Source organism: Amphibalanus amphitrite, unplaced genomic scaffold (genome assembly GCF_019059575.1).
Source record: "Amphibalanus amphitrite isolate SeventyFive unplaced genomic scaffold, NRLGWU_Aamphi_draft 000980F_arrow, whole genome shotgun sequence".
Lineage (NCBI taxonomy): Eukaryota > Metazoa > Arthropoda > Thecostraca > Balanomorpha > Balanidae > Amphibalanus > Amphibalanus amphitrite.
In genome coordinates, this window is record NW_024882474.1 from 1 (window position 1) to 273785 (window position 273785).

At 49.1% G+C, this 273785-nt stretch overlaps 12 protein-coding genes and 3 long non-coding RNA genes across 22 annotated transcripts; 8 read left to right on the forward strand and 7 right to left on the reverse strand.

Annotated features, from left to right (window-relative positions):
* Positions 1-45228: 45228 nt before the first annotated feature.
* Positions 45229-114132, reverse strand: LOC122368830 (furin-like protease 2). 2 transcript variants are annotated; one of them, XM_043343093.1, is made up of 16 exons: positions 113920-114132; positions 86488-86660; positions 85443-85547; positions 84624-84878; positions 84204-84338; positions 80253-80412; positions 78250-78422; positions 75837-75967; positions 67294-67439; positions 66286-66450; positions 65914-66031; positions 60769-61177; positions 56760-56914; positions 48408-48595; positions 47799-47946; positions 45229-46231 (listed from the first exon to the last, which is right to left on the reverse strand). In XM_043343093.1, exons 2-16 carry the CDS (start codon positions 86650-86652, stop codon positions 46090-46092), a joined length of 2595 nt encoding a protein of 864 aa, XP_043199028.1. In that variant the 5' UTR covers positions 86653-86660; positions 113920-114132; the 3' UTR covers positions 45229-46089. The 2 variants fall into 2 exon arrangements, with proteins under 2 accessions (XP_043199028.1, XP_043199029.1); XM_043343094.1 differs by having other exon boundaries at positions 113898-114041.
* On the reverse strand, positions 99235-108715 carry LOC122368836. The gene is made up of 4 exons (XM_043343104.1): positions 108523-108715; positions 107429-108141; positions 106977-107366; positions 99235-99318 (listed from the first exon to the last, which is right to left on the reverse strand). Exons 1-4 carry the CDS (start codon positions 108713-108715, stop codon positions 99235-99237), a joined length of 1380 nt encoding a protein of 459 aa, XP_043199039.1.
* Positions 114133-114691: 559 nt separating the features above from the next.
* LOC122368832 lies at positions 114692-124439 on the forward strand. 6 transcript variants are annotated; one of them, XM_043343102.1, is made up of 4 exons: positions 114692-114725; positions 120897-121027; positions 122461-122644; positions 123084-124439. In XM_043343102.1, the coding sequence occupies exons 2-4, from the start codon at positions 120952-120954 to the stop codon at positions 123202-123204; spliced, it is 381 nt and encodes a 126-aa protein (XP_043199037.1). In that variant the 5' UTR covers positions 114692-114725; positions 120897-120951; the 3' UTR covers positions 123205-124439. The 6 variants fall into 6 exon arrangements, with proteins under 6 accessions (XP_043199037.1, XP_043199036.1, XP_043199033.1 ...); XM_043343101.1 differs by having other exon boundaries at positions 114701-114725; positions 122458-122644; XM_043343098.1 differs by lacking the exon at positions 114692-114725 and adding an exon at positions 114759-114777 and having other exon boundaries at positions 122458-122644.
* A 180-nt stretch (positions 124440-124619) lies between these two features.
* Positions 124620-136843, reverse strand: LOC122368831 (sulfoquinovosidase-like). The gene is made up of 2 exons (XM_043343095.1): positions 136627-136843; positions 124620-127056 (listed from the first exon to the last, which is right to left on the reverse strand). The coding sequence occupies exons 1-2, from the start codon at positions 136774-136776 to the stop codon at positions 125077-125079; spliced, it is 2130 nt and encodes a 709-aa protein (XP_043199030.1). The 5' UTR covers positions 136777-136843; the 3' UTR covers positions 124620-125076.
* Positions 136844-153149: 16306 nt separating this feature from the next.
* LOC122368833 lies at positions 153150-164826 on the forward strand. Its single transcript, XM_043343103.1, has 5 exons — positions 153150-153553; positions 159914-160301; positions 162734-162841; positions 163286-163375; positions 164557-164826. The coding sequence occupies exons 1-5, from the start codon at positions 153517-153519 to the stop codon at positions 164660-164662; spliced, it is 729 nt and encodes a 242-aa protein (XP_043199038.1). The 5' UTR covers positions 153150-153516; the 3' UTR covers positions 164663-164826.
* Positions 164827-183289: 18463 nt separating this feature from the next.
* On the reverse strand, positions 183290-188534 carry LOC122368829 (mucin-5AC-like). 2 transcript variants are annotated; one of them, XM_043343091.1, is made up of 3 exons: positions 188445-188534; positions 185822-186501; positions 183290-184357 (listed from the first exon to the last, which is right to left on the reverse strand). In XM_043343091.1, exons 2-3 carry the CDS (start codon positions 186332-186334, stop codon positions 183629-183631), a joined length of 1242 nt encoding a protein of 413 aa, XP_043199026.1. In that variant the 5' UTR covers positions 186335-186501; positions 188445-188534; the 3' UTR covers positions 183290-183628. The 2 variants fall into 2 exon arrangements, with proteins under 2 accessions (XP_043199026.1, XP_043199027.1); XM_043343092.1 differs by having other exon boundaries at positions 185822-186566.
* A 3988-nt stretch (positions 188535-192522) lies between these two features.
* Positions 192523-201800, reverse strand: LOC122368828 (proteoglycan 4-like). Its single transcript, XM_043343089.1, has 2 exons — positions 201074-201800; positions 192523-193789 (listed from the first exon to the last, which is right to left on the reverse strand). Exons 1-2 carry the CDS (start codon positions 201602-201604, stop codon positions 192797-192799), a joined length of 1524 nt encoding a protein of 507 aa, XP_043199024.1. The 5' UTR covers positions 201605-201800; the 3' UTR covers positions 192523-192796.
* A 4189-nt stretch (positions 201801-205989) lies between these two features.
* On the reverse strand, positions 205990-215635 carry LOC122368842 (protein let-653-like). Its single transcript, XM_043343111.1, has 3 exons — positions 215202-215635; positions 206811-207434; positions 205990-206519 (listed from the first exon to the last, which is right to left on the reverse strand). The coding sequence occupies exons 1-2, from the start codon at positions 215469-215471 to the stop codon at positions 206811-206813; spliced, it is 894 nt and encodes a 297-aa protein (XP_043199046.1). The 5' UTR covers positions 215472-215635; the 3' UTR covers positions 205990-206519.
* Positions 215636-219859: 4224 nt separating this feature from the next.
* Positions 219860-236970, forward strand: LOC122368837. Its single transcript, XM_043343105.1, has 7 exons — positions 219860-220097; positions 224958-225252; positions 230087-230149; positions 231128-231265; positions 233441-233588; positions 234693-234806; positions 236149-236970. The coding sequence occupies exons 2-7, from the start codon at positions 224992-224994 to the stop codon at positions 236172-236174; spliced, it is 750 nt and encodes a 249-aa protein (XP_043199040.1). The 5' UTR covers positions 219860-220097; positions 224958-224991; the 3' UTR covers positions 236175-236970.
* An 8464-nt stretch (positions 236971-245434) lies between these two features.
* On the forward strand, positions 245435-246380 carry LOC122368838. Its single transcript, XM_043343106.1, has 2 exons — positions 245435-245552; positions 245883-246380. The coding sequence occupies exon 2, from the start codon at positions 245885-245887 to the stop codon at positions 246185-246187; it is 303 nt and encodes a 100-aa protein (XP_043199041.1). The 5' UTR covers positions 245435-245552; positions 245883-245884; the 3' UTR covers positions 246188-246380.
* Positions 246381-249552: 3172 nt separating this feature from the next.
* Positions 249553-250478, forward strand: LOC122368839. The gene is made up of 2 exons (XR_006254311.1): positions 249553-249701; positions 250104-250478. It is a non-coding gene; the product is annotated as an uncharacterized LOC122368839 (long non-coding RNA).
* An 856-nt stretch (positions 250479-251334) lies between these two features.
* Positions 251335-252271, forward strand: LOC122368840. The gene is made up of 2 exons (XM_043343109.1): positions 251335-251458; positions 251772-252271. The coding sequence occupies exon 2, from the start codon at positions 251774-251776 to the stop codon at positions 252074-252076; it is 303 nt and encodes a 100-aa protein (XP_043199044.1). The 5' UTR covers positions 251335-251458; positions 251772-251773; the 3' UTR covers positions 252077-252271.
* A 4374-nt stretch (positions 252272-256645) lies between these two features.
* Positions 256646-259320, forward strand: LOC122368841. The gene is made up of 3 exons (XM_043343110.1): positions 256646-256714; positions 257128-258482; positions 258800-259320. The coding sequence occupies exon 3, from the start codon at positions 258802-258804 to the stop codon at positions 259102-259104; it is 303 nt and encodes a 100-aa protein (XP_043199045.1). The 5' UTR covers positions 256646-256714; positions 257128-258482; positions 258800-258801; the 3' UTR covers positions 259105-259320.
* Positions 259321-263997: 4677 nt separating this feature from the next.
* LOC122368834 lies at positions 263998-265348 on the forward strand. The gene is made up of 2 exons (XR_006254309.1): positions 263998-264255; positions 264625-265348. It is a non-coding gene; the product is annotated as an uncharacterized LOC122368834 (long non-coding RNA).
* Positions 265349-268450: 3102 nt separating this feature from the next.
* LOC122368835 lies at positions 268451-270669 on the reverse strand. The gene is made up of 3 exons (XR_006254310.1): positions 270553-270669; positions 269097-270099; positions 268451-268676 (listed from the first exon to the last, which is right to left on the reverse strand). It is a non-coding gene; the product is annotated as an uncharacterized LOC122368835 (long non-coding RNA).
* Positions 270670-273785: the final 3116 nt, after the last annotated feature.

Below are 273785 nucleotides of genomic sequence, written 5' to 3' on the forward strand. Positions count from 1 at the left end.
AGAGAGAGAGAGAGAGAGAGAGAGGAGAGAGAGAGAGAGAGAGAGAGAGGAGAGAGAGGAGAGAGAGAGAGAGACGAGAGAGAGAGAGAGAGAGAGATGAGAGAGAGAGAGAGAGAGAGAGAGAGAGAGAGAGAGAGAGAGAGGAGAGGAGAGAGAGAGGAGAGAGAGAGAGAGAGAATGAGTAAAGGTAAAGCAAACAACGGGTCGCGGGAGACGGCTGACGGCGCCGGGACCCTTATGGTATGACAACAACACGGCAAAAGAGTAAACAGACACTAAAATAGGAGCGGAATGTGTCGGACAAAAAACCATAAAAAGCACTAATGCGACAAGCTAGATGCGTGGAAAGTGAAAGGAGCCGTTTTTAGTGTCTATAAATGGGAGAATTAAACAGCGTCTTGACTACATTCAGGCCTTCGATATATGAGGACCACGCCAACAGATGAACATCGCTCCAGCTCGGCTCACCGGCGCACGAGGTGCAGTTCTCGGGGCCGGCGCCGTGACACGTGGCGCACGAGGAGTGACACGTCCGGCACGTGGCGTCACGTGGCGAGTAGAACTCGTGGTCGGCGCACGGCACGCACGCGCGCTCGGCGGGCCGCATCTGGAAGCCGTGGGCGCACGACGTGCAGCCCGTCATACCGCCGCCTGCCGGAGAGGGGTAGGGGGGAGACAGGGTACGCACCATGCTTACATCGATTTGAAGGTTCGTTTGGGGTATTCGATTTGTTTGCATCAGTCTAAAGGCTGAGACAACCGGTAAGGGATTATTACAATGCCAGCATATTAGTAGCGGCGCACAGAATCACCAACAATTTACGTAACAAACGCTGATGTAGGTAAATGTGGCAAAATTTACGCTAAATAATATCGCACATAGCTAACTGCTACGTCCACAAGCCCCAGGCCCGTCATACCCTCACCGATAAGGTTACGTTACGTTGCTACCAACTGGCCGCCACACTGCCGTCTGCGGATGACCGAGCAGGGGTCACTACAAGCACGGTGCTACTACCAATGACATTACAATAGTCTAATCAGTCGCGGTCGTACGTGGCTTCATCAAACAGGCTTTGTTTGTCGGCTATTTGCTAATGGACTCGGTGGATGTGAAACAAAGCCAATGCTGCTAGCTATATGACCGATTGGTGTTATGCAATCAAGAAAGCCAGACACCACTTTAGGGCGGCTACAAAATGAAGGGAGTGTGTGTAGGTACGAACGGCCTTTATAGCCTTCAGAAATAAATAGGTGCCTGGGCTTCGAAAATGAGTGACAGATTGCTGAACTGTGCATTGTACCGCACATATTACAGGTAAAAAAAAAAAAAACATTCAATACGGTGGACGGATTTTGGCAGCAAGCTATACTGTCGATGCTCATTGGACGGTGGACGGTGGACGACGGACGGTGGTCGGTGGACGGTGGTCAGTGGACGGTGGTCAGTGGACGGTGGTCAGTGGACGGTGGTCAGTGGACGGTGGTCAGTGGACGGTGGTCAGTGGACGGTGGTCAGTGGAGTGTGGACGGTGGTCAGTGGAGTGTGGACGGTGGTCAGTGGAGTGTGGACGGTGGTCAGTGGAGTGTGGACGGTGGTCAGTGGACGGTGGTCAGTGGACGGTGGTCAGTGGAGTGTGGACGGTGGTCAGTGGAGTGTGGACGGTGGTCAGTGGACGGTGGTCAGTGGACGGTGGGAATTGGCCAGGTCAGCAGTAGGCAGGGCGCACCTCCCCTTGCGGGCCCTGTGACGCCCTTCTCCTGCCCAGCCACTGCCCGGGCTGTGTCAGCTGGAGTACCTACTCCCCACGCCCAGCAGATCCCCGAGCCTGGTCACTGACAGCTGGCCGAGGTCGGTGTCAGTCACAGGCACCACAGCTGAGTGACGACCCTGTCCGCACTGACTGCCGCGCTATAGCTGTGGTCAGCCAATGTGTCGTACCTGACACAAAATATATCGGTATAGGTATGCTGCAGATGACCTACCGGCGGCTGGCGGATATCCATGGAACGCAGCAGCAAAGGCCGGAGCGTATAATATGAATGCTGATCGAATGGCAGTGTTCGTCGGGGGTCACGAAGTGTCGACTAGATGGCAGACTTCACCAGTCTGTGATATATTTTGTTAGCCTGTTTCAGTCACATCTCCGTCAATTTGTGCCTAAGGCCCGTCTTCAGACACTCTCAACCACCTTCTGTGGCTTCTACCAGCTGTAACTTGTACCACTGACATACTTTCATTGAATGCCAGAGTGATAATGTGTCAGTGATATTCACCACTGCTGTTAAAGGTAGTGTGCCAGCTTTCCTGGACCATATGGAGTTAATGACCCGGAAAAGGAGAACCGGATTTTTGGAACTTATCTATACCTTCAAAACTCATGGAAACGTCTTAAATTCTTCAAATTTTGAGTACCCAGTGAGAAATTCGCCCCGACGGGTTGTCGGTCGTACCCCAACCACATTTCACACCACTATGAACAATAAATGCACACACTAAAATCGCCATTACCGATAGGCTCATCCAATCAAGTTTCGATAAACCCGTTCATCATCATCTCCTGCGGTTTCGAACACGCCTGTTAGTGGCTTCTGATGCTCGTCGAGGTCGTAATTTCCAAATACGCTGCTCATACTTTGTGGTGCGGTGGTGGTGCGTCGGGCCGCGAGCTCTGACTTAGGCCAAGAAAAATGCGTCAGCTGATCATTGTCATTTCTGCCACTTTCGTGTGGTGAAATGGGGTCATAATTTAACCCGCGCCCTGGTGGGGTCTGTTTATAACGCGACCTGGTGGGGGGGGGGGGGGCTATTTTTTGCCCCCCCCCTCGTATCTCCGAAACTACTGGACGGATCCGCAAAATTCAAACGGCGTTCGAAAGGCCTGTCAAATTTGTCGAAGGAAACCAAATTTCATTGACCTCGGGGTCACCGATGACGTCACAGGTCAGGTCAAAGATGAAATGTTTCACCGTTCACGGGTCTTCTAGGTAATGCGCTATAACACCGAGGAAAACGCATTTTGTCGAGAATCAGCGATAGGGCGTCAGTTGCCTAGTAGATATTTTGCTATTAGAAGTCACTGACAATACAAGGTCAGGTCACAGGTCAGGTCACCAAGGGTCACAAGTCAGGTCACATGAGCCCAACTTTACTAAGGATGTGTGATGCATGTTTTATGGCCAATTTTTCATTTCCAACTCAATGGTGTTGGTTATAAGACTATCAGGTACGGCTTAGGTCACCTTCTGGTGAAGTTCAGGTCAAGGTCAGGTCAAGGTCAGGCCAAAAAGGTCAAATTTTAAAGTTGATAGTTTTGCATAAAATGGGTATTGATTCGATGCAGCTCGTCACGGGGAGTCTAATGGTGGTCTTTGTTTTGCGCTACGGGGTCTAGAATTGCTAAAAATTGAGTTTGAAAATTTGACGTCATCAATTTTGAACAGTTTTTTCGCTATAACTTCGCCAAAAAAGGGGTATCAATCTCAAATTTGGTATGTGGATGGAAGGCGGTAAGGACTATCACATATATTCCGGTTTTTGCGAAATTTAAAAAACGTTTTGGATTTTTCGATTATTATATCCAAAAAATTTATTTTTTGATTTTTTGGGGTCAAAATCCAAAAATTTCAAAAATCCGAGACAGCAGTTTTGTAGCCCTGTCAATTCTACACCTTTTATGTCCTTATCATTTTTCTGTATTTGCAAAGCTATACGCCTGACAGCTCTTCCCGCGAAACACTTTTTTGGGTCGAAAACGGCAGAACATGACGTCACTCTGACGTCATTTCCGGCCAACCTATCATAGCCTTTGGAAAAATTTTTGGTCACAATGTGTAAAATTGATGTCCGGGAGGGTACTGAAAGTTTGGTGACGATCGGCGCAGCGGTTCTGGAGATATATCGAAAAGTGATGATGTAAATAATAAACCAAATTATTACAAATGCATTCAAATATATTCAAAAAGACACACAAAGCTTTCGGTTCATAGAACCTTGATCACTGTGATCAAGGTTCTATGAACCGAAAGCTTTGTGTGTCTTTTTGAATATATTTGAATGCATTTGTAATAATTTGGTTTATTATTTACATCATCATCCAACCTGTCATGGATACTCAATATCGAAAAGTCTGGAGGGGGGGGGGGGGGGGGGCAAAAAATAGCCCCCCCCCCACCAGGTCGCGGATTAAGAGACGGCTGTTTCATATCAATTATTTTACATAAAATCATATTTCAAACCATAAATTAATGTTCGACAGCCAAATTAAAGGAACAATACCAATACAGGCTTGCAGTTTAACCCGCGCCCTGCTGGGGGGGTGTTTGAACACCCTCCCTTGTGGTGTTTCGCGAATATCTTAAAAACGGCGGCGCGGAGCGCCGCCGTTTTTGGTACACCTTATCATACATCAATTCTACACATGTTGTGAAAATTTCAGACCAAGGTCATTCAAGGTCAGGTCACCAGGTCACTTGAAGTGACCTCACCTCATAAAAAGTTTCAATGTCTGTCATAGCTACACCGAGGGACCGAGCGCTTTGAAACTTTCAGCGATTGCTAAGAGCAATAGCATGTACAAAATGTATATCTTAGAATTTTGATATCGATGACCTAAGGTCAGGTCAATTTTGCGACCTCCCCATTATAAGTCAATGGGAGAAAATTGAAATGCGCCTCTTTTGGACGAAAGACATTATAAACACTCCAAAACACTGAATTACAAGTGTTTTAGACACACTGAACATGAAAATGGTGTCCGTGACCCCCTGTTTATGCCCTGAGGTCATCTTAGGTCACGAATGGTATCTAACAGTTTTTCGCAAATAACTTTTGATAGAGGCATGCTAGAGCGATGAAAACGCCTTAGATGTGTTCAGCTCGACGATACGGATCGACTGATATGCAACATGACCCTTTCCGGTCAGGTCATGACCTTGACCTGAGGTCAAATTTTCAAGTTGACCTTTCAAGGTCAAGTTATAGTTCATTCGATGCGTCTTGACGAGAGGAACACGATGCCGGTAAAAGTAAGCTCGTACAAGGCTTGGGTCAAAAGTTATTGCAGAAAAACTGTTTCCAAAAAAATCGGCTATTTTTGCAGTTTTTGCCCCCTGCAGGCAAAACCGTTGACTTTAGGTCAATTCTGAGAGAATTACTCAGAAAGGGCGTTAATAGGGCTATCGAATGCGCTTTTCCGCGGCGCTGTAGCTCTATTGGTTCCCGAGTTATGCGTTGGCTTCTTGGAAATTGTCGACATTCGACCTGGAAATCGGCGAAATTTTGCCTTCAATGACCTCTGGTGACCTGACCTTTGACCTGACCAAAAAATTGACCGAAGTGATTTCCTCATTATTTTTGACGCTCTTTCGAACGCCGCCTTCCGCGTATCGCTACGTGGCCCAGGAGCCGAGTTAGAAGGGGGGTGTTCAAACACCCCCCAGCAGGGCGTGGAAATCCAGGACCCCCAGCCGGGCGCGGGTTAAGTTCGACATTGTGTTGTCTACGATTAGACAGCTGATAACTCATTCCCGTACGTCGTAACTCTATAATGACCTTTGCTTATTGTCACATGTGCGCCGCATTCGCGATTGTTGCCGACGCCTGTTTGCAGGTCAGCCCACTACAGTTGTTATACATATCGAAAAACCGATAAACTTTTAGGCGAAAAAAGCACTATTCCAGGCCAATTTTTGATTTTTTTTGCGATATTAGGTAAAAACAGAAGCTTCTTATCCTAGGAAAAATAAAATGGGAAATCTTTGAAAGGTGGCACACTACCTTTAATGTCAGTCTACCAACGTAACCCATCCCATCCTTCCGTCCCACCATCCTGTCCCATCTACCGTCTCATCTCCCGTCCCACCTTCCCGCCTAGTGCGGCTGGCTCCATACCTGTGCACGTGCGGCAGGAGTGGTGGCAGCGCCGGCAGACCTCCGCCGTCGCGAACTGGCCGTCCGGACAGCGGGACACACAGCTACCCCCAGTCAGCAGCAGACCCTCGCCGCAGGCGACACACTCGTCCGCACGGCCGCCGACGCACCGCGCGCAGCCCGGCGAGCAGGACAGACACTCGTCCAGAGCCCGGTACGTCCTGGAAGCGGAACACAGAGGTCGGAAACGGGAAAAACGGGGCAGAGCAACGCTGGAAACGGGTGTAACACTGGTGGAGGTTTACGGTGGTGAGAATGGTTAGTGAGTGCGAATCAGCAATGGTGATTGGTGAATGGCTGCGGATGCCTACTGCCCTTGAAAAAAATAACGGAATATTTTGGGCGATGAACGAGGGAGCACCAGACCCGTTCATTGCAGTTGGTAGGCGTGTGCTGTGTAGACGTGACCTCAACACTGCTCTAAATAAACCTTTGGGCGTATCCGTTTCGTTTTGTTTATACACTTCACTACCTATTGACAAGCGACAATTTAATGTAATGATTAAAAATACGCACTTACGTAATTATGTATGAATACTGTATATGCAGCTTAACCCTCGCCCGCATATGGGGGGGGGGGTGCCCCCCAGGTAGTCTTTCTGCTCTGCACTCAACATTTTTAGAGCTAGAAGCCTGATTTTTCGTATAGCTGCTCCTCTATCCGTTCTTGATGTCCACTGAACATTTCAAGTTTCTGTGGTTTTGGTTTCGGAGATATGACCTTGTTTTTTTCAGGTCATGTCATGACCCAAATGACCGATTCTCAACATCTTGCGTTGGCTATACTGACTGAGTATGCTATACTGGCTATACTAAGGCCCATACTGAGTATGGGCCTTGTGAGCTTTTGACACCATGATTTCGGCCTTTTTTGCCAGTCTTACCTCCCACCTGTCATGGAACATGTTGTTCGACGATGTACAGATGTCAAGGTCAGGGTCAAGGTCAACCTAGGTCATCTAAAATAATTGCGTTTTAGGCAAGCTGAATTTACTTTTCGTGAAGTTTTTTGACTGCATTTTTGGTAAAAGCTTCTCAGATCATGATTTCATGTAATATGGACATATAAACAATCGGTATACACATCAGTATACACACAGACACAAACAGACATACAAACACATATAATTGACCTTGACCAAACTTGACCTGAAATGACCTCAGCAGCAAAAACCTGGTCGGGTAGTTTGACAAAGAGGTTCTAGCTGGCTTGGCACCACAATACGGCAGCGTCATCGGTATATGATAAGCAGCGCACTTGATATCCAACGGTGACCCAAAACAGTAACATTTTTTAGTTTGACCTGACCTGGAAGGTCAATGACTGACCTGAGAAGGTAAAACTGGGTATCATTGGATTCATCTCTTCCCAAAGAATCTTTTTGATCTTACCGCGAAGCTCTATCTCCAACAGGAACGAAATGGCGCGGGGGGGTGGCAGCCCCCCCCCATGTGCGTTCTAGGATGGGAAAATCGCATGTGCGGGCGAGGGTTAAAACAGAACTGAAGAGCCGCATGCTCTTTTGATCCCATGTGCAACAAGTGTGCTCGTCCCGGCAGCCTACATCCATCCCCTTAGGTTAGACTATAAGTCGGTCCTGAGCCAGGTACGATCAGAGACAAAGTTGGGATCAAAGTTAAATCACGCCATTAGCCTAGCAGAAGCTTACGTTGTGTCCGGTTTTACCAGCTTGTATGAGTTTTATAAATACAGGAAGGATCAGCGAGTAGTCCATAGGCGGCGGAAAGGGGAGGGCACCGGGGCACCGTGCCCCCCTTTGATTTTGGCATTTTAACATTAGCCCTATGGGCGTTGCATGGAAAGAATGGGACCAAAAGTCGGCAGTGCCCCCCCCCCTTAATTGAAGGTGTTCCGCCGCTACTTGGCGAGTACTTCGAAAGCTGTAAACTAATTACGTAGGCAGATATTCTTAATTACATCAATTGATGGTAGGCATGGCGACGAGGCAAGTATAAAAAACAAATGCGCAAAAAATGTAACAAGCGCCCAAAACACCCACCAACATGAATCCCATAACATATAGCGAACTCTCGCAACATTTGCGGTTACTAATTAGCGGTTACTAATTACAGCACACCACGTTCGTCGAGATTCATAGCACCACCGCCAACCACTTCAGGCAACAAAATCTGACCTGGATTAATACACGTGTCATTCACTGAAAACTGCTGATAGGTAACTCAGCAAAGGGCTACATATTCAGCGGTCACCCCATTTTCAGCGGTCACCGCAGGGGCATTCCACGTCAAATCGAACAAAAATCGGCTGTTTTGCACCTTACCATCAGCGATTTCATTATAAATTTGTGAGCGAGTTCCTGTGTCGCCCCGGACATTACATTGATGTTTTTTGCACATTCTGACCACAGGTCTTCTAAATATAGGGCATCAAATTTTTACAACATGTTGCATCTTTATATTTTTTGAACGACCATAACTTTGGTTGTACTTCTTTGATTTGAATGAAATAAACCTTACTGTTAGGTAATTTCTTCAGCATTTGTTTAGAATTGCACCTACTTAAATATATGACCTTGAAATTTGCTTAACTCTGTTCTCAAGCACAAAAAGTGAAATAGCAAAAAAACACGCCACCTTCGATTTGGCTCATTTTCATATATTTTATTGCCTCCCATATTCTTAGCAACCTGTGAAAAAATTAGAGTGGGCCAGTCATAAGTTTTGAAGAAAATGGCACATATGCAAACGAATGTTAGCACGCGCAGTGGAGGGGGAAGAGCGAATTTCGCCCCACCCCTCCTGTTTTCCGCCAATAGCTCATAGTATTAATGCGAAATTAATTATGGCTACCTGTCCAGAATTGAATTGCGCATCTCATCGTGCAAGCAATAAGAAAATCGGTTTTACTGTTCTAGTAATAGCGGTGTAAAGTGAACATCCTGTCGCCGTGGCGACGCGGCGACTCGGCAGCCGGCGCCGACCACTACGTGCCGCCTGAATTGTAGACTGTGCCGGGACGGAACGGAACGGTTCCGTCTTTATATCACGCTCCTTACCGCTGATTACGTTCGATTCACGTCAAATTTTGTGAGAATACTTCAGAAATGTACAGGCAATCTTATGGTGAAAGAATTTTGAAAATCGGTTGGTAAACAATTGAAATATGAACGTGTAAACACAAAATTGTGATTGCTGCGTTTCCCGCGTCGGCCGATCCCGCCTCAGCCGGCGACATGTTACTCTTAGCAGGCCTCTAACTGCCATATTTATTATTGGATTAACTAGAAATTCCCCATACATACTCAAAAATGTATGTTCTTTCGTATAGTGAAGGTAAAAGGGCGTGAAGATATCGTTGCGTGATAATGTTTTCGTTGAATTTACTTCATGATGCATTTCCACACGGCTCAAAATTCACCGCAAAATACCGTTTGCCTGAGACACTTTTACTATGGAACTTGAATGCTTGGCTACGATGACTATGCATTTCCATTCCCGCAGAGTTTGGGATACCACTAATCAGCAATCATTCATTTCAGAAAGTGTACGCACGCAAGCATGCCTTGACTCTGTCTTTCAAGGTCACGCGCGGTTGCGTGATGTTGATGCATGAAAACGGCGTTTGCCGCGAAAGTTATGGATGGCCCACTCCAATTTTCTCACAGATGGTTAGGAACATTATGACGGACATAATATGTAAAAATTACCCAAATCGAAGGTGGCGTGTTTTTTGCTATTTAAATTTTACTGTTTTAATTCAAGGTCAAATGCATTTCAAGGTCACTTCAATTTAATTTTATAATTAAAAAGCAAAGCCTTATCAATTGCCTACAAGACCCTGTTAATACCTATCATTTTGACACCAGAAAAGGAACCAGAGTTATAGACATTTAAAGAATTGATGTGTGGCATTTTTGACTATATTCGTTGGCCTATATCTCAGCGATACGTTATCAAATTTCGAAAATATTATACGTAGCTCAGTTTTGAGCCATGCCCAGTCTGCCTACAAACTTTCAGAAAAATCGAAGGGGATGACGGATTTCGGTGTTTGATTTGACCCCCACAGCGTCCGCAAATTCACCCTATCGAATCGCCTCCCACCCTTCAGCTGACTGGATCGGCTGACACGGGGCGAACCGGTCGTTTTTCGGCTCAGATCTGGCCGGCCCACCCGTCCCCTTCCTACCGTTGTTACCGCTGCCACTGCCGCCGTTATTGTGCCCAAGCGACACAAGGGCGTTGCTTTATGCAGCCCGGAAACGACCCTTCAAGCAGACATGTGCATGGATCCGAGTGATGGATCTATGATCCCCGTGGATCTCGAAGCAAAGTACAGGTTGGGATCTATGATCCCACCGGATCCGGCGTGAAAAAAATATATCTTGGATCTATGATCTCATATGATCTGACGATAAGTTACGAACATGGATCTATGATCTGAGTGGATCCCACCATGCACCACATTTGAAACCATTTTTTTAAAGGGTTTCTATGCCAATAAGTGACACAAAACTATGGATTATGACGTGCAATCACATAAAATCACTAAACAGAACATTTGTGAGTTGAAACAAGTGCTTTTTTGGGATATATGTGTTGACAAAAATAAGTGAGGATCTATGATCTCACTGGATCTCAAGCAAAAAATGAGACTCGGATCTGTGATCCCTACGGATCTCTCGATAAATTACAGAGTTGGATCTATGATCCCGTCGGATCCGAGATCAGGATCCGTGGGATCAGATCCCAGATCCATTTTCTCGGATCCATGCACATGTCTGCCTTCAAGCCCCAGTGTTCACGGGCGCTAGCCCAAGACCGTAGTCAAAAGGCATCGGGGAAGGAGCATCATTATCATCAAATCAAAAGGGAATCCAGCATCTGACCCACATAGACGCATACCGCAAGCAAGCAAAAGACCCAAGGACAAGACTGATATCTTTATAAGAAGCCGGTAAAACTATTGGCAAAATTTATGCCGTCATTGAAGAAATAAGCACATGATCAGAAAATCGACTTTATAATTGAAATCAATGAAATTAATCTAACTTGAATTGCAGGTGTGTATTATGTTAGAAGCAGGTAACCGAGCTAAATACCTCCACTGTGATGTGGACCGGTTCATACCAGTTTTATCTCGGTATTTCATACAGCGAAGTGCAGGAAAGTGTCTCTGTTGTCAACATTGTTCAAACAACGAACGGAAAACCCGTCTGACTCTGATGGTCAGTTTTCAGATTCAGGTCAGTCGTCGGAGATGAGAGAAACCCATTCAGCCGATCGTACAACTGAAACGTGATTTAACCCTTGCCGGCACAGGCCATTTTGCGTCCTTCGACGGCACAAGGGGGGGGGGGGTGGTACGACCCCCCTCGCGTTTGGCCCCTGATTGAGCTAGAGCTTCGCGGAAAAAACGAGCGTGTTGCCCGTCACGAGAGGAAGCCGATGATATCCAATTTTAAGGTCCTAGGTCATCGGGTGACCTTCCAGGTCAGGTCAATGACCCGAAAACCTGGAAAATCGGGACCTGTTAGAAAGTCGTGAAGTGTGGCTGCTATGTGGTTTTCCGGGGTGCTGATCACGAATACCGTGTTAATTTTGATCAGAGATGATGTCTTTAAGCATTAAGACCAGGTCGGGTCAGGTCAGGTCAACCGGTAGGGGTTGTGAAGGGTATTCGTAATACGTGTCAACCGCCTCTGACAGCTTCGTAACATGTTACAAAGGCACCAAAACTACTTCGTAAATGTTCAAATGGTTGCTAAATTCGAATTCAGCTCCAAAAACTAGCCTAGAAACATGCAAAACTCGAAAAAGTGAACCGAGGTCACCCGAGGTCACCAAAGGTCAATAACCTGACCTGACCTTCAGGTGACCTTGACAACCACCCTAATGTATGGGAGCAGCATCAAATCACATGTTTGAACGTTTGAAACCACGAAAAGCTTGCAAACGCGCGGCTAATGCGAGCCGACATACGCCGAGTGAAAGTGGTCTCGGAAAAGAGATCACAGGTCAAAGGTCATTTGGGTCAGGGTCATGAAATTTTCAGGGTAGGTGTAAAATTGATTAACCCGCGCCCCAGTGGCGGTCTCCGCCAACTTCGCCCCAGTGGGGGGGGGGGGGGCATATGTTACCACCCACCTCTAACTCAAAAACTAAGAGGGCTAGAAAGACGCGGTAAAAAGCAGTCGATAGCTCTTGATGCGTACGTTTGAAAGTATTTCGGTCATTTTTCATCTTAGAGCAATATTGGGGTCACCAGAGGTCATCAAAGGTCAAAATTTGCGAATTGTCATTATATTTTTCAGAAAACATGCCATTATCTCAGGAACTATGATAGCTAGAAAAACGCTGGGAAAAGCTATCGATAGCTTTTGAACTCTTCTAAGGTCATCATCAAAAATGACCTCAGGTCAACGGTTTAGCCTCCAGAGGGCAAAAACTCCAAAAATAGCTGTTTTTGGGGCGTTCCACGACAAATCGACAAATAAAAAATTAAATTTGCACCCTCATATTTTATTTTTCGTTGAAAACTGGTGTAAGGGGTTGTGATGGGCGGGGAAGCCAGCTGTGGCAAGGATTTTTTTCTTCGAACAACGGTTTCCGAGATATAGCCTCGGGCAATTCCTGGAGGTCGCGCTGCAGCCCTATGTTTGGCGACCTATAACTCAGAAACTATTGGTTTTCTACGATAAAAACTTGATATGGTTCAACTCACAATCAGCCAACAAACATTTTGGCTATCTCGGATTTTCAATTTTTGAAAATTTTGATCACGTGAACTTTTGACCTATTTTTCGAAGAGTGACCTTGATATTTTCCCCACTGAAAGTTGCAATTTTGTCTGATGACGATTAAAGCCTTATCAATTGTCATTCATATGCGAAAATAAAAAAAGTGGATATCGCCCTGCGTTGACCTAAGGTCAGGTCATTTTATGACCTGTCCATTATTACGAGCGGGAGCGACAGCGAGATCTCGAGAATAAAGCAAGATAGCGACAAGCGGTAAACGGTGCAGGGTACAAACGGATAAGGTCTATAATTTTTACTGAGGTCATTTTCAGGTCAGGTCAAAGATGACGTCACAGGAGCAAAAAGGAAGTCAAAATTGCGGCACTACATATATATGAAGTTTTTCTCGAATTACTTTTAAGGTATCCCAGCTAGGAACAAACTAATAGCACCATCGTGATCCTCTCGTCGATCCGCATCGAAACATATGTATGTTGACCTCGAAAGGTCGAAAGGTCAAAAGTTGACCTTAGGTCACGTGACGAGCGGGAGCGACAGCGAGATCTCGAGAATAAAGCAAGATAGCGACAAGCGGTAAACGGTGCAGGGTACACACGGATAAGGTCTATAATTTTTACTGAGGTAATTTTCAGGTCAGTTCAAAGATGACGTCACAGGAGCAAAAAGGAAGTCAAAATTGCGGCACTACATATATAATGAAGTTTTTCTCGAATAACTTTCAAGGTATCCCAGCTATGAACAAACTAATAGCACCATCGTGATCCTCTCGTCGATCCGCATCGAAACATATGTATGTTGACCTCGAAAGGTCGAAAGGTCAAAAGTTGACCTTAGGTCACGTGACCTAAGGTCAACTTTTGACCTTTCGACCTTTCGAGGTCAACATACATATGTTTCGATGCGGATCGACGAGAGGATCACGATGGTGCTATTAGTTTGTTCCTAGCTGAGATACCTTGAAAGTAATTCGAGAAAAACTTCATATATATGTAGTGCCGCAATTTTGACTTCCTTTTTGCTCCTGTGACGTCATCTTTGACCTGACCTGAAAATGACCTCAGTAAAAATTATAGACCTTATCCGTTTGTACCCTGCACCGTTTACCGCTTGTCGCTATCTTGCTTTATTCTCGAGATCTCGCTGTCGCTCCCGCTCGTAATAATGGACAGGTCATAAAATGACCTGACCTTAGGTCAACGCAGGGCGATATCCACTTTTTTATTTTCGCATATGAATGACAATTGATAAGGCTTTAATCGTCATCAGACAAAATTGCAACTTTCAGTGGGGAAAATATCAAGGTCACTCTTCGAAAAATAGGTCAAAAGGTCACGTGATCAAAATTTTCAAAAATTGAAAATCCGAGATAGCCAAAATGTTTGTTGGTTGATTGTGAGTGGAACCATATAAAGTTTTATCGTAGAAAACCAATAGTTTTTGAATTATAGGCCGCCAAACATAGGGCTGCAGCGCGACCTCCAGGAATTGCCCGAGGCTATATCTCGGAAACCGTTGTTCGAAGAAAAAAAATCCTTGCCACAGCTGGCTTCCCCGCCCATCACAACCCATTAGACCAATTTTAAGCGAAAAATAAAATATGAGGGTGCAGGGCACTTGTCGATTTGTCGTGGAACGCCCCTTTTAAGAAAAGTGTTTTTCGACAATAACTTTTGACTAAAAAAAGCTAGGTCATTTCTAATGCCAGAATCGTGTTCCTCTCGCCGAGACGCGTCGAATGAACTATAATTTGACCTTGAAAGGTCAACTTCAAAATTTGACCTCAGGTCAAGGTCATGACCTGACCGGAAAAGGTCATGTTGCATATCAGTCGATGCGTCTCGGCAAGACAAACACAATGAGGCCAACCCCAGCGTTCTATCTCTTTCCAATCGAGAGTTATTGGCAAAAAACTGTTTGTAGCCTCAAATGACCTCGGATGACCTTTCAAGAGGCTATCAGCAAAAAAAGGACACCTTGGTCGTCACGGGTGGTCCAAATCATTGTTATCCTGAAATATTTGGACTGTTCCTATGCGTACACACGGATCTAGAGGCATTTTGAACCATATTTGAACCATACAGTTCAGCTGAGCGCGCCGCGTCGAGCGGTCGCGAGCGCTGCTCGCTCCTCCCCGTTTACCCCCTCTAGCCTTTTCCCTCGTGTGCAAGCGTGTGAGTGTGATTGTGGACTGACTACCGTGCCAACCCGCGAATTTTGGTGAATCAAGTTCTTTTCTGCGTACATCGCTTCTTCATCATGCATCGCGACATTGCCCGCCTTTTGGCCCTGCTGGCGGTTGTGCGGGTCGTTACTATCGTGGCCTGCCCAGCCCCTGCGCCGCTACCTAGACCAGCAAATGGAGGAGCCGACGGAAAGCTAAGACACCATGTCAGCAGCCGAAAACCAGTGCTCCCTCGTGATACTCGTTACCTATCACCGAGCACCACCCGCGACCAGAATTCAGCCTCCGATCCGGCCACCAAACGGACGCCAGATTTCAAATCTTCCCGAGCCCCCAGGACGACCGCGCGCGTCTCCGCCGAGTCCCCTGAATCGTCCGCCGGCGCGACGCCCGCCCCTTCTCAAGGTCGAAGGGGTGTGCTCAGCTCGCCGCCCGGCCGGTCCCCGGCGGCCGGCCGGCCGCCGGCCGCGGCCCGCAGCGGCGGGAGGAGACCCCAACGACGCGGAGCGCGGGGGAGAAGGGGGAGGGGCACGCGTCGTACTGAGGCGGCGACTCTACAATCTGACCGTCTGTCCAATACCGGACTGCTTATCGGCGCGCTCAACATTCAAAGCCTTAAGCCGAAGCTGCTCGAACTGACCGACGTGGTCAGCAGTCAAGACCTCGACGTTCTCCTACTCTCCGAGACCTGGCTGCGACCCAGCACGCCCAGTCGGCTGGTTGTGCTACCCGGGTACTCACTCAGCCGTGCGGATCGTCCCGACGGCAGTGGCTACGGTGGAGTCGCCATTGCTACCAAAAACTCTATCACCTCTGTAGCGCTAAAACTCACAGTTCCGCCGTGCCGTGAGAGTCAGCTTGAATCCCAGTGGATCCTCCTAAAACTGGAGAAAGATCGTCAGCTAATTGTCTGCTCGCTCTACCGACCGCCCCGCTACTCGGACACTGCCCTACGCGCTGATTTCAACGATCTCGAGTCTCAGCTGCAACGGATCCTGATCGACCACCCCAAGGTTCCATTTGTCATCTGCGGCGACCTAAACTGCGATTTGCTGAAACACCGGAGTTTCCGCGCGCGTATTCACCTAAGTGACTTTTTATCGGACTACTCTCTCGATCAACTTGTAACTGCACCCACGTACAGCTCCGGCTCACTCCTTGACGTATGTATTGTCAAAACCCGTGAGCTCGTGCTCGACTGTCATGTAAAACACTGTCACTTTAGCCCACACAAGTTGGTAAACGTGCTAGTTAACGTACCTAAACAGCGTAAAACTGCAACTGTCATCACAACCCGCTCAATCAACCGTGTCGATGTCGCGTCCCTAAATCATGACTTGATGTCCATCGAGTGGGACGAAGTGTTCACTGCAATGACCGTGCATGACAAATGGCAAGCTTTTCTGACTCATTTCCTACCCGTCCTAGATGACCATGCCCCTTTAAAGAACCTGACCATTAGAAACCCCACCGCTCCCCCCGTCTCAGCCTCCACCCGTGATATCATGGCCCGACGGCGCGCCGCACTACGACTGCACGGGCGGGAATCTACAGTTTATAAAGACCTGAATCGTTCAGTTCGTTCTGCCGTTCGCCGTGACCGGCGCAACGTGATTCAGCGGGAAATTAGTGAACGTGGCCCCAACAAGGTGTGGCAGGGAATCAAATCAGTCATAGCTGGTAAAAAAGAAAATAAAACAGTTCAACCCGATGTAACCGCTGACGAACTAAACTCATTTTTCGTGTCCGTCGGCCCCCGTATTGCTACCGAGATCCGAAACCAAAACACAGGTACCTATACTTACGCACGGCTCCCACGCGTCGGCGCATGCGGTTTCCAGCCCAGGCCTATCTCACTCGGTGAGCTCGAATGCACGGTTTTCAGTATGCGGAACTCAGCCGCCTGCGGAGCGGACGGTGTGTGCATCCGCATGCTAAAAACCAGTTTCTTGGCTATTGGCAGCGTCATACAACACATCATAAACACCTGCATCTCGAAATCTGACATCCCCGAGCAATGGAAGCATTCCATAGTCCATCCCATTTTCAAATCCGGAAACCCATCTGACCCCAGCAACTTTCGACCCATTTCTCTAGTACCAGTTATCATGAAAGTTGTTGAACGAGTCATCCAGCAGCAGCTACAACACTATCTCTCTCAAAATCACCTTTTGGCACCTAGTCAGCATGGCTTCCGACCCCAACACTCAACTGAAACAGCACTTTTGTCCGTCACCGACCGCATCCTAGCTGCCACGGACAGGGGAGACATATCTTTCCTATGCCTTATCGATCTCAGCAAATGTTTCGATGTCATAGATCATAAACTCCTTCTCGACAAACTCGCACTGTACGGCATCGAAACTCCTTGGTTTAAAGCATATCTAAAAGGTCACACACAAAGCGTTTCAATGACCGATGGACTCCAGCGCAGGGTACTGTCACGACCACTCCCTAACACTATGGGCGTGTTTCAAGGCTCGGCCCTGGGTCCTCTTCTATTCACGATTTTCTCAAACGATTTGGCGCTTCACGCCGATGATGCATGCGTTTTCCAATATGCAGATGATACCCAGCTTCTAGTGAGTGGCCCAAAAAACAATGTAAGTGGCCTTATCTCGCGCATGGAGGCCTCACTAGAGGCACTGAACAAATGGTTCCACTCAAACGCCCTGAAGGTCAACGCGAGCAAAACGCAACTCATGATATTCGGCAGCCGTCAAAATCTAAAACACTTGCCCCCAGTCGTCGTATCGTTTCGTGACACGGAGCTGGAACCATGTGCGCAGGCAGGAAACCTCGGCGTGGTGTTTGACAGCTGTCTGACCTGGGAAGCCCATGTATCTGAGCTCAGCCGGAGGTGTATGGGTCTGCTCATTGGCCTCTCCCATGTGCGGCACTGTCTTCCCGATGGGGTCATCAAAACCATTGTCACATCTCTAGTCATCTCCCGAGTAAATTACTGCCTCTCAGTTTACGGAAATGGTACAAAAAAGAACCTGAATCGACTCCAAAAGATCTTGAACTTCGCTACTCGAGTTATTTTTGGCCGTCGCAAATTCGACCACGTCACTGACCTGCGCGAGAAACGCAACTGGATGCCGCCCGAATTTATGTACAAACTTCAAACCATGGCCACTGCACGTAAGGCGATACACTACGGCGAACCGGTAGCACTTGCCTCTATGTTTGCCAAAAACCGGGACTCCTCAACCAGGAATAGAAATACACGTCAGGATAACCTTCTCCAGCTCCAGCGTCCCAGACTAGAAACCGGTAAGCGGCGTTTCAGTTACCGTGCCGCCGAGCTCCTAAACGACCTACCTCCCGACCTCTCACAGCTGCCACCCTCTAAATTCGCACGCGCTGTCAAGTCTCTGTGGAAAAACGATAGACCTTCGTGATGGCCTGAATTGGGCACTCGTCTTGTATATAAGTACACGGTATGTTAGAAATCGTAGCATATAGAGTCTTCCTGTGTGTGCGTGTGTGTGTGTGTGTGTGTGTGTTGTTGTTGTTCGACTGGTCTCTGTTCCTGCATGCTTATACCCGACTCAGACTCTGGGCAGTAATCGCCACGCCATGTGTGGATCGCCCATGATCGTAAATACAATACAATACAATTTTCGTTTTTCTCCATTGACTTACAATGGAAAGGTCACGCCACTGACCTGACCTTAGGTCACGCATATAAAAAATCCGAGATATACAAATTGTAGGCACCCATAACATCATGTGATCCACCAAGTTTGAAATCTCTCTGACAAACACTGCAGGCTGGACATGATTGCAAACTTTTTTTTAGGCTTGGTCAGTTAACTTGACCTAGTGACCTGACCTGACATGACCTGGGGTCAAAAATTTCACACATTGTCCAAAATTGATGTACCAAAAGCTACCCCAAGCGGCGCGGCGCTACGCGCCGCGGTTTTTTATTTATACGAAAAAAAACGCGACAGGGTGGTAACATATGCCCCCCCCCCCACTGGGGCGAAGGTTAATGCGAGGGTAATGAAAGTTTCGTCGCGATCGGCCGCTTTTTACGCGAGTTATTCGCGAAAAACCTTAGGGGGGGTTGCATCAACCCCCCCTGTGCCGGCGAGGGTTAAGCCAACTACTCAGAAGTCGAGAAACTTACGTTCCAAGTCCTCGTTCTTGGTCAAGAAGTTTAATGCTGAATAGATTGGGTTTGCTCGCACGGAATGATTCGGTCAGCTTGTTGGAAAATTACCGGAATAGTTTCCGGATGTCTCGCGGACAAGTGGCTAATGACAGGGATGTCAGAACCTTCTCCGCGCTAAACATTCCGGTCCTACAAAGCACAGCCCAATGCTCTGGCTCTGAAGAGTCTCCGGCCCACCAGAATTATATCTGTGCCTATACACATTGAAGACTATCCCCTCATTCCACACTCATTCTGGCGACATGGGTGACACCAGTCATCCATTCAATATTCTTTATCCATATTGTCCATTCGATCCCCTTGGTGCATCTTGTCCGGTGTCCAACCTGTCCACCAGGTCTATACTGTCCACCGAGACCCATCCACACAGTCCACCGCGACCCATGCTGTTCCATCCCGTCCACTGCGTCCACAATCCACCGCGACCTAATGACACAGTCCACAGCGACTCACTCGTCCACTGCGTCCACAATCCACTGCGACCCGTCCACCCCGTCCACCGCGACCTGTCCACCGGGTCAGAGCCGACCCGGGTAGATCGATCGCTGCTTGTCTCAGGCATTAGTGGCCGTTGTATAGTCTGGCGAACCGCCCGCTGGACCCTGTGGTCAGGCCACTTCATCAACGCTGCACTGCGCAGCGCGCTGGTTCATCAGCGCTCCACTGCGCAGCGTCCTGGTGGTCTGAGGGTCGACTGATGGTCTGAGATAACCAGGTAGTAGTCTCTAGTCCTTCATGCCGTGGTCTAGTCGTCTGGTACGGCCAACTGGTGTTCTGGTGAGGCCGATTGGTAGTCTGTTTGGCCAATTGGTTGTCTAGTATAACCAACTGATGGTCTGGTCATGGTGTGTCCAACTGATGGTCTGATGGGGCTAAAAGTGGTGTGACAGGGACCGGCAACTGCAGATTCAGTGAGAAGCTTCCATTAAGACGTGTCAAAGGCAGTTTATGAGCCTGTAATTGACACGTCACAAATGCAAAGCCAGTTTAAAGGGACCCTCCCACCTTCAAAAAAGTCTATGAATTGGCATGAAAGTGATGTCGCTCGGTTCAGAAAGAGCGAAAACGAATATCTACCAAATTTCACCGAAAAATATTCACCGGTTTTCAAGATATTAGACTTTTACTTTTGTTTACTTTTTGGGATCTCCGCTGTTCCTAGCGACTTTTTTGGAGGCAGCTGAAAGTGCGGCATTTGTTGCGCGCAAAGCAGCATATACCACCGCGTGCTACAAAACGTTTTAGTCAAACATTTAAAAATCGTTAGATATCTGCGCTGACGTCACACATTCAGAGGGGTATTCCTATGCATTAGCCCCTCTGAATCAAAATGCTGCAATTTTGAAATTCAATATTTCCGATTTAAGGCATTTCTCGATGTTGTGAGTGCCGAAACCGGTAATTGTGAGCCAGGGACCCCATTTTGGCTATCTCAACTCAAATCTAATGTTAAGGTGGGAGGGTCCCTTCTTTAACACCAAAAGGAGTCGAGTAAAATAACACCGGGCTAGCTGAGCCGCAGACGAAGCTAGACCAGTCCGACCGGGTTGTACCGTTCGCCGGACCATCTCGGAAAGGACGCGCCTGACCACTGATTAGCCTCGGGCTAATAACCACCCTTGTCGCCGGGTGGCCGGCAGGCACGTGGCCCTCCTGATTGGCTGACGGGCCAATCACGTGACCGCACGGCTTTTGAGGCTCTTCTCGGACGGAGACGAATCCATTAGCGAGAGACATTCCGGACGACACATGGAAGGCACCAGGCAGGAAATGGCTAAGGGGCAAGGGCAGTGTAAAATGGAATTGGACTTATTTGTCGGCGCCGACTAGGATGAGAGACGCTTGGTGTCAGTGCATTAGGCACGCACAAAAGCTGCCTTCCAACCAAACAGATCGAATGCTGGACTTATTGTTTGAACCATTACATAAAAGAGAACATGGTCTTAGAACCGAACATACCACCAAGGATCTCGAAAGATGGGGGGGGGGGGGAGGATGTTTGATGTCAAACAATCACCAGTAATTAACATTATTTTATTTCAACACCGTATGATGCAGATCTCTCTTCTTTCCTCACCTTTTTACCACATCTAGCAATGTGATCATGCCTTCTCACCTGTGCCTGCCTGCTTAAAAAAGGACGTCAAACACCTAACTCATATTCCATTATACCTATATTCCTATAAAACAATGTTGCCTAAACAGTGGATGAGGGCAAACGCATTTTGCCCTGTCTAAATAATGCATTACAATGCACTAGCTAGAATTCATTTACAAAAACAAACGAATGGATGAAACTACGAGAATAGGTGAGCGATTCGTGATCGCCCATCAATACCTGGGGGAGTTCCAACGAACCCGATCGGGCCACCCCACCCAGGGCAGGGATAGTTTATGGACGCTCGGTAGATGAGACTGCACTCAACCCGGCCAACGATGGGGCGGCGACGACAGAGCGGTTTTTCAATCGCGCAGAGTGGTCGGCGATGGCCGCAGGTCACAGACGCCTTCACCAGAGTCTTGGCGCAGCCAAGGAGCACGAGCTACACGGGCCATCGGCGGCGGAGCGGCCAGGGCCGGGCCGGCTGCAGGGGCGAGCGGCCGCCGCTACAGCGTGGAACGGCAGACCAGGCGCCACAGCCAGCGCAGAGCAGTCAATTTACCGCCGTTCAGTGTTAGTTACTTCACCAAATTGAAGAGCACGTCCAAAAAACCAAACCAATAGAAAATGTTGTGAAGGAGGCCAGATTGAACTGAAGTCAATTTACAACCATTGAGCGTAGTTACACCGGTTAAATTGAAAACGGTGCTCGAAAAGCTTAACGATAGAAAGCGAGGACAATAAAAGGAAGGAAGAAAGAAATCTATTTCACCGCTACAACCTTGCCAACCACTGCATCTCCAAACATATCCGTTAGATCTCCTGGTCTTGGGTTCATCCGGGAGAATACCACCAGCTTAAACTCTTATGAAACTCTAGGACTTCCGAATCAATCTGTCACTCGGTTTTTCATCATTGAGCCCTGAGCCGATAATGCCTTTTAACTCTAGCTTTTGAGCTCGGTCCGTGTCAGCGGGTCTAACCCATCATCCCCCTATCGGCAACAGTCGGCGCCGGGTCCATTTGACCGGAAAAAAGCCGCTGACATAACGACAGAGGCGGTCGCCGTCCGGCGCCGACGAGACGATAGAAGCTGTCACAGGCCGGCGCTGACCGCCGGCCATTCAGAGCGGTACGGCGGCCCGCTGCAGGCCTTTCTGGTCCACTGACAGCCAGCGGAGCGGGCGACACCGAATGATCCGTTCAATTTATATCCCTGTAATGCTGGTCACCGCCGCGGCGCCGTCCTACAGCGAGCGGTGGCCGGCGCCGACCGGCCATAGCCTGAGCTATTGCCACCAGACACCGGAGCTTCGGCCAAAGCCGAAACGACGCTCAAATGACGCTTGGAAGACTTAGCACGTCAGGCAGGTCTGATTAAATCAGCCCACTGCTGAAGAGGGATGAGTCGGATTTCCGGCACACAATAGAGATGGCGCCGCGAATATGAGAGCCGGAAAGCGTGTAGGCACCGATGTTTTATTGAGGTGTAACTGAGTTAGCGGGCTGGCAGTGATTTGGTTACTAAAATCTGCATCGAAAGCGACTTTCGGCTGGGGAGAGTTCTTTCATTCGCAGGATTTTACATAGAAATGCTGAACAGCACGAGAAGAAATAACGTCATCAGAAAATATGGAAACTGTTACAGCATTCCATGCAACACCTAAAACAAAATTTGGAACAGATCGAACACTATTAATGTTTTGCGTCAAAATGTATCATGCAAGATATAAAAACAATTGCACATGATGCAAATTCCAGGTCATATGTTTCCTAACATCCGGTTCCATTTCATGTCGCCAGTCCGCATTTCTCGTCCGTACTGCCAGTCGGATCAGCCCGCGCTGCCATTCCGGCCAGTCGCTCCCTCGGTTACCGCTCCGACCCGTCTCTCCCCCCTCCCCCGATCGGGTTCCGGGGCCTCTGGTAATGTGCCGCTGTCACCGAGCGCCGCCCCGGGGCTCAGGCCGACCGCTGCGGACGGGCCGCTCACCCCTGACCCGTGACCGCTATCGGGCGCCACGGGCCGTCAGCGCGACCGCCGCCGCCGCGCCGGGAGCCTTTTTACTGGTGCCGCCGAGGGGGCCGGTCGGCGGACGGCGCCGCCATTATGACGGGCGGTGCGGCGCGCTCCGGCGGCGACCATCGGTCATTGCGGGGTCACCGCCGTCATCACGCCGCCGGCAGACGGGCCATCGCTCGGCGGCTCTGTCTATGGCCACAGATTAGCTGGGGTCCCCGGGTACAGCCAGCGCAGATAGGCTATTAGCCAGCTCCCCTGTTGCATGACAATGCCTTCACTATTCTTCTCGTACACATGGAAATGAGGGACTGGCAGTACATTCTAATCTGGTTATATTTACCCTTTTTAGATTAACAATGGAACCGGCTACATATTTGATTTTTGTCACACAAAGTGTCCGCAAAATGCCCGCAAGTGCAGGTTATCAATAGGCCAATTGTTTTAGAAATTTCACAATAAAATACGAAATAAAGTGCAGGAAACGCCTGCATATCAATAGCACATTCCTACTTTGCATTCTTCTCGCAGCCATCTTTGTGACCCGCTTATATTTTTCCCGCGTTTTTTCACAGATAACTTTGTGGAGGTCCTAGCAAGGAACAAGCCTAGATATAACACCAAAAGACAAAATCAAAAGCCAGCTGACCCGACTGGTCGGCAGCCGGTTCTATTCACCGTGTCCGTGGTCTCGGAACACTTACCTGACGGGACAGGCGGTGACGCAGGTGTCACCGTGCATCAGCAGGTCCTGCTGACAGACTGTGCAGCCGCGCTGGCCACTGCAGTCCTGACAGGTGTGGTGGCAGCGCCGGCAGACGCCGTCAGAGGCCCACCAGCCCTCCGGGCACTCGCCGTAACAGAGGCCCTGCAACAAAGACAAAGAGGTGGGTGGACAGGGGTTATACAGGCAGACAGAGACCCCGTAACATAGACACAGCGATAACAGGACAGGTTTATACAGGAGAGAGACCCTACAACATAGACACAGCGGTGGTATGCATATAAGAGGGGTCACATAGGCAGAAAGGGTCGCAGCACAGACAGCCGCGGTGAGCACAACAGGGCAACTAATGCTACGCATGACGGCATATGAAACCAACGGAGGAGGATTCTGGTCTATAGAGGCAAGTTCCTTGCCCCTAAGTTGATCCATCCGGGCTCAATTTCCGGGCACGGCACGCGGCCTTGTCGCTACCTGGCCGATTGGAACGGCTAGAGAGTTCCGGTTAGCACTAGGTCCACTGAGCATGGTGCTTAATCCAAATTGCAAATTGCATTGGAACCAACGGGCCGTGAAGTACCAAAATGGCCCACATGATACAGGCTCATGAGGGTACAGAGAGACAGTGTGAGCCCGCGAGACGGCCAGACGGCATGACTAGATTGTGGAGACACGGGCAGACCGTGAGTGTAGGCAGAGAAACAGCGATCACGAATCATTGCGGTTCAGTAGCGGAGCAACCACGGTGGAAATGCCTAATGAAGAAAAGTTGGGTCCTACAAGCACTGTCAGCAGCTTCATACCTTCTCCTGCCAGTCACGGATGTAGACCTGTTCACGCAAAGCCATGAGCACATACAAAGGAGCGCTAACAAGTACATGGTACACAAATGAATAATGATCATGTAGTCATACTCATATCAGATATTGGATACACATTACACACCACACATGACATGATGCCGACATTAATGATCATCAACGCGGGGAGTAAATAACGCAATATTTTCACTGATTCATCATCACGTGCTGTAGACAGTTCTAAGAATGAACCATTGAAAATGCACGAGCTTTGAGCCCGAGCCAAAGCATAAGCGCGTAAAGCGCTTTACGTATCACTGTCACCACACTGTCAGGGAGTCATAAACAATGCACGGCGATGGGTGCCGAGTGGCACGCTACAGGATCAGGATGGCGCCACAGGCAATAATAAGTAGTGCACCCATGCGCCTAGTGCCGCTAATGCTGACACCACCGGCCAGATGTTAAATCCAATACAGGTCACGGAGGAGTCGGCTGTTTGCCAAGCGACTCGCAGTTCCTATACTAACTCAGTGGTGGCCCAAGCCGGCACCGACAGCACCAGCCCGGCCCTGGGCGCGGCGGCGGCGGCGTACACGCAGACCTTACGCAAACAGAGCACCCCCAACCAATATTGACATGGTGGAATACTCGCTGATGTGACTTACCCCACCATGCAGGTAGAATTACACATTACACATAGAAATAATGGTCTGTGATCATGCGAAGAAATGTTCAAACAGAAGAAATAGCTGGCGGAGAGACAGGGAAGGTGCAGAAAATCGCTCAGTGACGTGGTAGAAAAGAAAAGAAAAAAAGCAGGTAAAACAAGAAGACAGTACAAATATGAAATGTAATATACAGTATACTTAACCCTCGCACTTATATAGGGAGCGGCGGAGCCATTGACCTGGCCTGGAATGTCAACCAATAATCTAGGACCTTAAAATTGGGTAGCATCAGCTTTCTCACGTCACGGGTAACACGCTCATTTCTTTCCGCGAAGCTCTAGCTCGATCGGGGGCCGAACGGCAGGGGACCCGACCGACCCCCCTAGCCCCTACCCGTTAGACGCTGGAAAACGCTGTATACAGGCGAGGCTTAAGAAGACACACAATTTTAAGATCCGAGCCACCAACATATATCACTATACATACAACATTAAAAAACATCGACAAAGAAATAATGGAAAGGCTGAAGAAGCATCGGCCGATAGCAGGCCCTGCCTGTTTGCCTGTTTCGCCCGCCTCTCTCTCTCTCTCTCTCTCTCTCTCTCTCTCTCTCTCTCACTCTATCTCTCTCCCTTTAACCCGCGCCCCGTAAGGCTACCGGCGGACCCTACCACCGGTAGGGGAGGGGGGGGGGGCGTTTCGGCCCCCCTAAGATCTCGGAAATTTACCGGCCGATTTTCAAAATTCAATCGGCATTTGATAGCCCCACCCGGGAACTACCTTGTGACCAAATTTCATTGACCTAGGTCAAACCGATGACGTCACAGGTCAGGTCAAAGGTCAGATTTTCACCGTTCACAGGCATTTCAAGAAATGTGTTGTGAATTGTGTAAATTGGTAATTTATTGAAAACCATCGATGGTACATTGTTTGTCAAACACATACTTTGGTATCTGAGGTCACTGATACCAGGTCAGGTCACAGCGAGGTGAGGTCACGGGGGTCACAATATGAAAGTGTCGTGTGATACATGTTTTATGGTCCATTTTACATGACAAATGCGATTATGTGGGTTAGGCAGCCTTTGGGGCCAGCCTAGGTCACGTTTTGGTGAAGGTCAGTTCAAGGTGGGGTAAATTAGGTCAAATTTCAAAGTTGATATTTTTGCATAAAATAGGTATCGATTCGATGCAGCTCGTCACAGGGAGTCCTTTTTTTAAGATAGTCCGTTACCCATGATCAGGTAACCAGGAGTGCCCCCTCCCACAGTCCCGGCGACGCACAGAGACCTTACTTTAACACCAGGTAACATAACAAATTGATAAAGTCGCGGCACTCCCCGCTAAGAAGTGGAAAAGATAAATAAAATATAACGCATGCAATACTACTAAAAAATGTTAGTAAGTACGCCAAAAAGGAGGAAAGTAGTCATTGCCGAGTGAAGCAAAATGACTGCCCACTATACCAACACAAGCAACTATCATTTATACCAGTGTTAGTAATTAACGCAATACGCATTCATACTCAGGTGGGGAAAAGCATGCCTGGTCATGTTCTTGGAAGGTCGTTTTTATTACCGAAACCCTTGGCTCCGTCCGGCTAAGCTAGGCTTGTTGCCGGACAGAACCTCAGGAAACAGCTCGGACTAGAGTATTATGAGAATTGGTACAATAAGTTGTATAAATGTCAATGTAGGTAATGCATGTAGATACCATAAGGTAAATATGCAAATTGAAATAGACAATGATTGAGAAGGGTGGCACACAGTCTAATGGTGGTCTTTGTTTTGCTCTACGAGGTCTAGAATTGCCAAAAAATGAGTTTGAAAATTTGACGTCATCATTTTTGAACAGTTTTTTTTTTCGCTATAACTTGGCCAAAAAACAAGGTATCGATCTGAAATTTGGTATGTAGATAGAAAACGGTAGGTACTATCACATATATTCCGGTTTTTCGAAACACAAAAAACTTTTTGGATTTTTTGGCTAATATAAAAAAAATACTTTTTGATTTTTGGGGGTCAAAACTCAAAAATTTCAAAAATCCGAGATAGCAGTTTTGTAGCCCTGTCAATTCTACACGTTTTATATCTTGATCATTTTTCTGTATCTTCAAAGCTGTAGGCCTGACAGGTCTTCTCGCGAAGGTCTTTTTTTTTTTGGTCGAAAATGACAGAACATGACGTCATTCTGACGTCATTTGTGGACAACCTATCGTGGCCTCTGGATTTTTTTTTGTCATAATGTGTAAAATTGATGCCCGGAGGGGTCCTGAAAGTTTGGTGGCGATATCTCCAGCCGTTTACGAGATATCGACCGAAAAGGACGGGGGGGGGCGTTTCGGCCCCCCCTACGGGGCGCGGGCTAAAAATCACGAAACAACATCCTTTTCGCGCGCTCTTGCAGGACACTGCTAAGCGGAGTGGGCGACTGAAAAGGTATACTGTGCCGCATCATAGCCGGGTGCTGCGGCACAGTATACCAGTGCAGGTGAAAACGACGCTCTCGGCCGCCGCGCTGGGCACTGGGCGTGGGCAGTCACCGCGCGATGTGCATTGACAATTCACGCTGTTTGGTAAGAATTGAGTACTGAGTAGTAACTATAGTGAGCATATAGTATATGTACGTTTATAACCAATAAAGGCACAGGAAAACTAATAAACGACTTCAGCAGTTTGCTCTAGTCCCGCCTGAGCCCAATTATGAGCCTCCAGCGGCACACTTGACAAGATTCCCGCAGCCCGCTCCGCCGCTGACGCCCGCCGAGGCAGACAGTCGCTCCTGGACCGCGGGCCGGCGTCCCACGAGCCACCGTCCACGCGCGGCCCGCGGCTCTGCCGGCGTGATCAGCCCGGAGGCGCGCCGGACACCGGCCGAGCTATTCCCGGAGCGCGGGTCGCCGCCGCCGCGCGCACGACACACAGGCAGAAATAGCCCGGCACGCCATCTCAGCTCTACAATCGGCCGGACGACCGATGGACGGCGCACTGAGCGCCCCGCAGCGGCTCGGCTTTCAATGGCAACAGCAAACAGACACACACACAGCGCAGTCCCGTGGAGGCCACGCGCTGACACAGCTAGTTATCCGCCCACAAAGGGAGCCGCATTAGGTTACTTCTCTGTACTCACGCGGCTAGCAACTGTCTTATAAGAAGCCGTCAGAACAAATATTGAGCCGATTGCGGCGGGTAATTGGCGTCCAGATGAAAGAAAATGTGAGAATGAAATACAGCAAACGTGATCAATAGCTTTCTGAACAATACCTATCCCTAGCCTCTGTTATGCCCAGTTTTATTTACTAATTGACTGAAGACAAGAGCCGCTCCAAAATTTCTGCCTAAGAGTTAAACATGTTGGAAGACGAACACCTGTGATAATTTCTGAAGCGTTGGTTCAACGGAGGACTGATGAACAAACTCTATATCCAGTTTCGATCGCGTCTTGGTATAAATGCCCCGATATATAATTCGGTATAACAGCCTACACTTTCGCCGCGCCAGAGCACGATGCGTCCCAAAGCAAGAGTCCAGAGATGTTGACCGCGCGGCGCTTCAGCCGCTGCATCGAGCTGAGCAGATGGTGATTGCGCATTGTCCACCGCGCAGTTTAGCAGGCGTTTATAGAACTATAAGACATCGAGCCAGCCAGAATGACTTCCAACTTGAGAAACTTGCGCGCTGCGCACTGCTGTCATAGTAAAACCACTTGATACTCAATATTCAGACTCACCCGCAAATGTAAATGCATCCTGTGAGCAAGTCAATACATCACGGGTCGATGTGTAATTATGTTTGTGCCTTGTCCTATATGTGTGCTATGTGTGTGTAGGTGGAGACTGAGGCGTATGGCAGCGGCATCACCCCCGGGGGACCACTTAGGCCAGGTCGGGGCATTGGGGAGGAAGCGCAAATGGAAGAATATTGACGATGAGGGACCACTATAAAGCTATTGGTAGAGAACCTCATAGCCACCGACATGCATTAATAGACTTCCGCTGAGTGGTCATTACAGCAATTAGCCACAGAAGGAGCCGATAATAAGACCATAAACAGGCAAACAATGACGAAATTACATTTCCCGGTCCTAGTCATTTTATGCATACATGCAGGCAGCCGGGCCGGCTACGGAACAAAGCCAACTCTCCGCGGAGGTCGGTCAGTCACGTGATGTGACGTCAGCGGGCCGCGCTGTGTGATTGGCTGATGCAATGCGGTGTTGTCCGAATATCGAAAAAATATTCCAGGATGGGCGCTACGTAAATGTATGCACTATTATCAATGTTATAAATACATACGTGAAATAAAGAATGTCGGGAAGGAAAGGGAAGGAAAGGGCCTACGAGTGTGGTTAGGAAAATTTGAACCCACAAAACAGAACGAACATAAAATCTATTAGCCTATGACTCAATGCAGACATATAGGGTGTTCACTAAAAATTGACACAAACTTTGAATGACTGCACATCAAAAGTGAAGCAAGCTATTACGATGCAACTTAGCATGGAGATAAAAGGGACATTTTTGTATCATACCGAGCATAAAATTTCATGGGTGTAATGAAAACAGTCGCGTTGGAGGTCGTTTTAAATAAGGACCACCGAAAGCCAATTGGCACGCTATCCCAAAATGTCAATGGGAGAGTCTGGCACGTACAAATACCTAATGAAAGCTTAAAATGTCGAAATTAGTTACATACCGTGTGGGACGAAAGTTCTAGTGGGTGTGGGAGTCAGAAAATCTGAAGTGGTGCAAACGTGAAGATACTGACCAAAGGAAAGGTCGGGGCCCCGAAAATGCACGTGGAGGGGCTTTTTGGCACCTCACGATGCAATGCTGCCGATCAGTAAGGTATTAACTGTGCCTAAGCGAAGTACATATATCACACCTGAGGCTAGGATGAGTTACAACCGGCGTAAATGATTTCTCGAAGCGACTGGGAACAACATAAGGCAAGAGAAGTAAATAAACAATGGTCAAGCAAGGGCCACAAATTGCAGAAAAAGACCGATCTATTTAAGGAAGAAAAATCATGTTTTTGTCAAAGGGCGACAATTAACTAGACAATGGAGTGTTCTATAGTGATGTTATCAATGATACAAGAGCTAACGTCCATTAAGCATCCAAGCTAACGCTGGATGCCGTGGTACGTGTGTTATTTCAGAGCATATCATCAGTTCGACTTTATTCCTCCAGGCCGGTCCTTTACAATATGATACTTTCTGAGTCAAGTGTATTATTTAGCACTAGAGGTTCATGCAGAACAACATATGTAACCAGAAGGTGATCTTCTGGTCCGACCTCGCGCCAGCACACTAATCAAGGAGCGCCTTGGGGGCTCCGGCCGATGTAAAAATTGCATGATTGAAACAAGGCCCGATAAGCCATTTGCCACGACTGAAATTAACAAATGAGTATCTAATGTGATTTGCCGAAGGCTATTACGTATATAGGTGTCTTTAAATTTGATACAAAATATCAACTGGCTGCTCATTACCGCCATGAATTGGCCAAATTCACGGTCCACTGGTGCCAGACCTTGTGAAAACACTTACAAGAAAATGTCCAAAAAATGACCTACGGGAATCAGGGAAATCTGTTGACGCTCTACGGTTTGCAGCAGATGCAATGTGCATTACAACAATGCCTCGTTTGTTTAAATCGGTACATTTTTACCGAAGATACAGCCTGCTAAACTTTGTCTCAATTTTTAGTGAACACCCTGTAGGCTTTTTCTCCTGGCAAACATTTAATTGCAGAAGGCTATAATGGTAATTGCATCACGGCCAGACCCATTTGATTTGAAAACAGGACTTTTTAAGTCATTGGTGAGAAAAGAAAAAACAACTGTTAATAATGCTGTCAGTGTGCCTATTACCCTGTTCGGGCACTGGCAGATGAAATAGCACATACAATCATTTGGAGTAGACATAATCCAGCTTCCCCGCGCCAGACGTTAGTACCCTGTTTTTCTCGAATGACATCTGGCGACGACACAAAGTCGATTTACTCAACTAGACTCTGAACAGCCTTGTCGACACGGAAAAATAACACTGTACTGGCGGGGAGCCGAAAACACTGTTCTGGCTGGTCTTTCTCGGTAAAGGGCCATAGCAGGCGGTGTTAAATACGGCGCTCATCGGCAGTCGGTACCGGCTGAGCGGGCGGGCGGATCGACGACCTTTCCTGGCCATCTTCGCCAGCACGGGGGGGGGGGGATAAACGGAGCCATCTGGGTATATGCGAAGACAGCTCGCCGCGCTACTCACGTTGTGCAGGACGGAGGCCGGCTGGCAGCGCGAGCACTCGACAGCCATGGGACCCGTGCAGGTCAGACAGCTGCGGTGGCACCGGCCGCACGACTCGCCGTCGTAAAACTCCCCTGAAACGGACAGAGATTCAGTCACCAACTGCGATCAGCCCATCCAAACCAGCGAATAGCTCAGTGTAGGGTTCAAATAACCAGGTGGCTCGTTTATCCATCCAACACTAACAGTTCCGCGGCGACCAGACTCAGCTACTCGGCCGTCGTATTTCGGACTCTGCCTGTTGACTCGAGCCGTCTGGTACTGGACAGGTGAACAGGTTTCCCACCAGTTCACACAACTGTCGGCATCTGAGTATATTACACAGTGGCAAGCCTCTCCTCACGGCAGACAGGCACCAGGCGGGCATCAGAGTGGAGTATCTGAGGCCAACCCGACGCCCTGCTACAGCCAAACTGACTCTTGGCAGCACAGCTGAGGTGTGAACAGTTGCTAGAGCTGAATACTGGCCCTGCAGTTGGTTGGGTTCAGTGCAACAAGAGTGACAAATACTAGCCAGGCCGACCACCGCTACCGATAAAGCAGCTGTTTTGTTGTTGAGAGTTTACACTTACCTAATCATTAATAATTAATAATTTTTGCTGGAGCTACAATGCACCCAGAACTGGAAAACAGCATTGAAGATTTGATTAACATAGACACTCATCATACCCCAAGGCCCTAACAGAAGCATCAATTTGTCATAGTTTCTGTGTGAACAGCAGTATATTGGAGGCACCTCTTCATTCAATCAACTAAAAGCTCATAAACCCCATGAGACGAACTTTCACATTCTGCTTGAGTTTGCGGACTGTTGATTATTTCGGAAGCAACCCATCCTTCTGTTTCCACTCAGAAATGACTGAGTATAACGCGCTCCTTTTTCCGCCTGCTGATAGCTTGGGCAGCAGTCATCGACTTCCGCCACAATCGGCCCTGCAGTTTCTCCGTTAACTTTTGCTAGCCGGGACGTGATAACTGGCACTTTGCTAACGAGCTCCGTCGGCCCGCGGCGGTTGTGTGTGAGTTGTTGTGGGTGTGCTTGTGCGTGCGCACATGTTTGGCATCCAGAGCCGCTCAAACATATTGTCAGGGGCGATGAATGGACACCACACAGCCACGGCCGTGTGATCTGATGACCTGCCCATCCCAGCTGGCCGGCGAGGGACGTGCCGTGTGCCTGGGGCACGGCTGGTTGACAGCTAGTGACGACTGGTGACGGATGCGACAGGCCATCCGCAGCTACCACCGGCGCAGGCCAGGGCCGTCCGAGGCACGCACATACTACACACAATCACACATATACACATTCATACACATTGCGACAAATTGGCAAGACATTTAGGCAGGTTAATAAAGGCACTTTAACTGCGGAAAAACCTAAACAGCAGCATCAGCACCTTTAGAATTAGAAGCGCCTCGGGCACTAGCTACATCCGGTTGCACAATGCAGCACCCACGCTGCCAGCCGAGGATTCCCGGCGCTCAGCGGTTGTGTAGGAGTCAGGGATCAGCATGAGAAATGCGTCCCATTCGGCGGAGGGCCGGGGCGGCGGTATGGAGGTGACAGGGGATAGGGTGAGCGGGGCGCACCCAGTCCGTTACTGCCTTGGTCTATGAGAATGATCTGTGATGAATTGCGGGAATCAATGGAGCAGCAGGATGGACTCCAATTCCGCAGCTCAGGTGTCCGCAGGCGATACAAGAGGAGCCGCTCAAGAGAGTAAGAACCACTAAAGACGAGACACCAGGGATACCAAAAAAGTGTTTATTTCTTTTACATGACTGCATATATTTAATAGTTAATCAAATAATAGCAAAGAAGCTCGATGAAGCATTGTAACCAGAAAGACATTCAATGCCAAAATTAGGTGTATGTTGTGAGAGAAACTATAACGTTAATGAAACGTCGCTTTATACCAACAAAAATGCCAATTAACCTGATAGGTCTGGTCACGCATATCCACATAATCACTGGACCGTGCCGTCCGGAACGGTGAAGGTCCACGTCTGCGGCCGGCAAACCATATGCGGAAGCCCATAACAGGGCCATTCATCACAGTCGATAAACGTGCTTCTATGTTATTAATCATCCACACAAGAGTGCTAATCTATCACGATGAAAGTATTCTAAGACCGTCGCCCTTCATATTAATCATCGAGGAAAGTATAAAGTTTATCTACACGGTGAAAAGAGAAAATACTGCGGCACTCATTTGCTAGACGGTACGCCATGGTTTAGTTAACGCCTTATTTCTATCTTATACTGTGCTAGGTACGATAAAGATAAAGAGTAGTTAGTCTATGGGGAATTGTTAACAAACGTCGTAAACATCGTAACCGGTCTCATCACAAAATTATTTATAAATATAAGGTAAAAATTACATTGAATCACTGGCGATAAGGAGCCCATCTCCCGCTGCCGGGCGGCGTCTGGTCGCCACATCTCAGGCCGGTTCCAATTAGCGGGTCCCATTAGCCGGTATCACGGCCGGCGACACGGTCGGCCCGTCCGGTCACCTCATTTCCCCGCAGACGGCGCCGAGCTGCAGGGGTGGAGAGGCGGCCCGTTCAGCGGGCCGCGCCCGCAGCGGGGTCTGCGGCCCCAACCGGGCACAGGCGAGCAGCCCCATTCACAGCTGGTCGTCCGGACTGACTTCCCAGAGGAGCTACCCGCTCACAGCCGATATATCATCCTTAGAGGAGCGACCCATTCACAACAGTCCTGTCACTCTTTGAGGAGCTACTCGTACCCACTACCCAGCACCCATTCCGAGTGAGCGGAGCTTCCCCCATCTGCAGCTGGTCAGTTGCACTCCCTCACTTATACGAGTACAGCTGCCTCATTCACAGCTTCCTTCTCAAAGCAGCTGCCTCATTCACAGTTTCCTCCCCGGAGCAGCTGCAGCTGCCTTATTCACAGCTTCCCACTCTGAGCAGCTGCCTCATTCACAGCTTCTTTCCCGGAGCAGCTGCCTCCCCTCCCCTACCCGGAGAAGGTGACGCATTCTATAGAGCTGGCCGACGGCGGCAGCCAGCTCGGCGGCCCACATCCGCAATCATTACGGAGCGCGCGCGGCCGGGCACTGATAGGGCGTCGGCGCCGCGACCCGGCCACTCGGCGGCGGAAGCTAGCGGTAGCGGCCGCCGCACCGCGCGATGACATCAGCGACTGAATTCGGCGCCTGGCCGGCCGGTACACGGCGCTGGAAATTAGTCACAGCCGGCCGCCAAATGAGCTAGCGCTCTACAGCTAATGACAAACATTATATGGTTTAGATAGGGGCCATTCACTCTTTTTCATAAAGAATTGGTTCCACGCGTTTAAAACACAGCAATTATTCATACGGAGTCTGAGCACCGAATCTATAGCGCCACCGAACAGAATACGAGTTCAACTGATGCATGCATTGGGCACGCATTTTGTCTGCATGTATGGATGAAGGTATATCGATGGGTTGGTTAGGAGACTAGGGAATGTTGGAGCGATTGCCAAAGAATGTTAAGTAGGTAGCACTAGGGTTACCCGCGTGCTCCGCAACGCGAAGAAGGGTTATTTTTGACCCGTGGGTATTGGGTTGGTTTGTGTCGATTTGGTTGGCATCCATTTCGTTCGATTGCTTTTTGACGGCCAAGCATTTTGTAATAAAACAAAAAGATACATCGCATCGAGGTGCCCGTGTCGTATTATCATGCGTTCTACTTAAGAATGATTCGAAAACTGGCGTCAGCCCCCACCAAATCTTCATCTGGCATCGGCATTTTGCTACTGATGACGCCATTCCTAGCAACCGAGCGTCCCTAGCAACCGAAAGTGAAGATGTTGCACCTTCAACAAACGATCGTCAGCTAACTTCGTCAGCAACAAAGAAATGAAATTTATGAATGTTATGTTGTGAAAATAACTTATGATAATAATTAAATCATGATCGTTAATGATAAAATCCATACTTAGTAAAGCTTACGATACATCAAATTCGTAACGTGTGCAAAAATGTCTGACCCCAGATCACTTATGGACTTATGGTCTGACCAGGCAAAGTGAAGTGACCATGTATCTAAGAACTTTGTGATTCAGTCATTCCTACATTATACATTCCAGTAGCTTGAAACTCAGGGTACCTATTGCATGGGGGAATCAGTACCAACCCAATACTTTGTTCCTCTCAGAATTTGGATGTGTGTGACCTAAGGTCAAGTCAATTTTGTGACCTCTCCATTGTACGTAAATCAAAGGGAACAAATTGAAATGCTTTTCTTTTGGCTTAAAACACCCTCAAACATCAAGAAACACAGGTAAACATGACACACTAAACCGAAAAAATGCTTCTATGACCCGTTTATGCCCCTGAGGTCATTTCAGGTCATGAAACGTCTCCAACATTTTTTGACAATACATTGCTTTAGATAGAAATATGCTAGAGAGCTGAAACGATCATTAATGTGTTCAGCTCAGCAATACAAATCGAATGGCATCCAACATGACCTTTTCTGTGACCTTGACCCGAGGTCAAATTCTTAACCCACGCGCTTATAGGGTGAGGGGGGTCGACCGGACCCCCCTCCCCTCCGTTTTTCGCGAATACCTAACTCGCGTAAAAAGTCTCCGATCGCGACAAAACTTTCAGCACCCTCGAGGTAATTAATTTTAAATCTACCCTAACAATCTGACCCTGACCAAATTGACCTTTGACCTGTAACCTATTCCTCGAGACCATGTTTGGCCGGAATCGCGATTCTGCGTATGTCAGCTCACATTATCCGCGCGATTGCAGTGTTTTTGTGGTTTCAAACATTTAAACATGTGAATTGTGAAATGATATTGGTCCCGTGCATTATTGTGGGTGTCAAGGTCGCCTGGAGGTCAGGTCAGGCTATTGACCTCTGATGACCTCGGTTCACTTTTTCGAGCTTTACATGTTTCTAAGCTAGTTTTTGGAGCTGATTTCGAATTTAGCAGTTCTTTCAACAACTTCGAAGTAGTTTTGGTGCCTTCGTAACATGTTACGAAGCTGTCAGTGGCGGTTGACACCTACAATGAATACCCGGCTGGACCCCTGCTGGGTGACCTTCACCTGACCTGACCTGGCCTAAATGCATGAAGACATCATCTGTGATCAAAACTAACATGATATTCGTGATCAGCACCGCGAAAACCCTCACAGCAGCCACACTTTATGACGTTCTAACAGGTCCCGATTTTCCCGACTTTTGGGTCATTGACCTGACCTGGCAGGTCAACCGATGAGCTAGGACCTTAAAATTGGGTATCATCGGCTTGCTATCGTCACGGGAAACACGCTCGTTTTTATGCGAGGCTCTAGCTCAATCAGTGGCCAAACGGGGAGGGTTTAATTGACCCTTTTCCGGTCAATTTTATCTGACCTTGACCACGTTGCCTCAAATTCGGGATTTTAGGGCATACTTCTGATGCGCCTCGGTGAAACTTTTCCAACGCCACCTTGCACGTGTCACTACGATGCTTAGCTTCGGAAATATAAATATATCGTTCCGCACGTACGCGTGGCACGAAGTGTAATATCAAAAGGTTTCCACCTGCGAAGCATGTGGACAGTGCACCTCAGCACACCTATTCGTACAACGCCTTCAAGCGTTTGTCCATGTTGTGTCATTGTGCCGAGTTTTAGGTGCTTAGGTCAAAGTTTTCGGACATCAGAGAATGCCTCATCAAAACATGTTTTTCGCTCCGAGCATGTGCAATATGTATCTCCCGGTGCCGATTATTCCATATGTCAGTGGCTTGGTGCCGGGACATGTGACCTACAAATTTGGCACCTGGACCTCCCTTGGATTGGCTTAAAGCTTCGATAATAGGTTTTTGTTCTCAATGTGTTTGTCAGCAAGTCACACGCGCCACGTGACAGAGAATGACCCGGGACCTAAACCATCACCTGCCTCCAGAACTGGCACGTCAAACGGCACCAGCATCACCTCGATCCGATCATCCATTTAAAAATAATTACAAATTTATTTGCTTTATAACGTTTCACAATCACAGCACAGATTTTTGGCGCCGCTTTGTCGGCGCCACTATCTTCCATGGGAGGTCCCCTCGAATTGCCAGTCCAGTTTATTTATACGTCTATGAATTTGTACCAAATTATCTGATTTAGTAGTATCGTAAAACATTTATTTTTCTTTTTATATCATCTGCTCCCAATTGAAAACAAGTCCATGGTGCCTTACCTTACATTTCCAACAATTATTTTCACAAAATCAGATACTTGGCAATGGATTGCCCTCCCTTCAAAGTTAGTTTCAACTAGGACTGTCTAGTGGGATACTAGGAAAAATATTCCAAGCACCAGTGACGTCACAATTTGTCCAACCTTATGTTCTAGTAATCTTGACTGGCGTGAAGTCTTTTGAGGGCCATCGATGAATTTCGCTAAAAATGACAATGTAATGGTTTGGAACATTTACATTTTTAAGGATACTGTTGCTAATTATGCAAAAATGAAGAGTGAATATTGGACAGAATTGAATGCTCTATCCAATGGTACCATATTCAATTGCCAAAGGTATCAGGTTATGCAGCAAATCCCGTGTGATTAATAAAGTGGCACAAAGTTGACAAACACCATTTTCTCCTGTGATTTGCACCACCTTGATTTGGATCAATCAGCTTTTCACAATTTTTATATGAGAGGCGGTACCTTTCTCTTGCAAATAGGCGTTGATTCAACTCGCTCCATTTAACGGTCACCTAAAAATAAAATTAATTCCAAAATCCCTCAAAAACCGCAATTTTTCAAATAAAAGTGCCCTCTCCGGTGCACGTGGCGCGTGCTATCCTCTGCATTGCACACCATTCAATAGCCCGTTCAATTCTGTACACGATGCTGTTTTCCCCGTGCCGGTCGGACCCCTGGTCACCAAGATATTGCACGGGAACTGGACCCGTGTCGGCCAAAATTAGCCGTTTTCGCCCGATTTCGCATGCCGATTTATACATGTAAAGTCTATGACGCGAATTTGCACTTTTTGAGCACGCGCCACGCGCTCCCTATCAATCCGATCGAGCCCAGACCCCTCAAAGGCACGTCGCGCATCCTTGATCTATGAGTTGTGCAAATTTCACCGGGCTAGGTGCAACGGTCTGGCCTGCAGTCCACGCAAAGCACCACCAAGTCGGGACCTCGGTAACGGACAGACGCACCCACCTCAAATAGTAATATAGATATGCGAACTTATCCATAATGAAGTCTTCATTTGCAAGAGTACACTACGTTTCACAAGATTAGGTATCCTCGTGCGGTCGTTTTTTCGATGATGAAAAAGCGTTGGTACTTGGTAAGGAATGTTTCGAGCACTCTGCTTATGTTAACGGTCACACGTCGTACACAATATGTCAGGTCTTATACGCTCCATTTGTTTGCCAGCAAAGGAATTCCAGAAGTTGTATGTATTAGAAATGTACGCTCCATCGCTCCATCACCCTCGTTGGAGCATTAGCTATGCAAATAGAGTTTGCTTTCTATTGCTTTTCAGAACGAAACAGCACCACTTGGCAATGCCTATACACTGGTGGGTTTATTTTTCATTAGCTTGAGGCGATGAAAGCGAGGCAGTACCTAATTGTGTACCAAACTTGTGCTGTTGTTACTTACCGACGTGAAGATTTCCACCTGGACTTTCCCACTTTTCAGCCTTTTTATACAAATCCTGATGGACTCAGTGAGGTGAGCTCACATCAACTCACATCAGCTACCAAAAAGCAAATCCTACGGAAATGCAATGAGCCAAATCAGACCCGACATATTCCCCAAAGCGAGTGCTGCACAAAAGCCCGGCAGTACGCCCGTCTTGGCCGTGTGTCGCGTCGCGCCGACAGCTGTGCGGCTGTGGCCACCCACCTTCAGGACAGGGCCCATTATCCGGATGACAGGTGCCGTCGCGGACTGGCATCCAGCCGCGGGCGCAGCGCCGACACGCCCGCTGACCGCTGCACTCGTCACAGCCCGGCCAGCAGGCGACACACTCGCCGCTCACCGCCTCCCCGAACGTGCCTATAACGGAGACAGACGGTCACGGAACTTGTCGACAATCGAGATATACGATAATGGAACACCTCTACAATCCAAGAAGACAACCACGAAATGAAGTATAACGGAGACAGACGTTTACAGAATGTGCGAACAACGGACACTACCGGTCACGAAAGACAGACGGTCACGTAAAGAGCCTATAACGGAGGCAGGTGGTCACAAAATATTACTACAACGGAGCCAAACGGACACAAAACGTGCCTTTAACGGAGACAGACGTTTTCGGAATGTGCCAATAACGGAGACAGGCGGTCACTAAATACCTATAGCGTAGACACAGTCATGGAATGAATATATAGCAGGGACAAACAGCCACGGCACACAGTCACGAAGTTAGTTTAAAATGGAGACAGGTTGAGGGCGGGGGGATGGGTTTGGGCGACAACACAACAGTATCTTTTATTCAGTATTTTCTATCGATATACCTAGTTGCAAAAAGAGATGACCATTCTTAGTTGGCGCAGTTGTTATATTCCAAACAACCTTAAAAATAATATTCTCACTGCATTCCATCACGGTAAGAGAAATGCACTCAGCATTCATTTCGACTTCCTAATGTGCACTTTACTTCACTGGTTCAGTGTGCGCGCCGCGGTGGCAGTCGCGAGTTGAAGAGGTATGTATGCCCGGCGGTACAGCATACCACTTCAGGCGGTAACAGCTCCTGCCATCTATCGACAGGATTGGTAAACGGCACTGGCGGCACCCGGGTCCGCCATGCAGTGGCGGGTGCACCCACCTCGCAAGTGATTAACCGGCAGCTACAGCGAAGTACTAGAATGTGATCTATTTGAGCACCAGAAACTTGTGTTCGATTGGCACTGTTAACACCGTCGATCAGAAAAGTAGTTTCACATCAACATTGAAAGGTTGCTTTCAAATAATGTGCCAATTAAACTTTGGAATTGAAATTGAATTTCGACACTGACATTTGTCGCATCGATGCCGTCACGCACTTCGAACGAGCCATCTGGACATTTTTACTCCCATCAATAATGGATTTTCCACAGACAGCCAAATTACATTACCTATTCGCGAACGGCGAAACGGCACCACCAAATCTCTACATCATTCATCGACCGAGTCCGCGGTAATGAGCAATGCCGCTGGGAGCGTCCGCAGGTACCTGCAGCACTCTGCAGCCGCCGGGATCAGCGCGGCACCCCCTCTCTGCGGCGCCATTAGCGTCTGATTGGGCCGGCCGGCCGCCGCCACACGCCGTCGCTGGGAGCACCTGCGCTGATGACGTGTGCGGCGCCGCGCCACGGCCGCCGGAGTCGTTACAGGGTGCTTTACCGGCCATAGGTGGGTATTTGGGACCCGTTCGTGACAGCCAGCCACGGCACATAAATCTCACGCGAGAGATTTATACACTCGTTGGGTGGAGGCGGCTAAAATGGGAAGATTGAATTAAGTTGCGCAGATTGCCGACTCTAATCCAGATGGCGAACGACTGACCGCGATAAAGAACTAACTCGGGGCCATATTGCATTCGTGATGTGTCGAGGTTCAAACAATTCCTACGGCGAAAACTTCGTTACAAGTTGTCACTTAAAAATGCCACGGCAGAGTTCAAGTCTTTGGTCCCAATAACAACAGTAAAACACGAGTTTAACTTGCCCGGAAGCCAGGTATCAACAACAAAGACGACAACAAACAATGTAAGTACTTGGAGATTATGCATTCCGTACGACGAGAAAATGTATCGGGTGACTGGCATGTTTGCTTCCGATCGCAAGATAAGACGAACGTATGAACGATTACAAGGCTCACCGACCCACAAGCTGCATTTATATTATTCGCTCATCGCGGAGTTGTCGATCAGTCTGCGGGGTGTCGGGCTGAGCACCCTGGGCCATCAGCGGTATTGTCGGCCTTCCTCCTGCCACCGGACGGAGAGGTTGCCCCCACCCCCGCCGGGCGGATAGGCCACCCCGGCCGACGGACGGATAGGCCGCCTCCTCCTACCGCAGCCGGACGGATACGCCCCTCCCCCTCCTCCTCCCACCCGCCAGAAATCCCCGGCCGCAGCCTGTGCCAATAGCGCACACTGGCCTCACCAATATCGCATTGCCGGCGCCGACGCCACCAATTCCCTCAGGACAACAGCACAATCATATCTATTTGAACAAAACAGCGTTCACAATAGGGTTACCGCGGCTGAGCCGGCCGGTGCTGACCCGATCGCGTCGTATGAACGCCAGCAAACAGCATCAGTGCCAGACCTAGCTGATTCGGGTGCCTAATCCAAAGAACCAGCATGAAGGGCATGTGGTGTAGGTAAATTTTTAACGATTTATGGCCCTCACAGGATTTTCTTGTTTTTGTTGCTTACCGAAGCCTTATGCTTAATACCTACGATACTTCATTACAGTTTCTTTTGCATGGTAAATAGGTAGGTACTAGGTATGTAGTTGATCATGTCCATGAGCTATTGATGGCCATTTCGCGAGGGCTGTTAAAGTGTTCAGTGACCCCACCTTTCTCTGAAATATCAATCCCCTGTCGATTCTGCTTGGTGGAGCAGTTAGGATACACTTAAGTCTTCAGTGATGTATGCTCTTACAAGACGCAATACGAAGCGAATAATAATTGAAAAAGACCCAACACAAACACGACACATTCAGCGTGAACAATTAATCCCTCCCCATGATACAAGGTCGGCGGTCGTGCCACGCCGAGCGTGTGGTAGTCGGCTTCAGCGCCGAGGGCCCATGCTGCCGGCCAGCTAAGCTTCTTTGTACGCAGTGTCAGCCACAGCGAGCCCCTGAGGAGCGCGAGTTGCCTTCTGTAAACATTTTTGTTGCCTTCATCATAGATAACATGTTATCTATGCCTTTATCTTCAGTGACGGAACAAAACTACAGAAGTGCATCAGATGAATGCGTAGAAACGATCAACACCAAACGTCATATGATTGAAAAAATGTCCAAACTGATGTTGCTATACAAAAAAAAACTTAGAAAGGGCTCGACACTTTGTTTGAAAAGCATACCTATTCAATAGTCATTCATTCAATTCGTCATTCGTCAGAATATTCATTATTGTCAAGATAGCTAGCGTGAAAGTGCCGAGTTCTGCTGCCTGCTCATTTATTTCACTCTTATCACTTAATCAGAAGGCATTGCCAGGCAAAGCATACCTACGTCCGGTACTTAGTTCGATGAAGAGCGTGTAGCCTGATGCGTAGTCTCCCTCGGCCACAGTGGACGCTATCGTCGCGACCGACGATCACGTGACCAGCGGTAACGACGCCAGACGCAAGCAGAAGCTAAGAGCGCACCCGCCGCGGAGCGCAGCAGTCTGGTTAGTAGCCAGTAGCGAGCCCACAATGGACAAATCACGGAGCCTCAAGAGAGTCTCAAGTGTGCAGCTATTTGCTAGACCACAGGATAGACTCAACACTGCCGCCACTATCCGGAGTGTGGGCGGTTAACCCGCGAGTTGCTGGGGAGGGGGGGGGGGGGCGTTAAACGCCCCCACTTTTTTCGCCGCGCTATAGCATAAAAACGGCGCACCGCAGGCGCGCCAAAATTTAGGTACCTGTAGGAAATTGATTGAAGTATATTGTGACAAAGTTCGAAACAAATCGGTCGAAAACTTTTTGAGATATCGAGGTTTTAGTTACGTCATGATTTCTGAGTTTTCGACCAAAAATGGCATATGTTCGAAAAATCATATAAAATCATAGCATAGACATACAGACATGCAGTAAACGTCATTAGACTGCAAATACCATGGACAATCAAATGGCTATCTTCGATTTTTCATTATCGTTCCGCATTTTCCAATATCTTGAACTGAATCTTGGCATTTTCTCGTGACTACTTCACGACCATGATACATGCATTTCTTAAATTGAACTTTCTGAACTAAACACGTACACATATAAGATGAATGTTACCATCGTGTTCTACGCCCAAAATTACCCTTAAACCATGTGTCACAGGCTGCGAATATCAGTTTTGATTTTCGGGGATACGTGCCTACCTGGTTGACCTGACCTTGACCCTGACCTATGCTTGACTGACCCCTACATGGATCTGAGACTCTTGTAGGCCTTATATGAAGGACAATGCACCGTTTTGACAGAGTTTTTGACGAGAGGAGCCCATTGCGAGGTTCCGAAGAAAGCCCGATTTCAGGTGTTTGACCTGACCTTGACCCGACCTAAGATCTCAAAATTCAATTTTAAAGTACTCATCTGAAGCGTCTCGTCGCGTTCTTTCGTTTGCCGCCTCGTGCGTTTCGCTGCGCCTATTGGTTCTCGAGTTATCGTCTGGGGCGTTTAACGCCCCCCCCCCCCTCAGCAAACGGCGGGTGGCGAAATACAGCAGCAACTGCCGGGTTAAGGGCCCGAGTGCCAGCTAAGACCAATGGAGAATGCTGCAAGTAGATAGCGACACGGCTTTCCTGAGTAAATATATGTAAAATATGTATAAGTATATTGTCGATACCTCAGATTCCATATAAACAAACATTTCATAGGATTTATCAATATGGTATCGTCGGAGATCATGTGGAGAGAGCTATAGGTAGCGGCACATACAACTTTCCACATGACATGACAGACAGCTGACAGACCACCTGGTCCTCGACTTTTGATTAGTTATATCTGCACACACTCACGACACAAGCACTGGAGGGCCTGACCAGCAGTCCCCTCTGGCTGACAGGAACGGCGCAGACCTATGGGCCTCCAAAATGGACTGAGCAACTCGAGAATCGACAAGCAAGTGCCAACGCTGGCTCGAGGAACATTTGTCAGGGATGGAGGTGGACATTCATTACGGAGGAAGCCCGACTTACCCAGTCGCGCACTAAATCACTGCAAGGGCCAGGGGATAGGTTGAGTTAAGAAAACAGACCAAAACACTGACAGAACACACCACTCGTGGCGAATGCGACTCCAATATGAATTCATCCGACCACATGCACAACAAGTGCGTCTTTCAAACAACTCACACCACTGCAAAGCAACAGCGCAATCCAGCGAAGGTCATTCGCCTCCCTCACATGCGGATATATTCATCATGTCAGGCTCAGCCACCCCAAAACTCTACATCTGAACGTCAGAGGCGGGACTGGCGCCCAGCTAAACCGCATGGCTGGACGTACATTAAATCACTCCACCAAGCGACGAATGGCGTGCAAAACATTGAGCACAATTACATATTACTGTGATTTGAATAAATAGTGCCTTTGGTTTGTGTGCTCACGTTGCATGCTGGTGAAACATGACTCTGTCGACAGTTTATTTTATTCACATGCGACACGTTTATTGTTTATGTAATGATTTAGCTGTCCAGTCATGCCACCTGTCTTCACAGGTCTGTGATACTGTTGAGACTGGGTAGGCGTTCGCCTGGTCGCCGCTCCCACCTCTGACGTCCGGCGGGGGGGGGGGGGGCGGGGGCGGGGCGTACCTGGTCACGGAGCCGAGAGTCTCCTGGTCGGTCGGCCGCCGGTGATCCGCACAGTCCGCCGGTCATCCACACGCACCGTTCCACCAACTCGGCATTTATTGATCAAACACTACACTGTGCTGACATTTGGACACCGCCGAACCGCACAACAATTTCCGCGCTGCGCCGGCAGCCGCACGGCAGCTGGTGATCCGACCGGCTCAGCATATCACAGACGGTCAGGTACAACAGTAACGAGGGCTCAGCCCCTGTCAACAGTCCGCCAGACTAGAGCATTAACCGGAGCGGACGGCCCAGGCCGCTGACGGGCCCTCACGCCACCTCTCCCCCCTCCACCCAACGAGATCCCGTCCCCGTGAACCCACCGATCGGCGGCACCCACCGCACCCCGCCCGTCACCCCACCGCAGCCCGCCCGCCACCCCATCGCATCCCATCCGCCACCGACTGTCCCGCAGCGCCAAACACCGCTCGTATAATTATTTCTAAAATATTGCTAATCTCTTAAAATATTGCGGATCGGATCTGTAAAATCACTTGGAACCTGAACGACTCCAGTCGCCGGCAGTGTTTCGAACACGTCGGGTTCGAGCCCTCTTCAGTACATCCTGACTCTTCACCCGCAGCGCAGAGCCGAGTAAGCATCTCGGCTCGGCTCAGCACAACTCCCAGCCCCACCCCGGCATCCTGGCCGCTCAGCAGCTGCCTCAGCCACTCCGCAGCTGCCTCAGCCACTCAGCAGCTGCCTCACAGCTACTCAGCAGCTGCCTCACAGCCACACAGCCGCTGGTCCCCACGTTCCGGCACTCCATGCAAACTCAGGTAAGCCACCGGTCAGCGCAAACCAAACTGCCTCGGCGGCCGGCCGGCCAGGCGGGCTCGGGCCGGCCGGCGGACACTGCATGCGCGTCTCTAGGCGTGCGCGGCGCGGCCGGGCGTGTCATGGCCGGCCGCACTGCCTACCTGGCGGGCAGGAGTTGACGCACTGTCCGTTGAAGTGGAACAGGCCCCGGCGACACAGCACGCAGTTGTTGTCGTTCGGACCGATGCACGTCATACAACCGTCGGCGCAACGCTCACACCTGTGGGTGGGGCAGGAGACAGTGTCACAGCTAAATGAACACAAAACTAAATCACATATCTAGCCGGCTAAACAGCAATGAATGAGACTTTATGTCACAACCGACACTTAACCAAATGTTCCGAAACTAGATTCTCTTTTTTCAATAAAATAATAGTCGGTTGACAAGTTCTAAAATCCTTCCCTCAGGAGGAGGGAGAGAGTTTAAACGGATAAAATGACAAGGAATGGGACGCCGGGCGGGAAACGTGAGCTGCATCTAAATCACGGAAGGACGTGGGCTGTGTCTGCGACATCCCCAGGGCGCTTTGCTACAAAGCTGGGCTAACACAATACAGACTCTCCTGGGAGTGAAAAATGCAGCACAACGGGGACCGTAAAGTGCTTTTTCGAAGCTTTGTTCTTCACCGCGCAGGGTAGTCGGACAAATTTGTGAGTCAGTGGCACACAAAGCCGGTAAAATCCTCCCATCCAGGAGTTGTTCTAACACCTGTCACTTTACCTCTCAGTCAGGCAGCTTCTGAAGCCGGGTTCACACTCCATACAGGATTTCAGGTCTAAGCAGAGCTTTAACTGCGTGTTTATTTCACCTCTACTTAAAGTCCCTATTATTTGGCTTAGGTGCCCAATCGGAAAACAAGCCGGAAACCAAAGCTCGCAAAAGAATACACCAACGCATGCTAGCCATCGCAGAGTCAAACACATCATCAGGGTGTCTATTCGTCGTCAGAGGCAGACTTGAGAATCCTGCCGCGGCTCGTCGCATTGGCCGAGTCGGCTTGTCGCTCCTTCCGGCGGCATGGTTTATTCATGTTGTGTGTGCCGACATACGGTATACACACATACCACTGCCGCTGCCGCTCCGCCCCCACGACAGGCGGCACCTCCCCTCCCCTCCCCACCGAGCGACAGCTCCATCATAGCTCGCTCATTACCGAATGGATCCTCCCGCCCGCCGCCCGCCGAGGCACGTCCTCCCGAAGTTGGCGCTGCCCACGCACGGCGCTCGCTTTATAGCACCCGTGTCCGGCCGATGGACAGTTACAAACGACGCCCGGCCGATACCGGAGACCTTTAGCATTGGTTATATATGCACTCGCGGTGCGCCAACGGCGTGCCTGCATAGCCAAGTGGCTGGCCAAACTTTGAAGTGTCCATCAACTGCCTACCGGTGGGGTACGTGATGAGCGCTGCTTATGGCCGCAGCGAATGCTCGTGTAACGATTATCGGACACGCCAGCAGCGTCAATTAGAAGCGCGAGGAAGGCGCGGCATAGGGCGGACAAGTTGGACCATCGGACAGCCCTTGGAATGAAGTGCTCGTATTGAAGCGCGCTGCTATTAGAAAAACATCGATTCGGACAGCTGGCTCCTTAGATTATAATCTATGTTGGATCAACTGCGGTATCTAAATTATACTACATCATACGGACCTGTACCACTCCACTGACCTCTGGTGACCTCACACGGCACTCTACCATCCCACTGACCTCTGGTGACCTCACACGGCACTCTACCGTCCCACTGACCTCTGGTGACCTCACACGGCACTCTACCATCCCACTGACCTCTGCTGGAGCCGATAGGTGCCGGCCGGACACGAGGCCACACACTGGCTGTTGTGTAGGAACAGGTGCGGCGCGCAGCTGACACAGTGGTTGGCAGAGCCGTCACAGGCCGTGCAGTGCGGGCCGCACGACTGACACGTCTCGTTCGCTGGCGGCAGAACGGAACACGGATGGAGACGGAGAGACAGGTCAGAGGTCAGGGATGGAGCGAGTCGGTGGACAGCTTCAGAGCAGAGCCATAACATATTTACAGTCAGATTAAAGGTGGCCGTCCACTGGTTAGGCACGTATTCAGCGCGCAATCGTTCAGCGCCTAGCGCGCGCTGAAAAGTTCAATTATTTCAACTCGTCAGCGCGTAATTCGGCGCCGACCAGCCGACGAATAATCAGATGACTGCGCTTCATCGCGCATTCGGCGCTGAACCGCAGTCAGCACGCAGCCCATAGGCTCTAATGTTAAATTCAGCGCGTAAATGTGCACGCCTAACCAGTGGACGGCGATCTATACAATCAGTTACTACATAGTTACTACTGACGTTCCCGGTCAGGAGTGAGACCCAGTCCGCTGAGCGGCACGCCCCCCCCCCCCACCCAGCAGCGCCGACCTACCTGTGAAGTAGCCGTCCGGACAGGCGGGCACGCACACGCTCAGATCGGCGATCAGGTAGTGGCCGGCCGCGCAGTCCATGCACTGGTTGGCCAGCCGGCCCAGGCACGTGGCGCACGTGGCGTGGCACGGCTGACAGCCCGCCTCGCCGCCGTAGTACGTGCCGGGGTCGCACCAGCGCTGACACGGGCTGCGTGCAGGGGTGGGGGCGGGTCAGACGGGTGTAAGACGGTAACATCCCCCCTCAGCCGCGCTTAGCCTCCTCCCGAGCGGCAGACGTAGCGCCCCGACCGCCCGACGTCGTGCCAAGGCCTATTCCGCCGGCCCGGGAAATCCTATCAAAACACAGTAATTGAATCGGGGTGATCAAAGGACGCGACGCATTCTTCCAATAAGCCTCACCGTCAATTAGCTTGCTTTGATCAAGCTTTCAACTAAGAGCTCGCACTCCTGGCGAATATATAATAAAAGAGGAGAAAAAAAAACGTAAAAATATGGTTACCAAGAATACAACTACCTACTTGCTTCACCTAGAAAATGTTAACAAAGTGCAATCTAAGGAAGCGCCAACACGGCAGCTACTCGTACGCACCAATAATGCTGACAGGCTGTAAGACATAACGTCTCCAACCTTCTCTACCAATTTGCCGGTCCTGTAGCTCAGTTGGTTAGAGCGTTGGACTCCGCGTGGTGAGAGCACGCGTTTCCGGTTATGACAGTCCGGGTTCGAAGCGCGACGGGCGCTCGACATTTATGGGCCTCCTGACAGGTATGGTTGCGGTTGGTGGCAGGCCGTAGCCAGGCGAAGTCAGCGAGGGGACCGGCCGTGCGCGGCTTTGTGCGCACGTTAAACTTTGGACTCTAAATTCTGCCATAGAATCGGAATTACGCGATCGGAGGGTAGGGGAGAGTGATGCACATTCGTGCATGGGGCACATTCGTTTTCAGCAGTTTATGGGAACACGAGTGACTGCACGAGCTCCAGGTAAATTATGGAAATATGTCTATCATTGCCGCCCTTCGTTCATCGTAGAAGACAACACTGTACCTGCTGTCATGCTTGATAAAAACGCAAATTTGTAATATTCGTGAGCTTTCCAAACTTTTCTCATATCATCCATTTTCGTGATCCTGACTCGGAAATGTGGTTCAGCTTTTCAAAATTGGGGGTGAAGAAGCCCACTCTATTCACGGAACTGCTGCAAACTTGTTTGTTGAAAAAGTGTCATTTTTCAAAAAGAAATTTTGAAATATATTACTAATAACGTTGTGGGGCAGGTTCGTGTACGCACTGCCTGGGGGCACATTCGTGCATATTTTTTTTAGTTTTTGCGATTTATGACTTTATCTGTAGTAGGTTTCTCTAATGACGCTCGCCTGACTCAGTCTCGACTGCTTGCGACGTCGTGACGAGCAATTCACGCGAACTTGGCGAGGTCACGGAGGCCGGCAGTTGGCACATTCTTGTTGGCCAGCCCATTCTTTCTACATTTGTTGTGCAATGCATTCTTGTCGAAAGGAATCAAGTGAAATGACCCCCTGCCAATTGCCTTTGGTAAATTTCTGGTAATGCCCGGTAATTTCTCGAATTTTGCCGGGTGAACGGAAGTGCCCCATCCCTTGAACGAATGTGCCCCATAGGTGGGGCAGTTTCGTGCAAATGTTCAGAGTTAATAAAAGTCATTTTTTCTAATGGAAGCAATAATTTTATAGGATAACTTTTAAGAGGAAAACTATCTGCAATAGTTCCTTTCCATACTACAATCAACAATTTTGCCATTGCACTAACCAAAGAACAGATATATGGGTTTATCCATTTTTTGCACGAATGTGCCCCACTCTCCCCTAGAGGGCAGGGTCATCGCAACAAGATTCGCTTTGCGGTGGCTCTGTCCTTGTGAATCCTTCCCATCAAAAGGTTCGGACTAAATTTATAAAAAAAATATGTTGAGCGGGTTTATCACAATGAGCCTCAGACCAGACAGCCCAGACAGGTCAATGCAAAAAAGCCAGACGTTCAATGCAGAAAAGCCATACGTTTCCAATCAGCCGAGTGGAACAGAGAAAAGCTAACAGGAGGGAAATGATCGACGAACATTCGGTGGCATGGATAGAACGTAGGACTTAGACCCTCAAGAGGCAAAAGGAGGTGGAATGTGTACTCGCATGGAAAAATGTTTGTGCTGAGTAGGTACTCGAACTTTTTTAATTCAGCCTTGCGACAGCTAGTCAGGGCGTAGCATTCCCGGATTAAAGCCCTTATTTTGCAATGGCATAACCTAGGCCAAGGCCGATTTTGCTGCATTCGCAATACAAGTTAACGGGATGAACGTAAGTCAATTGTGTTTTACATCCGAATTCCGATTCAATCAGGACTAACGACTTGAATCCACCGCATGCTAGGGTCTATCGAAAATTGACTGACTTTGAAATGCTTGGGTACAAATGGATCGTCACTTCATACCTACAGAATCAGTCGACTGATAATAGCGATTTTAATTTATGTGTGGGACGACAACGGATAAGTTAGCGTCCTCTGCCGTCGGGAGGAAAAAAGCCGTAAGTCGATTTTTAACGATTTTTCGTTTTTGATATCGTTGGAAAGCTCTTTTCACGACGCTTTTAATGGCAGTACTCAATTTTGTGCAAGATGAACCCCCAAAATGTTACTTAATACATAAAAAACAAAAACGGCTTTTCTATCAAAACGTGACTGAACTTTGCATGAAGAAAGCCGCATGTGCCAATTCGGCACATACGGCTTTCAGGCGCGATTTCAAGAACGAAATATGTTTACATTGCGTCAGGAATAAAGCCGTATCTCCGTTGGGATGCGTTGGGATATGGATACGGCTCAGCGGCCTGCGAAACGCATGCAAAATAATCGCTTATTTCGTCTGGAAGAAAGCCGTATATCCTTACAAGCATGTTTTTCTGTATCTCCTTAGCGGAAGAGCCCAAATCAACAGCATAATTGTCACGTGATGGTAGCAGTCTGTGACCTAATTAGAAAACTAAGCAAGGGAATATGGGGCAGTGGGCGGGGTCATGGCCATATATGGTAGGGGCGTCTCGTGGGCGGAGAAAGAGACCACCACTGCTTGAATAAGACCTAGACACAGAAACCTGGTTTAGGTTTAGTCCAAGGCTTTAGAACTAGATATAGCTTTAGTCTCAGTAGAGACAGGGTGTTCGAAGGCACTATGTGCTTTTTAGGAAGGTAGCTGAAGCTGTCATTCAGATTTATGTGCTTAAATTAAATAGTATGAGGGACATCCCAGTCATGGACGAAAAGAAACGGAAGAAGCGCCGCGTGATAAGAGTGAATTGGGACGACACGGCCATATCGGACCTGCGGCTGCTACCCGGGCCGTACCTGGAGCCCGGCGGCCGTGTGCGGATGCGGCACCATGGTTCTGTGTGGCAAGGAAAGAACCCATTGCTGCGAAGAGAAGAGGCAATCTCGTTTTTGGTAAGTTCACACAATTTATAAACACCTTGCTCATTGCTGAGTTTCTAAAAAAAGGTAGGTACCTGTAAGAAGTTGATAACCCTGTTTTTAGCATTCCAGTGTTCTAATGTTGTGCTGCTTTCCTTAAATTATTTTTATGAGGATAAAATGCAATTTACATAGAAAAGGGGTTCACTACTCTCCTACCCTGCTTGATAACCAAAATCCTGCAAGAAACATGCTGATAGTTATTTACTCGTCATCTGCCCATTTCTCTAAAAGAAGTGATTTCGTTGCTCTCATAGGCGCGGGAGCCGGGGGGGACAGTGGGGGCAGCTTGCCCCCCCCCCCCCCAACTCTAGGGCCGTGGGGGCGGTGCCCCCGCAACTTTGAGACGAAATACCGCACTTTTTTGCAAATGTTTTTTCTTTTTTGTTGAAAAAGCCAATGGATGAAAAATAAGTGGCCTAAAACCGGTGAGAAAACTAGATTTGGGGGTACCCTAGGTTCATCTCCATTATGGTGTGCCCCCCCAGTCTGAAAGTAGTTCCCGCGCCTATGGTTGCTCTCTAGCACGATACTTGATTTTCAGACATTCCCTCAAGTGTCACAAATGTGACATCGTTTCCAGAGCAACCGCCCGCCTTGCCGGAGACGCCGCTGGAGCCGCTGGAGCAGCCGCTGCCCGCCTAGTCGGAGACTGCTGCACCTCTGGAACAGCTGCCCGCCTCGCCGCAGACTGCTGCACCTCTGGAACAGCTGCCCGCCTAGTCGGAGAAAGCTGTACCTCTGGAACAGCTGTCTGCCTCGCCGCAGACTGCTGCACCTCTGGAGCAGCTGCCCGCCTAGTCGGAGAAAGCTGTACCTCTGGAACAGCTGCCCGCCTCGCCGCAGACTGCTGCACCGCTGGAGCAGCTGCCCGCCTAGTCGGAGACTGCTGCACCTCTGGAACAGCTGCCCGCCTAGTCGGAGACTGCTGCACCTCTGGAGCAGCTGCCCGCCCCGCCGCAGACTGCTGCACCGCTGGAGCAGCTGCCCGCCTAGTCGGAGACTGCTGCACCTCTGGAACAGCTGCCCGCCTAGTCGGAGAAAGCTGTACCGCCGTTCGCCTCGTCAGAAATGTCATTAAGTCAGGAACCATCAATCAGGCATCGACTTCTAACCCAAGCGGTGGCTTTACAAGTGGAACGCCATGGCTATGTGACTCTATGTCGGTGCTGTTCAACACCGCTCATTCAGTGGACTTCACTGCCTTGTCGTCAATCGACATGACGACTAGCGAGCAGCAAGCTCCGTTGCGTGATTCGGCTCCATTAGATGACGGATTCTGCCCCACAGTCGCTTCCAGCCCAAAGAACACATTGGTGCAGCTGTCTGGCGCTGGTGACTCGCTGGAATCCCACCCTAGGGAGTCCAACCCTAGCAGATGTGTGACACCCGGCAGAGTCACTGATCTCGCTGTCGCTGATGAACTGCACTTTGCTGAAACCGCTCTCACCAAAGTGAAACGCACGAGAACCAAGGAGGATCAAACGAAGGGGTTTGCTGCAAAGCATCCTTTGCTTCCCGTCCCTGGCGACTGGATGGCAGGTCGGTGTAAACAGCAGTGCGTAGGTGACGTCTCGGAGGCTGAGCGGCGCCAAATCAATGAGACTGTGAACAATCTGCCCATAACAGCCAGACGAGAGTGGTATCGTCGCTTCGTCACCGAAAACGGCGCTGTTTCAGGACAGGAACGAAAGAGAAGACGTCTACTGCAGTGGCATCTGCCAGTGGGCTTCGAGAAAATCCGGGTGTGCAAGGAACTTTTCCTCAGCACGCTTCATTTTAAGACAGGCAACGATAAGCCAGTGCTGAACGAACAGCATCACCTTTGATCCCACGGCTCCAGCGGACAAGCGGGGCAGACAGCCGGCACCGAAGAAGGTCGATGAAGACATGATAGAGCAGCATATCCTTTCCTTCCAACCCGTGGCACCCCACTATCGCTATCTCCATGCGCCGAACCGCCGATATCTGCCAGACGACCACAACACATCAGCTCTGCTTCGCCTTTTCGAGCAAACTCATGGCAAGGGCATATGCTCTGAAACGACATACCGCCGTGCTTTGGAGCGGATGAACGCTGGATTCACCAAGCTTGGCACGGAAGAGTGCTCCGAGTGTGCAGAATATGCCCTACATGAATGCGCCAATGAAGGTACCGCATGTTCCGTTTGTGTAAAACATGAAGACCACATCGTCGAGAAACCAGGCGAGGTCTGCCTACCAGAAATATGAGAAAGAGAGAGTGGGATGAGTGTGAGCTCGTTGTGTCCGGGGACATGATGAGGATATTCCTCCTCCCTCAACTACCGCACAAAGAGTGCATATTCACGTCGCGTCGCGTTGTCTATAACGAGACGTTTTCTGCGGTGGGCAAACGTTCTTGGAAAGCGGGAGAGGTGCCGAGGCCAGTCTCTGTTCTCTGGCATGAGGGTCTAGCGAGAAGGGACGCACAAGGCGTGACATCCGCATTCATCCGCTTTCTACGGGCGCAGCGAGACTTCTGCCAAATCGTTATCTGGCTGGACACCTGCACAGCCCAGAACAAGAACTGGGTGCTCATCACCGGGTTCATTCAGACCGTAAATAACCCATCAGAAACCCTAAAGAATGGTACACTTGTGATGTCGGCTGATGCAGTGCACCGAGTGTGCAACAAAGACCTTAAAAGACAAAAGGCTGTGGCTGACTGAAGATTTTAAATCGGCCATCGAACAGTCATCTCGACTGATTGAGAGACACCCAAAGACTTCCTGGAAGTGAAAAGCGGCATCAGCAGCCAGAAGCTGAAACTCATCGGAGACTCGGACGACCGACCCTACCTGGCGTCACTCAAAGTGATCGAAGTTCGCCGTGACACGCATCTTGTGTTCACCAAGACATCTCATGACATGGACGGATGGCGGGCCTTTGACCTCACCAAGGGAAGATTCAGACCTAATGAGCAGCCAAAGTCCAAGTGTCAGCCGAGAGGAGTAAACAAGTCGAAACTTCTCCAGCTAAAGCGACAGCTCCTCCCGCTGCTGCCTCCCCAGGGGCGCCACTTCTGGGAGAGCCTACGAGCGTCTGCGGCCCGTGAGCTGAACGGATGAGGCAAGAAGGGTGAGCGGTCAGCGGGCTCAAAGCGCACAGGAACCAGCGAATGGTCTCATTGTTGTGCATTGTTTGTGCAATTTACAATAGTTAGCGGGAAGAATCGAATGAACTTTACTTCCCCCTGTATGAAATGACACTGTTTTCTCGTTCTTTTGTACGAGCTCGGTATGGCAGCATTTCGCCATGGCTTTGATTGCCGTGAAAATACATCCATGTTTCACATGCTGCATTTTTGTATGACGAATACAGTGTTAGAAATTGAGATGCGACGTACAAGCGGCGTCATTCCCGGTTCCTAACGAATGGGACTAGCATAGAGCTTTTTTTCATGGCAAAAATAGTTGCGCGACTCCTACAATACGGTTTTTCCATGATACGGCTTTATCCATGACAAAAATAATCATAGAAACACAAGATTATTTCTAAGTCAAAACACTTTTTACGTCTTGACTAAATACGAATGAAATTGTTAATCGAAACCAGTTTCACTTAATTTATTGTTTCATTCCGATCCCGACGGTATCTTTAACCTTGTAATTGGATAAATATAGCGGCTAGCAATAATGAAAACGCGTTTTCGCCTCGCCTGAACATTTTTGTTTGTGAAAAATTGACCTAGATACGGCCTTTTTTCCTCCCGACGGCAGTCCTAGAAGACCCTAATGACATCAGTCAATAACCACACCGCAAAATATAGACCACATCTCTGATGCACTTGAAAGAACACAATACTCAGTAGGTATATCCAGTAGTCTTTGAAACACATCACTCCCTTTTTTTAGTTATGCTCTGGCGAGTCACTATTCTAGCGCTGGGTTCTATACCCCACATGACCCCTAGGCTCTAAATCAACGCCCGAGACTAAAACAATGTGTCGCCTCTGCATAATCACTTTAACCAGATTGAAGACAAAGCTGCGCTGAAGCAGAACACTTAATTAAGACTCCAGGGTGGCCCGTAAAATACACCCGAGCGTGACGAGAGCGGCTCAGACGGCCGGCTGAAACTTTAATAACATCGACCGCCATACATCGCGACTTCGCGATTCGTGCTTGAAGACCACAATGTAGGTACAATTCGCACAACAGTGGCTGGTCAGCCGATGTGTTTTTAGGGATAATAACTTGAATGGCACAGAGACTCCAGTAAAATGACTAGACAGAAAAGAAGAAGTTTCATGTGGGCACTTCGCACCAATGCTTGCGAACAGCCCATACACGTATTCATCAATACAAATCAATTACTATGATGTTGCAAACCAATCACCTAGTGCTGTGAGAGCTGTACGTGGATCCGAGCATCCATAAATGACACAGATCCGGGACCTGTTTGCGCCTTTTATCAGTACTCGACCACGACCAATCAGAGATGTTCCCGTTCAACAGACCACACTACTCGTGTGCCGTTGCGCTGCGTTTTGTTTTGTTTTGTTAGGTAAGGCCCTTTCGGTCTGACGAGGCCATTTCAGGGCCGGAAGGATGATAGGAATTAGGGGGAGACATTGGTCTGGGCAGACACCCTAGAGAGTCGCCGGGGCTGAGCCCGTCCGAAAGGACAGGCCGACAAGCCCCCCAAGCACTCTCTGCACCCGGCTACGGGGTGCGCTCCCTCGGGAGCAGCGGTGCCGCTCCAAGGGAGCAGCCCGCATGGGATAAAGGTGCCTGTCCAGCCCGGAGTGGGGGTTGCGATGTGGAAGAGAAGAATTTGGTATCCTGAGGATGGAAGCGACGGAGCGGAGGGTTGCGCTGCGCCGCGGTCTCACCTCTTGTAGTGGTCGCGGCACCGTTTACACATATCGGCTGCGGGCTGACTTTGACAGGCCAGTACGCAGCTGCGGCTGCAGTACACGCCCGGTGACGAGTCCTCGCTGCGACTGACCACGGCAGCGTGGCCGGCGCCGCCGTTACTGCCGGTACCCTGTTGGAACCGGATGTAGAGGATGGCTAGATTGGCAGTCTGACAGCCACGGACAGACGGCCACACCACACAGACTGGGTAGTCAGACTAACGGTCTGAATGTCTGATAGACAGACAAGGATAGACGGCCACACCACACAGACTGGGTAGTCAGACTAACGGTCTGAATGTCTGATAGACAGACAAGGATAGACGGCCACACCACACAGACTGGGTAGTCAGACTAACGGTCTGAATGTCTGATAGACAGACAAGGATAGACGGCCACACCACACAGACTGGGTAGTCAGACTAACGGTCTGAATGTCTGATAGACAGACAAGGATAGACGGCCACACCACACAGACTGGGTAGTCAGACTAACGGTCTGAATGTCTGATAGACAGACAAGGATAGACGGCCACACCACACAGACTGGGTAGTCAGACTAACGGTCTGAATGTCTGATAGACAGACAATGATAGACGGCCACACCACACAGACTGGGTAGTCAGACTAACGGTCTGAATGTCTGATAGACAGACAAGGATAGACGGCCACACCACACAGACTGGGTAGTCAGACTAACGGTCTGAATGTCTGATAGACAGACAAGGATAGACGGCCACACCACACAGACTGGGTAGTCAGACTAACGGTCTGAATGTCTGATAGACAGACAAGGACAGACGGCCACACCACACAGACTGGGTAGTCAGACTAACGGTCTGAATGTCTGATAGACAGACAAGGATAGACGGCCACACCACACAGACTGGGTAGTCAGACTAACGGTCTGAATGTCTGATAGACAGACAAGGATAGACGGCCACACCACACAGACTGGGTAGTCAGACTAACGGTCTGAATGTCTGATAGACAGACAAGGATAGACGGCCACACCACACAGACTGGGTAGTCAGACTAACGGTCTGAATGTCTGATAGACAGACAAGGACAGACGGCCACACCACACAGACTGGGTAGTCAGACTAACGGTCTGAATGTCTGATAGACAGACAAGGATAGACGGCCACACCACACAGACTGGGTAGTCAGACTAACGGTCTGAATGTCTGATAGACAGACAAGGATAGACGGCCACACCACACAGACTGGGTAGTCAGACTAACGGTCTGAATGTCTGATAGACAGACAAGGATAGACGGCCACACCACACAGACTGGGTAGTCAGACTAACGGTCTGAATGTCTGATAGACAGACAAGGATAGACGGCCACACCACACAGACTGGGTAGTCAGACTAACGGTCTGAATGTCTGATAGACAGACAAGGATAGACGGCCACACCACACAGACTGGGTAGTCAGACTAACGGTCTGAATGTCTGATAGACAGACAAGGATAGACGGCCACACCACACAGACTGGGTAGTCAGACTAACGGTCTGAATGTCTGATAGACAGACAAGGATAGACGGCCACACCACACAGACTGGGTAGTCAGACTAACGGTCTGAATGTCTGATAGACAGACAAGGATAGACGGCCACACCACACAGACTGGGTAGTCAGACTAACGGTCTGAATGTCTGATAGACAGACAAGGATAGACGGCCACACCACACAGACTGGGTAGTCAGACTAACGGTCTGAATGTCTGATAGACAGACAAGGATAGACGGCCACACCACACAGACTGGGTAGTCAGACTAACGGTCTGAATGTCTGATAGACAGACAAGGATAGACGGCCACACCACACAGACTGGGTAGTCAGACTAACGGTCTGAATGTCTGATAGACAGACAAGGATAGACGGCCACACCACACAGACTGGGTAGTCAGACTAACGGTCTGAATGTCTGATAGACAGACAAGGATAGACGGCCACACCACACAGACTGGGTAGTCAGACTAACGGTCTGAATGTCTGATAGACAGACAAGGATAGACGGCCACACCACACAGACTGGGTAGTCAGACTAACGGTCTGAATGTCTGATAGACAGACAAGGATAGACGGCCGCATCGCACAGACTGGGTGGTGAGACGGACGGTCTGATAGTCTGGCAGGCACGGACAGACGGCCGCATCGCACAGACTGGGTGGTGAGACGGACGGTCTGATAGTCTGGCAGGCACGGACAGACGGCACGGCCACATCGCACACACTTGTTGGTGAGACGGACGGTCTGATAGACGGACAGACACGGACAGACATCATCAATGTCATGTCGCACGCACGCACAGCGTATTCAGAGTGACTGTTAGGTTAGGGTAGGGTAGGACACACACAGACTTCTTTCACTGTGATAATTAGCCAAACTAGTCACACACACTGACTGTAACTGAATACCACTCAGTCAAGCGCCCTTGAAGATCTAATCCACCAGCGCAGATCTTGCTCCATCAGCGTAAACAGCTTGGGTCCAATTCAGAAGCTCAGCAGACGCTTCACTAGAGACACTGATGAGCAATTATGTAACTACAATTCCATTCTTTTCAAACATAATTGAGCCACGATCCGTCGACAAAAACGTCATAATGGTTCACGAGAAATCGCAGGCGGTGAGTGATTCTTGAAAGCATTACAAGTAGTGACGGACAGGCCGCTCCGGCCTCCGTATCATGCCCCGGCCGGCAGCGGCGGCGCGGTCCTCTCGGACAAATGGCACCAGCCCTGGTCACGGACAGCAGACAGAGGAGCCGTCCGGTCAAATCGGGCCAATCGGTGCGCCACTGCGACAGCCGACCGTCGGTCACACTGCGGGGCGTGACTGGTCGGTTACGGCCGGAGGCGAGGACCGGGCAGGGACGAACGGTGCCACCGGACTGGACCGGGACAGGAGCGGGACAAACTATGGACCACAGCACAATGCCGAAACACAGGGCACCTGAGCCGTCAGTATCGAGACACGTGGTACCAGCGTCGAAACGCACGGCACCGCCACGCTGGGACGCCAAGAGTGGAGATGGGCGCTCTGACACAATCTCTACTCGTATATGCTGCCACAGCAGCCTTCGGCTATGATCATTCCACATCTACACACGGCATACAGCACAATAGAACATCTACCACCACTCCAGCGCAGGCGCTCGACCCCGTGACCACCGATCGCGACCGTTAGCCACCTTCCTCTGAGAGTTTAGTGCAGCCGGTGTAGAGGGCTGATAGGCCAGAGTGGCATCACCCCTCTCTCCCAATCAAAGATGTGATGAATATGCCACAGACTGCAGCAAAGCGTCTCCAGTAGGCACCAGTAACCAGCAATGTCGGTAAATCGGTCAGCATTCGCCTCTCTGCAGCCGACGCATCACTACCCGCGTGGGCGGCGCCGAGAGAACGCTCCCAGATCAAAATCGATCCAAAGCTTTCAATCACAGCGCTCGAGCCGCCGTTTTAGGTGCTATCGTCTCCCTCGAGGATGGTTGGCTTCGAGTAAACAGGCAGTCGGCCCGTTAGGCCGGCTCTTTCCCCTTTATCACGGAAATTGTGTTTGGCTTGCCGCTCCTCAGCAGTGGTGCTATAGGCGGGCGATGCCACCTTCACCGGCAGACGATAACGCGGCCGGCGGCGGCGCCGGAGGGTGGGGGTGGATGGGGGGAGGGGGAGAGTGCGACTGACGTCCCGGTACTGTCAGTGGCAGAACGCTATAGCAAACCTTCAGACGGAAGTCACTCGTATAAGCAGACAAACGGACATATACAGACAGACAACCATTTCCATACTGACGGAGAGGCAGACAGTTAGACGGACAAATATAAATACAGAAACACACGCAAGGATAAACATAGAGAAACGATGACAGAAAATGAACGATGCTCCACTTTACAGTCAATACGTCCGCTGTAATGACGATGACGATGCTGCGACCCTCCCGTGACCCTCCTGTAAACTCGTCACCCACACGCACCTGTTCGGCCGGTGTCAAGTGGACGGGCTCCTGCTCGGTGCCGTACAGGATCAACTGCCACTCCTTGAGCACGCTGTCCGAACTGGAGGTGCCCGCCGACGCTGCCGCCTTGGTGTTGACCACCGTTAGGTTCCAGACGCCCTCGGGCCGCTCGCCCCAGAAGTGCACCGACATGAAGGGCCAGCGGTCGAAGCTGCTTCCCAGCACGTCCTGCGGCCGCTCGAACAGCAGTGTGCTGACAGTGCCGGACGGAGAGCTGAGCAGGATGCGCAGGCCGCCGCGCGGCACGTGTGTCAGCGTCACCTTGCACTGCACGTGCTCGAGGAAGTTGACCGACTGCGGCGAGCCCTGGCACGCGTTCACCTCCATCGAGGTGTGCAACTCGCCGCCCTCCTCGGCTGGGATTCGCCTGCCGGAGGGAGGGGTAGGTCAGACAGACACGGGACTGGACGCGTACCCAGCAGGGCGGGCAGACGGATAGACCTAGACAATATACAATATACATGGTATTGATAAACAACAGTTTCGGTAACACAGCCCGAGGAGAGAGTCGACATATCACTCGGTACGGCATTTCAAGCCGAGACAGGCGTGGCTCATTAGCGTTATGGTGGTCCCACTGCTGTTAAACACAATCCTCTCCTACGAATCCTTCTCTCCAACACCTACTTTACTCTCCATCCCAACTACCCAGGCTCGAGTTCGCAGCACGGCACCGACCTTTGGCATTCCGCTCTGCCGCTCTGTAGCCGGCAAACAGGACGAACAATGCCGCACTCGGCACCCAAGTAGGTGCTCACACGAAACTGAACACACCGCGCCCCGGAGAGCCTTCCGCTAGCGCCCGACGAGCACCGCTCTCTCGCCTCTCGCCCCTTTCTCCCTCTCCCCACCGGAGGTCCGACTCATTCGCGCCGACACTCGGCCTCGTTAAGGCAAATCGCGTTGGTAAAACGGCGCCGCCGTCCCGGCCGGGGGTCCCCAGGCAATCAGTACCCCTGACAAATGAAGGGCCCTAAATAGGGCGCCGGGCGCGGACGGTGCGCAGATCCGACCCGTTAATGAATTCGCCGTCCGACAGCGACCCATGGACCAGTCATGGGGCGCGGGGTGTGTCCGTAACAGTATCATCCAAAACAGCCCATTCACAACCCACGGGACGGAGCCCAGCTGATTTCGTACAACGGATTGACGTTTAACTACCCCTCAACGACCGTTTGTTGACTATGCACATTGTCCGACGCAATAAAAGGCCCGCTTATTCGATCCTGAATATGTACTAACCGGACAGCGTCTTTTTTATAGGGGCTCCCTTCTTCGGTCTTGAATACTGAACATGTCATTACATTGGTCGGTGGCCAATATAATGACATCAATATATCATGCATAATGACTCCCCCATCGACATTCAGTCATAGGGAAGGGCGGATAGTCGGTGAGTCCGTCAGCCAGTCCTGGTCAGGCAGCCGTTACTGGCTACATCAAATCGACCAACAGCAGTTTCATAGCTGAGTCATGAGTTGTTTTCTACGCTGAATAAGTTAGCAACAGATCATTCAAAATGGGATGAATAGTCTTAATTTGGGTATTCATACAAGTAGGTTTCTTCCTCAGTTTCATATAAACATCTAGCCAACTATGCACCCTGCTAATTGCTATGTTGGACGAACCCCGAAGCTAATGGGGTTGAAATTTCGAGGGCCAAAATGAATCCGAAAGCCGGGTACGTTGGGGGCAACATGGCCTTTACTGGAATTGTAGGACCATCCACTCGGAAATTAGACGCAGGGGAGAGGCGTCAGGGAGCACATTCGGCCGGAAACTCCGGCGGGGTGTGGTTAAGACAGCCGTAACTGTACAGCTCATCAGTTTCGAACTAACGTTTGAGACGTCAAACTTTAGCTGTACCCCCGTACTCCCCCTAGACAAGACGTGCGCGATCAGAGTACTAAACTGTGCCGATAGCGTTTCACGCAGTCCCGAGCCGCGACATTTGCGGCCGGCGGTGACGTCTGCTGCGGCCGGCCGGCCGGTTTCAGAGCCCCATGATGACCGTCTGACCGCCCCCGAACCAGCGCGGACGGTCCGAGCACCACCGACGGTGGCCGGCCGCCCGGCGGCGCTCACCGGCCCCGCTCGCAGTTATCTCGGGCGCCCAGAGATCTCCCCTCCCGCCCCCTCACATCCGGCACGTCCCCGCTGTGAGCCGGCGTCCCGCGACGGCGCCATGCTGCCACTCGGACCTCTCGTGTCATTCAGTGGACAATTTCGGCCGGGGGCTGAGATATGGCGCCCGGTTACGGCACTGCCGCCGGCTCTCCGCCGGCCGCCGACGCCGCTATGCCCGTCTTCAGACATGATTTAAGTGGCTATTTCGGCGGCGAAAATATTTAATCATGACGAAGGGCAAACGTCATTAGAGGGATTAATACAGCAGGCAATCGTGAAACTTGCTTGACGACCCGGATGTGACACAATTCGTCTTACATTATTTCAACAAAGTTTAGGGGTGAGAAAACATTAATTGGATGCATGTTTGTAGGCCGCTAATGAAAAGGCACACTAATGAAAATTGAGAGTTTGACATGCTGATTAAGACCATTCATTTAATTCCCGGGAACACTGGTGGAACAGGCGCTGAGCGAGATCGATGATGGCGGAAGAACAGCCATCGATGAGCCGCGGAACATTCTGGGGCTCTCAATGATCGGTATGTAAATGGTGCCGCCAACCCTGGCCGCGAGCCGCCGTCGGGGGAAGACGAATTGGACACGGTCTATTCTGCATAACCAGCCTGTAATGGTCGTCAATGGAGGGGCGGGAATTAATTCTGACCAGGCCCACACCGGCCCCACGGGAGCTCGGCCCGCCCACGCCCGTCACAGTAACATTGATAACACGTCAGCCGGACACGGGTAGAGCAGTCTGGGCATGGAAAAGGTGCCAGCCATAGAAACGCTGTACCAGACGTCGGTCCCGAACACTGGCTCAACAGAATCGACAGAGGTGGGTGGCTCTTGGGGCTAACAAGACGGCGCCACTCCAGTGGGTTTACAAGGCGCGTCGACAATGCCTAATAGCAGCTTTGTAACGACGTGACATGAATTTGTATCGACATGTAAACGACTTCGACTATTCTAACTAATGCAATGTCTAGTCTTTTCAATGAAATTTTCATGCCAATTAATAATGATGCTATGCTTTTCATAGCAAAAGATTATCCGTCAAACTTGACGTCCATCGAGCCTTTTACAATAGGAACCACTTGCTATTAGGTTTCGAGGGTAACTAGGGCTTTGTGTGTGTGTGTGTAGTGTGTACTTCGTCAGCCTACGTAGAACGCCACATACCCGACGGCCATTGACTTCCGCTGAATACCACTCTGAGCGCTCAATATGAATTAATCAACGCACCAAAAGCATCCGTCATTTCGCCCTGAAAGCGCATCACGCGATATTCATATTTGATACGCCGTTTAGTTCGACCGATCGAACTATCCACATTCTTGTCGTGTTATCCACCATATGAGGCAATCAATGCCCTCCACATCCCAAGTCATGGTCTACGCAGTAGGCGCAGGGCCGAGCCAGTCACGCCGCTGACCCGCCCACGTCCTTGGCTCTGGCGTCCTCAACGAATAAAACATAGGCAGTCCGATCGGGACATTTGTGGGGACCGGCGGCGGCACGTGCGGGCCGCGCGCCGGGAAAGGGACGGCCCACCGTCACCAGTACTGAGTGTATCCGGCCCCCTGTGGCGGTCACCGCCGTAGCGCCGGTCTGATGACAGGGCTGTGCACGGTAGTGTACCGACCGACCCCCACCAAACACGATTTGGCAGCACTGTAATGCAGTGTCCCAAAATTGAGTTTTGTCTTGGGTGTCAGAGGGGAAAATTACCCACCAAAAAGAGGGGAGAGAGTGGAAAACTGCTGATTCGATTAGATCAAAAAGGAGTGAGAAATGACAAAAAGCATGCATTTTATTCTAGGGTGTAGAATGTTTGATGCTAACTGGGCATCCACACAACTGTCTTTCTATAGGTAAAAAATCTATGTTTTCTTGGTTGGGACTTGGGAGTGGAAAATTGTTCTTAAAAATGGTGGTGAGAGTGGAAAATGAATTTCATTTGGATGTCGTTTCCCACCCAAATAGACAAATTTTGGGACATTGCTGTAATGACGCCTGCTGGGCGTGAAGTTTTCCCTTCACCATAGGGTTTACACACAAACTGGTCAAAGTTTGAGCCAGGATATACTAGTTTAAAAATGCAAAAAACGAACAAATTTTGGCATCAATAGATTCAGCATTTCATCGTGTGCCTCAAACCGTCCATCATTTGGCCTCAAAGGAGGTAAAAATTGTTCAAAATCGAAGTTGAAAAGATGCTTTCTGAGCACATAATCTGGTAGCAATCACGTGACCTGCCATAAGCAGCTTATCGATAATTTACAAACATAATTATTAATATGCTGCTTTAAACAACATTAATCATACATTTTGAGCTTTCGGTACTTTAAATAAGGTCAAAACATCGCAAAACACAAAAGTTAATACAATAGTCACGTGGGTGTCAGGAAATGTCACAGGTGCGTCAAATTTGTGACTGGGGCTTTACTTTCAAACATCGGATCTACCTGTTTCTTATAGGTATCTTGGCACCGACCAGCCACGGGCACGTGACATTGAACTGACGGCGCCGCCGACCGGCCGTCACAACCTGCCCATTACTCCTGCTTTAAATGAGCTGGTAATGCATCATGTGCATTGTGCAATGCAGAACGGGTCGCATGCCACCAACTAGTTCATCATCCGTACCATAATTCATTTAGATGCAGTGAAATTATATGCAATCGTTAAAAGTGAAACGCATGACACGCTTACATAAGAACACGTCTAAATAGAAATATGAAGAATAGTTCCCCGTTCCCAAAGGCGTTGTTTGCAGAGGGAGCCGTACATATTCCATGAATTTATCTATTTGGCTCAAACATTTCACTCGATTTCGGATATGAACGAACATAAAATAGCGTCAATATAAACTGGTAGATATCACCTAAAACTGAATACAAAGGACTCAAATAAAGGCGAATAAAGTTTAACGACCAATAGCTAAGCATTCAGAGAGAGTCGCGCCCAAACTCACCGAGTGCGGCTGTCCAGGGGGGTGATACAGATGTGCTGTGTGGGCACAGTGTGCCACCGCCGGGCCAGGTCCACCATGGCTCCAGCGTCCATCAGGCCGTACCCGAACTTGTGGCTCACTGCCGGAGCGACATAGCAGGGAAACGGGGAGCTCAAATACACGGCATGGAGAGATAGATCCGGGAGAGAGCCAGAAACTCAAGCGGGGCTGATCATTATATGGTCATCAAATGTGTCTCCCACACATTTTCAAAAAGCTGCTCGATGACATCAACAATGTTTCTTGTCGCTCATCCATCTCATGAATGTCAAACCCATGTCCTGCCTCATTCACCACCCCACCCCACTGCGTCCCATCCCGTCCCTAGCTCACCCTTCCGTCCGACACCGTTGGTGAGCCAGCCGAGCTCGTGCGCCAGTGGCTCCGGCCGAGACGTCATCAGCGTGATATACTGCATGTCCCGCCAGGTCAGGTTGGGGTTGGCTCCCAGTGTCAGAGCGATGATACCGGCGGCCAGCGGAGCCGACGCCGAGGTACCTGCCGAGAAGGGACGACCGGGAAGGGACGGTCAGTCGGCGGGCGATAGACAGAAATGATCCCATGACAAGATCCCGAGTGGTGTACATCAGAAGTCGGTGCTGAGACAACAAATGTCAATTGGTGGATGTCGGAAAGGAGAATGCGATATCACGACGGTCACCAGGTAGCGGCGATTGGTAACCGATCTGAACGTTAAGGAGGAACGGGCAGGGGTTGATTGGACAAGAGCCGACAAGATAATGCTGAGGGCCACGGCTTGGATGAGGTGAGGATAGGTTTGGCTGACAAACGGCAGAGAGGCCAGCCGAGTGGCTTCATCTGTGCGAACAACAGAAATGAGAGCGTTTAGGGTTTTTGATTGACTATGAAGTCGATTCAGTTAACGCAGACCGCTTCTCGGCATTTCAGGATGTAGCTCACCTGAATTAACGAAAGAATAAGGCTATTTAAACTTCCATCCAAACTTCAGATTCACTAATTAACAGCTCTCACTTCAATTACTGTATTGCCAGAGCCAGACGTGGACTTAAAGCTCAGAGAGACATTGCGACAACTTCACCCGTTCACTACCATCGAAGCAAAATTGCACTAATTTTCCGGTTAACGGCAACTGGATCAGTAGACCCAAAAGACACAGGTGTGAACTAGAGAACCAAAGGGACACATTACAGGTGTGCTCCAGAGAGACCAAAAGAACACATATGTTAACTAGCCGGACCTTATGTGACCTCTCACCCGTGTGTGAGCTCTCACCTATGTGTGACCTCTCACCCGTGTGCGAGCTCTCACCTGTGTGACCTCTCACCGTGTGTGACCTCTCACCCGTGTGAGACCACTCACCTGTGTGTGACACTGTGCAGATGTGTTTGGGTCGGAGGGCGGCGTCCTGGTCGCAGGTGGCGATCGATTTGTCCTGGGACGGCAGACCGGAGCTGTAGGTGGTAGCCAGGGTGGAAGCACACTCCTCCAGGTACCACGGCTTCTTCCTGAAACAGAGAGAGACACGTCCCACTGTCAGTCAGCGCCGGCCGCCACCGGCCACCCGGTGACCGCGTCAGTCAGGGTCCCTCTCCCTAGCCTACCAGGTGTCCCAGGCAGTCACAATGTGGGTTATCACAATGTCATTGTCACAATGTAGGTGTCCACCGCGCGGTGTCCTCTGAGACAGCCAGAGTTCGCCGCCTGCCGCGTCCCTGTCAGCCAGCGCCGGCCGCCGCCCAGTGTCCGAGTGCCGTGGCAGCGGATGTGTGTGTGCTGTTATTATGTGTTGAGTTGTGTGATGAGTTTCGGGGCTTAACGGCTATCAGCCCATGTAGGCTATCATTCCATGGTGTGCTGATGTGAATGAACAATACCTTGCCACTTTTAGATCGTTACGAGCGAGCGAGCGCAGCGAGCGAGCGAGTTCATACTGAATTAAGGGAAAATCCTGAGTATGAGCGGCCGGCCGGCCGGCCGGCCGTGGGGACGCTCTTCAAAAGCTAATATCTTAGGAACGGGACATCCGATTGACAAGCGGTCTTCTTTACTGAATGTCACTTGGATGTAAAAGTTCTGTGGTGTGATGGCCACCATGCGTTCTTGCCAACCACCGCGTGGTAAAGTTGGACATTTTTTAAGAACCCCCAAAATTGCAACCTCAATAACGGCACAACGGTTGGGCCGATTGAATTGAAACTCGGTATACAGTTATACCGAGTTTCAATTCATCAGATAATTCATCTGCATGTGTTAAGGTTGGGGTGCTACAGCACGTGCGCACGTGCAGGGGGCGCTCCCAGATCTCGAGAACGGCTGGGCCGATTGCGCTCAAATTTGGTACACGGCTGGGGACCAGTTAGTAGGGTGCCGTGCAAAAGTCAGTTTGGACCCCGCTTGCACGTGCGCACGTGCAGAATGCCGCTTCCAGATCTCAGGAACGGCTGGGCCGATTGCGTTCAAATTTGGCATACCGCTAGCGACCGGTTAGAAGGGTGCTTTGCACAAGCCCGTTGGAAGTACCCTCTCGCCCTTGCGCACGTGCAGGGCTCACTATCTCGCTCGCTCGTTCTTCTCCCAAAAGGCGTTTTACTGGTTTAACCCGCGCCCCGTAGGGCTACCGGCGGACCCTACCACCCGTAGGGGGGGGGGGGCCGTTTCGGCCCCCCCCCTAAGATCTCGGAAAGTTACCGGCCGATTTTCAAAATTCAAACGGCGTTCGATAGCCCCACCCGGGAACTACCTTGTGACCAAATTTCATTGACCTAGGTCAAACCGATGACGTCACAGGTCAGGTCAAAGGTCAGATTTTCACCGTTCACAGGCAATTCAAGAAATGTGCTGTGAAAGCGAGTAAATTGGTATTTTATTGAAAACCATCGATGGTACATTGTTCGTCAAACACATACTTTGCTATCTGAGGTCACTGATACCAGGTCAGGTCACAGCGAGGTCAGGTCACCGGGGGTCACAATATGAATGTGTCGTGTGATACATGTTTTCTGGTCCATTTTACATGACAAATGCGATTATGTGGGTTAGGCAGCCTTTGGGGCCAGCCTAGGTCACGTTTTTGAGAAGGTCAGGTCAAGGTCAGGTCAAATTAGGTCAAATTTCAAAGTTGATATTTTTGCATAAAATGGGTATCGATTCGATGCAGCTCGTCACGGGGAGTCTAATGGTGGTCTTCGTTTTGCTCTACGAGTTCTAGAATTGCCAAAAATTGAGTTTGAAAATTTGACGTCATCATTTTTGAACAGTTTTTTCGCTATAACTTGGCCAAAAAACGAGGTATCGATCTGAAATTTGGTATGTAGATAGAAGACGGTAAGTACTATCATATATATTCCGGTTTTTTCGAAACTCAAAAAACTTTTTGGATTTTTTGGCGAATATATCCAAAAAATGCTTTTTTGATTTTTGGGGGTCAAAACTCAAAAGTTTCAAAAATTCGAGATAGCAGTTTTGTAGCCCTGTCAATTCTACACCTTTTATGTCTTGATCATTTTTCTGTATCTTCAAAGCTGTAGTCTTGACAGGTCTTCTCGCGAAGGTCTTTTTTCGGTCGAAAATGACAGAACATGACGTCACTCTGACGTCATTTGTGGCCAACCTATCATAGCCTCTGGAAAATTTTTTGGTCACAATGTGTAAAATTGATGCCCGGACGGGTCCTGAAAGTTTGGTGGCGATATCTCCAGCCGTTTAGGAGATATCGACCGAAAAGGACAGGGGGGGGCCGTTTCGGCCCCCCCCCCTACGGGGCGCGGGTTAATAACAGAAGACTGTTAACGGCCTCTGGAGAACCTGTTTTCACTTAAACTTATTCCAATCGTAGTTCCTAAGAATGTGTGGCGACGCTTTGGAAAGTTGAACTGGCGGAAAACAAAAGTTATCAGCAGAATGACTGTTTATAATGATCCAGCGAAATAATGACGAACCCACGAAATAATGAAATAACATCTAAAGAGGAAGTCTCATTCGTTCCCGTTTCAAATCAGACGACAGCGTCAGGGGTTGTCCCACGTGATCGACCACGTGAACCACGTGACCGAGTTGCCAATGATCAGCCATCAGGAGGCAGGTCTGTAAAATCCAGCCCTCTTCCGTCAGCGGCCGGCTGTTGCCACGCCGCTTTGAATGGCGGGCGACAAAGTTACCAGCTGGGTCCGTGTAATTAACGCCGGCAGCCGGCTCGGAGCGCAGGGACCGACGAGCCGCTCACGCTACCCCGGGCCGCGTGGGCATAGCGGCGGGAGCACTGGGCGGGCGGGCGGAGGGGCACACCGAGCCTGGTCAGTGTCACGGCAGATCGGATCTATAAATGCATCAGATTTAGACATCGTGCGCGGAGGCCTCTGACTTATCTCTCCTGGTTCCCAAGCATGTTTGGAAAAGTTAAAGAGTACTCGACAGAACCTTTCTACGCCTGTCGAATAAACGGGAGAACTCAGCTCTTGCCTAGTTAAACAAGCAGGCACTTACTGTTGCTACAATCAACATAACCGTTCTTCCACTTATGTGCGAAGTTTCGGGGCTGTGCTCACATTCAATCACCCTTAAACCCGCATGTTACGACGATTCAATTAAATATACCAAAATGACGGTCACACAGCGACTTACTAGAGCTATCACCGAGATCGTTCAGCTCACTGTGAGTGTGAAGGCAAGACAACTCTCGCACTTCCCGCACCTTTAGCGAGCATACAGGACTTTCACAATATCGCAGGACACCCATCCGATATAATACGCCCACGATTGTATAACAAGGCCGGCGATGGAGCTGTCATTTCAGTTCACCGAGCGGGGTGCCGCCGTGAGTTGTGCACTGTGTAGACACTCGGGTCGTGCAGCAAGGTGACGGGTAGTTTCAGGATAGTACACAGCGGGCCACTGTGTAGTCCATTGTGCAGATACTCGACTCGTGTGGGGAGGTGACGGCACTAGCGGAGGTAAGGAGGCTCGTATGGCGGGTATTGACGGCCCTGGTGAATAATTGATAAAGACGTGGTGCAAACGGCCGACGGACAAACATGATAAAAGAAGGATGGATGGTAAGGCGATTGGAGAGACCCTAACACACCGACTCTGACAGCTGAGGAGCGGATCCATCATTTAGTCAGTCAAACAACAACACCACCACGACGAGAAATAAGCACAAATACATAGTCCATGACACACACTTGCGGCTGGATAGCATTGCATAAGCAACCGGACTTCACACCAAACCCAGTCACGAATCGCCAAACGTTGTCCATCTCCATACTTCCAAGGCGCTCATTTCCACCTCAGACCGCCCTAAAGCCGTGGCCACACCGCGCGCGCCACAGGCCGCGCCGGACCTCAAGCGGGCACCACACGGCGTCATTGCACCACTGACCGATCTGTGTTCGGTGCCGACTGTTTCGCTCGCCAGCCGTCCGCGCTAAAAGGATGGCCCCGGCGCCCCAAGTCGAGTGGGTACTGCGGTGGAGCGTCGAGGCCGGCACAGACGGGCTAACGGGCCACTCGGCTCAGCCGGCTGTTTGGAAGTAATGAACTGGGCCGGCCGGACCGGCCCAACTGCAGCTGTTCATGGGCCCGGCGCCCGCCCGGGATTACACAGGGGCAGTAACGGACGGCGCTGGCGCTCCCGCCACCTGCAGTGGCACTTATCTAATGCGCTGCCCACCCGGCGAGATATTTTGGACCAGGATTTTCAGGGTAACACAGCTCTCACAAGTAAGTAGGCTACAGCTAAACATACGTACCGAGGTCTCCAGGGTAAAGTCATTATCACGAGTAAAGAGTAAATGGAAGCTAAATATACACCAGTGAGGCAGCGTAGGTGTACACAGCATACGCAGTGCTTTGACAATAAAAAATACATGTGATTTGTGAATAATTCAAAAAGAAAAGATGCGGGGGCAGAGAGGTGTGACTAACATGTGAGGCCGTTCATATCTGACTATACCCGCGCGGCAGACCCGCCTTACGATTGCATGGAACATTCACAGACTGTATGTCCGAGCACCACACTCATACCCTGTGACCTGAGGCCGACCCGATCCCGACAGAAGCAGTGATCGTAAACAACAGCCACAAAGACCCACCGACTAGCGGCAGATATCCGCTGGGGTCAGTGGGATCATCTCTACAATGCCGCGGAGCAGACAGGGCAGCATCATGAGGTGTTTCCAATGCAGGAGCAGCCTCGGTAATACAGAGCCGAGGGGTTTCCACTGAATCCAGACTGCAGAATTTCCACCGTCGCTGACACATGTAATCAGGAGATGGATCACCAATAGCAGACACCCAATTGGGGGCGAAGAGAGGACTACAAAGACGCTCTCAATTCAGTCCGGCCGCAGAGAGATGAATGTTAACACACCATAGCGCCGCCCTGACGACCATCGAATTCAACTGGCACAGGCGCTGGGCCGGTCAATTTGCAGGCATTGTGGGACGGTCGGCGGAGACGGGGTGCCACCGGTGGCGCTGCCCGGGTCGGTCCCAGAGTCCGGTCAGGCGGCGGCGTCCGCTCGCCGCTGGAAAGGTCAGCCGTCCCGGCCGCCGTGCCGGCGCGCCGTCTGTGATCTGGCCGGGCCCAGATAACACGCGTCTGGCGGCCGCCCGGCCGGCGATCCACTGATTTGATTCAGCCCCCGGCGTTCAGATGTCCGAGTGGGCGGAATGGGCAGCGGCGGGGGATCGAACGGGGGTCGGATCGGCCAGCGGGACCCGGGCAGTCTACACTCTACCTCCACCAGCGCCTGGTCAAAGACCTTCCCACGGGTACATCTGTTCACATACAAAACCAGCTGCCGGTCTGTCCGTCACGCTAGCCGCTTGGCTTATTTCTACCTAAGCAAACTTACAAGTTTGGGTTGTCACTCACTTGCTTTTTATATTGTATTTAAGTATCAAAGACAACAGCAAGCAATTGCCATCTATGACGTGCTCGTACATACATTACAATACTCGAATTGCTTTGGTAACGACATAACAATGTCATCTACGACCAATGTCATCGAAGACCGTCATGCAGTAACAATCGGCAATTGGCATAATCATCGAGCGTAGCGACACATCTTATCGGAAATCACTCCATGAAAATGAGGGAACAAAGCAAATACTTGCATCATCCTTACTTATATCATTTACATGCAATTACTCGTGGGTTATTGGTCAGGCCCGGATCATTTTAAACACTTAAAGACTGTCAATTCATCATTACACGCCTAAGTGGCTTTTGAATATGCCGATGATGGACAATCAAACAAGGTTTTGCCTAATAGCATAGCGTTTCTGTCGTTGACGATTCAACCCGCATATATCAGAATTCGTCGAAATGGGTTCTCGCTTATCATTCTCAGTAACCAGAAACAAGACAATGATGAATGGACAGTGGACATTGCTGTGTTTTGGACCGTCTTATTTTGATAATAGTGTCCGTACATAACAAAGGCCTCGCACCAATGATTTGGCATCCTGACAGTGACCACCAACGGTACCAAGCTCACAATGTAGGTAGTTTTCCGGCATACCAATGCTCGGGTCATCACGGGGATCCACAGACAGTCACGAACTTAACTTTTTCAGTCACGATAACAAACCATGAAAAACTATTTCCGCCCGAACTCATAACATATCGACTTTCGAGTCGTATATCTGAGAGCTACTTCATACTTTGTCCTACAAAGTGCCTGTAGCATGTAAGCAACAGAGATGAAACGCCAAAAAACGCCAATAATTGACATTACTTTCCACAATCGATAATGGAAAGGTGTGCACTTTGTTCGCCTAAATCCGGCTGCGATCGGTAGCAAAGCCCCAGCTTAGCGTCTTGAGCCCTTCACCAGAAACCAATTCAACAACACCGTGCGTGTGAGCGCCGCGCCAAGGAGAGGTCAAATACTTCTTCCTCTAGGGACCGAACTCAAAGAACTTGTGAAAGGTCAGACCTGTTGCCTCTAAGGATGACGCTCATCTCCCTTCAGTCCAGCGGTGCCACTTACATCATACACTCGACCATCCACTACACAGCTGCCCGGTAGTCACGGCACACGGGACGGCAGCGCTAAATGGTATGAGGCGGCTGTGTCAATTGACACCTGACTGTGTGTCACGCTCCAACACGCACATTGACACGAGGTCATCAGCTGGATGGCGAGCCATCTCTGTTACCTAGTCGCTGTCCGTGTCACCATTGGGTGGCACTGGAGCGGGCAGATTGGAGGAGGCAGTCGGAACGAGCCGGGCACGTGCTTACATAACGGCAGAGCCGGAGCCGGAGACAGAAACAGTGATCCAGAGAGACAGGTCTCTTCCTGTTCGGCACTGGGAGTCGCAGCCACGGATTGATGAACCCGTGATATATTCAAGCCACGAGGGCAGATATTGACCGAAAAACTATACCGCATTTTAATCACCCGGCCGACTTGTGGCTTCACTGGCAGCATCCCATCCGCCTTCAGCGCTAATTGACAGATAATCAGTCATGCCTGCCCTGTCGCTGCCTGACACGAGCCCTGACTGCCCCATATGTATGCACAGGGTCGTGCGCGCGGCCGCACGGCGTGCCTCGTTGGCATTCCGTGTCAGCACGGCTGAGGCCAGCCCGGTAATGGTAGGCGTCTCCGGGGGACCCGGCGACGGCCGCGCCGCAAAACAGCGGCACCTGCGGGTCTCTGCCGCCACAGGCACGGGCAGAGGTGACATAAATTAGCGCCCCCGATCCCGCTGTACGCTGAGCTGAGCGGAAACTGAGGATAACAGCATTCCGCGGGCCTCCTGCACCGCCAGTGTGGGTACAGGTGACGGAACACAGCGCCCAGTGGGTCCTCACTGAACCAGGCCGCTGAGACGAGAAGCAGTTGAAGGGAACAGCCGCCAGCGGGCCCGCCGCCGGCCCCGGTCTCAGGGACAGGCGGTAAATATCGCCCGCCGGGCCTGCCGCTGCTGCCTCCGAGCAATGGGGCGGGAGGCGAAGTGGAAATATTATTAAATATTTAACATTTTGTGCTTCAGGCTGGCGCACGGCTTCTTGGATAGCTGGTATGGTAAGGTTCTTAGCTTTTACGAATCATGTATCTTTCGTTGTCAGTGGTTTACGCATATAAATATATGCATGCATGTAGTAACCCGAACGGGCTCTGATTCACGAATAGAATGGGAGCCTTTCACGAATCCTTCCTTTTCATCTACGAAACTTTCAGAAGCCTTGAACCTTAATACTTCGATGCCTACCTGTTTAGGCAGTTCTAAAGTAACTCTCTAGAAGCTTTCATTTGACATCCGGGATACGCGATTGTATGTGAATTAAGAAGTTGATAAAACCATAATGGAAGCACCTACCTCAGGTCCTTCCCTTGAGACAAGACGATATTACCGGCTTATGTGGCAAAACGTCGAAGTAAGAGCCACGCATTGTCAAAATGCAGTTGTTGACGAAAACTACGTAGTTACTTTGCTTCGACTTCATTGAAATATGACATGTCAACTGTCATTCGAACATGTGGCTGGGTTGGAGGCTGAGCGAAATATATGATGATGTTGCAAATACAAGTCCAAATGTTTGCGATAAATTGAGCAGCCTCGGGCTGTAAACAGATATCTTTTAGGATAATCAAATCCGACTCCAAATTCCAGAGTTAGCAATGTCGTTATCGCGTAGAAGGAACCTGGCTGGGCCAGCTGCGCATTCTACGTAGTACGCGCATTAGCCGGGATTGGTGCGTTGAACGGAAGCACACGCCCTACCCTAGTTTGCGCTATTCCCGATCTTATCTACCCTGGCCCGCCAACCAAATTTATCCCTGCACGGTCGCATGTCAAGTCTCTGTAACCGCCGTGCTCAGTACATAGCCAGTAGGTACATCAGTCATTCCGCGAACCCCCTCCACCCTCCCGCCGATCGCACTCACCCGCCCTGCGTGGCCGAGGAGATGGACAGCGTGAAGATGCTGTTGGTGTAGCCGTCACAGTTGCAGTTGTCCACGTAGCGGCCGCCGTTACCGGAGGCCCAGACGAAGATGGAGCCCTTGCCGCCGCGGCCCTGCGGGGGACGCAGAGGGGACGTTACTGAAGGCTCGGTCCAATAAATCCAGAAGGAGAGAAAGTTACGCCGGATAGGATAGGTGGGAGTAGGCCGGGTCGGACGCACGCCGCTCAGATTGGGACCAGTACAGCGGTGGTAAGGTCAGAGTGCGCTGTGGTCGCAGAAATCCTAGCTGTATTGGACGACGTCGACAGACACATGCTTTATTCTGGGCCGATAGTGATCGCATCTAGAAACCTGTGCTGGACAGTGTCATCGCACGACTCCAGGATGGGATAAATAACCCTGGGAACTCAAGGTAGATTTCTATATTTGTTTTCTCGGTACATTCATATTTGTCATGTCAATCTACGCCCCCTGTATTTATTTCTAAAACATAGGCTAGGAGCTTCAAACCTTAGGCAAAAGTTTTATGGCGAATACGCAATATGACGCAATATATTGCGTGGGGAATAGCCCAGCTGCAGTTTAAGTACACAATATTATAGTACATTTTTGCCACCGACGCATGTTAAAAAAGTTCAGTTAAATTTTTGTATAAAGGTGGCCTGCTGAAAGCCAGAAGCGCGAGAGACTGTTAATTTCAGTCGACGGCAAAACTCGGAAACGCCTATCAAAACCAATGCATAAAAACACGGCGGTTAATTTCATTATACGGCAGTTTTCTTCTCTTCAAAAGCTCCCTGTTGAACAATGCGTTCGATGACTGAAACCTCAATAAAAATCCGTTCATGGAAGCTTGTAGCTTGGAATAAAGTAAATTGCGAAACAGGTGGACAAGTGAATGTTGCAAGAACACAGCCTTAATATGATGACTTCGACTTATCTAATTTATTTCAAAGAGATGGATTAGCAGGTTACGCATAAATTTAGAAGGCAGATTTCGAGGCATATGTAGTTCTCAAGAGCCAGTAAAAGAGCCATTGACGCTGACCCTTACAAAACGGGAAGAACAGCACTGCCAGGAGCCAGTGTTCGTAGTAAGATCGACGCTTGTTATCCTACCTTCATGGATATTGGATGTCAAAATATAAGAAAGAGGAGAGAACGCAACTACATTTTCCCACTAATGAAGACAAAACATGTTTCCGCAACGCCTACTCCTCACTCGCAATTACTTCATAGCATGAATGTCTAATAAAAGTAACAGACGCGTCTCGCATGTTTACCAGGAAATATCTGAGAAATCGGGGATGAATTTCAAGCAAAATACGACGTGGTAGGCAATGCACAATTTGTATAGGCATAGTGAGACCAAGTGGTAGATTAATTTCATTATTCGCCCATCGTGTGTTAAAGGCCATTGGCAATAATTTTCATTATACGCCCAAAGATTTACCCATTTGCTGCCCCCACCCCATCTTCCGTGTCCCTCCTTAATGTCGAAGCCCAAAAGCGAACTCTTTCTCAGAGATGCGTTGGTGCTCGGTGCCAAAAATTTACTATAATAAATTTAATTGCCCGGTCCGAATACTATACCAACCATGATACGGTCGCTTTCCCTCAAGGGTGTTTTCATTGAATGTGCTCGCAGGCTCGCACATTCAATGCGAAAATTGCACTCATTTCATTCGTGCAATTTTCGAAAATAGCATCCTCACTCCGTTCGGACGCTATTTTCGATGAAATAATGCCCTCACTTCGTTCGGACATTATTTTAAAACACCCTTGGGAAAGCGACCGAATAATGTCTGGTATAGTGTTCGGACCCGGCAATTAAATATATATTATACCGATACATTAAAGTTACTCCCAGCATCAAGGATGCTTTTCTAGCATACTCGTGGAAACTTGTCAAAACTCCAGTCGCTGAAGGATCTAAATCTATAAAAAGTTTCAGCATCCTGTTAGCTGTTAAATTGTAAGCAAACATTGTCAAAATACCAATACTGTAGAGGAAGGGTGTGCACATACACACAGGTTCCACTTTTCAGCCTTACGAGTAACGAACGAAACTTGAGAGAGCTATATGAATGGAGGGCAAGCAGGACAAACGATTCGCATGCCAGAGAACAAGAAAGCCACGAATAGACCACATCAAGCCGGGATACCGAGCATGCGGGATGGTGAGCTCGTTAGCGCTCAAGCTCGCAGATAGGCGGGTGCGCCTTCGGTTCACTAGAAGCCGGCATGAGAGGCTAGTCAGTGCGGCATCAGAGGCGCCCTGCGCCATCTTATCGAGCTCAGTGGCGCCACCTGCTACACCCTCCCTCCCACACACCAGGGAGGTTATCCGGACCGCCTCCCGGGGAGTGGGGAGCGCCTCCCGGCAGCGCTACCTTCAGCACGCCCTCGATGAAGGCGCGCCGTGCCAGCGGGCCGGGCCCGTCCACCGTCTTGCCGTCGTCCTCGGGCCCCCAGCTGGCACTGTAGACGTCGATGTAGTTCCTGCGGTAGCTGAGCGCCTTGGCCTCCACGTAGTCGTTCACCCCGCCGTCCAGCATGCGCACTCCTGAGCCGCGGGGGGAGGCGGTGGACGGAGTCGGTGAGGCGAGACCAGACCATAGCCGAGGACAGACCAGACAGACCACACCGGGAGGGACCGGACCACGGACCAGATCGGGACGGACAGACCAGACCAGACCAGACCAAATGAACATCAAGGAAGGGTAAGAAATTATAGCATATAGACCACGGACCAGAAGAACAATGCACCAGGGTACAGAACAGACCCAAAGACGGAGACACCGTGTACCCGCATGGTGACAGAGAAAAATATATGGACGGACTGAAGGGTAACAAAGATACAGCCACGTAACGGACGATCAGAACCGGGGACCAGAGACGCCGCGCCCGCAATAAGCAGTGCAGTGCGAGGGAGAAACTTTAGACAGAAACGGGATTCGGCACTTCGATGTGAGGTGGTTCAGAAATAAGATACCCGGGCCCGCCAATCACATTCGGTGTTAACAATGATAAGAAGACATACCCAAAACCAGGCTGTCCAGATAGAATATACATAATATACTTAATGGCCATTGACGTCGAAGTAGCTAATTACACTAAACTGCTGCTGCCTTTGATCCCTCTCGGTCATTTTACCAAAGTCAACGCTAATCTCAAATCTAAATCAACTTTGGCCACCCCAATAGTCTCAATTCACAGTCAGAGTCGCCCCAGGACACGTCCAGCGACCACCGCGGAGCCATCCCGGATCTAATGACATCAGTGTGACGTCACCGAGTCCGTCCGCCGCCGTCGGTACTAGTGATATAAATTACAGAAAATCGGAATACCGATACCAAACCAAATTCTAATAAAAAACATGTGAAAATACCAAAAAAAAACCAACTTGAGAATACGAGGAAAATACCAACTTTTTACCAAATTGTCAGCCTCATATACATTAGTCAGGGTTCGTAATACCAACAAAATACCAAAAGCATTAGAACTGAAATACCAAATTACCTATTTGGCATCGGTTTGGTATCGGTATACCAAGAAGTTGGTATCCGATTGACATCTCTAGTCGGCACCGGGTCGGTCAGATACGAAGCTGCACCAGACAGCTCCGCGCAAGGGTGACTTTCCCAGCGGTTCGAGACCCAACGGGCAACGGCTCAGACATGGCCGGACGGCCTTGGGCGGTACGGCGCCCACCGCGGTGAGAGAGAAGTGACTGGGAGAGCGGGAGGGGGTGGCTGGGAGAGCGGGAAGGGTAACTGGGAGACAGGGTGGTTGAGAGAGAGGATGGGTGAGTGGGAGAGAGGAGGAGTGGCTGGGAGAGAGGAGGGATGACTGGGAGAGCGGGAGCTGGGAGAGCGGGAGAGGTAGCTGGGAGAGGGGGTGGTTGTAACCGTACAGGATGTTTGCGGTGATATAAATCCCAACCAGCTGCCTCGGACCCTGGCGTCCCTATCAGATGGTGTGACTGACGGGAAGCTGAACAGTGAACAGTTCGGTATCTAGAAGCACGGGCCTCGCCGCTGTCGTCCCCCGCAATTTTTTCCCAACGCGTCTGATAGGCACTCCACGCCAAGATTACTTTATTACTCCTTTACCGAGAGTACCAATGTTTTCACACGTCGCGAAGCTCAAATCTGGGGGATCCTTTCACCCATTGACCCCATTCTCATTCAAAACCCACAAACACTTATAGTTTAAACCTAAGTCTCCGACTTTAAACAATACGGCGAAACTCAATCAACATCAACTCACATTTCCTTCTCAGAGCTCCCAGGACACCCAACAACAACCACACGACAAAAGCCTCTCCACCCCAGTCACGCCCGTAACGTCTATCAGTCCCCCCCCCCCCCACTGACGCAGCCGCGTCTCTAACCTCCGATGCTAGCGTTGGGCGCCACTCCGACGCCGCAGTACTGGTTGCCGGCGATGGCGGCCACCTCGCCGGCGCAGCGCGTGCCGTGCCGGTTGAAGCCGTCGTCGCGCGGTGTCGGGTCGTCGTCGTCGTCGTTGATGTCGAGGGACGCCCTGCCGTCCTGTGGGGGTGGGGGGGGGGAGGGGTCAGCCGGGCGGTCGAGCGACCACTGTCCGGTCAATAAGGAGACGCGGGATGTGGCACATATGATGAAATCGGAAAACATGTCTGCGGTTGGTTGTGTGTTGTTGACGCAAAGTCGAGAACGAGCAATCTGCGGTGTGCTTCAGTAGACTCCACAGCCAGCTGACATACGTCATGGCACGGAATCTACCGATCTACCTGCTTGGAGACACCAACTTTGACGTCACCCGTCACGAGAAGCCAGGAGTGACGTCATACCTCCAGCAGTTGGACGACCTGTCACTGAAGCAGCTCATAGTCGAACCAACACATCCTGGACTAAACCCTTCACTCATCGACCACTTCATCACCAACAAGCCTGAAGATACGTCAAACGTCAGAGTGGTCCCCTGCAACATCAGTGACCACGACCTCATCGCTGCGTCTGTCTCCGTCACCAAAGCGCGGCACGCGGTCAGGACCATCGCCGTCCGATCCACCAGACACGTCAACGTCGACGCCACTCTCGACTTCCTTCAAGCTGACTGGGCTCAACTGGACGGCTCCAACAACACTACCGATAAGTGGGCCAGCTTCTACAACATATGGGATCCCATCATCGATAGGCATATGCCCATGAGGACAATCCCATTGAAGCACCGGCCATATCCGTGGTTGCAGGATGAAGACGTCCAGGAAGCAATGACAGCCAGAGACCAGGCGCGCGTCGACAGAGAGTGCACGCCGTGTGACGTCACGGAACGGGAGTTCCGTGAGCGCCGGAACGCCGTCAAAGTAGTGCTGAACAGAGCCTGCTCATCTTACTTCAAGACCTCTTTCAAGCACTCCAGATCCCGGACATGGCGTGACATCCGCCAGTTCATGGTGTCGTCGAAGAAGACAGGGCACAGTGTCGACAGTCCGATGGGCCGCAGCTCCGAGTGGATGGAGCGGCTCAACAGCTACTTCACGTCCGTCGGCCCTGACGTGGCGCGCTCGCTGGCGGCGGCTGACACCGGAGAGCCGCTGCCGCCGCGCCCACCGCGCGTGTGCAGTGGGGCGTTTGCACCGCAGCCGGCCACGCTCCCCGAACTGTCCACGGCGCTGGGGCGCATGGGAACATCTCGTGCATGCGGTGCAGACGGCATCACCATCGAGATGCTGAAGCTGACGTTCCCTGTCGTGGGTCCCCATCTCCTGCGTGTCGTCAACTCATGCATTGTTAACCGTGACATGCCTCGGGAATGGAAAGCGGCGACTGTCACTCCCCTCTTCAAGGGCGGTGACAAGAGTGATCCCAGCAACTATCGACCGATTTCCATTTTACCTGTAGTTGCTAAACTGTGTGAACGAGTGATATGTACCCAGCTGATGACGTATCTATCGAGTCATTGCATTTTGTGCCCGCAGCAGTATGGTTTCCGTCCCGGTCTGTCCACGGAGGCGGCTGTGCTGGACGCTGTCACATACGCCACTGAGAACATCGACCGAGGACAAGTGACGTCACTAGTAACAGCAGACACGTCGAAGGCGTTTGACAGCGTCGAGCACGGCCGTCTCCTGGACAAGCTGGGTTGGTATGGTATCCAACCTGACTGGTTTGCTGACTGGCTTCAGGGGCGGACTCAGGTCATCAGAGGGGGGTCGACACGTGCCTATGACGTCACGCATGGTGTGATCCAGGGATCCATTTTGGGACCTGTTCTATTTTTACTTTTTACGAACGACCTGACCGCACACATGCCCTACGGCAAAGTGATTTTGTACGCAGATGACGCCCAATTCCTGGACACAGAACTGCCTTCAAACAGTGACATTCTTAAAAATCGAGTCGAACGTAACCTCTCCACTGCATTTAAGTGGTTCACTCAGAACAGACTGAGGATAAATCCATCCAAAACGGAAATGGTTATTATTAAATCGAAGCGGAAAATCTTTGAGAAAAATTTCTCAGTTAAATTTGGAACAGATACGATTCTCCCAGCTCAAAGTGTCAAGGTTCTGGGCGTCATCATTGATCGGCATCTGACGTGGGAAAAACATGTATCAGCAGCTGTGCAGCGCTGCTACGCTGTGTTGATAGGCCTGGCCAGGATGCGTCACCGACTACCAGAGGATACCAAGCGCCTGCTCGTTGAAGCGCTAGTCCTTCCACATGTGCGCTATTGTATCAGTGTTTGGGGTAGCTGCACGGTAGAGCAGAAGAAGCGGATCCAGAAGGCTGTGAACTTCGGTGCTAGGATTGTAACTGGACTGGGCCGCCGCGAACATGTTACACCGGTGCTGCAGCAGCTCGGATGGGGAAAGCTGGATGATATGCTGAAGGATCATGATATCTCGATTGTAAAACGACTACTCACTGCGTCAGACGCATCGGAGATCCTGAGAGCGAAGCTCGTGCATCGCTCTGAGATATCCGGCCAGAGTACCCGAGCAGCAGCGAGTGGCCAGCTGCAGTTGCCACGCGTCAAAACAGAGATGGCGCGACGCAGTTTTCTTTTTAGAGCAGTTGCTGCATGGAACAGTGTTCTGAAGTGATAGGTCTGTCCTCGTGCCTTTTATTTTTTATCTATATAGTATCTACCTACATGTATGCATTTTAGTGGTTCTTATTTTCTTTAAGGATTTCTATCTATTTTGTAGCCATTGACATATTTTACCATCAGCTTGTATGCTGATGTCATGCACCTATTTCATTGCCTTCTATATTTCCACTTTTATAGGGTGTTCATTTTTAGAGTAGCCACAGTTTAGCACTACTGTGCAATTTTAACATTGTATGTTTGATAGATAGGTGTCTGGCGTTGGTTTGTCTGTGCAATGTCTGTCAAAAGTGTTTTGCATTTATGTATTGACGTGGATACCATAAAATCCACTTTGTGGAGGATCCTAATACATCATCTATCTATCTATCTATCTATCTATCTAACATTGATCCACTCCATACGTCACTGAACAGCGTAGTGGCATATGGTCAAACTGGGAAATATTATGATAATGCAAAACTACGCAATTAGTTGTGCGCAGTAGGCCCCAGTCCATCTCCTCCCATCCACCCGCTGTGTTCTGTATGCACGTTCCAAACGACCTCCTACCGACCCACACGGCCACATCCCGTTCCACAGACTGACTGCCCGGAGCAGTCGGTGAGCCACCCCCCGTGACCCAGTATTGTCCAGCTGATTGGATTTCACTGTCGGCTGTACCCCCTCCCCGCACCGCAGTAAAACCCTGCACAATCACAGTAGGTCGCCAAGGGCAGGCTAGTCTGATACCTACTTCAATCCAATTAACAGTCGAGTTACATCACCCCTCACAGCATAAATACACAGGATGATGACATCTAATCACAACTACATCCTATTCAGAACATTCTGACAAATTTATGGCAATTACAGCTCTGTGGCCTGTAAACCACACCACCCGAAACTCTGACATCTCTGTGAGCTCTACACGTCTGGCTGCCTGTCGCTGGCGGCCAGAGGGCGGTTGGAGGGACTGCTGCTTAGTAGTGGTTGTAGAAGCTAGTCACATCGACATTCCACCCTCGACGCCGGGAGTGAAGAGCAGTTTTTGCATCGTTTCCCTTGGGACTGAACTCACAGTGAACTCGCGGTACAAGTTTGTGATTGCAGCTGAAATCAATGCAGCTTCAGTAAAAACGTAAAAAAGTGCACTGCAAACGTACGATTGCTCCCAGTTAAGGCATCATGTGATGAGAAAGCTGCCATATAAGTAACGCTAGACCGTATTCGTTGCTCAGAGCGGTCTGCAGCCGCGGCGACTCACGTAGTTTGCGGCCAGGTCCGGGTGGTTGGGCTGGATGCCGTCGTCCAGGATGGAGACGACCACGCCCTGGCCGCGGTAGCCCTGCTGCCAGGCGGGCAGCACGTTCATGTCGCTGCCGTCCCGGGCGCCGCCGTTCTGACGGCACAGAACAGACACACCTCGGTCAGGGAAGAGATACGGCGGTCAGGGGAGATGAAGCGGTCAGGAGGAGATGCAGCGCGGTCGGAGGAGAAATAGAGCGGTCAGATAAAAGATAGATACAATTAGAAGATGAGGAAGAGATGCTCAATGATTGCTGGCAAGATATAAAAAAATTGTCCATCAAAAGCATAGATGTGCGATGGGTAACGATTAGAACTGCAAAGCATTAGTAACACCAGACCACAGCAGTGTTTGGAACGCCACCCCGGCTGCACTAACCAGGTACCACTGTTCCTTGAACAGCGGGTCGGGCCAGTAGTCGGCCGCCGTGCTGCGCCGGAACTCCGTCTGAGGCGGCGGCTCCTGCGGCGCCGGCGGAGGGTCCTCCTTCAGGGTGGCGCGCCGCAGCGGCCCGGCAGCGGACGGCCCCGAGTCTGAGATTTCGTTCAGCAGCTCCTCAGTCAGCCCGCCGCTGTCACCGGCGCCGTCCCGCTTCCGGCGCGTTTTGTAGTACTGCTGATCCGCCCATAGTATCTGAGCAAATATGAGGGGATGAGGGTCACTGCCAGTGCGATCTGTCACCAACGGGAATATTGCACACTGTACGGTCATTTCAGCGGCTCCGATACAGCTCCACGCGACATACGATGAGTAAACAAAACCGGCAGTAAAACGCGCTTAGATGACGGCAAAAGAGTCAGCTGCATTACAGCAGCCCAGTGTGGGAAGCAGCGACTGCTAACCTTCTACGTTAGGGCAGCAGCTAGCCACCACTCCACTATAAAACGCAAGACGAATCTTAGAACACAGGGGAAGCAATCCTTGGTGATGTATGCTGCAGAAGAACGACGGGGGAAAGGCAGTGTATAATAATGCACTCATCTCACTGCCAGTCTTACGTCTAGCCTTGTGCATTCATCCGTCTCAATAGTCTAGCCTCATTTAATTCGTCCATAAACCGTTATATCCTGCTTACTCTCCCCGCCTCCGACCGTGGCCCATTCCAGACTCACCCCTCCCAGGCTCCTCACCCCTCTCCCTCTGCTCCTCCCCGCTCCCTGCACCACACCGGAGCCACTCTCCCCTGGCTCTCCTCACCTCGTCTGTCTCCCGGAGCCGGTCGGTGTGGTGCTGGGAGTGCTGTGTGGAGCGTTTGTGCACCGTGTGACACTCAAACAGGTAGTGGTCCGTCAGGTCGCCGATCTGAGAAATAGAGGGCAGGAAGAGAGGGGAAGTCACAACACGGTCAAGGTCACGGCTAGGGAGTACCACGACTCCGGCGTAGTTGATTGAAGGCTCACTAAGTTGACCATGACTAGGGCTGAAGGTTAGGCTGAAGTTGACTGAAACGGTAACACGCTGCAGAGTCTGCGCTAGACGGACAGACACGAGCAGCCTTTGTCGAACAACGTCCCGTGCTAATAATATTCATGCCAGAGTATTGCCTTGCAAGTAATAAGCCAGCGATGAAATTTTATGGTATTGGCAATCGCAAAAGTCACGCAAGTTAGGTGTAATGACGGGGTCCTTTGCAACTGGCATTTGTATGCAGCTAGCGGTTCTCGAAGTGAGCCCCACGAGGAAAATTCCCGCATGTCAGCAGGTAGCGACTCTAATCAATAAATCAGTTGTAACGCAACTTGCATTACAAACCATATAGAGTGTAACGATCTGCTGCGATCGTCGGTCATCAAAATGACACCGTGCTTAGTAAGAACAAAACAAAGATATTGCAATCGCACTAAACACTAAAAACACTGTTTTCAAGCAGCCTAACAAGGTATGATTCCGTACTAAGCTGCCAGCGCCACAGCTGGCCTAGGAAAGTTGCTCCCAGAGGCCAAATGGCTCGAGTGACGGGATAAAATTCTTGAGCGGGGCTGCAGAGCGGCAGAAAAGGCAGAGTCGGAACTCTCCAGATCACCGCCGTATCAGATTTCTCGGAATGCCAGTCCGACTGGAAATCCAGGGGCACAACGAACTCCACAGAGAGGCCGCGTGAGGCGAGCACGGGGGGTCATTGTGTTTGGTTAAATATACAGTATACACAGTAGTTATCATTACCATTTCCGCGTAGACTTAATCCACTGATTTAACTAATACATTACCTATCTAGAGTTCCCCCGTCCCGTCCGTTTCGTACCGAGTCGACCAGGGAGCAGCCGTGTTTGGCGGCGGCCCGTGCGGCGCGCTCCCGACCGCCGGCCACCACCACGGCGAATTGGTTGGTGTACTCCACGGCGGTCACGGCCGCCACGCCCGCCAGCACGACCAGCACGGCCCAGCCGCCGCCGCCGCCGCCGCGCATCGCTACGTCTGAAAAGACACCGGTGGGTTAGGAGGGCTGACGTCTAGAATGAGGTGAATTAAGTGTTGTGTTAGGTGAACTGCAAAATGCACATTGGTTAACAGGAGTCATGCCGAGTTAAGCTGATTTGAAAATGAGCAAACGTGTCAATCGTTTCTGGTTGCACCAGAAAGGAGTTACAGCCGATAAAACTGAAAAAACCGCAATATGTTTGCCCAGCCACTTGTATTCCGATACAAATATGTAGGATACTGACTGGCCTGACGGATAAATTCACACCAGTTTGTTAAAAAAAAAAAAATACTGGACCAAAGAATCAGGACATATCGACCCAACGATCACAACGCTTTTAATTCCTCACCACCCCATTACCCCAGTCTCAGTGTACGAAATCGGGGACTACCGGCTCCGCCACCAACAGCGTCAACAATCACAATAACAACCGCGTCATCGAGCGCGTCACCGTCGTCATCACCGCGGTATAAACAGGGGCTGCAGCGCGGCGCACGCGGCCACTCCCCGTCTGATGACACCCGACCCTCCACAGACGCACAGACTGGCGGGCGGCACGGCGGAGACTGCGCACCCGAAAAAGCCGTGTTTATGCTGAACTCTGACCACCGCTCGTCATGGCTTCATCGCCCCAAACCTGCCACGTCATGGAACAGCCTACTGACTGAGGAGTATGCGATTGGTCAATGGTCACCGATTCGCGATCGGACTGCTCCGAACTGGTCAGAGGCGGTGGGTGTATTTTTAGTAGCGTAAGGCCACTGGAGCGTGAGGTCAGTGGCAGCGTTCGGTCCGCTGAAACTGACAGGTGTAAATGGAAGCCAGGGGAGGTTCCAAAAAGCCGCTTATCTTTAGAAGAAATAATTGAGCAACGACACTAATAACCACCAAGGCCATCTAGGAGCGTGAGGCATATGGACAGATTACGAGAATAAAGCTATAGCCGAGAGCCAGCCGACATCCCAGGGGACTGTTCCACAGACTTCATAGAGGAGCTACAAGGTAAGATTTGAGCAGGACATTCCCTCGCTGATGGTCAGCGGTGACTGATAGCCTGACAGAGCCATAAGGAGAGGGAGAGAGAGGGAGAAGTCGAGAGCTGTCCGGCTATGGGCCGCAGCCTGTCCGCGGCTTTAGCTCGCTCTCGCCGGCAGCGCACCGAGCAGCGACGGGCGGGGGCGGGGGCGGCGCCTGGTGACCCGCCGGTCATCGATCGGCCTCTGGGAGCTGGTCACCAGCCGGCAGGTCACACCAGACACCGAGGTAGTATGTAGCTGAGCACCCCGCACACCGACCCGACTGGGGCTATGTGTGTATGGGGGGGGGGGGGGGCTGCGAAGGCAGCACGCAGCAATCACCGCAGACCTGGACGGACTCGTGGGAACGACTGTGCGCGGTAGCACACAGTAGCATACAGCAGACACCCTGGTTTCGGACGGACCACGTATGAAGGTCTGTACCTACAATAGCACGCGGTATACCTATCACAGCGGGCCACCACGCCGTGCTGCCGTGACCAGTGGCTGTGGGACCGACACGCCGTGGGGCACGACACAGAGACCACCGAAGGCTCTCCACTGGGGCAGCGCAGCGGCCACAACACGCCGTGGGGCACGACACAGAGACCACCGGAGGTACTCCACTGGGGCAGCACAGCGGCCACAACACGCCGTGGGGTACGACACAGAGACCACCGGAGGCACTCCACTGGGGCAGCGCAGCGGCCGGGGGCACTCTACTGGGGCCAGAGGGGCGGTCGGCGGCAGTACACACTCAATACAGACTGTGGCACACCATTAGGAGGAAATGGGCCCCAGCCCGGCGGAGATTGCGCAGTTAGGCGTCCCTCCTAACCGCCCCCTCCCCGCGAACCCGACTGTACCAGGATCCGCACTGGTCTGCCGCTAACACGTCAGTGGGATGGTGTATTTTCGCTCTATCAACATGCCAATCAGCTTTACAATCAACACAATGAGGTAGGTCGCTGAACTTACCAGAGGCCCAATTACATACTTTCCTATTAAATGACATATGATTCACGATGTCCCATCAAGCCGTAACGAGGCATGAATTCGACTTTTTAGACGGAGCGAACCTTGACAAGATAGCGCCGCATTCCCCACTGTCCGTTTTTCCCTCCCCCCCCCCCCCCTCTTCTCCGTCCCTGCTCTACAGCCTACGGCGCCAGTCGGTCGCCCCGTCCGAACATCCCAGCCCAATTAATCGCCGCCACCGCCCGAGGACTGCTAAATGGAAACGTCGCCTCCGCGTGAGTCCGGCCTTCCAGCCCGTCACGCTCATTTTACCGGGGGAACACATGGAGCGGAAAAGCGGAAGCTGTTCCGCACAAAAAGATTATGAAGTGCAGTCCACAGAAAACTTAAAAAAAGACCCAGAGAGGACAGCAGGCCGCCGAACAAGCAGAGTACGTCACATATATGATGTCAAGAGTCCGCAAATTCTAAGAAACAAGCGTCAGTTCATGCATTGTCCGAGAAATGACAACTGGCAACGGGCTCCGCACTAAAAGCTTCCTTTGTTGAACGCTTCGAAGGTCAGGCGCATATGCACTTTTGGTCGCTGCCACATTCGACCGAGCAACGCCACCAATTGAACCCAGGGTGGTCGGCCACTTTTCGGCAGAGACATCAGCCACACCCATCGAGCCCAGGGCTTCGAGTGAACGTCTGGCGTCGGTGAACTATTCAGCAGCGGTCGGAGCCGAGCCAGTCAGTGACGGACCGACAGGTACCCGGGACATCACCGTTTCTCAAACGTCCGATTGCTGACCACAAATGTAAAAAAGAGGCCCCTCACTGGTTCCAAACGGATCCAGGGTGTTCTATTCTATATGCAAATATGCAACAAATATGCAATCTGACACAACGTATTTTTTTTTTCTACGAAAATAAAAATGTGAAGCATACAAATACGTATTCAGCACTCAGCAGGGCTGCAGAGTCAATGGATTTTCGGCGACCCTGACAACTCCGGTTCCCAAAAATCGGCTCAAACTGAGATGTCTGCTTTTACGCTCAAAACACTTGTAAAAAGAGGAATATGACCATTAGCTTAAAAAACACGTCTCTTAAATAAGGTAAACAAAGCTGACATTTCCCAGCAAACAGGCATCCAGCATGAAACTGGGCCATACAGTGTCAACTCTGACCCCAGCCCACAGAACTGTCGAGTCCGACTGACTCTGACTCCGACTCTGTAGCCCTGATATTTACCTATAGTGTTGCACTTAGTTGCTGTAAAATCCAGCCATTTTCAGTCTATCCAAAATTTTCTCTCTGGGAAAAAGACCAAGACTACGAGAGCCAATTGAAGTGAGAAACTGGCATAAGCCACGAGGTAGGTATAGGTGTATGAACAATATTAATATAGGGAATGCCATTTATGCCAGATGAGCGAGCGACGCGAGACAAGTGTTTTGTAGAGATAGCAGAAATTTCAGAGTGTGAGTATGTATGTATAATAACTGCCCATTATACCTATAGACATTCATGAAAAAAAAACTGCAGGGGGTGTTCAAACACCCTCAGCACTCCAGTAGGGCATGGGTTAAGAACGGCTGGGCCAGCTTGGCTCAAACTGAGCACACAACCAGGCACCGAGGACTGGTTAGGACCCGATTTTTTTTTCGGCGCAGGGCGGCCGCGGATTTTCTTTTTTTGGCGAAAGACTGTTTCACCGGTGATAGCAGCACGCTGCTATTCCATTTCGCGAGCTGACGTCACACTTCTGGTAGTGTTGGAGGAATAGGCATGTTGACGTCTCCATGGAAACCCAATTTGACACGTGTAATAGCAGCGTGCTGCTATCACCGGTGAAACAGGGCCCTGTTCACCGAATTTAGTCAGCATGCTGGTCAATCTAGCAGAAGATTCGCCCTGCCTGCGGCTCTGGAGAGGTTTCGGGACGAGAAGTCTCCGCTCCGGTCGTTGCGTGCTCGAACTGGCGAGCCGCCCCGAGTCTATGTACTCAGCGGAGGAGCGGCCGCCCAAGTGAGGCCTCAACCCTCGGCGTGGAGATAGGTGTGGAAGGCCTTGTTGAACATCGCCGATACTTACTTACTTACTTACTTACTTACTTACGAAGTACAGAATTTGGATAGGCCAGACTAGGCCTTTAGAAACCTTTCTAGTCGAGCTCCTCGTGCGTCTGACTATTCATCTGCGTGAGGGATGTCGTGTGCATGGTGTGCCCAGTGAGTGTCAAGCCGGTTTTTGAATTGGTTCAGGGTGTCGGATGCGACGACCACTGACGGTAGGCTGTTCCAGTCGTTGATGACCCGGATGGAGAACGCGTTGCGCCGAATCCTGGAGACCGCTCGCGGCTTGGCTAGTCTCCATTGGTGTCCTCTTGTAGCAGGAGTTCTGTCGGCTGCCATCTCGAAGAAGTTGCGAGGGTCCATGTCCAGTCCACCGCGGAGCAGCTGATAAACCGCGATCATATCTCCACGCCTCCGTCTGTAGTACAGCGTTGGTAGCTGCAGCACTTTCAGACGCTCTCGATACGGGAGGTGTCGAAGATCGGGAACCAGCTTGGTCGCCCGCCTCTGCACCCGCTCTACCAGTCGCTGGTCCGCCCGGTTGAAGGGACCCCACACTAGGTTCCCGTACTCAAGGTGGGGTCGGACAAGGGCCTTGAGGAGCAGGGGGAGGGTTGATTTGTCAAGCAGGTGGAAGGACCGACGAATCACTGCCATCACTTGTGTTGCCTTCCTTACGGCCGCAGCAGCCTGCTTCCGGAATTTGAGCTGGGTATCCATGAGGACGCCAAGGTCTCTCTCGACATCCGACTCCGCGACTGTAGTTCCCCCCATCCGGTATGTGTGGTGCTGGTTGCCTCCGCCGATGTGGAGCACCTTGCACTTTCCAGGGTTGAATGCCAGCTGCCACCTGTCTGTATTGTATTGTATTGTATTGTATTTACGATCATGGGCGATCCACACATGGCGTGGCGATTACTGCCCAGAGTCTGTGTCGGGTATATGCATGCAGGAACAAAGATCAGTCAAACAACAACAACACACACACACACGCACACACAGGAAGACTATATGCACGATTTCTAACATACCGTGTACTTATATACAAGACGAGTGCCTAATTCAGGTTATCACGATGGTCTATCGTTTTTCCACAGAGACTTGACAGCGCGTGCGAATTTAGAGGGTGGCAGCTGTGAAAGTTCGGGAGGTAGGTCGTTTAGGAGCGCGGCGGCACGGTAACTGAAACGCCGCTTACCGGTTTCTAGTCGGGGACGCTGGAGCTGGAGAAGGTTATCCTGACGTGTATTTCTATCCCTGGTTGAGGAGTCCCGGTTTCTGGCAAACATAGAGGCAAGTGCTACCGGTTCGCCGTAGTGTATCGCCTTACGTGCAGTGGCCATAGTTTGAAGTTTGTACATATATTCGGGCGGCATCCAGTTGAGTTTCTCGCGCAGGTCAGTGACGTGGTCGAATTTGCGGCGGCCAAAAATAACTCGAGTAGCGAAGTTCAGGATCTTTTGGAGTCGATTCAGGTTCTTTTTTGTTCCATTTCCGTAAACTGAGAGGCAGTAATTTACTCGGGAGATGACTAAAGCTGTAACAATGGTTTTGATGACCCCATCGGGAAGACAGTGCCGCACATGGGAGAGGCCGATGAGCAGGCCCATACACCTCCGGCTGAGCTCGGATACATGGGCTTCCCAGGTCAGACAGCTGTCAAAGACCACGCCGAGGTTTCCTGCCTGCGCACATGGTTCCAGCTCCGCGTCACGAAACGATACGACGACTGGGGGCAAGTGTTTCAGATTTTGACGGCTGCCGAATATCATAAGTTGCGTTTTGCTCGCGTTAACCTTCAGGGCGTTTGAGTGGAACCATTTGTTCAGTGCTTCTAGTGAGGCCTCCATGCGCAAAATAAGGCCACTTACATTGTTTTTTGGACCACTCACTAGAAGCTGGGTATCATCTGCATATTGGAAAACGCATGCATCATCGGCGTGAAGCGCCAAATCGTTTGAGAAAATCGTGAATAAAAGAGGACCCAGGGCCGAGCCTTGAAACACGCCCATAGTGTTAGGGAGTGGTCGTGACAGTACCCTGCGCTGGAATCCATCGGTCATTGAAACGCTTTGTGTGTGACCTTTTAGATATGATTTAAACCAAGGAGTTTCGATGCCGTACAGTGCGAGTTTGTCGAGAAGGAGTTTGTGATCTATGACATCGAAACATTTGCTGAGATCGATAAGGCATAGGAAAGATATTTCTCCCCTGTCCGTGGCCGCTAGGATGCGGTCGGTGACGGACAAAAGTGCTGTTTCAGTTGAATGCTGGGGTCGGAAGCCATGCTGACTAGATGCCAAAAGGTAATTTTGAGAGAGATAGTGTTGTAGCTGCTGCTGGATGACTCGTTCAACAACTTTCATGATAACTGGTACTAGAGAAATGGGTCGAAAGTTGCTGGGGTCAGATGGGTTTCCGGATTTGAAAATGGGATGGACTATGGAATGCTTCCATTGGTCGGGGATGTCAGATTTCGAGATGCAGGTGTTTACGATGTGCTGTATGACGCTGCCAATAGCCAAGAAACTGGTTTTTAGCATGCGGATGCACACACCGTCCGCTCCGCAGGCGGCTGAGTTCCGCATTCTGAAAACCGTGCATTCGAGCTCACCGAGAGAGATAGGCCTCGGCTGAAAACCGCATGCGCCGACGCGTGGCAGCCGTGCGTTTGTGTAGGTACCTGTGTTTTGGTTTCGGATCTCGGTAGCAATACGGGGGCCTACGGACACGAAAAATGAGTTTAGTTCGTCAGCGGTTACAACGGGTTGAACTGTTTTGTTTCCTTTTTTACCAGCTATGACTGATTTGATTCCCTGCCACACCTTGCTGGGGCCGCGTTCACTAATTTCCCGCTGAATCACGTTGCGCCGGTCACGGCGAACGGCAGAACGGACTGAACGATTCAGGTCTTTGTAAACTGTAGATGCCCGACCATGCAGACGTAGTGCGGCGCGCCGTTGGGCCATGATATCACGGGTGGAGGCTGAGACGGGGGGAGCGGTGGGGTTTCTAATGGTCAGGTTCTTTAAAGGGGCATGGTCATCTAGGACGGGTAAGAAATTAGTCAGAAAAGCTTGCCATTTGTCATGCACGGTCATTGCAGTGAACACTTCGTCCCACTCGATGGACATCAAGTCATGATTTAGGGACGCGACATCGACACGGTTGATTGAGCGGGTAGTGATGACAGTTGCAGTTTTACGCTGTTTAGGTACGTTAACTAGCACGTTTACCAACTTGTGTGGGCTGAAGTGACAGTGTTTTACATGACAGTCGAGCACGAGTTCACGGGTTTTGACAATACATACGTCTAGGAGCGAGCCGGAGCTGTACGTGGGTGCAGTTACCAGTTGATCGAGAGAGTAGTCCGATAAAAAGTCGCTTAGGTGAATACGCGCGCGGAAACTCCGGTGTTTCAGCAAATCGCAGTTTAGGTCGCCGCAGATGACAAACGGAACCTTGGGGTGGTCGATCAGGATCCGTTGCAACTGAGACTCGAGATCGTTGAAATCAGCGCGTAGGGCAGTGTCCGAGTAGCGGGGCGGTCGGTAGAGCGAGCAGACAATTAGCTGACGATCTTTCTCCAGTTTTAGGAGGATCCACTGGGATTCAAGCTGACTCTCACGGCACGGCGGAACTGTGAGTTTTAGCGCTACAGAGGTGATGGAGTTTTTGGTGGCAATGGCGACTCCACCGTAGCCACTGCCGTCGGGACGATCCTCACGGCTAAGTGAGTACCCGGGTAGCACAACTAGCCGACTGGCCCAGTGAAGTGCCGCGTCCAGGTCCTCCTGCAGGGATGCCGAGTCGGACGGAGAGCAGATAGGTCGATAGAGTTTGCTGTCGTCGGCGAATATCTTTATCCCGCAGTGTTCGTGAGAATCGTACAGTTTACCCGTTCGATACGGAAATGTTCGCGCGCCACTCGTTATCGTTCACTCGTTCTCTTTCGTCACCCGGAGGACCATAAAGTTATTGTTCATATAAGTAAAAGTCTATTCTTGAATGAAACGGAAACGATTAAAATGCACAAAATACGGCGGTCACAAATGCGGTTCACTGAATCGTTCTCGGAGGGCCACGTGGCCGCGTCGTACGTAAGGCCACGTCGGCCACGTCGTGCACCGGGCCGTCGCGCACCGGTGGAGTCCCGTCGAAGACTGTCAGGCCCCCGTCCCGTCTCAGCCCTCGTGGTACGCACAACACGTGGGCATGAGAACCAGGACAGGGGCCAGATGACACATATGTGAGCGGCGTGGCGCGGCGGACCGACCGCCGCGCTCCGAGCGCCGGCCGTCTTTGCGAAGATATCAAAAATGCCTATTTGCTCGCTAACATAGCCGGCCCGGTTTTTCGCGATCATCCGCGGAAAATCCAACAACTAGCGAGCAATCGTTCAAGCGTCTCGTACGCACGCACACACTCGCCACGATCCGCACACCGTGTGCAATATGCATACACTCACATACAATACGCATTACGCACTACAGAGTCTGGCCGGGGCGGAGGTCATTCCTGACAACAATCACGCGCCCAGTCGTAAAACTATACGACGGCGCGGTCCCGGCCGCCGGTCACTGTCACCGTTGTCACGCACTGACGCATGTCGTTAACTACGAACACTCGCTCGAGAGGCACTGGCGGCAGTGACAGTGCCGTCACATTGCCGACACACAAACACCCAGCACCCAGCGTACAACACATAACACACATTGCATTACCGAACGGAGCGGACGCGAACAGAAACTAGCGCTAACATGGGCGTGGTACCATAGACTAATCTAACACTGCGCACTCTAAGGTCGTAAACTAGCTCATTCGTAGACCGACCGGCCAAGTGGGCCGGGAGGGACACTGTCACAGTGAACGCGTAGCATCGTCACACGGCTCACGGTTGATAGCTAATGGCTGAACACTAAACACAAATGACCATTGACCGCGGACAGAGTGAGCGGCTCACTCTCACACGCACACGCACACAGACACGCTTACACCGCGAATGACGAGGGCAGGAAACACTAATAGATGTCCAGATCTCGACACTGCTCGCCGGCGGCACGGCAGGGTCGTAAACGACTCACTTCAGTCGTCCCACGCGCGCGCATATTATCCCATCAATACTGTCCGTCACCGTCGCACTCGAGGCGGCAGAGGCGGTTGACAGGCCGCCTGTATTGGCCGGTGGCAGTCGTCGCATCCACGGCGCGGATACGACCGCCTACACCGGGGTCATACACTCCGCTCGTCCCATCGGCCGGCGTCCACGCGGTACGTCTCCGTCGGTCAGCCGCACTGGTTCGCCAACCCTGACCTCGGTCGTATCCATGATCGACATGCAGTGTGCGGTCAGCGTGCGCGGGGAGACACTCTCGCCGCCGGCGTCGCCAGGAGCGATCATGCGGCTGCGTGTTCTTCCGCTTCCAGCGACGGCCACCGACTCTGAGCAGGCCGCCTGAGTCCATGAGGCAGGACGAGAAGTCACTGCCGTTTACGACCGGCTCCGCTCGCTCGGTGACGTACGCTGTCACCCTCGTCTCGTCGTCGGAGAGGGCGGCCGGGCCGGACCGCGCAGCTGGACCTCGTATCCACGGTCCGCCGGGGGCGAGGTCCGTCCCCGGGCCGCCTCTGCTGAAGATGTCGGCCGGGCCCGGCGGCTCGGCTGCGTGACACCACTGGGTCGTCTCTGATGATTCCTGGGTGTGAAGGTCAGCGACTGCACTCGTTTTATCACTGACACGAACGTGATTGACAACGTGTTCACCATCGAGCACCGAGCGTTCCGACTTCCGCCCGGTCACCGTCCATCCCAACAGCGTCCTTACGGCGCACGGCGTTCCCGTCGGTCCTGCAATCACTTCCCGTGGCACAATTAGTTCGATGGCGTCCGTCCCCAGGAGCACCTCCACCGGGTCGCGGGTGGCGCTGGGGAGATCCAGGTCGGCCAGGTGCGGCCATTCCTCCTTTGCCACCGTGCAGTCCATGGCCTTCGCTGACACGTTTAACGTCGGCGTCGTTTGGGCGTTTCGTATACGGTGTGCCCTGCCGTCTCCGCCCACAGCCTCAACGGCGAAGGATACGCGTCGTGACGTCGTCGTTTGGGTCCCACTCAGCGTACTCAGCACCAATTTGTCGGTGGGCCCCGAGATGCCGAGTCGGTAACACAGGTCGTCGGTGATCAGTGTGACCTGACTCCCCAGGTCGAAGAGTGCGTTCGTGGTGCGGCTACCTGCCGGCCCATTTACGGTGATGGGCACCACCTGCAAGAGAATGTCATTGTGAGGCTCGGCCGATGCGGTGCCGACATGTTTGGCAGATGACGGCGTACCATCATCGCAATCGCGCAGCGGAAACACTCGTCCTCCATTGTGTAACAGCGTGTGATGGCGCCTGCCGCAGTGCTCCGCGTCACATCGTGCATCACTGGGACACGTGGCGCTGATGTGATCGCGACCCAGGCAGTTAAAGCACAGTCCGTTTCTGCCGACGAACTCTGCCTTCTCACTCACAGTCAGCGCGAGAAATTCGTCACAGTGCTGGAGCTCGTGTGTTTGCTGACACATGGTACACCAGTCACTGTGTCGGTCCGCTGATGACTTTATGGCAGCTGTCCTCTCCCGCTTTACAGCCGCCGGCGTGGGCCGCGCCGACGCGGTGGTAAACACGCGTCTCGGGCGGCACTCAGCGTCATAAGCCTCGACCTTCGGCAGCTGCTTGGTGGTCACGTTCAAGGCCAACCGACCAGCCGACACATGACGGCGAAGCCATTCGTCGAGATCGACGAGCGTCGGACGAGTGATGCCGTTTTCCACCATGTGCTCGCCCCACCTCCAGGCGAGGGAGGCTGGTAGCTTCCCAGTCACAGTGGTGACGTTCGTGGCGGCGGCAAGGTCGTGATCGTAGTGTAAACACTGTAAGACGCTCACCGCGGTGTGGAGCTCACGAGACAGCTCTGTGAGCGCTGACAGGTCACCGTCTTTCACTGGCCGCGCTGTGAGCAGTCTTTTCATCGTGGCGTGTATCACACGGGACGGGTCACCAAACTCTCGTTCCAGCTCACCCAGGGCGGTGCTGTAGAGACTGGCGTCGCAGAGCATGCCGCGCACAGACTCTCTCGCCGGCCCCGTCAGGTGAGTCTGCAGATAGGTCAGCCGTTCTACGTCGGTGAGGTCGGCGCGGTCGTGTACCAGCGCTTTGAAGAGGGCTATCCACCGCGGCCACTCGATGGCAGAGCCGCCGAACTTCTCCAGCGTGATGCGCGGCAGATGTGGGACCGCTCTGGTGTCGTCACGGGACGGGTGCTGCGGCCGCACCGCAGGTGGAGGCAGGGTGCCGACAGGAGCCGTATCCACTGGCGGCACATGCAGCTGAGATTGAGCCAGCCACTGTCGGGTGCGCGTGGTTGACTCGTCCGTCTGTCGAGACACGTCCACCAGTGCCGGTTGCTCAGTTGCAACCACCGGAAGACCAGCGACGGATGGTGCAGCGGAAGAACGAGGGTGCTCCGAACCCCGCTCCTCCTGCTCCAGCAGCTCCAGCTCCAGCTGACGGTATTCAGCTTCATCCTTCGCCGCCTGAGCTTGCAGCGCTGCCTGCGCCTCCGCCTGCTCCGCCTGCCGCCGGGACTGCTCTGCCTGCGCGTCCGCCTGTTGTCGGGCTTGCTCCGCCTGCGCCTCCGCCTGACGCCGGGCCTGCTCCGCCTGCGCCTCCGCCTGACGCCGGGCCTGCTCCGCCTGCGCCTCCGCCTGACGCCGGGCCTGCTCCGCGTCCGCCTCCGCCAGACGCCGGGCCAGCTCAGCCTTGGCGGCGGCGGCGCGCTGGGCCTGTTCCGCCTGGAGCTGGCTAAGTGCAGCCCGGCGGCGGGCTTCACTGAGACCGGAGGACGCCGTGCTGAAGCTCGCCTCGCTCCTCGTGTGATACGAGCTTCGGCGGCTTTGATGTGATTTCGCATCACTGGCATGTCGTGACCGCTTGTCAGACATTGTACTCACAGTTCACAACACCGCGTCGTCACTGTAAATCCATCACACTAGTTCACTGACATCCGGCCCGGAGGACCAGAATGTTCGTGAGAATCGTACAGTTTACCCGTTCGATACGGAAATGTTCGCGCGCCACTCGTTATCGTTCACTCGTTCTCTTTCGTCACCCGGAGGACCATAAAGTTATTGTTCATATAAGTAAAAGTCTATTCTTGAATGAAACGGAAACGATTAAAATGCACAAAATACGGCGGTCACAAATGCGGTTCACTGAATCGTTCTCGGAGGGCCACGTGGCCGCGTCGTACGTAAGGCCACGTCGGCCACGTCGTGCACCGGGCCGTCGCGCACCGGTGGAGTCCCGTCGAAGACTGTCAGGCCCCCGTCCCGTCTCAGCCCTCGTGGTACGCACAACACGTGGGCATGAGAACCAGGACAGGGGCCAGATGACACATATGTGAGCGGCGTGGCGCGGCGGACCGACCGCCGCGCTCCGAGCGCCGGCCGTCTTTGCGAAGATATCAAAAATGCCTATTTGCTCGCTAACACGCAGCGTAGCGGCTCCGGCAGGTCGTTCACGTACAGCGTGAAGAGCAGTGGAGCAAGGACTGAACCCTGTGGGACACCGCTTGGTACAGGAGCCCAGTCTGACTTGCTGCTCCCAACAGTGACTCGCTGCTTCCGTCCTTCCAAGAATGCGCCGATCCATCTCAGAATCTTGCCTCCGATGCCGTGAGCTTCAACTTTCCTCAGCAGTCGTCTAGGTGGGACTGTGTTGAACGCCTTGGCCAGGTCTAGGTATATGACGTCGACAGGTCGGTTGCTCTCAATCATGCTGCTCCAATCTTCTATCGTTAGCGACAGCTGAGTAGAGCAGGACCTCCCTGGACGGAATCCGTGTTGGGCGTCATTGATCAGATTCTCTGACTTGAGGTGTGCCATAAGCCGGTCGCGGATGATCGACTCCAAGAGCTTGCACGGAACAGACGTCAAACTGACTGGCCTGTAGTTCCCTGGTTCATCTTTACTTCCTTTCTTGTAAATTGGAACCACATCTGCCAGTTTCCAGTCCTGCGGCAGGGTCCCCGTGTCCAATGACGATCGGTCGATGGAGGTAAGCGTGCTTGCTAACGAGTCGGCTGTTTCCTTGACGATCCGTGGGTGCACTCCATCTGGGCCCGCGGCGGAAAAAGGTCGTAGGGCAGCCATCTTCTTTCTCACGAGTTCCACGGTGAGATCGATGTCAGTGACAGCTGGACCGTGGTAGGTGTTGTTCGGCTCCGGGATTTCTCCGGGGGGTTCCATGACGCAGACTGAATTAAAAAAGTCGTTCATTGTCGTCGCTTTCTCGCAGTCGTTCGTAGTTAGTGTGCCGTCCGCAGAGCGTAAGTTCTCAACTCCGCTTGTCAGGGCATATTTTAACATACTGACTGCGTCCCATTTTGGGACGCAGCCCCCTGCCTTTGGGACGTAGCCCTCGCGAAATTTGGACCACTGCGTCCCACACTGAAATGTCACGGTTTCAGCGGAAAAGTGCAAGCAAAAATAATTAGCATGCCTCGGTCTTTTACTATGCAACAGATGTTGCCTTTCTGATTGCTTTGTGCCCTGATTTACTATGCACCTAAGCACATACATGCGCTCTCCAGTCCTTGTGCCCTGCCCTATCCTAGGGTCGTACACCTTGTTATGTACTGCCCTACTATACCCCTAGGATATGTGACCTGCCCAGTGCCCTGTCTTAAGGTCTTGTACCTTGCCCTGTCCTTCCTTCAGGCCCTGCGCCCTGTTCTGCATTCAGGCCCTGTGACCCTCTCTGCCCTGCCCAGTGCCCTCAAACCCGATATAATAACCCGATATAATACCCGTTGTCTTCCCGTCTTAACCCTATTCCTGGCGGGCTCCGCCGGGACAAGAAACTGGCGGGGGGGGGGCCCATTCGGCCCCCCCTTCAGATCTCAAAAACTACACATCGCAGCGACAAACGGTAAACGGCATCGGATACGCACGGTCAAGATCTACAATTTTTACTAAGGTCATTTTCAGGTCAGGTCAAAGATGACGTCACAGGGGTCGAAAAGTCAAAATGGCGGCGCTAGATATGGAGAGTTTTTCTCGAATAACTTTCGAATTAGTCAAGATAGGAACAAATTAAGGGCATCATCGTGATCCTCTCGTCAATCCGCATCGAATGATATATATGTTGACCTCGAAAGGTCAAGGTCAAAGGTTGACCTCAGGTCACGTGACCTCGAGGTCATCATGTATATCATTCGATGCGTCTTGACGAGCTGAACACAATCAGACCATCCACGCGTCTGTATCTTGTTCCTGTACGGAGTTATTGGCCAAAAACCTTTGGTGACCTTTGATGACGTCACATGACCTCACAGCTGCCCAACAGCAAAACAGACCTCAAGGTAGTGAAGGTTGATCGTATATGAAGTCATGTATGGTATATGGGGCCATTCCGACCCGTTTTAGTGGTAAAAACAGGGAGTTGATTTTTCCCCCATTGACTTATAATGGGGAGGTCGCGAAACTGACCTGACCTTAGGTCACCGATATCAAAATTCCGAGATATACAAATTGCACATAATTGTACCCTAATGAAAGCCTGAAGAGCAGAAATTGATCGGTCAAAAACTCTAGCTCTGGCGTGATTGCAAACTTTTCTGAGGTAGGGTCACCAAACCGCCTCTGGTGACCTGACCTGAGGTCAGATCAACTCAAAATTTTCAGACATGTTGCGTAGAAGCCTTTTAGGAAAAGTCAGAAAATTTGAGCTTCCTAGCTCAACGCGTTTGGGAGAAATAACCAAAAAACCTCAGGGGGGGCTCCTGAGGCCCCCCCCCCCGCCAGGAATAGGGTTAAGGGCCCGTCTGCTGCCGGTTCGGTGCTGGGCCCGGATTTCGGGAAAATCCGGGCCCGGATTTCGGGACCGGACTCGGGACACTTCTCTCCATAAGAGCCCCACACCAGCTTTTTAGTGTCCCTTGTCGGCCTTTGAGGGCCCCTTGCCGGCTTCTCAGGGCCTATTGGCGATCTCTGAGGGCTACTTGCCGGCCTCTGAGGGCCCTTGCCGGCCTATCAGGGACCAGCAGCTCTAAGGGTTCCACACACGCCTGCGATGACCCCCTAAATCAATGGTTGAAGGCCCCCACAACGGCGCCTGCGAGGGCCTTCACCGGCGGCTGTGAATGCCCCACACCGGTGCCTAGCACTGTGTGGCACCACACCGGCCCAACACTGCCACCTCTGAGTGCAACCGGCACCCCTGAATGAGGTCCCGAAACCAGTGCTTCTTAAGGCCATATATCGGCGGCTCTGGGGGCTCAACGCCGGAGCCGCATCGGACGGCCACTCACCGGTGACTTTTGATGGCCCCACACCGACCACTCTGAGGGCCCCACTGGCGTCTGAGTGTATATGTATAATATACCTTGCTGGTCTCTAAGGACTCCACAGGGCTCCCGAAGGCACCGCAGACCTCTTGAGAGCCCCTTGTCGGTCTCTGAGAGCCCCTGTCGGCCCGTAAAGGGTTCGAGCCAGCAGCTCTAAGGGTCCCACACCCGACTGTGACAACCCCACACTGCAGTGTCTCTGAGGGCCCACAACGGCAACTGTGAGGACCCTCACCGGCGCCTCTGAGGGCCCACAGCGGCACCTCTGAGGGCCCCGCACCAATGCCTCTGAGAGCATCACACCGGCACCTGTGAGGGCCCACACCAGTGCCTCCAAAGGCTTCATAACCGGCGGCCCTGAGGGCCCTACACGGGTGATTTTGAGGGGCGTACCGAAGGCACCACACAATCCCTTAGTCTCGCTGAGCTTCTATCCCAATTCCATACCGGCTTCTATCCCAATTCCGGCTCAACTAACTATCAGCCCCCCCCCCCTCCATGGGTCAGCAGCGCCGCGCCGGTACCGGGGGCCAGCGCCATCGGGGCGGCACTTGGGCAAATTTCGAGACTGGCCAAAAGCAATCACAGCCCGCTCCCAGTATCCCGCTTGCTGTCCCTCCACCGGCACATTACACAATAGGGTGTGTCACTAATCGCAATGCAAGGTGCTCCATCGATTTTATTGTGCTCCACTCATGTGGAAAGGGCGTGGCATTGTTAATTTTCCGCAAATTTTAACCCCCAGGCGGCGCCGAGCGAGAGAAGTTTGCCCTATCTCACAACATAGGCGACCCTAGCGCCCCTGGCGGCTGTTTGCGAAACTAACAGGCCGTTGACTGTATGGGCTTATCCCTGCTCTCTGTAAGCGCGTCTAGGGACAAATAATAGTATGGGCAGATTGCAGAGAGTGCAAGCTAATGACGAATACCTATAATGAATACAATATATTGTCACAGGGGCCCAGGAACATTCTTCAAGTTGGGGTGCAAGCCCAAAATACCTGACATGACGCATATGAAATAGTAGCGTAGTCAGGGGGTCCCAGGAGGCACGTGCCATCTAGTCCCCCCCCCTATCGCATTCAGAGGACCCCTCGGGTCGGAGGGGCTCTGTGGCACCAGTTTACCGCTCAGGGTCTATGCTGGCCATATTTCGATTCAGAAAGAATAGGGCTCGTAACAGCACCTCGTGAGTCCAAAGAAGCCTCACTAAATTGTCCATGAGGGTTACACGCCGGCTTCTGAAGGCTACTGGCGGCCTCTGAGGGCCCTTTACCGGCCTCTTATGGCCGCTAGCGTGCCTCTGAGAGTCCTTGCCGGCCCAAGAGGGGCCATATCTAGGGCCTTACGCCAACCTGTAATCAGTAATGGCCTCACACCAATGTCTCTGACGGCCCCATTACGACGACTGTGAGACTGAGGGCCCTCACTGGTGCTTCTGAGAGCCCAACCGGCCATAAAGACCCCTGCGGTACCAACTGACCTCTGAGGGTCCACGCTGACTATATTTCAGCTGAGAAAGACCTCACAGGTCTCGTAAGAGCACCTCATGAGCCCCTAAGTAGCCAAACTAAGATCTCCGTCAGGGTCTATGCCGGCTTCTGAGGATCCCATAACGGAGACCGTGAGGGCCCTCAGCAGGGCCTCTGAGGGTTCACAACCAGCACCTCTGAGAGACCCACACCAGTGGTTCTAAGGGCCCATAAGGACACCACTGAGGGTCCCACAAGTCAGTGCCACACCATTTATGCAACCCTATATTGGTGGCTCAGAGGTACCCACACCTGCGCCTGTGAGGGTTCGGCAAAAGCATATCTGACGGCCACCTACCTGCAACTCTGAGGGCCCTACACCAGAGACTGAGGGCCGCACTGGCGTCTCAGAGTACCTTGTCGGTATCTAAGGACCCCACAGGGCTTCTGAAAATGCCGCCGGCCTCTGTGGGCCCCTTGCCGGTCTGAGGTCCCCATCCCCGGTCGTTGAGGGCCCCCTGCCGACTTTTAAAGGGTTCGCACTAGCAGCTCTAAGGGCCACACACCCACATGTAACGGACCCACACCAGTGTTTCTGAGGGTCCACAACGGCGTCTGTATTCTGTGAGGACCCTCACCGGCGCTTATGAGGGATTCACACTAGCACCTCTGAGGGGCCACACGGGCGTCTGTGAGGACCCCACACCAGTGCCTCTAAAGGCCCCTAATTGGAGGCTCTGAAGGCCCTGCATCGGTGATACTGAGGGTCCTACCAAAGGCACAACACAAGCCATTAGTCTCCTTCTGAGTCCCACACGCCGCCCTCCCACCATAGGCGGTGGAACGGGGAGGGCACCGGGGCACCGTGCCCCCTCTGATTTGGGCATTTTAACATTAGCCCTATGGGCGTTGCATGGAAAGAATGGGACCAAAAGTCGGCAGTGTCCCCCCCCCCCCCACTTAATTGAAGGTGTTCCGCCGCTACTGCCTCCCACCGGAGCGAGTAAACCTGTATCAATCAACGACTTTACCACCGTTGTACGTCATAATGTTCTCATCACGCCAAATCAAATACCATTCGGAACCAAAATGGTCCAGTATAAAATCTGACCTACCAAAGTTATGATCAAGTTTAGATAAAATCAAAGTGGGATGACAATAGCAGGTGTTCTTAAATCGATGCCGAATCAGCAGAAACCATTCACATGCAAGAGAAATACCTTGTGCTAATGTTTATATAAAAACAGACATGTAGGTCCATAAAAGGGAGCAGAGATCCTTCATCGTTGCATCAATGTTGAGGGGGCGGCGCCCACTCGGCTCTCAAGTTGGAGGGGGGGGGGGTAAGCGCCCCCACTGCCCCCCCCTGTTCCCCGGGGTCTATGCAGTGAACGACGCTAAAAAAAACATGTGACACCTAATAGCAGGCACTATAAACATGCGCTCGTATGTACGTATCCCGTCAGACCAGGACGGGGATCGGCGGTAATACTATGCAATATACATTAACACAGAACTATTTCGTGCTTTAAGATGCATAACATCACATTTTCACCAACATTCTGAGTGCCAGACAAGCCAACAGCAAGGCGTCATTTCGGTAAAATGCATTAATGATGATCGTAAGCTCGCAAAGCATAGCGAGCGTGTTAGTTCAAAACATTGCCGCTAGGGGCGCTGAGGTCGCTAATGCTGAGAGATAGGCCAAAGTGTCGGCGGTCGGCGCCGCATGGGTGTTAATATTTGGGGGAAATAAAAAATGTCACACGGTTTCTACGTGTCTGGGGCACGATAAAATCAGTGGAGCACCATGTTTTGCGAAAAAAGTGCCCAAAATGACACACCCTATTACACAATGACACGTGTATCTCACCTGCATTATATACTATTTCGCTTGCAATGTGGTATGTGCCCTTTCCGATCGAAGCATGTGCCCTATGCCACCTTTGGGACGCAGTAAAAAATCCTTAAAATATGCCCTGCCGCTTGTAGTCTTCATCCTGGAGCCAGCGTATCGCCAAAAACCCTTGGGATTTTCTTTCAGGTTGGAGGCCAGTCTCCTTTCGAAGTCTTTGCGCAGGTTTCGGGTGAGTCGCCCAGTGTCCTGATTTTCGTGAATTTGGGTGGAAACCCACACCTAACAGATTCTCTTTGTGACGTCCCGGAAAGCCAAACGACGTCCCTGACAGGTAAAAGTCGATAGGTATATCGAACACCAAAAGCAAACTAACAAAAGAAATATCATCTCTGTAGCCTAAAAACACGGCTATGCAAAATGGCAATAAATATATCCTAAGTCCTCACAAAACCACTCTTACACTCAACTCCCCTTTCCTGGCCAGCTGCCGCAACAGTAAACAACGCGGTTTTATTTCATTTTCGTTTTCTGTGCGTCAGATATGGATAGGTTTTTTCCTTTACCATGTGAAGGTAATGCTGCCATATGAAGGAGAAAAGATGTCGGAATAGAGGGATCTGAGGACGTCGTTTTCCACTTTTCAGTTTTAGTAACTGTGCAGTGTATAGATAAAAATTAATCATGCGAATATATTACTTGGACATTTAACTATAAGCACGCAACATACCTTTCGTATCAAATTACTGTAACATATTTAATTATTTTTTCCCCTCAGAAGGTCGCAGTAACGGGTTAGCGCTGCCCCTTGAACATGCCCTTCAAAAATAGTTAATTTTGCATATGTTGATAGTGGTTGGGGAAAAAGTTTAATGTTTAACTGTTTGAATTAGAATAAAGTTACCGAATTTCAACAGAATTAATTCAAGTATGTCGTCCTTGGCTTAAAAATACACGCAATGTTGGGGACGTCGATTGACCTTGTTATTCCCATTTAATCGACGTCGGTACAAAACTGAAAAGTGCACAATGATTTCACATTTTTTCCAGCCAAGAAAAATTCAGCGTCCGCCTTGGAGTTCTCTTAATTGAATTTCATAACAGTAAGCTATGGAAATTAATTTTCCGAACTGTTTTCCACCTCTTTGTTTGGACGTCTGCTTTTTTACATCAGTCCTCTTGCTCGATATGATATCCCCCTTATGACGTCAATATTTAGTGATAGCCGCTGGCTCTTGGGCTGATTTTGTTGAAGCATATTTGTTGTTGACTGTTGTGTACGATCATGGACAAGAACTAGACATTCAAAGTGTTGTTTTGGTGTTTGCGGTGAATGCTTGAATTTTGTATTTTACTAGGGGTAAACTGGCGTTACTTTGTGTCTATATATGATCATTTGAGGTGCCTTGAGGTGGTATTAGTCAATATTGCCAGTGAAAATCGCTAATTTTAAGAGATTTAGGTAAGGGACCTTCAGTGGCTTAGGCTCCGCACCGATATCGACGTCCTTTTGAAATAGCGACGTCCTCGTGGCTTCAATCACACTCCCCGAAAAATCAATTTCAGGACACTGGAGTCGCCTGAGGTCGTTTTTGCAGCGAACGTACCTTGCATGACTGATGTCGTCCATTTCTCGAGTGTAAGCGGCCCAGAGCTTCTTTTTCCTGTTCTTTAGCCTCAAGGCTTCCCTGTTTATGTAGATGCTTCTGTTTTTCCTTGGACACGCTTTGGGGACGCATGCGTTCACCAGGTGGGCTAACTCGGTCTTGAAGGTGTCGTAGCGTTCTTGCATATCCATATGCATTTCATCACGCCACTGTCTCCGTCTGATCAGGTTGTTAAGCCGTAGATAGTTGCCCTTGTTTAAGTTGAGTCGTCCCTCCTTCACTACCTCAGGCTGCATGTAGCAGCACACCTCAAATTGTAGTAACATCTAAGTCTTAACATGTAACATCTTAGTAACATCTTAGACTAACTATCTTAGAAAAAAAACATGTGGTCACTGTTGCCAATAGGTGGGTGATAAGCAAGGTTGGTCACCAGGCCTTCTTCGTTGGAGAGGATGATATCCAGGCTGCTTGATCTCTCGCCAGCACGGTATCTTGTGGCTTTGGTTACGTGCTGGGTGAGGCCGCATTCCTGTACGCCCTCAACAAACCTTTTGGTGTAGTGACCATCAGGAGCGTGGGAGAAGTGATCGTTCCAGTCGATCTGGGGCATATTCACATCACCCGTAATCACTATGTGGGAGAACTTTTGGGAAACAACAGTTTTCAGCAGAGATATTAGGTTGTCAGTTGAGGTGTTTCCGTCACTGGATGGGCTTCTGTACAGACATCCTATGAGCAGCTGGTCAGCACCTAGCAAAGGTAGCTTGACCCACAGCTGTTCTTCATAAGAGCAGGCTGGGAAAGACACCTCTGTAGCCTGCCACTTTGCACTGATAAATATGCAGATGCCTCGAGCGCCCCCCTGTCCCAGTTTATCCTTGACAGGGTCAAAGTTCAGGAACATGGTATAGTTTGGAAGGGCCATGGTTGCAGGGTGCATTGGATGGCTCTGGGCTTTTGGGATGACCTCACACAAAAGTATCAGATCAGGCTCGTTGTTTGAAATGAACATGGCCAGGTCCTCCCTCTTGTTTAAGTATTGGTCAATGTTTGTGTACAGAATTGTTAGTTTCCTTCGACCACTTCTCTCCATTTCATCTAGTCATTTGTGATGGGAGATCGAAGAGGGTTGTCCAGAACTCTGCTGGACAGGTCTGTCTTCATCTCGTCTTGCCAGATTCCCACGACTTTCATTTCCCAGAGTGGGGGGCTGATCTGCCTGGCTTCTTACTGTTCGTCTCTTTTCATGTGGGATAGGAACAATCCTACCATGTCTGATCCAGATGTGCTCCTCTCCCGAGGCCCTCCTCCTTGCCAGTTCATTCCGCAGCTGTCTTCCCTTTTCCCTCTCCTTCCAGGTGAGATCAGGCGAGATGAAGATATTACTCCAGGCGGAGTCTCTCAGTGAAGCAGCAGATTTCAAGATCTCAAGCTTATCGTTCATGTTGGCAAGTGTGACTATCAAGAGTCTCGGCTTGCCATCAGTCAGTTTGCCGACTCTGAATGTTTTTGTAGTCTCCACCATGAGCTTCAGACCCTCCTTTATTATTTCCTTGAATCTGCTACTGTCCTGTTCAGCCTTCTCAGAGAACGACAATCCTTCTGGTTCCTGTAGATTGTGCACGACAACATTGAGCTTTCGGCGCTCCTTGTCGTTCATCTCATCGATCATGCTTGCGATCTCCTCGTTGGATCTTTGAACGGGTGTTGTCACAGCTGGCATCTTTTTTATCATCTCTGACACCTGCTCGACGATCTTTCCACCGACACCTTTCACTGCTTCTGCGTAGCTCTTTGCAGGGTTTTCGTCTTTGCTGGCCCCCGATACTTTGTCAAGGATCTGACATTGGTGACTGAACATTCTCTCCTGATTCTTGACCACCTCACTTAGTGTATTGGAATTGTGGCGGGTGATCTTTTCCAGCTTCGACACTGTTTCCTGCATGACAGATACCACCCCAGTGGTAACAGGGGTCCTCAGCGATGCCCTACATTTGTCACAAAGCCACACTAGTGTGCCATGCCACTTTTTAATAGCTGACGTTGCTGCCTTCGTGAGTCCCTGACATTTGCAGTGGAACCACTTCATGCACTTTTCGCATTCAGCAGCATCATCACCATCAAGTACCTCTTTCCCGCACTTTGGTTTTCCTGGTCCACCTAGACAGATTTCCACTCCCTTCTTTGTGCTGCACTCCCCTTTATCACTAGCGGGGTCAGGACTCGTGTTAGCTGATCTAGTCCCCCATGGCCTATAGGCGTCACTGTCGAGACGCTTAACTACTGGTGTCCTGTGGCCTGCGCTTGACACTTCAGAGTTTTTGCCATCCTGCTTGGACTCGGGATCGCAGCTTTGTTCGTCTACATCTGTCGCCTGGGCATTGATATCAGAGGTACCGTTACTCGTCTCTCCAACCGCATCAGATTCTTTCATAGGATTTTGCTCTTTGCCATTTGCTGGGTTGGGACTGTTTATGTCTGATGGACAGGAGCTGGGCATGCCAGTTTGAGCATCATGAACGGATCTGACTGCAACATCACCATTCACATTTGGCATGTCAAGGGACTTACCCGTGTTCCTGGACCCAGTGCTTGAGCCTCCTTTCTTATTTTGGTGATCTAAGGCCCTCTTAGGCTCTATTTCCTCACCTCTGTTCCGATTTTCTCCATCCACATTCACATTACCGTTTCCGCTTCCTTCGTTTTTCGACGATCTCGGCGCGGTAGCGGTGGCGTTCTGGTTCGTGAAACCCGGTGGGTTTCGATACTGCAGTGGGTTTCTGCCCAATGCGGCATCGAGGGGAATGAGAGCGCAGACGACCTGGCAAAACAAGCGGCCGCCCTGAACTACCGCTCGCTGATCAGGGCGGTTCATTGCGCAGCCTCTCATCAATGGCGCGACAACTGGTCCGAGTCACTATTCAAGCCACTCCTCGGTAGCACGCCACCGAGGAGTATCTAGGGGGCCTATCTCCGGAGTCCGGAGAGGACTGAGAGAACGCTGTTTCGGTGCACCAGATGACGGCGGGCCACAGGCCTGGCCCGCCGTCTAGCCTTTGTATCTAGAAGGTTCTTTCTTTTGACACACTTGTTTTATTAGTATGACGTTATGGGCACAAAATGACCCTAGTAGTCGGCGCGCCCTAAAGCCCTAATTAACAAACAAACCGCTCGCTGCAGTACGTGCACCGAATCGGCTGTCTCTACTCCACGGCATGCCAGTAGTACCCAGACAAGCGGTGCCCCGCGGCGCTCTGCACAGTGTGCCGAGAAGAGGCTGATGTGCCAGAGCACGTGCTGCTCTGCTGCCCAGTCCTCGCTGGCTCCCGCCATATAATGGTGGGCGACAACACATGTCACATAACACAACATGGTGTGTGGCAGGAGACAGCACGCCCACACCGCTCCGCCGACATTTGTAGACCCCGATCTTCGGGCTCCGGCCTTGTTTCATGGCACATCAGTAGATGAGTACATGTGCTTTATAAAAAAGTGGCTTAGTTTTTGACTTTGGTACAAATAGGCACCCAATTTTCAGCACATATCATGCAGAAATTTCAGAACAAAATCGCTTGCGCCGAATTTGGGCGCAAGAGGGAATCACGAGCATCCGCTGTAGTGTACAATGTGTTCCAGTCTGGCTGGCTTAAAGCGTGCCAACTGCCATGCACACTCAGCTGGAAGGACAGTCGGTGACACACCAGGGAAATAAGCTAAAATTAGAGCGCTCTATTTATTGCTTCCGCTACTTCACCGTCTCCCATAGGGTCCTGTGTTGAGCTGGTGTCGAGGCTCTAAAAATGACGCCGATTTTTGCACCCTTCTCACGAAAACCGCTCGGACCGCCTGGAAACTAATTGTTCCGCTCTAAAAATTTCATGATCGACGGGAAAATGAACGAGGAAAAGATTGGTCCTGAAATAATTCTGAACTCCCTGTAGAACATATCGAAATATGGCTGCAAACTAGGAGCATGTCAAAATCGACAAAACAATACAAATAAACTTACCGGGATTTTTTTTATTTTCCATGCATCTGTGTATGAAATCAGTCGGTTTTTCGGAAAGATCGTCTTCTGTTTAATAAATATTTCCACAATTGCAATCGAGAAAAAAAAACATTTCTGCTGTGACAGCAGTTTTGGCATTGTGCCAGTAGTGTGGCGTGCGCGGTGCTGCGTGGTCGTCGGGACGGAGTTGTGAGTATTTTCGGTGTTTTAAATGTTTGATGGTCATTTGAACCAGCTTTATATTATTTCCTACCAATTTTTGAATCAAATTATTGCTTTGAAAGACCATTGAAACCCCTTATCTCTTTATGAAACACGATCATATTCATCGTCGACGAAAATGGCGCGGGACTCCATGTGAGTTTCGATCGAAATAAATCGTAAATTAAATAATATTCGATGATAAGTATCATATTTTAGTGACACATTTTCATAAAATAAGGCATAAACTTTGCAAGGAAGTCAACATTGGATAATTGGGTTCTTATTTTGCTCACATATCCTTGTAGTAGTCAAATGGCTCAATTGTTAGATAAATGTAAGTATATGTTTTGGCTTGATGTTTGCTGAGAAACCACCCAGCCACTTGCTGGTTGAGTGGTTTTCTGATAATTACCTGATAATCATTTCTCCTTTTCCTTAAAAGAAACTAAAATTCTTTTCAAAGTTACCCATTTTTAGGAAAGGCGGCTTGCTTATTGACAGTTCATGTTCTTGTTTTGTTATTGCTGGCAGTATTTTGATACAATAATGCAATATGAATTTTTTTGCAATAATAAAACCTAAGACAAACTTAGTTAATGCGTCAATCAAACACCCAACAGAAAGATTGTGAGTCCTTGTGACGTGAAGTAGAATATTCTATGAATGTGTTTTATAGAATATGCCAAATGTTAAATTAATTTATTATTTGATACTGATAGCTGAGCATGTGAATTATGCCACAATATAATTTCATTTTCTGGTTTTGAAATAGCCGGCAGTATTTTACTTCAACAAATGTAATATACATGGAATACATGTTGTTATATCATGTAAAAAGTTTAATAACAGCCAACAGAAGGGGCTGTTTCAGCAGATAATGTTTGTACCTTATGCATTACCTTTCTTTTCTGCAGGACCATGCTTCCGCTGGGTGGTCGACATTTGCCTCCTGAAGAAGTTGAGCAACATGAAGACCACCAGATGAGGTGTCTGCAGTTCATGTGGAACTCTGCAGACTACAAGTGCCAACCACAACCAAAGTGCTGTGATCATGGAGGCATGAACCTCATGACAACACTTCAGATTTGCAGTTGTACCAAAGTGTGATTCAAACCACCTGTGGCATCTCACTCAATGCGTGAACAGTGAGATCATTGTGTAGTGTTCAGCTGCAACTAAGACATTTATTAGTGACTTGTTTGGCAATTAGCCACCAAAAGCATTTTTGGGCTGGCTGCTGTAATTTGTTGTGCACTGCGCAATAGTGGTAGTGTTTTGTCACTTGTCAAGTTGTCAGTTGTGCATGTTGCATGTTTCTCTCCCCTCGGCCCTCATTATCAGTTAAGTGGTGAATTGGCATCAATCACTCAGTCTCCCCAGATCTCCATTGACTGTCTGTCAACCACCTAACTTGAGATGGTATTTGCTAATAGTGTCAGAAAAGAAGTGATTGTAGACATTTTTAGGATCATGCGTGTTCCAGTGGTCATTTTGTCACATGTCCCATAGTGTAATAAATGGAGACTGCTGTTCCCTTTTGAAGGTACTCGCGGATGCAGAAAGCGTTGGGCCTAATTGTTAAACGCACCCTCCTATCAGCGACGCACGAAATCGACAAATATCATCCTTTTTAGAACAGGAGGAAACGAAAACTTGTGAACATAGCTGTACCTACAACAGTGCATAAGGAATTGAAATTCTGGGAGTTTTTGAAATTCGGAGAAACTCAAGTTGTCGACAGGTATGCCCCCTTGTAGGTACGTCAAAGACCGCCTAAAAAACAAACGTCTACAAATGAAGGCAGTATTCGTATGTTCGTTGTAATTGCAGCAGCCTAGCAACATGCATTGCGGTCCGATGGCGAATTACACTCGTGCTCAAAAACTATGCCATTGCCGGCAACTGCCAATGCACTTAGGTCATAGGTGAGGAGAGGAAGGGTTATGTCAAATGTCAACATCATAGAAATGACTTCATCTATTGAGCTGTGCCTATTGTGCATAATTCAACCAATCTATGCATTTCGTTTCTTGCAATCTACTCATGCTTTCACTCCAGCTTCAGAGTAATCATCCCATATTGTACGTCTTAAGATATTGATTTCTATGGCGGTTTGCAATTGCTAGCCACGTCTTATCTCAGTTTGGTGGCCCCGCATCGGCCCACTCGGCCGCTCTAAAATTGACTTACGGGGGAGGATGGTGGCTTTTATTTTAGCTTCTCCGCTGACTGCGAGGAGCGCCGTCGCCGAGGTAGGAGCAATAATTAGCTTATGTTTGGGACTAATTTCCACGCTTAATTAACATTTTAATGTAATTTTAATTAATTCATGTTAATCTTTGACGCATTCTCTTTCTATTGATACCATCCACCGGTCTGAGAAGTACTGCCGTGCTGCGTAAGGGCCGGTAAAAGATCACGCTTTTAGGGGTATCTCTTCAACATGGGGCAGGAGCAATAAATAGAGCGCTCTAATTTTAGCTTATTTCCCTGGTATGTCACCAACTGAGGACCCCCTGTACTTCCACACGAGGTGGGCTCACTCTCACACTTGTTTGTTGCCCCACAATATGACACTCATCAACTGTCACAAACATGCAGTAAATCAATAGAAATAAGCAGCTACCTAGTTAACACTCACCACTTCACCTGGTAGCACTTACTCGTGCAAGAAGAAATTGAAACAATCCACTTCAAATTTGTTGATGCAGTGCAGGGCCCTAAAGCATAATGCAGTGTTAATTAATCTTGCGGTGCCCAGCAGCAGAAACAATAACAACGCAGTGATACGTGTATTGCTGCGAAATTCGTATCTGTGTGATCTTTTTTATGAATATCATATTCATGACATCATAAGTCATTACCCAATTACTTCTGTTGTTTTAAGGAAACTTATATTTTTTGGCAGTGTTCTTTGTTCAAATTGTTAAATTTTATTTAACTTTAAAAAATTACAATGCAGGCATACAGATTAGCCTTAAATATGATTTTTTTCAATAAAAATCTATACCTGCGCCATTTTGTCTGATTACGTCATTTTTAAGTCATTATCAGTCAGTAAGAAACGTTTGTAACAGTCGCGCCAAGAAAAGATTGTCCAAGGACTGAAGAATTGGGCCCACTCTTAGGTCACGTGATACATGATTACTTTTAGGGACCGTGTATATCACACCACGGTGAGATTTACACAATACCGGCCATTTGTGTAAATCACACCCACCCCGGTGTGATATACACAATTTTGACCGAGTGTGTAAATCACACTCCGAGAGATTAGGGACGACGGTGAAAACAGGGCGCCTGGGGCGATTTGATCAAGGTTCGTGGAATTCACACGTGATGTTTTATATGTAGAAGTATTGTAGAAGGCCCATGGAGGGGGAGAACTTCCAAATGTCACGTGACTAATATGCCCTCCGGCGCCCTGTTTTCACCGGCGTCCCTAATGCATTTCAGTTTACGGACGACGGTGAAAACAGGGCGTCCCTAATGCCAACTTTTTAGCTATACCCTAGTCCCTGGCAGTGAAAGATAGTTGAATTTCAATGATAAATCAAACAACAAACCTTAAAGGCTAAAAGTCAAAATTTTTATCAAATAGGTCAGAGCATGCAGGAGAACTACTCTACACCTTCGGAGTCGAGCAGTTCATAATACCGTCCCGTCTATACCACTGAACTATATAATGGTCTATAGGTACCAAACCGTCCATAATCCATATTGATATACCTTACCTCACCTTACCTTATCGGTTATCGGGTAATAAGGCCACTAGGCCTGGAGGTCCCGCTTCCATCGAGCGTGTGTGACTGGTAAATGTAGGGATTCGGGATGTCGTACATCCTGTTTGCCCAGTGTCGGTCCAGTCGTGCCTTGAACTGAACAACCGATGTGGCAGACACTACTGTGGAGCTGAATGTGGGCTAACTTCCGTTACATTACTGTGGACGGCAGGGCGTTCCAGTCGTTGACGACTCTTGTGCTGAGGGTGTTTCTTCGTGTCAGGGGCCTTGTTTCACCGGTGATAGCAGCACGCTGCTTTTACACGTGTCAAATTGGGTTTCCATGGAAACATCAACAGGCCCATTGCTCCAACACTACCACAAGTGTGACGTCAGCTCGCGCAATTTGATAGCAGCGTGGTAGCAGCGTCCCGTGAAACACCGCCGGGTTTTCGCTCTGGATATACCGTCATTTGTGATACACAGCAAGTAGGTTGAGGCGGTTGAGGTTCAGGTTCATGTCGTTCATCGGGATCGGTATCAATTGATTTCGTTGTAATTTGCAAATTGAAATACTTCATTTGATTTGATACTTTGATTTGCAAATACTTGATTTGATTTGGTAGGTACTTTGAGGTATTTGCCCAATGGAGGGTTGAAGGATTTTGGTAGGTAAGTACCTGCCTTAGTGGTACTAGAGAGGCACTTAATTTGTATAGCAGTCGGGGGAGGTTTGGTCAATCGTTGTCATTTTTAGCACGTGCTATTTTTGTGACTCTGCCAAAAATGACAACGATTCTGCTATTTTTGACAACGATGAAGCCAATTTCACTCCTCAGCGAGGAAATCACAATTTTGGAAAGATAAACACTGATTTTCTAAAATAAGTGCTGCCATCTGGTGCAATAATTCCTTATAAAGGTGCCTTTCAGAAGATATGCAACTTTAAGACCTCGCAAGAATAAAACCAACAGGACAGGAGAATGAAATTGAGCTATGCTTTCGGGCCTTACTGGGCCCATTGAGTAATCAAGCATGAGTGTGAACTTTGGGCGCATTTTTCCTAGTCTTGCTGTGGACATACAGATAAAACAATGCCATATATGAAAAATTCAGACATTTATTAGCAGGGCTGCGGAGTCGATGGATTTTGGGCGACTCCGACTCCGACACCGACTCCGGCTTTCAAAAACCAGCTCCGACTCCGACTCCGACTCCAGGCAGAATTGTCGACTCCGACCGACTCCAACTCCCGACTCCGACTCCGCAGACCTAGCAGGGCTGCGGAGTCGACAGATTTTCGGTGACTCCGACTCCGACTCCGGCTCGGGTTTCTAAAATCGACTCCGACTCCGACTCCGACTCCGGTCACAACTGTCGACTCCGACCGACTCCGACTCCGACTCCGACTCCGCAGCCCTGTTTATTAGCCAGACTGACAAAAATAAACAAAAACCCTTTTTTTAATTAACCCACGCCCTGGTGGGGGGCTATTTTTTGCCCCCCTCCAGACTTTTTGATGTATCTCCAGAACCGCTGCGCCGATCGTCACCAAACTTTCAGTACCCTCCCGGACATCAATTTTACACATTGCGACCAAAAATTTTTCCAAAGGCTATGATAGGTTGGCCGGAAATGACGTCAGAGTGACGTCATGTTCTGCCGTTTTCGACCCAAAAAAGGGTTTCGCGGGAAGAGCTGTCAGGCCTAGAGCTTTGCAAATACAGAAAAATGATAAAGACATAAAAGCTGTAGAATTGACAGGGCTACAAAACCGCTATCTTGGATTTTTGAAATTTTTGGATTTTGACCCCCAAAAATCAAAAATAGATTTTTTGAATATAATAGCCGAAAAAAAATGAATTTCGCAAAGACCGGAATATATGTGCTAGTCCTTACCGCCGTCTATCCACATACCAAATTTGAGATTGATGCCTCTTTTTTTGGCGAAGTTATAGCGGAAAAACTGTGAAAATTGATGACGTCAAATTTTCAAACTCAATTTTTAGCAATTCTAGACCCGTAGCGCAAAACAAAGACCACCATTAGACTCCCCGTGACGAGCTGCATCGAATCAATACCCATTTTATGTAAAACTATCAACTTAAAAATTTGACCTTTTTTGACCTGACCTTGACCTGACCTTCACCAGAAGGTGACCTAAGCCGTACCTGATAGTCTTATAACCAACACCATTGAGTTGGAAATGAAAAATTTGCCATAAAACATGCATCGCACAACCTTAGTACCTAAAGTTGGGTTCATGTGACCTGACCTGTGACCCTTGGTGACCTAACCTGTGACCTGACCTGGTATTGTCAGTGACCTCTAATAGCAGCATATGTACAGGGTGTCTCAAAAGTTCGCTTACACATTTCCCATGTCAATAAAGCATATAAGAACCGGCCAAAAATCTAAGGTTTTGGTGTCCGTGTGTACACTAGACAAATATGCATACTTTGACAACTGATTCGGAAGGTTGGAAACCAAACCCTTTGCTGTATCTCCAAAAATATTTGCCCATACCGATATTCGTCACTCCGTCAGCTGCCGGATGCTGATAAAAGGTTACCAGCTTTCAAGCTCTTGTAGGGGAATCCCCTGCAGTTTCTGCGTCGGATTTAGGTTTGACGAGCTCCCCGGCAACATCCGCTTCTCCCTGAAAGCCGACAGCTTGCATCGACACCATCCGTGAGTAATGAGTATTTTGTAGGTCTTCTCTGGCGCTAACTCCTTCATGAATGACTGGCGCCGACTTCCCAAGCACCATTTTTCTTTTCAAAACAACCCCATTCCTGAACAAATGGGAAGTGCCAGGGGCAAATTTTTCGCAGCATATCGTAGCAGAATGTGTCGGCCATCTGTTTCTTAGACACATTTTGCAAATTTTGCAAATCCCGAACGCTCGTCATTCCCAATGCCAAGACCTTCGCTGGGTTCCGGAGTGTTTTCCTCAGGAGAGGTTCTGCTTTGTAAACGGCCAAAACCTGTCCATCGTGCGGTTTTGTCCGGATTTTGTGTGTAAAAGAAAGCTATTTGCTCCAGATCTGCCTCTTGAAACTTCGTTAGATAAAACTTTACATTAATTGACACTTTTGGAGGGTCACTTGTCCTCGGCATTGACGATTTTCGCATTATTTTCCCTCAAAATTTAGCGTTATAGATATTATAAACAATTTAAAATGATATTTTGTCTTTATTTTATGATGACCTGCAATTTTTGAAACTGGGTAACCTCTGTCTGTGAGCTTCTAGTCAGTTTTCAATAGTTAGGACTGCATTTTCAGCTGCTTTCCGGAGCACGAGTCTGCTGCGGTACAAGGGTCGTTCAAAGCGTTGTTAGTCTCGCATGGTTTTGTCCTTCAAAAATTTTAGCCACCGTTTTTATTAGATGACCAGCATGTTGTACTCATCCTCGCCGACACTTTGCCATGTGTCATTTCCGACCTAACCATTCCCATTACTCGTGAAGCAGAGAGTTTCTCAGCCGACCCGAGTATGCGACCTCCATTTTCATGCCTGATCCATGGTCAGAGGTGAACCCTTTTTGTGAGCTCATGAAGGGTCGAATGCGCTTGAAAACAATGAAGCTGCTTGAGGAAGGTTGTTACCAATGCCCATGCAAAATTTCGACTGTTAATTTCTTGTTGATTCAGAATTATTGACAAAAAAACATGGCTGGTACACTCGGGGGCAGATTGATGTTCCACCACTCCCCACCCATCGGGCTCCCATGGTTCAGCACTGGCTGCTGCCAGTGTTGCCTGCCCTCAGCACTGATCAGCACTGCCTGCCAGTGCCAGTGCTGCCAGTGCTGCCACTGGCAGCAGCCAGTGCTGAGCCATGGGAGCCCGATAGGTAGGGAGTGGTGGAACATCACTCTGCCCTCGAGTGTACCTGTAAGCGAACTTTTGAGACACCCTGTACTAGGGAACTAACGCCCTATCACTGATTCTCGACAAAATGCGTTTTCCTCGGTGTTATAGCGCATTCCCTAGAAGATCCGTGAACGATGAAACATTTCATCTTTGACCTGACCTGTGACGTCATCGGTGACCACGAGGTCAATGAAATTTGGTTTCCTTCGACAAATTTGACAGGCCTTTCGAACGCCGTTTGAATTTTGCGGATCCGTCCAGTAGTTTCGGAGATACGAAGGGGGGCAAAAAATAGCCCCCCACCAGGTCGCTTTATAAACACTAAACAGACCCCACCAGGACGCGGGTTAAGACGCGCTAGATCGGAAAAATCCCCACGGGGGGGGGGGGCTATTCATAGCCCCTCCTCCTAACTCCAAAACTACTGGGCCGATCGTCAAAATTCAAATGGCATCTGATCTGATAGCCCCGGAAAAACTATCGAGCGAAACCTAATTTCATTAACCTCAAGGTCACCGATGACGTCACAGGTCAGGTCAAAATAAAAATTATCGATATTTATTTGGCTTGTTCACTTTTTGGGCTCTGGCTGCCGTCTTACAAGTCAGATCAGGCTGATTTTTGGTTTACACACTCGTGAACAGATGCTTTAGATACCCTGAGGGTACGAAACCTGCAGGTCAGGGTCAGGTCATCATAGGTCACGGAAATCTTATGTCATAAGTCGGTCACGTGACACATGTTTTATGGTTCATGTAGGTCATAGATTTCGAATTTGGTGTCGCCTGTGTCATTTGAGGCCATTTTCATCTGAATATAGCTGAGGTCAGGTCACTTTCAGGTCAAAAAAGGTCAAATTTCAAAGTTGAAATTTTTCAACAAAAACATGTCTATCGGATGCAGTTTGAGCTCAGGAACACGATGGTGCTATTTATATTGGTGTACGATGTCAAATTCGTACATAAAAATTGATTTGAAAAATTTAAGATCGTGAAATTTTTGCTATGATGCGTATAACTTAGCCATTTTGGAAGATATCTGGCTAAAACTTGCTAGAGTAAGTCATAAACATGTGTTCTATCATATGTATTCCGGTTTTTTCGAAAAATCTAAAAAAATTTGAAAAAGATAAATATACAATTTTTTTAATTTTAATATATATATAATTTTCTAAATTTTCATAATTTTGAAAATTCGAGATTGCAATTTGATAGCTCAGTCCATTCTGAGTCCTCTAATGCAAATAAATTGGATCTAGCTCAAAAACTGAGCTCTTGGGAGCGATTCCCGTGGTTTAATGTTTTGCGTCGAAATCGGCCGAACATGACGTCACTCTGACGTCATTTCCGGCCGACCTATGATAGATACGAAGTTCAAATTTTGACACAAGGTGTCAAATTGATGCAGCCGAAGGTACTGAAAGTTTGGCGGCGATACGTCAAGCGGTTTAGAAGTTATTGCAGAAAAACGGGAGGGGGCAGGAATAGCCTCCCCCAGTGGGGCGCGGGTTAACGTGCCCTTCCAAGCCGGACACGACCTTTTCCACTCAACTGACTTCAACTGGCTGCGACTGCTCCCACCAACCTCAGACAATTCCCGTCAGGAGTCTCAAATATCGAGCACCAGAGCGACTCGAACCCGGTTTCTTACTGCGTGGAGTCCAACGCTCTATTAACTGAGCTACAGGCCAGGCAAATGGGTGCTATATTTGTAAAAAATAGCTTTTAAAAAACTGTTGATTTTACCAGATGTATCATATTATCAGTCAGTTGATCAATGATGCTATTATCTTATAAAGGGGTAAAACTTGACTGAAGAAACAAAGTTGAATGAAGTCATCAAAGGTCAGTGACCTTGACAGTTGACCTAGCCTTCACATAAATTCAACACCTACGCATAAGTCATAATCCCATGGGATAAGGATCATTTCACATGTTGGCAGATTCCTAAGCTAAAAAAGTCTGGAAAAGCGCTGATAATGTGGGCTGACATACTTTGAATAGGGATGGCTTATAAATGTGTATTTTTTTTTTTTTGCAGGTAAAACCAAATGACCTCATTTGTATTTGAGCATTACAAGTGAATTCCACACTTCATGATAATGATGGATGTGACGATGAGTCCAAACATTTCAACAACTATGGAATCTGCAACAAGTGCTGTCACTGACGGTGAGTGAATTGCTGACCATTTCTGCTAAATTGTACATGCCTGCCATGTTGCTCGACATAGTATGTGACTAGGGTTACCCGCGTGCTCCGCAACGCGAAGAAGGGTTATTTTTGACCCGTGGGTATTGGGTTAGTCTGTGTCGATTTGGTTGGTATCCATTTCGTTCGATTGCTTTTTGACGGCAAAACATTTTGTAGTGAAACAAAAAAGATCCATCGCATCGAGGTGCCCGTGTCGTATTATCATGCGTTCTTCTATAGAATGATTGGAAAACTGACGTGAAGTCTTTTGAGGGCCATCGATGAATTTCGCTAAAAATGGCAATGTAATGGTTTGGAACATTTACATTTTTAAGAATACTGTTGCCCGTCATGCAAAAATGAAGAGTGAATATTGGACAGAATTGAATGCTCTTTCCAACGGTGCCATTTTTAATTGCCAGAGATATCAGGTCATGGAGCAAAACCCGTGTGATTAATAAAGTGGCACAAAATTGACAAACACCATTTACTCCCGTGATTTGTACCACCTTGATTTGGATCAATCAGCTTTTCACAATTTTTCATGAGAGGTGGTACATTTCTCTTGCCAATAGGCGTTGTTTCAACTCGTTCCGTCTGACGGTCACCTAAAAATAAATGTAATCTCAAAATCCGTCAAAAACAGCAATTTTTCAAATAAAAGTGCCCTCTCCGGTGCACGTGGCGCGTGCTATCCTCTGCATTGCACACCATTCAATAGCCCGTTCAATTCTGTACACGATGCTGTTTTCCCCGTGCCGGTCGGATCCCTGGTCACCAAGATATTGCACGGGGACTGGACCCGTGTCGGCCAAAATTAGCCGTTTTCGCCCGATTTCGCACGCCGATTTATACATGTAAAGTCTATGACGAGAATTTGCACTTTTTGGGCACGCGCCACGCGCTCACTAACGACCCGATCGAGCTGAGACCCCTCAAAGGCACGTCGCGCATCCTTGATCTATAAGTTGTGCAAATTTCACCGGGCTAGGTGCAACGGTCTGGCCTGTAGTCCACGCAAAGCACCACCAAGTCGGGACCTCGGTAACGGACAGACGCACCCTCCTCAAATAGTAATATAGATGTCTTGCTTTCTTTTCTTTGAATTTAAAAAGCTATTGACAGCCTATATAAATACTATACATATGTATATATGTATGATGCTGAATTGACATCTCATTCTCTACATATACCTATGTCTACAGCTCTTTCAGTCTTGTTGCGTTAAAGTTTTTTCCACGGAAAGAAGCACTAAAAAAAAAATATGAAAACATATTCAAGCTTCGTAAAACCACATTGAAGGCACTGTGCATTGCAAAGATGCCGTAGGTATATCCCATATGTGAACCCACCCTGTGACATGGTGCCTCGGCTGACTCTGTGCCCCCGCCCCCCTCCCCATCACCCAGCAGCACCCGGCGGAGCTGCCGGAGCTGCCAGCGTCAGCAGCGTGCTGCCGGAGGCGCCGCTGCTGAACGCCACTCAGGCGGACGGCATGATGAAGCACATCAGTCCCGGAGCGCTGATGCGCGGCTCCATCGTGTTCGGCGTGCTCTGCGCCCTGGTGGTGGTCTACATCGCCTTCAGAACGTGCCGGTCAGTCGGGGCGGCGACTGGGGTGGGCTCGAGGGTAGAGGGTAGCGGGAGATGGCAAAGGTGCTTCCTAGAGGGCCTTTGCAGGGAGGTTACTATTGTAGGGACATCGCCGGTGATAAGAGTAAAGTGCAGTTAGAAAGGTTGTTTTTGTGTGTGAATGGACGCATAAACCGCATATGGTCTGTGGACTTTGGATCCGGCTGGCACCAGAGTGGTGGGAGTAAACAGGTGCTCGCAGGCAATTATCTCAATGTAATCCGACGCGTGCTGGGGCGAGGGGCAGTTGTGTTCGTCATCACTCAGTCAATACCCTGACGTCACCTAAAGCTGTAAACACCGTGACCCATTTTTGTTTACTTTTGGACGCGTATCATCACAGGAATGTCTTAAATTTCTTGCATAAATTTACTAGCGAATTTCATTCGCTGTGTTTCTGTAGGCTGCGCCGGAATCGGAAGACGGCGCGGTACAACGTTCTGTCTACCAACGACGAGACGGCGCCGCTCCATAGCGACGAGGACGAAGAAACGGTGTTTGACGCCGCCAGTTCGCGCCGGTAGTGCGCCGGCACGGTGCACTACCGGCGGAGTGTGTGTTGACAGCGCGGTGCACCCGATCTGGGGCCGACACCGTACAGTGTAAGCTGTGGACACCAGGTATCTGACTCCGGATATGGCGTCAGGTGCGTGGGCTGCGCAGTACAGCGCGTGTGTGCGCGTGCCCGGGTTTTGTGATGACGAGGGCATTTGTGTGGTCTGCGGTGCGATGTGTTTAATCCGACTCGGCCCTTATTCCTAGCCGAGTGAGAGTGAATGACGGGGACGCTCAATGGGACCTGGCCGGCCTGCAGGTGTTTGTGGTGGCACCTGTTATCGTGTGGACTGTATGTGGGGGTGGGGAGTGCTATCGCTGGTTTAGAGCTTCACACCGTGCTTTCGTGTAGCGTATGGACGTGATAATATACCATCATATGGCTTGAATTATTGGAAATTTTTGTCAATGCTATGCAATTTTCTGGAACCCTTTCAATCTATTTACTTTACCTGGGAAGCCAGCCCGGCAGTATTTGCTGCAACGTTGCCGGATTCCTGATATGACGCCATCCGTCAAACTTAAACACTACTCGCTTGGGTGACTTGTTGTGCGTTGTGCTATGCTTGCTTTGTTGAATTTGTGGCATTGGGAAGACCAAGATATCGGTTGTGGCATGTCACACCGACAAGCCTGATGGTATCTACATAGCCGCCGCTTCTTCCCTAAACTGTGCACCGCGCTGTAAACCGGCGCCTTGATAAGATGACTGGCACCCTGTCGTAAAGCCTGCGTGATATGACGGCGTGAGATCGGGAACATGACGGCATTGATGTATGACTGTCATCGGCTGTGCTTTGACTGCTCCTGAAAATGTGAACGTCCCATAATGTATTCCCGTTGTGCCGCGTGGATTGTGATGTGCCGATGGCGCCTTAGCGATATCGCCTCTGCGACTTCGTTAGGTGATTGCATAATTATTGCTTTGGTATAATGTGCATGTTTAGTTTCCATTGTCAGGACTCGCCCACACAATATCAACTATGAATGCTTCATACTTTCATAGCTTATCAAGCGATATGTCTAGTGATGTTTGCCCCTGTGTCGTTGATTGGTCATCTTCGGGCATTCATTCTGGCTTGCCGGGGTTCTGATTTACTGTGATCATTGCATGGATTGCGTAATTATGGCTGCGATATGCAGATGAATATCGCTTTGCTGTTTGGTCTGCCTTGTTTGATTGAGATACAATGAAACGGATCAACGTTTGGTTTGTTGCCTACTACTTGTCACTATTGGCCTGATCTTTGGAATCACATTTATCCACTGTTTTCTCGATACCTAACCACTGAACGTCCGAATCGATGTCATGGGGATTGTATGGACAAGCATTATGAGAGAACTGGGCCGACTTCGCGTGCTTCGATTTCAACTACTACAACGATTGGAGTATGATGTTCTTATTATTCGATATCACCAACAGTCGATATTACGAATGCAAGCAGCTTACATTCAGCGCAAGCCCTCATTAGTTGTCTATGAGTCGGGCACAGATACGCGGCTACATTACATAGTTGCTGTTTGACCAATGAGAGGTCAAATACGTTTAGAGGTCAATACGCACGTTTTGCACGCATCCATTGAGCAGCATATCTAGCCACGTAGCTAGGGACCACTACGCGACTCGCCTCTTAGCTACTGGCCAAGGAGAAGTCACTTAGCCGGTTTTTGGCGCCCAGTGCCCACCAATCCAAAGCTCTGTCGTCACTCGGCTTAAACCGCAATAAATAAATAAGTAAAATTCGGTCGCCGCTCGGACCTGCTCTTGCTCAGTCTTCTCTAACCTTGTTGGGCACGAAACCTCGAGCCGTTCGATCGGCGCCGGTGCCCGCGGTTTCACGCTACTCGGTAATCTGACTGATCTGCTTGAAGAGCTCGACCCACTCTGAGTCGGCCCGGTAGAAGACGGGCGGCTGGCCGAGAGGGGCGTCCACGGTCACCTCCTGTGGCCCCTGCCACTGCTCCCCGGTCCAGAGGTGCACCCAGCTGTCCTCGGGCAGGCGCAGGCGGCGACTCTGCGCGCCCTCCTCGTACACGGGCGCCACGAGCAGGTCGCGGCCGTACAGGTACTGGTAGCCGGTCAGGTTGGTGTACCCGCTCAGCTCATTCGGGTAGTGCAGGAACGTCGGTCGCTGCAGAGGCGTGTGTGACTCTCCGTACTCGGCTAGGGCAGCGCGCGTGTATGGCGCCAGCGCGGCGAACTGACGAGAGAGCCGGGCGAACGCCGCCAAGATGCGCTCGTTGGAGTACCACTGAACGTTGGCGTCGGGCCGGTTTCCCTCGTGGGTGCGCATGACGGGCGTGAAGACGGCATACTCAGCCGAGCGCAGCAGGAGCTCCTCGGAGCGCACGAAGAACGGCCGCTGCGTGGTGTAGCCGCCGATGTCGAAGTGGTTCAGTCCGCAGCCGGCGATAGCGAGCGAAAGCGCCGACACGACGGTGGTGACGAGGCCGTCGGTGGTGGTCCAGTCGACGTTCTGGTCGCCCGACCAAGTCATGGCGGCGTGCTGCGCCTGCTCCGTGTTGCCGGAGCGCACGAAGAAGAGCGTGTCGTCCTCCTTTCCGGCGGCTGTGACGGCACGCCGGTTGGCGCGGCCCCAGAGCGCCGGGAACGTGTTGTGCAGAGCCGCCGGCGAGCTGAGCGCCGCAGCGCCCGCAGACACCGCGTCCACGGGCACGTACTCGGCAAAGTCGGCCATCCACCCGGAGATGCCCAGGTCGAGCATATTGGTGCGGATCAGCTGCTCGTACCAGGCCGACGCCGGCTCTGAAAGCAGGTCGACCGTGACGCAGCTGAAGCCGCCAAAGTCCTGCACGTACTCGGCGCCGCTAGCGTCCGTGAGGAAGTAGCCCATGTCCTTGTTGTTCTGGTAGATGTCGCCGTCAATGTTGAGGTAGGGGTTGATGTAGGCGAGGAGCCGGACGCCGTCGGCCTTCAGGGTCTGGATGACCGTGTCCAGGCCCGGGTAGTGCGTCTCGTTCCAGCGCCAGTTCCAGAACACGCGCTCGCCGAAGGCGGTGTTGACGATACCGGACCAGTCCTGGATCCAGATGCCGGCCACCTTGATGCCGGCGTCTCGCGCCTGCTGGTAGCGCTGCATCATGAACTCGGTGCCGCCCTCGAGGCCGAGGATGACGCCCTCGGAGGCCCAGTCGGGCAGCAGCTGGCGGCCCGTGTTGGCCCACTGGACCAGCTGCAGCGGGGAGCCGGCCGCCACACGGACGTCCAGCGCGCCGGCCGACTGGGTGTACAGCTCGTGACGCTCCTCCGAGCTGAACTGCAGCGCGCCGTACTCGTGCGTCACGCTGCGGAAATAATAGCCCCGCGAGGAGAGGAAGCTGGCCTCGGGCCAGTAGGTGGTGTGGTAGTCGCCGCCGGCGCCGCCGTCCAGACTGATGATGTCGGTGAGCGGGTTGTCCGGGTCGCGCAGGATGCCCTGCTCGCGCGTCCACACGGGATAGTCGCGGCCGCGCAGGTTGAAGAAGGTGTACTGCTCTCCGCCGCCGAACACGGTCTCGTCGGGTTCGGCGTGCAGCCGCAGCCACAGCCGGTCGAAGCGCTCCGGGCGCGCGGCGCCGCCGCCGATCAGCACCGAGTCTGCGGACGTGCTGAAGCGCAGGGTGACGGTGCTTTCGGCGTCCGTGGAGGACCACAGCGTCACCGTGGCCGCCGACTCGCTCTCCGCGGAGACGGAGAAGGAGCTCAGCGGCAGACGCTCCGTGATCGTGTCGTTGATGATGAAGTTGCCGGTCGTCTCCTTGAAGGTGGTGGTTCCCGTGCCCAGGACGACGGCTGCATGACCCGGCCCATGGTCAACCAACTGTGAACAAAACGCACACTCACGGTACATACAGGTATAGGCAGTGCGGATGCAGTATCGACGCTTTGTAAATAGGCTGTTGAGTTTTGTGTTCGTCACAAAAAGCATTGGTCTTGATTTTTACCCTCGCCGGCTGAGGGATTGTCGCCCTCCATAGTTTTTTTTTTTACCGCGATAGCTCCGAACACGCCGGAGATAGGAAGTTGAAACTTGGCATACCTGGCCATTGTTTCAAGCCGGATCTTGTGACACCAACTTCATTTTCAGGTCAGGTCTGGTCACTGACCTATGACGTCATAAGTGAATTTATGCACAGTCCTCAGATGTCGCACTCGCAACTTCGCATTTCGTAACGCCCTCAGTGCAATCGCGGCTCTGCGACGCTAGGTCACCTAGCTGGTCCCCAGTTAGGTGGCCCCAGTTAGGTACCAGCCGTCGACCAGGGACCAGCTAGGTGACCATCCTGGAGACATGGCCTAAGAAGACCTGGATATGTAGACAGGATAGGTAGGTGTTATAAGCCCTGATTAACCCTCGCCGGACCTATTGGTTTTTTACATACGCGCCGGCCGAGGGGGGGGGGGCGGGTACGACCCCCCCTCGCCGTTTCGCCCCTGGTGGAGCTAGCGCGTCGCGGAAAAAACGAGCGTGTGCGCCGTTACGAGACGCAGAGATTGGTACCCGATTTTAAGGTTCTAGGTCAACGGGTGACCTCTGAGGTCAGGTCAAGTGCCCCAGGGTACGGTTCAGTTTTTGGTGAATAACTTCGCAAAAAACGGCCGCAGGGCGCCGATTTTGGCAGCATCGTGTTTGCCTCGCTCAGGCGCGTCGAATGATATACTTTTTGTCCGGGTCAGGTCAACTTGGGGTGTTGACCTCAGGTCAAGGTCAGGTCAGCACCCCCAGGTCACGAAGTTGGTCGAAAGAGGTTATGTCGCATATCATTCGATTCGGCAGGCCTTCCTGAGTCCATTGGTGCCTTTCCCGACTCGCTAGCTCAATTTGATCAAGAGTTATTGACGAAAAACTAATTTGACCTTGATGACGTCATAAATGACGTCACGCAAGGTCAACATTGCAAAAGTGACGCATCTAACCTTGCAAGGAGTGCATCAAATCACGATTCTGTGTGCTTGAGATAGTTGGAGATCGTTCCCGGCGCCAGAATAGCAGTTTGAATTTTTCCCCATTGACTTATAATGGTGAGGTCACGAAAATGACCTGACCTCATATGACCTTTAGGAAAAATCCGAGATATGCAAGTTGTGGGACTCATAATGGATACTAGATCCTGCAAGTTTCATTTCCCTGTGACATCTCCTCTGGCAGTGAGGGCGTTGCGAAGTTGCGACATCTGAAGACCGTGCAGATGTTCACTTATGACGTCATAGGTCAGTGACCTGACCTGACCCAAAAATGCGGTTGGTGTCAAAAGATCCGGCTTGGATAAAAAGTCAGGTATGCCAAGTTTCAGCTCTCTATCGCCAGCGTGTTCGGAGCTATCGCGAAAAAACCCTATGGGGGGGGCGGCACCCGCCCCCCCCCCCCTCGGCCGGCGAGGGTTAAAACGAATGATGGCACTACGCGCTGTCGATATAAATGCCGAAAAGCTATGGGGGCATTTAACTCCTCCCCCATCAGGGTGAGGGATGCCCTATACGACTTGATGCCTATACGACTTACGGCGTTACATGGCAATGAATGGAAATGTGGAGCGAACTGAGCTTGGTGGTAAATAATTATCATAACTAAATATGTTAAGTCGTGAATTTTTCGGATAACTTATCGGGTGTAAACGCTGCTATTAGTGTGAGAAGCAGCAAGTGCTAGGCAGACGATAACGAGCATATCAGAGACATTTCCACGTATCTAACGCAGAGTGGCAGCTGATGTAGGTAAAGGAAAACATTGTGTAATGCATATATGCTGGTCCGTACATAGAGGATATGTAGGTAGGCATATTTTGCTAATGGTAGGTATACCGGCTTAACTGACTTAATGACTGAGACTTGTCAGTGACTACACCGATTGAATGGTCGCTTTGAAACTTACCGATTAATCAGGACAACTGACACGATGTCGGTATAAAACTTTTATCTCATCATGGATTTATATGCGGCCTATTGTCACACATTTTTTGGTGAACTCTTCTTACATTCAATGGAATAGCTGGGTGCCTATCGGTCAAAAAGCGTACTTTACACTCTCAGTCACCGTTTATTGGGTTAATAATTAATATCAAATACCTATTGATCTGAAAATTTATAACGTGATCTTAATCCGCGCCCTAAGGTCTCAGCCAACTTCGTCATGGTGGTGATGGGCGTATTTGGCCATACACGATTATCTCGGAAACAAATTAAGATAGAAATACGCGGAAAGAAGTAAGTTAATTAATAACCCGTTATAAGATCTTTTAGAATTATACAGTTTTTTTTCCGTTCAGCTCATCGCTGAAGTCAATGAAGGTCACCGAAAGCAAAATTATAAAGGGAAACTTCCTAATTTTGTTATTTTTATATTATTTTTGTTTTATATATACCTATTTTTTGTTTTGTATTTCCAAAGCGGTAAATAACTCTGGGACGAATTAAGCTACAGCGCCGTGAAAGAGCGCATTCGATATATGTAGACCTTACAAAAAAACTTCCTGAGTAATGAGCTGAAATTTGGCTAGGGTCAACGGTTTAGCCTCCAGCCAAAGGGCAATAACTCTTAAATTCGGACGTTCTTGCTGATAACATGTTTTCTGCAATGCATAACTTTTGACACCGCATAGTGTTTCACTCTTTGAGACGCGTCAAATGAACTATAGGGGAGAGCGGGGTGAGTTGTATCATGTCCAAGTTGTATCAGGGCGAATTGTGCCAAAGTTATCCAATAGGTAGCGCTCGTGACACGACCAGTCGACGAGGTTTTCCGGGCGCCATCTTTCCCTGTTCTGTCGTGTGGCTGGGTGGACGCGTCTCGAGGTGAGAGCCGATTTTATGTTTTTTTAATGTCATTCTAAAAAAATAGGTTGCAGGAAAATGTGTGCTTTGGGCATTTAGATGTGCACGAATTTGAAAGATCTCCGTAGCGGTGGTGAGGGTAGGTTCTAAGGCTGCGTGAGTGAAAATGGATTTCTCCAGCTGTCCGCTGTTTTTGAGCACGAGGATGTTTTATCCAAGATGGCGGCGAGGTACATGTTGTATCAGAGCCGGGTGGGGTATGTTGTAACATGTATGTATGTATGTACGCATGGGTATGTTACTTTTGATCGCGAAAGCTAAGCCCTGGCTCGCGTTTGTAGGTAGCTAGTCAATACTCGTTCCATTTCGGCACAATGTGTTGGCTGCTTTGCTCTTAACGGGTCACTTTTGCGTGTAGTCTGTTGATGTTTCGTTCGTTTCGATGTTTCGTTCGGATCGACCTAAGTTTGGTCTAATAAAAGTGAAGCCTTTGAGCATAAACATTGTATTAACCCCATTTAATGTTGTTGTTATGTTCAAAACCAGTAGCAAACACACTCCCTGAAACGTGAAACAGTGATACAAATTACCCCACCATGTGATACAACTCACCCAAGCCATGGGGCAAGTTGTATCAAAAACATTGCTCTATTCGGCAGACCGTAGAAGAAAAACTAGCAGAGGTAGCGGAAAAGTTACTTTGCACAAACAAGCAGAAGAATCAAGGAAGGAGATAGTATGGAAATAATGAGTTTATCACGGATAGTTACGAGGTTATGGGTCTCGGAGTAAAAACTGATACAACCCACCCCACTCTCCCCTAAGTTAGCCTAAAAAGGTCAACATCAAAATTTGAGGCTCACAGAAAAGGTCACATTGCACATCAGTCGATACGTATCGTTGGGATAAGGACATCTAAGGTATTTTCATCGCTCTAACATGTATCTAGCTTAGGGTTTTTTTTCTTCAAAAACTGCTGAAAATATTTTAGGATCTCATAAAGGTAAGGATCTCAGGGACATAATTATGAGTCACGTTTGCATTTTTCCGATCCATTGTGTCATGCTCACCCTGATCTTTGAGAATGTTTAGCAAGACTCGTCGAAAAGAAGAGTGGTAAATTGTTCTCCAATTGTCTTAACCCTCGCATGTGTGCGGCGTTTGCCAGCTTCTAATGTGTAGGGGGGGTGGGTCGGTTGGACCCCCCCTTGCCGTTTGGCCCCTGATCGAGCTAGAGCTTCGCGGAAAAAACGAGCGTGTTGCCCGTGACGAGAGGAAGCCGATGATACCCAATTTTAAGGTCCTAGGTCATTGGTTGACCTTCCAGGTCAGGTCAATGACCCAAAGTCGGGAAAATCGGGACCTGTTAGAAAGTCGTAAAGTGTGGCTGCTAAGGGGTTTTTCGGGGTGCTGATCACGAATATCATGTTAGTTTTGATCACAGATGATGTCTTGAAGCATTTAGACCAGGTCGGGTCAGGTCAGGTCAGGTCAACCAGTAGGCGTCGTGACGGGTATTCGTAGTACGTGTCAACCGCCTCTGACAGCTTCGTAACATGTTACGAAGTCACCAAAACTACTTCGTAAATGTTCAAATGGTTGCTAAATTCGAATTCAGCTCCAAAAACTAGCCTAGAAACATGTAAAACTCGAAAAAGTGACCCGAGGTCACCCGAGGTCACCAAAGGTCAATGACCTGACCTGACCTTCAGGTGACCTTGACACACACGGGAGTAACATCAAATCACATGTTTGAACGTTTGAAACCACGAAAAGCTTGCAAACACGCGGCTAGTGCGAGCCGACATACGCGAAATCGCGATTCCGGCCAAACATGGTCTCGGAAAAGAGGTCACAGGTCAAAGGTCATTTGGGTCAGGGTCATGAAATTTTCAGGGTAGGTGTAAAATTGATCAATGCGAGGGTACTGAAAGTTTCGTCGCGATCGGCCGCTTTTTACGCGAGTTATTCGCGAAAAACCATGGGGGGGGTCCATCCGACCCCCCCTACACATGCGAGGGTTAAGTTTAATGATGAGGTCGCAAAATTGACGTGACTTTAGGTCACCGATATCAGAATTCTGGGATATATCAATTATTGGTGATTAGGTATTTATTCATGCAATAGGTAGCACCTACCATAGGCGGCGGAACGGGGAGGGCGCCGGGGCACCGTGCCCCATAGGCGTCGCCAGAGATTTTTGGTGGGGGGGGGGGCAAAATCAACTTTAATGTTAAAACTTGCCTTTCCCCAGTCTTAACTCACTCGTTTTACATATCATTCGACGCGCAATGGTGCGAGGAATCCGATGGTGACAAAGGTTTCCTTCTAGCTATGGCATGTAACTTTTACTGAAAATTTCGAAATTTTGAAATTTCATGACATAGGTAAACGACTGGCAGGATCATAGCATATAGTGGCTGCGATTGCTGACGCACTGCAGAGGGCCGCTGTGTAGACGCTCGACGCTCATGATCATTACCCAGAAAGGTGAAAACGCTCCATTTAATCGGATCACCCTGCTAAAACCTCCATTCACGCACGCATGCAGAGGTTTTGCGTGAAATGCATAAGTATTATCCCAGCCGCCGATCGCAGCTAAGTTGGGCATTCGGTGGAGAGTGAATTTTGGAAGTGTGAATCGGAAGTAATTCATCTTTGCTCCAGTGAAAGGAAGTGTTTTGATCACTCGAGTGTTAACAAAAGTTTCTCGTTTTTCGTGTGAAGGGAAGCGCTGCAAACGCGAACAAAAACTGTTAAACGGAACCAAAGTTACGAACGGCATAGCGGCAAGGGATCCCTTAGAGATAGGTTTGGGACTTCCCTGTATGGGACCTCAGAGAACATGGACACTAGTGGGACTTTCAGAGGCCGGTTTGGGCCCCCTGAAAGCTTCTTTAGGGCTCAATGGAGCTCCTTAGGAGCCTTGAGCCCTGCGACACTTGTACGGTACTTGAGCCCGTCGCAGACATTTGACGAGGGTTGAGAAAGGCCCCGAAGATTTCGTTTCACGCTTTGAACGAAAATTGTGTCAGCACTCCAAAACTTATGAAAATCAGCTGTAAAATGTAATAAAGAACGAACTAGGAACATGGAATGAATCACAGCATTGACATTTCCGAGTCTGGAGTCCAGACTCTGGACTCGGAGTCTTTAAGATTTTGGCGGCTGCGAGTCAGACTCTGGTTGAACTGCACGCTCCAACCGAGTCTAACCTCACAGGCATTCTCAGAAAGGTACCCCCATTTTTTCCCCGACTCCAAAATCTCATCGGATCTGTATCGATCTCAGGGGGTGCCCGGTCCGAGGTTGGGGGGGGGGGGCAAGCTGCCCCGCTTGCCCCCCCCCCCCTGGCGACGCTAATGCGGCGTGCCCCCTTTGATTTTTGCATTTTAACATTAGCCCTATGGGCGTTGCATGGAAAGAATGGGACCAAAAGTCGGCAGTGCCCCCCCCCCCCCCTCCTCTTAATTGAAGGTGTTCCGCCGCCCTACTGGTACACTCGGGGGCAGATTGATGTTCCACAACTCTTTATCCACCGGGTTCCTATGGCTCAGCATTGGCAGCAGCCGCCTGGTAACGGTAGACTGTGCCGCTTCACTTACTTGTCAAGCGGCACAGCCTACCCACACCGTATGACACTGGTCTGGGTCGGTGTCTGAAAGGTGATGTGGGCCGCCTGTGACGTCAGCGCAGCGGTGAGGGCCGGGCCCGGAGGCATGGCTCTGGGCGGCGCAGCGCGGCGGCCGGCTGGCGAGGGCTGGGGAGTGAGGTGGGGTGGAAGCATGGACCATCGCGCGGCTGGGCGAGCGTAGTTAACTTTCGCGTCTCCATTTGCCAATTATTCTACCTATCAATTGCAAGCGCTAAAGCATTTGTTAAAATGCCCTATGCCCAAGACAGCGCCTATCATTTACTTGCCATGCGTATTACGAAGCACTTAAAGCGTGGCAATGGGACAGCCGATAGAACTTGTCACCCGTGCATCGAGGTGCGGAGCTATATTTTGCATAACATGTTAGTATTGAGGCCTTGATTGAGCAGATTGGTGTCTATTGTTTCGCAAGGCAATCGTCTACGTGGGAACTAGGGGTATGGGTATAGTGCGGCAGCTAACGCCCCAATTTAAAGCGATTATTACTGTTCCTCTTATATGAGGTCGCAGCCACCAATAGCAAACCGTTCCAACCAGGAGCCAAAAAGTCGGACACTCAGGGGGGTTCGAACTTCGAACCGGGCTTCCCCCACCGGTCAGCTCACGATACGAGCGTTCATCCACTGAGCTACCGGAAATGGTCCCCGTCAGCACAAAACAAAATGACATTCACCCGCTGACCGCCAATGACAGTTTTGTGACATTTCATCGCGTTTGACCGCGGCGGGTAGTCGCTGGTCTCGGTAGCTCAGTGGATGCACGCTATAGCGTCGTAGGGTGACCGGTCGGAGAAGCCCGGTTCGAACTGTCCCAGGTGCGCAACTTATTTGCTCCTAGTTGAAACGGTTTGCTATTGGTGGCTGCGATCACACATTAACCCTCGCCCATGTAGGGGGGGGGTTGGTGCAACCCCCCCCCCCTGAGGTTTTTCGGAAATAGTGCAAAAACGGCGGCGCGCAGCGCCGCCAAATTTTGGGTACCTTATGGGGCAAACCTTGCGCATCTTTTGATAAAAAAAATTTGACCGGGTCATGTCAGGTCACGGAGTTATGACGTCACAAAGGGAACAGCCTCCGGCCGGATTTTCACAAACTGAGTGCCAACGCCCGAGGTTTCCTGCCGGTGGTACGGACATCGGTTGATGGATCGTGATGAAACTTCCCATGCATGTTGGGGCAAGTATTGGCTATCATATGGTATAAGAAACTTGACCGGGTCAGGTCAGGTCACGGAGCTATGACGTCACAAGAGGAACAGCGTCCGGTACTATTTTTGAAAAGCGCCCGAACCACTATTTTGCTAATTCTTGTCACCTCGATGGGAATATGCAGCAATATTAGCTTCTATAGGGAGCAAATGGACCTCCCAAATCCAAAATTACAATCAGATTTCAAAAATTTAAATTTTGATTTTTCGAATTTCTGCCGCCGACTGTGACCTTGCCGACTTCCGGCGCTCCCAACGCGCCATTTTTAGAGCTAGGGAAACGAAATACATACCAAACGATAGAGAATTGATCAAGGAACACGATACTGAAGGTTTCAAGTCGATATCTCCCACCGTTTTGCCGCAATCGCCGCGGAAAGTTGAAAAAGTCTATTTTTCCGAAAAATTTGACCTTTGACCGGTCAAAAGTAGGTCAAATGTTGACCTAGGACCAAAAAATATACCACCAATCGCGAGATCTCGGCGAGAGCAATCCGTTGGTATTTTCCGCTAAGCTCTACGACGCTCCGTTTTCAAACGCCAAGGGGGGGGGTCGCACCAACCCCCCCCCCTGCATGGGCGAAGGTGGCAGATCGCCGTTTACGGGCGAGGGTTAAAGGAACAGTAAAATTTGTTTAAAGTTGGGGCGTTGGCTGCCGCGCTATCCAAAAACTGCAGTTCCCACGTCTCTGGACGATTGCTGTGCGAAATAATAGACACCAATAAGCTCAATCAAGGCCTTAATAAATACCTCTTGTCTGTTATAAACAATGTAGCTCCGCAACTCGATGCACGTGTGATATAAATTCTATCGGCTGTCCAAATGCCACGTTAAAGTGTGTCGTAATGCTCATGGCAAGTATGACGATAGGCGCTGTCTTGGGCATAGGATATTTCAACAACTGCTTTAGCGCAATTGTTAGGTAGAATAATTGCCGCCTTGAGACGCGAAAGTCAACTACACTCGCTCAGCCGCGCGGCGCGATGGTCCATGCTTCCACCCTCTCACCCCACCTCACTCCCCAGCCCTCGCCAGCCGCCGCGCCGCGCCGACCCGAGCCATGCCCCCGGGCTCGGTCCTCACCGCTGCGCTGACGTCACAGGCGGCCCACATCGCCTTCCAGCCACCGACCCAGACCGGTGTCATACGGTGTGGGTAGGCTGTGCCGCTTGACAAGTAAGTGAAGCGGCACAGTCTACCGTTACCAGGCGGCTGCTGCCAATGCTGAGCCATAGGAACCCGGTGGATAAAGAGTTGTGGAACATCAATCTGCCCCCGAGTGTACCTACCCGAGTTTCAAACCTACATGAATAAGTTGTACGAATGACGAAATCACAGTGCTTTTAGAGGCATAGTCAGTCATCTTGACCTTGTGACCTAATTAAGCGACCTGATGTAAAAAAAATCACACACGGTGCGAAAGTGATGCATCAAAAGCTCTACCTACCAAGTTTCGTTTCGCTGCGCACTTCGGTTTTCTTTTCACACTCAAAAGAAAACTGGCGAGTGTGGCCAAAGACGCCCTATGCAGGCCCCCGGAGCGAAATATAGTAAATTTTGACGATTTTGCTCGACATAACACGATGATGAGTAAAATGTATATTATTTTTATGCAACATTTCTATAGCTTCCATAAACGATATCCGTGTCTTTGCAACTAAGCAAATAGTGCTTTGCTCTAAACTTTTGGGTCCCTACCAAAGTTGTAACGGTTTACATTTTGCATCGTTACCCTGTCTCGTCCACGCCTCACTCACGAGCAGGTCGTCCTGAAGGAGCAGTCGGAACGAGTCGCTCGTCTGCTCTATGCGAAACGAGGGCGGCAGGACGGCGTCAACAGGCGGCTGGCCCCAGACCAGCACCAGCAGCGCCAGCGGCACCAGCAGCGGACTCTGCCGGACGGCCATCGCGGTCCGGGGGCGGGACGGATCTGAGCGGACCCAGCCCGGCGTCCGTTCCCGCAGCGGCGACGGCAGCAGTGATGGGAGCGCGGCCAGCTGCCCCGTCCCGGAGGCCTGGCCGGCGCCGGGACCTTGGGCCGGGGGTGTGGCATCCGTCCACAGTCCACACTGACACGGGCACGGCACATTGTAGGCATGTCATCAAGCGATCAGACTACCTGCGCCGCTGTATAATTCGACGGCATATTTCGTGGAGCCCGAGGTTTATGGAGACGGCTCGACGCATGGTTCGGGTTTCACTGTCTCATGTCCACGGTCGTTTTCCACATATATGTGGAAAACGGGTGGGTCCAGGGTCCAGTGTGGGTACAATGTGCGAATTATCTTTTATAAGTGTTGTCGCTGTAAGGAAATGCCTCCCGTGTCACATTTAACCCGCGCACCGACGGGGGGGCGGATATCCGCCCCCCCCCTGAGGTTTTTCGCGAATAGCGGGAAAACCGCGGCGCGTAGCGCCGCGAAATTTGGTATGACTATTCCCTTATCAATTTTACACATGGTGTGCAAGTTTGAACCTCCTACCTTTCAAGGTCAGGTCACCAGGTCACTTTGAATGACCCAACCTCAAGTCACTTTTTTGCAACTTTGTCACCGTGCCGGAGCTACAGTAGATGTCGGAGGCCTTTGAAAGTCGCAGGATGTTATTAGGTCATTAGTAGCTACAATTTGTATATCTCGGAATTTTGATATCGGTGACCTAAGGTCAGGTCAATTTCGCGACCTCCCCATTATAAGTCAATGGGGGAAAAATCAACTCCCTGTTTTTACCACTAAAACGGGTCGGAATGGCCCCATATACCATACATGACTTCATATACGATCAACCTTCACTACCTTGAGGTCTGTTTTGCTGTTGGGCAGCTGTGAGGTCATGTGACGTCATCAAAGGTCACCAAAGGTTTTTGGCCAATAACTCCGTACAAGAACAAGATACAGACGCGTGGATGGTCTCATTGTGTTCAGCTCGTCAAGACGCATCGAATGATATACATGATGACCTCGAGGTCACGTGACCTGAGGTCAACCTTTGACCTTGACCTTTCGAGGTCAACATATATATCATTCGATGCGGATTGACGAGAGGATCACGATGATGCCCTTAGTTTGTTCCTATCTTGACTAATTCGAAAGTTATTCGAGAAAAACTCTCTCCATATTTAGCGCCGCCATTTTGACTTTTTCGACCCCTGTGACGTCATCTTTGACCTGATCTGAAAATGACCTTCGTAAAAATTGTAGATCTTGACCGTGCGTATCCGATGCCGTTTACCGCTTGTCGCTATCTTGCTTCGTTCTCGAGATCTCAGGGGGTGGCGGTCATCCGCCCCCCCCCCCCCCGTCGGTACTAAGTTGGCGCAGACCCCCGTCGGTGCGCGGGTTAACCTATCGTAACGCATCTTGGTACTTGGTAGGTTTCGACGGCAGCCAACTTGACTCACAGGAGTGACCAAGGAGTGACCGATAACGGCTGGTGCACACACAACGCCATCTGGCACAGTTGAGGATTAGCATAATCCGGCCAAGTGTGCCAGGTGGCGCTAGTTACCCACCACTACCAGCCACGGCCGAGTAAGGCCCTTCCATGGACTCTCTATATATGTAATATCAGGGGCGGATCCAGGAATTTTCGGGAGGGGGGGGGGCGGCAAGTCGAAATAGGGGCGACCTGGCAATCCGGGGGCGCTCAATACAAAGGGGGCGCCAAACCGTCAAAATCGGGAGCTAAAAGCCCGCGCCGTGCTAGGGGGCGTTATCGCGCTCCCCCTCAGGTTTTTCGCACATATCTGAAAAACGGCTGCGCGCAGCGCCGCCATTTTCAGCATACCTTATCATGCATCTTTTTTGCACATGTTGTAAAAATGTCTGACGCGGGTGATGGAAGGTCAGGTCACCAGGTTATGCCAAGTGACCTAGCCTAAGAAAAAGTTCAAATGCTTACCATTGCTATACCGACTGAACGATTGCTTTGAACCTTTCAGCGATTGATGAAAGCAACACTATTCATGAAATGTATATCTCGGAATTTCGATATCTGTGACCTAAGGTCAGGTCAGTTGTGCGACGTCTCCATTAGGTAGGTAGGTATAGGTAATATAAGTCTTTGGGAGAAAACCGAAAGGCATCTTTTTTGGACGAGCGCCATTCTAGACAATATCAAGCATTGGGATACATATAAAATTAACACACTGAATAAGAACATTGCACCTAGTGTGACCACTCATTATGTCCTAGAGGTCATCCCATGTCATGAAAGGTCCGCAGCAGTTAAAAAAAAAAACTTTTGATAGATTCAAGCTAGAGCGATAAAAACACCTCAGCTGTGTTCAGCTCGACGATACGCATCGACTGCTATGCAGCATGACCTTTCCCGGTCAGGTCATGACCTTAACCTGAGGTCAAATTCTCAAAATTACCTTTCATAAGGTCAACCTTTAGTTTGTTCGACGTGTCTCGACGACAGAAACGCAATGCTGACAAACGTAACGTCGAGACTCTCTTGAGTCAAAAGTTATTGCAGGAAAACATTGTTCGTAAAAAGGCTATTTTTAGAGTCTTTTGCCCTCTGAAGGCTAAACCGTTGACCTGAGGTCAAATCTGAGCGCAGCTTGCAGAAACACCTTTAAAAGGGCTATCGAATGCGCTTTTCTGCGGCGCTATAGCTCTATTGGTTTCCGAGTTATGTGCCGCTGCTTCGAAAACGGGAAAATGTTGAAACAGGCAATATTTTACCTTTGATGACCTCTGGTGACCTGACATTCGACCTGACCTAAAAATGACTGTTTTGTTTTCGTCCTGTTTTTTTTTTTACGATCTTTCGAATGCCGCTTATCGCGTGTCACTACGCGGCCCAGGAGCCGAGTTAGACGAGGGAGTTTGCCCCCCTCCCCTCCCCAGCAGGACACGGGAAACTCAGACCACCAGCACGGCACGGGTTAAAAGTCGTAGATGGGCACCGCTACCCTAGCAAAAGATATAAGCAAAAAGGTGGCCTCCATTTACTGGTGCAGTCCTTCTTCTCCCGGTGATGCCCCCTCCTTTTTCTGGAAGCGTCTCACTTATGCTGGTATGCCTCACTTCCCGGGGGCGCCCAACCTCTGCTTGGATCGCCTAATCCATTATGGAGAGACCCAGTTTGCTTAAGTCGCCTCATTTCTTCCTTCTAAGAACGACCAATTTGCTGTAGCCGGCCCACTTATCTGGGACGCCCATCTTCTGCTAGAAGTGCCCCTCTTCTTCCTGATGCGTCCCACTTCTACTACGAGTGCACCTTTTCTGTTAGGGCGCCCATTTGCTGCTGAGGAGTCTTTTTTCTACTGTGAATAGGGCGGCCCTCTCCTGTTGGGCGACCCCAAATTCTGCTGAAGGCGCCCCACTTCTGCCCAACTTTTGGTGGGGTGCCCCTCTCTTGCAGGGGCACTTCTCTTTTGCTGGATATGCCACTCTTGTGGGGGCGCCCTTCCACTGCGGGGAACGTCTCTCTTCTGCCAGAGGCACCCCTTTTCTTCTTATGGGGCTCCAGTTTTTTTCTGGGGCGAGGCGACCCTCTGCTGCTCGGAACGGGGCACACCTCTCCTATTACTGAGGCACCTTCTGCTGGGGTTGCTGGGCACCAACTGCTGGGCACCACTTGCTCTTGGTTTCTACAAATTGATAATGTGGTTCACGGTGTGGTATTGAATGTTCTATACTGCGGAGACGTCCTGTGGCACTTGAAGCCTCATCGGTTTTGAAATTATGTAGCCTGGCTCGATGAGGCGTGTTCGATTCCAGCGGTGCATGCACCATTGGGTAGCTTAAGCCACTCGGGCGGGCACGTATGTAGGTGTGACCTGTGATTAGGGCTACCTGGGTTTGGCCTGTGGCTGGAACAGTGAGCACGCTCTATTGAATAGAAGACGGCAAGAACGCGACTAAGTACTAATTAGGGGAAAATGACCTAATACCGCACTCAGGGGTGGGGTTTTATGAAATCGATTGGGGGTGCTCAGCTTGCCGGTGCACATATTGTACGGTAGCGGCAGAAGTATACATCAACCTAGGGTACATACCCAACACGCGCGGGGCTGGGGTCTCCAGCCGAACGCGCGGGGCTGGGGGGGGGGGTAAATTTTTACCCCCCTGTTATCTCCCGAACTAATGGTCCGATTTGGAAAATTCAAACGCCAATAGAAAGATCTCATGACGACCAACTGAGAACATGTACTTAGTTTAAAGTTTGAGGTCAAGGTCAAGGTCAGGTCAAGGGTACAAATTGCAAGTTTCTACAGTATCGGCCTTGCACCGTAGTTGCCGAAGAATGGAGCCATGGACTGAGACTGATTGCCCAAAACGTGTTCTTAGGCTACCAAGACAATATTCGTTGCATACAATATCATTCAGAGGTCAAGGTCAAGGTCCAGGTCAGGTCAGGTCAGGTGAGGTCACCAAAAACAAAATATAGAAAAGGGCATGTGCGACACATGTTTTATGGGTCATTTTATTCATGCAATTCAATAGGCACACTCAATAGGTGATATGGACCACATCTGGATGAATTTCAGGTCGAGGTCAGGTCAAGGTCAGGTCAAGTGTGGTCAAATTTTGAAGTTGGTTGTTAAGGCCTAAAAAGGTGTCTATCTGATGCAGTATTTCACGGCGAATCGAATGGTGCTATTGTTGTTTCCGTACGATGTCTAGAACTTCCGAAAAATCATTTTTTTTTTCTTCAAAAAATTGTTTGTCGTGACGTCATAAAATTTTGAATAGCTCCCACATTTCTGAAATGATTCTTCTAAAAATTGGTATGTAGGTGCACATGGACCACTTCTCTGACATATATTCCGGTTTTTTCGATACCCGCAAAATTTTGGATTTTATAATTATTTTCCCAAAAAAGTCAGTTTTTTCAATTTGGGCCAAAATCAAAAATTTTCAAAAAACCGAGATAGCCATTTGATAGACAAAGTAGAATCACGTATAACCTTTTTTGTTACGTTTTGATTCCCTTAAAAATGAAGATGTTAGCGGCGTTTGAAATATTGCCGTTTTTGAGGCGAAAATGGCGAACATGACGTCGCAAAAACGTCATTTTCTTAAAAAATTTCCGAAGGATTTCGCTCAAATTTTCAGGGAACGTGTCAAATTGATGTAAGAAAAGGTACTGAAAGTTTGGCGGCGCTGCGCGCCGCCGTTTTTGAGATATTGCAAAAATTCGCGAGGGAGGGGGGGGGGGTAAAATTTACCCCCCAGCCCCGCGCGGGTTAACCCTCGCCGGCACAGGGGGGGTTGATGCAAATTGCAACCCCCCTAAGGTTTTTCGCGAATAACTCGCGTAAAAAGCGGCCGATCGCGACGAAACTTTTAGTACCCTCGCATTGATCAATTTTACACCTACCCTGAAAATTTCATGACCCTGACCCAAATGACCTTTTACCTGTGACCTCTTTTCCGAGACCATGTTTGGCCGGAATCGCGATTCGGCGTATGTCGGCTCGCATTAGCCGCGCGTTTGCAAGCTTTTCGTGGTTTCAAACGTTCAAACATGTGATTTGATGTTGCTCCCATACATTAGCCCGCGCCCCGCTGGGCTATTCAGCCATACGCGCCCTGCTGGGGGGGGGGGGGGCAGATTCTGCCCCCCTGTCTAACTTCCAAACCGATGGTCGTAGAAAGACGGGGAAAACGGCAATCGAAAGCTCTCAACGAGGCGAATCTAAAGAGCTCAATTTTTTTTTGCTTAAGTAGGTCAGAGGTCAGGTCAAGGTCAGGTCAAGGGTACAAAATGCAAGTTTCTACAGTATCGGCCTTGCACCGTAATTACCGAAGAATGGACTGAGACTGATTGCCCAAAACGTGTTCTTAGGCTACCAAGACAATATTCGTTGCATACAATATCATTCAAAGGTCAAGGTCAAGGTCAGGTCAGGTCAGGTCAGGTCACCAAAAACAAAGTATAGTAAAGGGCATGTGCGACACATGTTTTATGGGTCATTTTATTCATAGAATTCAATAGGCACACTCAATTAGTGATATGGACCATCTCTGGATGAATTTCAGGTCGAGGTCAGGTCAAGGTCAGGTCAAGTGAGGTCAAATTTTGAAGTTGGTGGTTGAGGCCTAAAAAGGTGTCTATCTGATGCAGTTTTTCACGGCGAGTCGAATGGTGCTATTTGTGTTTCCGTACGAGGTCTAGAACGTCCAAAAAATTCATTTTTTCAAAAATGTTGTGTGTCGTGACGTCATAAAATTTTGAATAACTGAAACTCCCACATTTTTGAACCGATTTTTCTCAAAATTGGTATGTAGGTGCACATAGACCACCTATCTGACATATATTCCGTTTTTTTCGATGCACTTAAAATTTTGGATTTTATAATTATTTTCCAAAAAAGTCATTTAAAAAAAAATTGGGCCAAATTCCAAAATTTTCAAAAAACCGAGATAGCCATTTGATAGACAAAGTAAAGTGGAATCACGTATAACCTTTTTTGTTACGTCTTGATTCCTTTAAAAATGAAGATGTTAGCGGCTTTTGAAATTTTGCGATTTTTTAGGCGAAAATGGCGAACATGACGTCACTAAAACGTCATTTTCTCAAAAATTTACCGACGGATTTCGCTCAAATTTTTAGGGAATGTGTCAAATTGATGTATGATAAGGTACTGCAAGTTTGACGTCGCTGGCGTAACGCGTTTAGAAGTTATTGGCGAAAAACGGGAGGGGCAGATTCTGCCCCCCCCCCAGCGGGGCGCGGGTTAAGGTGGGTGTCAAGGTCACCTGAAGGTCAGGTCAGGGTCAGGTCATTGACCTTTGGTGACCTCGGGTGACCTCCGTTCACTTTTTCGAGTTTTACATGTTTCTAGGCTAATTTTTGGAGCTGAATTCATATTTAACAACGATTTGAACATTTACAAAGTAGTTTTGGTGCCTTCGTAACATGTTACGAAGCTGTCAGAGGCGGTTGAAACATATTACGAACACCCGTCACAACCCCTAACGGTTGACCTGACCTGACCTGACCCGACCTGGTCTTAATGCTTAAAGACATCATCTCTGATCAAAACTAACACGATATTCGTGATAAGCACCCCGGAAAACCACATACCAGCCACACTTTACAACTTTCTAACAGGTCCCGATTTTCCCGGTTTTCGGGTCATTGACCTGACCTGGAAGGTCACCCGATGACCTAGGACCTTAAAATTGGGTACCATCGGCTTCCTCTCGTGACGTGCGACACGCTCGTTTTTTTTTCGCGAAGCTCTATCTCGATCAGGGGCCAAACGCGAGGGGGGGGGGGGGGTCGTACCAACTTTTTTGGTCGAAGGACCCTTGTGCCGTCGAAGGACGCAAAATGGCTTGTGCCGGCGAGGGTTAAATCTAGTTTTCTCACCGATTTTAGGCTACTTATTTTGCAGTCATTTCCCCAATAAGAAAAACATTGACGAAAAGACTAAGCTTACTGCTTTCCAGCTGACCCAAGCAATCACCTACGTAATTTTATGTAATTTAACATTAATGGTTAAATTACATAAATAACATGTCGTCCGGCCATCAGCCGCCGGAACTCTGTCGACAAACAATAGACCCATCCCAAATCTTGCTATGATAATTTTCTGTCAAGGATGACCGTCACTCGACCCAGACAAGCGCATAATACAGTCCTAACTTCCTTCGGAGCAGAAGACCCACGAATGTCCCATGCCTGCCGACCCTTGATGGCTCCACGCTGATCTCCGAGGGCTATAAGACAACCTCTAACGGGGCTCCACGTCGGTATCTAAAAGTCTCACCGGTCCCCAAGAGTCATTTGCAGGACTTCTAGGGTCGAAGAGGTTTGATGAAGGCCCCATGCGTCGCCACGGGGAGGGAGGGGGCAAGCGAGGTCAGCCCGCTCCCCTCCCCCGACCTCCGAAAGGGCACCCCCTTTTGTTTTCTCTTTTTCTTTTTCGCGGTGCTACGCGCCGCGGTTCTCCCGCTATTCACGAAAAACTTCAGGGGGGGGGCGGATAACCGCCCCCGTCGTGAGCGGGTTAGCCCGCGAGTTGCTGGGGGGGGGGGCGTTAAACGCCCCCACTTTTTTTCGCCGGGCCATAGCATAAAAATGGCGCGCCGCAGGCGCGCCAAATTTTGGGTACCTGTAGGGAATTGATTGAAGTTTATTGTGACAAAGTTTCAAAAAAATCGGTTGGAATTTTTTGAGATATCGAGGTTTTAGTGACGTCATAATTTCTGAGTTTTTGACCAAAAACGGCATATGTTCAAAAAATCATATAAAATCACAGGATAGACATACAGACATGCCGTAAACGCCATTAGAATGCCAATACCATGACCAATCAAATGGCTATCTTCGATTATTGATTATCGTTCCGCATTTTCCAAAATCTTGAACTGAATCTTGACAATTTCTCGTGACTACTTCACGACCATGATACATGAATTTCTTAAATTGAACTTTTTGAGCCAAACACGTACACATATGATAAAATGAATGTCACCATCGTGTTCTACGGCCCAAATTACCCATAAATCATGTGTCATAGGCTGCGAATATCAGTTTTGATTTTCGGGGATATGTGCCTACCCGGTTGACCTGACCTTGACCCTGACCTATGCTTGACTGACCCCTACATGGAGCTGACACTCTTGTAGGCCTTATATGATGGATTGTGCACCGTTTTGACAGAGTTTCTGACGAGAGGCGCCCATTGCGAAGTCCTGAAGTCCATGCTACTGAAAGCCCGATTTCAGGTGTTTGACCTGACCTTGACCCGACCTGTGACCTCAAAATTCAACTTTAAAGTACTCATCTGAAGCGTCTCGTCGCGTTCTTTCGTTTGCCGCCTTGTGCGTTTCGCTGCGCCTATTGGTTCTCGAGTTATCGGCTGGGGGCGTTTAACGCTCCCCCCCCCCCCCAGCAAACGGTGGCTGGCGAAATACCCCAGCAACTGCCGGGTTAATGACTGAACGTGCAATGAAAGTTGATATTTTAGTGCACGCCGTATCGCTGCATACAAATTGAAAAATGTGCGTAATAAAGGGTTGTTGCTGTGCGTTTTTAGGAAGCCCGTTCCCAATAACGCACAAATGCAGACATTTTTTAAAAAAGATAGTCGTCATAGCCTTACTGAAATCCCATCAAAGTTCCATCTCTGGGATTATAGAGACAATTAATTGCCCAATATGCTGACGTGATTACACCCCTATCGGCGCAGCCATTTGGTCGTAATTGCGATTGGAACCTTAACGTGTGCGTAATTGGGTCACTCTCACCTAGTTCAGTCTTTTCGTCAGTCCGCGCTTATATGGCATGCTGCCTGTGACAAAATATTTGTTAAGTATATGTAATATTGGACTAAGCTTACAATTATTGCCACGTTTGATGACATGACGTATGATGTCCTATAGCAGAGCCAATGCAGCAGCAGTCGCCAGTCGATGCTGACCACTACATACAGAAAACATTCCGAAAAACGTCTGCCTCCTTGAAACCAACAGGACGGCCACCACTACTGTGTTCCCGAAGGTGGGACAGCCTTTTCGTGCAGGACGATACACCTGGTCATCGGCCTGCCAGAACTCAGCTAGGTGTTGCCAGGAGCATCTGTTTAACTTCTGAGTGAAAAGAGGTTATCGGTGGAGCCAACAAATAACCTATTGAAAATGCTTGACTCCACCGATAACCTCATGCACAAACATGTCCTTACATAAGCAGCTTCTGCCTTCTGGGGGAAAGCAAGCGCTGACCTGAATCCAATTGCTGTAGCCCCTAGGTTGTCATGCAGCATGGGAGCTGGGCAAAAATAAAAAAAACTCCCAGTGGCCAGCAGCCTCGGGTATCTCGAAAAGGCGATGGGGAGGACGCCTACCTCCAAACATCAGCCCGCAGCCTGTAGAACCTTTTGACTAGCACACCTGTTTGCGTCTCACGCTGTGTCCGGCTTCGTGGAAAATATCTTGACCGCTGAATCGAATCTGCTGCGCTGTTTTTACTGAGTGAAAGAAACAAGCCATTAGGTATCAAAACTTTTGCTGCACTACGTCTGTACTACCAGTGAAATATCGTCCGCACGTTACGGAGTGGATGATCCGAGATCAAGATCCAATGGGTCAGATCAGGCCCATGTCACTCCACTTTTGATGACATCATAAGGGGGCCTCAGGACAATTAATGGCGCGGTGCGCCACAATCGCTCCCAAGCTACTGGCCAACAGCTGCCATTTTTGAAAATATTATTTTGAAATAAAGTTTCAAGTAATGAAAATATTGTAATGAAGTTGTAACTTAAATCTATACCATATCTAAAAACTTACTGAAAAATGATTTATCCATAGTAAAAATATAAGCTCGATGCGTTTTTACGTTGCTTTCCTGCTGCTGCAGAGGGTTTTTAAATCGTCTATATCCTCAAAACCGGCCATTTCTTAGCATATTGCTGCTCTTTTTTGTCGCTGGAAAATTAGTTGGGCTTTCCATTGACATCAACGGCTGAGCGGTATGTGCAGAGTGCCATCAATAATCTTCAAATGAAGTTAGTCATTTTTACGTTGCAAAGGAATGGAGTACCCCTTGCGAGCATCAGGGATGACGTCACTCAGGATCTGTCTCTGATTGGTCGGCGGGGGAGTGGCTGTACCTTCTATAGATGGCCTTGGGTCAGATATATTCCTTATCGCAAGACCATGCGCATTGCGCATGTCTGCTATTCACTGCAGAAATGGAGCGAGGAGGGCATCGAGCATCCAATAATATCGTGCTTACCAGTCATCACTCACTGTGGTCAGGCAGCGCTTTATTTTGCATTAAAACCCATCGCTGCGTTGGGCCCGTCTCCACTGGGCTGTGTCGCCCGGCTGGTGAAAGTCCCCGCCGTCCGGCCGCCCGGTGACCATCTTCCTGAACTAATGACTACCTGATGGCATCAACGGGGAGGGATCCGCCCGGGCAGCCGTCAGCACGTGACCTGTGGCCGCAGCCGCCCGCACATGTCTATATTTATACATATGACTATGTTGCTGCGCAACGACGTGTTTTGCCACCAAAGAATGGTATAGTAACATTAAATAGGTATAAGTAGCTTTTATTGGGAATTTTTATTCTTGGTTAGAGAAGCCAGCAATAAGGAATAAGAAGCCTTTCCGGCGACGGACGAGCCAGTGAATGGCGCGCGCTTCTCTGGCGCACAAGCAAAAAAGAATCACACTGATGGATATGCACTATAAGCGTATTTTATTCGATTCGATGATTCTTATCCATGCAGAGATCACGGCATGATTTCGCCATGTCTGACCGATGCGGAAACGTCCTGCCTTGATCTAGCCGTTCGCCAAGGTCAGATCATCATTATCAGAAGAGAACTATTTGCCGCCACTCCACCGGTGTTTGTTCGAGATAGAACCTCAAAATTAAAGGTGACTGGCACGTACTCTGACCAGACAAATCCTATACAGTACGCCTCGAGCGCCCACAAAGCGCGTGCTGGAGACTGGAGAGGCGGCTGTGTACCTCTGAGGGGCACGCGGAGACGCTGAGAGCGAGGCCGATAGCGGCCCTGTTTCTGATAGGACACACGCGCGGAAAGCGGGGACGGCACGACTGAGATCAGCAGGAAATACCATGTAGCCGTCGCCAGTGCGTTCCGTACGCCGAGAGACGGTCGAAGACGGTCTACCATACCATACCAGACGGTCGAAGACGGCGAGAGGGCGGGTACGACCCCCTCTCGCCGTTTCGCTCCTGGTGGAGCCAGCGCGTCTCGGAAAAAATCAACGTGTGCCCCGTTACGAGAAGCAGAGGTTGATATCCGATTTTAAGGTCTTAGGTCAACCGGTGACCTCTGAGGTCAGGTCAATTGCCCCAAGGTACGGTTCAGTTTTTGGTGAATAACTTCACAAAAAACGGCCGCGGAGCCGCGATTTTGGCAGCATCGTGTTCGCCTCGCTTAGGCGAGTCGAGTGATATAGGTACGTTTTGTTTGGGTGAGGCCAACCTACTATGAACGTCAAACCCCTCCCACTTTTTTGCGATAATTTTTAAATGCGTCAACTTTCGTTGACAATATTCTGGCAATGTATGTTTCAGAACCTGCCGAAACTTTTATTACTAAGGTATTTTGACGCCAAACGATTATGGAAGGTACTTCTCATTCACTCGTAATGCTAAGGTCAATTCAGGCCCGGGCAGAGGCTTGCGTTCGGCCATACTCGAGCCCCGCCACCAGCGCCATTTGCTCTAAATGTCATCTACCAGCGCCCGCTACCGCTACCAGCTACCGCCCACCATCAAGCCTGAATGGAGCGAGAGACGCGAGTGACCGGTCGCCGGGCAAGGAGCACCGGAGGGGTAGGGCGGAGCTTAGCGCTGACGTCATTACGTGGCTCCGCCCCATGAGCGCGTAGCCTCTACCCAAACAGCAGATTCGTTCCGTGAAATTTAACATTACGAGTGAATGAGAAGTACCTTTAATAATCGTTTGGCGTCAAAATACCTTAATAATAAAAGTTTCGGCAGGTTCTGAAACACACATTGCCCGAATATTGTCAACGAGAGTTGACGCATTTAAAAATTATCGCAAAAAAGTGGGGTCTCAAGGGGTTTGACGTCCATAGTAGGGTGTTGACCTCAGGTCACGGTCAGGTCAGCGCCCCCAGATCACGAAGTTGGTCGAAGAAGGTCATGTCGCATATCATTCGATTCGGCACTGATGGCCTTCCCTACTCGCTAGCTCAACTTGATCGGGAGTTATGGACGAAAAACTAATATGAGCTTGATGGCATCATAAATGACGTCACGCAAGGTCAGCATTGCAAAACTGACGCATCTAACCTTGCAAGGAGTGCATCAAATCACGAGTATGTGTACTTGAGATAGTTGGAGATCATTCCCGGCGCCAGAATAGCAGTTTTCATTTTTCCCCACTGACTTACGTATAATGGTGAGGTCACGAAAATGACCTGACCTCATATGACCTTTAGGAAAAACCCGAGATATACAAGTTGTGAGACTCGTAATGGACACTAGATCTGCAAGTTTCATTTCCCTGTGAAAGCTCCTCTGGCAGTGAAGGCGTTGCGAAGTTGCGATGTTAGAGTGAATTTGCGAAATATGTGGATCCGCGGATTTCCTAGGGAATCCGCGATGTTCCTAGTGGCTCCACGGATGAGCATCAAGTTTCCCAGATAAACGGGCGGGGATCCGCGGATGAACAAGACTCTTCAGGATAACCGCGAACTCCCTGAAGAGTTGACGAGATCCGCGTACCACCCGGGGAATCCGCGGAGTAACGATTCGTTCTAGTGAGTTTGCGAAGTTCCTATGCGTTTCATGCAGCTATCTTATGACAAGAATGCATGGCATATTGGGTAGATCATCTGCGACTTAACCCTCGCCCGTATTATTGTTTTCTCAGATGCTACCGTATGCGGGGAGGGGTCCGCGGGAGGAGGGGTCCGTTGGAACCCTTGCCGTGTGACCCCTGATCGAGATAGAGCTTTCGCGGAAAAATGGCTTGCTTCCCGTGATTAAAAGAAGCGAATGATGCCCAAACCATACGACCCCAGGCCATTGGTTGACATTCCAGGTCGATTCCAAATAGCATCGGGGACATCCTGTCTTTTTAATCGCCTTTGAGACGCAACAACCTCAATTAATACCAATGCATGATTAAGTTTTCATTTGTTTGTTTGCAAGTACGCAAGGGCTTCGCCTAATTACCGTCAACTTGGTCAAATAACTTCATTCAAACGCGGGTTGATATAGGTATGTACAGTCTGTCTTAAAAGTACCGCGCAAAGTGACGGTGGATCCATCAAGCCTGACTGAGAAAGGGCCTGTTTTAATTTAAAAGTCACCGACCAATTGACCTAGCTAGGGAATGGACAAGGATGTCAATTGCTTCGGTGACCCAAATTTAGCAGGCCCTTGCTCAGTCAGGCTCGATGGATCCACCGTCACTTTGCGCGGTACTTTTAAGACAGACTGTACGTGATGGGTTCTCGTATCGGAGCTCAGTATTGCCCCTTCAGTCCAAATGTTTCCAAGAATACATAGATACTGTGGCGCCGGTCTGGAGCGCCTGAAGGCGCGGTGCTGACCGGTCCGGTCAGGTCGGCTGTGGCAAAAGGGCAAGTTGGGGGGGGGGGGGCAACTGCCCCACCAACTGTATAGGAAGCTTCGCCCCTGGGGAAGAGTGAGCATCACTGATATTCATACATGCTTGCATACATTCACATGATCGCTTAGATGCGCGGTAGCCTTTCCAGCTTTCCATTCATGGTTTCGCCCAAAATGGCTTAGGTACTGTCCATTATTTAATTGCATATCAATATTTGCGAGCGACATCTAAGCGAGACGAAATAATAATTCGCGAACCCACTAGAATGAATCGGTACCTACTCTGCGAATTCCAACAGCAACTGGGAAAACACCAATTGAGGTACGGGCGAGGGTCACAGACGATCTAGCCAATATGCATTGCATTCTTGTCATATGATAGCTGCATGAAACGCATAGGAACCTCGCAAACTCACCAGAATGAATCGTTACTCCGCGGATTCCCCGGGTGGTTCGCGGATCTCGTCAACTCTTCAGGGAGTTCGCGGTTATCGAGTCTTGTTCATCCGCGGATCCCCGCCCGTTTATCCGCGAATATACTACATAGACTTGATGTTCAACCGCGGAGCCACATAGGGACTCCGACTCCGTGGATTCCCTAGGGACTCCGCGGATTCACAGATTTCGCAAACTCACTTTACAGCGACATCTGAAGACTGTGCAGAAGTTCACTTATGACGTCATAGGTCAGTGACCTGACCTGACCCGAAAATGCGGTTGGTGTCAAAAGATCCGGCTTAAATCAAAGGTCAGGTATGCCATGTTTCAGCTCTCTATCGCCTGCGTGTTCGGAGCTATCGCGAAAAAAAACTTGGGGGGGGGGGCGGCACCCGCCCCCTCCCCCCACCCCTCGGCCGGCGAGGGTTAACGGAGGCACTTAGGTGTGTGTAGTCAATTAGTCATGCCTCCTGCTTTACTTGTATGGTTTGGTGCTATTGAGCTCAAAATAAGAAAGCATTGGACCTTCATGCAAGAGGGACATGCAATCAATATTTCAAGCAATTGATGTAAAAAGGACTAAAAGGAGCATTTCCAGAGCTGAAAGGCTTCCACAAAACCTCTCACTGTTGCCTCAGATCGAAAGGAAGGTATTAGAGAGAAGTAGCACGAATGTTCTGTACCTAATTGAACTTCTTGAAAAGAGTGTAAATGAAAATATAAATTTCTCATTTCACCGAAACGTTGCTAACATGACCGGAATAGATAAAGCGCCCGAGTTGATGCCAAACTGATCGGGCGTGAATCAAAGTTTGGCAATGTCAATCGTGTGTTCCCTTCCGCAGTTCACTCTATATAAGCAATCGATTAGGTCGTCAGTGATGTGGCAATCTCAGCCACCTCCCCCCTTGACGGGATGAAAACGATTTATGATTTATGACGTTGAGATGAGAATCATGCCTTCAAAAAATTGTAAAGGGATTCATAAAAAATATGTCGTTATCTATGTCGCCTTGCTTCAACTTTCCAGAGTTAATTGGAAAAAGTAGACTGTGTAACTGTGATACGCTCTATAGTTGGATGACAGAAAAGTTAGTGAGTCACATGACAATAATGAAGTGTGGCCGTAAGATAGCGCTGCCATAAATAACTTGGCTGACAGCACAAGGACAGAGTGCGTCACATTAGTATGACGCACAAGGTGTGCATGATAGTGATTTGATCACCGCGATGGTCTCGAGTAGCCATAACATTAGCGCTTCTCAGGATATCTTATCCGTTATGTAGCTTTTGGCAAAGCCCTTAATATTTGTTTGCTCAGCATCTTGCGCAACATTGAAGTAGGAGGGCGCAGGAAAGGTTGGTGGTAATATCACATTACTTTTGGATGCATCGAGGCACAGACTTCTCTGTATAATCGAGGGAAAAAATGTGTGATAGTTTCAGCTCCTCCCCTTATGCAGCGTAAAATACATATACCTCTTCACGCACACACAGAAATATTGAGCGCAAAAACGGTGTAATTGAAAGTACCAAAAGGAATATTTTTTTTTGTGTAAAATAACTCTGTTTTCTGGGCAAAAGAACACTTATATGTGTGTTTTGCTAGCTTCGGAGTGTTTCACTATTGTGTAGGAGAACCGCTTTCAGTGTAACTTTACCGCGAATCTCGCGTTACATTTACGCACAAATATGTGTTTTTGGTAAAAAGTACCAAAAGGAACACTCGCGTGGTAATCGTACACAAATTCATGGCGGTTAAATTTACTCAAATATGACGGTTGTTACAGTCTTGTGTATTTTTTAGAAGAATGTTTTTGGCATCATACAATGCTTCAATAGAGTCCTACCAACGAAATTAGGAAAGTGACCTGCGTGATTGGACGCTGACGCAGCGCAAATTTTACTTGGCTATTCTGGCGAATTGCGACGGCTGGGCTAGTTTGTCCCAGTGATTCCATGACCTCCAGTCAGCGGTACAGGGTGCGTGCACCCAAAAACCATCGGTTTCCATCGCCGTGACCCATGGAAAGGGAAACTCCATAGTGATGGCTATCACAGAGGCGGTGCTCTATAAAGAATAGCGCCGCGTGTGGCGAGGGTCAGTGTGGTGGGCGCGACAGTCCTGTGGTGACCTCTTCGTCGCTGTCGTCATGGTGATGAGCTTTGGACACGACCGGCCTGCAGTGCGTGAGTACTGACCGACTATCTGACCCCATTGACCTCAGACGGCCGAAAGCAGAACATGCTCGTGATAGAGCATTTCGTCATTTAACCCGCGCCGGGCCGGGGGGTGTTTGAACACCCCCCCCCCTGCGGTTTTTCCCAGATATCTCAAAAACGGCAGCGTGAAGCGCCGCCATTTTTGTCACAACTGTTCGTGCATCTTTTCCGCACATGTTGTGAAAACTTCAGACCCAGGTCACCTTAGATCAAGGCCGTATAAGAGAGGTAAAATCATCCCGCGATTTCCAATGGACCGGTCGCTAAGCATTAGCGTGACGTCACTGGTGGAGACCGCGCGGCGCCTGGCTCAAGCCGTACGTCTGGTACATTTGGCACTTTATCGTTGTTATTACTGAACGTAACGACAACTAATGACTCTTAATAACTTTTTTACCCACCCAAAGCTGATTTCCTTGCCGATACATTGCCGACCCGAGCCCCAGGGTTGACAATCTTGGGATATGGGTCGGATGGGCGACCTCGTGACGGGAGAAGGAACGATTGCAATTGTTGTGTCTCGCACCGCCGATTGAATTCTCTATCTGCACCCGGACGGGGGGGGGCTGGGGGCACGTGCCCCCATCGGATCAGGGGGCCTCTCGGGCCCGAGGGGCCCTGCGACGCCAATTGGCGGCTGAGGGTCCACGCTGGCATTTTCGACTCAGAAGGGCCCCACAAGGTTCGAAAGAACACCGTATGTGCTCCGAATAGCCACACTTCTCTCCATAAGAGCCACACACCGGCTTTTTGTTGTTCCTTGCCGGCCTCTCAGGGTCCATTGGCGACCTCTGAGAGCTACTTGCCGGCCTCTGAGGGCATTTACCGGCCTATCAGGGACCAGCAGTTCTAAGGGTTCCACACACGCCTGTGATGACCCCCTAGGCCCTAACCCAATGGTTGAAGGCCCCCACAACGGCGCCTGCGAGGGACCTCACCGGCGGCTGTGGAAGCCCCAAACCGGTGCCCAGCTGAGGGCCCCACACTGCCACCTCTGAGTTCAACCGGCACCCCTGAATGAGGTCCCGAAACCAGTGCTTCTTAAGGCCATATATCGGCGGCTTTGGGGGCTCAACGCCGGACTACCTCTGACGGCCTCAGACGGGACCTGCGCATCGGACGGCCACTCACCGGTGACTTTTGAGGGCCCCACACCGACGACTCTGAGGGCCCCACTGGCGTCTGAGTGTACCTTGCTGGTCTGTAAGGACTCCACAGGGCTCCCGAAGGCTCCGCAGACCTCTTGAGAGCCCCTTGTCGGTCTTTGAGAGCTCCTGTCGGCCTGTAAAGGGTTCGAGCCAGCAGCTCTAAGGGTCCCACACCCGACTGTGACAACCCCACACTGCAGTGTCTCTGAGGGCCCACAACGGCAACTGTGATGACCCTCACCGGCGCCTCTGAGGGCCCACAGCGGCACCTCTGGGGGCCCCGCACCAATGCCTCAGAGCCTCACACCGGTACCTGTGAGGGCCCACACCAGTGCCTCCAAAGGCTTCATAACCCGCGCCCGGCTGGGGGTCCTGGATTTCCACGCCCTGCTGGGGGGGGGGGGGTGTTTGAACACCCCCCTTGTAACTCGGCTCCTGGGCCACGTAGCGATACGCGGAAGGCGGCGTTCGAAAGAGCGTAAAAAATAATGACGAAATAACTTCGGTCAATTTTTTGGTCAGGTCAAAGGTCAGGTCACCAGAGGTCATTGAAGGCAAAATTTCGCCGATTTCCAGGTCGAATGTCGAAAATTTCCAAGAAGCCAACGCATAACTCGGGAACCAATAGAGCTACAGCGCCGCGGAAAAGCGCATTCGATAGCCTTATTAACGCCCTTTCTGAGTAATTCTCTCAGATTTGACCTAACGTCAACGGTTTTGCCTGCAGGGGGCAAAAACTGCAAAAATAACCGATTTTTTCGAAAACAGTTTTTCTGCAATAACTTTTGACCCAAGCCTTGTACGAGCTTACTTTTACCGGCATCGTGTTCCTCTCGTCAATACGCATCGAATGAACTATAACTTGACCTTGAAAGGTCAACTTGAAAATTTGACCTCAGGTCAAGGTCATGACCTGACCGGAAAGGGTCATGTTGCATATCAGTCGATCCGTATCGTCGAGCTGAACACATCTAAGGAGTTTTCATCGCTCTAGCATGCCTCTATCAAAAGTTATTTGCGAAAAACTGTTAGATACCATTCGTGACCTAAGATGACCTCAGGGCATAAACAAGGGTCACGGACACCATTTTCAAGTTCAGTGTGTCTAAACCACTTGTAATTCGGTGTTTGGGAGTGTTTATAATGTCTTTCATCCAAAAGAGGCGCATTTCAATTTTCTCCCATTGACTTATAATGGGGAGGTCGCAAAATTGACCTGACCTTAGGTCATCGATATCAAAATTCTGAGATATACATTTTGTACATGCTATTGCTCTTAGCAATCGCTGAAAGTTTCAAAGCGATCGGTCACTCGGTGTAGCTATGACAGACATTGAAAGTTTTTATGAGGTGAGGTCACTTCAAGTGACCTGGTGACCTGACCTTTAATGACCTTGGTCTGAAATTTTCACAACATGTGTAGAATTGATGTATGATAAGGTGTACCAAAAACGGCGGCGCTCCGCCCGCCGTTTTTGAGATATTCGCGAAAAACCACAAGGGGGGGGTGTTCAAACACCCCCCCCCCCCCCAGCAGGGCGCGGGATAACCGGCGGCCCTGAGGGCCCTATACACGGGTGATTTTGAGGGGCCCACCGAAGGCACCACACAATCCCTTAGTCTCGCTGAGCTTCTATCCCAATCCCATACCGGCTTCTATCCCAATGCCGGCTCAACTAATTAGCAGCCCCCTCCCTCCATGGGTCAGCAGCGCCGCGCCGGTGCCGGGGGCCAGCGCCATGGGGGCGGCAGTCGGCCACGCGCACTCAATGGTTAGCGCTTAGCACCGGGGCTAGCGCACGCCCGGTGTGTTATCGGCCGTGAGCCGCTCCAAAACGGCTGCAGTAACTAGTCGATATAGGTAGTAAGCAGATGCAGAGATGCAGGTGGATTGATGATCGGCAAGCTTGTGTGTTTTACGAGGGTGAAGGGTCGAAGTCGGCTGCTAAGTGGTGAGCGGATTTTATCAGATTCTGGTTCACCATGACCTTTGTCCGGGTCCTCGTACCCTGACGCACTCTTGGAGAGCCGAATCACAGCAAAAATCCATCCACCACTGTATCTATACGGCCTACGCTTTTCTGAAAACGTCCGCGTTTGGCCTTCTACGGGCCCGGCCGGCCGGCCCCGATTGGCGGTCCTCCAGTGACGTCACCGGTAGTGTTAAGCTGATTGGCGAATAATACACGGGCGGTCCCGGGATGACAGCCCCTGCCTTAGATCAGGTCAACAGATCGCGCCAAGTGACCTCACCTCAGAAAAAATAAGAATGTTCGTCATAGCTACACCGATTGATCGATTGCCTTGAAACTTTCAGCGATTGATAAGAGCAACATTATCTATAAAATGTTTATCTCGGAATTTTGATACCGGTGACCTAAGGTCAGGTCAATTTTGCGACCTCTCCATTTTACCTAAGTCAATGGGAGAAAATTGAAAAGCGTCTGTTTTGCACGAACGCTATTCTAGACACTCTCAAACATCGAGATGTAGGTAAAATTGACACACTGAACCGGAAAATGGCAACTGTGACCCCTCGTTATGTCCCCGAGGTCATCTCAGGTCACGAACAGAATTTAACAGTTTTTCGCTAATAACTTCTGATAGAGACGTGCTAGAGCGCTGAAAACGCCTCAGATGTGTTCGGCTCGACGTTGCAGATCGACTGATATGCAACATGACCTTTTCCGGTCAGGTCATGACCTTGACCTAAGGTCAAATTTTCAAGTTGACCTTTCAAAGTCAAATTATAGTTCATTTGACGCGTCTCGACGAGAGGAACACGATGCTGGCAAAAGTAATGTCATGGCTCTTTTGAGTCAAAAGTTATTGCCGAAAAAATGTTTTTTTTTTGTAAAAACGGCTATTTTTGGAGTTTTTGCCCTCTGGAGGCTTAACCGTTGACCTGAGGTCAAATTTGAGAACATTATCCAGAAAGGTCTGTAAAAGGGCTATCGAATGCGTTTTTCCGCGGCGCTGTAGCTCTATCGGTTCCCGAGATAGCCGTTGGCAGTTTCCAAAATGTTGGAATAGTCAACATTTTAACTTTGGTGACCTCTGGTGACCTGACCTTTGACCTGACCCAAAAAATGACCGAAGTGTTTTCGTCCTTATTTTGGACGTTCTTTCGATTGCCGCTTACCACGTGTCACTACGTGGCCCAGGAGCCGAGTTAGAAGGGGGGGGGGTGTTCAGACACACCCCCCCCCGGCCCGGCGCGGAATCTCAGAGCACCGGCCCGGCGCGGGTTAATTCCTATTTCCTATCCACTTTTAGAGCCCTCAGCTCATGTGCAATATCTGTTCGAAAGTAATACACCTTTTTGCATTTGAATTCAACAATTCGCCATAACCGTTTGAGGAGCTATTTCGATAATCGGCATTGAGCACAACTATTCCGGCGTGGTGTGTTTCATTTCAGCCATTCAGCAAAACAGATTGAACACTGAAATGAGCGATCCGCAAAACAGTTTAACACTTCGCCAGCATTCGGCTTTGAGCGAGCTAGCTCGGCATATGACGACGAAAAGTTTCGACCATTGACGATTTGTTTTGCACAATGTTGAACCATTTTTTCAATGTCGAATTATAGAGGAAGATCGCCGAATAGTTTTGCACAATGGTGATTCTTTGTGACCAACCGACCATTTGTAGCGCCACCTATACCTATGGCGAATGTGTACAAATGTTTTGCCCAATGGTCAAAAGCTAACGCAAAAAGGTGTAGTTCGTGGCTTGGCTACATTCACATGTTAATAACTTTTTCTAGTGCAGCTAGTAGTTCATTTCAGCCTTTTCTTTCTTTTAACTAATTGTATGTCAGTTGGATTCACTTAAGCGCACATACGCTTTTGTAAACGTCTCTGTCAGTGCCACCCGAGCGTTTTGCCGCAGGTTCCATTCAATTGAAGCTTTTATCTTTTATTACTCTCCCTAGCTAATTGCGAATCATACCGAATAAAATGAACAAACAGTGGAAAGCAGATGAAAAGCACACGCTGCGCCACATTTGCCTTATGTTTTATTTTTTTTTTCTATTGGTCTTCGCTTGATTGAATCAAAATAAGTTATTCGCAAAAATGGAGATGTTCTTTCTCGTTTTCTTTCTTTCTTTCTTTCTTTCTTTCTTTCTTTCTTTCTTTCTTTCTTTCTTTCTTTCTTTCTTTCTTTCTTTCTTTCTTTCTTTCTTTCTTTCTTTCTTTCTTTCTTTCTTTCTTTCTTTCTTTCTTTCTTTCTTTCTTTCTTTCTTTCTTTCGTTCTCTCTCTCTCTCTCTCTCTCTCTCTCTCTCTCTCTCTCTCTCTCTGTTACTATCTTCCTTTTTTTCTCTCTAATTCTCTTTCTCTCTCCCTCTCTTTCAGAAGCATTGCCTCTCTCTCTCTCTTTAAGCTTTTATGAGCAATGAAACAATACGCGTGCATCATCAGTGACATGTAATCTTCAACGGTACTACCCTGGTGCAATGACCGGGAATCCTCTGCTTGAACTAGTAAAGCCCGCTCGTCGATCTAAGAACTGTCTGATTAGTCGCGTTCAGAGCTACGCAGGCCCATGGGGTCATCAGCGTCAGCACAAGACGCATTTCTTTTGTCCGTGCCCACAGTGTAATCCCACTGTTTACCCAAGGGGCTGTTGTTTGATACGTCCTTGATGGCTGTGGTGTAAACCTATCATGTTGAATTATGACTTTTAATTGTTATGCAACGCGTTGTCTAAGACCCATGGTTATTGTCAATCTCCGCTGTAAGCGGGCAGAAGCTTTATTGGCAATCAAGTTGACCATTTCGAAACATGATATAACACCTCTGCCTGAGCAGTGAATAATCTGATTTGATTGGCTGACAAAACCAGTAATTATGACTGAATACAGACAAACAAGGCATCAGTATAATTACGCCTTTCAGAAGCATTGCCAGCCGACACGCGTCGAAGACGCATGTGTCTTTGCATCGGAATGCATGTCTCTCGCTTCGAGGGGAGGATATCGAAATACTCTTCGATAGAATAAAAGAAAAATGATGAAAGGAATTCAGAAGTGTGCTAAATTTTGGCGTCACGTTCACCATATCCAGGGGAAAACTGAAAATGGAGCACGTTTTGCTATAGAACTTCCAAGGTATTGTAGGTTGCAGGCTTTGCCAAAGCTGCCGCACCCGCGCTGACGCCGAGCTCGGTGTTTCAGACGTCCAGCTGTGGCTGCTGGCGATAGCCGGCTGTCTGGCCGGTGGTTCTGCCGATCTGTCTCCGCTGCTGTCTGCTCCCACCGCCCACTACTTCAACAGCAGCGGGCCCTCCCTCCCCTCCAACACCAGCGGGCGCAGCTGGCGGGAGCCGCGCGCCGGCCGGGTGCGCCGCTTCATCTACTTCCCCGAGGGCTCAACCATCACCGTCTCCGTGGACTTTGTGATCCCGCTGGGTGACTCGGGCGCCTCGCTCACCTTCTCGCCGTCGATCACGTTCACGCCGACCACGATCGCACGTGCCACGTACGGCGAGCACGGCCCCGGGGCGCGCAGCTTCGCCGCCGACCAGGGCCGCCTGTTCGACACCATCCAGGACGGCTTCAAACAGTGAGTACTGAGTGCTGAGAGGGATAAGTGCTAAGCACTGATAACTGAGTTCTGAGTAGCGAGTAATGAGTAACGGGTAGTGAATATTGAGTAGTGAGAAGTGAGAAAAGAGAAGTGAGAAGTGAGTGCTGAGTACCGAGTGCTGAGTGGTGAGTATTGAGGAAGGGGTATTGCGTACTGAGCGCAATTACTCCAGCCTGCCATAGACCTGCATCCTTGCCTTCGTTTTTTTTTTAAATAAATTTAGTCCGAACCTTTTTGATTGGAAGGATTCACAAGAACAGATCCACCGCTAAGCGAAGCTTGTTGCGGTGACCCTGCCCTCTACCCTCCGATCGCGCAATTCCAGTTCTATGGCAGAATTTAGAGTCCAAAGTTTAACGTGACGCACATAGCCGCGCACATAGCCGCGCACAGCCGGTCCCCTCACTGACTTCGCCTGGCTACGGCCTGCCACCAACCGCAACCATACCTGTCAGGAGACCCATAAATGTCAAGCGTCCGTCGCGCTTCGAACCCGTACTGTTATAACCGGGAACGCGTGCTCTCACTACGCGGAGTCCTACGCTCTACCAACTGAGCTACGGGACCGGCCACGGAACCGCGTTTCTGAATTTTTTTTTTTTATCAAAAATCGTTCTCTCTGATAACATATTTAGAATGATATTTTTGCAGCTGGCCTCTTCTCAAACCCGTCATTGGAATATTGCATTAAAACAAAAACAAAAAGTACTTTATTCTATGCTTAGATTGACCACATGCGCAATGATAGCGATACCTTACAATTTCCGAAAAAAAGCACATCGGGCTCTTGAGATTCATTGCAAATATAGTAGCACTCGTGTGATCGTGTCACTGTTTCAACATCGATATTTTTTTTTATAAATTTAGCTCGAATGTTTGAATGAACGGATTGACAGAGCCAGAGCCAACGCTAAGCAGAGTTTGTTGCGTAGATCCCGACCCCTACCGTCCAATCGCGCAATTCCGGGTAACGGGAGAATTTAGATGCCAAAGTTTAACGTGCCCTTCAAAGCCGGACACGGCCTGTCCCACTCAACTGACTTCAACTGGCTGCGGCTGCTCTCACCAACCGCAGACCATCCCCGTCAGGAGTCTCAAATATCGAGCGCCGGAGCGTCTCGAACCCGGGCTCTCACTACCGGGAGTCCGATGCTCTACCAACTGAGCTACGGGACAGATAAGAAGGTGGCATTCGTAAAATTTCAGCATCGAGGTGTGTGGTTTCAGTTTCGAGTTTTTTTTTCTCGAAAATTTCAGTTTCTAGTATTCTGGTGGTACGATATGCGCTATTAAGCCACCAGGATGAAGCGTCAGCACTGAGACCACCTCTCGCCATGACCAGCAAGTCTCTATCGGCATCGCCGTTTGATATCAGCAGTCACACTTCCGCCCCGGGCGGTCAAGTGGGCCGTCAAGCTGGGGGTACAAGACAAACGTGCGAGCGTTATCGGAGCTGGCCGTCGGCCGAGGGGGGGGGGGGTCCCTCTGACTCGGGCCGGGACTCCGACACTCAGCGCTCGGGGGTGGCGCTCCTTCCACTTGAAGGCTCCGCGAGTTTCGTGCGGAAGTTTCGTGCGGAAAGTCCACTCAGCACCCCTTTCGCCTTTCACGCGCAGTGATTGTTGAATGTTCGCACTCATTATTTATAAACTAAAATATCAAAGGGCATTCCCAAAAAAGCGCAAAGTCGGTCACATCTGAGATGTGCCTAAACTTTCATGTCGTTTGACCGGAAAATTACACTGAGGACAGGATTTATGCCTTGATTCGTCCTTGTTACAGCAGTCGGATTTAGTGTGCTTATCGAGACCCCATTATGTTTAGATAATAGTGCCAGTACCAGCCTAAGTCCGACTATCCTGCAGAGTATATCAATCTGGGTTGCAACACATTGAAGAGAAGGATTAGGCACTATCAGAAGCGATGACAATCAGCGTCACCAACGCTGTGAGGGCTTGCTGTAATCCGCCATGTCTTCTGAGCAGAGAAGGCCACTGAAGGCCACTCACACTGAATGAAAGTGTCCTGTGCCCGTCTCCTAGTGCGGCAGTGCGTTTTGGGCTTTCTGATAAGCTTACGGACGTCACGAGCGATGGTAGATTTGAGATGATACCTACGTATTTCGGCTTGTCAGATACTAACAAATCTGTCACCAGATCTCGAGTGATAAACTGTAATTTTGCGGCAATGGGCAATGAAATGCTGACGTTTTAAACCTTTAGAAATGTTTGGAACAGATATTCTATGGCCAGAGCGGTAGCAAAACTATGCAATAGAGTTCTTTGCGCCTACATTTAAAGACATATTTTGTCATGAAAATGTCAACGAAAAGCCATCTGTCAAAATTGATGCTCCAAGTTTATCCAGCCGCTGCACTCGTTGACCACTCGCTCTTTATCGCCTGGCAGGGTGGGTCTGGACGGCAGCGCGTGCCTGCAGCGCCTGGTCTGTGAGGTATCCGGAGCACCGCGCCACCAGGACGGCCTGCTGGGAGAGGTGGTCAACACCGTCCTCCTGTGAGTAGCCACAGGTGTTCCTGTGAGTAGATACCGCCCGGTGAGTAGCACCGTCCTCCTACGAGTAGACTGATCCTGAGAGTAGACACACAGGTGTTCCTGTGAGTATAAGACACATGTGTTCCTGTGAGTAGATACCGCCCAGTGAGTAGCACCGTCCTCCTACGAGTAGACAGTGCCGTGTGAGCAGGCATGAGTGTACCTGTGAGTATAGACACTGCCCGCCTGTAGACACCAGCGTTCCTGTGAGTGGACAGTGCTCAGAAAGAACACATGTATGTACCTCTGTATCTGTGCACAGTGCACACCGTTCTCAAATAAACCTGAGCGAAGCGCTGCGACCGTGAATTGTAGACTGTTTTTGGATGGAAAGTATCAAGCGCCGTGTTTGATGATTTTACGAAAGATGACGCCATAATGCTTAAATCCCTCTGATCTTTACAGACAAGACTATGCCGATGTCAATGAGAATATGGTGGGCACGGACCTCACTGTTTTCAAAAACTCATCAAGTTCATACGACAAACCAAAAAAGTAAGTGCATTTATTTTTATGTGATATATCTGTCCCCTATCGTATTTTTTTCCATTTCTTACGGTTTCATATCGATTTCTGTTTTGTGTTCTGACTTTATTTAATAGTAACCTGTTTTATTAAGGTTGTGAATTTTGTAACTAAAAGGCTAGTTAATCCGTTGGTGACAGTTTATGTTAACAGCAAGGTAATATAAAAGGCAATTAATTTCTAAGCAATACGTGATTATGTCATTTTTACCGTTTGCTTATACATCGAATTCGGAAAGTGATTTGCTTATTTTTTGCCTAGTGAGCCTATTTCTGTTAATTCGACTGCGGGATTTAATAATGTCACACCAAATGTCTGTCCATCGCATCTTTAGCGGTATCATACGATAAAGAAGTGGTCGATGTCAGACAACAGCCTACAACAGTAGTTTCTGTGGTGTTCGGTTGAACATCTTCCATTCATCATACGAGGGTTCTCGCATTTTTGGTGACAGTTTGCCAGAAATTCTCCGTGGTTTGGTCTCAGGAGAACTCATGGCACGCCGTCATATCGCTGCCGAGCACCATGCCCTGGACGGGGCGGACTGTGCTGAAGCCACGTAATTCACTCACAAATCAGAGCAAATAGAAAAAGTCCACTCACCTTTACAGCTCTATTTGTATCAATGTGTGCTCTTTCAATGAAGTTATATTGCCCCTAATCTTACCTGATTATCTGTCTCAATTCCGTGAGAAGTGCACCATAAATCTAAAATCTCAAACCCTAAGCTCAGCTGCCATGATAGCGAAAGCATGGTACGACCTTGTCAGATATTCGGTGATTGACATGACAGCTGAGCACTGAGCAGACTCCAAATTGGGATGTGGGCGAAGAAAAAGGCCACTTCACAATTACAAGTTTGCACATTTTACCACATTTTATACAACATGCAGCTTTCATCATTCTCTGCGGGCTTGACACGAGCTGACACTTTCGAAATGCAACACAAATACCATTGAAAAAGAAAAAAACATGGAAGCATGCAACAGCAAACAAGACATTCTATAAAAATAGTGAAGATCATTTTAACTTTTCCTGCAAATCTGTCGGAATCCTTATTTTGATGCACTAAAAGTGAAAATTTATTGCTATTATTTGTCTTTCAAAATGGAGCGTGTTCTAGTCTAATTTCGAACTGACTTCATTTTCAGTTTCCGTTCGGATGACGTGAAGGCAGCTCGGTTGCACGGCAGCTCACATGGCAACTGTTCAGAGAGGTTCAGCACGTGTCCAGTCTCCATGTTCAACATCTTCTGAGACTGGAATGAAAGACGCAGAGCTTCAAAGGTCGTTTTAGATGAATTTACTTATAGGTTCAAACAAAACGGGTCGTTGTTATGTTGTTATAGCTTGCTCAGACGTGTGAGGCTTGTGTTGTTTTGTTACTTGTTGAAACGCTGCTAATAAAGTTAAAAAAATTATCTGCTTTTTATACCTGTTTCAAAATGCAACCTACTCGAAGATTTAAGGTCAAATGCTTAACCCGCGCCCCGCTGGGGGGCAGAATCTGCCCCTTCACGTTTTTCGCCAATAACTTCTAATCGCGTTAAGCCAGAGACGTCATACTTTCAGTTCATTATCATACATCAATTTAACACGTTTCCTGAAATTTTGCGAAATCCGTCGGATTTTTTTTTTTAAAGAAAATGACGTTTAACCCGCGCCCCGTAGGGCTACCGGCGGACCCTACCACCCGTAGGGGGGGGGGGGGGCCGTTTCGGCCCCCCCCCCTAAGATCTCGGAAAGTTACCGGCCGATTTTCAAAATTCAAACGGCGTTTGATAGCCCTACCCGGGAACTACCTTGTGACCAAATTTCATTGACCTAGGTCAAACCGATGACGTCACAGGTCAGATCAAAGGTCAGATTTTCACCGTTCACAGGCAATTCAAGAAATGTGCTGTGAAATCGAGTAAATTGGTAATTTATTGAAAACCATCGATGGTATATTGTTCGTCAAACACATACTTTGCTATCTGAGGTCACTGATACTAGGTCAGGTCACAGCGAGGTCAGGTCACCGGGGGTCACAATATGAATGTGTCGTGTGATACATGTTTTATGGTCCATTTTACATAACAAATGCGATTATGTGGGTTAGGCAGCCTTTGGGGCCAGTCTAGGTCACGTTTTGGTGAAGGTCAGGTCAAGGTCAGGTCAAATTAGGTCAAATTTCAAAGTTGATATTTTTGCATAAAATGGGTATCCATTCGATGCAGCTCGTCACGGGGAGTCTAATGGTGGTCTTTGTTTTGCTCTACGAGTTCTAGAATTGCCAAAAATTGAGTTTGAAAATTTGACGTCATCATTTTTGAACAGTTTTTTTTTTCGCTATAACTTGGCCAAAAAACGAGGTATCGATCTGAAATTTGGTATGTAGATAGAAGACGGTAGGTACTATCACATATATACCGTTTTTTTTTCGAAACTCAAAAAACTTTTTGGATTTTTTGGCTAATATATCCAAAAAAATGCTTTTTTAATTTTTGGGGATCAAAACTCAAAAATTTCAAAAATCCGAGATAGCAGATTTGTAGCCCTGTCAATTCTACACCTTTTATGTCTTGATCATTTTTCTGAATCTTCAAAGCTGTAGGCCTGACAGGTCTTCTCGCGAAGGTCTTTTTTCGGTCGAAAATGACAGAACATGACGTCACTCTGACGTCATTTGTGGCCAACCTATCACAGTCTCTGGAAAAAAAATTTTGGTCTTAATGTGTAAAATTGATGCCCGGAGGGGTCCTGAAAGTTTGGTGGCGATATCTCCAGCCGTTTAGGAGATATCGACCGAAAAGGACAGGGGGGGCCGTTTCGGCCCCCCTACGGGGCGCGGGTTAAGTGACGTCATGTCCGCCATTTTTGCCTAAAAAACGGCAAAATTGCCAACGCCGCTTAAATCTTCATTTTCTTAAAGGAATGAAGACGTAACAAAAAAGACTATACGTGATTTTACTTTGTCTATCAAATGGCTATCTCGTTTTTTGAAAATTTTGGACTTTGGCCCAATTAAAAAAAAACTGACTTTTTTTTGGGAAAATAATAATACCCCTCGCCGGCCGAGGGGGGGGGGTGCCGCCCCCCCCTATAGGTTTTTTTTTCGCGATAGCTCCGAACACGCTAGCGATAGAGAGCTGAAACTTTGCATACCGGACCTTTGATTCAAGCCGGATCTTTTGACACCAACCGCATTTTTGGGTCAGGTCAGGTCACTGACCTATGACGTCATAAGTGAACCTCTGCACGGTCTTCAGATGTCGCCACTTCGCAACGCCCTCACTGCCAGAGGATATGTCACAGGGAAATGAAACTTGCAGGATGTAGTATCCATTATGAGCCTCACAACTTGTATATCTCGGATTTTTCCTAAAGGTCATATGAGGTCAGGTCATTTTCGTGACCTCACCATTATAAGTCAATGAGGAAAAATGAAAACTGCTATTCTGGCGCCGGAAACGATCTCCAATTATCTCAAGCACACAGAATCGTGATTTGATGCACTCGTTGCAAAGTTAGATGCGTCGCTTTTGCAATGTTGACCTTGCGTGACGTCATCTATGACGTCATCAAGGTCATATTAGTTTTTCGTCGACAACTCCTGATCAAATTGAGCTAGCGAGTCGGGAAAGCCACCAATGGACTCAGGAAGACCTGCCGAATCGAATGATATGCGACATGACCTCTTTCGACCAGCTTCGTGACCTGGGGGTGCTGACCTGACCTTGACCTGAGGCAAACACCCTAAGTTGACCTGACCCGAACAAAAAGTATATCATTCGACGCGCCTGAGCGAGGCGAACACGATGCTGCGAAAATCGCGGCTCTGCGTCCGTTTTTTTTTTTGCGGAGTTAGTCACCAAAAACTGAACCGTACCTTGGGGCACTTGACGTGACCTCAGAGGTCACCGATTGACCTAGGACCTTAAAATCGGGTACCAATCTCTGCGTCTCGTAACGGCGCACACGCTCGTTTTTCCGCCACGCGCTAGCTCTACCAGGGGCGAAACAGTGAGGAGGGGGTCGTACCCGCCCCCCCCCCCTCGGCCGGCGCGTATGTAGAAAACCAATAGGTCCGGCGAAGGATAAAATCCAAATTTTTGAGTGTATCGAAAAACGGGGATATATGTCAGAGGAGTGGTCTATGTGCACCTACATACCATTTTAGAAGAATCGGCTAAAAAATATGGAAGTTATTCAAAATTTTATGACATCACGACACACAAATTTTTGAAAAATAATGATTTTTTTTGGAAGTTGCAGCCCTCGTATGAAAACAAAAAATAGCACTATTCGATTCGCCGTGAAAAAACTGCATCAGATAGACACCTTTTTAAGTCTTAACAACTAACTTCAAAATTTGACCTCAATTGACCAGACCTTGACCTGACCTTGACCTGAAATTCATCCAGATGTGGTTCATATCACTTATTGAGTGCGCCTATTGAATTCTATGAATAAAATGACCCATAAAACATGTGTCGCACATGCCCTTTTCTATATTTTGTTTTTGGTGACCTGACCTGACCTTGACCCTGACCGTTGCATGATATTGTATGCAACGAATATTGTCTTGGTAGCCTAAGAATACGTTTTGGGCAATCAGTCTCAGTCCATTCTTCGGCAACTACGGTGCAAGGCCGATACTGTGGAAACTTGCATTTTATACCCTTGACCTGACCTTGACCTGACCTCTGACCTACTTAAGCAAAAAAATGGGCTCTTAAGATCCGCCTTGTTGAGAACTTTTGATTGCCGTTTTTCCCGTCTTTCTACGACCATCGGTTCGGAAGCTAGACAGGGGGGGGGGGCAGAATCTGTCCCCCCTAGCAGGGCGCGTATGGCTGAATAGCCCAGCGGGGCGCGGGTTATAAGAGACTAAATGCTTCAATGATATATGAATGGGATTGTTGGAGTTCAGGCTATATCTAGCTGATCGACTGGAATTATGAAAAAGACTTTTGAGCTGGTTGGGGGTTAGGCCGTAGTCCGACGCACATATGACTTTAAATCAGTCGATTCTTTATCATTCAGTTTGGGTGCAATATTTGGTTTTGCTATCCACGCTAAGATGGAGGATTGGGACAAGGATAATTTTATTAATCATCTGTAATCGAGCAAATTCGTCACCATAACAACACTAACGACATATAACGCCAGATAGTTTCAAATGAGGTGATTCAAGATATTTTATTACGACAGAAATCAATAACGATATTGATGTCCATTGTTGCAGTGCAGCGTAGGTCATACGTTCCACAGCATCTTCTTTCACTTACCCAAGCTCAGTAGTCGCATCAAAGGCCAATAAGAGAAAAAACGTGATTTTTTGTTTGTTTGTGCGGCTTGCTATCACAGAGCCTCACTCGACAGGTCGTCACAAATGTGTTTGATAGCGCGCTTCGTGCGCGTAGGAGTGGGCCATTGACCAAAGGTCCGGTACACATGTCGTGAACAGATCTTTCCTTGCGCCAAAAGCCACCGCCCTGGCTAAAGGTCGTCCACAGAGATTAGAAGCAGCTAAAAATGTGCCAGTAACCAGCAAAGAGGGACAGCGGCGCTCTGTGGCTCTCCGATGACGGATCGTCATCCTATCCTGCCCCGGTAGCCACCGATAGGACGCCCTCTTCCCAGCACAATGACGGCTGTGATGCACGGCGACGTCTGGCTGAATGGGTTCATTTGCCGTCTGAAGTGCTGCACAATGATGATCGGTGGTGTGAACAGCTGGGAGTGAGTGCGGAGATGAATGGAAATAAAGAAGGGACTGTTGTAAGCGAAATAAAGCGTAAATAGTTGCTGCAACATGCGTTTAATTGGATTTTCGTCCTGAGCTTTTGGAAAATGTTAAATAAGGGGTGCACTGCACGCGAATTACGAAAGCACCAGCTAATCCACCCTGCCGGTGACCCGCTCCACGCCTGAAAGAAAACCGGGGGTCGCAGGCTCCTCGTCACAGCTGAATATACATCAAGGTGACGCAGCTCCGTCTTCCGCACGCGGCTCGAATACCACATGGCACAGTGATGCAAATGGGGTTTACGAGTGGCCATAAATACCAAAAAGGCCCGAATTTCAAGTTCACCTAATCGAATAAATCGTAATATGGCCAGTAAGGCAAATGTTTGGGGTGTCTGAAAAAACATAATTTTCATGTTTTTGTCAAAAACCGGCCTCGTGTATGATTGTCAGAAGTCGTGACATTTTCTATGTGTGTCGTAAAATGACTGTCAGATACTCGCAAGTTCAAACGCCGCTAGCGTGCGTTCATTTCATACAAATGGCAAAAATTATACATGGCAATGATCATCAAATCCTGCTGCTTCTAATGCGTGGTCACAAAAAGCCGCATCTCTTTTGGTTTGGCGTTAATCTAACTATTTGTCATCATGTTGCAATCGCAGTTTTTACTAAAAAAAATATTTGCTTTCGTTTCACCTACAGCAGTTCACACAGTGTGTGCCCGTCAGTCCACTATGTCGTAGCCTTCCCTAATCATTTCTGAGCCGCACTGTGGAAGAAATAAGGCGCTAGCACATGGCTAACCGGCGCTAACTAACGTTTTCGTCCGTTGCGGTCGGGTGCCGCCGCGCGGTGGGCGGCCCGCCGCGGGCGGGCGGCTACAGCGCGGCGGGGGTTCGTAGGTGCATCCCTCTGCTGTTCCTAAACGAAGCGCCCTAGCGCCTCGCGACAAAAACCAACGGACTGCTCTTGACAAGATCTCGCGAGTGAGCAAATTACTTTTGATTAACCCTCGCCGGACCTATTGGTTTTCTACATACGCGCCGGCCGAGGGGGGGGGGGCGGGTACGACCCCCCCTCGCCGTTTCGCCCCTGGTGGAGCTAGCGCGTCGCGGAAAAAACGAGCGTGTGCGCCGTTACGAGGCGCAGAGATTGGTACCCGATTTTAAGGTCCTAGGTCAACCGGTGACCTCTGAGGTCAGGTCAAGTGCCCCAAGGTACGGTTCAGTTTTTGGTGAATAGCTTCGCAAAAAACGGCCGCAGAGCGCCGATTTTGGCAGCATCGTGTTCGTCTCGCTCAGGCGCGTCGAATGATATACTTTTTGTCCGGGTCAGGTCAACTTGGGGTGTTGACCTCAGGTCAAGGTCAGGTCAGCACCCCCAGGTCACGAAGCTGGTCGAAAGAGGTCATGTCGCATATCATTCGATTCGGCAGGTCTTCCTGAGTCCATTGGTGGCTTTCCCGACTCGCCAGCTCAATTTGATCAAGAGTTATTGACGAAAAACTAATATGACCTTGATGACGTCATAAATGACGTCACGCAAGGTCAACATTGCAAAAGTGACGCATCTAACCTTGCAAGGAGTGCATCAAATAACGATTCTGTGTGCTTGAGATAGTTGGAGATCGTTCCCGGCGCCAGAATAGCAGTTTTCATTTTTCCCCATTGACTTATAATGGTGAGGTCACGAAAATGACCTGACCTCATATGACCTTTAGGAAAAATCCGAGATTTACAAGTTGTGGGACTCATAATGGATACTAGATCCTGCAAGTTTCATTTCCCTGTGACATCTCCTCTGGCATTGAGGGCGTTGCGAAGTTGCGACATCTGAAGACCGTGCAGAGGTTCACTTATGACGTCATAGGTCAGTGACCTGACCTGACCCAAAAATGCGGTTGGTGTCAAAAGATCCGGCTTGGATCAAAGGTCAGGTATGCCAAGTTTCAGCTCTCTATCGCCAGCGTGTTCGGAGCTATCGCGAAAAAACCCTATGGGGGGGCGGCACCCGCCCCCCCCCTCGGCCGGCGAGGGTTAAGGTCAATATTTGACCTTCTTATAGCAGGTCAAAGTCAAACGTCTGTCAAAATTGCAATCCGCGGTGAAAGCAATCCGCCCACTCGTCGCCCACCGCGACATCCGACCATGCCGGACAAAAGCTTCAATAGCGCCGGTCTGCCCTGTACTAGCGCCTTAATTCTTTCACGGTGTGGCTCAGAAATGATTGGGGAAGGCTCAGGCAAAGTAGACTAACAGGCACACACTGTGTAAACTGCTGTAGGTGAAACAAAAGGAGATAATTTGAAGTAAAAACTGCGATTGCAACATGATGACACATGATTTGATCACCGCCAAACCAAAAGAGATACGGCTTTTTACCCGGCAATAGAAGCAGCAGGCTTTAGGGATCATTGTCATGGATAATTTTTGCAGTTTGTATGAAATGAACGCAAGCTAGCGGTGTTTGAACTTGCAAGTACCTGACAGTCCTTTTACGATATAGAAAATGTCACGACTTCTGACAATCATACACGAGGCCGGTTTTGACAAAAACATGAAAGCTATGTGATTTCAGATGCGCCAAACATATCTTTGGTTGGCCATATCGCGATTTACTCGGTTTGGTAAACTTCACTTTTTTGTATTTATTATGGCCACTCGTGAACCCCATTTCCATCACTGTGCATTGGGCCTGTTGTACACTCTACAACTGCAGTCTGCACACAAATGTTGGTTCAAACGGATGAAATTCAAGATGGAGTTACACAATGCTGCCTTAATGAATGCATTTTATTTATCAAGCGAACAACGACAGGCTATTTGAAAACCCATCGACAAAATTGCTCGCAGTTAGAGATTCATAACAAACAATATCAGCTGGTAGTGCATTGCAGTGCCGCATATACGTGCATTACATAGGGACGAGGTGTTAGGGTCTCGGACGCAATAACCTTTGTGATCCATACAGTATTTTAGGTTATTTACTTTGCTCACTTGCCTGGGTTGAATAACAAATGGTTTAATCGCGAGCTTCACTCAATCGAAGAGGTTAAGCTGTCGCTGTATGCATTTAATCCGGCTCATATCCACGTCAGGAAAATGCATCTTCAATGGTCAATATTTTATCTTATCGCCTCTTTAGAGCTGCTTTTAACGCTAAATCTCCACCGAGCCCACGCCTCTGCGAGTAATGGCACTTGTGGGCGGAATGCGGCGTCCCACGGAGATTGTCTAATCGAAACGCGGCGGCCTCTCCCGGTTTGGCGGTGCTCTGTGTGGACACTGGTCAGTAGAGCGGAGAACGTCCTCCCGAGCGGGCCCACCCAAGGTTCTGTCCCCTTCTCGGCGGGCGCGCGGCTGGACCGACCGGCTAACTCGCCCTCACACCCAGACACACTCACACACGGATGGCTGTCATGGCCGCCACCGGCAGCACCATTCCTCATCCGCTGAAGCTGCTGTTGCTGATGGTGGTGGTTGCCACCTGCATGGCCGGCGAGTACTGTGACGACTTCGAGAGCGACGACTTCGGCACGTTCTGGACGCAGGGCGCGCTGGACAGCGGCGGCAAGTGGCAGCCGGCCAGCTACCAGGAGCTGCAGCAGACCATCGCCGACTTTCCGGCCCCTGCCAGCGGCGACACGGTCGTCTACCTGACGCCGCTGGCCGGCGGCTACATGAGCGCGCGCCTGCAGATGACGGCCGGCTACCAGTTTCCGGAGGGCTCGACGCTGTCGTTCCGGTACTGGCTGCGCTCGCAGTGGCGCGGCTCGGGCACGCTGGAGGTGCACCGCGTGCTCGGCTCCCAGGAGGAGGCCGAGCCGATCCTGTCGCTCACCGAGTTCTCCGGACCGGACAACACCCAGTGGATGGAGGCCAACGTCACTGTACCCACCAGCTCTAACACGTTCAAGGTGAGCGGCCCGATCTTCATGTGGCCGGGAACGGGTACTTCGTGCGGTTTCATATTGTCCGTTTTCACGACGGAACATTGGGCACCTATTTGATCTATTCGATCCCTTCGGTGTCTGAAAGAATTTGCTTGCTTTTTACTAGCAGGGCTTCCTCCTTTCGAATGAAATGATGATTGAGATGCTTCTTTGCTTTCAAATTCAATCAAATAGGTGCCCAATATTCTGTCACAAAAAGGGCTAATGTCGGGACACGCATTCCATTATCCCGCTTCCGCTTCTTGGAAATTATATTGAGCTAGACTGCTTATATTAACCCGCGCCCTGGTGGGGGGGGGGCTATTTTTTGCCCCCCCTCCAGACTTTTCGATATATCTCCAGAACCGCTGCGCCGATCGTCACCAAACTTTCAGTACCCTCCCGGACATCAATTTTACACATTGTGACCAAAAATTTATCCAAAGGCTATGATAGGTTGGCCGGAAATGACGTCAGAGTGACGTCATGTTCTGCCGTTTTCGACCCAAAAAAGGGTTTCGCGGGAAGAGCTGTCAGGCCTATAGCTTTGCAAATACAGAAAAACGACAAAGACATAAAAGCTGTAGAATCGACAGGGCTACAAAACTGCTATCTCGGATTTTTGAAATTTTTGGATTTTGAACCCCAAAAATCAAAAAATAGATTTTTTGATTATAATAGCCGAAAAATCCAAAAAGTTTTTTGAATTTCGGAAAAACCGGAATATATGTGATAGTCTTTACCGCCTTCTATCTACATACCAAATTTGAGATCGATACCTCTTTTTTTGGCCAAGTTACAGCGAAAAAACTGTTCAAAATTGATGACGTCAAATTTTCAAACTCAATTTTTTGCAATTCTAGACCTCGTAGCGCAAAACAAAGACCACCATTAGACTCCCCGTGACGAGCTGCATCGAATCAATACCCATTTTATGCAAAAATATCAACTTTGAAATTTGACCTTTTTTGACCTGACCTTGACCTGACCTCCACCAGAAAGTGGCCTAAGTCGTACCTGATAGTCTTATAACCAACACCATTGAGTTGGAAATGAAAAATTGGCCATAAAACATGCATCGCACAACCTTAGTACCTAAAGTTAGGTTCATGTGACCTGACCTGTGACCCTTGGTGACCTGACCTGTGACCTGGTAATGTCAGTGACCTCTTATAGCAATATATGTACTAGGCAACTGACGCCCTATTGCTGATTCTCGACAAAATGCGTTTTCTTCGGTGTTATAGCGCATTCCCTAGATGACCCGAGAACGGTGAAACATTTCATCTTTGACCTGACCTGTGACGTCATCGGTGACCCCGAGGTCAATGAAATTTGGTTTCCCTCGACAAATTTGACAGGCCTTTCGAACGCCGTTTGAATTTTGCGGATCCGTCCAGTAGTTTCGGAGATACGAGGGGGGGCAAAAAATAGCCCCCCCCCACCAGGTCGCGTTATAAACAGACCCCACCAGGGCGCGGGTTAAGCCTCATATTTAAAAGCAGGATTCGAATAAATAAATGACGCATAAAAGTGACGGCCTCACTCATGAAAAGCTTTTATTGAAAATTCACAACATAGGTACGGGGACCCGCAGTTGCTACTGTACACGAACCCCAAGTCTAACCGTCTGTCCTGTCCAGTAACAACCGATAACATTGATATCGACTGCTGGTCCCTGTACAAGAGCAGCTGAGGTTTCCTGTGAGTACCCTATGACAGCTTATCGTTGTTCCCTGTGAGGGTGCTGGGACAATTTACTCAGGGTCGCTGTACAGTAGCAACTGCGGGTCCCTGTACCTACGCTATAAAATGTTAGATACTTGTTTCATGAAGCTCACTTTTTCTAACTTGAAAAAAATGTTGTTCCTTTCACCATATCAAATACCTATGCCAACTGCGAGTCGTCGCAATTCACAATAAAAAAATAAAGTGTCATAAATTTCACTTTAACCCGCGCCCGGCTGGGGGTCCTGGATTTCCACGCCCTGCTGGGGGGGGGGGGGTGTTTGAACACCCCCCCCTTCTAACTCGGCTCCTGGGCCACGTAGCGATACGCGGAAGGCGGCGTTCGAAAGAGCGTCAAAAATAATGACGAAATCACTTCGGTCAATTTTTTGGTCAGGTCAAAGGTCAGGTCACCAGAGGTCATTGAAGGCAAAATTTCGCCGATTTCCAGGTCGAATGTCGAAAATTTCCAAGAAGCCAACGCATAACTCGGGAACCAATAGAGCTACAGCGCCGCGGAAAAGCGCATTCGATAGCCCTATTAACGCCCTTTCTGAGTAATTCTCTCAGATTTGACCTAACGTCAACGGTTTTGCCTGCAGGGGGCAAAAACTGCAAAAATAACCGATTTTTTCGGAAACAGTTTTTCTGCAATAACTTTTGACCCAAGCCCTGTGCGAGCTTACTTTTACCGGCATCGTGTTCCTCTTGTCAAGACGCATCGAATGAACTATACCTTGACCTTGAAAGGTCAACTTGAAAATTTGACCTCAGGTCAAGGTCATGACCTCATGTTGCATATCAGTCGATCCGTATCGTCGAGCTGAACACATCTAAGGCGTTTTCATCGCTCTAGCATGCCCCTATCAAAAGTTATTTGCGAAAAACTGTTAGATACCATTCGTGACCTTAGATGACCTCAGGGCATACACAAGGGTCACTGACACCATTTTCATGTTCAGTGTGTCTAAACCACTTGTAATTCGGTGTTTGAGAGTGTTTATAATGTCTTTCGTCCAAAAGAGGCGCATTTCAATTTTCTCCCATTGACTTAGGGAGAAAATTGAAATATAGGGGGGGAGGTCAATTTTGCGACCTCCCCCCCTATAATGGGGAGGTCGCAAAATTGACCTGACCTTAGGTCATCGATATCAAAATTCTGAGATATACATTTTGTACATGCTATTGCTCTTAGCAGTCGCTGAAAGTTTCAAAGCGATCGGTCACTCGGTGTAGCTATGACAGACATTGAAACTTTTTATGAGGTGAGGTCACTTCAAGTGACCTGGTGACCTGACCTTGAATGACCTTGGTCTGAAACTTTCACAACATGTGTAGAATTGATGCATGATAAGGTGTACCAAAAACGGCGGCGCTCCGCGCCGCCGTTTTTGAGATATTCGCAAAAAACCACAAGGGGGGTGTTCAAACACCCCCCCCCCAGCAGGGCGCGGGTTAACCCAATTTGACTCTCCCACGTACTTCCTTTTTTCATTGAATTGAGGTTATGTAATATCAGAATGAAAAAGATGTCACATTTAACCAGCTACATAGACCCTTCGACTTATTTTTTAACCCTCGCATGTGTGCGGCATTTGCCAGCTTTTAATGTGTAGGGGGGGTCGGTTGGACCCCCCTTGCCGTTCGGCCCCTGATCGAGCTAGAGCTTCGCGGAAAAACGAGCGTGCTTCCCGTGACGAGAGAAAGCCGATGATACCCAATTTTAAGGTCCTAGGTCAGTGGTTGACCTTCCAGGTCAGGTCAGTGACCCAAAAGTCGGGAAAATCGGGACCTGTTAGAAAGTCGTAAAGTGTGGCTTCTAAGGTTTTTTTTTTTTCGGGGTGCTGATCACGAATATCGTGTTAGTTTTGATCACAGATGATGTCGTTAAGCATTTAGACTAGGTCGGGTCAGGTCAGGTCAGGTCAACCAGTAGGGGTCGTCAGTGGCGGATCTAGGATTTGAGTTTAGGGGGGGCAAACATTGCGCCGCCAGGCAAGTCGGCGAGAATTTCAAACGTCCAGTCTTAGGAACAAAAAAAAACGAGCTACCCCTATTTTTCTCCTCGGATTTCGGGATTTTTTTTGATTTTTTACATTTTTGTCAGTCCGGCCAAGCCAGGGCAGCGCAAAAAAAATTGCAGCCACCCTGACTCCGGGAGATAGTTAGAGAATAGCTCACCGGCGCTATGGACGGTCCGTCCTCTACCTCCCGCATCACCTCGGCAAGACCTCGTCCGAAAGGTCCGCCCGCGCCGGTTCTCAAGGGCTTCTGTATCCGGAGACCGATAAGGGTCGCAGCAGCAGGTTCATGTGTAAATGCCCACGACCAAAGGCCACATCAGCGTACCTGCGATACTATACGCAGTCAGGGTTGCCACGTAGTTAAACGTATTAACAGTTGTTTCCGGTAATAGAAAATGAGATCAGTCGATTAAGAATCCCAACAAGAAATAGACGAAGAACAGCGCATTTGTTTTCGGTCCTGCATTTATTGATGCAATTACAACCAGTATAACGCCTTTTGGGGCGACTAACGGAGCGAGCGAGAGGGTGGGCCTTGCACGTGCGAAATTGCGAGGGGGTACCTCCAACTGACTTGTGCACGGCACCCTACTAACCGGTCTCTAGCGATGTGCCAAATTTGAGCACAATCGGCCCAGACGTTCTCGAGATCTGGAAGCGACACCCTGCACGTGCGCACGTGCAAAATGGGTCCCGACTGACTTGTGCACGGCACCCTACTAACCGGTCCCTAACTGTGTACCAAATTTGAGCGCAATCGGTCGAGCCGTTCTCGAGATCTGGAAACGACCCCTGCACGTGCGCACGTGCAGCAGCACCCCAACTCTGGCACATGGATATGCAGTGTCTAGTGGGTGCCTACCTACATGCCAACTTTCAGCGCAATCGGCCAAGTAGTTACCGAGATATTGCAACAATTACAAAACTGACACCTCTTCGTTTTGCGCGTGGCACGTGCATAAGGGGTCGCCCACATGCATCAGGATTAGTCCAATACTTGGTAGAAGGAATGAAGCTACCCTACAAAAATTACCGCATGTAAATCGGTCAAGTGGTTGCTGAGATATACCTACCTAAGCCTCGCAAAAGCGTCCGCACGGCCGGCCGGCCGGCCGGCCGCTCATACTGAGAAATTTCCGTTAATATAAGGAAAGACTACGCTCGCTTCGCTCGCTCCGTAATGAACATTCCTTAACTTTGGGACTAAACTTCGCGAGCTAGCAAAATTATACAATAAGTGTTACTTTCGAGAGGAGATAAACGATGCTTCTACAGACTACATAGGACCACAGCGCAACAGCCAACGGAATCACACTGAACAGCGTTAAGTTCCCACAACATACTGAGCTTCTCCAACACCTCGCAAACCAAAAGCTCTGACTGAGCCTTTCTGTGTTTGTCCCCGTTAGATAACGGTATGGCTCATGAAAAAGCCGCGATTGGTAATCTTCTTTACGTTATTCCTCTCAGAAACCTTTCTCGCACTTGTTCTCAAAGGCACGCAGTACACCGTTCTTTCTGGCCATCACTGAGTGACACAGCGGCAGTAGCTCAACCATATCGTTCACTCAGCCAGTTCTATCTCCAAACCCACCACTGTCCAACCGCTCACCAGTGTGGTGACCCCTGACCCCACTGGCGTCTGGCGGTCTGCTGTTGACGGTTTGTTTACTTGGTTCAAGGTTTCAATAAATCGCGTTGTTTTTTTGGTAGCAGTAGCAGTAGTAGCACTGCTGATGGATGATGGACTGACATTCATGGGGCGGAGGACTTTTTATCTGCAGCTCACAACTTTATATCACGAATATGACAATCTTCTAGTCCTCCATTTATTTCACATTTTCTTTTCAAACACCATATTTTTAGTATTCAAGTTGTAGTTTTTTTTAGGGGGGGGGGGCAAAAAGATATGTTTGCCCAGAGGTTTTCCGTTTAGGGGGGGGGGGGGGCAATTGCCCATTTTGCCCCAACGTAGATCCGCCACTGGGGGTCGTGACGGGTATTCGTAGTACGTGTCAACCGCCTCTGACAGCTTCGTAACATGTTACGAAGGCACCAAAACTACTTCGTAAATGTTCAAATGGATGCTAAATTCGAAATCAGCCCGAAAACTACCCTAGAAACATGTAAAACTCGAAAAAGTGAACCGAGGTCATCAAAGGTCAATGACCTGACCTGACACTCAGGTGATCTTGACACCCACCGTGATGCATGGGACGAACATCATTTCACATGTTTGGACGTTTACAATCACAAAGAGACTGGAAACGCGCGGATAATGTGAGCTGACATACGCAAAACCGCGATTCCGGCCGAACATGGTCTCGAGAATCAGGTCACAGGTCAAAGGTCCTTTGGGGCAGGGTCATGAAATTTTCAGAGTAGGTGTAAAATTGATCAACTCGAGGGTAATGAAAGTTGCGTTGCGATCGGCCGCTTTTTACCTGAGTTTTTTTTCGCGAAAAACCATGGGTGGTCCATCCGACCCCCCCCCCCCCCTACACATGCGAGGGTAATCATTGCTGGCGCTGCAGCAGTAGCTGAGCAGGCATGCAATAGACAGCAAACCTGTTCTAGCGCCTTTTTTGGTTAACCCTATTCCTGGCGGGCTCCGCCGGGACAAGAAACTGGCGGGGGGGGGGGGGCCGATTCGGCCCCCCCTTCAGATCTCAAAAACTACACATCGCAGCGACAAACGGTAAACGGCATCGGATACGCACGGTCAAGATCTACAATTTTTACTAAGGTCATTTTCAGGTCAGGTCAAAGATGACGTCACAGGGGTCGAAAAAGTCAAAATGGCGGCGCTAGATATGGAGAGAGTTTTTCTCGAATAACTTTCGAATTAGTGAAGATAGGAACAGACTAAGGGCATCATCGTGATCCTCTCGTCAATCCGCATCGAATGATATATGTTGACCTCGAAAGGTCAAGGTCAAAGGTTGACCTCAGGTCACGTGACCTCGAGGTCATCATGTATATCATTCGATGCGTCTTGACGAGCTGAACACAATGAGACCATCCACGCGTCTGTATCTTGTTCCTGTACGGAGTTATTGGCCAAAAACCTTTGGTGACCTTTGATGACGTCACATGACCTCACAGCTGCCCAACAGCAAAACAGACCTCAAGGTAGTGAAGGTTGATCGTATATGAAGTCATGTATGGTATATGGGTCCATTCCGACCCGTTGTAGTGGTAAAAACAGGGAGTTGATTTTTCCCCCATTGACTTATAATGGGGAGGTCGCGAAACTGACCTGACCTTAGGTCACCGATATCAAAATTCCGAGATATACAAATTGCACATACTGGTACCCTAACTAAAGCCTGAAGAGAAGAAATTGATCGGTCAAAAACTCTAGCTCTGGCGTGATTGCAAACTTTTCTGAGGTAGGGTCACCAAACCGCCTCTGGTGACCTGACCTGAGGTCAGATCAACTCAAAATTTTCAGACATGTTGCGTAGAAGCCTTTTAGGAAAAGTCAGAAAATTTGAGCTTCCTAGCTCAACGCGTTTGGGAGAAATAACCAAAAAACCTCAGGGGGGGGGGGGGCTCCTGAGGCCCCCCCCCCCGCCAGGAATAGGGTTAAGATTTGGAATAATTTAACTTATCTCAGGCTCTTTTTTTTTCTTCACATGAATCCTGCCCTTTCCCTCTTTGTGTTATTTGACTCGAGCTGAACGTAACATTCTTAGCGATGCTTTTCCAGCTCCTGATTTTCGGTGCATGTGGAACGGGAGAACTGAACAATATCGCCATAGACGACATCAAGGTGTGTGGTCCGGCCGGACTGGACCAGAAGTGCATCCCCCTGACGACAACATCGACCGAGGCGTCCACCACGACGGCCACGACGGAGCCCAGCAGTGTCCAGACCACGGCCCAGTCGGAGTCGACGCCCAGCGGCGGGCCGACCGCGGCGACCACCGCGGGCAGCCCCGCAACAGACCCGACAGCATCAGATCGGCCCACCTCGCCAGAGGGACCGACGTCGGCTGAACCCGTCACAACACCGACATCGGGCCCCACGGCCTCAACTAGCCGGTCACCCACCGGTCACCCGCCGACGGCGGCGCCTCCCACGGCGCCGGCGCCGGCCGACGGGTCGCGGCTGGGCCCGTCCGGCCTGCTGTGGGCCCTGCTGGCCGTGCTGGCCGCCTCTGTGGCGCTGCTGCTGCTGCTGGCGCTCGGTCGGCGGCGCAGCAGCGCGCGCTCCGACCGGCTGCCCTTGGTGCGGCAGCCGAGCAGCTCCGGCTCCGGCAGCTCCGGCTCCGGCAGCTCCGGATGGTTCGACTATCTCCACAGCGATCCGTGGAGGCAGGCTCATGATAAGATGGCACAGCTGCGGTACTAGACTGGGACGGACGGTAGACATCGTGACTGCTCTGTAGATACTGTAGATACTAGATAAGTAATTGTAACGGCTGGTGTCAGCAACTGGTCTGGGTAACAGGACCAGCTGGATTTGGTAACTGTCTTCGAAACTGTGACGCTGGTCGTCTTGAAATATATGCTGTGTTTTTGTATTTTTATCAAGTGTAAACTGCTTTACGATTGCATGCTTTCTTCTATCAACTTACTTGTCTTGGGTATCCAGGCAAGTGTCCCACGATGTGTAATTGTTGTGACTGCAAATATGGTAGGTTTGATGCTGCTTATATTAGCTTGCTGTTCTTTTATCAAAGCATTTCCGATGAATATGCGATGAAATGTGACACATCCTATAGATGCATTCTAGCGTATTTTGCGGAATTTATCTTAGGTTTGCACTGGTGACGCAAAGGTGATGTTCTATTTCCGGGATTTCGCTGTCAAACTGATTCGGCATCAGCTTTAAGCGGCTTTAATATGTTCTATACTATCAGTATGTTTGTAAATATGGCGATAGGCTGATATACAATTTATATTATAGGCACTTTGTTCGAAGGAAATGTTGTAAGACATTGTTTTGTTCGTACTTAAGGCCATTGTTTAGTGAACGCAATAACCGATGTAGTTAGCGCGGTAGAACGTTGCTTAGAATCTCGTATGAATTAGCTTGTGTTGAAAACCGCATTTTTCGCAAGTACCTACCTATCAATCAGGTATCTGCTTATAACACACTTGTACGTGCTCCGGAATTCGCTAGTTCGGTTGTTGTATAATAAAGTTGATATGTCCCTTTAGGAACAATGAGCATTAAACATGATATGTACGACAATACCCTTCCAGAAACGGATAGCACAATTTCTATAAATCAAACGTGTATAAAGTGGTGTAAATCAAACGATTGCATATGCATATGAAGGTGATATCAATGTGACCGATACGAGTGATGTGACTCGTATCTTACGCGCAGGGCCAGTGCTTCAGCCTTCAATCACAGAGAAAGCACTGACATCCGCTAAACACTGATGACGGCTCACTTTCTGAATGTTGAGGGTTGAGGGTCTAACCGACGATCTAGCGATTCTCACGCCTACAGCGGCACCACTGACGCCTCCAATCACCTTCCATAATCCATTTGTCACGTGATACTGCGTATATTACATTAAAACGTACTGCATCGCCACATTCATGCCACCACTGGAGGTATGTGGCGGATACAGGAGAGAAGGAAACGATATTCGGCCTGTCTCTGTGAAATGGTCGCACTCTATGTGCAATGTGCATACATAGACAGAACTGTTTGGGCCGCCTGCTTGTCCATCGCTTTTGATAAGCGTTACATAATCCATCTGCGGAATGCCCAAGGACATCACCCGTGTCTGCGCAACTCAGATACCAATTCACCAAGGAGCATTCTACATAGTGATTTGCGTACTAGATGCTTTATATTAGATGGCAACGCGCTTCATGGATATCTTTTTGTCATGATTTAATCACAAAAATGGAAATAATATATTTACGTGTAATCAAACCATGGATGATAGCATGATCATTATTGATACGAGTAAAAACAGCTTTTATTTCTGTTCAACATCATTCACAGCACTTCCAGTCACCAATTGAATTAGCCGCGTATCCAACTGTACTAAACAATTTAACTGCACTAACAATCTAACAAAACGCATCTTGAACTGTACTAATCAACGTGCAAATAACTAACTAGTTAATAGCATAGCACGACACACTGAGATTCAATACGTTTCGAAGTAATGACAAGCATATGCTGCCTTTCTCTATCGGTGCTTCATACAATCATTCCTCATAGCTCTTATATCTAACCATATCTTACGCATGGGAATGACGTGGTTTCAACAAACAATAATCTTTCCCTTAGATAGTGTCTTTAAGACATCCCTAAGCATGTCAGTTTGCACAAGAGGCCGACAATATTCCACTGGCATGAACAGTGAATGCTGAGCAGCACCTATGACCTATGTTCACATATACGTCCTTAAGAAAGCAATTGCTGCTGGCGTTGGGCAGCAGCCAAGTAATCAAGCCTTGCCCTTAATTAACCCTGACTTTAAACCGAAATTTGACCTTTTTTAGATGTAGTTTCAACTTCTTGCATAGATCATACATAACGTAAGCAGCGATTAGGAAAGCACATGCACTCATGACAATGTTGGGTAACATTAAAAAAAAAAATGGTATACCTAATGAGGCAGACACATAGTTTTCCAGGTACACTGACGCGCGTCGTTCGAAGCATTCAATCGTCCTAGCCGCTGTCACCCGCAGGGCCGCGACAGCGCTCAGCTTTGAACCCATTGTCACTTTCAACTCCTTCCTACCTACCGCGGAGTCAAACCAGAGTCTGCGTAACTTCGCCCGTGCGGCGCCACAGGGCTCACCACTCGGTGCGGGGACGAGTCACATGCTGCGCAGCCACCCAAAGCGCGTGGCCAGTTTGCGCCACGGGTCGCCGACCAGGTAGTCGTACCAGCCGCTGCTGGCGCTGCTGGCGCTCTCGATACTCGCGCTGCCGCTGCTGTTCGCGGTGAACACGCTGTAGTCGTTGCTGGCGGTGCACAGCCAGGCGCGGCGGCGCCGGGCGGCGGCCACGCGCGGGCTCCTGAGGAGGGACAGCAGCAGCAGCAGGGCGACACTGGTGGTCAGCACGGCGCCGACACCCCACAGCAGGCCGCTCGGCGCCGCCGGTGAGGTCGGCGGCAGCGGCGGCGGCGGCGGCGGCCGCGGGCTGGTGCTAGAAGGCTCGGCAGAAGTAGTTGGCTCTGTGGTAGTGATTGGCTCAGTGGTTGTGGTTGACTCCGTAGTTGTGGTCGTAGTTAGTTCGGTGGTGGTCGTGGTAAGCTCGGTGGTAGTCGTAGTCGGCTCAATGGTGGTGGTAGTTGGCTCACTGGTGGTCGTAGTTAGCTCCGTGGTTGTAGTTAGCTCCGTGGTTGTAGTTAGCTCAGTGGTAGTCGTCGTAGGCTCGGTGGTTGTAGTCGTCATTGCGGTTGTAGTGATGTTCGGGTCGCACGGTGCGATGTTTTTGCAGTAATGACTCGGTTGGATGGTCTTTGGGCCACACAGCTGAATGTCGTCAACTGCTATAATGCTGGTCGTTTCGTTTGCAGCGCCCTCGCCGTGAATAAGGATCTGAAACAGAGACCGGAGTAGTCAACTACATTTTTGTCTTTCATCTGATCATACCGCATTAGGGAATGCAGCTTTTTTAATCTCTGTGGAATATTTAACCCGCGCCCCGCGGGGGGGGGGCAGAATCTGCCCCTCCGGTTTTTCGCCAATAACTTCTAAACGCGTTACGCCAGCGACGTCAAAGTTTCAGTATCTTATCATACATCAATTTGACACGTTCCCTGAAAATGTGAGTGAAATCCGTCGGAAATTTTTTGAGAAATTGACGTTTTTGCGACGTCATGTTCGCCATTTTTGCCTAAAAAACGGCAAAATTTCAAATGCCGCTAACATCTTCATTTTTAAAGGAATCAAGACGTAACAAAAAAGGTTATACGTGATTTTACTCTATCTATCAAATGGAAAATTTTGGATTTTGGCCCATTTTTTCCAAAAAAAAAACTGACTTTTTGGGAAAATAATTATAAAATCCAAAATTTTAAGTGTATCGAAAAATATATGTCAGAGAAGTGGTCTATGTGCACCTACATACCAAATTTTAGAAGAATCGGTTCAAAAATGTGAGAGTTATTCAAAATTTTATGACGCCACGGCAAACAAAAATTTTGGAAAATGACTTTTTTAGGAAGTTCTAGACCTCGTATGGAAACAAAAATAGCACCATTCGATTTGCCGTGAAAAACTGCATCAGATAGACACCTTTTTAGGCCTTAACAACCAACTTCAAAATTTGACCTCACGACCTGACCTTGACCTGACCTCGACCTGAAATTCATCCAGAGGTGGTCCATATCACTTATTGAGTGTGCCTATTGAATTCTATGAGTAAAATGACCCATAAAACATGTGTCGCACATGCCTTTTTCTATATTTTGTTTTTGGTGACCTGACCTGACCTGACCTGACCTGACCTTGAACTTGACCGTAGAATGACATTGTATGCAACGAATATTATCTCGGTAGTCTAAGAACACGTTTTGGGCAATCAGTCTCAGTCCATTCTCCGGCAACTACGGTGCAAGGCCGATACTGTAAAAACTTGCATTTTATACCCTTGACCTGACCTTGACCTGACCTCTGACCTACTAAGCAAAAATAAAAATTGGGCTCTTTAGATCCGCCTTGTTGAGAGCTTTCGATTGCCGTTTTCCCCGTCTTTCTACGACCATCGGTTCGGAAGTTAGACAGGGGGGGGGGCAGAATCTGCCCCCCCCCCAGCAGGGCGCGTATGGCTGAATAGCCCAGCGGGGCGCGGGTTAAATTATAATCCGTTGCAGCGTTATAATCATCAAATATCGAGTTTGATCACAACACATCGAGTATGATGGAGGGGTCCTATTGAGTAAAGTAAAATAAAAATGTCGTCAAAAGGCCAATACGGGCGAAGATTAAACCACCCCACCAGTGAGGGGGGGGGGGGGGGGTTGAGCGCTGCTCTCGTGCCCATGCCCGTCTGTAACTCACCTGTCCCATCGTTCCAGAAGAGCTAATATCTACCTCGGCTTTCTTCCATTCAGGGCCGGTGATGGTGGACATGACACTGAACAGTGATATGTTGTGATTTTCATCGTATTTTAGTGTTACTTTGATATGGCCAGACCCATCATATTCTGAACCAGCCAAATAGCTAAATGTCAAAGTTGAGCCTTCTGGAAAGCTGTATTTCTCTTTTGTGATCATATCCGCTCCCATGTACCACTCGCCCTCATCTGGTTTTAGGTACAATATTTGTTCACCGCTGTTTAGTGGAGGAGGAACGTTTTCAACCTCTTTATAGTTAGCAGGTGTCCACACACCTGACCACGTATGTGGGCCTTCTTGTACAGTCCAAAATTCTCCCCATCCATTTTCAAAGTCTTCGCAGTATTCCCCGGACGACTGCTCATCGGTGGAGCTCATCACCAGCACCGACAGAGACAGCAGCAGCAGCAGCCGCAGCAGCAGCAGCAGCAGGGCTCCGCCTCGGACGGACCGCATGTTCACGGCGTGCGCCACCCTCGACCCCCGGCAGCGGCCTCACGGCCTGGACTTCCAGCAGTTACTATGGCCTCGTGTCGGCTGGATCAGTTCTCTTCAGACAGACCCTCTGGCTTGCCGCCGCTCACTACCTCCCACTTCTACCGACACCTGACCTTCGTCCGTGCCTGGACACAGGTGGGGCATTCCACGTCAAATCAAACACCGAAATCCGTCATCCCCCTCGATTTTTCTGAAAATTTGTAGGCAGACTGGGCATGGTTCAAAACTGAGTTACGTATAATATTTTCGAAATTTGATAAAGTATCGCTGAGATATAGGTCATCGAATATAGCCAAAAATGCCACACATCAATTTTTTAAATGTCTATAACTCTGGTTCCTTTTCTGGTATCAAAATGATATTAACAGGGTCTTGTAGGCAATTGATAAGGCTTTGATTTTTAATTATAAAATGAAATTGAAGTGACCTTGAAATGCATTTGACCTTGAATTAAAACAGAAAAATTTAAATAGCAAAAAACACGTCACCTTCGATTCGGGTAATTTTTACATATTATGTCCGTCACAATGTTCCTAACCATCTGTGAAAAAATTGGAGTGGGCCATTCATAACTCTCGCGGCAAACGCCGTTTTCATGCATCAACATCACGCAACCGCGCGTGACCTTGAAAGACAGAGTCAAGCGCAAGACATGCTTGCTTGTGTACACTTTCTGAAATGAATGATTGCTGATTAGTGATATCCCAAACTCTGCGAGAATGGAAGTACATAGTCATCGTAGTCAAGCATTCAAGTTCCATAGTAAAAGTGTCTCAGGCAAACGGTATTTTGCGGTGAATTTTGAGCCGTGTGGAAATGCATCATGAAGCCAAAATTCAACGAAAACATTATCACGCAACGATATCTTCACGTCTTTTTATCTTCACTATACGAAAGAATATACATTTTTGAGTATGTATGGGGAATTTCTAGTTAATCCAATGATAAACATGGCAGTTAGAGACCTGCTAAGAGTAACATGTCGCCGGCTGAGGCGGGATCGGCCGACGCGGGAAACGCAGCAATCACATTTTTGTGTTTACACGTTCATATTTCAATTGTTTACCAACCGATTTTCAAAATTCTTACACCATAAAACTGCCTGTACATTTCTTAGTCTTCTCACAAAATTTGACGCGAATCGAACGTAATCAGCGGTAAGGAGCGCGATGTAAAGTTCCGTTCCGTCCCGGCACAGTCTACAATTCAGGCGGCGCGGCGGCTAGCGGTCGGCGCCGGCTGCCGAGTCGCCGCGGCGACAGGATGTTCAGTTTACACCGCTATTACTAGACCAGTTGTGAACCGATTTTCTTCTTGCTTGCACGATGAGATGTGCAATTCAATTTTGGACAGGTAGCTATAATTAATTTCGCATTAATACTATGAGATATTGGCGAAAAACAGGAGAGTTGGGGCGAAATTCACTCTTCCCCCTCCACTGCGCGTGCTAACATACGTTTGCATATGTGCCATTTTCTTCAAAACTTATGAATGGCCCACTCTAATTTTTTCACAGGTTGTTAAGAATATGGTAGGCAATAAAATATATGAAAATGAGCCAAATCGAAGGTGACGTGTTTTTTGCTATTTCAATTTTTGTGCTTAAGAACAGAGTTAAGCAAATTTCAAGGTCATATATTTAAGTAGGTGCAATTCTAAACAAATGCTTAAGAAATTACCTAAACAGTAAGGTTTATTTCATTCAAATCAAACTAGTACAACCAAAGTTATGGTCGTTCAAAAATATAAAGATGCAACATTTTGTAAAAATTCGATGCCCTATATTTAGAAGACCTGTGGTCAGAATGTGCAAAAAACATCAATGTAATGTTCGGGGCGACACAGGAACTCGCTCACAAATTTATAATGAAATCGCTGATGGTAAGGTGCAAAATAGCCGATTTTTGTTCGATTTGACGTGGAATGCCCCAGGTGCCTGTCTCCACCAGGAGCTTCTGAGTGTACTGGAGCGGTTCACCAGCGATCCACCCCAGTACACGCCTCTGTCCTAGAAGCCCCAGCCCATCCACAGAACGTCTCCCTTTACTCCGCTGACGGCGCACTCGACCATCACTCGTCCGGTCCGGTTTTCCTGACTGCTTCTGAATCTTCGCAACACCGCGCGCCACCGTCCGTGCAACACCACACACCCGAAACTGCCCAGTAGTCGACGGGCGCCGGCATAGGCTCAATTTTCCGATAATCGCTTCTAGATAGAGAGGCTCCGGTCTCCCGCAGAGAAAGACTCCTGTTGACCGCTCACTTGTCAGTCAAGTCGTGTCAAGCAGTTGCTATTTGTGTTCGGAAACTAATCCGGACCGGTCAAGTGTCTAACCTCGATCATTGGGGACGGGCAGATTGCAAGATACGTCAGTAGCTGAAACTCAAATATTGATAATGAAAGGGTACCTACTTGGCAACGTCTGAATCAATGACATATTGCTATGCCCTTACAACAGTACCTAAAACTGTAGTGAACGTCAGCCTCGAGAGCATTAATTTGAAAATGAAATATTAAAAATGAAAAATATCCTATTTATCAGTTTGACTCAACTGAGAACTTGCTTTAGGTATCGCTTACCTTATTGCTTTATTTGTATCGTTTGCTCACGGGCAACCAACGCACAGGTCATCGCATTTCTGTGGGTTGAGAGTTCCACTAATAGGAGCGGTTGTTTTATGGATCGCTGTCTTTGATATATACATATAATCTTAGGTAATGAATTTCGTTTCATAATCATGGCAGTGTTATTAGTCCAAAGGTAAGAAATATTCACGGCCTGTATTGCAAATTATTTGCATTGAAAGTTGGGAAGAATAAACATCAAACCGTAGTCGTGAGTTTGTGGTCAGTGATAAGCGCAGGTTTTGCCGTCAGACAACAGTTCGGATGAGAAACGGTGCAGCTTCTTTCGGCATATAAGACCGGCTCCGTTTCAGATACCGACGTCGTCTCCACGGCGACCGGTCTATAACGCACGGCCTCCGGGCTCGGCACTCGCTGCTGCTGTGCTGGCCCGACCAGTCGGCTGCTGACCGCGGCGACTCACGGCCGCGGCGCTCGTGCTATAGGTGCATCAGTAGGGGGAGGGGCTACTCCTGCTGGTGTGGTAAGTCGGCCGCTGACCGCGGCGACTCACGGCCGCGGGACTCGGGGCTCGCGCTAGGTGCTGCTGCTGCTGGTCCGGTCAGTGGGATGGTGACCGCAGCACGACTCACACTGCCAGTGGATGGGATTGGCAGCACTGCCAGTGAGACAGTAAAAATGTGCACGAAGGCGCAGCAGAGGAAGTAGTCAGCTTTCAGCAGGCCGGGATTCAGCTGTCAGAAGATAAGAACAACAATTGGAAGTGAAATCAGCGAGCATGACCTTGTCCATCTATCAGAAAGGCTACAGGCAATGCAAACAACAGTCAGCATGATCAGCAGTCAAAGTTTAGGTGCCAGCCGGATCACGGATGGGCAGGAGTCAAAGTAAAGTGATTAGTTTGGAGTCAGTCAACTAGTTAGCAATCAGTTCAAGGACAGTGAGTTCAGTCAGCAATCAGTTCAGACTTCAGTCATCAATCAGTTTAGTCAGTGTCATTATCCTGCACGGTTGACTAACACAAACTATCGACAGTGCCATCAGATCAATAGTCAGCAAAACGGTCGACAATAACTACTCAGGAAAGGTAAAGCGCTGCGGACAGTCTCACACCGTGTTGCATTATGAGTGACTAGCTTCACCTCGAGTCCGGCACCGGGGACGATGAAGGATGCGACGATGGAGGGGACGGTGACGGATACGATGCTGGAGACGGTGACGGAGACGACGCCGGAGACGGTGACGGGGGAGGAGACGGTGGACCTGGGCGCGTCGCTGGGCGCCGGGTACCAGCTGGGGTTCCTGCTGCTGGCCGCGGCCGCGGCTGTGCCCCCGGTGCGGCTGGTGCGCGCTCTGCGGGCCGTCGGCCGACCCCTCTCTGCCGTCGACGAGACGCTGCTGACTCGCGCGCTGCTCACCTGCGTGACAGCACCACTCTACAACGGCTGTCTGCTGCTGGTGAGCGGCGCCCACTCCTGGGGGACGCCGACCGCGCTGCGCACCGCCGCCTGCTGGCTCTACAGCCTGGTGATCGTAGACGGCGTGGGCCTGGTGTCGGCCGCCAACTGCGTCATCAGCCTGAGCCGGCTGCAGCAGGTGGTGGTGGCCACCCGCTGGCCGGCGCTGGCGCCGCTGCTGACCCAGCGCCGGCTGCGCTGGCAGAACCGGCTGCTGCTGGCCGCGCTGCTGGTCACCTTCTCGGCGCTGCCGGCGCTCGGCCTGCAGCCGACCGTGTTCTTCTGGTGCGCGGGCCGGCCGCTGCCGCGCCACCGGCCGCCCGTGCTGGTGCTGTTCGCCGTCAACAGCGCCATCAACTGCACCACGTTCGCGGCGTGCGCGTGGCTGCTGCGCGCCAGCAGCGGCCTGCCGGACACAGCGCGGCCGCGCAACTTTGTGTCGGCGCACGGCTGGGCGCAGCACTGCCTGGTGCTGGTGGTGACCAGCACGCTGCTGGTGCCCGGCAACATCGGTCAGCTGGCGCCGCAGCCGCGCATCTTCCTGAACCACGCGCTGGTGACGTTCATCTACAGCGTGCTGGACTCGTGCCTGCTGCTGACACTGGCCGGCCGCTGGCGAGGACAGGCCGCCCGCTGTCGGCGGCGACAGGCGCGCACACGCTCCCCCAGGGTCATACCCACCATCAAACTTCACTTGATTTGACTGGGACCACCGCTATACGGGAAGGTGGAAGCCAATGCCGGGAGAGATGAACTAAACACAAACTGTGCGATTTTTATTCGCTAGCGCGTCGTCGTCGTTCTATGTTAGCGTGTTTTCGAATGAGTGCGTTCAAAGTGTGTTTGTAGACCTATGAAACGTTGAGAATACGTAAGTGCTTTTTAATGTGCATTGTGTATTGGCAGCCCTCCTGCGATCAAATCAATGTTTGCTGTGACGATACATATCGAAAATCGGCCATGACAAGGCTTTACTTCAGCTCGCTCATTTGCTACAATCTAAAGCGGCTCATGTGGAAAACTCGCTCACATTTTTCTCTATAGGTAAAACCGAAGCCGAAACCATCAAGCCACCTTACTCTCTATCAACAATTAACGCCTGTAATAACATTCAGATCATTCACATATAGGTGCGGCTCTCGCGAGATTGCGGTAGGTTTTACCCTTTTACATTTGCGGTTATATCTAAAAAAAACTAGATCTACGATGAAGCCATCATGGCAGGCTTGTGAACGAGCAAGTCTATCGCATCTTCAACACTCAAAAGTTTAAGACGACCATTGACCAATATAGAGCCTGAAGTATACTAAATTTCATAGGTGCAAAACCTGCCGCTAAAACCCGCGAGACCTGTACCTATATGCAAGGACGTTGCACTAAAAACCCTTGTTCCGTAATCGGCTTCCAAAAGACTTTATTTTGAACGGCATAAAAGCGCATGGATCGGAAGGAATAACCAACAGGCTGTTCACTCAAAATCTCACGGCCGAATTCACTTAAATCGTCCGCATCGAAACGCATGAAACAAATGGAGCTGGCATCGAAAGAACCTAGGGGCTAAGACGCCTGAAACAAATGAAACTGACATTGGTAGAGCCTGGATACCTAGATGATGCAGTAGACTGGATCTACAAGCAAAAAAGGGGCAAAAAACTGTAGAGGGTGGGGCGAACTAAGCAAAGGCTAACTAAACAATAAAATGCATGTAATAACCAGTCGTTTTTTACAAGACAAGCTTCAATGAGCTGAGTTGATTCGGTAAAGGACTTAAGCGCATAATAGCCGCAAGATACCTACTGGTACTGTAGGTACGTACTGCCGCTAGACAATCGAACTAAAGGTAAAACACAACACATTCTGCTACTGGAAGCAATATTGCCGCTTTCAAGCCACTTGCATTAGCAGTTCACATAGCTTACCCTGTCATTTCACTTCCGCGCACAAACATAGAATATCAAAGGAGCATCGTACACACAATATCGAAGCATCAGCACTGTCACATTCACCACTTGTCCTTACACTACCACATTGTCCTTACCCATCACAATTATGACTATTTAGTTACATGGACAATGTAGGTGGTGGCCGTTCCTATAGCTACACGCCATATGTGGAAGGCTTTTGATGTCAACACATACAATACAATGCACACTTACATATGTTCCTTAGTCCCTCCGTGTCGTTTACCTTTATGACCATATGACCACAAAACATCTCCGAGCAGGCAGGGATTATGTTTGAACGCTGACGCTGTCCGGCCGTGAAATTAAGCGTACGATCAATGCGTGTTTCTGTTGTGCACTGTGCACTACGCACCCAGTGCACTGCGCAATGCGCACGAAGATCATGTCAGGTCATGTCAGACTCTCCATCGGATCACTTCAAACCTTTCATCAGGTCCGCCAGCCGTGTCTTCGCGTGCCTCCACCTGTCTTTGGAGATGTAGTCGTACCAGCCGCTGGTGTCGCTACTGCTGGTGCTGCCGCGGTCCTGGTGCTGCACCAGCACCAGCCGTTCGTCCCGCCGCTGCCGCTGCCGCACCAATGCCAGCACCAGCGCCAGCGCCGTGGAGGCGCCCAGCACCACAAACACCACCCAGAGGAGCGCGCTGGAGCCGTACCGGCGGTCGTCGCCGCGGCCCGGCCCGGCCGTCGGCTCTGGGGCGCCCGTGGGGGTGCCCGTGGGGGCGTCCGTGGGGGCGTCCGTGGGGGCGTCCGTGGGGGCGCCCGTGGGCCCCGAAGGCGTGCTACCCGGCTCCGTTGAGCTCGACAGCTCTGTTGTCGATGTTCCGGGCGTGGATGGCATTGTTGATTGCGTTGTGGTTGGCTCCTTTGTGGTCGATTCAGTTGTGGTTGGTTCCATTGTGGTCGATTCAGTTGTGGTTGGTTCCATTGTGGTCGGTTCAGCTGTGGTCGGTTCAGTTGAACTTGGCTCAGTCGTTGTGGTCGGCTCAGTCGTGGTCGGCTCCGGTGTTGTTGTCGGCTCAGTTGTGGTCGGCTCCGGTGTTGTCGGCTCCGGTGTTGTGGTCAATTCAGTCGTGGTCGGCTCCGGTGTTGTGGTCGGCTCAGTTGTGGTCGGCTCAGTCGTTGTGGTCGGCTCAGTTGTGGTCGGCTCCGGTGTTGTCGGCTCCGGTGTTGTCGGCTCCGGTGTTGTGGTCGGTTCCGGTGTTGTGGTCAATTCAGTCGTGGTCGGCTCCGGTGTTGTAGTCGGCTCAGTTGTGGTCGGCTCAGTTGTGGTCGGCTCCGGTGTTGTTGTTGTTGTTGTTGTAACGCCGCACGTTTGGCTCAACTCGGTGGGGCCGTACACGGATACGTCGTCAATAGCGATGTTGTCCTTTGGACCCGTGGAGCATGCAGCGAAAAGCATGATCTGGAAAAAGCAATCCGCTTATGTGACACATATGGACATGACAAAAGCCGCGTTTACATAGGGCTAGTTGGGGCATTCCACGATAGATCGTAGTCGTACCAGGCCCGTCACCCTCATCTCTCAGATTTTAATGAAAATCCGTCCTAGAGGTAATCATAGGCTCCAAAGACGCCTGGCAAAATATCAGACTTCTCAGATCAAAACTTTTTGAGTTATATTGCATTACATTTTTTAACTTCGGTTTGTAACGGTGAGTTTGATGGCCTATAACTCAAAAACGGGTTAAAGGGACTATCCCACCTTTAACATGGGGTTTGAGTTGAGATAGCCAAGTTTGCGGCGAGGTTCAGAAACCACTATCTATCTAGGTTGCAACCCCCGCGGCCTCTTGGTGTTGAAGAAATTCGTTCCCTTCATTTGAAAATGGGCCTTGTAAGTACAAGGCCCTATCTTCAACATGGAGCGACCGTTAGTGTGACGTCACCTCGTTTAGTAATTCTGATTTAAATGGGTTTGTTCGTTGAAAAATCGCTCAAAACTTGGTCTGAACTTTGTTGTGGTGCCTACAGAGTAAAAAGAATCAGCTTTATGACAGTAATGTGGCCTGGGGAAGGAGGTAATTTTGGGCTGTGACGTCACATATTCGAAAGTTTGTGTTTGGAATATGGGAAGCCTAAGATGTTTAATGAAAAATAAATGCCAGAACCGTGTTCCTGGTCATCCAATCTATAAAGTCGGGCACAATTTAACTGGTTTTAACAACATTTTAGAAGGTGGGATAGTCCCTTTAACCCTCGCCGGACCTATTGGTTTTCTACATACGCGCCGGCCGAGGGGGGGGGGGGGGGGGCGGGTACGACCCCCCCTCGCCGTTTCGCCCCTGGTGGAGCTAGCGCGTCGCGGAAAAAACGAGCGTGTGCGCCGTTACGAGACGCAGAGATTGGTACCCGATTTTAAGGTCCTAGGTCAACCGGTGACCTCTGAGGTCAGGTCAAGTGCCCCAAGGTACGGTTCAGTTTTTGGTGAATAACTTCGCAAAAAACGGCCGCAGAGCGCCGATTTTGGCAGCATCGTGTTCATCTCGCTCAGGCGCGTCGAATGATATACTTTTTGTCCGGGTCAGGTCAACTTGGGGTGTTGACCTCAGGTCAAGGTCAGGTCAGCACCCCCAGGTCACGAAGCTGGTCGAAAGGGGTCATGTCGCATATCATTCGATTCGGCAGGTCTTCCTGAGTCCATTGGTGGCTTTCCCGACTCGCTAGCTCAATTTGATCAAGAGTTATTGACGAAAAACTAATATGACCTTGATGACGTCATAAATGACGTCACGCAAGGTCAACATTGCAAAAGTGACGCATCTAACCTTGCAAGGAGTGCATAAAGTCACGATTCTGTGTGCTTGAGATAGTTGGAGATCGTTCCCGGCGCCAGAATAGCAGTTTTCATTTTTCCCCATTGACTTATAATGGTGAGGTCACGAAAATGACCTGACCTCATATGACCTTTAGGAAAAATCCGAGATATACAAGTTGTGGGACTCATAATGGATACTAGATCCTGCAAGTTTCATTTCCCTGTGACATCTTCTCTGGCAGTGAGGGCGTTGCGAAGTTGCGACATCTGAAGACCGTGCAGAGGTTCACTTATGACGTCATAGGTCAGTGACCTGACCTGACCCAAAAATGCGGTTGGTGTCACAAGATGCGGCTTGGATCAAAGGTCAGGTATGCCAAGTTTCAGCTCTCTATCGCCAGCGTGTTCGGAGCTATCGCGAAAAAACCCTATGGGGGGGGGGGGCGGCACCCGCCCCCCCCCCCCTCGGCCGGCGAGGGTTAACCCGCGCGGGGCTGGGGTCTCCAGCCGAACGCGCGGGGCTGGGGGGGGGGGGGGTAAATTTTACCCCCCCTGTTATCTCCCGAACTAATGGTCCGATTTGGAAAATTCAAACGACAATCGAAAGCTCTCATCACGAACTACTAAAAACATGTACTTAATTTAAAGTTTGAGGTCAAGGTCAAGGTCAGGTCAAGGGTACAAATTGCAAGTTTCTACAGTATCGGCCTTGCACCGTAGTTGCCGAAGAATGGAGTCATGGACTGAGACTGATCGCCCAAAACGTGTTCTTAGGCTACCAAGACAATATTCGTTGCATACAATATCATTCAGAGGTCAAGGTCAAGGTCAGGTCAGGTCAGGTCAGGTCACCAAAAAACAAAATATAGAAAAGGGCATGTGCGACACATGTTTTATGGGTCATTTTACTCATAGAATTCAATAGGCACATTCAATAAGTGATATGGACCACCTCTGGATGAATTTCAGGTCGAGGTCAGGTCAAGGTCAGGTCAAGTGAGGTCAAATTTTGAAGTTGGCTGTTAAGGCCTAAAAAGGTGTCTATCTGATGCAGTTTTTCACGACGAATCGAATGGTGCTATTTTTGTTTCCGTACGAGGTCTAGAACTTCCAAAAAAGTCATTTTTCAAAAAAATTGTGTGTCGTGACGTCATACAATTTTGAATAACTCCCACATTTTTGAACCGATTCTTCTAAAATTTGGTATGTAGGTGTACATAGACCACTTCTCTGACATATATTCCGGTTTTTTTCGATAGACTCAAAATTTTGGATTTTATAATGATTTTCCCAAAAAAATCAGTTTTTTGAAAAAATTTAGGCCAAAATCCAAAATTTTCAAAAAACCGAGATAGCCATTTGATAGACAAAGTAAAATTACGTATAACCTTTTTTGTTACGTCTTGATTCCTTTAAAAATGAAGATGTTAGCGGCGTTTGAACTTTTGCCGTTTTTGAGGCGAAAATGGCGAACATGACGTCACTAAAACGTCAATTTCTCAAAAATTTTCCGACGGATTTCGCTCAAATTTTCAGGGAACGTGTCAAATTGATGTAAGAAAAGGTACTGAAAGTTTGGCGGCGCTGCGCGCCGCCGTTTTTGAGATATCGCAAAAATTCGCGAGGGGGGGTAAAATTTACCCCCCCCCAGCCCCGCGCGGGTTAAGCTACCAACAAACAGTAAACAACACTAAGCTTGCGATGAATAAAAAATTAATATTACCATTTAAAAATTCCAAAGAAAAATTTTTATTGTTGAGCATAAACCTTATTCTTTTTTCATTTGCCTCCAATGACCTTTGGGACCAAAATTTTTCAAATTTTTATTTTTTTCAAAATAAACTTCATGTCATTGCAAATCGACATGCAAAAAAATTAAAAAGGTGTTCTTTCTATAGATAAAATCCTCATTTTCCCGCAAACAAAATGGGTTTCGGAGGGGTTGATACGACCCCAGCACGCCGTTTCGCTTCTAATAGAGCTAGAGCCTCGCGGAAAAAACGAGCGTGTGTGCCGCAACAAGTCGCAACGATTGGTACCTGATTTTAAGGTCTCAATTTAACCGGTAGCGTCTGAGGTCAGGTCAAGTGACTGATATTACGGGTTCGGTTTTTAGTAAACAACTTCGCAAAAAATGGCCGCAGAGCAGCGATTTTGGCATCATTGTGTTTGCCTAGCTCAGGTGCATCGAATGGTATTTTTTTTTTGCTAGGGTGAGGTCAACTTAAGTAGTTGACCTCGGATCAAGGTCAGGTCAGAGCCTCTCAGGTCACGAAGCTGGGTAAAGGGTATCATATGGCATATCATTCGATTCGGAAGGTCTTCCCGAGTCCATTGGTGGCTTTCCCGACTCTCTAGCTCTATTTGATCGGGAGTTATTGACGAAAAACTCGTTCGACCCTAGTGACGTCATAAATGACGTCACGCAAGGTTACCAATGCAAAAGAAAAGCATTGGACTTTGCAAGAAGTGCATGAAATCACGATACCATGTACGTGGGCCCGCTCATACTGAAATTTTTCCGTTATATTAAGAAAAGACTTCGCTTCGCTCGCTGCGCTCGCTCGCTCGTAACCAGTTTGGAGATCAAAAAGATGCTACATTAAAAAAATATTTTGAATTGCATCGCATAAGTATTTCATTTTTGCATTGATAACATGGTGGCAAAGTCACCCCATGTGGCCTGCAATTCACTTGGAAAAATCGCCACCAAAAATTTCGGCTAAATGAAGTGACAAATGCCAGTTTTGTTGGATATGCCAACTTAACAGCCTTGTCATGATCAACCATACCATGTTTCAGCATCGCAGTTGGTCTAGAACATTGTTAGATGACAGAAAGTTCGGACCTCTTCAAATTTGACCATTTCAATGACTCCAATAAAATGGAGCCCAGTTAGGTATTTAGTGGTAACTTATCTCTCATTGTTGGTTATATTGGAAGGCCCATCAATTATCTTTCATTTGTGCATAAAAATTATTACATTCTTTGTAAAATATCACTGGAGATCTCCCTAAAGCATTTTTTTGAGAAGCATGGCAAATTCACCCCGCAAGGCAAAGTCACCCCCGTTTACGGTATTTGCGAAAACCGCAGGGGAGGGGAGGGGTGTGTTGAAAAAGCTCCCATCCCCCCCCCCCCCCCAGCAGGACGTGGGTTAAATTTTTAGACGTGACAGCTCTTGTCGCATAACCTTTTTTGTTATAAAATGGCAGAACATGACGTCACTCTGACGTCATTTTTGATCAACCTACTACAGCCTCTCAAAAGATTTTGGCCAATAAATTGTAAAATGAATGCCTGAAGGAGTGCCAAAAGTTTGGTGACAATATCTGCAAAACATTGGAAGATATCGACGGAAAATGATACGGAGGCCGCTTCGCCCTTCCCCCTCAGGCTGCGCGGGTTAACCCTCGCCAGGCGAGGGCCTTTTCCATAACACGGACGGCGAGGGGGGGGGGGGGGGTGGTACGACCCTCCTCGCGATTGGCTCCTATGGCAATTACAAACGCCAAATTTACAGGGTAGGTGGGTCCATAGGAGATCTCGCCCCTGTGAAAGTTTGGTGACTCCAAGTCAATATTTAGGGGGAGGGGGGTTGGGGGTATGAGTGCAAAAAAATTTCTGAAACATGTTAAAAGTTTTTCGCTTATAACTTTTTACCTAGTGAAGATAGAGCAAAAATAAAAGCACCAGTGAACTCAGGACGTCCGTGCGCATCGAATGATATACTTTGTTACCAATTTTAGTGAACTCTGGAATTCAGTTGCCGCTAACCCAGCCAGCAATTCGCTTGGGCTGAACTGTGGCAAGCGTCGGGCAGCTTGGGCTTAGCTTGGGTTTGCCCACTTTGATCAAAACCAATGTATTTTTTACTAGGGCTGAGCTGGGGCATGCCGCAGCTATGCCCACGTGCGGATAGCAGTAGCTCAGCCCGACATCTGCCCGCGCATCCAAAACAGGCTTAACTTGGGCGGAGCGCGGGCTGATCAAGCTGGCTGTGTCCTTCGGCTAACTGGAGTAAAGCCGGAGCTTAGCCATACTTGTTCGGCTGTTCGCGCATGCGCAGTTCTGCGCCAATCATGTGCAGCGTTTGTGACAGTCTGTGCGCTGTGCGACGAAACGACACACCGGTGTTGGGGCATTTGGTGGTTGATGTTTGGGCGCGTGTGACAGCGCGAAGAAGGGATAGTGCTCACTGCTCTTATCAAGTGGACTGGCATGGAGTTTTACGGTAGGTAAGTGTATTGAATGGTGCGCTTGATCGTATGTAAACGTCATGATTTTGACTGAGTTTGACGCCATCAAACATGAAGCTGAATAGCTGTTCAGCCTGGCGACTTATACCTACCCTCGCTCAGAAAAGCTGCATTCCGTGCCTTTATATCTTTGTGAAATACCAGCACTTCTGACCCAGGAAAATGAAATACAAAACACAAATATTTATCTACATATCACCGAGCACGCTCATTCTCTGTCCGCATTTAAAATCAAATGAACATTTTATACGGATCAATGCGAAGTGTTTTTACAGTATTAATGCATCAATAAGTTATTTTTCAAGCAAACATGCAATGTAAATTAAACCAATTAATCTCTTTTTCAGGAACGTACCATAAGAGCAAATGGTTCCAAAAAAATGGAATAGTTATACAAACCAGGACCGGGTGGACGCCGCAGTTGCCCTCGCCAAGTGGTTTAGCGGAAACTGCCTGCTTATAATTAAGTAGGTATACCTACATATACGGAAACTGCGCCGAAAGCTGACCGACCACCTACTGCAGATGTGTGTGTGTGGAGGAGCCAGACGCCTCCAAAGCTCCCATTCACCAGAGTGAAGTTCCTTATAAACGATTGTTTGCTTATTGATTTATGTCTTATGAGCGATTACTTGCTGTCCTTACTTTATGCTTTCAGTTGAGTGTTTAACCAAGTATTATGAACGGGGAGGGAGGCTAGCGGGCCTTGTGATTGTTTTATAGTTTTGATGGCGTTTTTCATGACTCATGCCATATTACTGCTGCAGTTTGCAGTCCACTGTTTCATGTATTTGTGTTTCATTTGACGTGTCTGTAGTCGTATGAAATATACATTCAATCAAAGTCAACCACTACTTTCCTTTTGCAATGCTCGAGCCTCGATGACCGGTTAACAGAGCATATGAGTGACCGTAACAATTTTAAAATATGCATTGAAACCGCACAACCTGCTGAAAGTGCATTGGCTGCTCCTTGCTACTTGATCCAGTGTGAAGCAAAAGCAAGATGAAGTCAAGTCGAGACTTGAGAAAACAGGAGCCATCACTCGAGCCGAACCCGAGCAAAGCCACAGCAGTTTGCAATGTATAAACCCCATTCACTTCTATGGCTTAAGTCGGGATAGACAGAGCACACAGAGTGGGCTTGCCGGAGTTCAGCCCGCTCGGGCCCAGAGTAATCTCCATTATCTAAATGGATTCACTGCTCGGGCTTAAATCGGGCTATCGCCAATCGTCGCTCAACTAGGGTTAAACTACGGCTGTCCGGAGCTCGCAGAGCGGGCATACCTCCGGCAGAGCATGGGCTTTAGTCGGCGTATTTGTGTCATACGCCGACTTTAGCCCAAGCCCTAGCCGACTTTAGCCCGACTAAAAATCTCGGGCAATCCGCACTTGAGCCTGCTTGGGCCCGGATCAAAATTGCTGGCTGGGAAGCTAGTCCAATTTCCCCTGACCTTGTACCGGTTTTGCTGAACTGGTGACCTGACCTGAAAAGACTGGGACTTCAAATTTTCAGGAAAGGTGCGAAAATGTTGCCCCAGAGGGTATGCCAAATTTGGCGGCGCTACGCGCTGCCGTTTTTACGTTATTCGCGAAAAACCTTAGGGGGGTGCATCAACCCCCCTCGTCGGGCGAGGGTTAACAAACAGTGTAAACATTCTGGACAGACGTACCTTAAATTGTTCGGTGTCAGTAGGGATTGTGACGTTGACCTCTTTCCAGAAATCAACGGTCGGTCCGGACTCCTGTGTGAGGGAATAGAGAATATCTGGCTCTTCCATCGTACCAATTACTTTCTTCACTTCCAGCGTTCCTGATGCGGGGTATTGCGAACGGAGCCAGTAGCGAAAATAGATGCTTGAGCCGGCCGGAAAGTTGTATGCGTCTTTCATTACCAGTCGGGCGCTGCCATAGGTGCTTCCAGATTTAGGAGTTAGATAAACGATAGTGTCCCCGCTCGCAGGCTCGGGAAAGTCGGGAATGCTCTCCTTCAGCTCCTGGTAACTCGAAGGCTCCCAGGTTGCACCCAAGTCCAGTGGGCTCTGTCTCCAGAAGTCACCCAGATCACCGCCCTCAAAGTCCTCGCAGTATTCTCCACCGTGAACAGTTGTCACCACAAACGCCAGCACCAGCAGCAGCAGCAGCAGCAACCAGACCGAGCCGAGGAACGACCGACACGACGGCCGGTCCCAGTTAGTCGCCATGACCTGAGGTGTGAGCGGGACACACAGTGGACTCGAGTGTCGTCCTGTACAGCTGCAACTTCAAGGTGAGACGAATACTCGGTTCGGGAATGCCGTGCCAAGTTCGTCGGCGGGGTAGGACTGGGTCTGGTCGGCGCTAGGAGCTTCTGTACGAGAGGAGCAGAACGGAGGTTTTCGTTCCGAGCTCTGTCTTCAACGGCCCGCCAAACACTACTGGCCCTGCTGTTGGTTCCGCGGTGGTTGGTCTCACGTCTCCTATTCGCGATAACAGAGATTTATGCACGATATCTGGGAAAGCTACGCACGGAACAACTGATATCATGTTCGCAGAGCAGCCATCCATGACTGGCCACGTCAGAAATTATCTGTTAATTCCACAGGAGCGACCGATACAAGTTTATTGCAGGAAACTATGCGTTACTGCTCTCGTATCCACTCGACACTACTGTTCCGTTCTTTTAGCACTTGACACGAACTGTCAAGTTGACAATTCGTCAACTTTCGGTATCTCAATCTTATCATGAGACGCCGCATGAGTGCTTTTTTCGAGAACATTTACAAATGTTCGCCTGAGCGTGCCGGCAGTGTTCTTTTTTCAAATCCCTACAACGACTCCTAAATCCCTGCGCTTTCCTTTAACTACTTCCTTGGAGGACCCGACACCGGTCTAAGAGCCTACATATACCGGGTGGCCCAGAAAAAAACGTTCCCAACTTTGAATAAATATTTCTCAGAAAGTTATAAAGATGCAACACTGAAACTTCCAATATTCAATGCGGCATATATTTTCAGTAAATAGCATGATTTTCATGTTATTCGGTCAATTACTTTTTAAACGGTTCGTGTTTCTAGCATGCCATGTAAAAATTACTTTTTTGCTCAGATGTTTACTAAAAAAATGTGAGTGAACGGGTCACTTCATCTTGGCACCATGGCCTGCAGCCATGACTGCTACTGGCAACTAGTCTCATTGGTTCAGGCCCCAGGGTGACACATTCCCTTTAGCTTTTTTTCTTATTCGGTCGATTTACTGTTTGATGATCTTCTTGAAGGGAGGGCGATCAGCAGTAACCCATGCACCGTGCCAGTCCTGCTCGAAACAGGACTTAGCGTTGAAACGAATGGCATCCATTAACACCATTTTGGCTCATTATTTGAATATTTGGCACATAAGTAGGATAAAATATTTAAAATAACAACACACGTGCTGGTTTCATTCACGTGCTCTATTTTTCCTTTTTTCTAACATGGTACGGCTAAGCCAATCATCGCTACCATTCAACATCGGCAAAAAAAGCAAAAACGTCTTACTTAATTCAACATAAGATTGCTGGACTGAAAATGATGGTACAGTGTTATAATTTGGCATGCCAATGAGCAAAGAAGTGACGCAAACTTGATGAAAATTGTGACTCGTTATTTGCACTGGAATTTGAGATATAGGCCTCCAAAGTTCGGAACGTTTTTTTGGGCCACCCGGTACCTATATATCTGAGCGCCTATGAAGGTCCCTGAATTCCCAAGCCCATGCCATGGTCACTGAGAGCCTAATGCGCTGTCTGATGGCTAACACCGCCCTTGGAGCGCGCAACAGCAGCCTCCATTCCTCAAGAACGTTGATTTGAGAGGCCATCATGTCAATGTCACCGCTTCTCGGTGTTCGATTCCTTGTGCAAATTGGACCTTGGTTTTTCGGTTTGAAGCAAAATTTTCCCGATACATTGTTAAGTTTTCTTTGAACTCTAGAAAAAACGGAAATTTATTATCGATTTCTGGCGCTGCGGGAGGGGGGGGGGGTGAACTCGCCCAAAATGCCCACCCTGGAACCACGAGCGAGGTTTTGTGTTTTTGGTTGGACCCCCCAATCCCAAAACCGTGGCGGAGCCCCTGGGCCTGAACAACAGTGCACAGTGCACACCTCAACTGACTGCCACCGGTGGTGGCTGACTCAGCAGAGACTGAGACAAAGACAGACAGAGACAGATACATGCATAGAAAGAGAGACAGAGACGGACAGAGACAAATAAAGTCATACAGAGACTGACAGAGACAGACAAAGGCAGACAGACAGACAGCTGTGCCGTGTGCGGCGGACGTGGCGCCACCTATGCCGTACCACCCGCGACTCTTACCTCCTCCACCCCCGGTCGCAGGGCTCGCCCGGAGCGCCGTGATACCTGGCGACCTCTGTAGGACGAGCTACATCATACATGCCAGCTCCGTGAGCACTAGCCCCACTCAACACCGCCTGTGTTAGTCATCATTGCTCCGACGAGCTCGTGTCAGTTGTCAAAACACACCCTGTCAAGCTCACAGAAGCTCACTATGACGAGCGTTATCGATTACTCACTTCAGCCCTGTTTTGGGTTGGCGACCAGCCCCGCTGCTACTGGAGAGGATCGACCACTACGGATCGCATACACATCTGGCCATCTGGGCAGAGGTAACCTTTCACCGCTCCGTCCTTTCAATCCTCATGATAGTCAAATATCTTCCTTCCACACCTCACTACTCTGATCCGGGCTGGATGTGCAACTTATCCCATGCGGGAAGCTCTTATAGGAGCACACCCGTAGCCGAGTGCACGGTGAGTGCTTGGGGGGGGGGGAGGTTGGGTGGCCTGTCCACTGGATGGGCTCAGCTCCGGCGACTCACCAGGGTGCCCGCCCAGGCCAATGTCTCCCCCTAATTCCTATCATCCTTTCGGCTCTGAAATGGTCTCGTCAGAACGAAAGGGCCCCGCACAACCCAACAAAATAAAACACAAATAAAAAAATTAAAAAAAAGCAAGCTGTAGCCATTGAGTGGCTGGGTGACTGCTCCCACTGGATGAGCTCAGTCGCGGTGGCGCTCCAAGCAGTCAGTGTTCGCATTAATCCAATGTCTCATCCCTATCGTTGACTTACTATATGGTAACAACAGACCGAATCAGCTGAAACTAAACAACAATAGCATATTGGTAATAGCTTTCTACCGTGAAGTGGAAGTTGTGTATCATTTAGTCATAAATAACAAAATCACTCGCGATACAAAGCATTGGATTTCGGAAGAAAATTGTGTTCATGTTAAACGTTTGTATAATTCATACTTTTCCCGTGTGATTTATCCCATAACCTCTCAAATGCCTTGTTTGATAAACTCTTCTGCTTCTTTACCTACATACATGTAGGGGAGAGTGGGGAAAGATGCCCAGGGTTTTACTATGTCAAATATTATTCGAAAATGACGATTGGAAAGCAAAAACTTGGAGTTTCAACGGAAGCCGACATCATTTTTCTCCAAAAATATCACACTTTCGTGCCTGAAATATTACAACTTTTTTTGCTATTAAGCATTTTCCTGAAGAAGTGAAAGGGGGCATCTTACCCCACAGGGTGGGAAAGACGCCCCCTGACGTTGGGAAAGATGCCCCCTGCACTATAAGTGACATAAATGGGCACGTGAATCGCCTGAACGAATCAGTAGTCCCTTCGAGCCTGCAGTAGACACCAAACGTCATCATAAGGGCCCTCAAAAGTAGTCGTAAGGGGCTTCAGAGGTCATCGTTAGGGCCATCATAGTCCAGCGCGGCCAAACAAGCCTCCGTGGTGGCGTTCGGAGACCACTGTGGGGCTCTTATAGGTCTTCATGATGCTTGAGGGCCCTCTATCCCATCGTGGGGACCTCCGATGCCAGCGCGGCCCGTAGGGCCAACGTGGGAGCCCTCAAAGGATGTCGTGAGGGGTCCTGGAGCCAATAATGGGGGCCACAGAGGCCGTCGTGAGGGCTCTCAGAGTCAGATGCCGCCCAAAAAGTCGCTATGTGCGCCGAGAGACCGGCATGGGGAGAACCCGACCGTACTGGACTCTCAATAGTTCCAGATTGGCTTTTGTCTACATCACAAGTATGTAATATATGATTTGACGGGCTGTTTGAAGGACAGCCTACGGATTTAGGGGGCGTCTTTCCCCATCAGGACAGGGGGCATCTTACCCCAAGGTACCGAAGTAACATTAGATTAGTACAATTTTTTAGCCATAAAACTATACCCTGAAACAAACTGTTTGGGACACACTACACGCATGCTTATGTATCACGACTATAGCAAGGAACGCAAAAAAATATTTACCTTCTTTGATATTTACAATGTTTTGACACCAAAATATTTTTTGAAAGCAGCAAATAAAAAACATGCAATCATCAGCCAGCCGTTGCCCAACTGAGCTTCGCAAATTTTTGTGCAGTTAACAAGGCAGGCTTCCGCTTTACGCTAAGAACATTAATTTCCAGGTCCGATTCTTTGTTTCCCCGCTAGAGGGGGTGGGGCGTCTTTCCCACCCTGGGCATCTTACCCCACTCTCCCCTACCTAAAATATGTAGAGAGCCAGCATAAGAGGCATTGCCGTTCGTTGTATTTGCATGAGCACATGTTTGACATCCGGTATGTATCGTAGGTATATGCTATTATTGCGACCTTACTTTCTTTCGATGAATCTGCCCAGTTCTTACAAGCGGCATTGCATTATGAATCTCGTTCGGGTTAGGCTCACTAAGCAAACTATATCAATCACAACGAATGCATAACATATATGATATATTTACTACTGCAGGTCAGCAGAAGCCGGTCGATGCAGGTCACCTATTGACACTGGCTTTGACAAGACATCTTCTGTCCCCCAGCTGGTGAGGTATGAATAGCAAGACAACTATCTTGTGAGTCCATATTACATATCGTGACGAGTACAACAGAAGTTCCACACTTTCCAACGTAGATATAAGTTGCTGTTGCACAATGCTCACTACACAAGATAATTCTGTCGTGTACGATAATTGTGTGCGTATATCGGATAGATTTAATTGATAGACATTACATACCCGTATGACCTACCACTGACTATCGGTTCACGTCCCCGGTCACTGCCACAGACGTCTGAGGTTACTGCCACAGACGTCTGAGGTCACTGCCACAGACGTCTGAGGTCACTGCCACAGACGTCTGAGGTCACTGCCACAGACGTCGGAGGTCACTGCCACAGACGTCTGAGGTCACTGCCACAGACGTCTGAGGCGCCCCCGGTCACTGCCACAGACGTCTGAAGTCACTGCCACAGACGTCTGAGGCGCCCCCGGTCACTGCCACAGACGTCTGAGGTCACTGCCACAGACGTCTGAGGCGTCCCCGGTCACTGCCACAGACGTCTGAGGCTACTGCCACAGACGTCTGAGGCTACTGCCACAGACGTCTGAGGCGCCCCTGGAGCCTGGTCCAGTAGTCGTCAGTGACGTACTGGTACCAGCCGCTGCTGCCGCTGCCGCTGCTGGTGCTGCTGCTGTCCGGCACCAGCAGGTCGTCCCGCCGCTGCCGCCGCCGCACCAGAGCCAGTACCAGCGCCAGCACCGTGGAGGCGCCCAGCACCACAAACACCACCCAGAGGAGCGCGCTGGAGCCGTACTGGCGGTCGTCACCGCGACCCGGCCCGGCCGTGCTGGTCGGAGGGGGCTGTGTTGTCTCGCTGGTGGTTGAAATGGACGTTGTCGCCTCAGTGGTTGTAGTGGGCGGCTCGGTTGTAGTTGTTGGTGGTTTAGTTGTAGTTGAAGGTGTCTCAGTTGTAGTTGTTGGCGGTTCAGTTGTAGTACTTGCCTCTGTGGTTGACGTGGTGGTCTCGGTCGTCGCAGTTGTTGGCTCGGCTGTAGTTGTTGTTGGCTCTGTGGTCGTCGTCTCCGCAGTGGTTGTCGTGACCGGCTCACACTCCCGGTCTGGTAGGTCGTCCGGCCCGCTGATGACTATATCATCGATGGCGATATTGTCCACAGTGATATTGCTTACAGTATGAGAGGCAAATATCATAATCTGAAAGAAAACAAAGTCAAAATCAACCGATATTTTTTTCTTTGCGAGCCAAGCATGAATGTTTTACATCATACGCGACATGACATGCCGAAACATATGCAATGGTTAAACAGCGCCAGGAAACCGTAACACATCAAAGCGGGGGCATTTTCACTCCCCCCTATAACTTGGCCTCCAGGCCACGCAGCGACACTCAGTAATGTTCGAAAGTAATGTTCAGTAACCTTCGGTGTTCGGAAGAGCATCGAAAAGCATGACGAGAGTAATATAGGTTATTTTTTAGTCATATGGTCAAAATCAGATCCAATTCAGAGTTTCTGACCCGCGACCCGCGCCACACTGGGGGGGGGGGGGGGGCAGAATCTGCCCCCTCCCATTTTTCGCCAATAACTTCTAAACGCGATACACCAGCAGCGTCGAACTTTCAGTACCTTATCCCTCGCCGGCACAGAGGGGGGGGGGGGTTGATGCAACCCCCCTAAGGTTTTTCGCCAATAACTCGCGTAAAAAGCGGCCGATCGCGACGAAACTTTCAGTACCCTCGCATTGATCAATCTTACACCTACCCTTTAAATTTCATGACCCTGACCCAAATGACCTTTGACCTGTGACCTCTTTTCCGAGACCATGTTTGGCCGGAATCGCGATTCGGCGTATGTCGGCTCGCATTAGCCGCGTGTTTGCAAGCTTTTCGTGGTTTCAAACGTTCAAACATGTGATTTGATGTTGCTCCCATGCATAAGGGTGGGTGTCTAGGTCATCTCTGAAGGTCAGGTCAGGTCATTGACCTTTGGTGACCTCGGTTCACTTTTTCGAGTTTTACGTGTTTCTAGGCTAATTTTTTGGAGCTGAATTCGAATTAAGCAACCATTTGAACATTTACGAAGTAGTTTTGGTGCCTTCGTAACATGTTACGAAGCTGTCAGAGGCGGATGACAGGAACTACGAATACCCGTCACGACCCCTACCGGTTGACCTGACCTGACCTGACCCGACTTGGTCTAAACGCTTAACGACATCATCTGTTATCAAAACTAACACGATATTCGTGATCACTGATCAGCACCCCAGAAAACCCTTTAGAAGCCACACTTTACGACTTTCTAACCGGTCCCGGTATTTCCGATTTTCGGGTCATTGACCTGACCTGAAAGGCCAACCGATGACCTAGGACCTTAACCCGCGCCGGGCCGGTGCTCCGAGACTTCCGCGCCGGGCCGGGGGGTCTGAACACCCCCCTCTAACTCGGCTCCTGGGCCACGTAGCGACACGCGGTAAGCGGCAATCGAAAGAACGTCCAAAATAAGGATGATAACACTTCTGTCATTTTTTGGGTCAGGTCAAAGGTCATGTCACCAGAGGTCACCAAAGGTAAAATGCTGACTATTTCAACATTTTGGAAACTGTCGACGGCTATCTCGGGAACCAATAGAGCTACAGCGTCGCGCAAAAGCGCATTCGATACCCCCTTTTACAGACCTTTCTGAATAATGCTCTCAGATTTGACCTCAGGTCAACGGTTTAGCCTCCAGAGGGCAAAAACTCCCAAAATAGCCGTTTTTATGAAAAGTGTTTTTTGGCAATAACTTTTGACTCAAAAGAGCCATGACATTACTTTTGCCAGCATCGTGTTCCTCTCGTCGAGACGCGTTGAATGAACTATAATTTGACCTTGAAAGGTCAACTTAAAAATTTGACCTCAGGTCAAGGTCATGACCTGACCAGAAAAGGTCATGTTGCATATCAGTCGATCCGCAACGTCGAGCCGAACACATCTAAGGCATTTTCATCGCTTTAGCACGCATCTATCAGAAGTTATTAGCGAAAAACTGTTAGATTCTGTTCGTGACCTGGCTGAGATGACCTCGGGGACATAAAGAGGGGTCACAGTTGGGGCATTCCACGATAGATCGTACCACTTTTTTCCAATTTGACACCCTCATCTCTCGGATTTTGACGAGAATTGGTCTTAGGGGTAATCAGAGGCGCTGAATCCACCTGTAACAATTTCAGGCTTATCAGATAATTATTTTTTGAGTTATGGTGTATAACATTTTTTGGATCTTGCTTTGCAGCGCTAAGTTTGGCGGGCTGTAACACTAAGACGGATTATTCAAATGCCAAATGCTATATAGCATTGAACTTGCAATGAAACAGAGATTAATATGTATTTTTGAAATTTTGAAAAATGCGCTTTTTTTGATAATTGACATATCGAGTTTTCTTTCATTTGTATTTTTGAAACTTTGGGACCAAATTTTTTGGAATTTTTATTTCTTTTAAAAGATATTTGGCTCATTTTTAAGAAGTATGCAAAAAATTAGGAAGGTGTTCTTTCTATAAATGTATTTATTTTGCGCCACGATAACGGTCTCGAATAGTGATTTCGGGAGGGGAGCTTACAAATGGCTTGGTAAAGCTGCTAGTGACATCACGGGTTACCGATATTTCAATTGAAGTCTGAATCATCTAAAAAAAAAATGAAAAGAGGGTTCATCCAACCCTCTTTCCTGTAAGCGCGAGAGTGAAAAAAGCTGCTTGGTTCTGACATTGTTTTGGACGCCAATGACCATAGCTGTCCGATATGAAAGTTACAGGACGCATACATGGTGTCCTCCAGACGTCTCACAACTTGTACATATATCTGGGAATTTTCGAAGGTCACATGAGTCACGAGACATCACTGTTATAAGTCAATGGGGAAATATAAAATATGTTATTTTGGCGCCGAGAATGATATAAAACTATCTCACGTACATGGTATCGTGATTTCATGCACTCCTTGCAAAGTCCAATGCTTAACTTTTGCATTATTAGCCTTGCGTGACGTCATTTATGACGTCACTAGGGTCATACGAGTTTTTCGTCAATAACTCCCGATCACATTGAGCTAGAGAGTCGGGAAAGCCACCAATGGACTCGAGAAGACCTTCCGAATCGAATGATATGCCATATGATACCCTTCGCCCAGCTTCGTGACCTGAGGGGCTCTGACCTGACCTTGACCCGAGGTCAACTACTTAAGTTGACCTCACCCTAACAAAAAGTATACCATTCGACGCACCTGAGCTAGACGAACACAATGATAACAAAATCGCGGCTCTGCGGCCATTTTTTTGCGAAGTTATTTACTAAAAACCGAACCCGTAACTTCAGTCACTTGACCTGACCAAGACGCTACCAGTTAACCTGAGACCTTAAAATTGGGTTGGGTACCAATCGCTGCGACTTGTAACGGCACACACGCTCGTTTTTTCCGCGAGGCTCTACCTCTATTAGAAGCGAAACGGCGTTCTGGGGTCGTATCAACCCCTCCGAAACCCATTTTGTTTGCGGGAAAATGAGGAACTTATAGAAAGAACACCTTTCTAATTTTTTGCATGTCGATTTGCAATGAGATGACGTTTATTTTGAAAAAATTAAAATGTGAAAAATTTTGGTCCCAAAAGTCATTAGAGGCAAATGAAAAAAGTTTAAGGTTTTTGTTCAACAATCAAAATTTTTCTTTAGAATTTTTAAAAAGTAATATCAATTTTTGGTTCATCGCAAGCTTAGTGTTGTTTCCCGTTTGTTGGTTGCATAACCCGTTATTGAGTTATAGGCCATCAAACTCACCGTTACAAACCGAAGTTAAAAAAATATAATGCAATATAACTCAAAAAGTTTTGACCTGAGAAGTCTGATATTTTGCCAGGCGTCTTTGGGGCCTATGATTACCCCTTGGGCCGATTTTCATTAAAATCTGAGAGATGAGGGTGACGGGTCTGGTACGATCTATCGTGGAATGCCCCAGTTGCCATTTTCCGGTTCATTGTGTCAATTTTACCTGCCTGTTTGAGAGTGTCTAGAATAGCGTTCATGCAAAACAGACGCTTTTCAATTTTATCCCATTGACAATTGAGAGGCCCCAAAATTGACCTGATCTTAGGTCACCGATATCGAAATTCCGAGATAAACATTTTATAGATAATGTTACCTTCATAAATCGCTGAAAGTTTCAAGGCAATCTTTCAATCGGTGTAGCTATTACGAGCATTCTTATTTTTCTTAGGTGAGGTCACTTGGCGTGACCTATGACCTGACCTTTGGCGACCTGGGTCTGACGTTTTTACAACATGTGCGGAAAAGATGCACGAACAGATGTGCCAAAAACGGCGGCGATCCGCGCCGCCGTTTTAGAGATATTTGCGAAAACCGCAGGGGGGGGGGGGGGGTTCAAACGGGTTCCGGACAAAATATCGAAATGCAAAATATCGAATCGCAAAATATCGAAATCGCAAAATATCGAATAGCATAATATCGAAGCTGCAAAATATCGAAAGATAAAATATCGAAAGACAAAGCATCGAAAAGACAGGATATCGAAAGACGAAATATCGAAAGGCAAGATATCGAAAAGGCAAAATATCGAAAGACAAAAAATCGAAAAGACAAAATATAGAATGCAGAATATCGAAAAGACAAAATATCGAAAGCAGAATATCGAATAGACAAATCATTGAAAGCAGAATATCGAAAAGACAAAATATCAAATGCTAAATATCGAAAAGACAAATTATTCGGTAAGGAGAATATCGAAAAGACAAAATATCGAAAGCAGAATATTGAAAAGAATCGCTGATGCACTGACATTTCCGACACTTCTTGCTTTGAAATAAAAAAAAACATCACAGGCTGTGTTGGGCTTGGTTGGGTTGGGCTGGGTTAGGCTAGATTAGGTTAGGTTAGGTTAGGTTGGGTTAGGTTTGATTAGGTTTGATTAGGTTCGATTATTATTTTAGATCCAATGTAACTGTCTCCTTCTACTGAAACGCCAATAACGGGAAGGGTTGAATCAACTAATGGTTCAGTTGTCCACTGGTTCAGTTTCCACCGGTTCAGCTGTTTACTGGTTAAATTGTCATCGGTTCAGCTGTGACTGGTTTAGTTGTCACTGGTTCAGCTGCCACTGGCTCAGTTGTCATGGAATCAAGTTTTAGTGCCTTGTCAATTATCCCACCCTGGTGCCGCCTATGCCTTCGTCTTTTTGATATTTCGCTTTATTGATATTTTAAATATGGTGATGAAATTGACCAATAACATGGCAGTGAGATGTATTTTTATATAACAAAATAAGGCCGAAAATATAGAATCATTATAGAATATAGAATTATATATAGAATTATTATTGATATTTTGTCTGTTCGATATTTTGCATTCAATACTTTGTCCGTTCGATATTAGGCTTTCGATATTTTGTCTTTCCGATATTCTGCTGTCGATATTTTGTCTATTCGATATTATGCATTTGATATTTTGCCTTTTTGATATTCTGTTTTCGATATTTTGTCTTTTCGATATTTTTTTTTCGATATTTTGCATTCGATATTTTGTCTTTTCGATATTTTGCTTTCGATATTTTGTCTTTTCGATATTTGGCGTTCGATATTTTGTCTTTTCGATATTTTGTGTTTGGATATTTTGCCACTTCGATATTTTGCAACTTCGATATTATGCGAGTCGATATTTTGCCATTTCGATATTTTGCGATTTCGATATTATGCGACTCGATATTTCGCGATTTCGATATTTTGCGGCTTCGATATTTTGCGACTTCGATATTTTGCTTTCGATAATTTGCGTTCGATATTTTGCGATTCGATATTTTGCGTTTCGATATTTTGTCATGGAATCTGTTCGAATACCTCCCCCCCGGCCCGGCGCGGGTTAAAATTGGGTATCATTGGCTTCCTCTCGTGACGGGCAACACGCTCGTTTTTTCTGCGATGCTCTAGCTCCATCAGGGGCCAAACGCGAGGGGGGTCGTATCAACTCCCCCCCCTTGTGCCGTCGAAGGACTCAAAATGGCCTGTGCCGGCGAGGGCTATCATACGTCAATTTAACACGTTCCCTGAACATTAAGCGAAATTCGTCGGATTTTTTTTTCTTCAGAAAAGGACGTTTCAGTGACGTTATGTCACGCCATTTCCGAGTAAAAAACGGCTTAAAGGAAGACTGCCACCTTCAAAGTTTTCTCAGATCGGCCTATGATTTATTGCCTGGACAAAACAAAATTTTAGAATTCACCTGACAAAGTATCATCACGTGAATCGCGAAAAAAATTGTCAATTATCATACAATTATCAATCGGTTAATGTCTAGCGACAATGTTTACACATCACTAGACTTCAAGGTCATAAGATTATTACATTTTATTTGAAAAAGTAAGGTATTTTATGATTTACTAATATATGATTTCATAAGAAATTGGCCATGTTTAATTTATTTTGCATTTAAGTTCGTAAAACATTTAAAAATCATGGCTCATTTGGAATGGGTCTGGCCCATGTTAAACCCCATTTCCCACACTTTTTTTGGAAAAAATGAACTACTGAATATATAAGTTTAACTTTTATTTTGACACTCCAAAATTCTTCTCTGATCTCGAAACAATCAAAGTTTTGACATATATTTACCAAAAGATAAGAAAATTCATGTTTCAAAGTTATCGATAAACAGTAGAGATGTCGGTTTTCTTGGACTAAAAAAATGGCATCAAACTGAACTTTGGTCTCCGATTTCTCGCAAACGGGTTGGAATTTCGGAAAACCGACTTCAGTCTGGGACATAGGTGGCTCAGCTCTAGTGAAAACCGTTTTGTGGAAAAAAGGTGGCAGTCTACCTTTAACTTCAAACGCCGCTAACATCTTCATTTTCAAATGAATCAAAACGTAACAAAAAAGGTTATATGTGATTCTACTTTGTCTATCAAATGGCTGTCTCGTTTTTTTTCTAAATTCTGGGTTTTGGCCATTTAAAAAAAATGACTTTTTTTGGAAAATAATTATAAATCCAAACTTTTGAGTCTATCGGAAAACGGAATTTATTTCAGAGATGTGGTCTATATGCACCTACTACATACAAATTTGCAGAAGAATCGGTTCAGAAATGTGGTAGGTATTCAATTTTCATGACGTCACGACACACAATTTCTTTTTATGAATGTTTTAAGTTCTAGACCTTGTACGGAAACAAAAATAGCACCATTCGATTCGCCGTGAAAAAACGGCATCAGATAGACACCTTTTTAGGTCTTAACAACCAACTTCAAAATTTGACCTCACTTGACCTGACCTTGACCTGGTCTCGACCTGAAATAAACCCAGATGTGGTCCATATCACTTATTGAGTGTGCCTATTGAATTCCATGAATAAAATGAGCCATAAAACATGTGTCGCACATGCCCTTTTCTATATTTTGTTTTTGGTGACCTGACATGACTTGACCTGACCTTGAACTTGACCTTTGAATGACATTGCATGCAACGAATATTGTCTTGGTAGTCTAAGAACACGTTTTGGGCAATCAGTCTCAGTCAGTTTTTCGGCAACTACGGTGCAAGGACGATACTGTAGAAACTTGCATTTTGTACCCTTGACCTGACCTTGACATGACCTCTGACCTACTTAAGCAAAAAAAATTGGGCTCTGAAGATCCACCTTGTTGAGAGCTTTCGATTGCCGTTTTCCCCGTCTTTCTACGACCATCGGTTCGGAAGTTAGACAGGGGGGACAGAATCTGCCCCCCTCCCCCCCCAACAGGGCGCGTATGGGTGAATAGCCCAGCGGGGCGCGGGTTAAATGAAGTCACACAAGGTCAACGATGCAAAAGTGAAGCCATCAAATCACGACTTAATGTGCTTGAGGTAGTTCTAGTTTTAGGGTGATCAATAAAACACATTTTAATTGGTTTGGTCAGTCTGTATGGAACACTGGAATCTTCATTACCTGATATTTTATGCTCTCGTTGGCGTCGATCGGTGCGGAGACCTCAACCCAGTCGATGTTGTCAGGAGAGGACTCGGCCGTGAGGTCGATGATTGTGGCAAATTCTAGTGTTTCTATTGCCAAGGCGGCGTACAGAGTGGCAGAGCCCATGTAGCTCGAGCGAAGCCAGTAGCGGAAGGATATGCTCGATCCCTTAGGAAAGCGGAAACTAGACAGAGTTTCCATACGAGCAGAGGCTGTGTTTCCCGATTTAGGCGAGGTCAGGTACATGACAATGTCACCGCTGGCTGGCGCCGGAAAATTGGGAATGATTTCCTTGATTTCTGTATAGCTGGTGGGCTCCCATTTTCCGTTGGAATCTTGACTGATTTGATGCCAAAAGGACCCGAAATCTCCACTCGGTTCGAAGTTGTCACAATAATCGCCAGCCCGAGCCTCAGCAAGGAGTAGAGCGAGCGCAACGAAAGCACTTAGCGCGCGCATGGCCGACGTCTCCGGCCTCCCCGGTCCCTGCCGCTCCTCCCCGGTCCCTGCCGCTCCTCCCTGGTCCCTGCCGCTCCTCCCCGTTTCTGCTGCTGCTGCAGCTGTTTGACACCAACTCCCGATATTCGCTGTTCCTCCGGCTATCCGCCCCTCCTGCTGTGCTGCGATAGTCACCTCGAACTACGCTGAGAACAAACGTACAGGCTCACGCTGTCAGTTCCCTGACAGTATCTATCGTATTCGTCAGCCTCCGCTGACAGCTGATACCACCTCGGACCTCTTCAGCTCCCTCTTTTACACGTTCTACAAGACGATGCCTCTGCCACAGCCACTGGAGACTGTTCAGCAATAGCTGACCCCCTGCTGCCGACACAGTGGAACTGGACAGCTAACGTCGGCACCGCGCCCTGCGCAACACTGGTCGGGCTGTGGGGCCTCATCTCATGACAGTTGACACCCCTGGCCCCTGCCCCAGTGGTCACCAATCTTATCGACCTGGATCAATCCATCATACTGCCGCCAATCCTCGCTGCTTCAGCGCTGACTTCCCAGAAATCGATCGGACAATCGCCGCAGCACTCTATCGATAGCGACCAACGTCCTCACGGAGGAAGCCTGTGTGAGGACGTTTGTTATTTGGATATTTTTTGCATTATTTCTGTCGATGATAATGACACATGGACATTTTATCAATAAACGTGCGCCGATCAAATGTGTCCCCGCCCACGTCCCTAAAAATGCCAAGCCTCGATGGATCTATGTTAACTGCGATTCTCAATTGTGCTACGAGTGTTACGAGTTCATGAAAATTTTCGGTCGTGTCATTCTTCAAGTGTGTGCTATTGTTTAGCTTACTGAATGTGTAGCAATGCTAATCGGGCATTGTGATGACTGTTGTAAGTAAGTAGGTATATTCTTAATTACTTTGAGGATACATGTTGACGTCAACGACAGGTCTGTCCCTTCCCCAGAGTGACTCGCGTTCCTGTGGCGTGCCGCAGTCCCACTCACTCGGTGGGGCGCCTTCACGACGGGCCAGTGTTGCCCAGACGCATGTTGCCATCGTGACGTAACGCCCGTCGCATGGTTGTAACAATGCTGCACGGCGGGAGGCGCGCGCGGCCCGTGAAACCGCCGCCCGCGGATGCTGCGCCGCTGCGATGGAGGAACACTGGCGGTCGGCCGCGAGACGACGGGTGGGATGACAAAACTACCAGTGGAGCAATACGAGACAGGTTTACAGAAGACAGGTACCTCTCGATGATTGCCTGTCATGAACATCAGGCATTGGCGGTTTGCTGATTTTGGCGAGCAGCTTTGAAACATCTTGCTATAGATAGCGCTTATAGAACGTTGCTTTTGCTGGAATAAAAAAAGACGGAAAAAGTCATAACGCAGAGAAACAGGTGAATCAGAAGACAGGCCTTAGCATTGCCGTTTGGCCTCACCGAAAACGTTTGCTTGATTTAGTTTACGTTTATTGCCTACGCTGGATATACCTAAATGTATTGGAGAATGTATTGGAAAATACCAAATGCTGAACACTGATTAACACGCGCACCGACGGGGGGGGGGGGGGCGGATATCCGCCTCCCTGAGGTTTTTCGCGAATAGCGGGAAAACCGCGGCGCGTAGCGCCGCGAAATTTGGTACGACTATTCTCTCATCAATTTCACACATGGTGTGCAAGCTTGAACTTCCTAACTTTTAAGGTCAGGTCACCAGGTCACATTGAATGATCCAACCTCAAGTCACTTTTTTGCAACTTTGTCACCGTGCCAGAGCTACAGTAGATGTCGGAGGCCTTTGAAAGTCGCAGGATGCTATTAGGTCATTAGTAGCTATGATTTATATCACTCGGAATTTTGATATCGGTGACCTAAGGTCAGGTCAATTTCTCGACCTCCCCATTATAAGTCAATGGGGGGAAAATCAACTCCCTGTTTTGACCACTAAAACGGGTCGGAATGGCCCCATATACCATACATGACTTCATATACGAGCAACCTTCACTACCTTGAGGTCTGTTTTGCTATTGGGCAGCTGTAAGGTCATGTGACGTCATCAAAGGTCGCCAAAGGGTTTTTGCCAATAACTCCGCACAGGAACAAGATACAGCCGCGCAGATGGTCTCATTGTGTTCAGCTCGTCAAGACGCTTCGAATGATATACATGATGACCTCGAGGTCACGTGACCTGAGGCCGACCTTTGACCTTGACCTTTCGAGGTCAACATATATGTCATTCGATGCGGATTGACGAGAGGATCACGATGATGCCCTTAGATTGTTTCTATCTTGACTAGTTCGAAAGTTATTCGAGAAAAACTCTCCCCATATTCAGCGCCGCCATTTTGACTTTTTTGACCCCTGTGACGTCATCTTTGACCTGACCTGAAAATGACCTTTGTAAAAACTGTAGACCTTGTCCGTGCGTATCCCATGCCGTTTGCCGCTTGTCGCTATCTTACTTTGTTCTCGAGATCTCAGGGGGGCGGTCATCCACCCCCCCCCCCGTCGGTACGAAGTTGGCGCAGACCCCCGTCGGTGCGCTTGTTAATAATTAGGTACTGTTAATAGCAGCCCATGCTGTAGCAACAAATTATGAAATATTTTTAAATAACACTCCCGTAAGGGAATTTCTTGCATCCCCCAGACTCGTTTTCTGGGAAACCAGCCGGCAAGCAATAAGCGACGTCATTAAAATATGTTTTATCAAGACGTTATTGATTTTACTGTATCGTGATTCTCTCGTCAAGATGCATCAAGTGAAGCGTAACATGATCATAAGAGGTCAAACAGAGATTAAGACCTTAGCTGGTCTTGATCTGACCGGAAATGGTTTATGCTTCATGTCAGTCGATCTGCGTTCTAAAGTGGCTTTATCGTTTCATCGTTGACCTTCTTTTGGTGGCCTTTTCCATGCTCTCACTTGACCCCGCAATGTGTTGCTCGTTCCTAAGCGCTGCAATGAATGCACGACTTGAGGACAGTTCCATATAAAATAGTAGAAATAATTTTGTTGTAAGTTCAAAGAAGTTCATCAATGCAATCAAATGTTCAATGATCTTGACTCGGCCTTCAAGTAACATTCAAACTCAATGTACCGCAATTCATAAAACAGCATCTTCACATAAAGCACGGTTTGAATCGCATGTTTGGAAACGCACAGATAATTGGCGCTGAGATGCTTACTTCGGATGACCTTTCTGGCCTAAGAATCCGACCTTCCAATGACGGTTACATTCTTTTTTTATAAAAGGAAAAGTGTAGGTATAATGTATATACTAACTATATTTAGACAAAGTTAAGGCTTTGACCTCGTCGTTCGAACTTGTAATGTAATACGCTTTGCTGAAAGGGCGGAATTTCAATCAATGTCTCAATATCAATCGTACAGCTTCGCGCGTCTTTGAGTAGTATAGTAGTTACCTAATGAGTGACTGATAGCGTAGCACCTATTACCTATACATAATTGATAATGGACTGTAGTGTACACGACACATTATGCGTGGACGAAGGTTTGATCCAGCCCAGCAGCACATGCAAAGTCAGACGAGTCTTTTCAACGAAAACATTTCCTCGAACTACTGGTACCTGCATGTAATGCCCACTTGAGAAACAGATAAATATTGCTATCGACATTGCCACTGATCCTTCGTGACAACTGTTCTGAAGTGGCCCCACTCTTCGATCAAGGATATACAATTTCACTGTTCACGGTGGTATGTCATGTAACAAACACTGTTTAGCATTCCTTCCAACGTCTTGTAAATGGAATGTCTCAGCGCTGTGGAAAATGTACAGAATACTGAATAACTCCGACTGCATATGACAGTCTTGAGCTTCGTGCAGTCTTCACGAAGCTCCCGGTCGTCGGATCCAATTTCTTGTCAGTTTTCAGACCGACTGCTCTGCTGAGTGTTGGGCGGCTCGCTCTGCCATCGTCATCAGTGACGTCAGGCGTCGGGGCTCTGCCATCAACAGTTGACTAAAACGAGTCTCAGGTGTACCCGATGGGCTCAAACGTCTTGTTTATACTTCTGTTTACACCTCACGTTGCGGTCATCTAGGTACCATACATCTTACTCTGACCGGGGGCTAAGTTCGAGAGGAACCAGGAAGTCGGCGGCCAGCGGCACGACACCATCCTTTCCCTCTCGATGGGCCACGTGCAGAGTAGTCGCAGCGCGCGCGACGTACGCTACAGTGTGGACTTTCTCTGGGAGTGTTCGTTAAAAACGGTGCGCGCCGGCCGAGCCCGCTGCTGTTTAGTGCCGGCGCGGCTGGGGGACAGGTGCACAGTGACGACTGTCGGGCAGCGACGAGCGAGCAGCGACGGCAGCGACGCGACGGAACGCGGGACAGGCAGAGGGTAGGAGGGAGACAGAGGAGCAGCGAACTTTGAGCACAGGTGAGTAAAATTGCAAGCACGTTTTTTTAGCAATAGTGGCTCGAATAAGTCTCGTGTGTGTGGAGGGGGGGGGGGGGCAATGTGTGTGAGGAGGTGGAGGGGGTATGGGAGCTCTGTGGAGACCTGGACAATTGGATTATCATTATGCATGTGCAGTTCGCGCCCTGCTGGGATAGAATCGCCTTTGCGCCTTTGTCCATACCTAATATTCGCCTCGCCGGGCGGTTATTTTTAAATATACACGTCCCGGCGCTGAAGGATGATTCCTATATTCCTCTCGCCTTTTCGCTCTTAATTAGGCTAGAACTTCGGGAAAAAAACAAAGTTGTGCACTGTGCAGAGTTTCTAGTCATAGAGAATAATACCCAAGTTTTAGGTCGCAGGCCAACTGGTGAACGTCAGAGAATAGACTCAGGATAATGACAATAAGAATAACAATAATGATAGTAAGAATAATAATAATAAATAATATTAATGATAATAACAATATTGATAATATTAATAATAACAATAATCATAAGAATGATAAAAATGATTATAATGATAATGATAATAATGATAATAATAATAATTGCATAGCTACAATTTTAGCACAGTTGCGCTTGCCACGTCCAGCCGTGTCTAGTGATTACGGAGCGAGCGAAGCGAGCGGAGTCTTATACGTAAAATAACGGAACATGAGTATGAGCGGCCGGCCGGTCGTGGTCACGCTTTTGCGACGCTTATATCTCAGCAACAACTTGACCGATTTTCATGCGGTAATTTTTGTAGGGTAGCTTCATTCCTTCTACCAAGTATGGGACTATTCCCGATGCATGTGGGTGACCCCTTATGCACGTGTTACATGCAAAACGAAGAGGTGTCAGGTTTGCAACAATTGCAATGTCTCGTTAACTAGTTGGCATGTAGGAAGGCACTTGGCACCCACTAGGCAACGCATATCCATGTGCCACAGTTAGGGTGCTGCTGCACGTGCGCACGTGCAGGGGTCGATTGCAGATCTCGAGAACGGTTGAAGCGATTGAGCTTGACATTTGGTACATGGTTAGGGACCGGTTAGTAGGGTGCCGTGCAAAAGTCAGTTGGGATCAATTTTGCACGTGCGCACGTGCAGGGTGCCGCTTCCATATCTCGAGAACGGCTGGGCCGATTGCGCTCAAATTTGGCACATCGCTAGAGCCGGTTCGTAGGGTGCACTGTGCACAAGTTAGTTGGAGGTACTCCTCGCAATTTCGCACATGCAAGACCCACCCTCTCGCTCGCTCCGTTAGTCGCCCCAAAAGGCGTTTTACTGGTATCTGTTTATCATGTAGTCCTTATTTTCTCCAATGGACTTGTGGCGAGGTCACGTGACTGATCTGGCTTGAAAAAATCTGAGGTTACAAGTTGTATGGAATTGGATGCCTCTGTTCTCCTTCCTGTCTTTCTATTGGACATTTTTTTGACACTGAGAGCGTTGCAAGTTTGCCACATCTTTACATCATGCAAAGGTTCACGTATATCGACATGGGTTAGTGCTCTGACCGGACATGAAAATGCGGTTAGTGCCAAAATATCCGGTTTTATGAGAAAACCAGTCATTATGCTGAAATTAGACTTGTATGTACTACAACCAGGCCTCTATCTGCGACGCGTTTCCAGCTATCGTAAAAAATATTCCAAGTAGAAGATAGCTACAACCCCTCATCCTCTCAGCCGATATCATTCTTGTCACACCGCATTATTCAATTATACATCCCCTCCACGTGGAGGAAAGACAGGGAAACTTTTTTTTTGAAGTGAACTGGATAAAATCAGAGGTCGGCGAATGGAACATCAGGCGGTAGCGGGCTGTCGAGGCTGCCTGCCCTTGACGCAGAGGCATTGTTTAGACAGAGATTGTTTAGTTCGTGAACCTATTGCCATGAACCTATTGCCGGCCTTTGTAGACATAAGCTGAACAGACTCACTTGCCATCCTCACTGTGGTGGGTCGAACTGCATGGCTCGTTTCAAGCGAGTGCTCTGTTTCTGGCAACTGGTTGAACTTTAGTCATCAGGGAAGACAGAAGCTGCTGAGGTGCAATATTTTGCCAGTATAGTCGGTCGCCACGTGACAATTTAGTGCCACTTATGTTTGAACAGCTTCATAGGTAGTTCATCACTCCTGATAAAAAACATCAAACCCGAACTTAACCCCATGGAATCTTCCTTGCTTGTCCAATATTCGTGTCCTTAACCCTCGCCGGCACAGGCCATTTTGCGTCCTTCGACGGCACAAGGGGGAGGGGGGGGGGGCTTGGTACGACCACCCCTCGCGTTCGACACCTGATCGAGCTAGAGCTTCGCGGAAAAAAACGGACGTGTTGCCTGTCACAAGAGGAAGCCGATGATACCCAACTTTAAGGTCCTAGATCATCAGTTGACCTTCCAGGTCAGGTCAATCGCCCAAAAGTCGGGAAAATCGGGACATGTTAGAACGTCCTAAAGTGTGGCTGATATGGGTTTTTCGGGGAGCTGGTCACGAATATCATGCTGGTTTTGAGCACAGATGATGTCTTTATGCATTTAGGCCAGGTCGGGTCAGGTCAGGTGAGGTCAACCAGTAGGGGTCCTGCCGGGTATTCGTAGTACGTGTCAACCGCCTTTGACAGCTTCGTAACATGTTGCAAGGCACCAACACTACTTCGTAAATGTTCAAATGGTTGCTAAATTCGAATTCAGTTCCAAAAACTAGCCTAGAAACATGTAAGACTCGAAAAAGTGAACCGAGGTCATCACAGGTCAATGACCTGACCTGACCTTCAGGTGACCTTGACATCCATCCTAATGCAAGGGAGCAACATCAAATCACATGTTTGAACGCTTCAAACCACGAAAAGACTGCAAACGCGCGGCTAATGCGAGCCGACATGCGCCGAATCGTGATTCTGGCCAAACATGGTCTCAGAAAATATTTCTGGTCACAGGGCAAGGGTCATTTGAGTCAGGGTCATAAAATTTTCAGGGTATGTGTAAAATTAATCAACATGAGAGAACTCAACGTTTCGTCGCGATCGGCCGCTTTTTACGCGAGTTATTTGCGAACATTCTTAGGGCGGGGTTGCATCAACCCCCTGTGCCGGCGAGGGTTAAGACTCCTTACGATGGAGCACTACCCATGCACTACCATTCTAGATCTACTCGTAACTTTAATTGAAGTCACCACCTTACTGTTGCTCCCACGGTTAATTAAATTCCATGCGTGAGGTGATTACATACAGAAGTAAAATCATCACCAAGGAGTATCGCTTCTTCCAGGTTTCTCGATTACAAAATTGACCCATCTCAATGTCCCACGTACGTCGCAAATTAATTCATAAACTGCAAGCATCGCTACAGTAAAGCCATATAAAAAGTAACTGTAAAAAATAACTGCAACTTGTAGAAAAGAACAAACTCAAGCGTCGCTCACCATGGACTCAGAACCAATGCTTTCAAAATACTTGCAATAAATGCTTTCAATACAATCTTTTACTTGCTTTGCGAATAAACATACTCGTAAATACCTACATACTTGCTTCCTCATGGAACGCCACGATTGAACCAGATAGCTATGTATATGTCGGTCGGTAGGTAGGTACTAGGTATGTGTGGCAGGTAGCACACAGGCCCAGAAAGTGCACTGGGAGCTTAGCAGCCTCTTTCACCCAACAGACACATGAGTTTGCGCATACAAGTAGCTTCTGGCCCTGTGAGTTTATGAATTACGTCCACTCCTTCCCCGTCTCCTGACTCGGGGGAGCTCGGCTGCCCCGTCGCGTCGCCGCCGGCTGAGCGACCTTTCACCCCGCCTCAGCACAGCAGCACCGTCGGCCACTTTCCACGGACACGCGCAGCCAGGGCGCGCTCGGCAAAAACGTGCTCGCTTTTGGCTTCTTTTGCACGGTTGGTCAGGTCTTTCACCGTCCATTAGCCCATGGCGCCCAGGTTCGACAGGTGAAGTATCTCCGGCGGAGATAGGGAGGCACTATTGTGAAATACGGCGCCAGATGTTTGGACGTTGGAAAACCAGCGGCGAGATAGGTGATCAGTTGCATAACACGGCTTTGGGAGGTATTCATCTGAAGGAGATGTAGATAGTCATCGGCAATTACCTGAATCGTGAGCAGCTTCCTGTACTTTCACAAAACCACTAGATAGTGCACTTCATGAGTGGGCTTCCTGCCAAATCTCTCACAATCATTTCGCTCTGCCCTGATCCCGTCATGAATTCGGATAGCCCAATTGAACAGCTACATTGCAAACAACAGTGCACATCTCATGCAAAGGAGTAAAAGGAGCAGCGGTGTAGAACGGGTATACATTGCGTGGTGCAATGTTTTCGCTTCCTGAACGTGACATCAACAAGAGGGTAACCGGATGCTGGATGCTCTGCTGCGCGCGTGAGCGATGGTAGGTGCATTTTAGCTGTGAAACTTATACAGCCATATCGCAAGCAATAAGGGAAAGGCAAATAAATAACCATTAATGCGAACCAGAAACTCAGAAGTTCTGCAACATGACACCTACCTACCTGAATATTAACAGGGTTAAGTAAATTGCTGCTTTCCCTCTAGGTATGTAGCTTTATGGTAGAAATAGCACGGGCGTACTCGATGTATAGGGAGCATGCTTATATAGACATAGCCACATCTTAAAAATTAGTGCACACCAATCCGACTATATCGTACATACGATATAAATGGATATAACAATCGAGAACAGGTCGTACCACTCTGCCACACTGGCAGCTGGCCTGTTACCGACGTCCTCTATTCGTCCCCGCCGCTGGTAATGCGCCGTCGCTGCAGTACACCGGCCTGTTGGACATCACCTCACGCCCCTCCCCTCTCCCTTCCAGAGGTGGCCGCGCTGCGCCGGGCCGTCCGTCCGCCATGAGTCGCGCCGCGCTGTGTCTTCTGGTGCCGCTGCTGGTGCTACTGCTGACCGGTCAGCCGGCGGCCGGCGCCGGCAGCTCGCCCGCTGACGACCTGCTGCTGACGCTGCTGAGGGCGCGCGGCCGCCAGGGGCGCGCCCAGCGGCTCGGCCAGCCGGGCCAGCAGCTGCTAGGGGACGGCGAGCGCCGGCTGCTGGACGCGCTGGTCGCCGAGCACACCGAGGGCGAGCAGCGGGCCTACGGCTCCGTCACCAGCAAGGTAGGTGCCCAATCTCAGTCCGTAACTAGCTCAGATCCGGTGAACACCAACCCAAGCTCAGCCCATACCTAACTGAGATCCGGGAGAATTGGGATCGAAATTGAATTCGCATAGCACAAAAACTATGGCCGAGGAATAAGTAGGCTGACATAACAGCACAGTAGTCGTTAACCCTCGCCGGACCTATTGGTTTTCTACATACGCCCCGGCCGAGGGGGGGGGGGGCGGGTACGACCCCCCCCTCGCCGTTTCGCCCCTGGTGGAGCTAGCGCGTCGCGGAAAAAACGAGCGTGTGCGCCGTTACGAGACGCAGAGATTGGTACCCGATTTTAAGGTCCTAGGTCAACCGGTGACCTCTGAGGTCAGGTCAAGTGCCAAAAGGTACGGCTCAGTTTTTGGTGAATAACTTCGCGGAAAATGGCCGCAGAGCCGCGATTTTGGCAGCATCGTGTTCGCCTCGCTCAGGCGCGTCGAATGATATACTTTTTGTTCGGGTCAGGTCAACTTGAGGTGTTGACCTCAGGTCAAGGTCAGGTCAGCACCCTAAGGTCACGAAGTTGGTCGAAAGGGGTCATGTCGCATATCATTCGATTCGGCAGGTCTTCCTGAGTCCATTGGTGGCTTTCCCGGCTCGCTAGCTCAATTTGATCAAGAGTTATTGACGAAAAACTAATATGACCTTGATGACGTCATAAATGACGTCACGAAAGGTCAACATTGCAAAAGTGACGCATCTAACCTTGCAAGGAGTGCATCAAATCACGATTCTGTGTGTTTGAGATAGTTGGAGATCGTTCCCGGCGCCAGAATAGCAGTTTTGATTTTTCCCCATTGACTTATAATGGTGAGGTCACGAAAATGACCTGACCTCATATGACCTTTAGGAAAAATCCGAGATATACAAGTTGTGAGACTCATAATGGATACTAGATCCTGCAAATTTCATTTCCCTGTGACATCTCCTCTGGCAGTGAGGGCGTTGCGAAGTTGCGACATCTGAAGACCGTGCAGAGGTTCACTTGTGACGTCATAGGTCAGTGACCTGACCTGACCCAAAAATGCGGTTGGTGTCAAAAGATGCGGCTTGGATCAAAGGTCAGGTATGCCAAGTTTCAGCTCTCTACCGCCGGCGTGTTCGGAGCTATCGCGAAAAAAACCCTATGGGGGGGGCGGCACCCGCCCCCCCCCCCTCGGCCGGCGAGGGTTAAAACTATGTTGACATCCAAAAGAGGAACCATACGACCAAAGCTAGCACACCGCAATGATTTTTGTTGTTGCCGCCCAGCAGCCAAATAGCATACAAAATGGCACCAAACGGTTCGAAGGCCGAGTCTAATTTTCCCAGTAGCGATTTGTTCTGCTGGCCTAACTTGGTTCTAAAACCGTGCGCTGGATAGCCCGCAAATGCATTTGCACTATCATCCCGGATTATGAGGTATCTGTGTGCAATGATCGACGAAGTTTCAGTTATATAAAATGTTTGGTCAGATAGAAATCCGATGGAATGTTGCAGACTGCAATTTACATTCTGTTTAATGTGGGACTCACACCGGATAAGTATTGAACCAATCAGTAAAAAGTGGTAATATTCTCTCGCATGTTTACACCAAATAACCCTTTATACTTTCTGCGTGTTAATGTTTCGCATCTTGGTCGGAACGCCTATAGATTGCACATTTGTCGGGCTCATTTACGCTTTCAGACATTATACACGCTTTCTGGTTCGGGTGACTGACGGCGTGAGCCCCCGGCTGCATGCAGCCAGGCGGTAAGATGACGATCATTTCCGTGGTTGCACACATCATCTTTCACCGCAGCGACTCGACTCTAAAAATACGTGACGACACGCTGCCGTGCCCGTCACTTAATCACAGCCCTGTGCATGATATGTGGGTGGGCGTGAGAAGGAACGATATGACATCGCGGCGGCGGGCGCGTGGTGAAGGGACGCCTATTCACTTGGTAGAAGGGCTGGGGCGACCGCAGAGGTCGAGGTCACGAAATTGGGCGGCGTCGCTGATTTACTCCGAGCTCACCTCGTCTCAACTCCTCCGATACTTTGATGAGGTACTCACAATAAGGACAGCGATCGCTGACCGAATTGGCAGTGGCAGGGGCGGGGCTGACCGACCATGACGGCCAAATAATGTGGCTATGTATCCCCACCAGAGCACAGTGCACGGAGGCGGTGCTCGCTGCCAGTCTGAGCACGTGCAGTGTGCAGGAGCTCCACCATGACGTCAGGCTGACGATTATCAGCTTGCAGTTTGCACACTTAGCATGTTAAACCGGGTTAAGTGTTTAATTACGGAGCGAGCGAAGCGAGCGGAGTCTCATACTGAATTAAGGGAAAATTCTGAGTATGAGCGGCCGGCCGGCCGGCCGGCCGTGGGGACGCTCTTCAAAAGCTAATATCTTAGGAACGGGACATCCGATTGACAAGCGGTCTTCTTTACTGAATGTCACTTGGACGTAAAAGTTCTGTGGTGTGATGGCCACCATGCGTTCTTGCCAAACACCGCACGTGGCGCGTGGTAAAGTTGGACATTTTTTAAGAACCCCCAAAATTGCAACCTCAATAACGGCACAACGGTTGGGCCGATTGAATTGAAACTCGGTACACAGTTAGGTCTCCATCAGATAATTCATCTGCATGTGTTAAGGTTGGGGTGCTACAGCACGTGCGCACGTGCAGGGGGCGCTCCCAGATCTCGAGAACGGCTGGGCCGATTGCGCTCAAATTTGGTACACGGTTGGGGACCAGTTAGTAGGGTGCCGTGCAAAAGTCAGTTTGGACCCCGCTTGCACGTGCGCACGTGCAGTGTGCCGCTTCCAGATCTCGAGAACGGCTAGGCCGATTGCGCTGAAATTTGGCACATCGCTAAAGACCGGTTAGTAGGGTGCAGTGCACAAGTTAGTTGGAGGTACCCCCTCGCAATTTCGCACGTGCAAGGCCCATCCTCTCGCTCGCTCCGTTGGTCGCCCAAAAGGCGTTTTACTGGTGAATAATCTTACAGCCACCCAACGGTCAATCAATATGACGTGAACTATAAATACAATGATGCTTGCTTACATTCGCACCTGCCACCACCTGTAATAATCCATTGCTGCTGCAGTTTTTGTTTCCATTCATAAATTTATGAAATTTCAATCAACAAACCCTATAAAGCTTGCCGTTGTCGGTCATGCATCAAATCGCAATGTCGGCCTTTCTCCATTTAACACGCGCAGTGGAAGGGTTGCGAGTACTACGCCCAGTGGAAGGGGGGGGGGGGCGGATGTCGCCCCCCCTAAGATCTCAGCTCCCACTGGAGCTAGAAAGACGAAATTTGGAGGGTAGGTAGGGGCCATGGGGAACTCTGTTATGTGTGAATTTCATGACCCTAGGTCAATATCTTCAAGGTGAAATGAGGTTAAATGTGGTCAAATCTGCCATATTAGCGACTTTTTTGCGTTTACACGCCGATAACTCAAAAAGTTATCGGCCGATTTTCTTTAATCTTTCACTATGCAAAAGAACAAACATTTGTGAGTATATATGATGAATTTCTAGATAATCAAACCATAAATATGGCAGTTAGAAGCCTGCTAAGGGTAAGATGTCGCCGGCTGAAGCGGGATCGGCCGACGCGGGAAACGCGGCAATCACAATTTTGTGTTTACACACTCATAACTCAAGTTGTTACCGGCCGATTTTCAAAATTCTTTGACCATATGATTGCCTGTACATTTCTCAGTCTTCTCACCGAATTTGATGCGAATCTAATATAATCAGCGGTAAGGAGCGCGATGTAAAGACGGAACCGTCCCGCCCCGGCACAGTCTACAATTCAGGCGGCGCGTAACGGCTAGCGCCGGCCGCCGCGCCGCCGCGCCGCCGCGGCGGCAGGATGTTTGACTTTACACCGCTATTACTAGAAAAGTTGTGAACCGATTTTCTTACTTCTTGCACGAGAAGATCCGAAATTCAATTCTGGACAGGTAGCCGAAATTTCACATTGATATTATGCTTGCGGCGCGAGTTATTGGCGAAAAACAGGAGGGGTGGGCGAAATCCGCCCCCCTTCCACTGCGCGTGTTAAAGGGACCCTCCCACCTTAATTAACATTAGTTTTGAGTTGAGATAGCCAAATTGGTGGCCATGGCCTGCAAATACCGGTTTGGGCACTCACAACATCGAGAAATGCTTCAATTCGAAGATATGGAATTTCAAACTTGCAGTTTTCGGATTCTAAGGGGCTAATGCATTGGTATGCCCCCTTAGAATTTGTGACGTCAGCGGAGATCTAACGATTTTTAAATCTTAGACTAAAACCATCGTTAACACGTGGTGGTATACGCTGCTTTGCGCGCAATGTCTGCCGCACTTTAAGGCTGCCAAATTATTGCTTCCAAATAAAGTCGCTAGTAACAGGGAGATCCCAAAAAGTAAACAAAAGTAAAAGCCTAATATCTTGAAAACTAGTGAATATTTTTCGGTGAAATTTAGTAGATATTCGTTTTCGCTCTTTCTGAACCAAGGGACATCACTTTCATGCCAATTCATTAACTTTTTTGAAGGTGGGAGGGTCCCTTTAAAGGGTGCAGCTCACCGAAAACGCTCCACTTGCACTTTTCCTCTTCTTCGTTGAAACGTCTCTCAGCTCTCTATCTCCTCTCTCTCTCCGTGAGCTCAATCACGGCCGTGATAAAATGGCTACTAACGGCTTGTTTCCTATCTGAGAACAGTTCGGTCGTGATTAGAAGCATACCTTGTTCACGGTAGCCGTCACGACCGGCTGACACGACTAACGCCACCACTGACCGCCGCTGTTCCGGTGTGCTACTGTTACAGATCCCGTTCCGGCAGTGGATTTACGAGTCAGGCCAGTTCCTGCCGACGTGCGCGCCACAGCAGGTCGGTACCCATACCGGCGGCACGCGGCACGCGCCGCGCCGCGCCGCACCACGCCGCTAAGGTGACGTAACAACGCGCGCACAATGCACCCGTGACCAGCGGTGCGCCGCGCTTTCCCTTTCCGCAACAAAACGTTTTTGTGCACGTCATGGTGTCACTGGGCCATAATGAAAGTGCTTACCGTAAAGAGGCGGCCTGGCTGCGTGGCGGATTGGCCGCGAGTGTGCTGACGACTGCACCGCGGAGGGAGCTAATAAGAACCGGAAGAGCGCGATTGAGCTCGACGTTTGATTCACGTCACGTTTGTGACGGGGTTATGGCGGAAGCTGAGCCGAGCGGCGTCTCACAATCGCTATAAATAGGCTGAGTGTAACTATTTCAGAAGCTGTTGCAGCGTGCCCATTGCCCGTGCCTGCAGGTTCCCAGTAAGCCCGGCAGCAACTGCCAGTTTAGGGCCATTGTGGCGCAGTCATGGCTCGTTACTGTCGAGCGTGCCCAGGGCGAGTGTGACTAACCACATGATGCGCGTTGTGGAACACTCCATCACCAGCCAGTTACCGGTGTCGTAACCTGATGAACACACGGTGCGGAAGTCAATCACACTTAGCTTTATTGTGCCTATCCCGGTGGACAAAATCACGGCTACCAGATCCGCGCGGTGGTTTGTTAGCCGGTTTGGTAAACAGTCTGCAACTTACGCCTCAGATTCATTGTCGTATATAAGTCTCCTATTTCGATGTTTTCTGCCTCTCGTGCGGTGTGCAGCGGGCCTGGGACCAGCATCAGTGTTTATGTTTGTGTTTGTGCCTAGGTTTGCAACACGGTGTACCCGCGTCGGCAGCAGACCATCCCACAGTGTCTGTGTTTGTGTTTGTGCCCCAGGTTTGCAACACGGTGTACCCGCGTCGGCAGCAGACCATCTCACAGTGTTTGTGTTTGTGTTTGTGCCTCAGGTTTGTGTTTATGTTTGTGCCCCAGGTTTGCAGTACGGCGTACCCGCGGCTCCAGAGGACCAACCCTCAGTGCGTCTGCCCTCGCGACTCGCCCCGCTGCAGCCCACTGCTGTCTGCAGACGACGGGCATACCGTGCCGCTGGTCACCGACCAGTCGCTGGGGGTAAGGAACCACACACCAGAAACCACAGAGGAGCGCACTGCGCCACCGGTCACCGACCAGTCGCTGGGGGTAAGGAACCACACACCAGAAACCACAGAGGAGCACACTGTGCCACCGGTCACCGACCAGTCGCTGGGGGTAAGGAACCACGCACCAGAAACCACAGAGGAGCACACTGCGCCACCGGTCACCGACCAGTCGCTGGGGGTAAGGAACCACGCACCAGAAACCACAGAGGAGCACACTGCGCCACCGGTCACCGACCAGTCGCTGGGGGTAAGGAACCACACACCAGAAACCACAGAGGAGCACACTGTGCCACCGGTCACCGACCAGTCGCTGGGGGTAAGGAACCACACGACGGAAACCACAGAGTAACACACGGTGCCGTCGTGTGGGTTACCTGCACTGTAGCGAGTAATAACCACAGACGGCCTCAGCCGACAGCTGGGATAGGGAACCACAAACGATCACTTCTCGCGCGCGTCTCTTGTTACCGTCGCCGCTCACTCGCTCTGGGTTAGGGGCCTGCTGACCACCTTCACACCTCGCTATCTGCCGGTCACGGTGTCACCGTCGACCCCGACCCCCGTCGACCACCTGTCAGGGTGACACCATCGTCTGTTTACGGGGGAAACGGTGCCGACGACTGGGTCCGCGGCTCTCCGCTGGCTCCGCTGTGGACCCGCTGACCCAGCAGTTCGAGGGTCAGCGGGCGCTGATCGTTGGGGTAGGAGCTGCCAGCGCGTCCTCACTGGCCATCTGATATAGCCGAGAAATACGTTGAACTACTGACAGCTGAAGTGTTGGCGTGGGAGACATCTGAGACATTGGAGATCAGCTAACCAAATTATCGTTCATCTTACTGCCATATATGTAAGCAAGGGTGATTTTGCATTTCAGCAAATTCTATTCGTAGCATGTTGGGTAGCGCAATGTTATTTCTTTTCGTATTCATCCCGGTCCAAGTAGGAGTCGCCTTCACACAAGTTACGACCCACTCGGTAATGTTCGGATGGTTCACATTATCGCAACCATCAACAGCTTACCTACGCTATTCTTACCAAAACTTTTCCGCATTATTGCGCGGAGCCTGAGCACACTTATTATTGCATGTCATCCACGATCTTTAAAACATTTACACATTTATATAATGCACCTTTATAAACTATCAAAGAATTGCAAGCAAAACAAGTATCAAATTGTTCCTACTTCCATTGTTGAAGTCCTATCGAGGCTGAAGTGCGCCAGTCTGAATTCCATATTTTCAGACGATACAATTCCGATAACGAAAGGTGTCCATTAGCCAGGAATAACGAAGCCTGCAGGGTCGCTGTAACGTTATAAATCGGGTCGTTATAAGTCGCAAGTTGAGCTCCCGTGTCTCTCGACTCTACCACCCGGACCTGCGCCAGGCGCAGAGCCGCGGAGAGAGGGAGGGGAACGGAGAGAGGGGACGGAGAGAGGGAGCGATACGGAGAGAGGGGACGGAGAGAGGCAGAGGGATGGGGTGGGTGGTTATGGGTCAGTGGGCTGCGGCTGAGCGCAGCGCCCGACACGGTCGCCCGCAGATGGTATCACAGCGGCCGCCGCAGCCACCGGCCACAGTGACTGCTGTCCAGCTGATCAGCTGAGACCCGGTCACCCGAGTGCACGCCACTCCCACACATGGGATGGTGTCAGCACCTTGATCCAGCTGTATACACGTATACTCTGTATTTACATACCTGGGTACAGTGCAGGCAGCATGGGATCCCGGGAGTTCGTTATCAGTCGCTAATTTATCATCCTTTTCTGGAGCCCTTTTTCATGCGTGCATAGCACGTATATATGCTCTCCGACTGGCTTTGTATTAGACTCGGCGATCTACATCAACACTTGGAGGCAAACAGCGAACAGCGTGTCCTTTCGACATCAACTGGCATGATCAATTGCTAAGCCCTGGATGAAGATATACGCGCGCGTAGGTTGGCAAACGTCACAGCCGATACCACTCGTATTGATAGACAAGCAAGCCTTGTACTTTGAAACCGACGCAATCCAACACTTACGGACTCACCACACATTCAAATGACCGTCGATATCATTACTTTAGCATGAGTCAAAGCTGCCACGACTGAATGTGAATGACGGCTTTTCGATATTGACAATTTACCATTCTCAATGTGTTTTCAGGCCCTCACTTCTGTGAAGACTTGCGAATCGAACGACGAGATTCGAGAGTGTTCTGGGGACGACTGGGCACTGCTGGCGGTGCAGAACACCCGCTCGGGAAAGTCAAACTTCCTGGTCATCTGCCGGTGTCCGGCTGACGGTTCTCTGGGTCAGTATAGTTAAATACTGCTGTATGTATACTGTGACTGCTCTCTGGGTCAGTGCATACTGCTGTGCTGTCTGTATATGACGGCTCTCTGGGTCAGTATATAACGTCTCTCTCTGGGTCTCTGGGTCAGTATCTTCTGCTACATAGCATTTTGTGCACCAACAGCTATCCTGTGTATAGTGGCCCAGCCGACGTGAAGCCGGGATGATATACCGCCATTTTGGCCTCTCTGTCCATATACTGGCATTCACGTTATGTCGCATTTTGCATAAAATCAGGTTTAGGGTATAGCCTCAATCACAACACATCTCTCCTGTTCCTGCCCCGGGCTGTGCTTTTAGCTGGTCGACCATCAGCCAACTAGCTCGGAAGCATTTTTCGAGGAACGTCATGCTATATATCTGTACTACATATCTGCCACCGATTCAGCTCCATAACCCAAGCAGAATGCAATCTAGCTACCTCCCAAACATATTACGGAGGATGTTCTTTGGCTGCCTGTCAGCTTGTCTGTGGAACGCGACAGCCGATCTTCTCGTGTTGGCTTACGTGTACCCGGAAAATGTGCACTTATCGAATGGTCTGCGCCAGAGCGCTATATGCTGGAAGCATTCACCGCGCTACCTGTGCGTCATTCGTTGGGCATATGGCCGCTGTCGCGTCACGTGGCATGGAGGTATGATACTCCATTAGTGATGGCCCGTGAGCAGGGTGTAGTCCTGTAACGGAGCCGTCAGAAGATCCAAATGGAACGATGTCGTGCTCTGTTGTGTGGATGCTGCTCTGAATGTTGTGTGTTGACGCTACGCTTCACACGGACTGGTGCCTTGTGGTATGTCAGAGCAGACGCATGCTTAGTATCGGCTTATCGGCTTAGTGAATATGCGGAGGGTATTATTAGGCCTTCCTGATGAATTGAGAGGTCCTTTCTAGCCGTTCTTTTATTTTGAGGCGAGCTAAGTGAAAACAAAAATGCTAAAGACAATGAAACTGTAATAGCACGATGTCGCTAGGCATTTGACCAACAATAACTACGCGGGCTGTGTCTCTCTCGACCTTGCCTGTGTCTCCCGAATACACATATCTCTCTCCCTGTATTGTCAGACGGCCCTCTGCAACACCAGATGCCCGCATATGCGCACGTGCCAACGGTCCGCGTCTACGGAATGCTGTGCAGACGAACCAAGCACCAATACCACCACTACCGCTACCGTAGAGGTGGGTGATGTCAACCAGTACCACCGCTACTGCGACCGTAGGGGTGGGTGATGTCAACGAGTACCATCACTACTGCGACCATAGAGGTGGGTAATGTCACCTCTAACCAGTAACGCTAGCGCAGAGGTAGGTCACGTCACTATTACCATCAATACCGCCACCGTAGAGGTGGGTAAGTAAGTACCACGACTACTGCTATCACAGAGGCCATTAGGCCATTGTTGACGACCCCTTCCATAAAACCCCGCTCTTAACCCTGTCATTAATTTTCCCTATATCCGAAGGTTATCTCACCCGCTCTAACGCTGAAACATCGCTTGATGATATTCACAGACTGTTGCCCTTTCTTGTCCCCCAGCACTATCAAAGATCTTCGCTATCATGCCGTTTGATCATCAATTGCCAACATTTGTCGTTATCACTCTCTGGTTATCAGTCCACCTATTCACGTTACAGTTACAGGGGCTGTACGTTGCCTCAATGCCACCCACATACACACCCAGCCGGTCTCACGCCTCCCGCTTGCAGCAGCCATCTCTCCCACACCGATAATACCCACTCCTCCGAAAAACCCACCCCGTCCCGCCCCGTCCCGTCCCGTCCCCGTCCGGACTTCCTGGCCGGACCGCCGAGGGCGGGTTTTTCCGCCGGACCACCAGCCAAGTGCGGGTGTCTGCTCACCCAGCCCTGGTGACCCGCCCTGGGCCGGGCCAGGGCCGGGCAGGACAGGGTGCCTGTGACCCCATCCGGAACTAATGGCGGGTTCGGCCGGCCGGCCGCGACCGTGACTTTCCCTCTCCGTGCCGGGAGCCCGGCTGCCGGCGCCGACCGGCCGGGTGACGGGAGCGTGTCAGAACGGTGATGTAACCAACCCGAGCACTCGGCCCCCGTGGCCGTAGGCAAGGGCGGGATACACAGGCCTAGAAAGGGACTGGTGTGACCCGAGGCGCTTCGATCGTGTGCTGAATGTGACTATTGGTAACATTAGAATGCATAATGCAATCCGGTGTATCAACTGACCTCATTAATGGCCGTTTACAGTTAATCAGATTGACGCTCGCCAATAAACTCTCCACTGTCCCACTCTGTGATATATTTAGTCACGTGACATGTTAACGAGCGATCAGGCAAACCCGTCGACATCCGTATGTGTTCAGAAAGCATGTGACACCCACCCGAGTCTAACAACGCCACCGGGTTCATCTCACCCGCTCCGCTGAGTCCGGAGAGCGAGAGTCTCAGAGGTCGGGTCGGCCGAGCCACTCTCGTCCGCGCGCCCGTAATCAGGTGACTAGTGTCGTCACGCCGTGACCTCAGCGTGACGCGTGACGCTCGGTTACAGGCGCGGCGCCGGGCGGCGAGGAGTGAGGGAGCGTTGACGTCAGGTGGGACCGGCGGCGGCCATCGCTCGACTGCCCGGGGGTGACAGCGCTGAGGTCAACTATTCAGCACCTGGGAGAGAGCCGCTGACCGGTGCGAGCTCACTGCTGCCCTCAGTAACGTGTGGGTGATTGTGATTTGTGGAGTGTCACCATGTCGCCGCTCGTTAGCTGATCATGTCGTGATGTCACCTCGGCTTTATGACCTCTCCTGTTTGCCCGTTAGTGGCTGCTCGTGACGTGATATCGTGTGAACGATCGGAGCACACGCACGCATGCACACATAAGGGGTCGTATCTGTGTCAAAGGAGATACCAGTGGGCTTTCCATTGCAGCCGAGGGCACATTTCAGTGTCGTGAGCCTGGAACAGAGGCAGCGAATGGCAGGTGAAGTTCAGGATGACAAGTATCTCTGGGGACCCTCGGTCGGTCTCGTCCGAAGTTACCGCGAACGTAGTCAGGAAGATGTTGTTGTTTATCTTGTTTCGTTGATGTTAAGATCCTAGTTGTTATGTTGTATAAACGAATTAAGGTACAAGTTAACCCCACAAGTAAGAAAGAAAGTTATATTGTTTGGTGGTATATTGATTGTTGAAGGCAGTAGATAAAGCTGTTGTTGCTGGCTGCTATTGCACGAAGCGGTACACCTTTATTTTAGTCGTGTCTCGTCTTTTGAATTTTGTTGATATGTCGCACAACATATTACATAAAGGTATCGTATACCCCACTGTTTGGTCAATATGTTATTTGTCTTACCATAATAAAAGTGTGTTGTTTATTGTAGATTTGAGTGCTCTCAACCCGCGCTCTCACGCCTCTATCACGCTCTCAAGGTGTTTGAACACCCCCCTGCGGTTTTTCGCAGATATCTCAAAAACAGCAGCGCGGAGCGCCGCCGTGTTTGGTACGCCTGTTCGTGCATCTTTTCCGCACATGTTCTGAAAATTTCAGACCCAGGTCGCCTTAGGTCAGGTCACCAGGTCACGCCAAGTGACCTCACCTCCGAAAAAATAAGAATGCTCGTCATAGCTACACCGAGTGATTGATTGCCTTTAAACTTTCAGCGATTGATAAGAACAACATTATCTATAAAATGTACACCTCGGAATTTTGATATCGGTGACCTAAGGTCAGGTCAATTTTGCGGCCACTCCATTATAAGTCAATGGGAGAAAATTGAAAAGCGTCTGTTTTGCACGAACGCTATTCTAGACACTCTTAAACATCGAGATGTAGATAAAATTGACACACTGAACCGGAAAATTGCAACTGTCACCCCTCATTATGTCCCCGAGGTCATATCAGGTCACGAACAGAATCTAACAGTTTTTCGCTAATTACTTCTGATAGAGGCGTGCTAGAGCGCTAAAAACGCCTTAGATATGTTCGGCTCGACGTTGCGGATCGACTGATATGCAACATGACCTTTTCCGGTTAGGTCATGACCTTGACCTGAGGTCAAATTTTCGAGTTGACCTTTCAAGGTCAAATTATAGTTCATTCGACGCGTCTCGACGAGAGGAACACGATGCTGGCAAAGGTAATTTCATGGCTCTTTTGAGGCAAAAGTTATTGCCGAAAAACGTTTTTCGTAAAAACGGCTATTTTTGGAGTTTTTGCCCTCTGGAGGCTAAACCGTTGACCTGAGGTCAAATCTAAGAACATTACTCAGAAAGGTCTCAAGGTCTGTAAAAGGGCTATCGAATGCGTCTTTCTGCGGCGCTGTAGCTCTATCGGTTCCCGAGATAGCCGTCGGCAGTTCTCCGTCTCCGTCGGCAGTTTCCAAAATGTTGAAATAGTCAACATTTTACCTTTGGTGACCTCTGGTGACCTGACCTTTGACCTGACCCAAAAAATGACCAGTGTTTTCGTCCTTATTTTGGACGTTCTTTCGATTGCCGCTTACCACGTGTCGCTACGTGGCCCAGGAGCCGAGTTAGAAGAGGGGGGGGGGGTGTTCAGACACCTCCCCCCGGCCCGGCGCGGAATCTCGGAGCACCGGCCCGGCGCGGGTTAATTTTCAATGATATCGTTATGTAAATATAGCTTTTCGAGACCAGCAATGTGATAATGAAATGTACAAGAAAGGGATACGTTGAAAGGCGATAATTACTTATCCATCGTGGCGATGCCAGCTCGATAAAAGTCATTAATAGCTAGATAGAAAATATTGGTAATGGGGATAGGAATTTTACAAGCCAGTGCAGGCATTACTACTATTCCTAAAATTTAGCTGTTTCCCTACATATGCAAGGCTATGCCATGGCTAATGCTAAGGTCACGCCGGGAGGTTATGTTCTAAGTCAAACGTTTTAGTTTTGTAATTGGCTTGGTAAACGAACTCCTTAGGTCACTTTCAGGGAACGTTCAGCAGTGCGTGCCAGCTCATCTGATTAATCAGCCTACGCCAATGCATGCTATTTTAGTAAGACATGACCTATTATTTATATTCATCGTTGGAGAAAAGACCGATAACATCAAGCTACCAGGCTCAAATGACGCAATATATCTCATAGGCCCGCAGCAAAGATGTGCCAGGCACGTGAGGCATATTCATGTCCGACATCAGTTAGCAGCATCGTGAGCAGGGAAGGGTCATCATCACGTAATAAACCGTACACCATCACGATGGCCCACCTCCTCCTCCGGCACGGGTCCAAGTAGGTGAGTTAGCGGCCGTCGGGGACGGGACAGGGCCGCGGCACGGGTCCGAGCTGCAGCCGATTGGCACGGCCATCTCTGGCAGCCGCTGCAGAGCGGTGCAGGGAGCCGCCCTCCCGGTGCTCCTGGCCGGCCGGAGATGACCTCGACACGACGTGACCTGGTTCCAGGCGGCCGGGCGGACGGACGGCAGGTGGACCGATGATGGCGGCGGACCAAAGGTGGGCCAAAGGCGGACCAACGAGAACCAAAGGTGGACCACAGGTGGATTAGGTCACCCACGCCATAACTTGCAGTAAATGATTTGTATATGATATTTGTACATGCTTAGCTAGTATAAATATTCTATTTTTAGGATCTATTATAACGTGCGACAAAGCTGATGGCGCTTCACGACGATCTTTTGAGATGTGTGCCGAAATGTAGAGAAAGGTGTAGGTAGGGGTGTTCAAACTTTGAACATCCCCGGCACTAATCTGAGAAAGTCTTATCAGTACGGCATTTAGTTCCATAGTCCATAGGACTTGAACAATGGTATTTAAGCATAAATCAACGCATCTAACTTACTATTTGTGGTGACGTAGTTTCTGTCTATTACCAAGGTCGCGACATGGTGCTACGTAGCGCGGGTTACAGGTCACACCGTTGCACCTACCGCGCTGAAGTTTGCGCAACTCATAGAACAAGGATGGACAACGTGCCTTTGATGGGTCTCAGCTCGATCGGGTCGATAGCGAGCGCGTGGCGCGTGCCCGAAAAGTGCAAATTCGCGTCATAGACTTTACATGTATAAATCGGCTTGCAAAAACGGGCGAAAATGGCTAAATTTGCCCGACACGGGTCCGGTTTCCGTGCAATATCTCGGTAAACGTGGGCCCGATTGGCACGGGGAAAACACCATCGTGTAGAGAATCGAACGGGCTATCGAATGGTGTGCGGTGCGGAGGATGGCACGCGCCACGTGCACACGTGAGGGCAATTTTATTTCAGAAAGTGCCGTTTTAAATGGATTTTGGATTTTATTTTATTTTCACGTGACCGTCAGAATGAGTGAGTCAAAAGAACGCCTATTCGCAGGAGAAATGTACCGCCTCTCATAATAAAATTGTAAAAAGCTAATTGATCAAAAACAAGGTGGAAAAAATCGCTGAAGAAAATGGTATTTGTCCATAATGTGCCACTAAATAATTACACGGGGTTTGCTGCTTAACCTAATACGTTTGATAATTGAAAATGCTATCATTGGAAAGAGCATTCAATTCTCTCCAAGATCCAATCATCACGTTTGCATGACAAGCAACAGTATTCTTAAAAATATAAATGCTTCAAGCCTCTGCAAATCCATTTTTAGCGAAAATTATCTACGCCTTTCATCTGTCAAAAAACTACGCACCTGAATTATAAAACACATTTGACAGGTTCACTGAACTATTGACAGGTTCTGAAGTAGAAAGCATGCTTATCAGACACGGGCACCTCGATCCGGTGGATATTTTTTTTCCAAACCAAAACGTTTAGCCATCAAAAAGCAATCGACCGAAATGGATTGATAACCCAACCGACACAAGAACAACCAAACACCCGCCGATCGTAAATACCCCCTTTTCGCGTTGCGGAGCACGCGGGTCACCCTAGTTAAAATGCTATTTACCTATACTGCACCACATTATTTGTAACTGACAATGAAATAAATGTACACCCGAGTGACCAACGGGATCCTGCACGACGGAGAAATGTGAACGTCAGTATACAACGGACTGTGCCTAGGACTAGTCATGTATACTGTAGTATACATGGGCGCTGGGTTAGTTAAAGCCATTTTTGTGGCTCACACACAACATTATGCCTTCAAGTGGCTCTGTAGTTGAGCGTTGACATTCTTCGAATCATTGGTGACCTCAATGACCGTAGATCCTCACTCAAAGTTTGATAAATCGCCCGATGAATTAGAATCCGACCCCTAAGCACAATGACATAGGCAAGCACCTCTCTAAAACACACCGCACGGCGATTTTATTTTAGAAATGTCTCTTCAGATAATGCTGCTAGGTCTTCCTCTACTGCTTATCGATTCACAACAGGTGCTACAAGTTCTATACCTTCATCAAAGGAAATGGCAACTAAAGACCTAAGAGCAGTGGGCAAGGGGCAGAAGAAGCGGAAGTTATGGGCGAGCGGTGTTGATAATTAAGCGTGTCAATACTATTAGCCATTTTACGCCCTAATCAAACGAAAAAATACGCTTTGGTGATTGTATGGAAGTTTTCATGGGTTGCATTTCAGTCATATTTTATAGGCTTTGAGTATTTTTGTATATCACAGTATACATGTCATTGCGCATGCGCCATGACCTTCATTGCTGAAATGTCACCAATCTGGTCATTATTGGCACCAAGGCTCTCAGCCAAAAAAGTTTCGTTGCTCTTCATTCATGGTCTAATTGGCGGGACTCAAGAGGTTATGAAAAACGTTTTTCCGCAATAACTTTTGACTCAAGGAAGTGACATTTAGTTTGCCAGCATCGTGTTCCTCTTGTCGAGACGCGTCGAATAAACTATAATTTGACGTTGAAAGGTCATTTTAAAAATTTGACCTCAGGTCAAGGTCATGACCTGACCGGAAAAGGTCATGTTGCATATCAGTCGATCCGTATCGTCGAGCTGAACACATCTGCGGTGTTTTCATCGCTCTAGCAGTCTCTATCAAAAGTTATTGTAAAAAAACTAATGGGGCCTTTTATGACCTGATATGACCTCAGGGTCATAAGGAGAGGTCACGGGTGCCATTTTTCGGTTCAGCTTGTCGAGTTTACCTGTAACACAATGCTTGAGAGTGTTTGGAATGACGTTCGTCCAAAAAGGCGCCTTCCAATTTCATCCTATTGACTTGTAATGAAGAGGTCGCAAAGTTGACCTGACGTTAGGTGACGATATCAAAATTCCGAGATATCCATTGTGTATGTACTGTTACTCTCATTAATTGCTGAAAGTTTTAACCCTCGCCGGACCTATTGGTTTTCTACATACGCGCCGGCCGAGGGGGGGGGGGGGCGGGTACGACCCCCCCCCTCGCCGTTTCGCCCCTGGTGAAGCTAGCGCGTCGCGGAAAAAACGAGCGTGTGCGCCGTTACGAGACGCAGAGATTGGTACCCGATTTTAAGGTCCTAGGTCAACCGGTGACCTCTGAGGTCAGGTCAAGTGCCCCAAGGTACGGTTCAGTTTTTGGTGAATAACTTCGCAAAAAACGGCCGCAGAGCGCCGATTTTGGCAGCATCGTATTCGTCTCGCTCAGGCGCGTCGAATGATATACTTTTTGTCCGGGTCAGGTCAACTTGGGGTGTTGACCTCAGGTCAAGGTCAGGTCAGCACCCCCAGGTCACGAAGTTGGTCGAAAGAGGTCATGTCGCATATCATTCGATTCGGCAGGTCTTCCTGAGTCCATTGGTGGCTTTCCCGACTCGCTAGCTCCATTTGATCAAGAGTTATTGACGAAAAACTAATATGACCTTGATGACGTCATAAATGACGTCACGCAAGGTCAACATTGCAAAAGTGACGCATCTAAACTTGCAAGGAGTGCATCAAATCACGATTCTGTGTGCTTGAGATAGTTGGAGATCGTTCCCGGCGCCAGAATAGCAGTTTTCATTTTTCCCCATTGACTTATAATGGTGAGGTCACGAAAATGACCTGACCTCATATGACCTTTAGGAAAAATTCGAGATATACAAGTTGTGGGACTCATAATGGATACTAGATCCTGCAAGTTTCATTTCCCTGTGACATCTCCTCTGGCAATGAGGGCGTTGCGAAGTTGCGACATCTGAAGACCGTGCAGAGGTTCACTTATGACGTCATAGGTCAGTGACCTGACCTGACCCAAAAGTGCGGTTGGTGTCAAAAGATCCGGCTTGGATCAAAGGTCAGGTATGCCAAGTTTCAGCTCTCTATCGCCAGCGTGTTTAGAGCTATCGCGAAAAAAAAAACCCTATGGGGGGCGGCACCCGCCCCCCCCCCTCGGCCGGCGAGGGTTAACCCTCGCCGGACCTATTGGTTTTCTACATACGCGCCGGCCGAGGGGGGGGGGGGCGGGTACGACCCCCCCCTCGCCGTTTCGCCCCTGGTGGAGCTAGCGCGTCGCGGAAAAAACGAGCGTGTGCGCCGTTACGAGACGCAGAGATTGATACCCGATTTTAAGGTCCTAGGTCAACCGGTGACCTCTGAGGTCAGGTCAAGGGCCCCAAGGTACGGTTCAGTTTTTGGTGAATAACTTCGCAAAAAATGGCCGCAGAGCGCCGATTTTGGCAGCATCGTGTTCGTCTCGCTCAGGCGCGTCGAATGATATACTTTTTGTCCGGGTCAGGTCAACTTGGGGTGTTGACCTCAGGTCAAGGTCAGGTCAGCACCCCCAGGTCACGAAGTTGGTCGAAAGAGGTCATGTCGCATATCATTCGATTCGGCAGGTCTTCCTGAGTCCATTGGTGGCTTTCCCGACTCGCTAGCTCAATTTGATCAAGAGTTATTGACGAAAAACTAATATGACCTTGATGACGTCATAAATGACGTCACGCAAGGTCAACATTGCAAAAGTGACGCATCTAACCTTGCAAGGAGTGCATCAAATCACGATTCTGTGTGCTTGAGATAGTTGGAGATCGTTCCCGGCGCCAGAATAGCAGTTTGAATTTTTCCCCATTGACTTATAATGGTGAGGTCACGAAAATGACCTGACCTCATATGACCTTTAGGAAAAATCCGAGATATACAAGTTGTGGGACTCATAATGGATACTAGATCCTGCAAGTTTCATTTCCCTGTGACATCTCCTCTGGCAGTGAGGGCGTTGCGAAGTTGCGACATCTGAAGACCGTGCAGAGGTTCACTTATGACGTCATAGGTCAGTGACCTGACCTGACCCAAAAATGCGGTTGGTGTCAAAAGATCCGGCTTGGATCAAAGGTCAGGTATGCCAAGTTTCAGCTCTCTATCGCCAGCGTGTTCGGAGCTATCGCGAAAAAACCCTATGGGGGGGGCGGCACCCGCCCCCCCCCCCTCGGCCGGCGAGGGTTAAGGTGATCGTTCGGTCGGTGCAGCTATGACGAGGATTCTAACTTTTTCTGAGGTGAGGTCACTTGACGCCGTTTTTAGATATCTGCGAAAAAACGCAGGGGGGTATTCCAAAATCCCCCGGCCCGGCGCGGGATAAAAAATCAAATTAAAAAAGAAAATTGTAAAAAAAATCATGGTCTCAGGACTGTGACAAAAAACAAGTGGCATAAATCAGGTGAGAAAACAGGATTTGGGGGTAACCCTAGGTTTGGCTCCTTCAGTCTCTGCCATCCTCCCCCCCAGTGAAAATTCCTTAGACGAGACCCTGCTGCACGCTGGCTACCTTGAACGACTCATGAAAGGGTACCCATAAGGGCGCTCGTTATGACCCGTTTAGAGGCCGACAGAGCCCAAATTGTGAAAGTGATGGTTTTTCGTTTGACTTATCCTCGACGTCATTTGTTGTTTCTAAGAGTGCCTACTGCCTACCAAAGAACCATAGACCACGTCTTTACCAGCTGCTGACTCACATGTTTACGGTGGCTCGTGTTCGCGGTCAGGCCGGTACGTGCGCCGCCATACATCCCGTGCAGGGCTTTCCAGGCGTCAGGGATCCCCCCGAAGGAGGGAGGGGAGGGGAGCAGACGTCCGGCCTTTCCAAACAGTCAGTGAAATCAAACCCCCCGGCCCAGCCGACAGCACGACGGAATTCACAGCAAATGGCGAACACAGCACCGACTTGCGTGTCTGCATCATATACCATGGATTATGATATGATAGGCGGCTTTAGTCGTGCAGGATATGAAATCATTTGTGACCTGCCGTTCAGTGTCTCAGCGTTGGGTTACCTAGCCTTCCTGTTATGCGTGCATAACTATTTCATATTCTAGTCAAATGCATTCCGTTCCAAGTTTTATTTCTATCTTTGCAAGAAATAAAAAACATGTGGAAAACAAAACAAAAAACGGCGAAATTCAAATCAGGACTGGCCTCTGTTAAACCGTTAAACATAGGATGTTAACTTTTGACTGCACGGAGATGCTCTACGAAATGGTGGGAACAGTTGCGGCCAAATGTTGTCGAGGAGACGGACCGACCATCAGGTTATGCATGCGCTTGTAGTTAAACTCTCCTTAGCAAGGGACCTGCGCTCTGCCATTTCATTCGTCTGGAAACGTCGATCGAAGAAAAAAAACATTGCACTGCGCATATTTCACCGTATAAGCCATTGTGCAAGAATGACTTAGAGGTGAGAAGTGGACTCCACGTCGGAAGTGAAGTCCACTTCGGAAAGTACTCGTCGTCCCAACAGGCTGTGTAACTGTGTTTATTCAACGCTATCTAAAAACTGACGGAGAGTTTATGCGCTGACCAGCGTCTGTAGCGCCGCAACTGCCAGCGTAGGGTTCTCTTGCGGGGGAGGGAGGGGATGGAGGGGCGGAGGGTCACTCGCTCCGACTGGGACCGTCCACGGTGGAAAACCCTCCCCTCCCCTCCGTTTCCCGCCACATCCCGGCTAGTGAGGTGACTCGGACACCTATATATGCCGCCGCAGGCCTGTCAAAGGTCACATATCACTCACAGCGCCCTGTCGGTCACAGCCACAGCGTTCAGCTGCGCACTGTAACACCTTCTCCAAGTACAGAACACAGTCAGAGGTGAGTTCGATGCATCGCGCATCGCGCTTTCAGTTTTCTTATTACAACATTTCATACTGTATAGAGATTCACATTGAGTTCATTCCCATGATTGAGTCAATTATCAAATACCTCGTTTCGCTTTCCTAAAACAACGGGTAATTCTGTACCAGTAATCTGCCATCGAGCACAATATGCTTTTATTATTTTGTCCGACACCCCCAATCTGAGAAGTCATCTACTGATGCCAGCCGTGTGTCCCTCCCATCACACAGCAGTCAGCACCACGACCTCCCTCCCTCTCGTCACCACGTGCTAACCACTGACGGTAGGTACCGCCTCTCTCCGCAGCCATGTCCCGTCGCGGCGTGCTGGTGCTGGTTCTTCTGGCGGCCGTGGCCGTCACCTGGGCCAGTCCGCAGTGGAGGAGCCACAGCCGCTTCCAGTCATCTCGTCCCAACTATGGCCGGGCGGCGGTCAACGCAGCCACACAGGCGGCCGGCAGCCGGTACGGCCTGGGCGGCAGCTGGAGTCCCAAGGCGGGAGGCGTGCGCGTCTGGCAGTCCCGCAACGGCCGCGCCGGCCTCGGCCTGGGCATCAGCAGCGACGGCAGGCGCAACCACGGCGTCGGCCTCGGCTTCAAGCTCAAGTTCTGAGCGGCCACCAGTCGCCAGTCAGGGACCTGCAGACATAAGGGCTCAGGGAGGGAGAGGTAAACGTGCATCAACCGTGCGCTCTTGTAAGAAATCGACGATGCACGCTTCGGATGTGATGTGTTTTGCATTATATTGTTACCACAATCATATGTGATGTAGGCAAGCTGACGACAATATACATACTACAACAGTGCATTGTTGTTCTATGCAGCCACTTCGGTATATCAGATGCCAGCGACTAAATCACCACCTTCTACATACACCTAATAGATTGTAAGTATCGTGTCTCGAAAGTATCGCTATTGCTCCTTGGTATGAAAACCCTGACTTCTGAGGGCTGGCCGCCTGGCCGTCACGTACCGTTTTCAAGGTACTTACGTATCACGGGTATCACGGGCCGGCCAGGCGGCCCTTAACCCGCGCCCCACTGGGGGGGGGGCTATTTATAGCCCCCCCTCCTGTTTTTCTGCAATAACTTCCAAACAGATTGACGGATCGACGCCAAACTTTCAGTACCTTCGGCTGCATCAATTTGACACCTTGTGTCAAAATTTGAACTTCGAAGCTACCATAGGTCGGCCGGAAATGACGTCAGAGTGACGTCATGTTCGGCCGATTTCGACGCAAAACATTGAACCACGGCAATCGCTCCCAAGAGCTCAGTTTTTAAGCTAGATCCAATTTCTTTGCATGAAAGAACTCAAAATTGACCGCGCTATCAAACTGCTATCTCGGATTTTCAAAATTTTGAAAATTCTGAAAATTTTATATAATAATATTCAAAATTTATATTTCTATATTTTTCTCAAAAAGTTTTTGACTTTTCGAAAAAACCGGAATATATGTGACAGAACGCATGATTATGACTAACTCTAGCAAGTTTTAGCTAAATATCTTCAAAAATTGCCATGTTATACGCATTATTGCAAAAAATTCACAATTATTAATTTTTCAAATCAATTTTTCAGTACGTATTTGACATCGTACACCAATATAAATGGCACCATCGTGTTCCTGAGCTCAAACTGCATCCAATAGACACCTTTTTTGTTGAAAAATTTTAACTTCAAAATTTGACCTTTTTTGACCTGAAAGTGACCTGACCTAAGCTAAATCGACTCAAAATGACCTCGAATGACACAGACGACATCAAATTCGAAATCTATGGCCTAAATGGACCATAAAACATGTGTCACGTGACCGACGCATGGTATAATATTTTCGTGACCTGTGATGACCTGACCCTGACCTGAAAATCAAAGTACAAGTTTGGTACCCTCAAGGTATCTAGAGAATCTGTTCACGAGTGTGGAAACCAAAAATGAGCCTGATCTGACTTGTAAGACGGCGGCCAGAGCCCAAAATGTGAACAAGCCAAAATGCTAATAATTTTTACTTTGACCTGACCTGTGACGTCATCTATGACCTCGAGGTCAATGAAATTAGGTTTCGCTCGACAGTTTTTCCGGGGCTATCAGACGCCGTTTGAATTTTGACGATCGGCCCAGTAGTTTCGGAGTTAGGAGGGGGGGCTATGAATAGCCCCCCCCCCAGTAGGGCGTGTTATACACAGACCCCAGTGGGGCGCGGGTTAACCCGCGCCCTGATGGGGAAGGCATTATCCCCCCTGTGTTTTTCTTAAATAACGAGAAAACGGCGGCGCGCAGTGCCCCCAAATTTTTGGTACCTTCCCGGGCATCAATTTTAGACCTTAACACAAAATTTCAAGTCACAGGTCACCTTGGGTCAGGAGTTATTGAGGTCAACTGAGGTCATGTTCGAGTCAAAATGGGCAGAAAACATGACATCTTGAAACGCTCACCAAATCTACAATTAACAAGCAATTTAAAAGTTCTTTATGTGGTTGTGTAGAGAAAAGACGGCGCTACAAACCTTGATCTCAGATTTTCAAAATTGAGGGATTTTCACCCCGAAAAATAAAAAATGATTTTTTTAAAAAGAAAAACTCAAACAATTTCCTTTTTTCGAATTTCGTAAAAACCAGAATATATGTGATAGTCCTTGGGCTCTTCGATATACATACCAAATGTTAGATCCATATCTTGTTTTTTGGCCGAGTTATAGCGAAAAAACGGCTCAAAATTGATGACGTCAAATTTTTGAACTCAATTTTTAGCAATTCTAGAGCACGTAGCGCAAAAAATAGACCACCATTGAACTCCCCGTGACGAGCTGCATCGAATCCATACCCATTTTATGCAAAAATATCAACTTTGAAATTTGACCTAATTTGACCTCACCTTGACCTGACCTTGACCTGACCTTCACCAAAACATAATCTCAACTGACCCCAAGGGCTGCCTGTCCCACATAATCGCATTTGGCATATAAAATGGACCATAAAACATGCATCACATGATATTGTTAATTTTTGACCCTCAGTGACCTGACTTCTGTGACCTAACCTGGTATCAGTGACCTCAAATAGCAAAATATGTGCTTGATTAAAATTTCCCCATCGATGATTTTCAATGAAATGCATTTTACTCGATTTTACAACGCATTTCTTGAAATGCCTGTAAACGGTGAAAATTCTACATTTGACCTGACCTGTGACGTCATCGGTTAGACCGAGGTCAATGAAATTGGGTCACAAGGTAGTTCCCTGTTGGGGCTATCCAACACCGTTTGCCGCTTGTCGCTATGTTGCGTGGTTCTCGATATCTTAGGGGGGGGGCAAAATGACCCCCCCCCCCATCAGACCGCGTTGCTCGGCAGACCCTATCAGGGCGCGGGTTAAAAGTCTGGGGCTCTCAAACCGGGGAGCGATAGCGATACTTTCGATACGCGATTCTTTCAAGAGGGAGTTGCAGCCAGCAAAGGAGCGTTTACTCACCACACATGAGGCGGCACACAAGACTGCCGGCAACTACCAATGCCATTCGCAGTCCCGGCACTGCAGATCGACAAGTCTCCTGCCGGCGAGGGCAGGACACTTGTCGTCAGAATATGACGACAAGTTTCCTGTCATATTGTGTCATATGACATGCACATATGTCATATTCTGTCATATGTGCACCAGCATACTCGTGCATGAACACAGGACGGTGCAAAGTGCACAAAGGTGATAATAAGCATGCCGAACGCCAGGACTGCAGTCGAAAAGGCTTTGGTCCAATGTCATCCACATTCTATGTGTCTAATTCCTGACGAAATAACCTTTCTAGTTTCGGAAAAGTTATTTTCAATTCATTCAACATCAGCAGCCTGCAGAGTGCACTTGATCAGCATGCACATCGGCTAATACCAGGCATATGCCGTGAGCCGAGCGGGCAAACGTTCCTGATCCACTATCTGACGGCATCGCTCGGTGTTGTTATTGTGGTTCGTTCAATTACGACACATCACAGGCAGTGCAATAAATCTACGCCGTAGCAGTGGTCTACAGTTGCTATATAAAGGGTACGATTCGGAGTCAAATATCATCAGTCAGGCAGGGAAAGCGCTGAGCTATACGCACTGATCTGTCGGGTCAGTTGTCGGGGAATATAAGGTAAGAATAAGAGCTTTTGTTTTTAGCAACTACTTGCCATCAGATGATCATATGTTCACATGTCATTGAAGACACGCAATATTTACAAAATCACACATTTGACGTCAAGCTGCTTCAAAACCTTAACAAAATATTGCAGCATGCAAATTTTAACATGCCGTAGTATCAACTGCCAACCAAAGTCCAGTTCCCGAGATCAGGCTGTATGTAGAGAACTTGGCTACTTTTCTGCACGCCTGTGCATAAATGATAGTAGGAACTCATTATCCCGAGGCCCGTGATTCCAAGGCGCACCACGACCTCTTGTGTATACTCACCACCTATACCCATAAACAAACCAACTTCCCATGAGATCGTCTCAATTCTAATCAGTTGGTGACGCCAGTGACCCTGCTCCGACAGCCATGCTGCGTGCTCTGGTGGTGCTGGTGGCGCTGGTGCTGGCGGTGGTGACCGTCGGCTGGGGAGACCCGAGCCCTGGACGCCGCCGAACCACCACCACCACCACGGCGGCCACGACCACCACCACACAGGACACGGCCGCCCAGTTCCGCGCTGCTGTCGACGCGTGGAGCGCCAGACAGCTGCGCCGACGTGGCTGAGCTGCACCGGCCTCACATGCCACGCAGGCAATCCTTGATTGGATTTGTACGTCTTATGCTTATGATAAATGAAAGAAGGGTTCTTAGGTATTGTTCGTCCTGCCTATGCATTACCAAAAGCATATGTACTGAATTCGTAAAAGAATAAACGGAATCTCAGGAACAGGCCATTAGGTATATGTGTTTTGAAAGGAAAATTTGAAAAATGTACATCATAAATGTCACACATATTTCCTTCGCAACTGAACTACAATTGGCAATAAAATTAGCTGTCAAGTTAACCCGTACCGGTGGTCTGAACTTTCCGCCGAGTGTTGGGGGGGGGGGGGGGGGCTAGCTCGGCTCCTGGGCCAAAAAACATTAACCAATAATAGGTACCTGATCAGCATCAAAACATTTCAAAACATCTTGTTAATCAGTACGCATTACGTTCGAAAAAAGTGAGAAGTTTGTGGTCAACTTTGAGCATGACCTTGACCTTGACCTTTGATTTTGAGCACATCTTCGGAATTACTGATTCTCGTCTTTCGTTTTACACCCATTGTAGCCGGTTTTGTGCATGCTGCTGTGCTCTAGAACGCTTATTTTGAGATCACTACACATTTGCCGGTTTTTGCCTTTGACCTTGACCTCTGACCTTGAAAATCGATCTGAGGTTAACAGTTTTAAGTGTGTTTGAATCGTCTCGTAGAGGCATCTTGTTTGGTACCGCTTTCGTTTCCGTAGCTCCCTTATTTACTGAGTTAGACAGGAGGGGGAATCCGAACCACCGCAGCCCGGGGAGGGCTGCGGTGGTTCGGATTCCCCCTTCCCCCAGCCCGGCCGGGTTAACCACTACCTAAAAACTGACGGAGAGTTTATGTGTATAGCGCCGGAACTGCGACCGCAGGGTTCGGCAGCGAGGAGGGGGAGCCCGGGGAGGGGATGGAGGGCCGGCAGAGGGTCACTCGCTCCGACTGGGACGGTCCACGGTGGAAAATCCTCCCCTCCCGTCCCCTCCCTGCCACATCCCAGCCAGTGAGGTGACTCGAACACCTATATATGCCGCCGCAGGCCTGTCAGAGGGCACATATCACTCGCAGCGCCCTGTCGGTCACAGCACAGCATTCAGCTGCGCACTGTAACACCTTTTCCAAATACCCGTCACAGTCAGCGGTGAGTTCGATGCATCGCGCCATCGCGTTTTCTGAATACTTCTTTTAAAACTGTTACGTTGAGTTATTTCTATGTATGAATCGGTTATCAAATCAAATATCCCGTTTCGATTTTAAAAAAGACAATAGCTTTTCATGTAACAATGATCGATCAGCTACAAAGCACAATCTGTTTCTAATATCTTCAGCCCAAGCTTTATCTGGCAAGTCATCTACTGATGCCAGCCGTGTGTCCCTCCCATAACAGAGCACCACGACCTCCCTCCATCTCGACACCACGTGCTAGCCACTGACGGTACCGCCCCTCTCCACAGTCATGTTCCGTCGCGGCGTGCTGGTGCTGGTTCTTCTGGCGGCCGTGGCCGTCACCTGGGCCAGTCCGCAGTGGAGGAGTCACAGCCGCTTCCAGTCGTCACGTCCCAACTATGGCCGGGCGGCGGTCAACGCGGCCACACAGGCGGCCGGCAGCCGGTACGGCCTGGGCGGCAGCTGGAGTCCCAAGGCGGGAGGCGTGCGCGTCTGGCAGTCCCGCAACGGCCGCGCCGGCCTCGGCCTGGGCATCAGCAGCGACGGCAGGCGCAACCACGGCGTCGGCCTCGGCTTCAAGCTCAAGTTCTGAGCGGCCACCAGTCGCCAGTCAGGGACGTGAAGACATCCAGGCTCAGGGAGGGAGAGGTAAACGTGCATCAACCGTGCGCTCTTGTAAGAAATTGACGATCCACGCATCGGATGTGATGTGTTTTGCATTATATTGTTACCACAATCATTGATGTGATGTAGGCAAGCTGACGACAATATACATACTACAACAGTGCATTGTTGTTCTATGCAGCCACTTCGGTATATATGTTACAGGGAGTATGAGAAATCAGTTAGTTTGCAAACTACCTAGGGAGTTTGCAAACTCCCTGAACGATCAGGTAGTTTGCAAACTCCCTAGGTAGTTTGCAAAGTACCTGGTCGAACAGGTAGTTTGCAAACTCCCTAGGTAGTTTGCAAAGTCCCTAGTTAGTTTGCAAACTCCCTAGGGTTGTTGCAAACTACCTAGGTAAAATGCGAAAACGACGAAACAACAGCCATATATGATTACATATGTAGATAAGACGCGATGAATTAGTTCAGAGCTCAGAATGAAGCTTGGCAGCAATGGTGCATAACGAGACGATGTGGTGTTTTGATGACGCTCTTTTGCAGCTCACTATTTATTTTTGTCTTGCTCGCAAATATCACCTTACAGATTAATGTCTTCCTTTTTCTTGTAGTCGACAACATGTTACGTTGCCATCCACCTCCTTTCCTTGGACGTCAGCGGCCTCTCCTCCACCGGTCTGGCGTCCATCAGAAAGCGGATGACGTCGCCATGTTCGGCGTCTTCCACGACTCGAGTTATTGCCGCTCAACGCTTCCTCTCACTCCCGGAACCTCTGATCGAACAGTTCGCGAGACATCCCCACAGAACCACAGAACAGAAATTGCGATCACTATGCTGCCTCTTCACACTCCGCTCAGCACTGATGACCCGCCTGCACTGAGCACCGTCCACCAGCCGTGACCCGACAGCGCCTTTCATCCGTATCCCGCAGGCACACACTGACCTGACCTGTCAAGTTAGGGCAGTCGACTGCTGGCTAACAGGATCGGGTGGAAGCGGGGCGTTGGGTTGACTAAAGATTACATCCTGATTTCTAACCCACGTCCCGTAGGGGGGGGGGGCAGAAACGGCCTCCCTGTCCTTTTCCGTCAATATCTCCTAAACGGCTGTAGCTATCACCACGAAACGTTCAGGACTTCTCCGGGCATCAATTCTACACATTGTGACAAAAAGTTTTCCAGAGGCCATGATGATAGGTTGGCCACAAATGACATCAGAATGACATAATGTTCTGCCATTTTGGACCGAAAAAAGAGCTTCCCGAGAAGAGCTGTCAGACCTACAGCTTTGAAGATACAGAAAAATGATCAGAAATAAAAGGTGTGAAATTGATAGGGTTACAAAACTGCCCTCTCGGATTTTGATTTCTGTTTTATTTTTGACCCCAAAAAATGAAAAATGAAGTTTGATATATTACCAAAAAATCAAAAAGTTTTTTGAGCTTAAAAAAACGGTAAATATATGATAGTAACTACCGTCTTCTATCTACATACCAAATTTCAGATGGATATCTCTTTTTTTGGCCAAGTTATAGCGAAAAACTGTTCAAAAATGATGACGTTAAATTTTCAAACTCAATTTTTGGCCATTCTAGACCACGTAGGGCAAAACAAAGAGCACCATTAGACTCACCGTGACGAGCTGCATCGAATCAATGCCCATTTTATGCAAAAATATTAACTTTGAAACTTCATCTAATTTGACCTGACCTTGACCTGACCTTTACCAGAACGTAACCTAAGCTGGCCCCAAATCCTGCCTGACCCACATGATCGCATTTATCATGTAAAATGGACCATAAAACAGGTATCACACGACACTTTCATGTTGTGACCCCAGTGACCTGACCTCTGCGCTGTGACCTGACCTGGTATCAGTGACCTCAGATAGCGAAGTAGCCAAAAATTGAGTTTGAAAATTTTACGTCATCATTTTTGAACAGTTTTTTCGCTAAAACTTGGCCAAAAAAGAGACATCCATCTGAAATTTGGTATGTAGATAGAAGGCGGTAGTTACTATCATATATTTACCGTTTTTTTAAAGGGACCCTCCCACCTTAACATTAGATTTGAGTTGAGATAGCCAAAATGGGTCCCTGGCTCACAATTACCGGTTTCGGCACTCACAACATCGAGAAACGCCCTAAATCGGAAATATTGAATTTAAAAATTGCAGCATTTTGATTCAGAGGGGCTAATGCTTAGGAATACCCCTCTGAATGTGTGACGTCAGCGCAGATATCTAACGATTTTTAAACGTTTGACTAAAACGTTTTGTAGCACGCGGTGGTATATGCTATTTGCGCGCAACATCTGCCGCCAACGCCGCACCTCTAAAATAAAGTCGCTAGAAACAGCGGAGATCCCAAAAAGGTAAACAAAAGTAAAAGTATAATATCTTGAAAACCGGTGAATATTTTTCGGTGAAATTTGGTAGATATTCGTTTTCGCTCTTTCTGAACCGAGCGACATCACTTTCATGCCAATTCATAAACTTTTTTGAAGGTGGGAGGGTCCCTTTAAACTAAAAAAAAACTTTTTTGATTTTTTGGTAATATATCCAACTTCATTTTTCATTTTTGGGCGTCAAAAATGAAACAGAAATCAAAATCCGAGAGGGCAGTTTTGTAACCCTATCAATTTCACACCTTTTATTTCTTGATCATTTTTCTGTATCTTCAAAGCTGTAGGTCTGACAGCTCTTCTCGCGAAGCTCTTTTTTCGGTCCAAAATGGCAGAACATTATGTCATTCTGATGTCATTTGTGGCCAACCTATCATCATGGCCTCTGGAAAACTTTTTGTCACAATGTGTAGAATTGATGCCCGGAGAAGTCCTGAACGTTTCGTGGTGATAGCTACAGCCGTTTAGGAGATATTGACGGAAAAGGACAGGGAGGCCGTTTCGGCCCCGCCCCCCCCCCTTACGGGGCGTGGGTTAGAAATCAGGATGTAATCTTTAGTCAACCCAACGCCCCGCTTCCACCCGATCCTGTTAGCCAGCAGTCGACTGCCCTAACTTGACAGGTCAGGTCAGTGTGTGCCTGCGGGATACGGATGAAAGGCGCTGTCGGGTCACGGCTGGTGGACGGTGCTCAGTGACGGTGCTCAGGTGCTCAGTGGGAGGAAGCGTTGAGCGGCAATAACTCGAGTCGTGGAAGACGTCGAACATGGCGACGTCATCCGCTTTCTGATGGACGCCAGACCGGTGGAGGAGAGGCCGCTGACGTCCAAGGAAAGGAGGTGGATGACAACGTAACATGTTGTCGACTACAGAAAAAAAGGCAGACATTAATCTGTAAGGTGATATTTGCGAGCAGGACAAAAATAAATAGTAAGCTGCGAAAGAGCGTCAATCACATCGTCTCGTTATGCACCATTGCTGCCAAGCTTCATTCTGAGCTCTGAACCAATTCATCGCGTCTTATCTACATAAGTAATCATAGATGGCTGTTGTTTCGTCGTTTTCGCATTTTACCTAGGTAGTTTGCAACAACCCTAGGGAGTTTGCAAACTAACTAGGGACTTTGCAAACTACCTAGGGAGTTTGCAAACTACCTGTTCGACCAGGTACTTTGCAAACTACCTAGGGAGTTTGCAAACTACCTGATCGTTCAGGGAGTTTGCAAACTCCCTAGGTAGTTTGCAAACTAACTGATTTCTCATACTCCCTGTAACATATATATCAGATGCCAGTGGCTAAATCGCCACCTTCTAAAATCTACATACATCTAATAGATTGTAGTTCAATATTTTCTACTGGAAGTATCGTACTTCGAAAGTATCACTATGGAAACCCTGGCTTTTGACGGCTGGCCGCCTGGCCGTCACGTGCCGTTTTCAAGGTAGGCATCACGGGCCGGCCAGGCGGCCCTCAAAAGTCAGGGGCTCTCAAACCGGGGAACGATAGCGATACTTTCGATACGCGATGCTTTCAAGAGAGACTTGCAGCTAGTAAATGAGCATTTACTCACCACACATGAGGCGGCACACAAGACTACCGGCAACTACCAATGCCATTCGCAGTCCCGGCGCTGCAGCTCGACAAGTCTCCTGCCGGCGAGGGCATGAGTCATATGACATGCACATATGTCATATTCTGTCATATGAGCACCAGCATACTCGCACATGAAACAGGACGGTGCAAAGTGCACAAAGGTGATAATTAGCATGCCAAACGCGAGTACCTACTGCAGTCGTAAAGGCTTTGGTCCGATGTCATCCACATTCTATGTGTCTAAATTGCTGACGAAATAACCTTTCTATGTAGTTTCGGAAAAGTTATTTTTAACTCATTCAACATCAGCAGCCTGCAGAGTGCACTTGATCAGCATGCACATCGGCAAATACCAGGCATATGCCGTGAGCCGAGCGGGCAAACGTTCCTGATTTACTATCTGACGACATCGCTCGGTGTTGTTATTGTTCGTTCAATTACGACACACCACAGGCAGTGCAATAAATCTACGCCGTAGCGGTCAGGGTAGCGGTGGTCTACAGTCGCTATATAAAGGTTACGATTCGGAGTCAAATATCATCAGTCAGGCAGGGAAAGCGCTGAGCTATATACGGACTGATCTGCCGGGTCAGTTGTCGGGGAATATAAGGTAAGAATAAGAGCTTTTTAGTAACGACTTGCCATCAGATGATCATATCTATTATGTTCACATGTCATTGAAGACACATAGCAGTTGCAAGATCATACATTTGACGCCAAGCTGCTTCAAAACAAGCAATTGCAACATGTAAATTTTAATATGCCGTCGTATCAACTGCCAGCCTAGTCCAGTTCCCGAGATCAGGCTGTAGATAGAGAACTCTGCTACTTTTCTGCACGCCTGTGCAGTAGGAACTCATTATCCCAAGGCCAGTGATTCCAAGGCGTCCACGACTTCTTGTGCATACTCAACTCATGAACAAACCATATCCCGACGCACCATATACCCATAAACAAACCAACTTCCCATGAGATCGTCTCAATTCTAATCAGTTGGTAACGCCAGTGACCCTGCTCCGACAGCCATGCTGCGTGCTCTGGTGGTGCTGGTGGCGCTGGTGCTGGCGGTGGTGACCGTCGGCTGGGGAGGCCCGAGCCCAGGACGCCGCCGAACCACCACCACCACCACGGCGGCCACGACCACCACCACACAGGACACGGCCGCCCAGTTCCGCGCTGCTGTCGACGCGTGGAGCGCCAGACAGCTGCGCCGACGCGGCTGAGCTGCACCGGCCTCACACGCCACGCAGGCAATCCTTGATTGGATTTGTACGTCTTATGCTGATGATAAATGAAAGAAGGGTTCCTAGGTATTGTTCGTCCTGCCTATGCATTACCAAAAGCATGTGTACTGAATTCGTAAAAAAAAAATAAACGGAACATCAGGAAGAGGCCGGTATGTGTTTTAAAAGGAAACTTTGAAAAATGTACGTCATAAATGCCACACATTTTCCTTCGCAACTGAACTACAATTGGCAATAAAATTAGCTGTCAAGTTAACCCGTACCGGTGGTCTGAACTTTCCGCCGAGTGCAGGGAGGGGGGGGGGGGCTAACTCGGCTCCTGGGCCAAAAAAAAAAACATTAACCACAAATAGGTACCTGATCAGCCTTAAAACATTTCAAAACATCTTGTAAATCAGTACGCATACGTTCGAAAAAAGTGAGAAGTTTATGGTCAACTTTGAGCATCACCTTGACCTTGACCTTTGATTCTGAGCACATCTTCGGAATTACTGGTTCTCGTCTTTCGTTTTACACCCATTGTAGCCGGTTTTGTGCATTCTGCTGTGCTCTAGAACGCTTATTTTGAGATCACTACACATTTGCCGGTTTTTGCCTTTGACTTTGACCTCTGACCTTGAAAATCGATCTGAGGTCAACAATTTTAAGTGCGTTTGAATCGTCTCGTAGAGGCCTCTTGTTAAGTACCGCTTTTGTTTCCGTAGTTCCCTTATTTACTGAGTTAGACAGGAGGGGGAATCCGAAGCACCGCAGCCCGGGGAGGGCTGCGGTGGTTGGGATCCCCCCCCCCCCCGGCCCGGCCGTGTTAAACACTACCTAAAAACTGAAGGAGAGCTTATGTGCATAGCGCCGGAACTGCGACCGCAGGGTTCGGCAGCGAGGAGGGGAGCCCGGGGAGGGGATGGAGGGCCGGCAGAGGGCCACTCGCTCCGACTGGGGCGGTCCACGGTGGAAAACCCTCCCCTCCCCTCCGTTTTCCGCCACATATTCAGCCAGTGCTGGTGACTCGGACACATATATATGCCGCCGCAGGCCTGTCAGAGGGCACATATCACTCACAGCGCCCTGTCGGTCACAGCACAGCATTCAGCTGCGCACTGTAGCACCTTCTCCAAATACCCGTCACAGTCAGAGGTGAGTTCCATTCATCGCGCCATCGCGTTTTTTGAATAGGTACCTCTTTTAAAACTGTTACGTTGAGTTATTTCTATGTATGAATCGGTTATCAAATCAAACATCCCGTTTCGATTTTAAAAAAGACAATAGCGTTTCATGTAACAATGATCGATCAGCCACAAAGCACAATCTGTTTCTAATATCTTCAGCCCCAGCTTTATCTGGCAAGTCATCTACTGATGCCAGCCGTGTGTCCCTCCCATAACAGAGCACCACGACCTCCCCCCCTCTCGGCACCACGTGCTAACCACTGACGGTACCGCCCCTCTCCGCAGCCATGTCCCGTCGCGGCGTTCTGGTGTTGGTGCTTCTGGCGGCCGTGGCCGTCACCTGGGCCAGTCCGCAGTGGAGGAGTCACAGCCGCTTCCAGTCGTCACGTCCCAACTATGGCCGGGCGGCGGTCAACGCGGCCACCCAGGCGGCCGGCAGCCGGTACGGCCTGGGCGGCAGCTGGAGTCCCAAGGCGGGAGGCGTGCGCGTCTGGCAGTCCCGCAACGGCCGCGCCGGCCTCGGCCTGGGCTTCAGTACCGACGGCAGGCGCAACCACGGCGTCGGCCTCGGCTTCAAGCTCAAGTTCTGAGCGGCCACCAGCCGCCAGTCAGGGACCTGCAGACATCCAGGCTCAGGGAGGGGAGGTAAACGTGCATCAACCGTGCGCTCTTGTAAGAAATCGACGGGATTGACGACCCACGCAGCACAGAGTTCTAGTTGTGGCGGTGATGTGTGCTGCATCCTATTGTTACCTGTTATCGCTCTGATGGAGGGAAAATGATAACAATAAACTTATACAATCGTGCATTGTTGTTCTATGCAGTCACTTTGAAATACGTGATGTGTGGCTGAAGCACTGTTTTCTGCTCATGCCCTGAAGTAGCAGCCATGGTGGAGGCGAGTACTTATCGTTCACAAGAAACTGTTCACGGACCGATGACCGACCTTCGAGAAATACATATAGATGGAAACCATAACGTATTGCTCAATGTGTTTTTCTTAACCGTCGTAAGTAGTGCTTGTCGTGTCATGGCTGGCATTCCACCATATCAACTGTCTCCCCGCGCCCCGCTGGGCGTCCTGGATTTCCACGTCCAGGTGTTTGAACACCCCCTTCTAACTCGTCCCCTAGGCCACGCAGCGATACGCGGAAAGCGGCGTTCGAAAGAGCGCCAAAATAATGACGAAATCACGTCCGTCACTTTTTAGGTCAGGTCAAAGGTCAGGTCACCACTGGTCATTAAAGGCAAGATTTCGCCGATTTTCAGGTCAAATTTTGACAATGTCCAAGAAGCCAACGCATAACTCGGGAACCAATAGAGCTACAGCGCCGCGGAAAGGCGCATTCGATAACCCTATTAACGCACTTTCTGGGTAATCCTCTCAGATTCGACCCAGCTTCAACGGTTTTGCCTGCAGGGCAAAACCGCCGAAAAAGCCGATTTTTTTTTGAAAGTTTCTACAATGACTTTTGGCTCAAGCCTTGCACGTGCTTACCTACATTTACCGGCATCGTGTTTATCTCTCAAGACGCATCGAATGAACTATAATTTGACCTTGAAAGGTCAACTTAAAAACTTAGCCTTATGTCAAGGTCATGACCTGACTGGAAAGGGTAATGCTGCATATCAGTCGATCCGTATCGTCGAGCTGAACACATCCAAGTCGTTTTCATCGCTCTAGCATGCCTCTATTAACCCTATTCCTGGCGGGCTCCGCCGGGACAAGAAACTGGCGGGGGGGGGCCGATTCGGCCCCCCCCGAGATCTCGAGAACGAAGCATGATAGCGACAAACGGTAAACGGCATCGGATACGCACGGTCAAGATCTACAATTTTTACGAAGGTCATTTTCAGGTCAGGTCAAAGATGACGTCACAGGGGTCGAAAAAGTCAAAATGGCGGCGCTAGATATGGAGAGAGTTTTTCTCGAATAACTTTCGAATTAGTCAAGATAGGAACAAACTAAGGGCATCATCGTGATCCTCTCGTCAATCCGCATCGAATGATATATATGTTGACCTCGCAAGGTCAAGGTCAAAGGTTGACCTCAGGTCACGTGACCTCGAGGTCATCATGCATATCATTCGATGCGTCTTGACGAGCTGAACACAATGAGACCATCCACGCGTCTGTATCTTGTTCCTGTACGGAGTTATTGGCCAAAAACCTTTGGTGACCTTTGATGACGTCACATGACCTCACAGCTGCCCAACAGCAAAACAGACCTCAAGGTAGTGAAGGTTGATCGTATATGAAGTCATGTATGGTATATGGGGCCATTCCGACCCGTTTTAGTGGTAAAAACAGGGAGTTGATTTTTCCCCCATTGACTTATAATGGGGAGGTCGCGAAACTGACCTGACCTTAGGTCACCGATATCAAAATTCCAAGATATACAAATTGCACATACTGGTACCCTAACTAAAGCCTGAAGAGAAGAAATTGATCGGTAAAAAAACTCTAGCTCTGGCGTGATTGCAAACTTTTCTGAGGTATGGTCACCAAACCGCCTCTGGTGACCTGACCTGAGGTCAGATCAACTCAAAATTTTCAGACATGTTGCGTAGAAACCTTTTAGGAAAAGTCAGAAAATTTGAGCTTCCTAGCTCAACGCGTTTGGGAGAAATAACCAAAAAACCTCAGGGGGGGGGGGGCTCCTGAGCCCCCCCCCCCCGCCAGGAATAGGGTTAAAAGTTATTCGCGAGAAAACTGTAGGATACCATTCGTGACCTGAGATGACCTGAGGGGCATAAACAGGGGTCACGGATACCATTTTCATGTTCAGTGTGTCTTAGTCACCTGTAATTCCGTGTTTAAGAGTGTTTATAATGGCCTTCGTCCAAAAGAGGCGCCTTTCAATTTTCTTCCATAAACTTATACCTGATGGGGAGGTCGCAAAAATGATCTGACCATAGGTCATTGATATTAAAATTCTGAGATTGAAATTTTGTACATACTATTGCTCTCAGCCATCGCTGAAAGTTTCAAAGCGATCGGTCACTCGGTGTAGCTATGGCAGACATTGAAAGTTTTATGAGGTGAGGTCACTTCAAGTGACCTCGTGACCTGACCTTGAGCGATCTTGGTCTGAAATTTTGACAACATGTGTAGAATTGATGTATGATAAGGTGTGCCAAAAACAGTGGCGCTCCGCGCCGCCGTTTTTGAAACATGTGCTTAAAACCACAGGGGGTGCTCAACCCCCCCCCCCCCGGGCAGGGCGCGGGTTAACCCTCGCCCGCACATGCCATTTTCCCATCCCAGAACGCACATGGGGGGGGGGGGTTGCCACCCCCCCCCCCGCGCCATTTCGTTCCTGTTGGAGATAGAGCTTCGCGGTAAAGACCAAAAAGATTCTTTGGGAAGAGACGAATCCAATGATACCCAGTTTTACCTTCTCAAGTCAGTTATTGACCTTCCAGGTCAGGTCAAACTAAAAAATGTTGCTGTTTTGGGTCACCGTTGGATATCAAGTGCGCTGCTTAGCATATACCGATGACGATGCCGTTTTCTGGTGCCAAGTCAGCTAGAACCTCTTTGTTCCACTACCCGACCAGGTTTTTGCTGCTGAGGTCATTTCAGGTCAAGTTTGGTCAAGGTCAATGATATGTGTTTGTATGTCTGTGTGTGTCTGTGTGTATACTAATGTGTGCACCGATCGTTTATGTGTCCATATTACATGAAATCATGATCTGAGAAGCTTTTACCAAAAATACAGTAAAAAAAAATCACAAAAAGTAAATTCAGCTTGCCTAAAACGCAATTATTTTAGATGAACTAGGTTGACCTTGACCCTGACCTTGACATCTGTACATCATCGAACAGCATGTTCCATGATAGGTGGGAGGTAAGATTGGCAAAAAAGGGCGAAATCAAGGTGTCAAAAGCTCACAAGGCCCATAGCCAACGCAAGATGTTGAAAATTGGTCATTTGGATCATATGACCTGAAAAACAAGGTCATATCTCCGAAACCAAAAACCACAGAAACTTGAAATTTTCAGTGGACAGTATGAAAGGATAGAGGAGCAGCTATACGAGAAATCAGGCTTCTAGCTCTAAAAATGTTGAGTGCAGAGTGCAGAAAAACTACTTGGGGGGTGGCACCCCCCCCCCCCCCCCTATGTGCGGGCGAGGGTTAAAAGGAACCAGATGCACTGATTCCAGCCATTTTACTATATAACTAAAGCAAGATATGAGGGAAACACCCTTCTTCGTTGCTGGGTTAGGGCTTGGCTGAAGAAATATTTGCAGTACGATACCTACCATTCAATGTTAACCCTCCCTTCGCCGCCACAAGGGGGGGGGGGGTGTTAACGCACCCCCCCTAAGAGTTTTCGCCAATAACTCGCTTAAAAAACGGCCGATCGGGACGAAACTTTCAGTACCCTCGCGCTGATCAAATTTACACCTACCCTGAAAATGTCATGACCCCGGCCCAAATGAACTTTGATTTGTGACCTACTTTTTGAGAGCATGTTTGGCCGGAATCGCGATTCGGCGTTTGTTGGCTCGCATTAGCCGCGCGTTTGCAGTCTTTTCGTGGTTTCAAGCGTTCAAACATTGATGCTGCTCCCATGTATTAGGGTGAATGTCAAGGTCACCTGGAGGTCAGGTCACGTCATTGACCTTTGATGACTTCGGCTCACTTTTCGAGTTTCACATGTTCCTACGCGAGTTTTTGGAGCTAAATTTGAATTTAGCAGCCATTTGAACATTTATGAAGTAGTTTTGGTGCTTTGTAGCATGTTACGAAGCTGTCAGATGCGGTTGACACGTATGTACTACGAATACCCGGCACGACCCCTACTGGTTGACCTGACCTGACCTGACCCGACCTGGCCTAAATGCATGAAGACATCATCTGTGATTAAAACTAACATGATATTCGTGATCAGCACCCCGAAACCCCCAATAGAAGCAACACTTTACGACGTTCTAACAAGTCCCGATGTCCCCGACTTCTGGGTCATTGACTTGACCTGGAAGGTCAACCGATGACCTACGACCTTAAGATTTGGTATCATCGGCTTCCTCTTGTCACGTGCAGAACGCTTATTTTTTTCCGCGAAGCTCTAGCTTGATGAGGGGTCAAACACGAGGGGGCTTCGTACCCCCTCCCCCCTTGTGCCGTTGAAGGACGCAAAATGGCCCGTGTGCCGGCGGGTAAAATAATTGGCCATTTTCCAGCCACTCCTGCCAACTGTGTGTCTGAATCGATATACAACCACCTATTGATGGATTGCTGTTAGCTGATCACTTCTCGACAGGTAAACGCTCGAAGTAACTCAGGTAAACGATCACTACTCGAAGTGTTAGTTACTAAGCAGGCATCATATGCAACAGCATCAGATAACCTACTGACCAAGTCTGCTGCTGTGCCAGTGGGCATATCCACTGGCACGTTTTGTAAGCTTCTACGTGTCTGCTAGGTGGACATCACCGCGGAAAACCCGGCCGGCGTCGCAGTTCAGCCCCGTTTACAGTGCGCCCCATGTCGTTGCACGGCAGTGCTGCGCCACACCGCTGACACCCCCGCCACCCCTGGCTGTCCCTTCTCCCCACCCCACCCTTCCCGAGCCTTGCTGCATGAGACAGACACGTCACAGCTACCAGCCGAGCAGTGAGCACCCGGAACGTATATATTGCATGCCACTTGCTGAGGAGCGGACAGAGTTCTTACGATCTATCCACGGGGAGAGTCGCTTGTGACTGAATCTCGTGGCCACTTCGATAACAGGTGAGGTTATATTGCTATTCGCTCTGGCTGAGCGTTGTGACTGTTCTGGTGACCGAAAGTTCACGTAACTGGGCACTTTTCTGGTGACCTTTCGGGTATGCCGACTGATGAACTGCTGACATACAAACACAGCGTGCAAGTATCGCATTGATAGCAATGGGCGGGGAGCCGAAGAGGGAAAATAGCCCACCATACCCTGTATAAATGGAAGCAAAATTAACCTTTAAAAATGAACTATAAGTAACGTATGTAATGTGCATGATGTTTTAATCGCGTAAGAAAACATCCACATGTAACCTGGCACAAAACGTTTATGTCAGTATTTAAGTGCGTTTGGTATGTTGTTGACAAACTCGTCTGTTCTTTCAGCCATGCTGCGCTGTCTGTGGGTGTTGGTCCTGCTAGCGGCACTGTCGGTGACCTGCGCCAGCCCATCCTGGAGGTCTCGGCCCAGCGGCATTGGGGAGTCACTGCGGATCGCCCAGGACTTTCACAACGCCAGACGGTGGCAGAGCAGGTACCGGCGCACGACCACGCCGCGCTGGGGCTGGAGGACGCCAACGCCCACCCAGGACATCCAGTCACAATTCCGGGACGCCGTGGCCACCTGGAGGAACAACCAGCTGCGCATGATGGGCTGAGGGGGCGAAACCGGCGAGTCGCACTCGAGCCTCAGTTTCTCCCTGCCAAGTGCCAACGCAGGACATGAACTAAATCTTAGCTGATGTGATGCTATTTCCCTCTTATTGGTACTGCTATTATCACCTTCAACTTGCAATGTCAGCCATAGCATGGGCGTTCGTCTCACGGCGTTCCAACCGTCGACTGTGCTGTTACTGGAGTTACCTACATAAGATTTAGGGTTTACGTACACTTGCTATATCAGCTTGTGTTACTTGTGATATGGATGTAAGTAGAAGCCAGTGTCCATTGCATGGTTGACCGAATATATTTTTTTAATGACGCTTTAGTTACATTTAACCGAGAGATACGCAAGATAAGCTTTTACGGGAATCGCTGCCACGGTCATAAATGAAGATAAAACGATTGAATTTCATGATGAGCACGACTCAAAATGAAAGTCTGCAATCTTGCTTTTTGTCACCTCATTGAAAAACACATTTAGGTAAAACGTAAGCCATGTGTTTCACATTTTGAGCTGGTCCCCCGCAAAAATCAAATGATAGTATGGTGAAAAAAGCTTTATATCAGGATGAATTATCGTCTAATTTTGCAGTCCAATAGAGCACGAGTAAAATCTATGGTACAGTCATAGAGTACAGAAGGCTTACGGCGGGGACTTATTTTGCAAAACTACTGCATATCACACAGTACCAATTTGTAGATGCATAGTTGGTGGATAGCACGTACTATGAGGTTCTCGCCGGAGCTGCTTGGTTTTCTACATACGCGCCAGCCGAGGGGAGGGGCGGAAACGACCCCCTCGCTATTTCGCCCCTGATGGAGCTAGAGCGTCGTGAAAGAAACGAACGTATGCGTCGTTACAAGACGCAACAATTGGTACCTGATTTTTAAGCTTCAGGTCAACCGGTGACCTCTATGGTCAGGTAAAGTGGCCCAAGGTGCAGATTCGGTTTTTGGCAAATAACTTCGCAAAAAATGGCCGCAAAGCCACAATTTTGACTGCGCCGTGTTTGCCTTTCCCAGACACGTCGAATGACATATTTTTGTTTGGGTGAGGTCATTTTGATGTATTGACCTCAGTCAATACATCGTTGTCAATTTGGTCGGTTTGGTCAATCGTTGTCATTTTTGCACGTGCTATTTTTGTCACACGTACCAAAAATGGCAACGATTCTGCTATTTTTGACAACGATGAAGCCAATTTCACTCCTTAGCGAGGAAATCACGATTTTGGAAAGATAAACACTGATTTTCGAAAAGAAGTCCTGCCATTTCATTTGGTGCAAGAAGAAGAAGCCAGCTTTAATATGCCCGTTGTTTGTATGATAGGTCGTTCAATAAGTAAGGTAAAATGTGCAATAGCTCATTAACCTTAACAAGTTAAACAAAATAAAATATGTCATCTGAATCTACAAAAAAAAAATTGCTACACAACGTATCCAACCGTTTTAAGGAGTTTGAAAAATTGTCCGAACACGGTCGGTATGAAAACATCGATGCAGCACCGTTCCGTTTGGGAAGTGCCGTTTTGTCAGGTGAGCCTCAAATTCATCTCAAAACCGGCGTCGGCAGCAAATTGTACCCTGATGACGCCATATGGCCATTAACAATGCTTAGTGGTGGGCAGTGGATAGTGATAGGGCAGTGTAAGAGACAAAATTCTACGGCAGGCAGACCTATGCTTGCAGGACCCGCTGGATCTGGCACAATCCGTGAAGTCGCGAGGTGATGATGGAGACCCAAAGCATTCGCGTGACTGACTTCATTTTCGGAGTGAAGTGTTATGTCGAATCAGCTACAGGCGTCATCAGATACGCTAAATATTTTCAAGGTCTGCCTGAGATGGATACCAAAAGAGTTTACTCAACAACAGAAGGACGCCCGACTAGGCATCAGTGCAGGAGCGGCTTTGCTCTGTCAGTACAGGAATGCTGGAGTACAGCCCTGATCTGGCGCCGTCCAGCTTCAATCTGTTCGGATCGCCGGAAGACGTTCTGCTTCTGGGAATAACTTTTTTACGGATGAGGCAATCAGGAAAATAAAAAGACATGTTAAAAAAACATCAATAAGGAGTTTTCCGAGCGGGTTTTCAGTGCTCAGTGGAGTGCTGAGATAAGCACGTGCGCCTGAACGGTGATTGGAAGTAGGTGCGAGTTCTGAAGGCTGGGGTGGCTGACCGATGGGACCTGCTACCAAATGCTTATAGCCATTTTGAAGACAAGATTTCAGTTAACATATGTTGCAAGTTTCATGTCGTTACACCAAAGGTGGACTGAAATAAATGCGATTTTACCTTACTTATTGAACGACCTAGTAGTTTGTTTTGTGGCCTGAAGTTGGAACTTAAAATTGAAGCATCCGGAAATGATCGATATTGATCGAAAACGTGACGTTGATGAAAAAATAATATGCTAAGTTGAGGAAGGAGGTCATTTTATCCAGATGCGGTGGTTTACTTCTTGATATTATTTTTGCTAATTGACGGCCCCGCTCATCCGTCACTGCATGGCGGTCGTCATAAACAAAAATAATTTCAAGAAGTAACATCTGGATGAAATTGCCTCCTCTTTCAACTTAACTTATTCTTGTTTCATCAAAATTATGTTTTCGATCAATATTGATATCAATATTGATCATTTTCGGAATCTGCAAATTGAAGTTCCAGCTTCAGGCCACAAAAAGGGTATACGTCAACGTTGGACTACCATACAAACAACGGCCATATTAAAGCTGGTTTATTCTTCTTGCACCAGGTGGCAGCACTTCTTTTCCAAAATCAGTGCTTGCCCTAGTAAAAAAATATTACAGGGTAATCCTGTATGGTTGATCCTACAGGATTTTTGACGAAATTGTTACCAGGGTTCCTGCAGGGTGCCCTGTACGGTGCCGTACAGGGCACCATGCACGGCGCCGAACAGGGTACCGTGTAGGGTGTAGTACATGATGTTGTACAGGGTACCATGCACGGTGCCGTACAGGGCATCATGCACGGTGCCGTACAGGGCACCATGCACGGTGCCGTACAGGGCACCATGCACGGCGCCGTACAGGGTACCGTGTACGGTGTCGTACATGATATTCTATAGGGTATCATGCACGGTGCCGTACATATCAGTCGAGGTTGATTCGCTATACCATGCACGGTGCCGTACAGGGCACCATGCACGGTGCCGTACAGGGCACCATGCACGGCGCCGTACAGGGCACCATTCACGGCGTCGTACAGGGTACCGTGTACGGTGTCGTACATGATATTGTGTAGGGTATCATGCACGCTGTCGTGCAGGGTATCGTACACGGTGTCGGGTGTCGTACATGGTATCGTACACGGTGCCGTGCAGGGTATCGTACACGGTGTCGTACAGGGTATCGTACAAGGTGTCGTACATGGTATCGTATAGGGTACCTACCATGAACGGTGTCGTACACGTTGTCTTGCAGGATTTCGTACAGGACACCACACTCGCCATTCTACAAGCAGTCGTGTTCTTGTAAGTGTTGAGCCGCTGTTAAAGCCCGTATGAACCGCTCACGAATAAAAACAGCCATCTACTCATCTCGCATGTATTAACATTTTCAAACGGGCGTTGAGCACAGGGTTCCATTCCAGCTGGAGGGGGAGGGACGAAGGTAGGGCTCCCGGACACTACGTCCTTACTGGCCCTGCTCGGCCCTCTTCTTGGCCTTCAGGGCCGCGCTATTCTCGTCGTTTATTTTTCTGCTGATGACGTCCTTTACTTCGGACTCGGGCATCTTAAGCCGGTTGACCAAGAACGCTAAAAAAGAAAAAACATCGATACAGTATTCAGTTTTGTTCACTCACTGGTCACTAACTATTCACATTTAATGAATAAAATAAAGATCATTTCCATTTTTTTATTCTATTCATTATTAGCTATTTATCATTTACATATTTCTCTATTATATTTATATTGCATTTATGAGCAATGTTAATTTGCTAATAATTATAATCTTTGAATAAGCGGGTATCCGCGTTATTGTGAAAACAAGTATTTTTGTTCTAAACTTTCTGATACTAAAAATGGCATGAATATCAATTACATTAATTAAACATAGTTGTAAAATTAAGAACTATTGTTCTCCTGATTCACAGAGTCCTTATTGGATCATACTATCATACCGACCGATCACCAGGTATGGCTGGCTGATGAACAGCAAGGTTAAACATCACTTACTGATAATATCACGAAGCTTCCCTTGATCAAGGACCGGCCTCGTCGGGTGCTCAAGCCCCTTGTTCTTGTTAAGGGGACATGCTTGTCCCCTCATAGAGGAGCTGCCCAGCACCTCTTTTCCGAATACGGCCATCATCATGTCGCGAATGGCCTTCTTCTTGTCATCAAAGTTGATGAGGCAAAAGGCCGCAGATGTGATGGCCGTGAAGGGCCCGATGGTGACCTGGCAGGACATTGACAAGTCACAACACAGGTATTCCGAATCAGTGCTGCCAATAACATACATTCCTTAAAAAATGGTCGGTGGTACATACACTTACTAACTTTCAACCAACCACTTGAAGGCTGGGACCTAATTTATTCTGCCCTATAGCCACCGTATAACGCCAATACGGGAGAGGGATCAAAACGGATAAATTAAAAATTTAGACATGTTGTTATGTCTAAATATGTGTTATGGTGTTGAAAAAGGTGTTATGTCAGTTATGTCTGCTTGTCTGATGGAACAGGCAGTAAGCATCGATTCTCCACCGTGCAAAATATGTATTAACAAGCGTTACAAATAAAGCCAACAACAAACGGATTTTTAGACACATCGTCGGTTTTCACCGTTTATTATCCATGTCAGGCGACATGCTGTCCGAAATTGTAATTCATTAATGTTAGTCCGGCTCCTCTTAGTACGCCGTTGTCTAATACATGCTGGGTGCTGCTCTTCCAACTCCCAATCATCCCGCCAAACTCTGCAGAAGTCGATTTCTCCATTCTGCGGCCAGTTTTTCCCTCAAAATAGTCCTGGCATCCTTAGGGACTGTTTTTGTCCCCCAGCGTGGCCTGTTGACCTGACGAAGTATTTGCTGCAATCTCTTTGCGCGTTCATATTTGGCTGCGAGCTGAAATAGGTCGTAGGTACGACTGGTCTGAGGGCTCCACGGTCCTGGTCTGGCGCAGGTCACCGACAGCGCCGCTAGCAGGACCAACACCCACAGACAGCGCAGCATGGCTGAAAGAACAGACGGATATGACGTCATAATGTGGACACAACCACCCACAGACAGCGCAGCATGGCTGAAAGAACAGACGGGTATGACGTCATAATGTGAACACAGCCACCCACAGACAGCGCAGCATAGCTGAAAGAACAGACGGATATGACGTCATAATATGAACACGGCCATCCGGAGCGCGGAGCGAGCTTGATGCAGCCATCCTTCTTTTCCGTCTGACTACACTGGCCGACTTATTGTTGGAAACTAGCAAATTTTCTGGACACTATTTTCCGTAAAACCCAATAACAAACGACCCATTACCCATAACAATAACATGGAAAATAATTGTCATGTGGCCTCCCAATCGAACTTGATACGAGTCTTTCCACAGAGAACACAATTCTGACGAAGTGTTTTCTAATTTCAAAACGGCTTACGTTATTCGCTGGCTTTCTATAAGTGCTCACCTGTCTTATAAACCGATAAGGTGAGAACTGCAGGTAAGTTGTCCCTGCAAGAATGCTCAGTACACTGCTGCCTCCTCGTTGACTCGCCGCTCTGTTGAGGCGGACCAGGTGGGCGGCGTTTTTGTGTGACATATACCTGCCCTTTATTGACAAGCTCGGGGGTGAGGGTTGGCTGAAAGGTCACTGGCAACAGATAGGGGTCGGACGGCGCGGTGGCCGGAGTGATGACGAAACACATGTGCTCAAGCCAGCGAATCACTGGCTCCTGTTAACGATAGGACTGAGCCAGAGACAATGCACGACTGCAACGAAAACAGCAAAATATAAGTGGAACAAAAAGGCGCTTATATGAAGAAGCAAGCGTGTGTTCACGTAATCAAGTCCGAAAAAGATGAGCCAACTTTCAAGTGAAGAGCTGTATAGTCAGGATGCAATTGGACTTCAGTTATAGAGAAACCGTGGCAAAACGCTTAGGTAAACGTTAAATGATTGCTCGTCACAGCCAGCCTTCAAAATTAGACTGATCTTGTCGACACATATACGTACTACTCACCAAGGTCACTTTAATAAATAAATAAAAACGGATGTATACGGTGCCCGATAAAGCTTGTAATTATATGGATATTTTTTCGTTGAAAACGGGTAAAACATAAAAACAAAATATTTAGTAAACACTGCTTATGTTAGGCGTATAATAAGATCACTCCTCTCTCCCTCTTCCTCCCTCTCCCTCCCTCTCTCCCTGTGGCCCATTCCCGCGTGACTGTGGACGTCACACGGGCCGCCGTAGCGTGCAGTCTGTCCGGGTGACGCGCACGTGACGCGCCGCGTGTCGGGTCAGCGGGACACGGGCCGGCAGTGACCCTGCAGGCCAAAGCGTGCCCCGCTGGCGTGCCGAAGTCGTGAGCCACTGTTTGGTTTCTATGATGTCCTTTCCCACAATGATTGCAGGTTTGGCCAGCATCAGAAAAGAGCTACCACTAGCACGCGAGCTGGTTGCTCTCAATACGCTTGGTTAGCTCGGTTGACCTTCGGAAATTTGTCCCTCGCACGTTGTGGTGGCCCTCGCACGTGAGGACACGTGAAAGCCGGGGGCGGGGCGGCGCCGTTTGCTGCTGGCGCGTGGTGTCGGTTAGGGGGGGGGGGGGCACTATTCACCAGCGGGACATGTTACCTACAGCGGCGTGCTGCGGGTCGCGGCGGGGCGGGGCGGGGCGGGGTGAGTTCGGAGTGGTGCCGGCCCCGCCCCGCACATCCGGCCGGCCGGGACGCCGTGCGCCCATTACTGCAGAGGGGACCGGGGACGGGCCGTCACCGGCAGCCGGCAGTGGGACAGGTGTGCCGGCGGGGACCGGGCGGCCGGAGCGCCGGCTCCGACAGCGTGCAGTGAGAGGGCGCAGGGAGACGAGCCAGTGACCCAGTGATGGTCCCCGCGCCACCGAGACGCCCATGAGCGGCCGACGGTGGTCCCTGGCCGCCGCGCTGGCGGTCTCTGCCTGGGCAGTCGTCTCCGGACAAGGGTTTGACACGCCCGTCATCAACATCCGACAGGGCGGGCTCCGAGGGGTGAGTACAGAACTGCTCCGGAGACCCAACTGAAACCTCACAATTTACAATATCTAAACGGACTGCTTGAGGTAGTGTTGGAAGAGGGAATCATGTGATCATGTATCCTTTCTGGCATAACAGAGTTTCTTACGGCATAACAGAGTTAAGTTGAACTTCCAGAGTTCGTTGAAGTTCGACGCAGTTCTGTGTTCACAGTTCACTCTCCACACTACATTGAATGTTACAAGCACACATCACGCATAGGTAGTATAGCGGCTCACATTGATTAACCCTCGCCCGCACATGCCATTTTCCCATCCTAGAACGCACATGGGGGGGGGGGTGGTTGCCACACCCCCCCCGCGCCATTTCGTTCCTGTTGGAGATAGAGCTTAGCAGTAAAGACCAAAAAGATTCTTTGGGAAGAGACAAATCCAATGATACCCAGTTTTACCTTCTCAGGTCAGTCATTGACCTTCCAGGTCAGGTCAAACTAAAAAATGTTGCTGTTTTGGGTCACCGTTGGATATCAAGTGCGCTGCTTATCAAATACCGATGACGATGCTGTTTTCTGGTGCCAAGCCAGCTAGAACCTCTTTGTCACACTATCCGACCAGAATTTTGCTGCTGAGGTCATTTCAGGTCAAGTTAGGTCAAGGTCAATTATATGTGTTTGTATGTCTGTGTGTGTCTGTGTGTATACTGATGTGTGCACCGATTGTTTTTGGGTCCATATCACATGAAATCATGATCTGAGAAGCTTTTACCAAAAATGCAGTCAAAAAACTTCACAAAAAGTAAATTCAGCTTGCCTAAAACGCAATTATCTTAGATGACCTAGGTTGACCTTGACCCTGACCTTGACCCCTGTACATCGTCGAACAACATGTTCCATGATAGGTGGGAGGTAAGACTGGCAAAAAAGGCCGAAATCAGGGTGTCCAAAGCTCACAAGGCCCATGGCAAACGCAATATGTTGAGAATTGGCCATTTGGGTCATGACATGACCTGAAAAGCAAGGTCATATCTCCGAAACCAAAAATCACAGAAACTTGAAATTTTCAGTGGACATCAAGAAAGGATAGACGAGCAGCTATACGAAAAATCAGCCTTCTAGCTCTAAAAATGTTGAGTGCAGAGCAGAAAGACTGCCTGGGGGGGGGGTGGCAACCACCCCCCCCCCCCCATGTGCGGGCGAGGGTTAAACTGCGCCGAACTGGTCGTGACCTTGACTTGGTTATGATGGGTCACTCGGTTTATGGTGGGTCTGACTGATCCCCGTAACATGTGTCGTGCGACCTGGATGTGAGATTGATTTGGTTGTAAGCTTGGGTACGTCACCGTTGGCTGAACTCCGAGAGTCGGCTGACGGCTCTTCTGTTAATAAGTCAAACGTAATTGGCTATGACCACAAGGGCTTCTCTCCGTCTCGGCTTCAACTTGCATAGCCAGTCGTTGGATCGGTGCTCGTTGCGGAAAAGTCCACGCCAAAGTCAAATGCACCGAGTCCAAACTGCATTGAAGCATCATAACACAACACACACTGCACAACTGTTGTTGCACAAATTGCCATAACACCGACTGACGCTTCGGTGCGCACTATAAACACCACTTCACGTCACAGCTCTCGCAAAATACTAAGGTCACCACCGATCATGTTGTTCACCAAATACGCCATCGCTATG

Bases quoted from the DNA above. Each gene is read 5' to 3' on its own strand.
- LOC122368830 (XM_043343093.1), bottom strand. From the start codon at position 86,652: ATGCGCGGCGGCGGCGGCGGCGGCTGGGCCGTGCTGGTCGTGCTGGCG. The intron at 78,423-80,252 runs GTTAGAGACGCG...CCCGCGGCTCAG, and splicing joins GCCCAACGCTAGCATCGGAG to GAGTGCGCATGCTGGACGGC. The intron at 66,032-66,285 runs GTGAGCTAGGGA...TCGCTCCGGCAG, and splicing joins CAACGGTGTCGGACGGAAGG to TGAGCCACAAGTTCGGGTAC.
- LOC122368836 (XM_043343104.1), bottom strand. From the start codon at position 108,715: ATGATCGATGAGATGAACGACAAGGAGCGCCGAAAGCTCAATGTTGTC. The intron at 108,142-108,522 runs GCAAGCCGAGAC...ACAAATGACTAG, and splicing joins AGTCGGCAAACTGACTGATG to ATGAAATGGAGAGAAGTGGT. The intron at 99,319-106,976 runs GTGATTGAAGCC...GGTGTCCCACAG, and splicing joins AAATTGATTTTTCGGGGAGT to GGTTCAGTCCTTGCTCCACT.
- LOC122368832 (XM_043343101.1), top strand. From the start codon at position 120,952: ATGATAATGATGGATGTGACGATGAGTCCAAACATTTCAACAACTATG. The intron at 121,028-122,457 runs GTGAGTGAATTG...CCCATCACCCAG, and splicing joins AACAAGTGCTGTCACTGACG to CAGCACCCGGCGGAGCTGCC. The intron at 122,645-123,083 runs GTCAGTCGGGGC...GTGTTTCTGTAG, and splicing joins ATCGCCTTCAGAACGTGCCG to GCTGCGCCGGAATCGGAAGA.
- LOC122368831 (XM_043343095.1), bottom strand. From the start codon at position 136,776: ATGGCCGTCCGGCAGAGTCCGCTGCTGGTGCCGCTGGCGCTGCTGGTG. The intron at 127,057-136,626 runs GTGAGTGAGGCG...TTTTGTTCACAG, and splicing joins TCCTTCAGGACGACCTGCTC to TTGGTTGACCATGGGCCGGG.
- LOC122368833 (XM_043343103.1), top strand. From the start codon at position 153,517: ATGGTGATGAGCTTTGGACACGACCGGCCTGCAGTGC. The intron at 162,842-163,285 runs GTGAGTAGCCAC...TGATCTTTACAG, and splicing joins GTGGTCAACACCGTCCTCCT to ACAAGACTATGCCGATGTCA. The intron at 163,376-164,556 runs GTAAGTGCATTT...CTTCATTTTCAG, and splicing joins TCATACGACAAACCAAAAAA to TTTCCGTTCGGATGACGTGA.
- LOC122368829 (XM_043343091.1), bottom strand. From the start codon at position 186,334: ATGCGGTCCGTCCGAGGCGGAGCCCTGCTGCTGCTGCTGCTGCGGCTG. The intron at 184,358-185,821 runs GTGAGTTACAGA...TCTCTGTTTCAG, and splicing joins CTTCTGGAACGATGGGACAG to ATCCTTATTCACGGCGAGGG.
- LOC122368828 (XM_043343089.1), bottom strand. From the start codon at position 201,604: ATGGCGACTAACTGGGACCGGCCGTCGTGTCGGTCGTTCCTCGGCTCG. The intron at 193,790-201,073 runs GTACGTCTGTCC...TGCTTTTTCCAG, and splicing joins CTGACACCGAACAATTTAAG to ATCATGCTTTTCGCTGCATG.
- LOC122368842 (XM_043343111.1), bottom strand. From the start codon at position 215,471: ATGTACCTGACCTCGCCTAAATCGGGAAACACAGCCTCTGCTCGTATG. The intron at 207,435-215,201 runs GTAATGAAGATT...GTTTTCTTTCAG, and splicing joins ACGAGAGCATAAAATATCAG to ATTATGATATTTGCCTCTCA.
- LOC122368837 (XM_043343105.1), top strand. From the start codon at position 224,992: ATGAGTCGCGCCGCGCTGTGTCTTCTGGTGCCGCTGCTGGTGCTACTG. The intron at 230,150-231,127 runs GTCGGTACCCAT...TTTGTGCCCCAG, and splicing joins CGACGTGCGCGCCACAGCAG to GTTTGCAGTACGGCGTACCC. The intron at 234,807-236,148 runs GTGGGTGATGTC...GCTCGGTTACAG, and splicing joins CCACTACCGCTACCGTAGAG to GCGCGGCGCCGGGCGGCGAG.
- LOC122368838 (XM_043343106.1), top strand. From the start codon at position 245,885: ATGTCCCGTCGCGGCGTGCTGGTGCTGGTTCTTCTGGCGGCCGTGGCC.
- LOC122368840 (XM_043343109.1), top strand. From the start codon at position 251,774: ATGTTCCGTCGCGGCGTGCTGGTGCTGGTTCTTCTGGCGGCCGTGGCC.
- LOC122368841 (XM_043343110.1), top strand. From the start codon at position 258,802: ATGTCCCGTCGCGGCGTTCTGGTGTTGGTGCTTCTGGCGGCCGTGGCC.